The sequence below is a fragment of the Tinamus guttatus genome, unplaced genomic scaffold (genome assembly GCF_059628265.1).
Source record: "Tinamus guttatus ecotype Peru unplaced genomic scaffold, ASM5962826v1 Tinamus_guttatus_pri_ptg000172l, whole genome shotgun sequence".
In the NCBI taxonomy this organism is placed as follows: domain Eukaryota; kingdom Metazoa; phylum Chordata; class Aves; order Tinamiformes; family Tinamidae; genus Tinamus; species Tinamus guttatus.
Window position 1 is genome coordinate 5,743,296 of NW_028288706.1, and position 287,203 is coordinate 6,030,498.

General features: G+C 41.4%; 6 protein-coding genes across 6 annotated transcripts; 3 read left to right on the forward strand and 3 right to left on the reverse strand.

Moving 5' to 3' along the window:
- Positions 1 to 8,960: 8,960 nt before the first annotated feature.
- On the forward strand, positions 8,961 to 15,946 carry NDE1 (nudE neurodevelopment protein 1). Its single transcript, XM_010217662.2, has 8 exons — positions 8,961 to 9,086; positions 9,854 to 10,007; positions 12,474 to 12,622; positions 12,931 to 13,067; positions 13,199 to 13,378; positions 14,434 to 14,525; positions 15,177 to 15,313; positions 15,515 to 15,946. The coding sequence occupies exons 1-8, from the start codon at positions 9,001 to 9,003 to the stop codon at positions 15,606 to 15,608; spliced, it is 1,029 nt and encodes a 342-aa protein (XP_010215964.2). The 5' UTR covers positions 8,961 to 9,000; the 3' UTR covers positions 15,609 to 15,946.
- Positions 15,947 to 19,425: 3,479 nt separating this feature from the next.
- Positions 19,426 to 77,796, reverse strand: MYH11 (myosin heavy chain 11). The gene is given in 47 exon segments (XM_088523185.1): positions 19,426 to 19,721; positions 23,757 to 23,929; positions 24,561 to 24,669; positions 25,187 to 25,395; positions 25,559 to 25,682; positions 25,923 to 26,011; positions 26,561 to 26,689; positions 27,385 to 27,546; positions 27,737 to 27,949; positions 28,662 to 28,874; positions 29,131 to 29,379; positions 29,822 to 29,974; positions 30,070 to 30,174; positions 30,682 to 30,888; positions 30,977 to 31,121; positions 31,657 to 31,869; positions 32,842 to 33,013; positions 33,493 to 33,616; positions 34,311 to 34,448; positions 34,853 to 35,059; positions 35,343 to 35,474; positions 36,272 to 36,380; positions 37,066 to 37,226; positions 37,366 to 37,435; positions 37,592 to 37,713; positions 37,882 to 38,075; positions 38,938 to 38,958; positions 38,961 to 38,996; positions 38,999 to 39,050; positions 39,510 to 39,577; positions 39,580 to 39,682; positions 39,884 to 39,960; positions 39,963 to 40,001; positions 40,004 to 40,055; positions 40,699 to 40,851; positions 41,001 to 41,119; positions 41,549 to 41,644; positions 44,228 to 44,371; positions 45,302 to 45,400; positions 47,481 to 47,544; positions 48,445 to 48,537; positions 50,866 to 50,886; positions 52,729 to 52,831; positions 60,268 to 60,295; positions 67,266 to 67,422; positions 71,806 to 72,164; positions 77,729 to 77,796. Coding segments are annotated over 46 exon segments (5,928 nt in total). The 5' UTR covers positions 72,148 to 72,164; positions 77,729 to 77,796; the 3' UTR covers positions 19,426 to 19,582.
- A 5,700-nt stretch (positions 77,797 to 83,496) lies between these two features.
- CEP20 (centrosomal protein 20) lies at positions 83,497 to 88,212 on the reverse strand. The gene is made up of 5 exons (XM_088522992.1): positions 88,160 to 88,212; positions 87,497 to 87,694; positions 86,349 to 86,433; positions 85,396 to 85,535; positions 83,497 to 83,586 (listed from the first exon to the last, which is right to left on the reverse strand). Exons 1-5 carry the CDS (start codon positions 88,185 to 88,187, stop codon positions 83,510 to 83,512), a joined length of 528 nt encoding a protein of 175 aa, XP_088379118.1. The 5' UTR covers positions 88,188 to 88,212; the 3' UTR covers positions 83,497 to 83,509.
- A 2,246-nt stretch (positions 88,213 to 90,458) lies between these two features.
- Positions 90,459 to 140,262, forward strand: ABCC1 (ATP binding cassette subfamily C member 1 (ABCC1 blood group)). The gene is made up of 31 exons (XM_088523198.1): positions 90,459 to 90,550; positions 103,379 to 103,555; positions 104,202 to 104,327; positions 105,425 to 105,562; positions 106,722 to 106,847; positions 109,820 to 109,881; positions 110,621 to 110,752; positions 112,215 to 112,442; positions 112,626 to 112,803; positions 113,479 to 113,640; positions 114,051 to 114,143; positions 115,163 to 115,366; positions 117,909 to 118,055; positions 118,406 to 118,493; positions 119,909 to 119,978; positions 120,748 to 120,874; positions 121,963 to 122,139; positions 123,702 to 123,869; positions 124,237 to 124,414; positions 129,140 to 129,224; positions 130,189 to 130,327; positions 131,204 to 131,411; positions 132,324 to 132,634; positions 133,165 to 133,364; positions 133,883 to 134,009; positions 134,342 to 134,443; positions 135,729 to 135,875; positions 136,485 to 136,643; positions 137,464 to 137,630; positions 138,353 to 138,547; positions 139,782 to 140,262. Exons 1-31 carry the CDS (start codon positions 90,503 to 90,505, stop codon positions 139,888 to 139,890), a joined length of 4,578 nt encoding a protein of 1,525 aa, XP_088379324.1. The 5' UTR covers positions 90,459 to 90,502; the 3' UTR covers positions 139,891 to 140,262.
- Positions 140,263 to 144,143: 3,881 nt separating this feature from the next.
- Positions 144,144 to 167,103, reverse strand: LOC104574413 (ATP-binding cassette sub-family C member 6). Its single transcript, XM_088523222.1, has 31 exons — positions 166,284 to 167,103; positions 164,921 to 165,129; positions 164,558 to 164,683; positions 163,760 to 163,897; positions 163,141 to 163,266; positions 162,366 to 162,427; positions 161,601 to 161,732; positions 160,868 to 161,080; positions 159,819 to 159,996; positions 159,179 to 159,340; positions 157,476 to 157,568; positions 156,919 to 157,122; positions 156,168 to 156,314; positions 155,661 to 155,748; positions 155,294 to 155,363; positions 154,920 to 155,046; positions 154,229 to 154,405; positions 153,669 to 153,836; positions 153,102 to 153,285; positions 152,549 to 152,612; positions 151,787 to 151,904; positions 150,463 to 150,670; positions 149,675 to 149,985; positions 148,774 to 148,973; positions 148,145 to 148,271; positions 147,396 to 147,497; positions 146,505 to 146,651; positions 145,878 to 146,036; positions 145,474 to 145,640; positions 144,867 to 145,061; positions 144,144 to 144,370 (listed from the first exon to the last, which is right to left on the reverse strand). Exons 1-31 carry the CDS (start codon positions 167,101 to 167,103, stop codon positions 144,262 to 144,264), a joined length of 5,331 nt encoding a protein of 1,776 aa, XP_088379348.1. The 3' UTR covers positions 144,144 to 144,261.
- Positions 167,104 to 167,517: 414 nt separating this feature from the next.
- On the forward strand, positions 167,518 to 190,119 carry LOC104574415 (BOS complex subunit NOMO1). The gene is made up of 31 exons (XM_088523199.1): positions 167,518 to 167,667; positions 167,781 to 167,870; positions 168,596 to 168,641; positions 169,077 to 169,177; positions 169,298 to 169,404; positions 169,608 to 169,680; positions 170,165 to 170,317; positions 170,971 to 171,108; positions 171,696 to 171,785; positions 172,376 to 172,481; positions 172,977 to 173,127; positions 173,804 to 173,975; positions 174,256 to 174,397; positions 174,864 to 174,995; positions 175,816 to 175,952; positions 176,225 to 176,312; positions 176,716 to 176,779; positions 177,839 to 177,934; positions 179,701 to 179,910; positions 180,242 to 180,324; positions 181,301 to 181,460; positions 181,611 to 181,737; positions 182,334 to 182,447; positions 183,132 to 183,259; positions 183,837 to 183,978; positions 184,838 to 184,921; positions 185,646 to 185,756; positions 187,241 to 187,342; positions 187,497 to 187,616; positions 188,575 to 188,667; positions 189,658 to 190,119. The coding sequence occupies exons 1-31, from the start codon at positions 167,533 to 167,535 to the stop codon at positions 189,787 to 189,789; spliced, it is 3,627 nt and encodes a 1,208-aa protein (XP_088379325.1). The 5' UTR covers positions 167,518 to 167,532; the 3' UTR covers positions 189,790 to 190,119.
- The last annotated feature ends 97,084 nt before the right edge of the window (positions 190,120 to 287,203 follow it).

Here is a 287,203-nt window from a genome sequence, read left to right on the forward strand (position 1 = left end):
ATGTTTACTGCAGGAGTTCCAAAGTCCCCGAAACCCATTGCTGACGATGTGACATGATTCACAGCAAGCTTCAGTGCATTTCCCTACAAGGGGGAAGTAGATTTAAGAACAGCTAAAACACTGAATACAGAATAAGAGCAGCTACACTCAGCTGAATCAAAAGCTGCATATTCACTGTTTTGCATCATCTAACATAAAACTACACAGTCACCTCAAATGCACAGCATTTAACACAAAGTTTTAAATAATTATTACTTTAAAATATTCTTATTAATTCTCAGCCTGCCACAAGGCCCACCACACCAATTTAGCTTGGCAAAAACACCAAGAAACAAAACAACTTGTTCAAGGCCAAGCCACAGCAGGAAACGAAACAAAAGCCTTTGATCAATAACTGCCTTCTTGTGCTCCAGCCACACGTGGTACTTGTTAGCTACCCCCCTTCCACTCTTCACACCTACTGCCCAGCACAGAAGCTACTAAATGTATTCTGTAAGTTAAACTTGTCTCTAAACTTATTTATAACGAGTAAAGTAACAGTTTGCTTCTCTCTTTACATTTAAAGATGGTTATTCCAGTGAGGCCTGGAGTGTTTCTGCTTCACACTGCGCAAAACACCTGGTTACCGTTAATGCTTCCACAGCTCCGCACGGCTTTTAAAAACACCCGACACCCCTTCACCCCGTTGCCGGGCTGCGGAACAGAGAGGAAGAGCGACAACGAGCTGCGCGCCCCGCGCGCTACCCGCGGCCGCCTCAGAGCGCCCGGAGGTACCGCAGGCCCAACCCTCCCCTCCGCCGCCGGGCAAACGGCCGCTCCGGCCCGCGAGGGCGCCCGCGCCGCTGGAAACAGGGGCCGTTGGGACCCAGGCCCCGACGCCGCCCTAGCCGGGTCTGCGCCTGCCCCGCGGGCGGAGGCCGCCGCCCCGCGCTCGCCGCCGCTCACCGAGCCGCGGGCGCCGCCGCCGCTCCCCGAGCCGCCGCCGCGGCCCGCACGCCCCTTTGTTTTCCTTCCTCCTCCCTCCGCCCTCTCCGCTCCTTCCGCCGTCAAGCGGCGCCGAACGCCGCGAAGCAGCCCCGCTGTCGCAAAGGCAGCTGTCGTGACGCAGCGCCCGGTTCCCGCCTCCTCCGCGCGCGGCGGCGCCCGCGGCTTTTGAGGCCGCGCCCGCGCGGGGCTCCCGCCGCCCGAGCGGGGGCGCTGCGGGGAGCGCGGGGCGGGAGCGGCGCGGCCCGGCGCGGAGCGGGGCCCCGCAGGTGGCGGCGCTCCCCGCCCTCAGCGTGGCGGCATTTACACTTCCCCCAGTTTGTTTTCTGTTGTTGCTTTTTTTTTTTTTTTTTCCCCCAGAAAAAAATCCCACAGAAATGACACATTCCTCCATGTGGTGCAGAGGACGGACGGTTCTAATCTGTCCTAAGAGCCTCTTTGCTTCAAGACTGCTCATAGGCAGAAGCCCAGGACATGTGGCTGCGTGTCGATGCTGGTTACAAACAGTAACATTTAACAGTAATTTGCTGTCTATGTTCTTTAGAGGAGGCTTCTGGCCATTCCCCTGTGCCCTCCCTGGGTCGCTTCGGGCATCTTTAGCTGTGTAACTAGAAACACTATGAGCAGGAAATGCACTTCATGAAAACCTACAGCGGTTACTTACAGGCTAAGAAAGGGGCTAGAGCATCTCCTGTGAGGAGAGGCTGAGGGCTGGAGGAGCTGGGACTGAGGGGGTCCCATCAGTGCCTATGAGCAGGGAGGGTGAGATGTTGCCCAATGTGTGGGGGGTGAGGCCTGACCCTCCTCAGGGGAGCCCACTGGCAGCACAGGAAGCCATGGGCACAAACACCCACAGCAGGTCCCTCTAAGCATGAGGAAAAACTTGTTCACTGACAGGGTGATGGGGCCTAGAACAGGCTGCCCAGGGAGTCTGTGGAAGCTCCTTCCTTGGAGGTTTTCAAAAGCTGCCTGGATACAATCCTGGGCAATGTGCCCAGGGGGCTGGGCTAGATGATCTCCAGAGGCCCCTTCCAATCACAACCCTGTTGTGATTCTGTGAAAAAATGAGGTTTTAGCAAGTTGGTACAGCAGACATTAGAGTGCTCTTCACCCCCTGATAAGGCGCCCAAGGTCTGCTGGCTGGAGTGGAGTGTTGGCCTCCCGCTACTTCAGCTTTGATAAGTTGTTACCAATTGCTGAATCAGTCCACATGGGTGACACTGACAACCAACTGAACGTAACTTTTTCTTCCAATATTTCAGAACTTTCACCTCAGCAATCCTACCTCTGCCTGCAGTTTCACGGCTCTTTCCTGTCTCCACATGCTGCGCTGCCTCACAGTTGAGAGGCAGCCCGGGCTGTGACAGGACAGCCCTGCTGCGTCGTCCACGTCATCCTCCTCTCTCCATCCAACACCAACGGAGCCCCGCAGGGTGAGGTGGCAGCTACAGAGGTTCCCCTCTGACAGCTCTACATCTTCTGGTTGTAGGTGACATCACCACGCAAGAACTTCCCTTTACCTCCGCCTAATGGGCTGTAGCCGCCAGCAGGTTGAGACATCTTAGTGACCAGCTCCTATCTACATGGAGTCCTGCCCCTGTCACCAGGGCTCCTGCAGGCGGTGAAGCTGCCGTGTCGCAAGCTGCAATGGTTTGGTTGTGCTGTACTTTGGTTTTCAATAAGCACTACACACTTTCATGAAAAGTTGTTAATCTGAGATATCAAAAGTAGTGAGAATGCATTTATAGCTTAAGGATATGCAAATCTGATTTTACATTCACAGTCTGTAAAGAATTATGCAATATTTTTAAATACACAGAAATAGATTTAACTCATGTTAAATACTTACAGTGATAACAATAACAATAGATGCTGTTAAAATTTATTTGCTTATCAGCAATCCATAAAAACAACACTAGCTTGTAATGCCCACTGGTGATCAGTCTGTAAAGCAAGCTGTGCTGTGGTGAGTTATTTAATTCTTGCAGCAAGGCAAATCTTTTCCTCTAACTTGTATCAACAATGTTCAGCTTATAAACTGCTGTTTATCGTGTGGTTAACTGAAGGTGCTATCCTTAAATTTGTGATCTTCTTGTGTTCATTATACATTTGGTAACCATTGAGTTCTTGCTAGCACATGAGCTTTATCATAAATGAGCAAGTGTTTCATCAGCAAGCACGAAAGAACTGCCAAGATCATCATTTTCTTTGGCGCCATCAGTCTTATTCCTGAGAACTGTCAGCATCGTCTTGTCCATGCTTTATCTTTAGTGTTCTCTTTTGTTAGTTGTGGATGTCTTTGCTTTTTTCTTCCTAACTCTAATGAAGATACTGAGTTTAACACTGATCAGTATTTTCACTTAAAACTGTGTGTCATAGGGTTACATTTTGGAAGTATTAAATATGGGGGTTAATTTTTGGTTGCTGGGCTGGAGGGTAAGACAGACAAGCAGGGTATATCTTGAGAATGACCAGACCAATTATTTTTATGTTGTTTTAGCTACCTGAACACAAAGTGATATTGAAAGATCGAAGCCAACAGAAGACAAATACAGAAAGATTTATGCTGTACTGATATTAGTTTACCTAAAAAAAAGTGCATTTTCAAAATAATGCAATATGTCATATCCTGTGACTGCCTTCTCCCAGACAGATCACACCAGCCTCTGTTGAAATTACTAGTTTCCTCATGAGACTTTTGCCAAAAGATTAGATACTGCAACTTTATCAGCACTTACGATTTATGCTGTTTTCCTAACCTTGCATCGAAGTCAGAGTAGTGTTCTCATTAAAATAAGCAGTATATGATCCTTAGCACAGCACAACTGCTGCTTATTAATTATTCATCAGTAAAATAAAAATAAATGCTTTTTAAAACAAAAATTATTTTAAAACAGACCAATGCTCTCATACTTTTTGCAAACAAGGCAATGATAGTAATTATAGTAACCTTTCTATTAATATTTATTGCTTTTGTACAGTAGTGCCTCGGAGCCTCTGTCATTTCTCAAGGTAGTAGTGTACTATTTTGGAATTAGGAGAGAAGCTAAACAACTTCCTCTGACATCTAATAAACTTTACTCTCTAAAAAAATATTTGAAGATGAGGAATATTGCAGGTATTAAAGTTCATACACTAAGCTCCCAAGATTTGAAATTGAAAATTGAAATTGAAATAAAATATTATTAGTATTTCCAAAGCTGCCAACAATATATGAATCTTTGAATTATGGATACCTGCTGTGATAGCACATGCCTTTTTGGGGGGGGGAGTAAATTATCCAGTAAGATAAATATTCTTGCTTAATGGCAAAACTGCAAATTGCTATTGACCCAATTTTTAAAAATACCTTCAATTTCTATTTAGAGATGTATAATAGCTTGTCCCCGTTTACTTTTGCTGAACATCTGACCTCAGAATATAATAATTTTGCTCTTTTTTTCACTAAAAGTTTGCTATAGGTGATGGTTTCTCTTCTGGCAGAATATTCCATTAAGAGAACTGTATCTTTACTGCAGATAAAGTCTTGTTCTACAAAGTCTTTGGGGAAAGGCACATTCCCAATTGAGACAGTCGAGGCTTTCCAGGATTAGACCCCAGACCCTAATTCAGGCTCTGGAGCTGCCTCGCTGCAGTCAATGAAACTGGGATCAGGCCCCGTCTGTGGGTGCCTCCCACCTCACAGCTATAGGAAGGCTGTGGGGTGTGAAAGGATACTTGTTGACACGCAGTTGTTCTTGCGTGGGCTGGAGCATCTCTCGCTGTATGTTGTAATTCCTGTTTTTATTTTGACTCAGGAAACAAATACTGGACCCGCCTAACGATCTGGTTCCTGCGTGCGGCTGTGGCCCTTGAGAAGGCACCAGCGTCTGCATCGCGCCCTCCTGATCCTCGTGTGCGGGGAAGGTTGGTCACATCACGGCATCGATGGGTTGCTCTGAGCTCTACCTTGTCACTTGGTTTGGGGCCGTCCTGTCCCTGCGCCAGGCGCTTGGGGCTTGCCAGCAGGTTTTGCACTGGGGAGGTGTAGCTGCGTGCTGTTTCTAGTGTTTCATGAGAAGCTTTGTGCTTGCAGCAGGGAATTCAGTGACAGCTTCACTAGACACACTGGCTTGGGTGGGTAAAAAAAAGGGGACTCTAAGGTGAAAACGTCGGGTTAGGGTAAATAGTTAATATCGCCTATTTATTGCTCTTTCACAAGAGAATAGCCTTCGGAATGAAACAAAGTTGGAAAGCTTTTCCTCTATTTCAGAGGAAAACGTGTTTCTAGCCTTACGCAAATGTTCACCATCACGCGAGCGTCTCCCCCGGGACGGGGCCGCGCTTGGGCCCCGTGCAGCCCCGGAACCCGTCGCGGGGGCGGAGGGCGCGGGGGGGCGGGAGGAGCGGGGGCTCCGCGGGGCGTCCCGGGCCCCGTTTGAAAGTAGCACAAAAAGTTTCCAAGCGCTCCCGGAGCCGCGTTCTGGGGGGCGCTGATTGGCGGAGCCCCTCAGGGGCACGTGACCGGCAGCCAATGGGGTGGCGGCCGGGCGGGTTGTGATGGTTCGGAGCAGCCGGGGCGCGGCCGGCGGTGGCGTGCGGGGCAGCGCGGCGCGGAGGAGCCTCGGCGCGAGCCGGTGAGCGTGGGGCTGCCGCGGGCCCGCCACCCCTCCCGCGGGGCGGTTCCACGTGGCGGGGCTCGCTGCGGACTCTGGGCGCGCGGAGGGGCGCGAAGCTGCCCACGCGGCCCTCCCCAATGTGTCCTGCGGAGCCCCGAGGAGCTGCCGCCCTTTGACCCCGGGGGTTAGAGCGGGAGGCCTCAAGGTCGGGCGTTGCAGGAGGCGACTCGTGTCGGGGTGGCGAGTGCTTGAAATTCACCTCGGGGTGGGAGCTGTCGCGGCTGCGCTGGTGGCCGGGGGATGAGCGCCGCGCGGGAGCAGGCGGTGGGAGGGAGGAGAGCCCGGCGCGACACCTGCTCCCCCGCGGGCCTTGGCAGTAACCCGGGCACTTGCCAGAACCACTGCCTTCCCCTTCTCCCTCGGGGTGACTCTCTCGTGTATGCGTTAAACAAAAGGAAACGGGCCCTTACGGGACAGGACCACCCTTGCAAGGGAACTGTTTTAAAGAGGTTTAGTTTCTATAATATCGAGAAATTGCTTTTCAGGACATTTGTTTGTTTTATAGTTAGGAAAGCATCTGGTAGGAACCTCATCCTCCGAACCATGACCAAAATGTGTGTTGGTTTTTGCTTGTTCTATGGTGCTGTTTTGTTCTTACAATAATTTTTCTGTTTTCCTTTTTACTATTTTATTAAATTAGAAATTGCTCTGAGACAGACCCTAGTGTAACAGTAGGGTAATGTTATGCACCAAGTGAAAAATATTCCCTTGTAAAGAAGAGGTATTTGACATGGAAGGGTTCCTTTCCTTCCTTTATTCTAGACCTAAAAGAGAATCTGAGTTGGTATCCTTATAATTTTGGTGAACCCTGGGCAGAGTTTAGTTCTGGTTACAGTACTCTTATTCTCAAACTTAAATTCCTTTTATTCCTTGTTATATGTGTTGTTCCCCCTCACCCCCCCCCCCACTCTCCTGCTGTTACTTCTGTGAAACTGTATCTTGAAAGAAACATGCAGAGGGTGTTTTTCTTGTTGCCAAAGTCCATTCCTCACCCACGAACACTTCCACTTCCTGTAAGATGTAGAGATTTTGTAGTGTCTATGACCAGCATTTGTGCTGCTTGCACACAGGAACTTCCTAATTGGTTTTGTTAATTACTTTCCAGTAACTTTGCATGCTAGCTCCAAGCCAGTTAAAGGTCAAGTGGTGAATGCAGTAGGAAATTACAAAGTAAAATCCAGCCCTACGCTTTCTACTGGTGTGTTAGGAAGAAAATACTTGAGACTTTGATTTTGTGTTTGGTCAAAAATTAACTTTAATACTTTGTCCAAAACATAACCTTTTTCTTTTCACTTTTTGTCTTGGTGAGCTGTGGTCACGTATCTTACGTGCCCTCCGCACTGGTGTATTCTTAATGGCCGCTACCCTGAGCAGATCTGTGTAGGTTTCTAAATCAGTGTTTACAAAGTAAAGTAACTTTGCACTGAGTAACAGAAAGGGGCAGCATCTTTACACTTCTCTAAAAGTTAGCAGGATTCTGTTAACTCCATTTCAAATTTATAGCCCGGTTAGCAAATGTATTTTTGGATACGACACTTAAAATCTTAAAAGAAGGCAGATCTATTGGCTCCTTTTAGCTCTAAGTGCAGTGTGAAAGGATAAATGAGACCCAACTATAAGGATATTAAATCCTTGGGGGCCACAGGAGCTGTCCCTCTTAACTGCAGGTCCTTTGATTACAAGAGAAAATTGTCTTCCTCAGAAGCTTTCTGCCTGGATTGATGAATGTGTTCACACTGCCTTAAGTAGGCCTATTAACATCAAAGGCACTTTCAGGTTGCTTAAAAATGACAGAGTAGATGTGTAGTAAATACTCTTGTGTCAGGAATGTTAATTGTGCTTGATCTTGCTTTTTGTATTTAATTGGCAAAGGTACTGTTTGGAAAATCTGTGCTTCTTTTTTGCTGTCCTTTCCCCTTTTTTCTGAAAATACAGACAGCCTTGATACTTCTTGCTGGAAACATGTCAATATGTCAAAAGTGGTGCTCTTATCTGCTACGAGAAAAGAGATGTAGCTTTGTTTAACCAATGATTTGTCTCAAGAAATTGAATTGGATATCTAAAATGCAGTCACTTTTCCTTTACCCTTCCAGCTCCCTATTAAAGGCGAATATAATTTTCATAAGCATGTGCATGATCCTGTGCTTTGAGGGGATTGGGCACAGTCCTATAGATGTTTATTCACAGCCCACTTAGCTGTGACAGCCACTTATGCTTTGCTGGTTTGCATCCTGAAAAGTCACCAAGGCTGTGAAAAGCCACTTGTCTTTGGCAGCACTGCTTGGATCTTTCAAGATTAGACTTTAGATTCCCACGGCTTTTTGAGATACCTTATACTGATGTCCTCACTAGAAGTAAGAATTTTTAAGGCTTGCCTCAGGAGAGTTGCCAGATATAGATGGCTGTTAATCGTCTTTAAACCGGGGAGCTTCCAGAAAAGGAAAGTGTGATCACAGGTTATGAATCACTTTTGTACATTGAGTGTAGTGTGTATGGATGTGCATTTTCTTTAACTATGACCTGTAGCTCAGAAGGTCTACTCCAGTGTTTCCTGAAAATTCAAACAGGAGAAGTAGAAGGCAGGACTGGTATCTAAAGGCTCTCTGAGGTCTTTGGCTGTGTTTTCCCTTTACCCTTTTACCCTATCAGGATCACGTCTGGAGGCTGTTTTCAATTTGTTTTGTTTTTGTAGATCTAGAGCTGGGACTGGGTAGTTGGTTTGTCAGGTTCCTTCAGCCTTTGGAGTCTTGTAATTTAGGCTTCTGACAATTGTCACTCTAATATGGTATTTGACTCCACCTTTATTTACTGTGCTTGATCTATTGAGGTTTCTATTAAATTGATAATGACTGTAGAATCGTTGCCTCACCTAGGGTTGCACAGGAAAGATTATCTAGAGCATTAAGTCTGATACTTCTCCGTTGTCAAGAATTACTCATATAAAATGATATTTGCTGGTGATGTATTCCATTATTAGAGTGCATCAAGTCTAGTCTTCAAGTAGGAGTGACCAACTTAAGGCTCTTGATTTCCATGTGGTTCTCTTGCATGTGTCCTTCCCATCTGGGATTGTGGCTAACGTCTGTATTATGTGCAGCATGCCCAGAAAGTGGGGGAGATTCTGCTAGAAGATACTACTACTTCACTTTTTATGGCATATCTAATAGGGCCTTGCCAAGGCTGGTGTTTAATTTGGTGTCCAGGCATCCAGTGACTTAATTCAAGGAGAAGTGCACCACTGTGCAGGAACAAAAAAAGCCACTGAGGTAGTTTGGTACAGAACCTTAGCTCTTATATTTGATCCTTTAGTTTTCCAGGAGGGAAAATGAAACACTTCTAACTTCAGCTGAGGCTTGCCATGGAAGACTCAGAAGGACATCACTTCAGCTCAGTGGAAGAGGAGTCTAGATACTGGAAGGAACTGGCTATGAAGTATAAGCGGTGGTAAGGCAATTTCATTCTTTTAAGTTGTTCAATATGTATATGCTGAGTGCAAAAACACAGATAGCAGCACACGGGGAGAGAGGTTCAAGATGGATGGGGTATCTTGAGTGGTAGCTGTAGCAGTGTAGTGGAACAGGCTGCACAAACTACATCAGTCAGAGTCCTGTGTACTCATTTGAGCGGTGAAGCTTGCTGCTGCAGCAGTGTTGCTTCTTGATCCCACTCTGGTTTGAGTTGGACTGTGTTTGCCGTCTCTGTGCTTTTGACCACACTCTGCGTGACCTGTGTAAATAGAACACACTGCAGAACCTTGCTGGGATGGACAACCCAGGCCATCACAGAAAGATGCTGCTGTTCATCTTTCACATATCTGTATGGATCAAGGATGGTTTGGCAGTGCTTAGTTGAGTGGAGAGCCCTGGCTTAAGGTGGAACTTGCTTTGCCCTTCTTTTTAGCTCAGTATGTCAGTCAAACACGCTAGAGGGTAAAAAATTCCAAACTTGTCCGATGCTGGCGTTGGTAGATCCTTCTTGGACCAGTGTCCAGACTCTTCAGCACTACTTGTACAGATTACTGTAGTTTTGTTCTTCAGGGGAAGTATTTGCAAACAGTCTTCTTCCTTTTGAATATGTAGGTTGAGAGAGAGGGAGGCAGAGTATCCTTGTGCAGAAGAGCAGTATATACAGGATTTTTTTATTTGTCAAGTATACAGGCAAGGATGGCTTGGTTCATTGTGGTAAGTTCTGTTGCTGAAATTGCTCTTCAGTGCTGAGACTACACAGGAGGAACTGCGTGAGTTCCAGGAAGGGAGTCGAGAGTATGAAGCTGAACTGGAGGCTCAGCTGCAACAAACAGAGTCCAGAAACAGAGACTTGCTGTCAGAAAACAATCGTCTGCGAATGGAGCTGGAATCATTTAAGGTAAGAATGGGAGATCTGTACAGTGCTTGCATCCTGAGCGTTAAGATGGGTGAGGCTGTACTGATCCCACTTCCCTTGTGGGCAGACAGTTTCAAGGAAGTTGAAAAGGAAACTGAGAAGTCATGAAAAATATCCACTGTGAGTGGTAAAGACCTCAGTTAATGTTACTGAATCCATTTCACATATACACATGAAAGCTGCTGCATTTGGGTAAAAGACATAAAAGTTCAACAAAAATAAAATCTGTAGTCCATTTACTTCTGATTTTAGAAAGAGGGTGGGCTGTTTTCTTTCTCAAGAAGAGCTGAAGTGACAGGAGGAGTGGACTGTAAAAGCCATCTTACCACAATGTTTGGGAATGAAATAGGAATCAACATAAAACTTGAAGTGGAGAGGAAACATTTTTAACTTTAATTCTTCTTCACAGTAGATAACCTTATAAAAACATACTCTGCTTAAAGCAACCTCTGTAACAATTGGTTATTCATGTAGGCTGAAACTTCAGTACCAGCCTGCAGTGAAGGGACAGAGACTCCATTGATGGTCAGATCAGCTGACAGTTTATTACAATTGGCTAAAAACAAAGACTCAAACCTTGCAGTTCTGGTCTTTTATCTGAATCAATTCAAGAGCAAAACATTATACTCTTGAAGCTGTTGAGCAGCAACGTTAACTGGGCCCGTCGAGGGCTGGTGTCTACATGTAGGTCAGCACTACTGAAGCTTGCCAGGCCCACACAGCTTGTTGCTTTCAGCTTACCGGCCTGTTGTGTGTGCTTGCTCTGTCAGAAACCACAGAGTTCACAATGCTTAAAACTAAGTGGAAATAATGCTTTGGAGGGTTTGTTTAATGAGTCCTGAAAAGGCAGCTGAAAGTAATACGTCTTTTAGAGCTTAGGGCATTTAAATTTATTGTGCAGTTGTGCTTCAGAAAGGAGGAATTATGGCAATGTGCCACTATCCTGTAATCAAGCAGGAATTTCTTACCTCAGAAGGGGTATCTTTCCCTCCTTGTCTCTGCATTACATGTGGTAAAACAGCTCTCTGTATTAGTCATGCTAGGTTACACACCCTGGTTTTCAAGTTCCTGTGTGGGGATTTGTTTTAAATGACTTAAGTGTATTGTACTCGCAGGCTGGACTGCGAAGCACTTCAGGAATGCTAGTGATACAGCAGTCTGGCACCTTCAAAATAAGTCCCTGGCCTGTTGAAGTGATCTGATATTGAGGTGGTGGGGATAAAGTGCTGTGGTAGATGATGTGCTGTGAGCTGACTGCATTTGGATCTGACAGAAGGAGAGAGGCGGTGTTGAATGGAGAAGCTAAACCTTCTCCCAAATGTACTCTTCTGTATTGTGCCCTAAATGGAGACAGAGGTTGTTTTAAGATAATGTCCTAATCGTGTTACGTAAGTACACTTGAAATGTTTTAGAAGCTAGAGCTCTGAATATACTGTGGACTAATAAAACCACAGAGCAGTGAAGGATTTTGCAGGCTCCAAAGGAGTACGTAACAGGTTATGATGGCATGCATAGATTTTTGTTTTTTTCCTTTCTCTTCTTATTTAGACTCGTAAGTACTACTTGACCTTGTCTTGTAGTTGAAAATAAGTGACTCTGTTCACATACTATTTTGTGCATTGCTAGAGTGCTTGAGGCTCAGAAATTGCACCAGGGTCTTTGTCAGGGATGCACACAGGTTCACTTTGCTCCAGGAGATCGGTGGATGCTGATCATGGAGAGGTGGTGGATTTTCAGACAATCCTGTTCTAGCCAGCTACTTGCCTAATGAGTCCTCTAAATTTTCTGTGCATTTTCTGTGGCAGTGCTGGATGATTTTTTTTTGAAATTGGGATGCTGGTTGTTGGGCCTTGCTATCTGCACTGTACAGCAGTAATGTAGCATTTCTCCATCCAGTTGTCTCCGTTTTTTTCCTTTCCACGCAAATTTTATGCTGATGTGAGAGCTCTAGAGCTCTGTCCCTGTTGCATGCTTGGTCACCTGCTTGTGCTGGGTAGGTTCTGGGCATGCTCTTTTCTTCGTCTTGCCTTTGAGTAAGGAATGTTGTGTGTGAACAAGACAGCTGCAATAGTTTCATCCTTTCCTGTGGAGAAAGGCTCAAAGCTCTCTGTATGCAGATATTTCTTGTACCTTTGCAGGTAGAGGGGAAATGGGGAAGCACAGGGGAGAATTGTCTGGGAGAGAAAGGAACATCCTTGTGCTGTGGAGGCTGGAAATTGCTCCCCAGCACCATCTAATGATAAGGAGTGATAGGAAGAGATCTTACCTACTGGCAGTCCAAAGGTAGGGGAGCAATTGGCCTTAAGAAACATCACCTTATAAATAGTAAAATGTTAAAAATCTTACAGAACCGCCCCCTCTCTTTAGGGGGGCTAAGTCAAAACCAAAGAAAGGAGTGAATGTGCATTGCTGTGTCCCTGATATGCTGTTTGGTTTGCTATTCTTTAGGAAAAGATTGAAATGCAGCATTCAGAAGGGTACAGGCAAATCTCTGCTCTGGAAGAGGACTTGGCACAGACAAAAGCTATTAAAGATCAACTTCAGAAATATATTCGAGAACTTGAACAAGCCAATGATGACTTGGAAAGAGCAAAAAGGTGACTTTGGTTTGTTTTGCTTTTTTCCCCCTCTCCAGCTTTGTCTTGTCTTCTGAGCTGGGTGACCCTGAGTTGTTGGTGGTGCTTATTAGTGCTGCCATTCTAAACTAATCACTCTGTAGTGATTTTAATGGTGACATTTGTGGCACATGAGAAATGTGACACCTCCCTCTTTCCTCCCCAAGCACTTCTTCCCTTTCATATCTTGGAAGCAAAAATACAAAACATCCTGCTTTCTCTTGCAGGACAAGCAGTCCTTGATTGTGTTTAAAAGATATGGTAGTGTCAACTTATACACTCTCTTTCAGAGCCACTATAATGTCTTTGGAGGATTTTGAACAGCGTCTAAACCAGGCTATTGAAAGAAATGCTTTTCTGGAGAGTGAGCTGGATGAGAAGGAGAATCTTCTGGAGTCTGTGCAGCGTTTGAAAGATGAAGCTAGAGGTTGGCTAGGATTGATGTTCTCTCTCACTTTCTCCCAATCTGTAGCTGAAACGAACTGTTTCACTTGCATTTATCATGATGTTTACATATTCCAGAGATTTTTTTTTGTGTGTGTGTTGCTTCTCTCGTAGATCTACGACAAGAGCTTGCTGTGCAGCAGAAACAGGAGAAACCCAAAACACCGATGCGAGCTACTGTGGAAACAGAAAGAACAGACACAGCAGTGCAAGCTTCCTTATCTGTGCCTTCAACCCCTTCGGTACACCGGGCACCCAACATGAACATATCCACTCCTGGGACATTTAGGAGAGGTGACTGACAGGGGACCAACACAAATATTTTATACACTTGTTTTCACCACATTTTTTCTTGCTGCAGGAGGAGTGAGAAAAAAGGCACCGAGATGCATATTTCATTGTGATCTTGGTATTCACAGATGGTATTTTGTGTGTTTATTTGTAGGCTGTTAATTTCCGCTCGTGTCCCTCACGATAATTATTACTAGATAATTCACAAGATAAGCTCTTGATTTTTAGTTATCACTTCATAATTGTCCCAGATATGTTGGGCTAATTTAGGAGAAGATTTTTTTGAAAATTCAGTGTGATCTTGGATGCCACACCTTTGTTATGAATTGGCTTCTCAGTGGTGTAGTAGTCAGACATTTTTTTCTCTCTTTTTTTTTTTCTTTAACTCTGCAATAGCAGAGTAAATCATTTTAGCTGTCTGCTGAATTACTTCATCTTTGCTTTCATGCCAGTAATAACCTGTTTATGAGCATGTATTTATATATTCCAGTGTCCAATACTAGCTCTCCATCTTTTTATCTAAAAAACTAGAAATTTGGCTCAGAAAAGTGATTAACTATCTTCATATGTACAAGGACAGTAAATGTGGAGAGTTTCTTCCACTGTCATACACTGATGTGATATTTTAGCTCTGATTACTAACAAAAGCTGATTGTCGGGTTAGGTACTATCAACCTAAAATTAAGTTTCACTTACTCATGCTTCTATAAAAAACAGGATTCAGAAATTCTAGCAAAATGAGATGAAGATCTTTTCTAAGAACACATCTCCTCTGGTCTCACTGCAGCAACAGAGAAGCAGGGTGGGTGCTAGTAGACATCTCTAGAAACCTAAGCCACAGTATATCTGGAGGCTTTAGCTTACAACAGTGTAATCTGAGCCCTGTCAGTGTGGCAGAGCTTCATATTTTTAATGGATGAGGAATATCTGAAGGTCAGATTGGAAAAGGTGAAATACAGAGTGCAGGAAACATCAGTATCAGGCTCTCTTCTGTCCTCCAGTGTCAAAGCTTTTTTTTTTGCAGGGGGTAATGTTTTATTCTTTAACCTGCCCTGCAGGTTTTGAGGACAGTTACAGTACAACCCCTCTTACACCTGCTGCCAGAATATCTGCACTTAACATCGTGGGAGACTTGCTGCGGAAAGTAGGGGTGAGTGATTGGCTCTTAGCCAGTGTCCTGGGAAAGGCAGAGCTGTCTGAGACAGCAGCCAGAGCTGACCCTCTGCCCTGTTGCTCAGGGGAGAACTGAAAGAGTAGCTCAGCCTCCGTGTTGACCAAACATGTCTTGAAACTTGGCACGGGCTTTTTGTGTTTCTGACCACCTCCAAGTAAATATGGAGGGCAGAGAAAAACTGTTGCCTGCTGCCCAGTGGGGGATGCGATGGGGTCTGCCCAGTAATGTTTTCAGCAGAGTCTAATGCCATGTTAGGCTGTGGCTTGACACTTAAGGCAGTGGTGCTGCTGAGAGTGTTATCCATGTGTTCTTTGTCATCTCCATAACCCCTGTGCTTTTTTTTTTTGGCTCAAGCATTTGTATAACTCTTTGTGCTGAACTGCAGAAGTGATAGAGCTGAAAGATAACCCACAACAAAGCGGGGGTTATCTAAGATGGGAGCATCCAGTGGAGAAGAGGGTATCAGTGGCTCAGTTCCCTCAGACATTACCTAATACTTGTCAGCAAGATTCCTGCACTAGACAGCTTGTCTAACAAAAGACTGTGCCCTGGATGTCATTTTGGTGTCTTGAGAGGCAGATGTGATCACATGCTACCTGATACTTGTATCATCTGTGTTTGCTTTAGGCTTTGGAGTCCAAACTTGCATCTTGCAGGAACTTTGTGTATGACCAGTCCCCAAACAGAACCACGGTGTCCATGTACATGAACAGAGATGTCCTTGAAACGCGCCTGAGTCCTCACCAGCCTCTGTGTGATACAGGGTTAGTGCTGATCTGCTGTTGCTTCTTAGTGAGAACCCTGTGGCTAGTAGGGTTCTGTTTAGTATTAAATCTTCAAAATAGTGTTTTCTTATTTGTTGATTTCTCATCCGTAGTAGATTTCTTTAGAAGTGACCAGTTAATCTGAAAAAGTTGTAAAAACTGAACAGCAAATGCACTAATTGCTCTGTTTTGTATTTGCAGGTTAGTGAAACGCCTGGAGTTTGGAACACGGCCTTCAAATATTTCAGGGTCAATGGGCCATCCCTCACAAGGTGTTGTCAAGATGCTGCTGTGAAAAGACTGGCTTAGGAAAAGAATATATATATGTATTTTAAACTTTAGTTTTAAAGAGAATACTAACAAGCAACCAGGCATCAACTTAAGGGTAGGTGAGAACTGAACAAGAAGCTACAACTGGCACTGGTCTCCTGTGCTCATGGCCAGTGCGGCCTCTCAGCTGAGCTGTGTGCCTAGTGTGATGAAGCAGTGCTGCCTGCCAGCGCAGTACTTGAAATCGCTTCCGATGTCAATTGCTATAAATAGCTCCTTGAAGGTCACTTCTGACACTGTCAAAGCCAGTGCCCCTGCACCTATGGCAGGGGCAGTATTCCCTGTGCAGGTCCTCAGGCTTTTGCTTTTAATACAGCACCATGATGTTCAAGTGTGAATTCTAGTTGTGCTGGCTTTCTAGCTTGGGTGTTGTAGGCCTCAGTCACCCAGATTAGAGGAGATTTGTTATATATAATATAATTTCTATATACCCTGAGAATCCTGAGATTTCTGTAGGGAAGCTGCTCAGCTCTTTGCAGGATGTTTGTTGTCCTGCAGGAATTCCTGTCTCTCTAGGAATAAAGTTTTGTAAGCAATGATTTGCAATTAGGATAGGTCTAATGCTTGGAGTATGTGCGAGATCCCAGGCATACTGTAAAGCAGGAGACTTTGCACTGGCTTGACATAAAGACAACTCATTCTGCAGTGTACAAACCCTGGCTGTTGTAGGACGCAAGAGACTGATCGACTTGCTAGTTCTAACATTTTAATAGATGAGTATATTACTTTCCAAACTTCCTTTTTTTTAATGTGCCTTGGTTGTTTGAGAGGCTTTTTAGTTTTATTTTTGTTTTATTTTTTCTATATGCGTATATATTTTCAGCTGTTACTAATGAATAGAAAGGACTCTCTAACCTGAAAAGTCATTTGTTTACTGAAGGTATCAGAATACTGAATTATTTTAAAATTAGAACTCTTCCCTACCAGAAAGTGCTGCATTTTGTCTTCTTTATCTTTTTTTCTTTAAATGGAATGGGTTCACTCATGGTATTAATATGTGTTGCAGAAGCTGGTACTTAATCATGGCCAAACTTTGTTGTTGTTGTTTTAGTTTGGTTTTGGTGGGGGGGAGCTTACACAACAAAAGAATGCATAAATATTTTTTTAAAAGAAAATGCTGTGAAAACAACCACTGATGCATCTATTTCTCTGGAAGAGTAAATAACCACAAATCATTCCCATTCTTCATACCATCTACAAAGCTGGCTTCCTTGGGAAGTAGAATAAAGCTTATTTTGAATGCTAATTGTTGGTTCATTTTATTCAGTTTTTCATTGTGATTTATGCACAGATGTTTGCTGCCAGTATTTCAGGTGTTTCTCCTCAGTGAAGCCTGAGGAGACCTTGCTTGCTGAGCCAACATGCAAAGATCTTTCTGTATCTTTTTCTTGCTCACCTGGTTTCTGACGTTGAGGATGTACATAATGCTATAGTTAAAGATGCCCCTGGGATTTATACTGCTTGCTATTGACATTGTGCTTTCTTATCTTAGCTCAGTAGTCTGTTTTAATACTGTAATATGTTTTAACATGACTTTTTACTCTCCTGTCACATAGGGAGGAACTGAAGTGCATGGACTGCTCTGTCATTTGTACTTACATGTGGACTCCAACTCAGTGCCCTGTGTAGCCTGGAGGGATGACTCAGGACAAGTGGCATTTTCCATATGATATTGCCAGAATTTGCCTGCTTGGTGTGAAAGGTGGCTTGCAGCAAGGTTGGGAGTCACCACTCAGATAAGGTAGAGAGTTGGGGTCATGCTAGAGCCCCAGCTGTCAATTTAAAGTGACTACTAGAGATATTTGATGTAGATATACTATAGATAAGTTGTTAGTATATTAGAGATTGTGTTAATGTAACTACAGATACAGCCAGACAGACTATTGGCTGATGCGCCATTGAGAAATTTTCAAAACTATTTAGTCCAGAATAGTCACCTCTGTAGCAGGGCTTCTTCTGGGAGAGGACTACTAATAGCTATTTTAGGACTCATAAGATGATTAAGAAACTGAACAACTCTATTAAGCGAAAAGACTGAGAGAGCTGGGGCTCTTCATCTTGGAGAAGGGAAAAGATGATGTCCCAGCCTCAACCCTTCTGTGATTCAGGAACTTTGGCTAGGCCCCTATTGCAAAAAGATGCTTTCTGTGGTGGTTTTATTAAAGAAGTGCTCTGATTCCTGATTCTGTCACAGGCTTCGCAGAACCCCGACTGGAGCCTGCAGGGGTGCTGTTGTAACCAATGAACCAATCTCTACTGCTGCATGTGTGAAAGTGAATTTTTCAAATGTGTTCCCACTAGAAGAGTTCTGTGTTTGTTTGTTGCTTCTGCGTTAAGCATTGCTGTTTAAGACCATGCTCCATGAAGTCTCACTTCATTTTCTTTCCATGCATATAGTGATGTGCTTAACAACCTGCTCTTAAGCATTTCTACAGCACTGGGCTCTGTGGCTGATCAAGCAATGAACTCAGCTACGTGCGCTGTTCTGCTAACTCCTCATATCCCTCCTTGCTAGTTTGTAAACTTAATGACTATAAATGGTTTCTTAGTTAAACTCTTCTCTCTTCTGAGGAGACAAGTCTTCTGCCTCTAGTTCTGCCTAATTGTGCCTAATTTGAAGCTAAGTTCAGTGCTGTTAGGGACAATGTTTAGATTTAACAGATGATCACATTAGCTGTCAAGGTGAATGATTCAGTATGACTTACTCTTCTGATAGTTATACTGCATTCACCTACAGCTGTATGAGTAGTTTTAGAAAGTTAGTCAATTCAGAGTAGCTTCACACGTGCTTTTTCGTGCTTTTTCTATGTCTGGTTCTCTGCTGCCTCTCTCTGCAAAGCCAGCTGTTCTCTGGAAGTACTAGAGCTGCCACAATCTGGATAGTTCTTGATAGGTCCTGGGACTGGGCTGCAGTCTAGTGGATACAGAATAGCTTGGCTTAGATCCTGCATTCAGTGTGGGTTGTTCTTTCTCATCGTTTGCCCCCTGCCTTAGAGGCTTCAGTTGGAACTATCCCTACAGATACGGACTTCAGGGGTTGGGTCAGTGCCTAGACATAGGCTATTATGGCCCTGTCTGCTTTCTAGCTGCAGCACCAGAAGAGTGCAGGTCTCTTGCAGCTCCTGTGTCATGTTCACCAGCCCTTAGATGCGCCCTAGGATATCTTAGAGATCACTGTGTCCCTGAGGTGGGCTCTGGGCCAGGCTGCTTTCCTTCATAATCCTTTGCTTTAAGAAAAATCAATCTTTCATTCCAGTGACTGCAGTTCATCTTTTGGGAAAGGTATCTGAGTTGTAACGAAGCTCTGTTGCATCTCCCAGTATCTTCCAGCGTGCTGCCTTGCACCCCCATGACTCCTGCACAAAAGGAAACTCGAGTGGTTTTTATAGCCTTTTATTGTGTGTAAGCACATCCATGGTGCATATAAAACTGTAACAGTTGACTTAATTTGAACAAATGATATTTTATTTTTCAATAAGTGATTAAAAAGGCACTTCCACCTTGTGAATGGTGCATCAGGGGTGTAGTAACCAGGAAAGAAAACCCATATATTAATCAAATACTCAAGACAAAATGAAAGGTAGACAGATTTAAGAAAAGCTGACGATTGTCTCTCTTTCCTGCAGCAGTCTCACAAATCTGTGTAAACTGCAGTTCACTGGGATTTAAGTTGAGCTACTAGAGTTTGCTTTGTGGAAATTCCTCAAAAGTGAATTCATCTGAATTCAAAAAAAAAAAAAAAAAAAAAAAAACTTTTCAGATACACTTCATGGTAAAGTAAGTTTTGCAGTACTTCAATCTATACACTGGAGAGAAGGCAGCTGTGCTTTTATCATCAGAGGAGTGGGTGTATGTGATCTTGACAGTAAGAGTAGACTTATACAGTGCTAAATACCATCCTCCCTCCCCTTGCTGCAGTGCAATTTTTAAGCGTGTTGTTTATTCACTGGCTTTTGTTCCATTGATATCTCCATCTCGTGCATCGACTTCTTCGGCTCCTTCTGTTGCATTCTCAATTGCTCTTCTGCCTCCAGATCGACGGGGTGGGGGGGCAAAAGATACAGGCTCATTTCCCCTCCTGCATTAAGGAGAAAATCAGGCTTTAGATAATTTGTAGTCTTCATGACTAAGATTTGTGCATGAGTTTTGTAATAGCACCTGGGGGCCTGAGGTTTCCAAATGTAAAACCCTGAGCAGCTTTGGACCTAGCGCACTTCTGCTGTTGATCTGTGGATGGGCTCAGACCCGGAGTTGCTTGGAAGTGTGATGGAGTTGCCTGTTGATGTGCTTGAAGTTCCTTTCTAAGTAGCCTTGTCTGCCTCAGACACCCTGCTCTACCCCTGCTTCGTGTCACTGTGTTTGCCTTTGACAGGGACTGCAAGGGTGGCTCTTTTCCTCCCTGTCTAGGGGGTAGCAGTGTCTGAATAAGCCCAGCAGCTACCGAAGGCCTGTGAGGCTGGGGCTGGAGGGGTGCTGCAGGAATCAGCAGCCTTTTTGAGCCTGCCCTGCTCTACTAAGTCTGTATTGCTCAGAGCAGTGCAGGTGCTGCAGCAGGTATTGCAGCTTATGCTGTGAGTAGAATCATAGAATGCTTAGGGTTGGAAGGGACCTCTAGAGATCATCTAGTCCAACCCCCCTGCACACGCAGGGTCACCTAGAGCACGTGGCACAGGACTGCGTCCAAGCGGGTTTCGAAGATCTCAAAGTGATCAGACTAAATAGCTCCAACCTTTTCTGCAGTGGAGAGAGGAAAACAGCACCATGGTTTGGAACTGTATCATAGCACATGTGCTGATGTTTAACAGCGCAACGTCTTGGAGAGAATGGTTTATTTTCTTCCCTTTTTTTTTTCCCCTCTTGCCCCTTTTTCCTCTCTTTTCCCTCCCCCCTATATTTCATAGCCACTGTCCAAGCCAGGGATACTTTTATACTCAGGTTAATTCTTTTGGGAGATATGAACAAGTGAGATAAATGATTCTTCTATCTCTTCTGGGCCACTGCTACTCGACTACAAAACACTCATGTTCTGTAACTTGGCCTCTCACTTGGCCCTCCTAAGCAAACCTTTGTAAAGGCTTGAACCTACAGACATAAGCAATAAAATAAATTAATGATCACTGAATGTTATGCCAAAATTGCTCATTTGGTGTTAAATACACCCATTTCCACACTTTTGGCTACAGCAATCATGCATAAATATTTAAAGGCTTGTGTTGTCCTTGCAGAAGACTAAGCCTTTGTCATCCTTTCTGAAGCAACTATGCAGTTCCCGAATGCAATCTCCTGTACAAGGCATGTGGGCAAAAGTTGGTTAGACTAGCTTATTTCAGAGGCACAAACAGAGGCACTGTATTGCCAAGGTGGAACTCTTCTGGCTACGCAATCTAATATTTTTCACTATTCTGCCTTTAAACTTTGGTGGAACCAAGCAATTATCTGGGCCATAATACTGAGTCTAGAATGTACTGTTAGCTCTCCTTAATTCTTTTGTCATGGAGGGCACGCAGTGAACACAAGGGCCTGTCATTTCTTCTCTATCATGTCCTTAGTAGAATGAAACCACAGTATCTGCTATTTTATGACAGCAGATACTTGCTACTAGCCAAAATAAGAAAGTTTTGGTTGGATCAGTAAATAAAAGTTCCTGTCAACAATATTCTTGGAGGCCTCATCAGAAGGGGCTCCTTAGGCCTTGCACTGCTGCTGTCTGGACCTGCAAGTCATTTGTCAGATGACTTTTACAGTGCAGTAACTGTACTCACTATGTACTGAAGTACCATATGGGAACAGGGAGCTAGTGGGAAGTACCAGTTCCTGACTGTAGCAGGAAGCATCTAACCAAGCCTTCCAGTACAGTTTTGGCTACAAAGAAGTGAACTTGTTATGACAGACTAAGCTCTTGTTAACATAAACTAGTGCAATCTGTGTAAACTTAAAACTTACTTCAATTGCTGCAGACCTTACAGATAAACACTAGTTTAAATCTGTTCATCTAAAACCATTTTATAGCTTTGATAATATTCATGTAGTCATTTGCATCACTGCCTCTAGATCAATGTGTAAGGTTGAGGCAAGCCCTAATCGTTAATATTTAGCTCAGCATCTTTATTTAATCTAACTTTGAATAGGTGCTGCTGGAACAGTCCTTGAACAACAGTCTGAGTGGAAACACTAAGCTGACTAAAAGGCACGTGCAAGGACAAGACATCCACTTTAAATATTTGTGTATTCATAGCAAAATCCAGCATATATAAAAGAAAAGATATACAAATATTACAAGGCAGTAGCTCTTAACTTCTGTAAAAGCAGATGTTGTTCACATCTCCAGAGAAGTGATTAAGTATAATCAGATGCTGTGCTAAGTTATAGTGCCAATGTTAATTTCTGTGTCTATGCTTTAAATTATAATGACATTAGACAAGCAACATAATGTCTGAAAGTATCTTAAAAAGCCTAAGTAATAGCTATTTGTAAGCAATACAAGCACCAAATGCTGTGTAATGGAAGGTGGTTGGATGGCATGAATGTGTGATAAATCACATGCAGATAAAGTCTTCCACATCATGTGAATTAATAGGCTCTTACCTTAGAATCAGTATTACAATAGGCAAAAGAAATACTGTGAAATTCCAACAACATGCTGTGATGCTTCCATTCATATTCATTAGTGTTTTTAATCAATTTTACTAATCAGTGGTATATTTGGTTTGCAACATTTTCATCTCTGAATGTGACTGTAAAGAAGTGTAAGAAAGTTCCCATGCAGAAAAAAAACAGTAGTTTATTAGGTACTCCATGTTGATAGACCTTATGAGAAGTGACGATGCAACATTGTTAAGTCTGCATCAGTACATAACCTTGTTGTAAGAAAGATGAATCACTGCTGAACAGCTGATTATAGCTAGATTATTGTAATATTTGTCTCTTTTGATTAAACAGATTTATGCCAAGATATCCAAGCCTTCACAGTTTGCAGAAACCTCACATAAATTTTACTTGGGCCAAAGAAAATGGAAGTTTGTACAACACAAGCTAGCTGCAAAGTTGAAGGCATGGTACCTGCTTAGTCATTGCGAAGGTTCCTGTGTCCCTCTGAAACAGAGATAGAGAGTCCTGGGCAGTTATACTAAGCACATGGTCATTATCAGAGGTAGGTAGATTAATTTTAAATAATTAAACAAAGTACATTATAGCCAATTACATTGCATTCAGATCAAACAAAAAGTTTATGCTATACTGCATAAAAAGTGCTGGCTACAGCCATTCCTGTCTAAGGCAACCAGGAGCACATGGCACCCAAGATGGTGCTATGAGAAAGACAGCCAAGTTCCTAGCACTCCGCCTTCAAGTAAATCCACACCTGACATTTCATGGATGTTGTTGGCTAACACACTATTAAGCTGAACAAGAATTGTGTAACTTTCTTTTTAACTAATTTCTTTGACTTGATGTTTTCAAGTCCAGCAAGTACAGGAGCACTCGGGTATGTCACGGGCTGAACACTTTTATCTTTTCCCCAGTCAGCTCTAATAAAAAAAATGCAAAGGAAAGGTTTGTTTTGTTCTTGGTCTGATGGCACTGAATCCCTATGTGGCAAAGCCCAAAGGACTTGGGGGAAGAGTCACATACTGTGCTTCGCCTTTTGCTGCCCGTGATGTTGTGTAAGACTGGTTACAGTCACTGTGTGCGAGTTGGGCATGCGTGAAAGCGTGAAAAGCATGAGCATCCCTACCCACTTCTAGCTGCACAAATGAGTATGTACAACTGTTATTGAGAGGGATATCTTCAAAAACAACCAACCTAGTTGTACTCCTATTTAAGTCAACAGGAGTTTCATTCAGAAACAGCATAAGGCCTTTGCTATATTATCACAGTTGTGCTCCTCATGGCTGAAAGCCTGAGTGTGCTGTAGCCCTTGAAACTCACTTGATCTTCTTAATCTGACCTTTAGATGTATCTGCCAAGCTAATACAGGGAGCCTGTTACTTCCCAGTATCTTCAGAGTGTCTGGTCTTTATTTGAACAGATTTTTTTTTTTCACTTTGGTAGTTTAATACAGAATTTGAAGGCACTCACTGAATAGGAACAGCTATGCCAAACAGGAGCACTCTACCTGAGCTTGCTCTTCAGTGACGCAACCTCCCGGCCCAGGGCTTCATTACTCTCAGTTGCTTCATCCAGCTCTCTCTGTAGCTTCCTGCGGTTAGCGTTGATACGCTGGGACTCTTCCTCAGCCTCCTCCAGTTGCCTTTTCAGTTGCTTGAGTCGTGTGTTGCCCTTCTCGGCCTAAAGGAAAATTGGAGAGAAATACTTTAAGTTGGAAGAGATTTGAAAGCTTTGCTTTCCTTGCTTTTGTATTTCTTTTGAGAGAACTTTATTAAACATGCCTAAATCAAAGGTAGAATCTTAAAATGTAAAAAAATTAAAAATAGTTTTAGCTTGTGGAAGTTTATTTTGCTGTTAGGTGTTGTATTCAGACACTATTTGATTGTTTCTTTCATTGTATTTCTACTTTTCTGCTTTGCAGGTTTGTGTGCATTATGTGCTAAACTTCTTAGTGCTGGACAGAATGTCATCATTTCCATTCAGGTACCAATAGGGATGTAGGCGCAGTCCTGTTTCATCCCTGTGCACAGTCAGACTCCTTCAGATGGCTGATTGACAAAGACTAGAGCTTTGGACTTGCTTCAGGATGGAAGGGGAGTCATACTGTTGAGGCAGAGTTTAGCAGAGGGCTGTAGAGCTTTCCCAGCATGAAAGCCAAGCAGACAGCCTGCTTTCTAGAATGAAGAGCCTCCTTTCTCTCTGACTTTTTGTCATATGTTTCTGTGAGAGAACAGAGAATCTTCCTTTCTTGGGGGTAAAACCCAGAGGTCCCTTTGTCTCAGACTAAAACCCTCATGACACAGCCTGATACCTGTTCTTTGTACTGCTCCGCCTGCTTTCTTTCATCCTCCACCTGCAGCAATGCGTCCTTCAGCTTCTTGTCCTTCTGGCGTAACGTCTTGGCTGCAACCTGCTTGTCCCTGCAAATGACAGTGCGACACTCGGTGAGCTGGAAAGTGTGTGGTCTTTACCTGTCCGGGGTATGTTGCTTGTGAAACTGGCACCAAGGACAAAGATATTAAAGGCATTATTGAAGTTAACAGATGACTTCTGAGCAAAACTTACGTGAAAGATTCTCCTCTCAAATAAAATATGCATTTGTTCTTGCTGGATGCTAGAGGAACTCAAGGTAAGGAGATCTGATCTAAAACAAAGGGTGATTTCCTCACGAAAAAATCCTGCATGGTGGTTAATGGAGATAAACCTGGTGGGGTTACCCTAAATGTATAGGGGAGATGATCTTTTGATGCCTGTAGAACTTTCCACTAATAAACTATCCCTTAGAACCAATTGGCCATGGTTCTAAGAAATATTAAGTGTGAGAAAGACTTTACTAAACACCAGTGGCACTTAAGAGTCTGATGACATAAATCTGTACGCCTTGGTTTACTTGTGTCTTTAAGTAACAGATGTCTGTGCCCTCTGGGAATCCAGTACCTGGCTTCCTGTTCCAATTGTTCTTCAAGAGAAGCAATTTTGGCCTCCAGAGCAGCAATTGTGGCTTTGAATTTGGACTTCACAGCTCCCTCCATCTCCTGCAGTTTGCTCTTCAGCTCTTTGTTCTGCCTCTCCAGTTGCTGCCGAGCACTTTCATTCTTCTGTGCAGTGGCTCGCTCTGTTGCTAGCTCATTGTTCAGCTGCTCAGCCTGCAGGGGTGAGAATGGATACGGTCTGAAGTGCTGCCAGCGTTTGAGGAAGTGACAAGCAATGTTCTTTGTGGCAACCCTGCAAATCTTTGTTCAAAACCACAAATAGCTTTTGCTAGATTACAAACAGAAAGGGACACATGCATGCTGAAAGGAACGCTACCTGCTGTACTGCTTTCCTCATGCGATCGCCCATGGCTTCCATGTTGCCCTGTTCCTCTTCTAGCTCTTCCTCCAGTTGTGCAATTCTTGCCTCCAGGCGCCGTTTCTCATCCTGAAGGCTTGTCCTGTAAGTTTAAATTCGGGAAATGTGTAGTTAGGCCCTGACCAGTTGAATGTGTCTGAAACTTTTAGGACTTAATTCATGAGGAAAACAGAACTAAATATTTCAGTGAAAGAGGTCATACATGTGCCTACTGTTAAGGTTAATGTTAAGGTACATTGCCACAGGATGAACCTTCTCTAGGCAAAACTGCTGGTGAATGCCTCATGATTGTAGCCTTTGAGGTAAGGCAGTCCATTCCTACCTTCCAGAAGAAGCACTTGCAAGTTCCTCTGCCATCTCTTCTTTCTCCAGATCAGCTTGTTTGCGAGCTCTCTCTGCAGCAGCCAGGTCCTAGAGGAAAAGACAGCATAGTAAAGAAACAATCAGAGTTCAGATGAAATTACTCATAGCATGATATGCAAGACTGGGATCTTTCTAAAACCAGTGTAAGCTAGATTGTCTGGTTAACAGAATAATTCTTATTATATTCTAAGTCCTTAGGAAGCACAACAAAACACACAGCTGGTTTCTATTTTATTGTTTTTAGTGACAAATATTTCCACTTAATACACCTAGGAGTCCTATCATTAACAAGGCTTGGGTAATTTGTGGCTATTGAAAACAATTTATATTGGATTACACAGTTAATTTCCTCCTAAATCTGGAGGATTGTGCCTTTCTTTGTGGTATCTTTTTCAATTTAATCTGGAAATGCTCAGATGTGGTTCTCACAACTTCACTGGAAGATACAGAGGACATGGGAAGTAGTTGTTCTGCTTATAATAGCTATTATATTTGTTTCTGTTCTTAAAAATGCAAGTTCTGTTTTGCTGCTGAAGATGATGTGTATTTCACGGTAGATCATGTGCTTCATATTGCTCTAAAAGATTTCCACTTTACCTCTTGAAGCTGAATGAGTTCTGCTTCCAGGTTCTTGGCTTTCTTTTCATTTTCTCTTGCTGTAGCAAATATTTCTTCTCTGGCAGCCCGTGCATCATCCAGCTCCCGTTGGTAATCCTTCATCTGAGCCTAGTTGAAAAGAGTAACAACAATTTATTCTTGCCTGGCTTTGTCACAACTTCAGTAAAATAACTTTTGGCAGATCAGAATACATACCGATTTACACAGTCATAATGCCGGCTTTGAGGATATTTTCTTTAACCATCAGCTATGACATGTTAGAAAGGTCTGAAATGCTATTCTAAAGCGAGAGATGTTTTTACTTGTGTGCTACAGCTTTTGTAATGCCTGTTATCCCTATTTTATTTGATATTTAAATACGCATGGGTTATAAGCATTCAGAATACATCCATTGTCATTGCTTAGCTGTCAACATATCACAAAACAATTGATATGGAGACTTACAGTATAAATAGTTCTATTTCAGAAATAGCAGTTATTTATGAATACTGTTTCCTGCATTTTCATCAGTGTTAGGACCACAACTGAAGCCCCATAGTAAATTTTATCTGATGGTCTTTTCTGTGCATTAGAATCTATCTTTTCCTTTGTGTGGGTAAGTCAGTAGCACATGAGTACTTTTGGAAGTTCACTGCACGGGTGGAGTTTAAGATTAGCATGGTTTGCTAAGTGTTTCACTGACACTCAAATTGGGCATCACAGGTACTTGGTTATGGGAATTTAGTTAAAACTGACCCTTTAATCAAAGTCATCTAACTTTTATATTGTGGCATTATGAAAGAAAGATTTGTGGAATTACATACTTGCAGTTTGCGAAGTTGTTTAATGGCTTCTTCCCGAGCTTTATTAGCAGAATCAGCTTGACCTTCTAGATCTTTAACATCAATCTCCAACTTCTTTTTGGCTGCAGCTGCCAGGGCACGTTGCTTCCTCTCATCTTCCAGTTCTGTTTCATATTCATGGAGCTGATCATTAAACAAGATGACTAAGTTTAGGAAAGTCATTGAGCACATTTAAATGCTTTCTGTATATATCTGGGTACTGTATATACACTGTAAAAATAAAGGACTGCAAAGTGCTTTAGTAACAGCATGAGACTGGGCACTTTCAACTGTTTTCATGAGACATTTACAGAGACAACAACGGGAGTGATACCTGTTTAAGCAGTTGTCGTCTCTTCTCCTCATTCTGTTCATCTCTGGCTTGTAAGTCTCTCTCAAACTGTACTTTCATGGCTTGCATGTTAACCTCCAACCTGAGTTTAGCATCTTCAGTAGCCTGTAGTTCATCTTCCAGCTCTTCTAATTGCGTCTTCATCTCTTCTACTTGCTGTTCAAAGGCACGTTTAGACTTCTCCAATTCGTGGACCTTTCAGGCAATAAGAAATTAATAGAATTGTTATAAAACATTAAAAAAAAATCTACCTAAAACATAGTCTGCAATATTTGAATGTGGACAATGAATGGGTTAATAGGCAGGAGCACCCAAAATGATATGCTAGCATTTTTTGTACACTTATACATCTGTCCTAAGATACAGAATCTCAGGTTGTAAGATCTTTTATGTCACACACTTTTCATTTTTAATCTAATCAAGTAGATGAAAGAATTCAGTTAGTAAGTAATATTATCATGTCACTGTAATAAATAAATAAATAAATAAATGATTGCTGTGGTGGAAATTTCTTGGAGCTATATGAATGATTGGTGCTACATGTAGCCATATGAATGGTTTGTGGGACAGTCAAATATAATTGGCAAAATTAGATCTGCAGAGTTTGCAACTTCAAAGCTGCCTAATAAACTGGCAAATGACTTAGAATCTATTCTGCCTTAGAAATCTGTAAGAATCTTCTTCAAGCTTGAAGTCATGTCAAGAATAAAGATGCTTACAGTTACTTTGCCAGGTCTCTTGAAGGTTTGACACAAGTGGGATAACCTTTGAATTCTGCAGAAAATAACTGATATTGCTGAATGGATTTGTGTGCTACAGAGAACTTTTTGTGCTAAAATCAATGATTTCTTCTTTAAATGTTATTTTAACTTTTTACTGTGGAAATGGTTCTGCACTAGAAACTTACATTCTTGCCAACATCATCTTTGGAGCTAACAAGATCTTCCATTTCAGCTTTCAACATTTTGTTCGTTCTCTCCAGTTCTTCTTTGGCTTCCAAAGCCTCTTCAAGGGCCCGAGCCAATGACAAAGCCTTTGTTTCTTTTTCTCTAGCTTCAGCTTCTGCTCTGTCCCTTTCATCTGCGTATTTGGAAGAAATGTTTTTCTCTTCGGCTAGCATCTGTAAAAAGGTAAATTGATACAGAAAGTCATTAGCAATAAGATTTTCCTGTTGCGACTGTCTTGCCAGTTGTTAATGACAGGAAAAAAGTGTATTTTCATAAATGTATATGAATAGAAAATTATCTGTTTCATGAGTAATTCATTTCTAATTTATTTTCTGATCCTGTTTTATCTTGTACTAAAGCAGTGAGTCTCTGTAACTTCCAAGGAAGTTAAGTGATAAGATAGCAAGGGAATTAACCTTAAGTTCATACCTGATCAAATTTCTTCTGCTTCTTCTCCAGATTAGAGACCAGCTGACGCTGGTTGTCCAAGTCCACCACCAGGTCATCCAGCTCCTGCTGGAGTCTGTTCTTTGTTTTTTCCAGTTTGTCGTAAGAAGCAGCCTTTTCCTCATACTGTTGTGTGAGACCCTCAATTTCCTTCTGGAATTTCTTTTTACCTTCTTCCAATGTTTCTACTGTGATTACAAATTCTTGTAGTTTCTTCTTAGAGTCAGACAGCTGAAATTTGAATTCAGAGAATGAAATGAATCTTACAGCAGAGACAGTAAAGCTTAGCATAGAAGGTGACCCTAAGACATCTATGACCTGAAAATCTTATTTAATTTGATCCACGCGAAGTCAACAGCAGTTACCAATCACCCATCCTTCATAAAATGAGACATACTACAGGACTAATAGGCCCAAACAGGCCTTGCGTGCAAGACCACGTTGGAATATATTTTGCATTTATACCTGTCTTGCATTTGAGTCTATCTTAGAGATCACACTGTAAAGCAGACTGCTGGCTCTTCTGTAGTGCTTCACAGATGCCATCTGGGCTAACAACTAGTTCCCTGAAGGTCCCCCTGCTATGTGAGGATACTTCTACAGATCTGAAACCTCTGGAATTACTGGCAATACCTCAGAGATGCAGCTAGTGATTTAGCTATGGCACTGATACCTGTATTGTCAGTGTTGAAATATGTCTCTCCAGATTTTGTTTTGCTTCTACTTCTTCATCCAACTGCTCCTGCAAGCTGTTCTTCTCATCCTCCAACTGACGAAGCTTGGTAGACACATTTAGCTTCTGCCGTGTTTCTTCCTGAAGCAGCTCCTACAGTCACCATATCAACCGGTCATTAGTTTAGGTCTTTTTGTAGAGCATTTTATATATATTCTACAGGTGAGCTGTACTGGATGCAAGTTTACCTGTGTGTCTTGTAGCTGGGATCCTAAGGTTGCAACATCTTTGGTCAATTTGATTGTCTTGCTTTCTGCTTCGTTGAGCAAACCAGTAACGTTTTCAACCTCAATCTATGAGAGAGGACAGTGAATACATTCATTTTTATTTTTGAATGATTTCAGTACCTTCCTCCAACTTCAGTTAGCTCTAGGCTGAAATCCCAACTTCAGACAGTATCTGAATCTGCTCCTATGCTTCTGGGTTACCTCAAGCAAAAAAAAAAAAAAAAAAAAACCCAAAAAAACAAATCTCTGTAAAATATGCAATACAGTCACTGAACAGACCACCAGACCACAATGATCTGTTCATTGTGGATGTCATTACAGGCCATAGCATATATAAAGGGACTGTGTAGCTTAAAGCTTTTGCTACCATGAGACAGTGTGTGGTTATAATCATTTCATGGTGTGATACAGTAAGAATTCAATGTGGGAACCCTACAGCTGCCAAAAAAGGGAATATTCCATCTGAAGTCAGCAGAGCCAGGGATTTTTTTCCAGATATGTCCTGATAGAATAGAGTTTACCTGGTCTTCTCAAAACCCCAGTGTCAATGTGAAAGGTCACACTCCCTCTTACCTGTAATTTATGAACTTTTTCATTGAGTTCTGTCCGAACACGCTCTCCATCAGTATATTTGGACTGTAATTCTTGCAGCTGTACTTCCAGCTTCTTCTTTTTGTGCTCCACCTCTTGTTTGACCTGACTCAGGCTCCTGATTTCATGAGCCAATTCAGCATTGTCTTTCTCCAATGTCTGTTTGGTCTTATCCAAGTTTGCTTTAGCCTAAAAGCATTAAGTGAAGAAAAGTGATCTATAGAAGGAAGTCATATTATTCAGTGAACAGTTTTCAATCAGGTGGGTTACTATTTACCCGTTTAAATTGTTCCAGCTGCTCTGTTAGCTCTTCTACAGCTTGAGTGTGTTTTTGCCTCATCTCCTGGACCTGGGCTTCATGAGTTCGAGTCTCCTCCTCCAGAGCTCTCTTCAGCACTGTGACCTCCTGTTCACGCTTTGCCCTGGAAGGTAACACATATAAATGGAACAGCAGCAGGTAGGAGTTTTCCAGTCACAAGGAAAATAGCACTACTGCACAGCTGTACAAAGTTACTGCAGCTGCCAAAGTTCCTATTCAGTTTTTATGTTGGATTTTTGGAGATTTTGGAGTTGGAAAGCTACATGCTTCAACACAGCTGAAAGCAATGTGAGTTGGAATGCTAAGTTCTGATCCTAGGAAAAAAAAGATTTAGAACTATTACCTAAATAAGTACAAGACTGAATTACTTATGTGCCTTAGATAGGTAGTGTTATGACTGAAAACACTTGGCTTCAGAAAAATAATCTAGATAACCTAAATGGACTAAGTCCAGACCTAAACGTCTAGATCTTGGAGACCATCGCTGTCAGTGTAGAGAAACAACCTTCCCACCTACCTTGCTTACTTCTCACTTTCAAATGCACAAATATATCTTCTTTGCTCCATATGAATCACTAGACAGTACTGCATAGAGCTCGGTGATGTTTATTTTTGGCCTACATGCTAGGTGTCCATACCTGAGCTCTTGCTGAGTGGCTGTGGTATCCAAAGTATCTTCAAGCTCTGTCTTAAGAGCCTCCAGCTCTTCACCAAGGTCTCTCTTCTGTTTTTCTGCTTTGTTTCTTGCAGCTCTCTCAGACTCCAAGTCTTCCTGGAGATCAGAGATATGAGCTTCCAACTCACGGATCTTCTTGAGGGCGTTGTTTTTATGACTAGTTTCATCTTCAAGCCTGAAAGAAAATTATTTCATTTTATATAGTAAAAAAATCTGAATTGAGAAAATCTTTCAGAAATTGAAGATTTATACCCAAGGTGTAATTTTAATTTTAGCAAAATGGAAGTATATTAGTTTTATGTTATCACTTTGATAAGAAACATGGTTAATCTATCTAATGATGTATCTGCTTGTATTCAAGATGGCTTGTGATGCTGTGTGCTTGAACTATATATATTTAGTGCTTCAGTATTCTAGACTTCTAAGTGGTACTTAATGGTAATTGGTAATTTGTGAGTAGAAAGGTATGTCAGAAAGTTTTGGAAGTCCCGCACTAGATCTGCATGTACCTACCTTAAAAGTGTAGGTTCAGCTCATTGTGCAGATTGTCCTAAACAATGAACAGAAAAACTGAAGTTTTCCTCTCCTATATGTTATATAGTATTAAGAGAATTGTAGGCTACATTAGTTGTTTCATATGTAAGATGCTGGCTCCCAGTGCAAGAAAATGCCAAAGGAGGAGGGGAACAGAGGCAAAAGGGACCTAAGAGCTGGACTTTTATTAGGACACAATAACCGGGGATGGTAAATTGGCTCATACCGCAAAAGCTTTGGATGACCATTTTCCCACTAAGTCTGTACAGAAAAAATTCACAGTGACTGGAGTGGATCAGGGTCGCACTAAGTAATTTCTGTCTCAAAGGCAAAACCTGTCAACTGTGATGTTGCCCTATCTATTCTTTACTTGGCAGCACTGCCAAGGCCATTGAAAACAAAACTTTTCACTGTTATCTGTAGGGCACTTTTGCTATGTCTGTGAGGTAATGTCATTTTTGTTAGCAATGGAGGCTTGGAGGTAGGGGAAGCATGCAGAGAGGATGTAACTGAGAGATGAGATTCAGAGCAGCAGCATCCTTGCACCTGGGAAGGGAGAGGTTCTCCAGCTAGAGAATTTCAGTGTGCCTGCAGATACAGAGTGAACAGCTACCTGGCTAGAGCAGCTTGCAGCTCTTCCTCCTTCTTGGCCAGCTGCATCTTCAGCTCAGCAATCTGCGCCTGGAGGTCTGCGATTTGTTCATGCAGATCACTCGAGTCCCCTTCCAATTTCCTTTTCAATTTCTCCAGTTCTTGTCTGCTCTTCTCTTCTTTCTTTAGTCTCACTGAAAAAAATAAAGATTTTGGTCATGGGAGTGAGATAGCACAAGGAGTCCTTTCTGTAATACTGAATTTAGACACGAGTGCTTTGGTCTGTGGTGAGGCCAGATGTTTCACTACAAATCACTGTTTCTGAAGAAACAAGCAGGACCTTGCTGTCCTCACTTACTTCCAGCCACCCCAGAAAAATTAAATATTTTTCTTTTTTTCAGAAAAAGCACTAACTTTTCCTAACTTTCTCTCCTTTCCTTTTCTATGTGAGAAAAGTAGGTATCTATAGAATATGCATTGTTCTGACTCTACGATTTTGGTAATCTCATTCATGTGTCTTGTTTTCAAATAAAATTGCTTCAACATACGAAATCTGGGAGACCACAAAAAATGGAAAACTTCTCTCCAGATTCTGTTGTTTTTTCTTTTTTTTTTTTTTAAGTAACTGTCAAATAATAACTGATACACACAGTAAAACACTTATTTGTGTTACCTTCCAGTTCTGAAATCATAGATTCATGTTTATTTTTCAGCTTCGTAAGATTTTTGGCTTTTTCTTCTTCTTCTGCAAGATTTGTTGTTAGATCACTTACTCTTTCCTCAAGGAGTTTTCTTTCCTAAAGAAAAACAAAATACTTTTATTATCCAAAGTGTCTCTTGTTGGTGAACATAAAACCAACCGAAATACTGTCTTTTTAATGCTGTATATACTGAAATTTTAGTGACACATTCCAATCTGCCAATATCAGAAGTGATGAAAACTGGTTTCTAGTACTTCCATATTCTCAAATCTGTTGCTGTTAGAATTTGGACTCACTCAACTCTACAATAGCCTGTAATTACAGGACCCAGTTCAGAACATTTCCTTTCAAAAAGTACTCAAATACATGCTTACTTTCAATTTTATACAGGAGGTTTGGTTGACATTAGTGTTTGGCATCTGCCTGAAAGTGTATAGAGAACCCTATGAACAATACAATGTTGGAGGATTACATGAGCCACTCTTACCAGGTAGAAGCCAGTCACTAGCACTTTTTACCTGGCGAAGACATATGGAAATTGTGTCAAGCAGTAGTAGGAGCATTTAAGTGGGAGCCAGAAAATGATAAGTACCTTATCAAAAAAAAGAAAAAAAAAGAAAAAAAAAGAAAAAAAAAAAAAGAAAAACACTTCTATGTACCAAGAGAATGATTCAGTCTTCTAGGGGCCAAAAAGACATGTTCTCCAGTGATTGTGCTTGACTGCCGTGGGGAACTTTTTTGAAGATACTGTCTCCACAACAGATCTCAAAGCTAGACCCACAGCACTCACCTTGGTTAGTTTGTTATTCTGATCTTCCATTATGAGAATATCATCTTCCATTTTCTTTATCTTTCCATCTGCTGTTACTTTTTCAAGTTGCAGTTTTTGCCTTGCAGCTTCTTCTTCTTCCAGCTGTTCTTCAAGGTCCTTTGCAGAAAGAAACAAACACACTGAACATGAATTCTGGAAATAAGACACTACTTGGACTCTAGGAAATGTTAATATGTGTCAGTTCGAGTTGGGTATCTTGCAAGCTCTTTTTTTTTCTTAACCAGTTAATAGATGACCTGTACTAGTCTAGGTGATTTAAAAGGAAAAGTTTGTTAAAATAGTTCTCTAGAGAAAAAAAAAAAGATTTAAATTGAGAGAGAGGAAGAATGTTTATAAATACTAAATAGAGGAAAGAAACTCTATTGATCATTCTTCAGTGGGATTAAGATTCTCTACATTGTTGTACAGCAAGCATTTTCATGGGATTCGAAGTTTGCCAATCTTTGATTTTTTTTTTATCTACTGCTTATTGCCTGTATTCATGGCTTCTGCCTGCTTACCAGCATTTGTTGTTGCATCTTTTTCTTTTCTGCTTGCAGCTGTTGGCTGCGTTCTTCCTCTTCCTCAATTCTGGCTTCCATTTCATGCAGAATCTCTTCCAGCTCTTGTTTCTTAGCAGCTAAACGGACTCTCATCTCTTCAGCTTCAGCATACAGTTCAGTTTCTGCCTGAAGCTGCTCTTGAAGGAGGTTCTTCTCTTCACAAAGCTACACAGATAAAACAGGTAGGAAGTTAAAATTTAGGCTGTATATGGCCCATGGTGTGTTTTCAATAGGTAATTCTAGTGTTCAAGTTGTGGCTGTACAGTGCGTCTTGTGCGTGCAAGTTAGGCCTTCCCTGAAACACCTGGGAATTTACCTACACCAAACTTTCATTTGGGTCCATTGCCATGAATAGAGGTGAGAATTAAAAGAAACACCTTTATTTTAATTCTTCTAAAAAGAAGAAAAACTGATTATCATTTCCTGGAAACCCAGCACTGCACATCACCTGGCTGTGTTTCTGTTCCAGCTCCTTCAATTCACTCTCTGCTTTTTGTTGTCTTTCCTTAGTTCTCTGCAGTTCTTCATCCTTGGCCTGCATTTCTTCTTCTTGGCGAGTGACTTGGAGCAATGGCTTCACCTGGTAGGGGGAAAGGGTTTTTTTTATGAATGTTTCCTTTCAGCATTTATATTACTGAATGCAATAAGTAGAAGTGTCAGGTTAACTGGTACTAATAGCACTGTCTGTTGTTGCTTGAGTAGTGCGCAAGCTTGGTGCATGCATCTTTACATCAACAAGCCTCAGTAATATTGTTCTTAATCACATCTGCATTAATTTTTTAAGCCTTGTCAGCTCCTCTGTTCTCTGTAGCATTACTTTTTTGAGGAAGTCTGACCCTGGTTTCATGTGTTTAAGGAGTATAAAAGCTCTGTCTGCTGCACGGAAAGGCAGTGTACACACTTGGACATTGTCCCTTTCTGCTTGAAGGTGAGGTTGCTGTCTGCAATTAGGAACCATTTCTTATATCCAAAATGAAGGCCATTCTTGAAGAGGCAGGCCTACTTCAATAGAAAGCAGTCTAGGAGGAAAATGTTTAGTGTCCTCATGAGGGAAATCTTGAACTATTGTGTTCCTTGTAGATATGTAACTGTGTATCCACAAAATATAGTTTTACTCTCTCTTCTCATTGCCCATCTATGTGAAGTTGTTCCATTTTGACAGTTAAGTAGAAGTCCCCAAACATGGTAAATATTGTATGAACCTTTGCTTAACTAGCAGAGTTTTCAATCTAAACTAGAACTACCTTTAATGTTAGTACTGTATAAATATATCTAGTGTCTCTCTAATCCAGAGTGTCCCTGACATGACATGACTTGGTATCATATGCATTCCATTTCTTTTGGAAAACTGTGGATTCCCTGATAATAGTCACTCACTTTAGTGAACAGTCTCCACCATTGCCAGTTCCTCAGCTTCAGGTAAGCAGCACAATTTCTCTGGATAACCTTCATTGCAGTTAGCTGTTGCTGTCTCTTGGCAAATGCTCTGTGATTAAAAACACAAAGCAGTTTTGTTCAGTGTGGGAACACACGGTGTCTTAAACATAAACATGTTAAGCAAAGCAACTCTGCATGGGAGTCTGCTGATTCGCTTCATAGTTTGGGAATTCTGGCCAAATTCTCTCATCACTGTGCCAATGTTTTATGTTTTCCAGATTTTGTTTAGTCTTCTACTTTTTTGTCCATTTATGCCATTAGGTGGGTGCAAACCACGCAGTATGGATCTAGTTCTGGGTGTGAGCATCTTTTCAGAGTGCATGGGCATTCAGAACTGGTATTGATGATCATTCTTTAAACTTACTAAATTTAATTTTGATTGCTTGGTAACTTGAAAGCCTTGGTAAAGTGCTGAAAAAGGGCATTACTGATAATAGTTTTGTGATGTAGAATAACTGAGATCATGCTGGATGACTTAGTAGTCTAGTGTCGTGTAATAAATTATCTCATACTTCCAATGGTGCTGCTATCTGTATCATAGTAGTGCTTAAGATTTCAGTCATAGGCAAGGATGCTCCTTGTTCTCCTTGTACAAACACATGTTTAAATAAGGCTATTGCCTCAGAGAACTTGCTTACAGTACAGAGAGTGCAAGCAGTCTTACAATATAGCTGATTCTTTCTAATCAATCCAACTGGACATTGGACACAAGTTGAGTTAGCACATAGTCTTACTTTCTTGCCAGGTAGCCTCGGGACTGAGCCTGGAAAGCAATAATAACATCTGTGATCTTCAGGTCTCTCTCTTCTTCCAGATGAGCTAGAACACCGGTTCTGAAGAAGATTTTACTCTGTCCAATTCTGTACAGGTTGGGATCAAGTTCTAATGCTTTGATCTGGAAGAAAACAGGGACATTTGTTAACATCGGTGCTGGGTTTTAGGGTATTAAAAAATACTTTTCACTTCTGTTGGCTCCCAATAACTCTAAGAGGTATAGATTTGATTATCAACAGAAGCAAAAATGCTGTTCTCACCATCAGTATGCAAGCCTGCTTCCCATCCATGAATCCTTTAGGAATAGCATTTGCAGCAAGAATTTCATATCTGTCAAAAGATTGTGGGAGGGATTTAGATTGGGGATTTAGACTATTTTGCACAGATCATCAATAATCACAATAATCATCAAATTATTTTGCACAAGAAGACATGTATTACAGTACATTAAGCACAGAGAGTTAGGACAAGGTAAGGGATCCCTACCGCTGGCGGAACTCCTGGAAGACAATTCTGTTGGGGAAGCCCTGACGGCAGATCCGAATACCTTCCAGGACACCATTGCAGCGCAACTGCTCCAGTACTAAATGGGCATCAAGCTTTCCAGCCTGGAAAGGGAACATACAGTATTTTTAGGACAGTAAAAATTTGCAGAAATGTTACTGGCTACATATTTATGTCTGAAGATGTTCAGTGCTGCAATGTGCTGGTACAGTGAGCAGCACTCTGCATAAATAATGTGCTAGAATTCTGAAAACTGAGCATTTGAAATTTACCCTTTTTTCATGATTTGGAATGATGCAGCGAACGAAGTTGGGATTGGTGTTCCTTAGGGTGGTCATCAGTTTGGTCAGCTGCTCCTTGTAGAGTTGGCCAACAGTACGGAACATGCCTTTCTTGGTTTTTGAAGCACTGGGAAGTGAACTTTCAGTCATCTTGGCCATCTGGTCCAGCCCAACTATACGGTCCACTAAAATGTAAAAGAGTGCGTGAATTGAACTGCTCAAATGAACTGTCTTTATCTAATATCATATTGTTAAAATGTGACATCAGAAATACTTGTTATACAGATACTTACAAGTATCTGTATAGATACTGTAGTCATAGAAGCATGCTACTAAAAGCACTAGAAGGTATTTTAAAGTAAATAGAAAAACTCCCATCTGCGGATGGTTCTCAAAGTCTAGCTAATAATTCCCCTCAAGTATCTGGTAATTCAGAACCCACCTCCTGGGGCTTCCAAGGAGGCTGGTATTTCTCCTATTTGTTTTTGTGCATGTATTAAATATCTATACATGTTATATGTAAATATGTAATGTAAATATACCTATCCATCTATATTGGGAATCCATATAAATGGGTTCCAGACTTTTTTTTTTTTAAAGAAGTGTTTTGTATGTATGCAGCCATCCTTCTGATAGGTTTTCCCTGAGATTACATGTCACTGGAAAGAACTCTGCAAGATTTCTGGGAGAGGAGCATGTGAGGTAAGGATTGCCCACATTCATGAAAGGCAGTGATAACCTATATTAGATAAACAGTTCAATATCCCATTTTCATCAATATTATAACAATGAATATTTTTATTATGTTGCCGAATACTACAGAATATTTGATATTGATAAAAATATTTGATAGTACTTAGAAACTACTCAACAATGATCATTAAATATGTATTTAAAATGGGCTATTATGCTTTTTAGTTCAATCTCTTCCATGTTTATCATTTTCATACATCTTTCTTGACAGTGAGGGGAGGCTGTCAGAACACTTCTGATAGGAGAATTTTCTTCCTCTAGACCAGTTTACTGATTTAGAATTGTGTTTCCTACCATCTTTCCAAAGGTCTGCACAAATTTGTCTGAAGATTGGTTCAGCAGAGCAGTCACGTGTCATTTAGCGGATCCATGTTCTTTGTTAGCCAGGCTGTTGCGTTGTAGTTCACCTGCAGGAAACAGTGCTAGGTTAAAAATCTGTTGATGCAGATGTCGATGCAGGACTCTGGAGTGGTAAGATCACAGGCACAAATTAACACAAAATAAGGCAAAATAATAATAATGTGAAAAGCTTTCTGTAGATGACAGCTGATGGGTGTTTGAATCTTACAGTACTTAAATCTAAAGTTTTGGGGTTTTTTGGCAAGAAATGATCCAAATTATATGGATTTTCAAAAGCCCTGGTGCTGAATATTTTTTTGTTGTTTATTTTCATGTGCACATAGCACAACCATGGCTGTTTTGTAAATCCTATTCAATGTATTACACAATTAAAGCACGTAATATATATGCATTATATAATTTAAAGCTGTTCATGCTAACTGGAACACTTGAACTGCTGCTTATTCAGCGTTTAGGCAATCAAAGAATAAACATTGATAAGTCAAAATAGCTCAATCTGCCAGTACCTTTCCTGCGTAGTGGATTATAGAGAATTCGGTTTTATCCTTAAGTTGCTTGGTCTTCTGAAATTTGGGTGATTGCCTTGTTCTTGACATAGTTTATCCACGAAAGATGTGTCAGTAGCTTTGGGGAACCAGCACTCTTCATCCAGCAGAGCCAGAACACCAGGGGGGTTCGTCTGCAATTGAGCAATACCAGATCACGATCATCACAGGCAGAGACAAAGAAAATGCACCACCACCTTCTTCCTCCATGAGATTTAAAGCCCCCAGGCAATAGAGGATCCAAAATACCTTAAATGACTCTCTTACTGTACTGTTACATGACAGAACCTGATTAAACCTAGTAGTACTATCCCCCTCTAGAGGTAAAATCTTACCGGTCTTTCAATCAGCTCAATGCAAGGTTGCAGGTCAAAGGCCAAAGTCAATGAAATTCATTCAATGCCCTCACGCTGTATTCCTCTTGCTCCAATATAAACATTGTGTGGTTGAAAGCTGCTGAAGTTTCTCATTAGTGTAATTGATGCACAGCTGCTCAAAGGAATTGATCTGTAGAGAAGAGAGAAGACAGAATTATTGAATTGTTAACATTAAAAACACACCTGCAAGGAGGAACTTAAAGGACAAGGTTAAATTAGATATCTTCTATTTCTTTTCAAAGAGCATAGTAATTCAAATATAAGGATGCAGATTTTCTTATTTCAGGTCTTGGAAGCTTACAGTAAGTTGTTAGCTGTTGAATCTCTGCACTGGAACCTGTTTGATAAGCCATGAAGTTCCTTGCTCTAAGCACTGAACCCCACAGAGGCACCATAGGACACTGCAGACACCCCCCACTCTTCTTGCCAGGGCTGCTTCTCTATGGGAAAAGCAAGCAGACAGATTAACACTCTTGTGAGATGGGCTGCTAGCCAACCTGAAGAGCCAAATTATTTTTGCAGCTCTGAATTTAATTTATTTGTAATATTACATGTATCTCTTCACTAAAAAAAATAATTAAAAAATGGAGTCCACTAAAGGTTTGTGCATCCAAAAGACTGGTTTTCAAACTCGGTGGAACAATGATTTGCAGTGTCCAGATGTAGTGAAGGCATTAAGCGAGCTATGTTCTCCACAGTCTCTACCACAGAGTAAAACAACCCACAGATTGACAAAAAGGAATTTTGGCCAACGTGTGCCTCACAGACCATACCTCGAAAATCTCAAATCCAGCAATATCAAGGATCCCCAAGAAGGAAGCACCTTGTCTTTTTGTTTTATCTAGAGCTTTGTTTACACGAGTCAGAATCCATCGGAACAGACGTTCAAATTTTGCCTTGGCCAAAGCCTCTATGGCAAAGTCAGCCTGCGAAAATAAGAAATTATTGTAAGTTAAGAAGAAACTCAAATATCTGCTAATTTATTTGTAGAAAATGAAGACAGAAACAGAAAACTGACATTTCCCTTTAGACAAGGTGTAAAAAAAGAAAAAAAAATATTTTGAGGATTACATACCTGCTCTTTGGTCTGAGCTTTCTGAACAACATCTCGTCCTACTTTGATCCTTGGGGTTAGAATAGCCCTTGTGAAATCCGTCACGTTTATCCCCATCAGGTGACACACTTTTTGTGCAGCTAAAATAAAACAATGATATTTTATTTCAGGATGAATTTTCTCTTAGTAGATAAGTAAGCATGAATATAAGCAGTTCAACAAGTGTGTGAAATTATTGTATTTTCCTTAAAAGCTCTTTTTTTTATACACACAGGGTGCAATTTGCCACAAAATATTATTCATGCTGCCAGCAACAAATACACTGTTCATCAATTTCATCAATTAATGGATTCAAGAAAAGGTAATGATAATTGTGTTGTTTTTAAGTACAGAATATCTTTTAATGCCATTGAAGTATCTCTATAATGACATGAAATTAAATACACGTAAGGAATATTAAATAAGTGAACATTAAATAAACATGAGGAAAATAAAAATATTGATAAATATTGTTTACTCAGCAGATATTTTCTTAACTTCTTACTGTTAATTTAAGTGACTAATCGTACCAGTATTGTCTGGCATAGAAGCTTGATCAGTGTTTCTCTCCTTCTTGAAGACAATATTACCCAGCTGTAGGACAGATGAAACAACTCTCAATATAGCTGTAAGATAAATAGATAATATAAATGAGGAACAGCATGTGTACACTCTGAAAACTCCATTCTGTGCAATACAGAGGGCTCAATATACTGACTGGGGTCATCTATACCTTTATGGAAAGATCTGGATTTTCTTTAAAAGACTGTAATATAAACTGCAAAAATTGGAGAGCAGAATGAAGAGCAGTTTGGATGATCCGTGTTATGGAGCAAAGAGGTCAGTCTGGGAGCATGTGCGCTGCCACATTAAGCTGTACTTGTACCTTGGCCAGCCCCTCAGATCTCGGGGGACTCTTGATTCATCTCCCATGCACAGTGGCCTGGAGCATTTTACCCACATGGACAGGTCACAGTCTGCAACTCTGTCTTTAAAATCAAATATATCATTGAAATAGCAGCAACTTCAAAAGGGGACACTTCTAAGATTACAGGTAGCAGAGAAATGTGGACATTCAATCATGCCACTAAAATGTGTCCAGGCCTTTACAGGATTAGCGCCAAAAATTTTGTGTAGAAAAGCAATTAATTAATATTTGATTACTAAAACATGTATGAATGTGATGCTACATCAGGTAGTAAAATCTATTGTGTTTCCAATGCGATTGTATTAATGTAGGAATTTAATTCATTTTGCTAATTTAGTAGCTTACACGGGATAAAAGTACTCTCTTACGGGGCTTATATTTTAGAGTGTAAAATGAAAGGGATTCAGACAGTTACACAAAGACTGCTATCGAAGTCAGGGAGAATGGTGTAGTCAATGCCGATACATATGCCAGGGCAGGAGGACAAGCCAGTCTTCCTCCTAATTCCTCCTTCCTTCTTCCTCCTAAAGTCACTTGACTTCACCACGGCTGGGGTTTGCACTGCTGTCTGGCAGGGCGAGACGCTCCTTCTTGGCACCCTTGGTTACTAGTGCAGGGATGGAGGTGATGAAGTTCAGCTCCCTGCTGCCTCCCTTGGTCCAAGGTCCAAGTGAGGGGCTGCTGCTGTTCAGCCACCAGGTGTCACTGGGGACATGGGCACTGCAGCCTCGGGCACTGCGCACTGGTGTCTAAAACCCAGCACGCTCCCAGGACAGCGAGCTGTACATGTTGAAGGCTGTGACAGGCATACATTTTCAAGGCAGTTTGTTTATGCTGCATGTTTTTATTTCTCTTTTCTCTGAATGAGTGAATACAAATATTAACTATTCAGAGCTGACCCATTTCTTTCAAAATTAAATCAGAATATTTTTTTTCATGCTAGTCATTGTTGGAAAGTTCCAAAAAATGGCTTTAAATGGTCATTAGTGTTGTTAGAGCTGGCTCGAATTCAGCAATCTGTTCTGGGTGTGCATGGAGCTCTGTTAGTGAGATGCCTGAAGTCTGTCCTTTTACAGACACAGATTACATTTCAAAACACCACATCTCATAGCACTTCTGCATGCTCACCACTTTACTGTTGGAATGCAGCTTGGTCAAGGGCACGTGTCATGTTCCTTCTACAAGAAGGTCTTCTCAATTTGTAAGATTTATAAGAAGAAAAGTCCATGCAGTTCTTCATCAAAATGGACAGCAAAATATTGCGGCAATTATTTATTTGATCCACAGTTAAATTACTGTGTAGAGCTGCCATGCATTTCACCAGTTGTTCTGTCTCACAGTGATAATAAGTTCTTTCTGATGAAATATATCTTTCTTTTCCAATAAAGACAGTAATTCTGTCTTTCTGAGTTTTTTTTCAGTGTTTTCAGCAAGTGCTGCCAGTTTAAACCTTTGAAGATGTTTTGCAAATAGTCTTTGCTGTTGTTTTCATCTACTCCCAGCAGTACCCACTGCAACAATGGGAAAAGGTAGGCCACACTAGCAATTTTGGAGTAGATCTTTTCTAATAACAGATCTTTTCTAATAACAGTAGATCTTTTCTAGTAACAGACTAAACGCAGTTAGCTCCTAATTAGGTTTCCTTGCAAGGGAGGAACAACAGTGACCTTAAGACTCATAAGAATTCCTGAAGCTGCATGCTGAGGTGTCCAGAGAAGACAGCAAAGTACACCACAAAATTCAGTTGTCCTTTAATGTTGTCCCTTCTCTCTGAGCAATGTCTATTCTGATCATGCAGGAATGTACTCCCTTTTTATTCTTAAGGCAGGCTAGAAACATACCCGTACTTGAGATTTTTTTCACTGAGAGGCCCTCTGCTCTCTTTCCTTGCAATAGCTATTGTTTATTTCATCTAATACCACCTGGGAAGGGGAGAAGAGGGGAATTCTAGGAACTCTAATTCACAAGCTTTTTAGAAACAATAGCTAGGTAACAGTTTTGGCTGGTAATAGAAAAAAAACAGGAAATAAGAAGCAAAAAGGTTATACCACTTAGGTATGTTTAGAGACCTGCACTTTCTGCTTCATGCAAGATCACACTTCTCGAGAGAAACATGGATGTTAAATCTAAATATTAATTCTATTATATGAATGCACTATCTTACTTCATGTGCATATTTTGCAAAGTGACATCCTGGACAGAATTCTCCACTATACATTTATATCCTATCTATTGTTGTTTGCAGAGGTATATACCTCAAATGCAACCTTATAGTTCTTACCTGTTTGTTCCTCATCACTAAAGCCCATAATTCTCATGGCTTCCAAGGTCTCCTGGAACATCTCATCATCTTGTTGAGCAGGGATAGGCACATAGCCATTAGATAGAAAGGTGTAATTGTTGAAATTTTCCAGCAACAGATCATCTAAAAGGCAAAGAAGAAAAGCTTGACTTCGTTAACTTAAACTTAATGTTCTTAATTAATAAATTCACCTAACATAGAAACACAGTAGAAGAGACTGTGTTTTTGCCCAAGGAAGTCTCTCCTTGCATGAAGATCTTAGGATTTTGTGGTGGACAAGTATTTCAGACTCACTCTTCATTTGGCAAGTTTGATTGTGCTGAATTTGCACCTTTCAGTAGTGACTGGGGAGCGTCTTCACCTCTCTGTGGAACCTAGCACCCTAAGAACTCAAATCTGAGCCTTTTTTCTGTAAGTCTTTCATTTAGTTCCATATATAACATAGTCAGAATTCCATATTTCTACTTGGTCTTCTTTACCTAGGGACTCATATCAGATAACAAAAAGCAAATAACAGCCATAATGGATCAGACCAAAAAACTCTTCAGACCCATACGGTGGCCAGCAACAGATTCTTAGGGAAGGAACATTAAATAAAAGAGAAAAACAGGACAAATACAGAGTTATCCATTCCTTTATACATTTTCTATCAACTAGCAATTTAGGGAAACATTGATGTTCTAAAACCCTTTTTGGACCTGATTATACTTTAGACCTTCTCACCATCCTGAAGCAATGGGCTTCACAATATAATTAGGTGCTGTATATTTTAAAACTGCTAGCCAAAAAAATTATTGGGAATGCCAAATTATTTTGTGTAATAAATAATGAATACCTCTTCCCTATTCATTTCCAATATCATTTAAGATAATGTTTGAACGAGTTTACATGCCCTGGAAATTCTTCTACAAAATGTACACCAGGTAGAGCAAACAGATGCACATCAGTTGAGACTTCGACATATATGACATGCAGATGAAGAAATTAAGCCATTCTAAGCAAGCCGTTGCTCATTGGTAAATGAGAGGTAAGAATTGATAGTAAGTCACTTACTTTTCATTTGTTCAGAAGCTCCAGCAATCAAATAGTAAAAGATATGAAACGTTCGCTCATCTTTAGCCTGACGAATAGCACGGGATTTTTCAAGCAAATCTGTTTGTCAAGCATGTTAAAATCAATAACATGTTTCAGTCCTTCTTAATTATACCATCAGCCTCAGAACCATCAGTAGCACTGCTAAAAGCTTGGGTAGCATGAACATGTGTCTAATTCTGCAATCATTTTCTACTACACAAAGTGCTTATTGTTGATGTTGTTTTTGCTCTCTGTGACAGGACTGCTAGTATTGGTTTAATTCTCACTTCAATGAATAGATTAATTTCCTACCACTTACTGTACCACAAATGCTGGTAATCATGGCTGTAAGCACTACAATAGATACAAGTGTTTCCAAAATTATATATATAGAAAAAATGTTCACAATATCATTCCCACCACCTTTTAAGGTGAAATATCAATCTGATCCTTTCAGCATAAGATGGGGCTGCTAGATATAGAGTGTTTTAAGGCCAGAATTACAAGTATAAAAGCAATAAAAGCCAAGTATTTCAGCACTGATTAGTGATTCTCTCTTTAAATGCCAGTGTTTGTCCCCTTGTTAGACCCCCTTGTTAATCCTGTAGTAGAGGCATCAGTAGAAAATATAAAACTTCAGTTAGGAGCAAAAAGAATTAGAAACATTTTTTTCTAAAGATCACTCATTAGAATAAAAACAGAAGGATAAAATGCTTGCTATTGATTCTACACCCAAGAGGGAAATCTTTCCTTGTAGCTGAATCTTTCTTTTTCCTCATTTATTGGAGTTAGCAGTTCCTTCTCTGTGCAAAGATAAGCAGTACAGCAACTGAGGAATCTGGCTACACATTAAAACACACTATTTCATAAACATAACCAAAGAAAGAGTCAGCAATGCTTGGCAAGCAAACTCAGGCTAAGCTGAATTTTTCTGTAATGTTTATACTTTGTTCCTGAAAAAAATGCATGGAGGTTATTGATATACAGCATACTGCTCTGGGTGTCTCATCTAATATAGCAGGACAGTATCTAGTATGTGGAGCGGGCAAACCCTTTGGAATTATCCAGCACTTGGTGCAGACTGGGGCATTAGCACCAGCAAAATATTTGCTCCACTTCAACTGTATAAGCTCTCAGGGCAAGTCATTTCTGGCCATGGTGATTTAATAACATATGCAAAGATCAAGGCAATTTTGGGGAAAATTACAATTCACAGAAAGAGATCAACTGTGAGGACTCTAAGAGAGCTCATCTTTGGCTTTTCCTGTCTCTTTTGTCCTTATTATTATAAAGACTTCATGGGGGTAGAAGTGAAAGTTTGTTACTTCTATTCAGACAGGCCTCCTGCAGACATGAACTAGGTCCTGTCATACTAGATGTCACCTAGACATCTCCCTTGACAGGTGATTCTCAATGCTATCATGGAACCTGTCTCTGGCTGTATGTATGTGACCTCTGCAGGCATATGTGTAATCTAGGAGGCACGCGAGTGCTCAGCCTGAATGGTCCAGGGCCTTGGGGCTTCTTCCCATGCAGAAGCTGGTGTGCACGGGGCTCGGAGTGAGACCTTGCTGCCTACACGGGCCTCTTCCCGACCCACTGGCAGGACCGGAAACTTGAAAAGCACTTCCCAAGTTGCTAAATAAAATATAGTGACAATGCCATGCTTTTTTTTTTTTTTTTTTTTTTTTCCAAACTGTCAATCACAGAACCACTGAGAAGCAGGGAAGTTTCCAACTATTTATATGGTTGGCAAATTAGATCACAGGGAAGTGGAGTGACCCATGCAGGATCACCCTGAGGCAGAGCAAGGGACTGAAGACCATGTGCAATCTTAACCACAAAACAGTCTTTTCACTCCATCATGTTATTGAGACCGTTTTCAAAGTCCCCTTCGTTAGCTTAGGTATGTTGTTGCCATTTCTGAAGTTCTGCATGGGGCATAGCATACTTTCCTATAGCTGAGAAACAGACATGAAAATGTAAACACTAGAGTAAGACAAGCTGAGAAGCTGGTATCAGTGCAAATGGAGCCACTTCCTCCATCTTTGTTTATACCAGTCTTAGCAATATTTGCCTTTCTTAGACATGCAGGGGAGCTTGTTTATGTTACTTCCTTCTGCTCACTCTAGTTAGTGTAGCTCATGGAAAAGGATACAAGTCTCTATGTTCGCTCCGACAATGTAGCCTGTCACATCAAAGTTGATGCGGATGAATTTACCCTGTGAATGAAAAGAAGACCTAGATTGAGCTATTTTTTCACCCTTTTATTCTGGATTTTACAACGTTAGTGTTTAGCCTGTTTAGTGAGACATATAGGTCATCCTTTTAAAATTAACATCCTTGATTCCCTCCCTTTGGGACAAACTCATGGGATGTTTTGTTCAAGCACTTAGAGGTTAAGGCGTCCCTACCACAAGGAGCAGCCTGTGGAAGCTGGGGATATGCCAACATCTTTTTCTATTTTGATTTCCACAAGGTCAGAGAGGGAATAGAATTGGATTTGTGTAACTCCCTCTCCTAAGTTTCCTCTGCATGGATCCCTGAACTCTGTAGGAGAAGAGCAGAGCAGGGGAGCAAGACCTGCATGGGAAAGGAAGCTTCTACCCCTATTCCCAACAAAAAGTGTCATCAAATACTGACAGTCCCTGCTCATATTAATCCAACTTGATTCTTTCTGACTGTTTTCTCATTTTCTCTCATATAGTTAATCATTTCATATATTAATTACTCTCAATAAATAACCATCACACCTTAAGGTAAGATGCATGTTCAACATCTGTGCAAAGAAAAAGAACAGATTTGTTATTTTTGCAAAGAGGTGGATAGGGAGGTGAAAATGTTCTGGAGTAGGAATTAACTCTGGAAGACCACACACGGGCTGCTAATTTGTAAGAGGACAATGGTACTGTCAGATTTGAGCTTTATTTTTAATCTCTTGAACGGCCAATTCTTTTACTTCAGAGAGGGATTCTATACACTATTTTAAAGGGATTAGCTTGAAGAAGCCCTTTAGGGAGCAGCAGGATGGGAGAGCATGGTGATGAGGGCCCCTGCACACTCTGTTTTCAAAGATGCTGTACGTCCCACCACACACACCCGGCCGGTCTTTTCCTACTTACGAATCTGGAGGAGTTGTCATTCTTCACAGTTTTGGCATTTCCAAAAGCTTCAAGAATAGGGTTTGCCTGTAGAAGCTGTTTTTCCAGCTCACCCTAAAATTTATTCAGACTCAGTTATCCATTTACTCCATATTTACTTAATTTAAACCAGCACATGTACATTGGAGGAAAAATAATTTAAGATAATTTAAGCTTCTAAACTTTTTTGCTGAATACTGCACTTCATGTAAATTTGTTTTCACTCTCTGTTAATCTTTGTGTTTATATATTTGTGCAGTTGACTTCTTCCTGTATACATGACCCTTTTCCAGCTCTGTTGCTTGTGACAGATCAAAGTGTATTAATCTTTTTAGCATAATGACTGGCCTTTTAAAATAAAAAGGGTCATTCACTGTCATATATATATTTTTCAGTTTATTATTATTTTTTAAGAAAGGATGTTCTTAAAGGAACTTCTTACTAGTCCTTTTCAAGTTAGTGTACTGAGATCCTTTGCTAGCAAATGATGATGTAATTAGAATAACTTGCCGAGAATCATTTTAATGTAATGCAGCACAAAGCTACAAAGCAGATTTTACCAAGTCTATTAATAATGATCCATGCAAGGCTATTTAGGTTAAATATGGAAATGTATTAATTTATTTCGAACCAAGATAATGAATTCTCATGCAAACACACAAACTTTGTATTATATTGTTAATTGTGATTGGTAATTGCTAATGAAACAAATCATGCAATGAAACGTGCATGCATTTAATACTCCTATTTCTAAATAAACCAATGAAGTTGAAAAAATACTTTATGAAAACAGTTTTTTTTCAACTTCTTATTTAGCTCTGTGCTATGAAGTCACTCAACTTTCACAGCAATGATATGCATCATTTAATACATCATATTATTTCAATGCTTTTGAGGGAATATTTAGGTTGAATCCAGAGGAAAAAATTGAAAAATTAGTTTTTCACTATCATTGTGGAAAACTGGTAATCTTTCTCTATATACAGTTGTGGAATGTTTTGTAACTTGTGTGGCAATGATGAGAACTGCCTCAAAAATATAGTTAAAAGGCAACATATTGTTAATTGATGGCTAAATTTATCAGAATAGTAATGAGAGGAGGAGAGGATTTCCTAGAACATAGATCCATTGGGAGCTAAGGGCTAAAATAAAATTGCACTGAAAAAAAACAAAAACAACAACAAAAAAATCTGCTGAGCTGGAAGAAGAGGGGAGAGAGTTTTCAACAAGCTGGAACAGCCACCCTGCAGGAAGTAATGAGTTCCTGAAGGTTGCTAAAGCTTCTCTGTATTGGGCAAATGTACAGTCAGTAGCTTTAAAACCTGTACTATGAGCATAGGTTGTAGGAAATCAGATGGTGACAGCTGAAGAGCAACCTTGGCCACCAGAGCTGGACAGAAACACATCCACTCCGAGTGAGGACGGGTGCTATAAATGGGGGAGTATAAAACTGTGGCTCCAAATAACAGCATTGTACGTAGCTGCAAGTCCACTGAACTCCACAGGGATGCTTACGCCAGCCATGAAGTTAGTTCTTTACAGAGTAGCAAAATAAATATATATATATATATTTAAAGTTGTCAAATGAACTGAGGGGCAATATAGCAGGTATTACAATTGCTTTGCCTTCTATCATTGCCAAAGGCTGAATGGCAGCAGTCAGAATAGGGAAAAAAAAAAAAGTCCAGTACAAAGAAAAATCCCATTTTCCTGGCATACAAACCAAAAAGAATGTGCCAGTAAAGCTGCCTCCCTTCCCAGCCCCGGGATGCTGGTGGTGTGCACCCCGGTACCGAGGGCCCTCTGAGGCCTATCAGGATCTGCCGTAATGCACTTGCAGACAGGCTGCAGTGGTAATTGCTCTGTTATATATCACAGCAGCAAGCTAGAAGCATGCTACCTTTTGCAGATGTGAACAATTCTCAACAGTTACATGAAAAGGTAAACTTGAAAGCAGTATCAAATGGAGAGCATGCAGGCAACGTAACAGATCGAATGCACACCGTGAGGTTTAGGAATTATTTCACAACAGTCCTAAAAAGTTCAACCTGAAGTACAGAAAGCATTGGAGTATTTTCATTCGGAGAGCACACTGCTTAATTTCAGGCTGATTGGCTCTTTCAGGATCGTGGGAAAGTTCATTCAAACTACGGCCATTTGAATGCACGCATATAGAACAGGGTGATATTGGAAAGATAACCCCTGCCTGTGTCAGACCTCATTCTTTGTCCTGGAGCCTGACACAGTTAGGGTTGATTTGTGAGAGCATTTGGTGCTATTGTTGCTTTTCATATCATACAACATGTTTCAACAAAGTCTCTCTTAAATTTTTGGGGTGCAACAATAGCATGCAGATCTACACTCAGTGCCTTAAACACACACCAAACAGTCTAAGTTACTCACGTAAGCAAAAGATGGACCTTGCTGTATTGAATAATGTGGTATAAAACAAGTGTCAGTATCATTTCCATTACAGAGACATTTTTATTGCTTTTCCTGTATTAAAATAACCAATATACAGTTTCCATGCAAAAAAAAAAAACAGGAATACAAATAAAAACAACACATTTCAGACACACCAAGAGTAAAAACACAGTTAACATACATACAGCATTCTAACTGAAGAAAGAAAAAGCTGAACCAAAAGGATGGGGTTTGGATCTGGTCCCAAGTTAATCTCCCAGGACCAGAGAAGGAGAAATATTTTTAATAGTAAATCCCATATTTATTCTTTATTGCAACTGAATCATCTTGTTATTGTTCACTCTTCTTAATGGCTGTACTTGCAATGCCAGTTGTCCCAGCCACTGAAGTACTATCAGACAGCATGTTACAGAACAATTTAGACTTCCTTTTAGCCCTCATCTGCTGGATATTTGCCTGCAGGTCTGTTTCGGGGCTAGTTTGATCCTGAGTTTCATGAACTTCCCCATGAAAACAGGAATCAGCAGCAATTCCAGTTACTTGTCCGTTAGAAATGGCCCTGAGGCCGTGAGTTCATTCCCCTGTCACTGAGCGGGACTCAGTAGAAAGAATTTTTTTATGCATTAACGTTCAACACGGGAAAATTATACCTTAGTCTTGGTTAGTTTCCATCAAACCTCATCCCAGATTTCTAGAAAGTACTGCCCAAAGGGAGCGGTACTCCCTCCGCTGCCCCACGGGCGAGCCTGCCGGCCCCAGCCCACGGTGACTCCTGCACGGGGCTGCTCTGCACACCCCGTGCTCTGCAGCCCTCCCTCTGCTCAAGTCCAGGAGAGGCAGGGCAGGGAGCTGCAAGATCCAGGGCAGGGCCGGTCATGGCCTGCTTGCCTGCACACAGCTGTTCTAGTATGAATTAGGTAGGCTCAACAGCCATGGTTACAGCTCCTTGTCACCTCGGATCTTTGTCCTTACCTTTGGGTTTTAATTTAAGATGGATTTTAAATGGTGATCCAAAGAAGGAATTACTCACTTTGGACCCAGTCTTGTATTCAGAACACACTGGAATCTCTTCCTAGATTAGGCCTGTCAATTCCTACATCTTTTTACAGAAGATCTTGAGTGAAATTTAAAAGGCTGTAAGACCCTGTAAGACTTAGGAACTGGAGTTGCCTCTTTGAAAAGAAGGACACGTAGAAGCGTCAGCCACATGAGTGGTCTTGGAACTGGGTAGGTATAAGCTCATAATATGGTTCATAACAATATAAGGAACTTCAGTCACTAAAGCAGGATTGATGCAAGTTTTGAGGCAACAAACTATTCGTAAAGAATTCCATCTTTCAAAATTGTTCTCTCTTTGTCAGAGGATTAAAGAGAAACCAAAAAAATGTGAAGGTTTTATGTTGGGACTCTTTGCTATGTAGTAAGAAAATATGCCTGATAATGAAGCTGATCAAAACTTTGGATATTTAAATGTTGGCACACATTTCTGTGATGCAGCTGCACAATGTGCTAGTTAAAGGGTTTCTCAAACTTCTTAGTTGACAGGGGTAAAATAAGGACTCAAACCTTGCAGACCCCAAGGCCTTCATATTAGGCAGTAAATAGATACTGTACATACGGAAAGCTATAAATAATTCTCTTCTAGCAAAATACATTCTGATTTGGTGCCTAAAGGGATGGCAGACATTTTTTTTCCATAAACATAAAGCTGTGACATAATTGTGTACTCTTAATATGTCGACTATTTGGCAAGCCACAAATGTTGACTTGCTGTTAGCACAGTCAGCTCAGTACAGTCCTAACAAGCTTGAAGGAAAACTGAATAGAGAGGAGATCACTTACTGTGATGCTGGTGTCCTTTTTGCCCTTATGTGATGATGCAACGAAAGCCAGATACTGAATGACCTTTTTGGTATTTTCTGTCTTGCCAGCACCAGATTCACCTCTGAGGGAAACGAAAATAACACAAAAGAAGGTACGTAACTAGTGAACTCCTTCCACCATGTGAAGTATATGTAGTACAAAAGCAAGCTTAGAAAGGGCACAGCTCAGTGTCTGCCCCAGAACACCATCTCTTCAATTCCACCTGACTTCAGCATCCAAGGAACGCAGTGTGAGAGCTGTTGCTCTGTCTCATTAGTGTTTTGACTGGACAGTGGTCCATTTAAGGCAATCCTAAAACATGACACATTTTTAAACAGCAGTTCATCTTGCTTTGGCAGCATCTGAATGTTTTTGAGAAGTGGGGCTGGCAGGGAATATGCTTGTATTTTAAGATCAAAAAACATAACTGCCTGAGCAGGTATTGGTACCCACCAGGTCATTTGGGATCTCTCACATGGGCAGATTTCCAACCAGTGAGGCAGCATCCCATCTGGGATGTCTCTGTGCAGTGTGTCTTGAAAAGCAGGAAGGCAGCGTTAACCTTCCACCTCGCAGAAGAAGGGTAAGTTTATTTACAGCTATTAAGTCCTTCCTTAAAGTAAAATTTTCAAAGTACATGTACAAAGGTCAGATTTGTGTGGTTATTTCTCAGAAGTAAAAACATTTCCAGCCCACCTCTGTCCTCCCTAGGTGTCACATTACATTGTTGCACTTCTTTTAAATTCCTTTGGTTCAGATGATTATTTAGGCTAAAATATTTTTATATTGCTCTCACTCAGCAATGAAAAAGGCCATTTAAGTGAGTGTGGATGCAATTTAAACTCAGGCTAATTATTTTGACTCTTACCAAGCTAGTGCTGTAAGGAGGGCAATAGTCTAAATATAAGCTGGACCTCTGTGGTTTTGTATTTAAATTAAAATATATTTAAAAATAAAAAGAACAATACATTCAAAAGTCCCATGTATATTTGACAGCTCTGAAGTTGAAACTATTTAGGTGGACCCATTGCAGTTCTGCTTGTTTTTCCTAATTAGGAAATGCAGGAGTTAATTTTTCCTACCAAGGGACCAGTGATAAATGGGCTTAAAAAACATGAGTAAGTGCTGGGCAGAATTTTTAAGGCAGGATGACATTGATGTAAACCTTAGGAAGCCAGAAATAATTCCTGCCTGAGGTACATGGTGATGAGAAGAGTTTCTTCTGGCTTTTAGAGTTTTTACAAGAAATAATGAGATGAGTATGTTCCTTTTCTAAAGACTGAGGTTAATTTGCACAGTTTAGAGGCTGAATTCATCCATGCCTGGTCTTCAATGCTAAAGCATTTCCATGTTTTATTGATAAAAATTAAGTGTCCTGGGAGCAATTCCAAACCAAGCACACCAGTTTGAAGACGTTTACAGAGTTTTCAAATAAATCTACCTTATAACTTTGCTTCTTTTGCAAAATACAAAAACTTTCTTCAAACAAACCCTAGGCTTTGAACTATTTCATTTTATCAAAGGTTATTTGTAGTTCATCACTACATGAATTGCATTTCCTTTCTCCCAGGGCCACAGTGCCCATCACTTGGCTTTCCCCTGATTCCCTGTAAGTATTACCATATATGGCATCATTTTGCTTGTAATTATCCTACCATACAGTAATGCTTAAGTTACTTAACATTTTGTTCTGTGCTTTCTTTCCTTAACTCTTTGCTCCTGCACACGCTGATAGCTTTCTCTTTTCTGCAGAACCTCTTTGAAGCTCTAACTTCATAATCAGGTGGACAAGAAAAAAAATCTCTTCTTTAACATGAAATGGAAAACTGACAGGATCTTAACAGCTACAGATGGAAAAAGAAGTCTCCAAGGTCATTAAGTAAGGAAAGACACTGTTCTTAGCTAATGGATATGTCTATTTTTTTAAAATATATTAGAGCATTTTAAAAACTCAGTACATTTTAAATACACAGGTCTGATATACAAGTATCCATTAAACAACATAAGCAGCCTCATAATCTGAAAGGTACATCACGGCTGTATGTCAACTACTGGACTTCATCTCAGTCATAAAATATCTGTGACTCCAAGTACTGTAGTTTCTGGGATGACAGAAACAACTTCCCTTGTGGTACAGCTTCTAGGTGGTATCCAGAGAAAAGCACTTCTTTCTCCTGTCCTTAAAATATATATGCTTTTTACACTTAATCTCAGTTTTTGAAATTTTCCAGGTGGATCTTTTTCTTGATAACATCTTTCACTGATTGAGGCTTTCACAAACGGACTCCGCACAGGAGGCATCTGTTCCTCTCTTCTGAGAGCCTTTTTTCCTCAATATGTGTCCCCAAATCACATTCCAAAGTGAGAATTCATCATACTACCTGAGTTACCACTGTCTTGATTAGTCTATTCCTGGAAGATCGTAGTCATTTGGGTAGCTGAAGTATCTCATACTGCCATACATCGAGGCAGCACAATTACTGCCAGTTCAGTTCCTTGGACCTGGCTCAGATGTGCAATACAAACTAAGCAAAGCAAAAGCAGTCCCCGGCTTGCAGTTCTCATGACTGCAGCACCAGTACTTCCCATACACCTCTCCCTAAGAAATGCTCTTGTTTTCCCAAGGAAGTGAAGAGCTTCATGGCATTTAGAGGCTATCCCTGTTAGAAACACTCCTTTCTTCATGAATGGCACAGTTCAAGTACATTCCTCCCCTGCTTCTTGTCAGGCTTAGAAGAAAACTCAATATAGGGTTTAAAGCACATAAGATAACATATATCTGAAAGAGTTTTTTGACATACTAACTACTAAATCCTTCATGACTCCATTGCTTCCACCTTAGCTGAAAAATATCCTGGTTGAAATGGGTTGCCAAACTGGGAGAGAGTGAGTGACAAGTTGGCCCTGCTGGTGTGGGCTAAGCCAGCTGTGCACGTAGACTGCCTGCACTTTTTTCTGGGCAAAAAAAAAGAAAACCAATACGAGTGATTTTATGTTGGAAAGTTGAAAGTTCCTGGATTAAAATTGCAGTATAGAACTTAAGTTGAATACTTGTGATTTTCAACTTAATTCTACTTTTGGAAAAGTCTGAAAAGTAACAGCAACATTTTTCTGCATTAATTTCAGTAAGCAACGAACCACAAAAATTGACCATTCACACATCTCTTAATCTGGCGACACTGGCACTGCGGGAGGCCTCCCTGCACAGAGCAGTCAATGAGGTGCTCTAAATCACATCAGTGCTTTGGCAGCTCCATTCTGCAATATGGGATGTGCAGAGCTAATGAAAATCTTTGCCCCGATTCAGCTGTGCCCCCTGAGAGACGTGGCTCACAACCCGGCCCACTGATCTACTTGTTTACTTAAAGAAAATTCCCCAAAGGGACCAAACTGATTTGGCACCAAGCTCCACCCCAGGGCTAAAGCTCCTTGGGATATCTGTATGGGAGGAGGGCCAGGCGGTGAAGCCTGCCAGCTCCAGCCTTTGAGATTTAGTTGGCTGGGAAAGGAAAGAGTTTTGCTCTCTTGTGAAAGAATCTTTTAACTAATGGGACTTTGCAATTTAGAGGATGTTCTGGATGACTCTGATTCTTGACACATGTCAAGGGATAAAACAGGCTGAGGTTATTGGGCTGTGTGAGGCTCTGGAAAGTATGCCCATTAGCAGAGAGGGGAAGGAAGGAGGAAAGGGCAGGGTGGTTGCTGCCTCACCAGTATTTTGTCTTTTACTGTATCCAATTAAATGGAAATAGCACCCTGCTATCATATGTTTTGATAGAGTATGTTCAAACTAAATGAATCTATAAACTAGCAAAATGTAACAAAAAATAATTTAGAGTACAGATCATATGTTTAATAATCATTTCTTTTTTCAGGCTTTACATTTCCCCGATCATTCTGGTTTCTCATCAGATTTTTTCTTATTCATTGATGGTGACTGCTTAACTGAAGCTAGTGCTCAGTCTTTTTAGCCAAATCAGCTTTCTAGGAAAACAAAACAAAACAAAGCACATATATCCTACCCAGTCTTTTTACTAAGTGATCAAAATATGACAACTGCAAGATCAGACAGGTATAAGGCTAGATTTTAAAGAACTTGTATGCTCACACATGCCATTAGGCCCCACAGGACTTTTAGTAAAAAGGTCTTTAGAAAACTCCCTGAGACATCTACTTGTCTTAATGTAACTTACCTTTGTGGGGTACCTGTGGGGTCAGAAGTCCCTTCTGAGGACTGCTGCCTTTTCTTATCTTAGTTATTATTAGGTAAAGTCACAAGCCTCTTCCCTGGACATCATTTAGTCCACTTCACTCCAAGTTGGGTTGCTGAATTCACCGAGTAACTTGACAGATTCACTGGGATTTTTCCTTCAGCCACTTCTAACGCACTGGTCAACCCAGGCCCTCAGAACATGCTTTTCAAGAGTAAGCACAGGGAGCAGAATATTCCATGGCCAATTCAAACATCAAATATGGGAGACTACAGTGGGGGGCAGGAATTTCAGGGAATCCCAGTAGCTAGGGAGAGGGAGGAGGCTGCATGGGCCTGAAACACAATGGTGAAAACATCTTAATTGCCTAAATTTTTAGATGCATGAAATAGTATTTCATGCTCTCAGATCAGCTGGAATACCCCCCACCTAAATGAGACAGGAAGCAGAGCCAAGGCCTGTCCAAGGCCTGGGCATTCGGGCTGGCTGTTGCCAAGAGAGAGCAGCTGGCAGAGGATGAGCCGAGGCTGCGCCGCGATGCTGCCCATGGCCCAGAACCAGCATGGGAATGAGTGCGTGCATGGGGAAGTAGATCAAAGGCAGCACACATATACTCATTAATATAGAGGAAATAAAGTCTAGCAAACACAGGGAATTTTGTGGGAGCATCAGAACCCATTGAGGCATTAAAGACGGAGCATTTTAAACATACCACAGTTAATCACACAAAGGAGATGGAAAAGAATGACAACAATACTTAGCAACTCGGGAGTGCGTTCAATGCATTGAGGGTGAAATCCAAAGAACAGGGGGTCATTCCCTAGTTCTCAGACCTGGGTGCAACCACATCCCCTGTGCTGCAGCCCAGCCCATGTTAGGTGAGTCTGGGGTGCTTTGCACCCCCGCCAGGCCTTTGGTTTCCAGGGCAGCTGTACTAACAGTGAAATAATTTTGCAGGAGAAATAGTAGAAACTATACTGCGTGCGGTGTTTAAAAATCAGGTACACCATTTCTGCTTGTATTTCTGTACCTATTTTTGGCTATCCTGTTGAATTCCCATAAAGTAAATAAACAAAAGTTATCTGTGGAAGATGTGCTAGCAATAAGTGGAAGAATAAGAGTCTATATTGCAATATCATGAAGTATTAATGAATTCTTGGTATTTACATATGAATACTTATAGCTGCTTTCTTGTTTTACAATTTAGGTACTGCACCTTGGAAAGTTTGCATCTATAGCTATTTTAAGAAAAGATTCCAGATGATCAATGCCATGAACTCTTCAGTTACTGTTATAAATTTTAGACAAATAGATAATTTCTTAGAATTTTTAGCAGTTATATAATAATGCAACATGCTTTTGCTGGAGCGCTGCCTAGCTAAAAGCCAAATGATCATTCTTGTTTCTGTACTGCCAAATAAGGCCAAGGATGATAGGGCAGTGGTGGTTAAAGCTGTGTACATTTATTTTAATTTGCCTAATCTTTCTGACTGAAAAGATTGGTGAGACTCAGTGTAACTATGGGTCATAGCACCCATTCAATACACAACAACTCTTCTGAACGTTTAGATGAATCACAAACTATGACTGTTTTCAAAATGGGAGAGACATTATCTCTGTTTTATGTATTACCGGTCTGTATGAAATGATTTGATTAAGTTTCCCAGTTTAGCTGGCTACATAAGAAAAAAACACTTATTTATTTTCATATTCAACATATATCGTAGCTATTGGAAATGGAATCTTTAAAGGATTTTAATGAAAAAGGGCATAGGTTTGCAAAAGAAATCTCCTTTCCTAAAAAATCTAATATTCCAAAGTTAAAAGAAGATCTGAAGAGTGGGAAAATAAACTGAAGTACAGTAATAGAAGGAGGAAATGCATATCATAAATTAGTCTTCATTATCATGACAAGTTTCATCCTGGGAAGATAGTGATGGTCAATTCTTATTTCATCATTGCATCAATTTTAGACTTGTTTTGGTTTAAATGAATTTTTGGGCAACGTAATGGAATGGGATCTGGTTAGAACAGAGGTCAGAGTTATTCTGGCCCTCATGGGTTTTGGATCCAGTTTAAAAATTTAGTTTTTCTTAGATGATAAATTTGTTCCTGTCAGCAGGGGCATTCTCAAATAGCTATAATGTTGGTGATCAGTGGCATTGTTTTTTAAAACTATGATATAAATATATATTCACTCATTTCATTTTGATGGATGACCTCCCAAAACAGTTCACTTCAGGACTATGTGTATTTATAGTATTTAGCAGACTACAACTTCACTGTATGGAGCTGATACGAATGGTACATGTGCCACCTTCTGTAACAAGGATAACTCGTATTTACACAGAATAAAATCCCACCTTTGATCAGGAAAATTGGAAGACGCAGTGAATACAAAATTAATTCAAAAGCATCCTCAATGGCATTCAAGTAAATAAAACCAACCAAATGGCAAAGTGTGATGAAGGACTGAAGAAATGGTCAAAGAAACATCAAATAGAAGCTGCCTGTGATATTAAAGTAGTATGTTCTGCACAGCAAAGCTCATTGCAGTAAAATCAGGGCCTGATCCAATACAACGGGTGAATCATTCAGTGTGATGTTATCTGAGCACTGTCAGGTCGGTGTTCCAAGAGGAGGCCTTGAGCAAGCCAAGATGCAGGAAAACAGAGCTTTCACCCTGCCCAAATATGTTGTGCCAAGCGTCCAGAGCTGGAGCTGCGGCACTGCCGAGCCCGGCCCGTCAGGGAGCCCTGCACAGATCGGGGAACGGAGCAGCCTGCAGGGCACACGTTCCTGAGCCAAAGGGGCCAGGTAGGCAAGACTAGCACACCACTAGCTATCGTGCATGCAAGCAGCACAACATAACCACACAAACATGAAATGTCTTCTGTAATGACAACTGATTTAGGATGTGATGGTGAGGTACCAACAGCAAAATATGAGAAGTGATTGAAGAAATGTCCAGGATGCTCTGCTTTCCTTAGAGTTTCCTCAGTTTCCACTAGGGAATATTTAAAATCCCTTTTTCCTTCTACACAGAGTTTGACAGTCAGGCTCCCTGAGCATGCCTCATCATTGTAAATACTCTGAATTCAGAAAGTCACTTTAAAGCAAAAGGCTTGTGCACTCCTAAGGGCCTGCTACCACCTTTATATTTGATGATCAGGTGGATCTTCTGGTGGGACTGGAGCTCAAGCTCCATTGAAGGCCAGGGCCATAGACCCAGTTCCATCAGGGTTTGAGCAACTTCAAATAAGGAAAGCATCATTATGTAAAGATATAAATAGCTGATTCTACTTACGTGCACAGAATAGACTGGTCTTCTCGATCTGTGAATACAAGAAAAAAAAATCCATTAATTAGAAAAAATGGGTATGTCCTGACAGAAGCACTTATAAATATAGGGATTTTGATTAAACAAGCTGTCTAGATCTTCCAAAATCTGACAATTTGCAATTAGTCAAAAGTATTGAGTTCACATCTTACTTAATGTGCTCTAGCATTTAAATAGGCATCTCTAGTGGAAATATTTTGTACCAAAATTGAACAAAAGGTTAAGAGTTCAAAATATTTTTTGAGAATTCCTTTACAGATAAACTGTAATGAGAATCATACCCTCTCTAAGAAGATTATAATTGAAAATTTCAAGCTTGAAAATGAAGTTTTTACTGTGTTTACGAAGTATGGCCAAAGCCTATTTAATATGAAGTCTGGATAGTCAAGGTATCAGAAGCTACCTGGTCATGCAGACCTTTAGATTTTCAAAGCAGAGCAGTCCAAATACCTGAAAAATGTACTCTTATTTCTTTTCAGATTTAGAGAGGACTTCTATCAAGAGGATAAATATGTTCTCTTAAGTATCCTCCAAAGGATAAGCCAAAACAAGATACTTCACATGTATTACAAGACATGTTAACAAGTATGTAAGTGTTCTTCATTCTTTTTTTTAACTCTTAGCAGAACCACCAAACACATACTGGATCACAATTTGTAAAAAGGTGAACCAAAATCTTCATTAGACAATATCTATTATGAAAAGGATGTGGGAGGTTTCAGAGCAGCAGAGTTCCAATATGCTGTAATGAGGCAGCAAGGTTCAGGATTGCATCCAAACTCCTTAACCCGTTCTTGCTGTATCTATCCTTTCTTGTGCATTTGAGGTCAGGACCTCTCTCACCTCAGAATACAGGGAACTTTCTACCACAAGGCTGAAACTAAGATCTTCGGGCTGTGGTGCACAATTAGCATGTGCTGAAGTTTCATCATATGCTCAGTAGAATAGGTAATGTTTTTCCAGGAAATGACACTTTCCCAAAGGTCTGTGATAACAGAAGGCTATAAAATTTGACCTCTATATAAATACACCCGACTAGCCTCCTTGCAGTGGTTATCTCTAAACAGAAGAAAGGTTTCACTGTGAGGATGGTCAGGCATAGGAATAGATTGTCCCAAGGAGAGTGTTTTATCCACCTTCGGAGATAATCGGAATAGACTGGACATGATCCTGAGCAAATGGGCCTGCTGTTGGAAGTTTGCCCTTCTTTGAGCTAGGCTGTCAGAAATAGCCTTGCACACATTGCAAACAAGCTGCTTGCTTAGGAAAATAAATCCTAGGCAGGTGAAATATGTTTTTGAAATATGTGCATAATTTACAGATCCTAGACTGTAGCCTGTTAACTAAAGCAGAAACAAAGGGGTTTTTGTATGTTTTCGTATTAGCTATCAGATGCAGAGCTAGTGTTAGAGCTTTTGGGCCCCTGGGCAAAGATAAGGCATCAACTACTTCCTCATTTTGTTCAGTGAGTTGGTGACTTTGCAGAGCTATCCACCTGATTGCCTGCCCCTAAAACTGACCCGATATGTAATAAATATCATATAACTGCCTACAGTAAACAAGCTTTCTGCCTTGTGTAAAGATGATGGAGATAAATTCAACCTATTAAGCTTGCCAGTTTTAATTGCTGTCTGGATCTCAGCCAGTCTAGGAAAAGCAGTAATGGATTCTGCTTTGCCATGGAATTATATTAAACAACTGTGTTTGTGCCCAGTTCCTCAACAGCATTCAAGTAAATCCAATAATTAACTGCTTTATTGAACACTCTCACAGTAAATAGCACCACTTAACTGCTCTAGCTTGTAAATTGGTGCAAAATGAATCATTACTTTTCTATTGGAGATATTTGTCAGCACTAAGCACAGCAGGGTTATCCCACATGCACATTTTGGATGAGAGGAGCTGTGAGCCATGTTTACTTTTCACTGCAGGGTATGGAGATAATCTTTCAAGTTTTTTTTTTTTTTTAAAAGTGAGAACACGGTAGAATTTTTGCTAAAAATACATGTTGTGTAAATAGAAACCATGGGCATATATCAATATTACATCACAAACCCATTAATACCATGAAGAAAATAAAAGCTATTCCTTGATACAGAGTTGCCTGTGGAATTTCTGAGCCCAAGGGACATTAGAAAAAGTAGGTCTCCTCCAAGCCAGCTATTTCTTCAGCACTCTTCCTTCCCCATTGCTGTTCTTTTCCTCCCCAGTATTTTCTCTGCTTAGAATATTCACTAAAGCTTCCTTTCACTGCAGCCTCGCATTCAGCAGTGTCCTTCCCTTGCCATGTGTTGTCCAGACAGTGCTGACTGTCCTGGGACCTTCTCCACTGCCATGGCATCAGTCCCCTGAAATTGCCTGCCTGCTTCCCACCGATGGGAACATCACAAGACAGTCAGCACAAGGGATGTGGGAAGGTTCCTGAAGGTAGATTGGCCTCTGCAGGTGTTTGCATGGGTGCATATAGGTGCTTTTGCTGACTGTGTGAGAGAAGAAGTGCCTTTTGGGAGAAGGAACAAACTGTATAAGCCAAGTCTTATTCTGTTATGCCCCGAACCTACAAATACCTGTCTTTCGTACTTTTCAAGAGCTCTCCACATTGATGGCTCTTAGCTGTGTTCCAAATTATTTTATTCTATTTTTAAGGAATTATGCCCTATTTAAGGAATCTGCAACTTTATGCAAATAGATGAGAAAAGAATGATTGGCACAAATGAAGCTTCTTAAACATAATTCCTATGTTTTACACAGGAACAAAATGTGTCTTCCAAGTCCACAAATGCCTTTAGTTAAAGCCTTTTTCAATTTGATACGACCTAGGAGAACGTCATGTCCATCCCCTATTTTACATGGACCTGTCCACCTGTCTATTTTAAACATTCCAGAAACCTTTGCATTCTCCTTTGATTTTTAGCAGCATACAGCCCTACTTTTACGTTCTGAAAACCACCCACCTACTTAAATGTGCAATTGACTTTTGCCTGGAATCTGTTTAGCTTTTTCCTCAGGACCGAAGCACTGCAAACTTCAGTTTGCTTGTAAGAATCATATGCCCTTCTGTTCCCAATAGACCAGCCAGTTCTGCTTAATCACAAACAAAATCAGATGGTTTATCACAATGAAGCAGCAAGTTGGCAGCTTTACCATAAAAGGAAAAAACAGGCTGAAGCCATGTTCCAACACTCGCTTACTGCTTCTTTACATTTGTTAATAACTACACTGCCAAAAGGGGACATTTCTGTACAGTCCTGCTAAGGACACAGTAAACAGATGGCTTTTTGCAGCAGCGTCTTTTTCTCAGATCTTGGGAACTGTGTTTCCCTCCTATACCTCTCAGTAACTACCAGGTTGTTTGTTTTTCCATCTTCAGCTCAAGCTTGCATATAAAGCACTTGCACAAAGGTATTTTTGGAAAAAAAAAAAACAAGCTCCCTGAATCTGTTGAAAGCTATAATAAATCTTTCCCATGACCATCTTTTGCCAAAGCACTTAAAAAAAAAAGCCTAATCATCCATATGAAAACTTAATTACTACTTCTACATAACCTTAATTTTCATATTTGTATTATTTATCAGTCATTTGCTGTTTGCTGTGAGCAGGAAAGATGTCAGAAGGCAGCAGATTTATTCAGCCTCCCGGTGTCTTCGCCTGATGATGCCTGGAAGCTGGCAGTGCTGCAGCAAGAAGCACCCACGTCCAGCTCCTCTGCCCTGTCCTGCACTGGCCTCTCCTTCCTGCTGCTCCAGGTCTTTCTGCAGCCACATTGCCCACCAATGGGCACCAGGATGGGGAGCTGATCCACTTCACACCAATCCAGGAAAAAGGAAGGGGTGTTTTTACCCTGGATCAGTTTTGCCTCATACCTGCATGAAGCCTGGCTCTGGCAGCACAAGAGTTTGCAGAGAGGGAATAGAGCACATTGTAGGGTGCCTGTGCCACCAGGAAACTTATTTCATCAGTAACAAGGGAATAAGAGGTAGGTAGGGAAGCATAATGTGATTTTTTTATGATTGTGGTCTCTAAGGCAATGATCGTGCCCAGGCCATAGTTAGTTAGATGGGTGACGTGTTAGTCAGAAGACTTAACAAGACATCCAGCAACATGGTTGAGATTTTAAAAAGTGTTTTAAGTGCTCAGAAACACTTGAAATAAGTGGAAATTTTATCTATGCCCAGCAAGTATTTCTGTCTACTTATCGCTCCTGTGAGAATCTAGCTTTTATGCATATTTGGAAGAAAGTCCAAATATCTGATTTCTGTTAACTGTGGTTAAGTGTTATTACCAGAACAAGTTTGGTGGGGCTCTGATGTCATCCCAGCTGATTACATTAACCCAATAAACTTCTAAAGCAAAGGGGGAGCACATGTACACAGCTAGTGGTTTCTGCTTGAATTTTCATGCCAGCAGAGAAGGTGAGAGGGTGGAAGGCCTTGACTCCCAGGTGATGCACCTGCAATGCGACCTCTCTGGAGATTGGGCAGTTGAGGAACATTCAGGCTCGATTCACGTATGTATAGAAGTTTCCTTGGCATAACAACCAGCTGATGGCTCTTAGCCAAGCAGTTCTGGTCCTGCAGTACTCAAATATAATTCTTCAGTCTCATGAACCTAAGATGTGTTTTACTTTGGCAAGCAGAATCTGTGCAGGTTTATCAGATAAGATGGAATACCAAAATTTAAGGAAGAAAATGATCAGTGCCCTGATCCACATTTATGAATATGAATTTCTGTTTTTATTCTGTTGGCAAACATTATTGCAAAAAACTGTGAAGGCCTCTGTGTCCATACATGTTGCCTGCACACACACACATTCATGTTGATGCCTACTTTCACCACTCCTACACAAATACAATTTGGCTGAACATCTAGAGTTATTTTGAGGTTTGGTTTAGTTTTCTGCACAAAACACGAGTACATTTTTACAAACAAAAGCACAGCTTTAAAAGCAGCTGGGGCCCTCTTGAGATGGAGAAGCTCCAGCATGGCATGTGCAAGTCAGTGAGCAAGCAGAGCGTGGGTGTCCCGGGCCCGTGACGCAAGGCCTGTGGGACCGCTCCGCGGTGGCCATGCCAGCTCCGCGTGGTCGGGCTGGGAGGCCATGGAGGAGCAGTTTGTTAAAGGTTCACGTTATGCTCTCTTCCCTCCTCCTGTCTTTTCCTGCCTACTTGCTGCCCCCTCTCCTCTCCACAGTCGGGAAATATTCCTTCCTAAGGGGCTAGGGAATCACGAGGTGTGGAGGTTCCCACTGTGAGTGGGCCAGGAAATTTTGGAGCGCCTGGAGAGCAGGGGGGAAGCACGAGCAGCTCCGCGGCTCCTGGCTGCCTCCAGCTCCCTGTGCCTGGCACGGGGCCTGCAGCCACTGCCTGGCTGAGCTGGGGGCACCTCATGGCACAGCCAGGGAGGGCTGGGAAGGAGAGCAGGGTCAGAGAGGAGTGGAGGGGGCCTGTGCTGCGAGGATCAGGCAGGGAACCGATTCCGATTTTGCGTTTACCTTTCCTGCAGATAGCTTGTGGCCATATCCTGTTTTTTTTTTTTCCCCCATCCTATTTTTAGGGACAAGTAGCAGTATTCAGCTTTACTGAACAAGGAGGTAGCCACTGCTGGCCTCTCACAAGCCATGGAGCTCTCCTGCAAGGCCGACCGCTTACTGAATTTGAGTGGGGAAGGACAACTGCTCTCCATAACCTCAGGGCCCTAGATGCTGCTTTATACAAAATGTGAGAGATGATCCTGAAGACAGATACTTGACTTAGTGGGATCAACTAATGCCAAGTAAATTTCTGCTGTACTCTGTCAAAAGTGAGATTTACTGAATCATGTTATTTTAGAAGCTTTCACCTGCCCACTTAGCTCTAAACATATTCTATATGCCTTAGTTTCTGAGTAGCTGCTGTTACAGAAAGGCCTGTTTTCAATGTGTTCTTTAATGTTGCTGTAACACTGATTCTCCTCTCTATTGCACAGTAATTCTTCCTTCTGGGATCCACTTGGATAAAGAAACTGATATGGCTCCAGACAGAAGAAATGTCACGTAAGGCATAGGATGAGAAAAGATTGATATAGCAGAGCAGATATCTGATTCTCAGGGTTTTACCTTGAATTATATATTTCAAACATTGTAATTATAACGTTTGAGTACTCAGGTCTGGATTCCCTTATTGAGACACAGGCCATAATTTCTGCAGGGTCAGATCCCTGATGGGCACCTTTAAATTTCACCACTAATTTCACCACTAATGCAAAGTGTTCAGCAGCACTCTGGTTTCTGGAGCATCCAAGGCTCATGCTGAGACCTGTGATCTGCAGGTGTGCAGCATCTTCAGTTCAGGGCTAGGGCTGCCCTGGCCGCAGACAAATGCTTTTTCCTTAGAGCAAAAAGCCCTTCATCTGTCAGCGGTCCCTGCATAAGGAGGGGCACACTGATTTTTTATGGTTTCGTTCATATTGTTTTGGACCTGACTGATTTTTCTATCACTATTCATTGCCTTTATTGTTAGAAAATAGAACACATCTCAGTTCAGGGCTCTGAAATACAAGACTACAACCAAAGTAGCCCCAAACTGTGCCTTGCATTCCCTGTGCTGGAGGCAGAAGCAGCGCCGCAGAGCTCAGCAGCATTCGCAGCTAACTTTGGAGCAGTCTCCGCTTGTACAAAGGGAGCATTTTCCATGCCCGTATTTGCCAAAACTATTTGCTTGACTTTGAAACCTTCCCACATGCCTCTACACAGATGGGTAAAAGGATTGTTTTTCCTTTTTGAGTCACAGTGTTTGTGGACTGCCGTTCCTGCCAAAGAATTCCTAGGAAACTTCCCGAAAGCCTGGGTAGCTCTCTGCAAAAGAGCTTTCCTGCCTCTGCTTCTCCTCCTTGCAGGGGCAAGTGTGGAAATGACAAGGTGTTTTCTACTACGTTTCTGTTACTCTTCAGTAATTTCTAAGAACTGGCGTGTTACTAAACTTGCCTACCTTGCAGCATGCTCCTGTAGGCTGTGTCTGCGATGGCGTAGATATGGGGTGGCATCTCGTGCCTCTTCTTGCCTTTGTACATGTCAATAATCTTCTCTGAATAAATGGGCAGCTGTTTGTATGGATTTACCACAACGCAGAAGAGACCTGAATATGTCTGCAAGGAATAAAAAATGGAATTAGTATCACGTGCTGTGTCTAGTCTGGAAACACAGGCATCAGCTGCATTTAACTAACAGGATTTTATCAAGTAACTCTTCTGTATTCTGAAGTAGTGACTGTGAATGCACATGTGTAGGTGAAGTTTCCAAGTGCACAAATAATAATTTCTAATAATTGAACTGCAAGAAAATGTAGATACATCATGCTTTGATCTTGTTGTGCCGGGATCTCTTAACAGCATTTTGACTTCAGTTATTTCCACTACATAAAGTGAATCACCCTTATTTGGGACATAATACCCTCAATACTTTACAGTATTTCTTTGTATATGTATTTTAAGCATACTGGAGTACATCCTCTGCCAAATTTTGTAAGCTGAAAACTTAGGAACAATCTTGGATTGATGTTGCAAGGTCTTATAAAAATAAGACGTGTACCCCACATAATTATAATGCTTCTGTGAGAGAGTCCTTGAAAAAAAACACAATAGTTTCAGGTGGGTGTCTAATCCGAATAGACACTTCTCTACATGACTATTTCTGTTAAAAAAAAAAAAGACGAAAAAATGTCTTTTCTGTTTACATTCTAATGAAGGGTTTTTTTTATTTAGAAATGTACATGTAGGCAAAAAAAAAGAATATCAATTACAAGTTGTTGGTTGCCCATCTGTGTTTTATTTTAATTCTTTATTTTAGAAAACTCCAGCTTTAATAGAAATAATAGCACATGGCAATAGGTGATGAGCCTTGTATCACAGTTACCCAGAGTGAGCAATTTGCAAGAGTTTCCCATAAAAAAAAAAGGAAATAAAAGAAAGTCTCAAAACCAGAAAATCACAATAAATTTTTGAGATTATAATTGCAGGGGTGTTTCAGACAGATTATGGCTGTTGGCTTTAAAACCATGCCAACTTAAGAAAGCTGAAATAATGAGTTTGTTCCTTATGACTTGGCCATACGTCTGGCTGTTCCCCCCATGCTGGAATGAGAGTTCCGTGGTGCGTGGCCGCTCTCCGGGGTGCCCAGCTCTCAGGCCATGGCTGGGGATGGCTCTCGCTGCGTAGCTCCCCTCACGGGGACAGTGACAGGCCATGTGGGAGGCTTGGCTCAGCCAGGGCCTTGGGCACAGGGATTTCCCTTTCCTGACCATATTAGGCAATGGTGCAACGCGGTCCCAGCGCAGCCCGAGCACTTTATATGGTATTCGGCAAACGGGGAGAGAGCATCCGCCAGCTGCCAGTCCCCAGGAGCAGGTTGGATGCTCCACGCCGAGCGGGAGGGCGTCTTGGCTCCTCTTGGTGCTAACAACAGCCTCCTTTACCTTGGCAGGTTGTTACTGCTGCTGTGTGGTCTCAAGTGAGATATCAGAAAAATCAAGTTGAAGATCTTCACCAGTTCTCAGGATCCCTAAGCTAAAAACTTTGATGTGGAAGGTAAATAACTACCAAGCTAGAATTTCACTGACATTATAATTCCGGATGAAACACTGTGTTAATCATGTTGAAATGAACTTCAGTTTTGCAGGGACAATACACCTGAAAAGTGGTGGGACTTTTTATACTGAAATGACCCCCAGGGCTCTTATGGAGAGGAAAGCAGCACATTCTTTTTTTTTTCAGTACAAATAGATTTACTGCATACATTTAGCTAATAATTCCTAAACAAGTAAGAGAATAAATTTCCAGCTCAGGAGATTATATAAGCCTCCCTTCCCTGGGATTTGTAGGTACGTGCCTGACTTTCATCATATAGAGAATCCAGTGGCCTCAGCAAGGCTGTTTCTGTGCTTAGCCATGTGCTATTGTAGCTAAGTGCAAACTTCAGTTATTAAGGAAGGGAAAAACCTTGATCTAATGACATTCGGGAATCCCCAATTCCAACTGGACTGTGACAAGCACCTTAGCTCAGCTCAGGGAAATTAACCAAGGCCTCTCAATTTGGTGGTTTGTAATTCTAGATATCTGCTTTACCAATACTAATTAAAGACTAATTAATATATATAAAACTTTAAAAGACAAGTGAGCCACTTGGCTGAGCGTGAGATTAAAAACTGGGAAGTTGATTTCTCTGTGCTTTCGAATCTTCTCCCTGACGATACAGTTTCTTTAGAGAGCTGGATCCAGTATCTCTCCCTAGAGGATCTGGAGCCTGCTTGCGCAGGCCGGTTCCTTAGCTTGGAACAGTCACTCCTGGTGGGCTTTCAAGAGACACACACATCTGTGCTGTAAATGCCCAAGTTTGTTCAGAGAAATCTGGTCTTTGGTTCCACTATATATTGTAGTTTCTCATATATTAGAAAGCATTTTGCATTGTGGGGCAAGGATTGCATAAATATCACCTGTAAATGAAAGTAAATTGAATCTACCCTCAATTCAGCTGAAGTTATGTTTATATGGTCGTTTTGGGTGTAACTGTTGACCAAGCACATCCTGTGCAATGCAAAATATAAGGTAGTGGCAGGGCAATTTTTGTCCGTCTTTCTTAATTATCTTTAGTGAAGGGAGAGGCCAGGGAGTTCTTCTTCCCACACAGAGTGTACAGTCACTCTGTGACTTTCAATTCACATTCTGCACTGAATGCTTTTTTTTAATAGTATTTGCTTCAAATTCATGGAGCAGATGACTTGTTTTTTTTCGGAAAGGTTGATGTTTTTTTCTGTGGGAGAATTGGCAGTTCCCTGTTGTGATATTCTAGAGGAAAAATATTAAAAATTAAAGGCTACAATTTCTTTGTTTGTGTGGAACTCCAAGGAAGTCTTCCGAGGAAGTTAGTTAATTCAAAGCCAAAAATTCTGTTTAGGTGCCTCCTATTTTTTCTTCAAAAGGTATGACAGTATCTACTAATGTGGCACTGTGTATTGCTGTGCAGTGTTAAGCAGTTTTTAGATGTCTGAAAATAGTAATAGCTCATTGTAATACAAGACAGAATATTGTAATAATAATTACAATAAGACTATCTTAAAATCTAGTCTTCTGAGTAGGAAGGCTGAATTTCAGATTTTCAGATACTCTTGCCTTTTTCTTTCTTTTATTTTTTCTCCTTTTTTTAGCTCTAGGACAAATTCTTTATCTTATAATTGCATTATCTACTTTTAGAAACTAACTTTCTGCAGGAAGAGAAATCAAAGTCCCACAAGAATCCACAGAGTAAACATATGTTGGAAACAAGAATATCTGTTCACTGTGTTGCTGAGAACGAAAAACTTGAAAAATCTATTTTCTTCCAGGAATCTTAATGATGTTAATTTTAATGCATTCCTGGAGGAATGATCCTGAGGTTTAGCTCTTTTAAGTTATGCATAATAACTAAAGGAATACAATATATAACTATGCTATGTTATATATAACATATCTTATTTTCTGCTTCATTTCTAAACTTCCAATTTAGCATTCCTCATACTAATAAAGAGAGCTCAAGTCTGCTTCTAAAAGCATGTTACTTAAGCTCTACACTTTATTTCACTCATTAGTGATCTGTCATGGAAATAAAATTTTGATGGATTGAAATTGTGGATTAGTTCCCTACAGCATAGCATAGGGAATGTATTTGTAAAATCAAAGATAGTAGCTAAGTTCCGTGGTACTTTTCTGGTCTTTCTTACTATTTGATAACTGCTAATGAAGGTAGATTACAGGGCTGCTAATATGAAAATAGGCATGTGTTAATACACTTATGTGAATTGGAAGACAGAAAAATTTTGATCCAAATTCATATGAATATAGAGGAGATTCAAATTTGCCCAGACTTGCCAATGGGTAAATTGTCCAAAAAGGAAAAGCAAACCATGATTTAGTGGGTGCGCGAGTTTGGTCCAGTAACACTCATGAATACTCTCATTTCGATTTCAGTGGGATTATTCATTTATTCAAACATAAGGTTTTACTCAAGCACCTACCAAAACAGAACTGTCAGCTGCCTTTCAGTGGGAGTTTGGCCCGAGAAAAGGCTGCATGATTTGGCTTTTCCATATGTTCTTTTTACAAGTTACACTTGTGGTACATGATCTGAAAAGTTGTTCAAGTTTCCACTGGAAATCACTGGGAAGCCCCTTTTTAAAAAAGCAGCAGGACTGTGCTCTTGGGTAGCTATCAGAGGGAACTTCTAAAGCCAGTAATATTCTTTCATTTTTTTTAAAAGTTTTGGAGAAGTTTAACTTCATTTAATGAAGCGGTTATATAAAAATTCAAAAGAATCTTTGAATTCAAAAGAATTCAAAAGATGAACTAAATTTTTCGGGTCGGGATTCCATTGCTGAGAAATGAGGACTTGCATGGCAATATCAGGACTGTGTTTCTGGCTGTGCCTGGGATGCCTCTCGCTGATAACAGCACATGGTAGCAAGCAGTAGGAAATGCCATGCGAGTGTTAGTTCTACTTACATAAATTAAACCTGAGAAGTATCTCTCCCGCAGATTGTGCAGCACTGAAGCTTCATTGAGACAAGTCAGCTCTGCCATGTCCTCCACTTTAGAGAACTTGGGAGGGTTCATCTTCTGGATGTCATCCTTGCTCAGTGTCACTTTCTTTCCATTTTCTGACAGTTCAACTGTCACCTCATCCCCTTTCTCTTCCTTGATACTTGCAGCTTCAAATCCATGTTTCTCTGATGGAACCCAAACCAGTCTCTTCGCTGACCAGTCAGCCTGAGCAAGTGGGTTGTTAATGAAGTTTTTGTCCACAAAGAGGAATTTCTCATCGTCGCTGAGAGGTTTTTGAGTCATTTTGACTCAGTAGTCACCTGTTGAAGAAGAAAAAATATTCTGGTTTAAAGAGAGGAAAATGTAGAGAAATTCTAGCCAAAACATGTTTGTCAGATCTGCAGTAGTTTCCAAACGTGGCTGTTACTGTTGGGGACGTATAAGGTCAGGGCAGATGCCAGGGCTGCCCTTCTCTGTGCTCAGCTGTAAAGGCAGAGCAAGTCATGTCTCTGGGGCTCTTGAAGACTTCTTACTTAAGGCCAGCTGCAAAATGTGCAGGTGAGAGGTGACAAATAGCCCTGCAGGCAGAGTTTAGCAGTGGAAATGTTTCTCCCATTTCTTTTATACCATTTCTGAAATGACATAAAGCAGAAGCATCATGGCAGTAAAACAAGTGAGAGGTCCTGAGCTTATTACCTATACTTGCTGGTGTTGCACTACATGTCAGGCAGAAGAGTAAGGCACAATTGGTATCAGCGCATCTAGACTGTCAGGACCAAGACTACCAGCCAACCAGCTTCCTGCATCCTCATCTCTTGCTCATCACAGAGTTAACTGGGCTCGTATACACTCACAATTTCCCATCATACAAGTAATTTTCGGTGCAGACAAAAATACCAGCCGAAAAATGAGATATTTAGTAGAAGAGCAGTTCCCAGGCTGTGTTCCGGGAAGGACAGAAACAAACTTTGCTTGTTGAGGACTATTTCTAATTACTCTAATGACATTTCATGGGGAGATCAATAAGATTAAGGAAAGAAAAAAAGACTTGGAAAAAACATTATTATCAGTATGCTGGTAACGGAGAACTAATTTAGTGTTGTCTTCTTTCCATGGTTCAGACTGTGAGTTTATCATCTTTGAAAGGTAAATGTGCACCACATAAGAGAAAGGAAGGATAAATAAAATAAGCCTGGAAATTATGCTAGCTGCTAGATAGTGTGTACAATGATTCCCATGAGATCTGGGAAAGGGCGGTGCTGGTCGAGGAGCACAGGGAAGAGTGCCTGGCTGACAAAAACATCGCCGGGAGACAAAGGCTGTTTCCTTATTGAGAATAGATTTAGTATTTACAGCATTTGAACAAGCATGAATCTTGAGGGAGTTCAGAGAATTGACTGCTAAAGAAGTCAGCAATCAAACCCTGTAAGCAGAATGATACTTACGGAGACTGGGCTGTGTGGGACTTAGCCAAATAGACACCTTGTTTTCTTCCAAAGGTCTTTTTTTTCCCAAAAGTCATCCCACAAACTAATGGTTTTGTTTTGTTGCAAAGCTAATCTATGTGAGGGGTCTGAGAGAGCAGCATGGATCGTATACAGGGTAACAGAAAGCTTAAATAAACAAAACTAGGATTTTAGAGGTGCCTGAGGGCATTAGATGATATCCCGTTGAAATTCAGTGGAAACTAGATGTCCCAGCTCCTTAAACTCCCTTGACAATTTTGTCATCTAAACATCCCCAGCTTTCCTCTAAATGTCTTCGTTCTAGAGCCATCAGGCTTGTCTGGAACGCCCCAGCAGGAGAATTCACCCAGGACATGTGTGTGCACACCGTGTCCGTCGGGCTGTGGGTGACAGGGAGCGAGATGGGCACCGGTGGCTTCTGTGGATTGCTGCTCCCTGCGCTGTGGCCGTGTCCAGCGAGTCTCCGTGAGGGAGCTCTGCTGGATGCGGTCCTTCACTAGCTCCCGGGGGAATCTTGGAAGAGAGCTGCAAGAGGAAACTATTTGACCTCTGTGTGGATTAAGGCAGAAAATGTTCCTGTGTTGCCAAGAGGGCTGGTGGAGCTGCACAGCTCCAATAATGGAGATGGTATTCTCTCCGGCCGTGTTTTCCAGCTAGAGCCCGGGGGGTGAATCCGGCCTGACTCTGTGTGGCCCAGGAGGAGAGGGAAGCACAGGGGGCACTGGGGGCATTTCCCCACTGCCTGTCCTGCCATAGGGAACGCAGAACATGTGGCGAGAGTGACAAAAGGAGCAGGGGAAGCCCTCGATGCTGCTCGACACCTCGTTGCAGAACCACAGCATCGTGGATGCCCTGTGGCCTTCCAGCTTGCGGCCCCTGAGTGGCTCCGCTCACTGGCAGTGGTCCCGGGAGAAGCGGGTGCTGCCCCTCTCCTCCTGCGGCACGGACACTGGACAAGCTGCAGAGCTTGGAGACAGGAGGTTTTTCTGCCCTAGATCTAAGCACTGTGCTTTTGCTGTTGAATGTACCGTATGATCCTGTGAATACTAGTTTAAACACGTTAAGATTGTACCCTAAAGAAGGAGATATGCAATCTGAATTGGCTCAACAAACTCATCTCAAACATAGACAATGAGTGGAAAACCATCATTTGTCTAAAAAGTTTTTTGAATGGTCCTGTGAAATTAGAAGATGAAGTCTGAGTAGCAGCTGTGTAAGACAGTCGTAACAGAAGGAATTCAGGTTGCATCTGGATTATAAAGTCTGGATAAATTAACCTCGTTGCTAGAGGAAATTTTCTAAATGGAAGGCATAGAGGGTGGGCTGCAAGAAGTCAACTAGGCTTGTCCTAGTGACATGCTGTGCAGAACTGTTGTTGAGAACCTTTCTTGAGAAGATATGTGAGCCCTTAGCCATTCCTTGGGTTTATCCAGTGCTGCCTAAGAGAAATGGAGACTAGTATCTATGCAAAGTCATGGTAAGAGGTTTTCATCCATTTGCTTAAGAAGATGATAGAATCATGTAGAAGATTAAATCGCTTTTTACATTCAGATGGAGCTATCCAGGGAGAGGGAGGAGAAGCAGTGATAGTGAAACAACTGACATGAAGTTTCTTGCCTTAGAAACGTGCTGAATTTCACCAAGATCTGCATACCTTGTTTTATTCTCATCTAAACCCTAAATGAGCATGTAGGCATGGGAATATATGGTCCCTGCATTGCCAGGGAGGATTCTTTCTATCACTCTTCTCCTGCCCTGCTGCAGATAAGTCCTGCCGATCTTCACTGTTCTTTCCCATATCATGTCAGTGACAGAAGTTGAATGCTGTCCTTACAATCAGTTTATCCTGAGTATATTATTCCAAGTATACAGTATAAATATCTCCAGGAAGTGCGCTTAATTAAAAGGTTGTTGGCCAAGCAGAATTGCCTCCTGGGTCATAGCTTAAAGGGACTGCTTTTCCCCTAATGGGAAGATAAATGACACTTCTCCCTTCCTCTGCAGGATGTGTGTGTCACTATGAAAGCTTATTGCAGCTGTACAAGGAAGAACTATTAAAACAGAGGGAACACTTCTCCAAGTCTATGAATTATTTCCAGAAATGAAGTCCTGCTCAGGTAAGTGGTTTCTGATGGAAGGATCTAACAGTAACGTGCTATTTGACTTGAACTGCGTTTCTTGGGCTGCATTAATTCTTCACTAAGGTCTTCCCAGGTTGCATATCTGTTACTTTTGCAGTACTTAACTGAATTACCCAACGGACTATTACTTGAAGAAAATAATAATAAAAAAGGATGAATGCTCATACTGTGTCCTTCACTTGGGAACTTGTTCCCTAGCACAGCTGGCTCCATCAGGAGCACTGCTGTTGATCCTTGCTGGCCTTTTACCTCTCCCAGATGGTCCCTGGGATCCCCCTCAAGGCTTGCTCTCATCACAGATGTTTCTATCTAGACCTGAAGGTATCATGAATATTAGTTTATTAAAATTTTTCAACAAAAGAGGGTAAGTCAGTGTTTTAAAAGATAACATTCTTAGTAACTTCACAGAGCTGTCTTTTTGACGAATACTTAATGTATTCAATCGAATTATCTATAAATGTCTTGGCCTTCCTATCAGGTTTTCTAACCTCTGTTAATGCAAGTTATTACATAACTCTGATTAAATACGTGGTAGTTCTTTTAATTCTCCGTAGAAATTGGCCCACGTTATTACCTATGTTATAAATTGTAAGAAAGAAAAGAAGGGGAAAAAAATGGAGTCCATTATCTGGGATAAATTCCCTTTATCTGGGAGATAGCAGATATTTCAAATACTCCAAAATACCATTCTATTAAGTAAAGCAGATACTGTGAGTTCATTAGAATCCATAAATAATCCCTATTTTAACTGGACTGTGCACAAGTTGGAAAGTTGTCTCTTGCTCTTTTTTTTTTCTTCTAAAATTAACATACTTAAAAGCCAACAGATTTGCAACTAATAAGCCTCAGTGAGTTATAAAGAGTCTGGATCCTCTGCATACATCTATGCATGCTACCATATATGGCGATGTTCTTCTCAATACTAGCTGTTCCGCAAAAATGTAATGATAACAAATTCAAAACAAATACCTTTTAGGGACTAGCGTGTCAATTGCAAATGAGATAATAAAAATCATTGTTTACATCTAAGCGAACGCAGCCAGAAAAGAGTATCATGCACCAAGCTCAAGTGACTATTTAATCAAGCGCTTCGCTTTCCAGGGGTTCATCATTTTAGCCTCTGTTAGTGGCTTAAAAGATCTTGGAACTTCCAAGAGTTCAGAAAGTTGGTCCATGCACAGCATCTTTTTGAAAGCTGACCCTTTGGGGGAAATTTTCAGTAAAATAAAAGGTTGGCTTGTTCTTAAGCAAGCATGGTTTAGGAAGATCTAATTGAGAAATACTAATTGAGGTAATACTAATCTCTAATTGAGAGATACTAGGTAATATGTTAATGATGCACTATCTTATGATTTCTGTTATATTTAAAATATCTCATATTGCTTATTCATTATATTCACACACATACACCTCTCACATGCACTCCTGTGTGTGGGTGGATGGGATACTGACCCATACATACGTGCATGTATAGGTATATATGTGTCTCTGCCAAAGAAACCTGTTAACTTCTGGGATAACCCTGAAGCTGCTTTCTCTACTGCCATCTACTGTTTTCTGAATTTAATCACAGTATTTAGAAGTCGTTGCTTGCTTTTATCTTTAAAATTTAAAAGCTTGTCTTTTACTTTTAAATTACTCAAATTAATGCAGTTCAGTGACTTATCTAACTAGTTTTGCCTTAAACCTTATTCCTCACATACTAAAGTATGTATATCTAATAGCAAGCAATTTTTTCTTAATTTTTAAGCATTTTTCCTATGTGACTGACAAGCTAATTATTCGGTTATGTTCCCATTAAACAGCATATGAAGTGTATTACTTCCCCTTATTAGCAGTGAAAATGCAGCAGTATTTGAAGCAGAGGTCCTGCACCCGGGGGTCCCTTGCTGCGGTTCCCTGCCACCCTGCGCAGCGCAGACCTGGGCATGGGACCCACTCCTGCCCTGCAGCCAGGTGTGACACCTGCACCGGCCTCATGCCGGGTCACCTGTACACGCTTAGCAAGGTACAGCATCTCTGATGCATTTAAAACAGAATTCAACTAATGTCATGCAAATCAGGGTAGGTCAGCTGAATGTGTCTGGTAGTTTTGCTGCCACTTCCGAAGTAAATCAATCACTGCTCCTGTTCATTGATAAACTCTTTTTCAGGTAATATACAAAATGTGTTTGCAAAACAGTGTAATATCTAGCTTGCCAAATTATCCCATCCTACAGAGCGCTGGCTCCCAGCCCCTTCCCCAGCAGGGATCTCCTGGGGCCCCGTGGTACTTACGGGCGTCCAATTAGGGAAGCAGAGAGTGAATTGGAGAGTCAGGAACCTGTGCAGCCAAGAGCCGGGACAGTCCAAGTCCTCGCTGCCTTCGCAGCCTCCCTATATAGAGGAGGAGAAGCTTGTCAGTGGGGAGGGGCCCTGGAAACCACATCCTGCTGGAAAATCCTCGCCGTACCTGGCTTAAACAAGATAGACTTAGCCAAGGAGCCCGTGCATAGGAGGGTCTAACTGCTGCCCCCTCTTCCCTAGGCTGCTCCTGAGGGAGCAGGCAGGTGCTTTTTGGACTTTCTTAAATGTTTGTGTGTCACAGGAAGGCAACAAAGAGGTGCCCCTAGCTCACAAGTTGAGAAGTTTTGCTTTTTCCTAGAATGAAATGATTTAGCCAAGGAAGTGGGCCTTTAACCCCTTGCTGCTGTGGCAGCAGCCTCACCCATTATGGCCCCAGGCCAGGAGAAGGACAAAAGCCAGACTATGGTCCTGAGCTGCTTGGGAGGCCCTGCATTTACATGGGCTAAGCTGAGTGCAGGGGCTGTGGAGGAGAGGGGGGTTATTCCTAATGCCGGGATGCAGGGGCGGAGGTTGCGCTGGGCTTCCTTGAGTTTATGCAACACACAGAGCCTGGGGCTGCATGGGCCTTGCTTGCCCCTGGGAATAGAGGGTTGTTTCCCAGCTCCCTTTCAGATTCCCCGAAGTTTCCTTCGTGATGTGGTGCTCAGCTCAGTTCCTGAGAAAGGACTGTAAATAATTTTTCATTTTAAAGAAATACCTCCCTCTGTCCATAAAAGGAAGAGCAGAACTGATAGTTAAAGCGGAGCAGTCCCTGGGATGCCATGGAAAGAGCAGGAGGCAGCACTGTCTGCTGGGAGGGGGGAAAGGAGGACATGGTGCTTGGAGCCAGACCTGGGAGGCTCTGGAGTGATCTGCTCCTCGTCAACCCTCCCTCACACCCCCGAAACCTTCAGGCCCAGCCTCCACTAGTAGCCAACAGCCTTGTGCAGCAAGACCTGTGGATGGAGACATCCCAAAAAGGGAAAGCTAGGATGCTCTAGGAATTCCCATCAACGTGCCAAATACAAAATACCGAAACAACCCCCACTCAGCAACAGGCTAAATATGGTGTATACCCAATGGATCAGAGCACAGTCCTGGGTGGAATAATTTCCCTTGACATCAACAGTCCTGTCCTCTCTGGAAAATAAGCTCTCAGGGTGGTGGGGGGGTTGGGAATCTCATTGGTCTCAACATCCTAAAAAACTACCCCCGAAAGGAGGCTGGGCTGCAAACTTCTGCTGTCACCAGGTTTCAGTGCCAGTGTTTGCAGGTGTGGGGAAGACCCTGGGTCTAGATCTGGCCAGTGCTGCACAAATCTGGGCAAATAGCATGGAGGGGCAGAGAATGGGAATTCCTTCCCTGACACATTCCAACATCAGCTTTTCGATCACATCCAGGCCTTAGCTGGAAAAGACCGGTCCTACCGACACAGCAAGACTTTCCACGGGCTGCACTCGGGAACTTCGGATGCAGGGTCACATCTGCTGCCTTGCAAGTTATCTGGCGGCCGCCTCGCCACGCAGAGCCCTCCGGGACCAGCGGCGATAGCGGATTCTTGCACGTGTGATTGTGCTGGAACAGAGCCAGGGGAAATGATAGCCCAAATGTAAATCCAAGAAGCTGACCTTCTTTAGCAGAAAAGTTCATCACTGAGTACTTCATCTTGCTTTTTTCTGCCTTTTCTCTCTTGCAAGCTTAGCTTTTAAGTAGGAGTATAATGAAATGCAAGGGGATCCTCTGAAAAGAATGATCAGATTAGCAGTCATAAAACTCATCCTAAGAAGTCCCTTGTAAACCCATACAGCTGTTTCACAAAACCAGACACATTTTAATAGTAGCTTAAAAAGGAGTGGAAATTATTCCTGCTGGTTTGCAAACCACTGCATGTGCACACGCAGGCTTGCTGTCTGGGTAGTGTGTTTAACAGAGGCTATGGTAGAGGGTGATATATGATGTGACTTTAAACTGAACTGGAAAGTTTAAAGAATATTACTGCTGGGAATGCAACAGTGGCGCTCCTGAGCTATGTGGAGTGGGAACTGCTAAGTGCGTGGCCTCTAACTTGACTTAAAAGTTAACATAAGAACATACTAATCATATAGCCTGTTCAGAATTTCCTAAATGTTGAGGTGTTTTTTTTTTTTGTACCAAAGCTGCCTCAGAAAGAAGGATAGTGAAATTGGATGATTAAAATTGGGGCCCTGAATCTACCAACAACAAAATAAGCTTAAAAACTTTTATTTTTAAAATATTTTTCTAGAAAAAAATACAGTATTGAGCAGTCTGCACTTAAATATCTCCTTGCTGAAGTCGCACTGAAAATATTGTACTTGAAAAGAGCCTTGAGAAGGAAAGAAAGCAACTTCCAGCTGTCTTACCACTGTTCAACCACAATACAATGGAGGAAAAGAAGAAAAACATATAATGAGTTACGTTATTAAGTAATGTACAGGTAAACAAATTATTTTCAAATTTATTTTAAAGTTTATGCAACAATATTTCTTCTTTAAGCTGACAAATGCAATTGGAAGCTAAGAAATGTAAGAAGTGGTGGGTTATTGGAAACCAACAAATAAACTTGTCAGCTTAACACCTATGTAAAGATGTACACTTGCAACAGGAGGCCTCCAAAACAAAAGAAAATTAAGGATAGAGGAATCTGACAAGGCAAAATAGTCACAAACTTTTTATCTTCTTAATGTTACACCTTGTGCTTAATGCTGGATGCGGGTCAGAATCCTCAACCACCTCAGAACTGAATTTTTATTGACCTGATAAACTCAGACTACATGAAGCATACAGGTCAACTCTAAACCAGCTGGAAACCAACTGCTAATGAAAGAATGTCTTTTAAAGTGTGAACAAATATTTCTGGTTTTCTCTTCCTAAACGTAATCGTAAAGTGGTAATCAGTTGTCCGGAAAAGTGATCAACTGACACCAAGATGCCACTTGATAGAAAGAGTTGTCAGGAAGGAAAGTGTAACCGACTCCCTGGAGCCTGCTGATAAAGCTTAGAAAAATTCTTCTGTGTACATGACAGAAACTAATACCTCTGAAATAACACCGATGCTCTAGATTCTAGAAACATAGTTTCCTCTGATTTTAGAGGAGGGTAAAAATTTCCTTTTTAATACATTTTTTAAACTTGTGTGTTAGGTTCTTCCAATGTGCTTTCCCTATCTGATATCTATGCCAAACTGCACTGCCTCCTTGTCATCTTCATTTGCAATACCACACTTGGACAAAGAACAGCCTCTTTTAAGTTAACTCCTACCCCTAAATACTGAACTAGCTTAGGAAAGAACTTTCAAGGAATATTTGTAAGTGCATCCTTATAGCAGAGGATTTGCACTTCCTCTTCATACTTTAACAAAGAAGGCAAGCTGACACTCAGAGAATTTGCCACATGTCTGAATTAGAAAGATGCGTTCGTGTTTCATTTGCTGTCAGGATAAATGCTGGACTATTAGAATGGGATTACACAAGTATATTTTCATAGATATATTTCAAAGCTTTCTTGTACAAATAAATTTACTGAAAGCATACTGTTTGTTTGTACAATGAATTCTCGTGTTCCAAAAAACAAAATCTTTGCTATGGAAGTATTACAGAATTAGATGAAACTAATGTTGCCCAGAGAGCAAATAGGGCAGCTCCTACCCTCTGTATCAGCAAAGCACATTGCACTGAGAGCTGGCTCTTCCACTGCCCAGGCCGAAGAGAATGGTCCTGAAATTCTCCTCTATCCAAAATGGATTTCTACTCTGATTTCAGATATGCACCTTCACTTAAAAATGTTCTTCTAGCAGCCTTGGCTTTCATGGTTGTGGAGACCATGATCATCCTGAAGGGATGTTCTTGGAAAGGGATGAGGACCAAACTTCCATTCATCTTCTTCCATCAGAACAAAAATATTGCTTCATTTCTGCCACTAAAGATGTATGTATGATGTATGTCCTGGGGGGCTCTGTGACAACTGGCAGTTTCTGTATGACCTGTACTGGGAAGACACAAAGCGGGTGTTTAGTTGGGCTTTAGTTACACTGCAAGATTTGCATAGCACTGAAAGTTACAGCTTCTGCGTTTTCCAGCAAAGGCTTTTTTTTGCCCTTGAAAAGACGATTCAGACGATTCTGAATATACATATTAATTTGACTCACTTGGTTATGGAGAAAGAGGCACCTAGAATTTAACCTCTGAAAATGCAAAATTAAAAATTCAGGGTTTGGTGTGCCCAGAAAAATCACAGATGCATTCCTTAGAAGCTCATTTTTGCAATTTACCATAGAGGCACTTAGAGCTCATTGCAAAATGAAGATTTGTAAGCAATATTTTGAAAGACAAGTTTTCCACTGTATTCTTAGAGAGAGGAATGATGAAGAGAGAGATTGGTGATTATGTGAATGAATATTTCTGTTAACGTGGCAGGCAAGAACCGTAATAAGGAGGCAGAATCCCTGATGATAACTTCAACATAGAGCCTCAGCTAAGTAGTTGGATTTGATCGTCATGTTAACACAGAGCAAACAGCCAGGGTATACACAGGGATTAACTGGCTTACTTAACCCTATAATCAATTACAAAAGTTTTAAAGATGTATTTGAATGAAGTAAATCTGTAAATATATCCCTGCTCCCCACCGCTGTGGGACCAGTCTTGAAAGAATCAGCAAATGTGGAGGGAGCTGGCAGCACGGCCAGGCACAAGGAGGGCTTGAACTCACTGCTCATCCTCGAAGCAGGTAAATGCAGCTTCCCCTTGTATTATACCCATAAACATTCTCTGCAACTTCACCTCACAGCGTGGACTGTTTATTGAAATGAAAAACACCTCTAAGGCTTAAATGGGTCTAATCATGAGTAAGGCAGAGACTGTACAGCACTGGGTGCTCTCACTAAAATTTACAAACTGCATTTTCTCTTCCATTTTTATGAGTGTAGATAACAAATCTGTTGTTTTTGATGTACCCCTACAAGTTCTGCTTTTAAAATAATAAAAGTAAATACTGCAGCTAAAATATAGTTATGGGAATCAGTAATCTATTATCAACTTTATTTTTACTTTCCCCTGACTTTGACCTTCATGTTCTTTGGGAAAAAAGAAAAGCTCCTGCCCCTGCCATATACTTAGCTTTACACCATACAATTTATAGCAACTCCGGATGGAAAAGACTTGCCTTCATTTGTTTGCTAGCATGAAGATAAATATAGTCCTGGTTTCCGGAGAAGTAAAAACAAGTATTTCTTTAAACCATTTAAATTTTATTTTCAAATTTATTTTTCCATACTTATCTGAAAGTAGCAGCAGCTACCTTTTAACAAAAAAAAATTAAAATACTTATTTTGAACCCTTTCAAAACACCACACATAATAAAACATTTTTATTCTAAAATGTAACAAAAAAATACTCCACGACATCATAAGAAAAAGTGCGGGAATTATGTCTTTTCTGATATATTTTTATTTTTATAAAAGAAACCAGGTACTTTTAGGTCCCATTCTAGACAGAGGCTTGACTAATCTGACTTCATATACAGTTTTCCTTCTATCAGCAGTGGAGGAAGATGTCCTTTGCTAACATTTGTTTTATTTTTTATTGGCAATTAATATGATCCTGTCTTCCTGTCTGGTAGCTTTTACAAACTGAAGTGGTCCCACTGGACACGATGGAACAACTAATGCAATGAGTCCCAAAGATCTTTGTATAAGAAATGAACATATCAAAGACATCATCTGTTTATGCTCGGTAAAACAAGGGGTTCCTCGATGACAGTGCCAGCCATCCTTCCTGGTTCTGGAATTCTGTCTGAAAATGAAGCACAGACAAGTGATTCATGAGTATTTTTATGTATCTGCAGATCAAAGGATGTAAACTTTTTTTTTTTAATTCTAATATGGAACCTCGTACAGAAGATTATCATAGGAAACATGGCCAATTTTACAGTTATATTTTGTCTACACAACTATATAGAATAAGAGATTATTGAACACATTATTTAAGATGGATCTAAGACAACTTCAGCTCAGGTATAATGAAGGAATTAACAGAACCACCAGTTTTCACACTTTATATCAGGATTCTCTGTTTTCTTATATTACAGTTTATTGAAACACTCATTCAACAACATAAGATGATTTCTAATATGCAAAATAAGTTATATGTTAAATATAAGACCTGAAAGATGAGTTTATGAATGCACTTCATCAAATTAATATGAAGCGTCATTTAAATAGCTAGGTAATTGGTACTTGAAACCCATTGCCTTTAGGTCTCCACTGACATATTCCTGAAACATATGTAAAAAATAATATCAGACTATAGTTATCTTAAGGTTAAAAGCCTTAGAGCTGAGCTTTATTTTTTTCTTTAGTTCGAAGAGCAACAGATGATAATATCTGATAAGCAAACCTGAGTCCTTTAATTGCCTCTAAGCAATTAAATCTCTATGTGAAATTCTCTTAGGGTCAACAAAGTCAAGTGACCTGCACAAAGTCAATTTCAAAACTGAGATACAAAGTTCTACTTAGAAAAGAACCTTCTATAACACTTAATTTAGTATTTGAAAAATGGAGAAGTTTCTGTCAGAAATAAGAATTTTCTAACAGAGAGACCAGTTAGAGCAGTTTTGCCATTGAAATTTTACTTCTTTGGCACCCTCTTCTGGCAGAAGGGAAAGAACATTGTCTCAATTAATCTAATTGTTAAAAAAGAGTACTTATTCAGTACTTCTCTCACTTTTTAGATTTCTTAAGACTATCTCAATCCTCTGGTTTTTCAAATTTTATGGATTTGAAAAAATTAATAGGACTATTAATAATAATATTTTCTAGTCTTTACCAGTAACTGCAGTAGCAGTTTTTTATTTCTAAAACCCTAGCATAAATGCCATGGCAAATTTACTTCCATCTACTGATTAGAATACTACATCTGTCCAGTTTAAATGTTTTTAGCATTTTACAGTCTTTAGGCTTTAAAAAAATAAAACTAAGCAATTTCTTTTCCCCCAGTCCTTCCTTTTAGTATCTAACAAGTAGTTACAGCTATCTTAGGATGAACAGGAACTGCTTATATAATTTTCAACAGTGCATCTTAATAAATTTGGGTGTTTGTAATTTAAAAAAATGCTTTTTTTCTAAATAAAATACATTCCCACTTCAGAGGAAAATTACTACTACTGACACATGTGATGGCCAGTCAAGTAGTTTTGAGGATGATAGATTTGTACAGCATTTATGCTGTCTCGTTAGCAAAACAGTAGAAAAGAGGAGGCCTCGCAGCTTTTTAGGTGGTCAATTATTTAAACAAACCTAGACAGGTAGTTCCAGAAGTCACAGGTAGGTCTTTCATGAACTGAATACAATAGGACATTTCTTAAATGAATACATGAGCAACAGGCATGTTCAGGTCAAACAGCTTAACTATTTTTGAGGTATAAACAGTGTTGTATTGAGGAATATTTCCTACCAAAAAAAAAAAAAGTGTCAATTCAAAACATTCCTTGCACACAGAAGAAGTAATACTGTGTCCACCTCCATGTTGATGCAGTTATAAGCAAATGTATTATGCAGAAACACTAATCACAAAGAAAACTCCTGCAAAAATGACTACACTCACCTTTTTGATTTCTTTCAGTAGTTGGTTTGCCGAGATTCTGCCTTGGATAGTTCAGCAAAGACACTTTTGGAAGAGTACTTGATGTACTTTCTTCTTTACCACGATGTAAGAAATGAGCTATGATTCCATACAGTAGAGGTCTGCTTAAGAGAGAAAAATGACATAAGCAGTCTATGAAGTCCATGAAATACTAAGCATTATGCTAAAAACAAACAAAAAAAACAAAAAACCAAGTTTTTAGACCTTAATGTTTACTCTTACAACATGTACAAATGTCCTTAGAATAATTAAAATATATTATGCCAGGTGAAATTATATAAGCAACCACAAACCTAAGCTCATCCTGAAGACCAAAGTCATCTCAAAAATCCTGCACCTGGTGACACTTTCAACTCCAGATCCCTTGTAGGCAAGGAACCACAGCCTGCTTGCGTGTGAATACAGACCCACATTTCCACTCATGCAATACAACGTATCAGACTTTGGTACTCTACTTACCACCAGACATCCCAAACTTGATTCTTCCTTACCACAGGATAGATGGTTTGAGCCCAAACTACAGAGGACATTGAGCACTGTCCTCAGAAACCTGTTTCAGTACCTTATCTCATGGACCATGTCGTATCATATTATGAATTTATATCTAATCTCGGAGTGTAATAATTTTTATTGATCTGCAAAAACTGACAGATAGGCAAAGAGCATATTTATTCTCTACCTCTCACTGTAGGGAAGACTCTTAACTGTTAAGAGACTTGTGGTTTTGAATGCAAATAATGGGTCCATTTTTGAGATTTGCTGTTAGACTAGACATGTGCTCTAGTCACACTAACAACAAGGGAGATAACATTTAAATGTGATTTCTAATAATACTAAAGTGAAATGAATGTTACTGACAGTGGAATGTCATGTGCAAAACAGAAAATACTGTGATTTCCCAAAGCACTCCTTACATTGATCTGCTATTTGCGTCTTCAGCAATGTTCAGCTCTTTGACAAGAAACTCTCTGTCCAAAGGCACTTCAGGTTGGCCAGATTCTGAAAAAGAAATTTCCACAGAATTCTTAAGATTGTTATGAAAAATATAATCAGTGTAACTTTTGAAGTCTGAGAATCAGAGTATACACTTTTACACTGAAAATACCCAACTTCATTTTGTAAGGCTTCATATTAAGAATATTTGCCATAGCATATTATGGTGTTTATGTTCACTCTAAAAAAATCTAAGAAAAATATTAAAGTCTTATAGCATTATGATGAATTAATCAGAGAAACTATTTCTTCTCTAGAAAAATACTATTATGAGACAGATTGCACACATTAAGTAAAACAGACTACGCTTCCACTCCCTCTCTCCATTGCAGTGAACACGTCTGTAATTTGAACAGTTAAATATACTAACACATGAAGTTATCACATATCAAGTGTAATTACATGTAGTACTAGATAAATCAGAGCTACCTGTTAGTGGATGTGGTAGTCTAAACAGCTCTCAAATATTGATATTTTAAAATAGCCGATTAAGTAACATTTAACATGTTCCAAAACATTAATGTTCTTCGTGTATTTAAAAAATATATAACTACAACCTAGTTTCTGATAAAATTCATGTGCATGAGTTACCAGGATTGTTATAAGTCAGGCTATCTTTATGTTATTACTTTAGATTATTTCTCAAATAATTTTGTTCCTTCATTTGTAGGGTTTCTATTAACTATTTTACCCAAATGCCATTGAGAAAAAAAATGCATTACATGCTTAAAAAAAATACTGTCAACCATTTTCCAAAACAAAATTGAACATTCCATATTTCCATTTTGCAGGCTGTGGGAAGTCTTCTTGCTTATGCATCAATTTCTCTGTCAAAGCATGTGTCTCAAGGGAAAACAACAAAGAGTAAGTGTTTGGGGAAACTAATGATATGAATTATCTTAATAATGCTAATAAGGCAGTATAAAGAGTCTGTGCCTTATTTACAGCCATTGGAAGATAAGACAGGACAGCTTGGTCACACTTAACTATTGTCGTAAGCCCAGCTGAACAATGATGGTAACAGGTGATGACAATTAAAACAGTAAAAAATGTACATTTGTCCCAATACCTGCAGTTAAAACAGATGCCGCATACTTGTATTTGTTATACTCCAGGTATTCACGGATGAGCTCATTGATTACCAGGTTTTCATGGCACAGCGGTGGCCGTGGTTGGCTTTGGTCATCCAGTGCATTAAAAACTTCAGCTCTGATCCTTGCCTTGATTTGCCCGAGTGCACCTCTTTTTTCCAGAGTGTCCTTTAAAACTATTATTGCAAAAAACAAACCAAAAAGAACTGTTAACATGAAGCCATGCGTGTATTAAGTGACACTAACCACCAACGTTATAAATGTAGTATTTCTTTTTTTTCCAGGGACACTAACACAGACAATCCACCCATTTGTATGCCAGCAGCAACACTGGGCATATTACCAAAAACAAAACAAAACAAAACAAACAAACAAAAAAAAGAAATGAAGATTTAATTTGTGAATAGTAAATAGTGGTTATGGTGATTTCAGGAGCGCGTTTGACAGCGTTAGAGGCTGGAAGATGCTTTCAGAAGCAAAGCCCAGAGCAAGGTGGGGACAGGGCCGAGCGGCGGCGCTTCCCAAGGACCTCCGTGAAGAGCCGCGGGCCTCGCCAGCAGCTTCGAGGCCCAAGGGGCCGCCGGCTGCACGAAGAGGGCCCGGCCGCCCTCCCCCGCGCCGCTCGGAGCGTCCCCCGCCACCTGCTTTGAGCTCCGCCACTGTCGCCATGGCCCAACGGCTCCGCCGAGGCCCGGATGACAACGCGCCCGCGGCGGGCAGCGCGCACGCGCAGCGCGGCGGGCGGGGCGGGGCAGCCTCTAGCGGGGCGGGGCGGGGCGGGGGGCGCGCGGCGCTTGAGCGGGGCGCGGTGGGGGCCGCGGGGCGCGCGCGCTGCCTGACGCGGCGCGGCCGCCTGAGGGGAGCAGCCGGCGGCCGGGGCAGGCGCGGGCACCGGCACCGGCACCGCTCCGCGCGGCCGCCCACGGCGGGTGGCAATGCGGCCAGCCCGCTGCAGCGCAGCCCCTACTGGCGCTTCACCGGCTGTTAAAGCTGCTGCGGTGTCTGCTCGGCGGGTGTGTGCGTGTGTGCATGGGCGGTGTTGGGGTAGGGCCTTGGCGTATGAGGCATTTCCCACAGGGAATGAGGTCCGCGTGGGTGAGCTAACTGGAATTACCATGATCTGCCTGGAGCTTGGGCTGGAAGGAAAGTGTGAGTCGTCTTAAGCAATTAATCACCCATCGCTGTGGGACAATTTTTTTTTTTTTTAACTTTTCCTCTCAAAGCAAATGCATACCGTTGTCAAAGTAAATATCTGGCAAGGAGGGATGAATGAAAAAAATATCCAGTAGTAATGGAGAAATGAGTTGATCTCATCCTTTAATGCAGCAGTAATGAGTGCAGGTGCGTGGCCCAAACACGGGGTTGCCTGTGTGTGTGTGCAGCAAAGCCCCCCAGTCACACACGCCATCCTGGGGCTTCTCCTCCTCTGCTTCCTTCCAAACTTCCCTGTGGTTTGTGGGTGGTTGTTTCCTTATGTGTAATTTCCAGATTATAAACTTTTTGTGCAGAAAATTTCAGAACCCCAAATGATTTTTTTTTTCAGATTACAAGGGAATGCCTTATCGATATGGCCCCAGTTTCTCTTATCTATCAGTCTGTGGTTGGAAAGATGCAGTTATAACAATGGCTTCTGAAATCCATATTCATGACTGTAATCTGAGGTCTTGTCTCTTGGTCTCTGTGCAGGTTTGTATTTTTGGCAGTTACCTTTTTTTATATTTTGCTTCTGAACTCTTTTGCTTCACCTTGCATTTAATTATCTGCCCTGTCTCTTGAGTGCACTTTGGTTATTTTGGTTTTCTTTGTTTGTTTAGCATTTCTGAGAGAAAGAGATGCAGAGGAGCTAACCGGAGGTGCAGAGCCAAAATGGACAGTGAAAACATCGTTATCCTCATGCGTCACCCTTGGTAGAGCGACTGCTTGAGGCTGGAGGAAAGTAATTCTTCAAATACTTGGAAACTTTGAATCATGAAAGTGTAACTCAAATTTTGATAGTCTTTTAACAAAAGACCCAGAGGAAAACATGTCTGCTCACTGTCTTATTTGGAACAACACCCTACTTAAAATGTCTATATCCTAAATCGTTTTCTAATGTATCATTTCAGCTATAACTTTCCTATTGTCATGCTCAGAACATGCATTGAGGTGTTAGCTGTTACAAAAGAGGCTGTTATCTTTTCAGCATTTTTTTCTAGTTTACTGTGCTATTAATAGTGCTATTAAAGAAGAAAAGCTCCTCGAGCTTAAGCTACTGGATAGCTTTATTAAGGTTTACATGCTTTGCAGAACCAGGAGAAAGGAAAATGTGCTCCTAACAGCAGAGAGCAGTAGGATACGTGTACACTGGGGGATATTATATATATTTATTTTTTGAACAGGAGTCATGGTGAGCATGAAAGCATAAAAAAGAACCTGCCAATATATTTAGAAGATGAATGCAGGTCAATGTGATGAATGTTTAAGATGAACATAGTGCACTAAACAGTAGTGAAATATTAATAAAACTAGGTCGAGGATCAGGCTTTTAACATTTAGATGCTTTTTTGCAGTGCTGCAAACTAAAGGCTTGAACACCGCTGTATGAACTGAGGGGAACCTGCCACAAGCTCGCGCTGCCTCTGACACCTGGTTTTAGGTCTCGATCCTTCTGGGATACCTCAGCTCGTGGGGGGCTCGGGGAGCCGGGGCTGCGCGGCCCGGCCCGGTGCCCGCGGCGCGGGACGAGCCTCGCAGCCGTAGGTGAGTGACCCGCGCAGGCAGCGCGCGCTGCCCGCTCCGTAGCGCCGCTGTCCCTCCCCGCAGCCGCCTCGCGCCGGCAGCGCGGCCGGGCGGCAGCCGCGGGGCGGGGCCCGGCGCGGCATCCCCGTGACCGCGGAGCCAATCAGCGCCGCCGCCCCCCCCGCGCAGCCCGCCGCGCCGCCGCCGCCGCCCGGGCCGCCGCGCGCCGGGGCAGCCCCGCAGCGCCGCCGCCGCCGCCGCGCCCCATGGGGGTCGAGAGCCTGTGCAGCGCCGACGCCAGCGAGCCCTTCTGGGTGAGCCGCGGGGATGGCCCGCGGGGCCGGCCGCCCGCTGGCGCGGGGGCCGCCATCCCGCAGCGCCGGGGCCGCGCGGTGCCTTGTCTCCCTGCGCCGGGGGGCGGCTGGAAGGGGGTCCCCGGGGCAGCCTCTGCTGCCGCCTGCGGCGCCCGCCGGCCGCTAACGGCCGCGGCCGGGACGGCGGCGGCTGCGCGAAGGCGGCAGCGCGTGCGGAACCGGCGCGACGGCCCCGGCGCCTGGGGAGTGGCGGCGGCAGCAGCAGCCCCGGCGGGGGGGACCCTTCCCCGGGGAAGCGGTTAAAGCAGGGAGGAAGGGGCTAAACCGGGGGGCCAGGAGGGCCTGGGTGTGAGAGGGGCGCTGGGCCCCCTTGTGATGCGGGGAGGGGAAAGGAAATCGCCCGTGCGTTTTCTCAGCCGCTCCAACAGCTTCTCGGATGTTTATCAGGTATTGGCCAAATAGTGTTGAGCTAATGAGCTAGCCTGGTGGTTCAGAGGAGGGAGGGAAAACCCAGCTGCTGTTGTACTTTCCGTCTCAATATCTGGTGAGATATTGCACAGCAAATATCAGCAAAAAATAAATAGGAACTTAAGATACTTGACTTTTTTTTTTTTTTTTAAATGCCAGTCTAGCACTTCAAAGTTTGTCCTCAATTCATACCATGGTGAAATCTGTGCGTCTTTCCCTGGGCGGGGGGGCAGCAGTGACCTGGCTTCATGTAGGGACCTTGTTCCTGTGTGAGTTATCCTGGGTCTGTAAGTAAACCTTCCTGTTTTGAGCCTGAATCCAGTAGGAACAGATCTGTATGGAGAGTATCTGTTTTATTCTTTCCATCTACTGTTTTTTTTTCCTTGTAATTTAATACATTGTAATTATAAAAAAAAAGAAAACCTATTGTACCCTTCTAATACTGTTATGTGTTCTGTTAAGCCACTTGAACATTGCTCGTGTGCGTATCCATTTCCAGGCGGCTTTATGGACTTTCAAGGTTGGCTAAATCATGATGGATTTCCGCCCCCCCCCCCCTCTGATCCTAGGATGAGTAAGACCTTCCGTTTGTGGAGCTTTTGGCAATACTTTTTTAAGAGCTGTGCTAGTGGAAAGACTTACTTGGGCGAATAATAGTTTTGTGGCAAAAAATGAGCTGCCAGTTTTTGTGGAGTGCTTGTGGAGATGTAACATCAGGTAAAAGCAAAAGCTAGATAGACTTACGGCATTGGAAGCTACTATGCCTGGTATTTCTAGCTAGGTTGGTAGGTTCTTTTATTAAAAAACAAGAAATAACAACAACAAAAACTTAGAATTATTGTATATAATGTAACCATTTCTGATATACACAGGAGTAACCACATATCACAAATATTTTTTCCCCAGCTGCATTGGTTTCCAATATTATAAACAATTTCATGATGTACTGGCCTTCTCCAAACCACATGGACTCTGCCTTTCCTTTCTGCCAGCAGAAGAACCTGTGGGTGGGGTTGTTTGATATCTGGATTCCTCTAGACCTGCAAGAGAACAATTCTGAATACCAGCTGGTGCAAGGAGGGTTTGGAAAAATCCTTCCTTTGCTGAACTCCTTGTTAATGTGTCCTCTTCTTGTGTGACTGCTTCTATTGCACTGTTCCCCGTGGCAGCACGGTCAGCAGTGCTAGATTTGCTGGTCCATATCACCTGTGTGTGGCTGCTTTCCTTCCTGTTTGTGGGCTGCTCACAGCTGCTTTCAGAGCCTGCTGGAGCCGCGGGGCCTGGGGCAATGTGTAAATGCATCCTCATCCTCATGGTGAACTGTAGTCAGGTTTGCTTGGAGTTTGGGCCTTGCTAGGGGAAGAGTGGGGTTTCCTGGCACTAGTAAAACCCAGTTAGCCCATTAGCTTCAAGGGGAGCTTGTTTTCTTCGAGCATGTGCCAGGTATGAGATGACTTGATTTAAAATTTTAGGGAGAAATTCTGCAGGTTGAAAAGACCAAATGAACCCTTAAAACTGTACTCTGATCTTCTTAACCTTTGTTGGCTAGGATTTTTATTCTTTGCACACTGTGGGTATGTTATTGTTGAAAGTTATTGTCTGAGAATTGAAGAGTCTGATTTTATTTAACGCCCTCTCTGAAAGTTCTAACAGCCTAAGCTAATTTGTTATTTTCTTCTTTTGCCCGCCCCTCCCTTCCTCCTCTCCAGTCATTTTTTAATCAGCCTCTTTGCATAACCAGTCTCAGAGTGTGCAGTATTCCCTACATAATACAATTGTGCAGCTATGTAAGATAATGTTGCTGTTAACTAGAGCTTTTAATGATTTTAAAAGCTTTAAAAAGTTAAGTGGGGAACTGGATGCCCTGTTGCACTATTTGCATTTCAATTCAGTGACTTTTAAGAGTTTGCCTGAACTGGAAAACCTGACCTGAAAGTGTGGAGGTAGCTTGCCTAAAGTGTTGCTCGTTTATGCCTGCGGTTAACCTTTCTTCTATACCAATGGAGAAAAAAAAATAGGATAAGAAACTCTTTCATTTTCACATTTCAGAATAATAGTCAAGGCAGATCTAGAGCATGATATGTGCTTTGACTTTTCTGACCTAGCTGTATGAATATATGTACTCTCACATAACCAGTAATCTTAGTGCAGTTAGATGTTGATATACTTAGGCTTTTCTCTCAGGTGAATATAATTTTGGGGTAATCTCAAATTTTCAAAATATGTAAGGTATGGAATATCACATTTAATTAAAATTTTACATCTGAAGTCGCTAAAGGGGAGAGAGTTAAGAATTTTTGTGACACTTAAGAGTTGGCAAGACTAACCCACTGTAGGGCTTTTAGGAAAAATGAGATATGAACATAAATAGCCAAGTCAAACCATATAGTCCCTCACAGCCAAGTGCTCTTTCAGCCTCTAGTTGGAATCTCGGTTATTCGTTAGAAACTGTTTGTACGTAGAATAGAATCTGAAACTGTGAGGCTCTTGTTCATACTTAAGGGAATGTGCAGGAAATAGCTTATGTAAATAAGTTCTTAATATGGTTTTCATAGGCAAAAGCCTTGTGTTCTTTTTAAAAAATTCATTTAGGTAGAAATAGTTTTGATTTACATTGGTAGGTACTTCATGGAAACTTAAAATACTTTTTCACATTTTATGAGTTGGAATTTGAATTGTAACAGGTTGAAAGCAACTGATTTCATCCCATTCTAAGCGAAAAGCATGTTTCATCTTCTGTGTTTTACTTTGAGAGTGAGAGTCCTGAAATCAATCAAGCTGTGTTTGTCAGTGTAAGCCCAGGCTTGTTTCTTTCCTGTTTGTGCAGAAAACTTTGTGGAGCTTATTTGCTGTCAGTAAAGAAAATGAATCCAAAGACAATTTTGGATTTAAAACTTAGCTTCTTCATATGGAATCAAACTTTAGGAGAGAAACTGGAGGAGAAAACATGAGGCAGAGCCTCATAGATAAAATCCTGGGATGAGCTTGGTGTGATTGGACTCTGCTTCCCTTGCTGCTCTATAGATCTGTCTGCGGTTCTCAGATGTGCTTTGTCTGAATTAGTAAATGGATTTTTTTTTAAAGTATTTAACCAAATACATTATGTTAGTACTTGGTTTGGGACTGTTTTAGTGAGGGGAGATGCCCCAGCATCTCTTAGCTGATTGTGTACAGGTTAGTGCCTTTTGAGATTGGAATGTGGCTTGATAGGATTTTATTAAGCAAAGAAATATTTTATGTTCTTTGATTATAATGATAAGCTGACGCTTGCAAAGTGGTCTTGTGTGAGCTATACAGTTGTTATGCTTATGAGGTCATGGTGGGGGAAGGGGCACAGGTATTTTCCTGAAATAGTTCTGAAGGAAAAACAGACCTGTAATGTAAAGAGTAATTTAATGTTGTGGACTGAGCAGCTCATACATTAAGTCAGCAACAAATCCGAACATGTCTTGGAACCCCACAGTTTTTCTGCGTATAGTGCATGTACCTAAGTATAAAATGATTTACTGAACAGGTTATTAGAAATAAGATTATCTGCTTTATCAGATACTACTTTTATACGCAGCAATAGCTCATAGTAATAAGTATAGCAAGAGTATGACACAGGAGGTTATAAATTTTGCATTATCAAATGCAAAATTATTGGGTTTAGAACTGCTGTGTAAATGCCATTGTGGGCAGGGATAGGGGGTTTGATTCAAGTGTGAGCCTGTTATCTAACTGGGTTCATATGTTTTCAGTCTTATGTGTTTATTCCCTCTTTTCAAAGATTTAGAAATCAATGGGAGGTCAGCAGTGTGTCTGCAGCAAACAACACACATTTTCTAGAAGGGCAAAGAAGTTTAAAGCTTCTTAAGAATAACTCTAATAAAGCAGTACAAAAGATGCATTGCACAAATGAGTCCAAACCCTTTCCAGAAGAGAGCAGTATATATTACTTTTTTTAAAATAAATTAAACATGCCAGGAGAGAGATGTTGTCTTAATTTATTGCAAACCGTAAGTCAGAAATGTTGCTTCATTTAACTAGAGGCAGTCAGTTTCTGCCAAATGGTGTTTCAAGATTTTGCTTAATTTAAGTAGTAATGCAGGACTTCTTTTTTTTTATACCAATTGTCATCATTCTCTGCCTATTCTTATGTAGACTTTAAGGAATTATTGTCTAGTTTTCATTGTAGGTTCATTGACTTTTCCAGTGGGATTGTGAGAACTAGGAAGGTAATTTCTGCTGCTGTGATAGTGTTTGGTGCATTATGAGAGCTTTTACTTCCTTTGGTTTTAATGATACTGAGTTTGTGAATGTGTTTGTGACAAGCTGGGAATTAAGAGTTTTAATGAGTATACAGACCCAGACCATAAACTACTTACCTACCTGGGTGGGTCACGTGCAGACAGGATTTGTAAGAGAGGAGCAGAGGGTTAAACTGCAAAACCTTTACACAAGACAGTGCCTTTAACATAATTACAAGTTGATTGCTGCATTCCTATGACTTGGTGGTTGTGATGGGTTTAGTGTGTGTCTGCGCCAGCCAAAGCTGGAGGCTGCAGGATTTGTGTGGGATTGAAGCAGGCTGCTCCTCAGCTTTCTCTGATTTAAACCTGTGTAACAACTTCTTAGTGGTCATCCAAACAAGGCTTTGACTTTGCATAGAAATTAAACCATCTTGTGCCTATTTATTTAGAAGTAGATCAGGTTAGGGAAAGTGTGAGAAAATGAAGTCTCATACTCTTTTGGTGAGAGTTTTCTTAACAGAGGACCTTTAGTTTTAGTGCTATCAGTTCTGTGCAATTTTCAAATATTCACATTGAAAATTAAAACGAACAAATGGAAGAAGAAAAAAAGACAAAAAAAGCGTGAATAACCTGAATAACTTGTATTGTACCGTGTAATTCTGATGCGGTTTACATTGAAACCCTGTGCTATATTCAGACTACGTGAAGGTTAACTTGGGTTGCACTGAAGTCATTCTGGGTCAACGCCCATAAAACGCCTGCTGCAGGATACTGACCTTTTACTTTCTTTTAATAGAGTTAGAATTCCTTGCGCTACTTTTTGTCACTGTTTTTGTTTCTCATAGCTTTGAATACAGATTGCCCATCTGGTTGCCTTTAAACTGTTATGTTAGTGTTTTTCTTTGTCTTTTATGCAGGTATATTCAACCTTGCAACCGTGATTTGAAGCTTGGTATGTTAACTGTTGCATTATTAAGCAAAAATACTATTTTAAGTGGGGAAAAATAAAGAGATTAAAGAAGAGTGTTTTTCCCTTCGTCCCCCCCCCCCCCCCTGCAGTGTGCTTTTAAATAAGTTATTTCAGGTAAAAAATATGGAAGGATAATAGCTCTCCTTTTGATTCTAAAAATATAGGTGTTATATGATACTCTGTCACACAGCCAAATGTTGTCTAATCGTACTTGTAGACATAATCAAAAAAAAAATAATTGCCATAGTTCAGAGACTTTTAGATCAGCTCTTGTAAATTCTGTGAGTGTAGGTGCTCCTTTCTTAGGTAGTTTGTTGGCATCAGCTTCTCCTCTTGGGCTGGACAGAAGCTAAGACGGGGCTTTTTTTCTTGCCATGCCTCAGTTTTGCTCTTTCAGCTGATGCAATGCTCTCTGTAATGGGGGGATAGAGCAATTTTATTTTTCTAATTTTTTTATTAACGTTCAGAAGACTGATGTTTGGGATTTGATGAAGTGCAGACACCTGATTAAAGTTTAGTACTAGGAATTAGAAGGTAGATGCTTTTATTCACTTATTCTGGATGTGTTACCCAACACGATTTTTCTTCATTGATAAGTCATTGCTGTTGAGAACTTTGTCTTGTGAAAATGGCTTTAAATAGAAAACTCCGAGACACAGGTATATAGTCCTGTTGGTTGAAACACTTGTCATTTTTTTTTTCCTCCACTAGATATTATTTATATAAATGATTTAAGATTCTTTAGTATCCCTGTTTATTTTATAATGTGAATTTAAATATTCTTCTCTTTCTGTTGTTAGCTTGTTCTGTGACAACATTGAGAGAATACAAGAATTAAGCATAAGCTTCAGAATTGCTTGGAAATGAAGAAGGAAGGGGAGACTTGCTGTCTTCTTCCAAATGAAGTCAAGATTTGAACATGATTTTTTGGGAGGTTTTCTGTGAGGTTTTTTGAGCTGGGAGGCTTGCCTGTGGAAGATTTAAAGTTGGTGGGTTTTTTTTGTTTTTTGTTTTTTTTTTTTGGATTTAAGACTTCTTACACTGCAATTGCAGTATTATATTTTTCTAGCTTTTACTAAACACTGTTATCTCATCCTTGCTTCCCTGACTGCTGTTTTGTTCCATTTGTGACTTTACAGAGAAAACTATTTTGAGTTCTGACTGTCTGCAAAAACAACAACACACTTACATAAAGGAAAAAATATATAGAGAGAAACAATCAAATGCTAGGCTTAGTTCTCCTCTAGTAGAAAATCACATGTTTTTCCCTGGGTGGAGACATAATCTCTGTGAGAGTCTGAGATCTGAATCTAATGCGTACCTGCCAGTTCTGTAATTAACCTTGATGCTTCTCTTCTGTGGCAGGAGAAGACAAGAACATAACCTAATCAGGCTGTTACAGGCTTGAAGAAATGTCTGAAAACCTCGTGGTTTTTACTCTACATGCTCTCAGATGCAACTGTGTTTGCTCTTGTAATTTAGCCTAAGTAATATGCCCAGCAGGCCAAATGATATGTTGGTACAGATCTGGTATGGTAGTGCTTATTCTAGGCTCTAGTCTAAGTATGCTCTGCTCAGTTCAAAGCCTGAATGATAGAATAAGGATGCTGTGTTTATGGCACTTTGAGAACATTATTTTTTTTTCTTTTAAAACCTTTATTAAACTTTTAAGTTTATTATTTTTTTTTTGGCAATCCAAATAACCTTGAAGGGCTCTTTAAAGTTCATCCCTATTACAGAAACTAAAATTCGGATCACTTAAGTTTGTTTTTTCCCCTAATTTTCAGTGTGGTTAACAGTGTCACCATTTGTAATCTATTTTTACCTTTAGCTTTGCTAGCGAGTGGCTAAGGTGAGGTCTGCAGTTTCTTAAGCTAGCCTAGAAGGGAGTTATTCTTCACCTTCCTGTTGTCCATCAATGCTAATTTTTTTTTTTTTGTCACTGCTGACTTTGCCGGATGAATAAAATCATCTATCTGGGGAAAGGCAGGGAGTCAATCTGCTGTCCCAGATAGCGGACAGCTTAGGGCTGATGCTGCAGTGCCAGGCTCAGGGAGGATGGCCGGGTCAGGGCTGTGTAAGTGCTGCTTGGGAGTCGGCTTAGAATGGTAGTTAGAGCTTCCAGTTGTGAGACTTTATATGTCAGTAAGAAAGTGATGATGCTGCAGTGAAAGTTGTCAGCAAGAATAACAATGCTATTGCTAGAAGTAACTAACTTCTTGTATTGCCTTAAGTGGAAAAAAAAATCCAGTTATTTGGAAGATAAGATTGAGAAATCATATTCTGATACTACAAAAGAGGTGTTCCGCCCCTCCTCCCCCACCCCCAACCCGTGGGAAATAACTATGTCTGTGGCAAGCTCCATTTGCAGGAATATGTGTTAACCTTAATATTAAAATTCCTGAGTGGCTTTATAACTGCAGATGTGTAGTAATGTGCAAGGCATGTGTAAGTCTGAGCTGGTTCACACAGGTGGATTCAGCAGCATAGCTGGCAGCAAGTGTTTCTGCTCATCTACTGCACAGCAGGCGTGAAGCCAGGTGATTTTGATCTCTCCAGTTTTGCTACTGAGAAATTTAAAATGTGACATGGATCAAACAGGATTATTGATAAGAGATCAGGCAGCTGGTGGCTGCTCACTTAGCAGCTGCTCCTGCTTTCTGGGTTGGAGGCTGCCTGGAGCCAAGTTCCACCCAGTATCAAATACTGTTATTCCTGAAATTAGGTAGCTTCAAGGATATAACTTTCTTGTACTCCTCCTTCCCTTCATAGAGAAGGAAGGAGAAGTTTTGTCAGAGTTACTGACAAAGTGTTTTTTTTTTTTTTTTTTTTTTTTTTTTTTATTAACTGTTTTAAGAATGTAATTTGTTCTTTATTTTCCAAGAGTTTCCATGCTATTAAATAAGTGGTTTACCATGTGATTCTGAGAACATCAAGCATTTCTTTTGCTAGTTCTGGAGGCAGAGGATTTTACCTTAAATGGGATAGGAGGCCTTTTTGTGCCATGAGAACAACTGTGCCATTAGGTACAAACCCTTTCACTTATCTGCTTGGGGACTATCCAGCCTTGTTTAAAATCTTGGAGTGGTATGTTTTGCAACTGCGGGGATAGAAATGGAACTGAAAGCTGTCTGAAAAAATAAAAATTGTTCGGAGTTTAAAAATACACATTTGTTGTTCTGGAAAACTTTAAACTTGCCCAGGGATCAAAATGAAAAAAGAAAAAACCCAACAACTACTTAGCATATCAGAAATGGCATTTCTAGACTACAGTATAGGTTTTAGAACAGAGTAAAATGAACCCAGTAGCAGATATCTTCCATTCCTGTGTCTGCTGAAAAGGAACAAGGATGACTCAGTGATTCTGTTCGTGATTTATTCATGTGGGTTCCTGCAGTCATGGTTTAAACTACAGGCCGCCTCCCGAGTATACTGCTTAAATGCCATAGCCCAAACTTCCAAAATTTAGCCCTCCCCTTCCCCTCTAGAAAAATCTTCTTGTGCAGCCGGTGTTCACAGGCAACCAGCGCATCTCCATGCACAATGCAATTTAAGATTCTTCCTACCAAACCTGGGTCCTTGCTGTCCACATCAGAGCAGTCAGCAATATGTTCCTTTTTATGGACTGCTACATGGCGGGAGACTGCTCGTTGGTGTAGGCGTTCAGTGAACATTTGGATCTCTGTCACTTTATGCGCCCTTGAAACATGAAAATGTTGGGTGTTTTCAGTAGAGTGGAAACTTTAGTGTTGCTAAAACTTGAGATGCAAATGTGGGAGGGCTTTTTGTTTTCACAGAATATGCTTAAAATGCTGTTTTGAATACTAGAGTCAGAATAAATAAAACTCACTAATTTTGCTAGTTAATGTCTGTTAATAGCAAAGGGCTGCTTCAGTGACTGTTTCTACATTAGCTTTAAAAAAAAAATTGAATTGTGCTGAAAAAATAAAACTGTCCAAGTTGGATTACATAAAGCAAGGGAGGAGCGTGGTTTACAATGGCAGAACTGGCCTAGACTTGTGCGGCTGAGTCTTGTAATTGGAGTGTGATTCACATCAACTGCTGGTGAGGGTGGTGCGTTGCTGCTGGGACAGAGCCTCACGAAGTGGCCAAGCTTGGGCAAGGCCTTTCCGTGGTGACGGATCCCCAAGTACGACCCTCCTGGGCTCCGTGCGTGGCGAGTGCCGCTGTGTCGGGTGGGATGGGGAGCTGCTCCCGCAGCGGCTCCCCTCGCAGCGCCCCGTCTGTGCGGCCCCGCTGCCGGCAGGGCTGAGCGGGGGGACACGCTCGGCTGCAGTCGAGCCCCCTGAAACGCGCCCAGCGCAGGCACAGGGTCTGCAGGGCTGCTCCAAGGGAGCCAACAGGAAAAACTACCACCCAAGGGTCATGTCTGTCTTTTCATGAGTGCTTTACCCAACTTTTGTCACCTGAAATGAATATGGAAGGAATACCTCAACCCTTTCTGTGTGCAGAGGAGAATACTCTGTTTAAGATGAGCAGAAAACTTCTTTTGATGACAGCAGCCTCAGCATCAAGTTCTGGAAGGGGGCACAAGAAAATAAACAGATTTTGCTACGGCTGCTGAAGTCTAGCAGTTGTCTTACTGCAAACTTGCCCGGTTGTCCTGACTTTTAACTCTGAAATACTTGTGGTAGGGGACAATGCAACAGTTATTTGGCAATATCTTGATGCGAGACAAACGTGTGGGTCAGATGAACTGAAGATAGCACGCAATATTAGCATGTCCTGCTGACACCGTGCACAGCGGTCGTGTGTGCAGCCCTGCTTCCTTTGGGCTGTCACACAGCTGTGACTTCTGCGTTTGTGTCCTTCTCTTTGCCACCAGTCATTTTGTAGCAAGTGTTTAAAAACAACAGTAGAAGCAAGGAGGCAACTTTCTTAAACAGCACAGATATATCCTAAATTGTTATTTATTAAATGATATCAAAGCTCTCCTTTTTATCTTTATTTTTTAAATCTATTTAAACCCTCCCGGTCTGTTTATATATTCATGTTAACTCTCTGAATTGCAAGCTGTTCCGCAGAGTCTGCAAGCTGTTCCGCAGAGTCACGAGACCTTTCCTGCTGGCTGCGCTGCTGCGGAGCAGCTGGGCTCGATAGCCCAAGAGCCGAGTGGCGGCTGAACGTAAGGGTGACTCAGCTGAATATCGTGGCGCACCACGAGCTCGCTGCCTTCCCCTGCAGACCTGACGTGACCCTGGCGTAGATCCTCTCTGCACGTAATCAGGGAGTTTTATGCCTCAGCCGTGTGGGTTTTTTAATTTGCTTCAGCATTTTGTAAATCCCTAGAAAAATCTAGGTTTACTGATTTAATTGAATTGGTTGTATTAAGCTCAGGGAGAGGTCTTTTGACTTTTTTTTTTTTTTTTTAAAGCTAACAAATTAAAAGAATTTTAGAGAACTCTAGAAGAAATATAGTATCTGTGTGCAGTCTGCACATCATCTGTTCACTCTGAGAAAGAAGTCCCAAAGAAGATAAAAATGAGGAGAAATGAGGAAAGGAAAGCATTTTTAAATTTTCAAAAGAATTTTTTTTTGTTTGTTTAAGGTTAGACATGATTACCTTTATTGGAGGAAAAAAAAAAAAAAAAAGGCCAGGTTCAAGGGATCAAACTGATCAATGATAAAATAACGGTTGGTGTTGAGTTTAAATATTTGCAAGGTGTATATGCTGTTTTTTTATTGCACTTTCTTCAAGTACCCGCTCTTTATTATAGTGTTTGAAGCTGTTTAATCAGTAGGAGTGAAGGATGAACAAGGACAGATGCCTGGAAGCCCCAAAAGCAGGGCAGTGCTTTCAGCTCTGTCATCGTGGTCGGCGGAGCAGGTTGGCCTCCTTGTGTCCGGGTGTGAAACGCGGATAATGATGCTTGTTCTTGTGACCAGCTCAGGAGCGTGCGGATGAGCCGATTAGTGGCTGCTGTCATGTTCCAGTAGTGGTACCGGTGCTATGTGCGGCTGTGAGCGGGGTCACCCTGTGAGGCAGGTGTTTTGTAGCTGGAGGTGACGCTGATTGGTGACCTCTCGGGCTTGTGACCTCTCGTCTCGCCTGCATGGCTCTCTGCCCAGGTGCCTGCGAGCTGCGCTGCAGCGGTGGCCGCGCTGCAGCCGCGACTGCCGCAGCCCCTTCGCTGCTGCAGCTTGTGTGTTGCATCAGCCTCCTGGAGAGGCGAAGTCCCTAGCGCTCCAGGGAAACGATCATCTCCCAGCAAAGGCAGTATCTTACTATCACATTATCCAGTCCTTTACAAAGGAAGTTGACAGATGGCTAAAACTTGCTGAATCAATGTTTGTTTTACTAAATAGCCTGTCATAAATAGTCCTTGTACTGCAGTGGCAATGGTGTGATCACATTTTGACTACTGGAAACATCAGTTTTGAACATCAGTTTTGTTTTGGAACGTGTTCTGACTTTTCTTGTTTTCAAGAATCATGTTGAGAGAAATAGGGAAATGGTGATCATTTATAATCAATATATATTGATTATAATCAATATAATTATAATCATATTATATCAACTTAGATCATCTTCCTGTGGAGTAGGAAGCAGGTTGCAAGGATGAGCCTCTTCTGCTCAGCTCTGCCTGCTGTTCCAGGGAGTTTGCAGCAAGGCTCAGCTGGGATTGGTGCAGAAAACTTCAGTGCTCTGAAGCTACTTCACATGTAGTGCAGTAATGTTGTCTCATGCAGTTGGTTTTTACTTCTTGCCAGGTAACTCCCATGCTTTTACTTTGGGAGTGGTGTATATCTGGGCATTCGTTGTCCATACACAGCGGTTTGTAGTAGCAGATAATTAGCATTGTTGCCTTACTTCTTTGCCATCATAATGTGAAAATTCTTGGTTAGTACTGTTGAAGATTCCGGTAGTCTATTTGAGTGAGTTGTCTTTACTGGTAGCTGCTGTATAACCAACTAGTATTTTCCTGTGAAGGTTTAAAACATGAGCTATGCCAAGTGCAATAAAATTATAAACATAATAATGTAGAGCCAGTTTAATGGACATTTAAGTCTATATGCAGTAAGGTTCAGAGCAAGATAGGTAGTGGCTATTTCTTTTTTTAAATACTTAAGTACTTTTCATATATGTATGTGTGGCTTTTTCCTCTCCCTTTAACTCAGCCCATTTTGTCTCCCCAGGACTGGAATCTGACATGGCACACAGAAAATCCAGATTTTACCCCATGCTTTCAGAACACAGTCCTGGTTTGGATTCCTTGCATTTACCTGTGGGTCTGCTTCCCAGTCTACTTCCTATACCTTCGTTATCATGACCGGGGATACATCCAAATGTCACACCTCAACAAAGCCAAAACGGTCTGTATTTTCTTAAAATCATAACCTCTTAAGTGTATTTCTGTTGCCCTTATATGAACAGGCTTTCTGAACTGTACTCAGCGTGTCAGAAAACACACAAATCCTTTGTAGCGCAGTTGGAGAGGACCACTTTGAGTCAGCTAAATCTTGAGGCCTTTGTGTCAGTAACAAAAAGACTTCATTATTCTGTCAACTTCCAACGGACTTTTAGAGCCAGTGCACATGTTCTGTTCCATCTTTTGTGAAATCGGAACTCAATGTGCCCTTGACAGTAGTTTTTCCATAGAATAAATGGAAAGTTTTAAGAAGGAATATGATAGTTAGCTTGGTGCATTGAAGAGTTTGTCTTTTTAATCTTCTGTTCAGGAATGAAATTCAGCAGTTACCTGCTTACTGATATGCCTCTGTAGTAGTAAGAATTAACATGCTTTTGTTTTTCTTCCTCTTTTAGTGGGGATTTACTAGGTAAAATGAAACTACTCTTCTTTCCAAGATGTTATTACTAAATGTGATTGCCCTAAAAAGGTGATCTGATTATGACTTCTCTTACACTAATGCGTTACACTTAGTGTGTGTGTATTATGCTGCTTAATTGGCCTTTTCAGACTGCATGAACTGATGTATAAAATGTACATCTCTATTCCAGGCTTTGGGCTTAATACTGTGGATAGTCTGCTGGGCAGACCTTTTCTACTCTTTCTGGGAAAGAAGTCAAAATATTTTTCGGGCTCCATTTTTTCTCATTAGCCCTACAGTCTTGGGTATAACAATGGTAAGTTTTTATTATAGCTTTTGGCGACACAAGACTTTGAAACAACATATCTCTTATTATTCACAGAGTTTTAATTCTTTAAGCTACAATCTTTATTTACAGACATAATTTGCAGTTGAACTGGGAAATTATTCTTGATGTCTGCTTTTATTTTCATTTTTTAATATATATATAAAAAAACCCAGCTCTGCTCAGTATGTTGCATGTCAGCATGTAAGTAGATGCTAGTTATCTTGCTTTATTTTGGCATTAAGTTCTTTAATTCAAATATTGGGTGGAGGAGTCAAGACAGGGAGGCTGATTAAGGCTAGATATTACAACTCAAACTTGCTGAATTTTTTAACACTGTTGAAGTCTTCTCATGTATTGCATTACAAACTTGTGTTGCGTGTAGCAGATCTGCAGTGCATGTTTTCTTCCAATTTGTTTGATAGTATGAGGGAAAGTTAAATACAGCACAAATCCCCAGCTAACATTTTCTGCTTAAATGTTAGATGTAGTCTGGTTCTACTTCAGTATCACTTCAACCTCCATTGCAAGGAGAAAGACTTGCCGTTCATTCGTTGCTTTAGATTAATTCAGATTTGGAATGCTAGCAGTAAAGAACGATTGAGAGAGAGAGGGAAAAACAAACAAACAAACCCAAAACCATACAGACAGTGCAAGTCCTCTTCATTAATTTGTGATCATTTAATGGTGCAAGCGTGAAGCTTTTATGAGACTGATTAAAAATGTGTGTTGCAGTATCCAAATGAGATTATAAATCGCACCAGTTTCATATATAGCTCTGAAAGTGCTCAAAGTACAGTGTTAGAATAATGGTTGGTCAATATTGGTTGGGGTTGTGTGTTTTAAAAGAAGTAGTCAGGAAGTAGTTAGTACTTGAAGTCCTTTACTGTTTCAGGGATTTCCAGTTTAAACTTCCTTTTGAATTATACTTTAACATGATGAGATACCCTGAAAATATCCCTGTGTTAGAATTCCTGGGAGATATTGGGCCTGGAAAGCTAAATAAATACACTTTAACATAGTACTTTGTATATGTGACTTGTAGAATTGAAACCTTGTGAATATATTTTTATCTTATTTGTCCACAGTTGCTTGCCACGTTTTTAATACAATATGAAAGAATAAAAGGAGTCCAGTCCTCAGGTGTAATGATGATTTTCTGGTTCATCTCATTGTCATGTGCCACAATAATTTTTAGATCGAAAATAATACATGCCTTAACTATGGTAAGTTATTGTTAGCCTCATGCAGTTGGAAATAATCCCAACTACCACAAAACCGAGTAGTTGCTTGCTAATTATGTTAACTGCCAGTGTATAAGATGCTAAGTCAATTAATGATCCATTCAGTGTACTTTCATTTCTATAAAAGCAAAGTGAGCCAAGCTTACTAGCCCCTGTCTTTCAGGTTTTAAAATGCTAATGAAATTCGTAATGATTTTCCTGTAGCAACAGCTGCCAAGAGAAGTTTTGCTAGATATTACAGAAAAGGGATATTTCTGCTTGAACCCAATAAGTTCATAGTGCTTGATATGAAACTGTTCTGGGAGATTATGTCATCTTCCTGTTGATTATACAGTGGATTTCCTGAAACACTGGCTTTGAACGCAATTTGGTCATGCATATCTGCTGAGACAAAATGAAAGTGTGCAAGTAAAATACTTCTTAAGCAGTCAATTTTATAGTAAAATTACCTCAAATGTCAGTTCAGCTGTGGAGCTGCCTGATAATAGCATGTTGCTTTTTTAGAAGTCTTTAGGTCGTGTTATGTATCACTCCCAGTCTGAACAACAAGGGAACGTCTGCAGTTAGAACATAGCAAATTGAAACCGAAATTATGCTCCTTTGAGTCTTATTTTCTGTGCATGTGTTAATTAACTACTTGGCACTGGAAGCTCTTTGATGCCCAATATATAAGTAACTCTCTCTTGTGCCTCTCACCTTGATTTCAAACTGGCGCGTGCGATGTTGGGATGAACTGTATCTTAACCATTTTTACAGGAGAGGGTTATGTGTGTTCATGGAGTGACTGATTAAGAATACAAAGTCAGGAGACTCCATTTGTGGTACCTTTCATCTTCTTTGCCCTCTTTCCTCCCTGCCTTCACAAGAGCAGGCATTGACCTCAGTTTGCCTACTGGTGAGCAGTGTTTAACCAGGGCTGATTACAGGTGCTGTTTGCTGAACAAGTTGGGTGTTTCTGTAAGGGCTGCTTGCTGGTGCATGCTTCAGTCTGAGCAGCAGCTCACAGTCCACCTGCTGCTAGGCTGACTAATATTTATCTAGTGTGTAGAGCTTGAATTAAGGATCCACTTTACACATGTGGTAAGATGTGGTTTCATAAATTCCTTACACCTTCTAACTAGACTCTTGCCTTCCTTTGTAGGACGCCGAAGTGGATGCTTTTCGTTTTGCGACCTTCTGCAGCTACTTTGTTTTGATACTTGTACAGCTCATACTGTGTTGTTTTCCAGAGCAACCACCTTTGTTTTCTGAAACAGTAAATGATCCTGTAAGTGCTCAACCTATACGGAATGTCATGTATCCTACCTGAAGTGTTCTGTATGATAAGATAAAGGGTTGTCTTCTCACAGGTACCAAACAATTCAATCTTACTGACCTAAGTCTCCAGTAAAGTGTTTTTTTTTTTTTTTTTTTTTTTTTTTTGCTCTTTATCTGGTGGAGCAGATGAAGCCTGTAACATGCAAAACTGTGGGCTGTCTTTGAGAGAGGGAAAGTACTTTTTTAGTCATTCTTGAGTAGCATTCCAGGTAATTTCATACATTCATATTCAGTAGCACTTCTACCAATTAGTGGGGAAGACAGATTTGAAACACTGCCTGTTATTCCCCTGCCTTTCACCTGCTACCATGCAGTAGACAGTAAACTCATAATGATGTTTGCTCCTTCTGCGAGTGATGGGGCAGAGTCTGCATCTGGAGAACTTGTTCTGTGTAACTGCATTTGACTTTCCATATATACCTCTTGTGCTAAACAACGATGTGGCTAGTTAAACTGAAAGAGCCCGATCAGCTGCAGAGATAGCAGTTACAGAGTGTTCTGGATATACTAATTCTTTTCCAAATGATGATCATTTTCTATGTGCTCTTAAATATCTGTGCCTGCTATGGAGCCTAGATTTGAAGTCACCCAAGTGGTGCAGGATATTTGTTTTGCTTGCTCACCCATGGTTGTGTCTTCTGAGTGAAAGTGGAATGACTCCCATCACTGCTTGGAGTGTGGTGGATGTGCTGGGTTTTAGAAACTTCAGTTCTCCTGTAAAAGCAGGATCACCCTTTTTTAAAAAACGGTGTTAGCTGACTGATTGATGAAGGAAGTCTGAAGCATGAGAGGGGACGCAGATATCTTTGTGATTGTTGCAAATAGCTGTAATGAGTTATGTTTCCTGACTCCATAGTCCCCTTCCTCTTCACTGCCTGTTGTGCTGGTGATGCTCTGCGTTACCACTGCAGACTGTGTGTGCCTGGAGAGAGAGAAAAGGCTGCTGCTGACTCTAGGGGTTCTTTTCATCTTTGCGTTCTTTTCATCTCATTCGGGGATGAAACGTATTTGAATGGACACTGCGGATTTATGGAAACCTTTTCTGCTTTGATCACAGTTAAAATAATTACAAGATGCTTTGAGCACATGCTGGCTTGTTTTTGTATTCTGTTGCTGTGAAACTGGGCAGAGAGAAATTAAAAGCTATTTTTTGTGGGTGGCATGTTTGTTTAAATGTTTTAATAGAAAATATACACAGCAAATAATTATACTTGTGATAGAAATCTGCCTTACTTCCTTCTGAGAAGCATTTCCAAAACAAAAACTTAAGTTTTAAGTAAGCACACAATATCAATGAAATTACTCAGATGTAGGTAGATGCCATTTATATAAATCACTTAATATATTTTGTTTCTTCTTTATAGCTTGCTTGCGCCATGTTAAGTGCAGATATGTTACAGCTTCAATTCCATAGCTGAACAGTCTTTATCGGGCATGAATTAATAGTTAGGATTAGTAGTTCTTCAATATTTTAAAGCTATTCATGATGAAGTGAAATATGTAGCTGTTGAAAACAATCGATTTCAATCAATTTTACACAGACACCACATATTTTAAAACAAATGAAGTGTAGTTCTTGTTAGTAAGATAACTAGTTGATTGCTTAATCTGGAATTTCCATTTAAAAAAGTAAATAGGAAAGAATGCATTGTTTATTTTTTTTTTTAAAAAAAAAACCTATAAAGTTAAGTATATCCAGAAATTTTCCTAACTAGAAAGTATTTCCTGACCAGAAATTTTTCCAGTAGGAATACTGAAGTGGCTACTAGATAAAAATAATCTTTTTATTTATTTGAAACTTCTTCAAGTTCTTTTAAAAACTTTAAGCCAGAATGTTTCAGTTTCTTGCAACTGTTTTGCTACAAGTGGTTTGGAAATGTTGAGTGTTTAGACGAAAAAAACTCTCATGAATGCTCTCTTCTTGCTCTACAATGTGGGTTTTTCTTTGTTTTTTTTTCTTTTTTTTGATTTTAAAAAAAATAAGTCTGTGCTGAGGAGGCAAAATGCAAAGATCTGTTTTATGTAGCTTAATTCCATCACACTTCAAGATACAGCTTAATGAAAAAGCTATACAAACTAATGAACAAACAGCTAATGAAAAAGTTATACAAACATGCACTGAAAAATGCAAATCTGGAAAAATGAAAAAAAAAAATTGGCCCAGGCCATTTTCTTGCCTTCCGGAATCTAACTATAATCTAACTATGCTTTGTCACTTTTGTAGCTGGAAATACCTGTATTGCTGCTATTATAGTTTGTGATAGTGGCTTGTATGCCAAAGTAGTAGTGTGTTTTTTTGTTTGTTTGTTTGTTTGTTTTTTTTTCCATTCCTTAAATGCTGATCAGAGCAGTGAAAGGAGAGAGAAATCTCTACTGGAATTTTGAAAGTAATTCACATTTAGGCCCTTTGAAATTCTTCCAGTGCTTCTTTCAGTGTTTTAATCCATCCAGGTTACTCTTTGGATTTTTTTTTTTTTTTTTTTTTATGACTTGAATTTTAATGACTTGAAAATAGCATAGAGAAACTATTAGGAAAAAAAACAGCAGTCTTCTTGGGTTTTCATTTGATTGCAGAGTAGATCCAAGCATAAATCCATCTTTAACTCGTGTATGTGTGGTTTTGTTTTTTGTTTTGTTTCTTTTTGTACATACATTACAAAATCTTTAATTTTAATTTTATTTCTTTTGTTCACATCTGCCTGTCCTGGGATAAAGCCAATATTTTGATTTATTTATGGTTCTAAAAAGCTGGTCAGCTTGGGCTAGCCTGCCCTGGAACTGTATTTTCACTGATATTTTTGCCACTAGTTCTCTAGAGCAACAGGGACTAATTGAATAATGTGAAGAAGGGGAAGAAGGAGGGGGGGTGGAAAAAAAAAAAAAAAGGGCGGAATGTCAAAAGCATCTTTTTCTCTTCCTTAGAATCCGTGTCCTGAGTCCAGTGCTTCTTTCCTCTCCAGAATCACGTTCTGGTGGATCACTGGGTAAGAACAAGATGCTGCATAGAGAGACAGTTAAAATCAGATAGCCTTTTAGAATTCCACGTTGTGAGTTAAATTAGCGGTAAACGTAAAAGTCTTTCCAACTTAGAATTTTTCTAAAAATTTATTTAATATGCTTGCTAAAGGGCTGTAATCAAATTATAATTTTGATGGAGAAAATGGAGAAATAGAGAAGGTAGATGTTAAGGAATTTAAAACTGGTAACTCTTCAGTATGCTCTTTTTGTTTCATTAACTTATCCTGCTTTATGCCCTATGACTTGACCAAAGTGCAGGTGTTGTGAGTTAAATATACAAACTTGTAAAATAGTATTAGTCATGCTGTTGCGGTTGGTACTTGGCCAGAGTTCCAATAGAAAGGCAGATGAAAGGAGTTGCTTTGTAAAATTAAAGGTTAATAAAGATTTCTGCAGCTTGGTAAGCATGGGAGCATTAACTGCCTAGCTGACTTTCAAATGTGATCACTTCTTCCTTTCTCATATTCTCACCAAAATTTAAATTCAGTGATTCATAATCCTTGGTGGCTAACTCCCATAGTAAAGGGCAGGAGGATGTGCTTCTCTAAGCTTTTCAAAACCTGTGTTTTGCTCCAGGTATTAGTTCTTGCATGTTTTTTTGCGAAGAGCTGGCTCTGCTCTGGGAGTGGGTGTAAAGCCCACTGTCTTATAGCATGTGAATCTCTGGTTTTCTTAAATATATAGTGCTGATTCTCTTTATTATAGGCTGATGATTCAGGGTTATCGGACACCTTTGGAAGCCAAGAATTTGTGGTCATTAAATAAAGAGGACATGTCTCAGGAGGTAGTGCCCGGTTTGGCTAGGAACTGGGCAAAAGAGTGTGCAAAGACAAAGAGGTAAGTTCAGTTATCTTTTGAATGATCAATTTAAAGTTCTAGTTAACAGAAAGAACTGAAAACTAGGTAAGAGTCGTCTTGTTAAAATATTTGAATGCCATGTGGACACAAAATGATAAGAAAAAGGAAATAGCTGTGACTGTGTGTGCTGTGGAGCACTGGGGGAGGCATCTGTTCCTCCGTGTCCCTCCAGGCTCTGCACGGGATGCTGCCAAAAACTGGCAGCGAAATGTTGTAGAGGGTGTGGGGGCTTCACTTGGCTGGCAGTGCCTCGGGGATGTCTGTTCTAAAGCTGAAAATACCCTCCTTCATTTAGGGATGTCTGTTGTGTTTTCAAGCTCCCTTTTATAGGGGCCATGCAGCGGTTCTGGATTTCTCTAATGCATTGAGAATAGGAACAAGTGGCCTGTGTGTGTTTGTATGGGGGTGTGTGTTTATTTTATTTTATTTTTTTTTTTGTGAAGAGGTGCAACAATTTTCCCTTAACCTTTCATGGTCCAAAGGTGATTATTGTTATTTTTGATGTGTGGCTTGTTAGTCAAGGCTGGGTGGGAGTCTTCACGCATTTGAACTTCAGCCCTGTATTTTGAGAGCTTGGGCTCCCTCTGCTGTAAGTGGGGAGTCCATTAGGACAGTTCAGGGTGTAGAAGTGTGGAGTTTATTTCTTTCCTTCGGTCATATTGGGAGCCTGGACACCCGAGCAACATAACTAAAATTAGGACTGCGTGCCTGCAGTTTCCATCCTGCTTTCATCATCCTTTATTGCAGCAAACAGTAATACCTTTTCATTGATGGAAGAGACTTACTTGCTTACACATGATTTTTTTTTTTTTTTTTCCATGCAACTTGTTCTCAGAAGTTCTAAAGTATTCAGTTTGGCATAAACCAGATCTGTGAAATGGATGTATTCAGCACATTAAGGATAACTTGGCATAAGTCTGACTGGAAACTTTTGAATCCTGTGGTACAGCGAAGCCATGAACTTGATGAAGACTCAGCATCTATGTTAGAATCATAACATCCAAAAACATCACGCAGCTGTGACTTAGCACAAATTGAGGCCCTGTTCCTCATTTCCGTATATAGAACTGTGTTCACAACAGACATTCTCCAGGAATATCACCTACATGTACAAAAATGCCCCATTTTTGAAGGGTCAGTTCTGGTAGCTATGGTTATATGATTAAAAGATGATTGCTGAGGAACAGTAAAATTCCAAGTTAACCCATTGAGAAGAACAGTAGGCTGCCATCCCTGTTGCTAGGACACTGTAGTTACTAAAATGGCAGATGATGTCAGAGATGGAGTTCACTGTGTTGGCAAATATCATAAATTGTTAACTGTTTTGTAGCTAGAGTTGAAGGAAACATCTCATTTGGATATTATGCATTCTTCCAGGTTATTTTCTGCATGCATAAAGGCTATGTTGTATATGTACAATGTATTTTATTTCTTATTTCAGGCGACCGTTAAACATGCTGTACTCACCCAAAAAGCAGCAAAAATCAAATGACTCAAATGATGATATGACAGAAGAGGCTGAAGCTTTAATTATAAAACCAACTCAGAAGAACTCTGAGGCATCTTTATTCAAGGTGTTATATAAAACTTTCGGACCATATTTCATCGTGAGCTTCCTATTTAAAGCTGCACATGATCTCTTGATGTTTGCAGGCCCAGAAATTCTGAAGTAAGAGTTTAAAAAATTATTCAGTTAAAAAGGATCTAGACAGAGTCTTGCATACATTCATATTTCAGTCACCAAGTGCTTGAGTGGTTGCACAAGCACTGCTATGTTTGAAATGAAGTACAGATAGAACCCTGAATAATGTTCCTTCGCATTTATCAAGACACCAAATTCCTCTTTTCACAGATTGCTACTTAAGTTTGTGAATGACAAAGGTGCTCCAAATTGGCAAGGCTACTATTATACAGGGCTCCTGTTTGTTTGTGCCTGTCTTCAGACACTGATTCTGCACCAGTATTTTCATATTTGCTTTGTCACTGGAATGAGGCTTAAAACAGCAATTGTTGGTGTAATCTATCGAAAGGTAGGTGTTTCTTTTAATATATGGTAATATGTCTCTGAGGCTTTGTGATTGTTGTGGTTAAAATTTTATAGTTAAAGCAGTTAGACTCTGCTAGGCTGATTGCTAACTCTTAATAGTTGAAATGGAGTACCTAACTTAAAACTTGAAGGTAAAGCAACTTTCTAATTTACTGCTTGAAGTTCAGGCACCTTTTTCTACCCACCCACAAATAAGAAACCTCTTTTTATTTCAACAAGGAGTGAAGTTGTTTCCGTTTGTGTGAAAGTTAAGATAGTTCTACATCTACAGCTTCATTAGTGACTTAACAGACAGCGCCACTTCGTTCTGTAATAGAGTGGAACATTTTTAGAAAAGTAGGATTGTTCTTCTTACACCATTTAAAAACAAACAAAAAAGGCAAAACAAAACACACCCCAAAACAACAAAAAGCTCAAACAGACTTTCTTGGCATTTTTAGTTCTCTATTAGTTTAACCCCAAACACTTGCTTCAATCTTACACAACTTGTATTTTGTAAAATGTGCAGGGTAACTGGAATTCAATGCATGAAAAGCATTGCTTGTAATTTTAAAGAGGAACCTTTGTAAAGCAATTCCAATTCAGTGGAAAATATACAAACCAGTAAGTGCATGTGTGTGTGTGTTTTTAATGCTGTCTTACTTTTAATCCCCACCAGGCACTAGTTATCACAAATTCTGCCAGAAGGACTTCTACTGTGGGTGAGATTGTGAATCTAATGTCTGTGGATGCTCAGAGATTCATGGACTTGGTTACCTATATAAACATGATTTGGTCTGCACCTCTGCAGGTGATACTGGCGCTGTACTTGCTGTGGCAGGTGAGTATCATGTATGTTGTTTCCTGTTTCGACTCGTGGTTTCCTGAGGTCATAATTTCAGAGAACAGTTGTTTAGCCTGTCAACTGGAGGGTTTACAGCACTCAGCAGTGAATATGGTGTTTGTTCAGAAGCCATTTAGAGCTACTTTTGTCATTGCTCTCCGGAAGGAAGCTAGGAGGCTCTCAGTTTGCAAGTCCAGGCTCTCTATATACCTGCATATGCTGCTTCTGCACAGAAATGAACTTGTATTTTGATATGCCTTTTGTTCTTTCTGCCCTCTCCTAGAGTTAGCTCAGGCAGTTCTTCCTGTTCTATGTCCTTAAACCATTTCTTGATTGTGCTGGTGCAATTCTTTGTGTTTGGGTGTTTATGTGGATGCAGGCTTACAAGCAAGAATTTTTCTCTGCAGAATTTAGGTCCATCTGTGCTGGCAGGTGTGGCTGTCATGGTCCTCCTGGTTCCAGTAAATGCTGTGATGGCAATGAAGACAAAAACCTACCAGGTAAGAAGATATATATTCACAATGCAGGGTTCTTAAGGAAGAAGTTAGAGATGTTACATATGCATATGCAAAATAGCTGGAACTAGCACCCTTTTCAGCAGGTCTATACGTAACAATACCTGAGTTCGGCAGTAGTAACATTAAGGTAGCACTCCAGCCACTTTCATGCAATGCCTGATGATGGAACAGAAATAGTTTAGTATTTAACTTGCTGCTTAAGAACTTGAGTGCAAAACCGGGCCATTGTCTACCTAATGAGCCTTAAAATGAGCAAAGTGTTTACATATCCAGTATGGGGCTTGCAGCGTGGGCGAGTTGTTTTTCGTCTTGGTGGGAGGAAGAAGGAAGGATCCTCAGTCACTGATTTTTTTTTTTTTTTTTTTTGGTCCTGGATGGATTTTAGTTAAGGGGGATTAGTTGGTTGCTGAGGGAGCACATATATAAACCCTGTACCAGGGCAGTCTGTTAGCTTGCTCTGGTGCTGGCTCTGAACATCCTTTCGCCTTTGCACAGCCTGTGTTAAGATACTGTCTTCAAAAGTTCCCTTCCTCATGTTAGACTCTATTCTTTCTGCTGAGTAGAAAGCTTTACCTGAGCTAATAACACAAAGCCACGAGTAGTGCTGAACATTAAAGCAAAAAACAAGTTTGGTCTAGGGTTCTGTATGTTGCAAACTTGATTACAATGGCTGATTTATTCATTTATTTTAACTGTGCCTTGTACCTAAGTGGAGTCTGAGCCCAAGGGCTTTCTGGTGCAGGGACATGAGTCCCACAATTATTTTGACATTGGTTCAAGTTTTAAATTGTACAAAGCATTCTTCTAATTGGCTTAAAACATCTTGTTAATTCTGTGTGTTTGTTTGTTCAGATAGCTTTGTATTTTGCCATAGCAAAATTAAGCTCATTATCCTCAAAAGCTTACTAGCTTCCCAGAGCAGGAAAGCAGAGGGGCTAAGAACTTTGTGGGTTTGCCAAGTGTTGTGGCCTGCTAATTATTTATTGCAATATTTCTTTTAGGTGGCTCAAATGAAGAGCAAAGACAATAGAATTAAGCTGATGAATGAAATTCTCAATGGAATTAAAGTGTTGAAACTTTATGCCTGGGAATTAGCCTTCAGAGAGAAGGTATTAAAGATCAGACAGGAAGAGCTGAAAGTCCTAAAAAAATCTGCTTACCTTGCTGCAATGGCCACCTTTACATGGGTCTGTGCTCCTTTTCTGGTAAGTGAAACAAACTTGGGAGCGCGTCTTCCTGTTTGGAATAATGCTGTCCAAAGCAATGCCTAACAATTCAATTTGCTTTTGTTTTTTAATTAGTGGAAAGGTCTGTCTTCCACAGCAACAGGAAATTGAGCATTTGTTTTGAGCAAATGGCAAAAAAGAAAAAAAAAGTGCTCTTGTAAAAGAGCACTAGAAGAGCTGTTTGCTAGAAGCTAATGACCAAATTAAAGGAAAAAAAAATTCTAAAACCCAGGATTATTTTGCTGCTGTATTTAAGTGTCCTTGGATTAAATGTACTGTGAGAATATTGAAAGTTTACTAATGCATGCTCCACCTGATATCTGTGGCTGATAAAAAGAATAAAACTTGCCTTACTGTATCTGCAACTTTATGAAAGAAACAGGCTCTTAAAAGAGTCTTTGAGCAAATGCAACATTGCACAGCCATCCTTCTTCAGGTCTCTATTTCTTCCTGCATCTATTTATGAACAATATGGAGAGGTAGAGCTGTTGTGTATCCTAGGATTATTTAAAAGTCCTATTTAAAACTAAAATCCTTACTATGTGAAACATCTCTGCTATGTGTGTAGCTAGCTTACATTTAAACCAATAAAAGGGAGAGAGTGGTGAGATCACATTAAAATTGCTTTTGACCCTGTTAGAACAAGGGGCAATTGTTCTTGTCTGCAGATGCAAATAAACCATGACTACATTAGGATAAAATATGTGCTGTTCCAGTTAGAGGTGTTTAAGTGTACTTTCCAGTCTCAGATTCCTTCCTTCCAAATGCTGTTAATGTTTACATTTCATTTCGGGCATGATGAAAGGCAGAAGATCAGTGCCCTGCGTAGGAAACTTCAGCCACATTCTTAAGTGAATGTTTTTCTAAAAGAAGTCTGAGATGATGTTAACATAAATACATTATTAAATGAAGTTTCTAATTAAAACTCTGCCGGTGGACTCCTCAATACTGTTGTGCAGAGACCGAGAAGGCGAATGCTTGTAGTGAGTGGCTCTGTTTCAGCGTGCAGTGGTTCTGCCCCTTGGAGACTTGTTGCTGCAGTAGAACTGGTATAGCCCAAAGGGCATGGCTGTGGTTCAACAGCCTGTTCTCAGAATTTTTTTTTCCCCCACAGATTTTTATTTTTTAGTACATATTCTTCTAAGGTTCTGAATAGAGAATTATTGCAGGTACCTCCCTGAAAGTGTTTGACATGCAAAATTCCTTATTTCCTCTCCTCCTTTTCCTGTTTGTTTCCATGGCCAGGGCTCTTTGAAACGTTGTTTATTAACGGTGTCTGGAAGCTATTAATTGTGCAGCACCTCCCCTACAGCTGTGTGTGCTGATAAGAGTGTTTCCAGCCAATTGCTGGTAACACAAGAGTGCAGGCATGCTGCTTCTAAGGTTATTTTTTGGACTCTTTCTTGTTTTTTGTCTCTGTGGGAGGGCTTTTCTTCCCTAGGATAGAGCTGTCCAAATAAAGGATTGTACAAATAAGCTACTGTACCAAGTCAGCAGCTGTATGAAGAAGAATATATCCCTTCACAGCAGTCAGGGTTTTAAAAGAAATACTGATATTTTTCAATGGATAGTGTGCTTAGGTGAGACTCTACTTTTGCCTTTTGAGCTATTTTTTTTTCCAAGGCTTTGGAAGAGGGGCCCTAGCAATGCTCAGCCCATCTTTTTGTAAGTGGTAGTGACAGAAAGAGTTACTAGATCTTGTGATACGTTAAGATATGAGTGATGTAACCATGGAAGAAAACACTGTGGAGGGAATGGATGTGAAAATGAATGTTTGACATGATTGCAGAGGACTGTACTCTGGTTGGGGGTGGTGGTGAGGGAGACTTGGCTTATTAATCAACAAATTTTGTGTGATTTTTAGGTTGTGGAAAGCTGCTTTTTATTTTTAAACTAAAATATGTTTGAAAGCAACAGTTCAATATTTTTCACCTGTTCAGAAGGTGGCTCTTAAGCTTTTCTCTTGTAAACTGTTTTCTAGGAAGCTAGAAACATCACTGCATTATGAAAATGAACTTTCATGGTGCCTGAAAAATCTGCCCAGGATGAGGGGGTTGTGCCCTGAAACCCAGGATTATGGTGGTCCCTGCAAAATGTAAATGGGCAGTGCTGTAGTGTTCCTAACTCCTCAGTCTGCCTATCTTTGTTACTGATCCAATATCTGGTACAGTGGAGTGACTTGTAACTGAATGAGAGCAGAAAGAAAAGAGCAGTGATGATTCCTCCCCTCCCCTTCAGCAGCGTGTCCGCACATGCCCTGGTACACTTGTGACTTCACTGTTGGCATATGAAGAAAATGAGCACATGACACTTTATCAAAACTTTCCAAGAGGCACCAGCAATTTCTTTTTACAACAATATAGTTTAAATCAAATGTTTGCTTTGCAAGAAGTGTTATCAGAACATTTCTCTTTCCCTAATAGATTTGTAGACCTTTCACTACAGTTCTTGGACTTTATGGCTCTGCCATTCATGGTTGAAAAGGCCGCTCTAACCGTGGGCATTATATTTTGTATTTCAGGTTGCCTTGTCCACGTTTGCTGTGTATGTAATGATAGACAAAAACAACGTCTTGGATGCTCAGAAGGCATTTGTATCGTTAGCATTATTCAACATCCTCAGGTTTCCACTGAACATTCTTCCTATGGTCATCAGCAGCATAGTAGAAGTAAGACTTGTGTCATTAATGGGTTTTTCTGTGCAAAAACTGTGTTCTTGTGCTTAGAGAATGTAAATGGGTCATATTTGGGTACCTCAGAAAAGAAACTTTGCATTTTCTGTGTGTGAAGTGCTGTACAAGCAAAATTATCAGTCTGGTTATGGCGGATGGATGTTCCCAAAAGCAGTTATTTCTTGTTTTGAGAAGTGTGAATTTGGTGACTCTGAAGGAAACTACAAACTGGTTTTAAGGAGGGTTTGGAAGTGCCTAGTAGTATAAGGCATATGTGATATAAAAACAGAAACTCATAAATATAATGAATGAGGTATAAGAAAGGTTTCCATCCTTTTCTCATACAGGCCAGTGTCTCACTGAAGCGCCTCAGGGTGTTCCTGTCTCATGAAGAGTTAGATCCCAGCAGCATAATCAGGGGTCCCATCAAAAATGGTGAGTTTCTTTCTGTGTTGAGAATTAACCATGGTAGGTTTGGTGTGTCTGCAGTGTTTCTTTTGATTTCTCTAAGAAATTATTGTACTTTGTTCATTTAATTGATTCATTTCAGCTAAGCAGCAGAGAAAGGAATTTGTAAAATGAGAACTCTGTATTTCTATCTCCATCTCGGGTGATTAGAATGGTTGCATCCAGATGCAGATTATCACTTTAGAAACAACTTCTTAGACTGTTTTAAGTGCACCCAGGAGATATTTGTAGCAAATTGCATAGATTTCCATGCAGCAGTCGAAGCCAGAGGATAATTAATGACATGCAAAAACCCAGCAGTGGGGAAGAATGATCATGTAACGCTTCGGCACTCCTGAAAGAAAGAGTAAGTCTCGGTACTGGCAAGTGACTCCTCTTTATTTTGTGCAAAGAACTTAATTTCTTGCTGTCCTGAGCGTAACGTTGCCAGTTGCAAATTTTACATTGCATCTGAATGTCATTGGAGTGCAGAATTCACTGAAAAACTACTGCTCTTTTTTGCAGAACAAAAATGGAATTTCTTTTAACTACTTCAGTCACATCTAGACAATTTTTCTTAATTCCTTTTAATAAAGATAGTAAAATCCCCATCCCCTTCTGTCACATGGTTAGCTGAGCTCTGTGACATTTCATTCATTTGGCATCCTGTAGGCAGGTCAACTCTGCTGTCTTTCCTACCCCCTCTTCCTTTTGGGAACATGTTTTTCCCCTTTGTCAGCTGGTAAGTACAAGTAGTTGACTCTCAGATCTTAAATGTGAATTCAAAAATAAATATTGTTCAAAATGGCTAGTTACTTGCATGTTTATGTAAAAATTCACCAAGGCTAAGTATTTATTGCCTACTTGGTTTTATGAGAAGTAGTATGTTTTGAGTTGTCCTTGTAGAACTCTAATTATGCTCTTACTGTGCAACACTTCACTGAACTGCACTTCTAGTTGGAAGTTGTTTTATTTGGTCATTTGAATCTTTTGTCCTGCCACTGCTGTGATAACTCAGCTTTGCACCTGAAAGCAGCAGTTCAGCTGATGCTTTGCTTGAATCACAAGTCAGATTAAGGCTGCTGGCCTCTTGAGCTGGCTTCGCAGTGCTGCAGAGGAATTGCAAGATAAAGAAGGGGGCAACTGAGTAAGTTGGTATCTTTGTGACCTTGGATATTCACCTACCTCCTGGTGGTGTATTTTCATAGGCGTGTTTTCAAAACCTCTGCAATTCTGCTAAGCAGAACACTGACTGCTTGTAAACAGCAGTCTGTTGGAGTTCTGTTTAAAAAATAGCTTTATATGTGTGCCTGAGTGCTTAGACTTTCTTCTGTGGCATAATCTAGAACATCCAGTTTAGCTGCTTAAATTGCATTTGTGTAAATGACTTTTCTCTTCGCCAGTGGAAGGAAGCATTATTGTAAAGAATGCAACGTTCAGCTGGTCCAAAAGTGATCCTCCTTCACTGAACAGGTAAGAAGTGGTACCCTTTGTTCTTGCCTTGTAATATTGCTGCATCATAAATGATTTGTATTTAAATTTTAAAGTATATATGCTGAACAGCTTGTTTCCTTAAAGGAACAGGAAGGCAAATACACTTGTTCTTTTTTTTTTTTTTTTTTTTTTAAGCCGGGGTTTCATGAACTAGAGACCGTTTAGAAAGTACATTACAATCAGAAGGTGAGGGGCTGAGCAGCAAGCGGTGTAGTGGGAGGAAGGAAAGCTTCAGAGAGTTGAAGCTCTTCCTCCAACTGCGGAGGGGATGAGCTCCATCTAGAGGATGGAGCCAGATTGTCCTCTCCCAACTATCCCTAGTCCTTAATGCTTGCAGCATATTCTCACTCTTCCCTTTTAAAATGATATCTTCAGACCTGTAGCCCTCTTCAGTTCCAGCACTGAATAAAAACAATGAAGAACCCTTAAGATTTGCCAATTCACACAGTACTAGGAATAAGGGAACTGGGGCGATGTGGCTAGAAACCATGTCTTCCCTGTGCCTTATCACCTCCCTTGAGTTTGGCTGCTGCTTGCGGACTCTTAAACTGAATAACCTTTAAGACGAGGAGGCTATTTGAAAATCATCCTTACGTGTTTGCATAAGTGCTGTGGAAGCACTGTGCCATGTGTTGTGGATTTTTTGTTTGTTTTTAAGATGCTATTGCCTAAGTAGAAGTGAATGCTTTCTGAACAAGAGATTTGCATTTTCCATGTGTTTAAGAAAATTCTGTACTCCTTATTTCAGCATTAACTTCATGGTTCCAGAGGGCTCGCTGATAGCTGTTGTTGGTCAAGTTGGCTGTGGGAAATCATCGTTGTTGTCTGCGCTGCTGGGGGAGATGGACAAAAAGGAAGGCTGTGTGGTTGTCAAGGTGTGACGTGCCTGGAGGACTGGTTGGCTACTTGCGGGTATTTGGGCGTTTCTGAAGGGATTGTGAACTTGCAGGAGGTGTGCAGAGACAGCCTTTCAGATGAACTCATTTTTAACCTATTTTCATGGTAAACTGTGTTTATGCCTCAATCTGTGCTCTGTGTATTTCTGTCTGTTCAGCTTTGACCCAATCATTTCTAAACCTATTCATTTCAGATTTAGTTAAAGTAGACAGGATGATGGAAATCTCAAAAGCAGGTGTTCTGGTGAATCTTGTAGACAGCTAGCTATGGGGAGAGATACTCTAGCAAGAAGTAGTGCAGTATTAGTTTGTACCTTTTTAGATGCTAGAGAATTGCAAGGAAAGAGGGAACATACAAATGCCCAAGCGAGAAGTTGCTGTTGTAGTTTGTTCTTTCTTGGGTAACAGGCCTGGAAAGAAGAGAAAAAGAAGAAATTGGGGGGGGCGGGGAGGGTGGATTTTGCTGCTGCTTTAATATATGTAAGGAGGCTTGTTTTAACAACAAAATAAATTAACCTATTCAGTAGAGAAAATGCACACTTGATCACCTCTAGAACTTGCTGGAAAAATTAAGCATTAATTATTTGTGCAACAGGCAGAAGCATTCTTTACAGCCAAATACAGGAACCCAATCCCTTCCTTAGAGGGGACTCGGTACATAATAGCTTCCTCTGCTACCTTCTGTAGAAATCTCTTGGCAGGGATGTATGGTTAAACACACTTGCATTCCAGATTAAATTGTTTTATGCAGCACATAATTTATAACTATATGAAAGTGAAAAGCCTTAATGACTTCTGACATTCAGTAATTGTGCAAACGTATTCTCTAAACAAATGTTCCCTCTAAGTTTATGTTAGAGGAATTGTTTGAAGTCTTTTATTTTTCACCAGCCTGCTTTGGACGTTCACTTGTATAAATAGCAGATAGGAGGAGGCAGTTCCTTAGGAGTTTGCTTCCTCTGGTGGCTTGGAAGTGGCCCCAGGCAGTTTGGAAGGTGCTTAGCACTAGCTGCCCTGCGGTGCAGTTAGGCTGAAGTACTGAATGGGTGACTTGTTTTTCCTTACAGGGCTCAGTAGCCTACGTTCCTCAGCAAGCCTGGGTCCAAAATGCGACTCTGGAAGACAACATTATCTTTGGAAGGGAGAAGAACGAGAACCGCTATAAGTGTGTGGTTGAGGCTTGCGCGCTGCTGCCCGATATAGAGCTCCTCCCTTCGGGAGACAGGACGGAAATAGGAGAGAAGGTATTTAAGTACCCACTGAACTGTTACGGTGCTGTGGCCTGTAGTTAAAAGCACACAACTTCTGTTCATGCCCCAGAGAGTGGGAGTGCCCACGTGCTCTCTAGGGTACCCCATAACATCTCTCTCAGGTGCTGAGTATTTTTAAGCTGCAGCTATTGTAGAAGAGACATGGTTCAGCACGTTGAGGTCCAGTCATAGGCAGGTCATATAAAGTTTCCTATGGTTCTTTTTTCAGGAAAGTTGAACAAGTGCTAAACATCAAAGTAGTTTCCATAGCTATCCAGGTTTCTGGCTTTTTGCAGTGTCAGAATTGATAATTCGGATATTATGTCTAATTGATAGTGTTGTAATAAGTGAGTTTCAAACATCTTAGATTGAAAATAACACATTTTTCTTACAACATGAGAAAATCTACTTCCTCTTCTTTGTGTCTGACACAACCTTATGAACATAGGAAGTAACCTACAGACATTATTTAAGATACTCCAATAACACTAACTGAAATGGAAATGCTCATTTTATTTGCAAGACTGCCAGAAATCACAAGATTTTTGAGAACTTCAGAAAATCATTTAGTCACAGAATGTGTGGTACAATGTTTTCTTTAAATACAATGCAGCCTTTGTTCCAGAAATTGTAAACTTTTCAAGCATAAGAGGAGGGTTTCCTGCAAATTTCATATTTTGTCTGCTTTATTGATTTTTAAGGAACAATTCTATTTCTCACTGCTGCTTGTAGAGTAGGAATATTGTGGTATGGTATGAATTACTAATTCATAATGTTTTACGGAGTGTGGGGCTACACTTAGGCTTTCTATTTGTCGAGTTTTTTTCTTCATTGGTTAAGTAATTTAATATTTCTCCTTTGGATTGGCAGAGACCATTAGGGGATGAAGATCTGCAGTGGCTGCCAAGTTGACGGTGGCAATTCTGCTTCTAAGTGGAATTATATAATGCTTTGGAAAGTTTTATATATCTATCTATAACTAGGGAAAACATACAAAAATAGGTGGTTATTTTTTTGATATTTGCTCTGCTAATTGCTAGAATTAAAAAACGTATTAGAACATAAGCACCTGTGTTTTGCCTGCTGACTAGTTAGATGCTCTAGGTGAGGTATAGCTGCAGAGTGACAGCACCAGGTCCAGATTCAGTCAGCAATGCAGCTTTATGTCCCTTATAGGAAACAGGGTAGGAAGCAGGGCAACCGAATGGGAGAGGGGAGTGCAGAGTTTGTTTATTAGGTCAGAGGCAGCACTGCAGAAGTAAATTCTGAATGTATAAAACCTCTTGCCTGAGTTTATTGCCTTACAAGACTAGTAAACTGAATGCATATTTTTTGACTAACCTCTCATTAAAAAGAACTTCGTAAACTTGTTTGCAAGAGAGAATTTTGACCATGATTGCTCATGATATTGTAGTAGTAAAATAATTCCCGGTGAAGATGTATTTCTCACCGTGCTGCAGCTATTCCCTAACTTGTGTTAATCTCTCACTTGTCTTTCACAAATTATTACAATAAACTTTAGCTGTAAATAAAGGATTTTTTTCTTATCTCCTCAGGGTGTGAATTTGTCTGGAGGACAGAAACAGCGAGTTAGTCTGGCTCGGGCGGTCTACTGTAATGCAGATGTCTACCTATTTGATGATCCTTTATCAGCTGTTGATGCCCATGTTGGGAAACACATTTTTGAAAAAGTTATTGGACCAAAAGGGATCCTGAAAAATAAAGTATGTAATAATAAGAGTGCATATATCTGGGGATCAATTTTATTTTATTTTCTGATTTAAAATGAATGCAAGTTTGACAGGTTGCATCTCCAGACTTTCTTCTAAGCATTTGGAAAAAATAGAAGTGATTCTTCTGATATTTTAAGGCGATTTCTATAATACTCTTGAATTTCTGTAGTGAAATATACAGAGTTGTGTAATTCGGAATCCTATGAAGGAAAACTCAAAAGACAAGGACCAACTCTCCCCCACCTTCTTAAAAATGCTGCATGCTTGTCTTTATTACTGTACTATGCACATGATTCAAGACTGCTATTTAGTGTTTTGAGATGCTGGAGTAATTTTTTTTTCCTCTTTTGGTATATAGACACGGGTTTTGGTAACCCATGCAGTCAACTATCTGCCTCAAATGGATACGATTCTGGTGATGACTGATGGAGAAATATCTGAGATGGGATCCTACCAGGAGCTGCTGGAGCAAGATGGGGCTTTTGCGGAGTTTCTTCGTACATATGCTAATGCTGAACAGAATGTGGAGGACAGTGGTAAGCTTGCAAATAAATCTTTTGGGGGTAAGCTGATATATATGGCATGTTAGAGTAGCTGTGTTAAAGCAGAAGCATTAGTAGGGAAAGGAAAGTTAAAGGAAACCAGTGTTTCCTGTGTTAGGTCTGCATGTGAAGAGGTGTTTATTTCTGAGGTGAGGGCACTGAAGGTTGCTATGAGAGGTTAAGCACACTTTTCTTTCCTAAAATTTAGCAGGATCCACAGTGGAAGTCCTCTCACTTAGAGAAAGCTAAGACATCTGTGGGGTCAAATAAAAGAGTCAGCTGGAAGTTGTAGACTGTTCCCTCTGCTTTTTGTGGTGTGGCTCCTTTATGCAGGTAACACAAGGGGCATGGGCCAGGAATAGCAACTCATTTTCCTAGCTGACATTCCTGATTGCTTCTCCTGCTTTTGCAAACAGCTGCAGAGCTGTCCTGAGGCAGGAATATGCTTTAGAGTTTCTCTTTAATTTTTGTTTTTCCTGCAGACAGGTTTGGTATTAGTTCTAAAGAGAGGAATTCGGCCTGTTTTTTGTGGCCTCCTTGTGCTGTTTTCCTGACCTTTCACACGGCTGAACTGAGACTCAAGGTCTGGGTTTCCCTGCTGTGAGCCAGCTCTCCTCTTGGAAAGGTCACTTGATCCATCCACGGTTGGGGATGCTGTGTCATGAGTGCTGTATGAGCGTGTGAGGAACACTGTAGGAAAAAGTTTTATAGAAATAGTATGGCTGTTCTCTGTAGGTACTCCCATAGTTGCTTCTAGCTCGTTGCAAACGTCAGCTTATGAGACTTTTGGAGACAAATGAACTAGCCACCCTGTGCTTCCCCTTGGAGAGTTACTTGGTACAAGGATATGGCTCATTAAATTTCCTCCTTTTTTTAGCTGATGTCCTCTCCTTTGTAAGTATTTGGCAGGTTTTGAAATCCTGTATTTACATGTAAGCAAGTTACTTTCCTGTTGCATTTAAATACTGAATCATATCTTGAAAAGAGTCATGCTTGTCTGTAGCTATCTAATATTAGGTGCTTCTAAGTTCAGGGTAACCCAGGTGGTTCACAGGTTGCTGCTCTGTCACTATGTTGGTGCATTTGTAATAAATTTGTTTTTTTTAGCTTTGGTCAAGTGATCTTCTGCTAAGGGTAAGAAGTGAAAAATACGGTCATAATCTGTCTAGTTCACAAGGGCAATATTAATATTTATTAGATGTGAAAAGATACATAAATATTATTAAAGATTACAAGTTCTTGGATAAATGCAGGGTGATCTGTGAAGGGAGTCAGCAAGCGCTAGCAAGAGCGCTGAAGGCCCCCATAGGTCTGTAGCTATGTACTGGCCAACTGTAAACATTAAGCTGGAGCAAAATGAAAAAAATCATGTTGGTGCTTTCTAGCCAAACGTGTCCCGTTTGTGGAGCGTGGGAGGCCTCCCACTGCCCCCGGCCTCCCGAGGCTGTGGCACGTCGGCTCCCCGGCCTCCCTTGGCCACCCCCGAGGTTGCCACTCTGCACTGGGCTGCTGTTCCTGTCCTGATCTCTGTGGGGAAGGAGGAACCTGCACTCCAGGTCACTCTGACTTCCTTCCTTACTCTCGTTTCACCCTTCTCTCGTACCAACAGATGTAGCAGATGGTCACTTCTGTTTCAGCAATGGGTGTGTGTGAGTTGAGTATTTGTTTCTGGTGTAGGGGTGTGTATGGTTTGTGTGTGTGTGGTGTGTTTTTTTTTTTTTTTTTTTTTTTTTTTCTCTCTCTCTCTTTAGAATGGATTCAGCATCTGCCTGGAGCAATTTTTGCTGTATTTATGGGAAGTAAAAGCATCTAGAACTTACCAGAAGCGCACCATAAGGTCAAAATGTTTTTGCAGTGGAGTGGTTCAACTTTTGCCTTGCCTGCAGTGCCTGGAAGACAGAAGTGTACAGCACAGTTAATATTTGTACATCTGTTACATTATTTGGACTCTCTTAAATTTTATGAACTTAATATATCGCAGGAAACAAAGCAGAAACCTGCTTTCTGGAAAAGAGTTGGTGTTGCTCAAGATTAAGATGCACAAAGCCTGGCTTGGCCTCTGTAGTGGGGAGAAGGGAGAGGGGAGAAAAAGTCAAAAGGCTTTGCTTACTCCTGAAATTAAGAAGCAATTTATAAACTGCTCAAGTTGAAGTTTGAAGATACTTTCCTTGCTCGGTAGCTTACTATTAATGCCAGTGTATATAATAAGTTATATATAAAAATAACTTAAAAATGACCACTATTACAGGCTGGGGTTTCATATCCACTAGGAAACGCCTTGATTGTGTGAGCAGCCCTCACTTGCAGGGATTGGAGCCTGGCAGGAAGGGCTGGCTGTAGTGGTGACATTGCCCATGGGGTAGGACATCCTGCATGGCGCTCGCGGGAGGCTTTGCTGCTTCTCACCCCTTGCAGGGCAAGGGTTAAGTAGTGTGAGATGTGTTGACCCTCCTCCAAATACTGCAGTAGGGTCTGGGCTGGCCTCATAATTCAGGAACCACCTGCCTGGGTCAGGAAATAATCTGACTTCCCCTTAAATTTATTTTGCTTAGCTTGTAGCAAAATTCAAGTTTCCTCTTCTCCTAAAAGAAGAGCTGCTTGCAGCCTCAGCCACAAACAGAAGCAAACACTGGTCTGACACAAGAAGTGCTCTCGGGGTGTGGAGGTGTTGGAAGAGGGAGGAATTTGTCCCTTCAGGCTGGTGCTGGGCACCTGTGGCCAGGAGCCAAGTCAACAAAAGCAGCTGCTCTTAACCTTGCCATGTTGCTAATGGTACCATCAAGGAGACCCTTGAGTTGCCTGAATGAAGTCTGTCTTAGCATGGGGGGAAAATGCATGTGGTAGTTCCCTGTGCGTAAATACTGGTGTTCTGTGTGGTTCAGAGAGAGGTCATCTTTGAGTCGCTTTTTTGATCCTTTCTTTGGTAATGGATATCTTGAAAGAAAGGAGGGTTCTTGACTGGTTACTTGTAGCCATTTGACTTGAATTTTTCTTTTGCCTTTTTTATGATCTTTTTTTTTTTTCTTTTGCCTGGGTGTCGGAAGTAACAAAGGAGAGGCTCATGCAGCAGACTTGCTGCTGCTGTGGGCATTTACATGTTTTTGTGGTTTAGGTTGTGCTACTTGGATGCATTTGTGCTTGTAAAGATTGAGAATGGTTGACTATGCTATAACAGATGTGAAAACATGTTCTGCAATGAAAGTTAATGATATGTGCTTTTAGACTCAGATCCTTCATTAGAAGGAGAAATTCAACTGCTGGAAACAGGTAACTGCTTTTTTTTTTTTTTTTTTTTTTTTTCCATGTGGCTTTGTACTGGTGCTTGTGTGAAGCAATGAGAATAGCTGCATTTCACTTGCAATAGAGGCCGAGTCAATAAAGGAACTGCAGCAGCATGATGCAAGATCCCTGCTTGGTTTGCTGTTGTTTGTTTATGGTACTGGCTGGTGTGTCAGCTGCACTGGTTGGTGTGACGGCCTGTAGATGTGTCACCAGCAGCAATTCTGAGCTCAGGCGCTTTCAAGATTAAACAAAACTTCCCAAAGCTGCAGCTCCCACCTGGGCTCAGGAGAGCAGCGAATGACTCCCAGAGAGGGAGAGTCCTTTTCATTCTTGCGTGTCTGCTGGGCATTTGGTGGCTTTTCCTTTTTTTTTTTTTTTTTTTCCTTCTTCTTTTCATGGAGCACTTCAGCATATGTGCCAGACTGGCTGTGGTAATCCAGAGAACTCTTTATTCTAGTTAATGCAGGAACTCTACAAAGATTTCCTGCATATGCTGCATTAACTAGAAAAAAGATTTCCTGCATGTATTGGCTACAAAAGAAAATCAAATCTGAAGAGCTGTTAACAAGAGGTAATTTATTTTCAGTTTAGTTTTGTCAGTGTGAGCATAGAGCTTCAGTGATATTCTTTCTGAAATGCTGAAAGGTTTTTATTTCAAATTGTGGATAAATAGTTTTCTATTGAAATTATGCTTCTCTTTTTAATGGTAAAGATCATTTCATTTTGCATTCTGAAAATGCTGGCATATGGTAACTGGAGCCTAGAAGGTTTACTGACAGCACTGTATTATACTGAATTAAGTTGCTCAAAGAAAGCTTTCATTTAATACTGTAACAGATTTTGTAAGTTGTTTTAGGCTGTTGTGTTGTGCTGCATTTTGTCAATACGTTATGGGATAACAAAAGTGCTTTTACTGAAGCTGTAGCTTTTGATTGCTTAAGTGAATTCATCTCCTGGTTTTGCCTTGAGCATCAGGATTTTGCATGTTATTTGAGAGTTTTGAAGGAAGGCTTCAAGTCAGTGGCTGTTCTTCTAGCTCCCTGCTATTGCTTACTAGAATGTCTTCCAGTTGGACTCAAAATGATTTGTAGCTAACTTTATAAAAAGATAGTGTGAAGAGTAAAGATGTTTGGAATGTTTCTCTACTGCATGACATGTAGCATGACTTAATATTGTGGACTTCAACATCGAGCGTTTCCTCATAGTTATTTTAGATTCATACTGCTGACATATTTGTTAGTAAAATAGAAAAATGTTCCTTTTCTTGGCAACTCATCCTGTTGGGATAGAACAAAATCGCCCTGTCCATCTGGTCAGTAGTCTGATAGCACTCACCTTCTCCCTCTGGTTTGCCCATCAGGTCTGCAACTGGCATTTGGTTTGAAATTGCTTTTGTATATCTTGGCTACCTTTTTCATGTTTACTTTTTTCTTACAGATGCAAATAGTCTAGTTGGAAAGGAAGGAAAGCCTATAGAAAACGGTGTTCTGGCAAACGAAGCTCCTGGAAAACTGGTGCATAGGTATGTAGTCTCTCTTCCCCTACGCTCCCCTTTTTACTCAGTTGTGAACAGGCAGAGCCTTGTTGTTCATGGTGTTAATTCATTGGGAGGGATATACACCTGCAGTTAATGACAATAACCTCCTGCTCCTTTTTGGCACATCAGAGTTGGTCACTTTTCTGGGTAGTCCCTTTGTATTTTGCACTTACAATTCTTGGCTGACCTTGAAGTTTTCAGTCTCCACGAGTTTACTTGCGGTTTGTATCCTGGCTTGAGCACAAATAGCCTTGAGCACAAATAGCCTTTCAAATAGGCATTCAAATGTGTTTGCTCAGAGCTCAGACAACCAGGTGCTGTGGGTTTGGCTCCTTCAAAAGGAGGAATATTGTATTGGCTGGTCCAGTTCTTGTAGGCTTTTCTAAAGCTTCTTCACTTGACTGTGTCAGAGGGGTGCAGGGCTGGATGGAACTGTAGTCAGAGCTGCGTACAGTTGCTGTTTTGCTTGAGAGAGGCCAAAGGCAGTCATTCTATTGTACCTTCCAAAAACCATCTTAGTCTATGCCTTGTTTTTATGGTGCTCTAGAGGTATGGTGTTTCGGGGAGATAATGATTGCTGGGGGAAAACTTGCCCGTTTTCATGTCAGCGGGGATACCGTATTTGATAGCTGCTCTGTATATAGTGGAAGCATTTGTGAAGGCTGGTATTGATCTTCACCAACCAGTCTCTTTTCCTGGAATCATACTGCTCAAGCCCATGCTGCTTTGGCCGGCTTCACCTGTCAACGAGTGTCTGAAGACACTGCTTGAGCACCCAACCTAATCAAGGGGGATTAGGCATCTAGGCCAGGGCTCATTAGGAGACTGATTCTGACCAGTGGTGTACGTTGGCATCCTGACATGTGGACATGGGCTGTTGAAGTCTGCTTATAGAGTAAGTACTTGGTCCATATTATGCTAAGACTAGAAAATAAATATCTTTAAACAGGCAGCTTAGTAACTCTTCAACGTACAGCGGCGAGACAGGGAAGTCGCAGCACCAGAGCAGCACTGCAGAGCTGCAGAAGCCGATGGCAGAAAAGAATTCCTGGAAGCTGACGGAGGCTGACACGGCCAAGACGGGAAGGGTAAGGCTCCCCTTTCTCCCTCCTGTGCCCACTTTCAGCTTCCAAGAAACCCACAGGGCTGAGAATAACATCACTTTTGAAGACCATGAAACTGCACTGAGGAAGGGCTGAGTGGACTCCTGTGCTCACTGGCTGTTGTGCAGCACCTCATGAAGTGTTGCTGAAGCACCTGCTCCCTGACCTGAGCCCCACATTTGCTTGCAGAAGTGTGCTGGTGTCAGCACTTCTGTTGCAGATTGTGGGCCCAGCCACACTTCAGTGTAACAGAAGACATGAAAGCATTGTGGCTGTTTCTTGGAAAGAGGTTGCCAAGTCATGACTAATTAAGTGACCTAGTGAAATCTGTCCTTTGGTGTAAGGAGCTGAAATTCAATCAGTTGAATTTGAGCCAAGTTTCCACTGCAGATTCAAACATCTAATCTCAAGACGGGCTTTTCCCGAGAAACCTAAAGAGGGAAAAGTCTGGGAAAATGTCAGTTACATCTCCTTGATGTTGCTTGAATACCTTGTTTAAACGTAGATCAGAAAATACAGTAATTTGGAGCAGGACTGCTGCTATAGGCTATATAACCTTGTAAAGGGGAGCACCTAAATGTGGAACCCCTGTTTTTAGGTGTGTTACTTCAGGCAGCCCTCTCCTCTCCCTGCCCTCTGGATGGTGTGTGTGCGCCTGCCCGCAGAGATGCTGCTTCTGGCCCACGTTCGTGCAGCCCTTTGCTATTCACGTTGCCAGGCTTGGCTTTCTTGTGTGCAACTGCTGTGTATTTTTATGACCTGATGGAGGAAATTATGACCGTAAATAGTGGTCAAAGAAAGGGGTGTTGCTGGGTTTGAAGCTTGCTTTGCAATGTCAGTATTTTTCTCTTCTGCCTTCAGGTAAAGGCAACGGTGTATTGGGACTACATGAAAGCTATTGGACTCTTCATCTCTTTTCTGAGCATCTTCCTGTTTATGTGTAACCACGTAGCCTCCCTGGCTTCCAACTACTGGCTAAGTTTGTGGACAGATGACCCTGTTGTCAATGGGACCCAGCAGTACACGAATGTGAGACTGGGAGTGTACGGAGCGTTGGGAATTTCTCAAGGTTTGCTTGGACTTTAGGATTAGCTGGTTCAGATGGTTTTTGATGCTCTATGGTAACCTTGTATCCCTAGAACTACAGCAAAGATTTTCTAAGGAGTATCTGGTGGTGGGAGCATGTTGTTGTTGTTGCTGTTTTAAAACAGGAAAACTAAAACTTTACCAAGTAAACCAACCTGTAAAATTATTCAGTTAGTGAATTTGATTCCCCTTTCCTATGAGGGAGAGAGGGTAAAAAGAATTTTAAAAATGCAGTTACAGAATCTAAGGAGCCATGAGTCCAGGTAACGTAAAGCTAATCCAAGAAACGGCTCTTTAGTCTGTCTCCAAGCCTGAGCTACCCTATCCCAGGGATCAGTCCACAGCAGCATCCCTTGGTGCAGGACCCGTGCTGAGGCCTGCGCAGCTTTTCTGGCTGAGCTGCAGAGGCTCCTGTTGCATTAGGCTATTGAGGGCCTGCCCCAGGCAGCTGCTTCTTGTTACATGTCTTCTTTTTTTTTTTTTTTTTTTTTTTTTTTTTGTGGTCAAAGTTTGTTTGACATAAAAGCTAATAGCCCAAGAATCACACTTCAGAATGGCTGCCATAAATCTTACAGTAAGAAATAAAAAATATCTTCAAATTGAGTGGTGTTTACTTAGTGAGTGTGCTCAGATATTTTATGAAACATCATAATGGAAAACCAAATTCTTGAGAGAAGTGCTGTGTTTTTGCTGAAAAATGTTTTCAATTACTTGAGACGTGGTTCGCTGAGTGTAACTGTCCTTTTCCTAAATTCCTGGGATTATTGTGCTAGAAATACCTGCTAATTCTAAATGATGATAAAATGAAATAAAATTACTTGAGTGAGAGTTGAGATAGAAAACACTTCTTTATCTTTCTTTCTTTTTCTCTCTCCACCCTCCTTCTTCTCTGCAGGTATTGCTGTGTTTGGCTACTCGATGGTTGTGTCAATAGGGGGAATATTTGCTTCACGACACCTGCACCTTAATCTGCTCCACAATGTCCTCAGGTCTCCAATGAGTTTCTTTGAACGTACACCCAGTGGAAATCTGGTGAATCGTTTCTCCAAGGAAATGGATACTATTGACTCCACTATCCCGCCAATCATCAAGATGTTCATGGGGTCAACTTTTAATGTCATTGGGGCTTGTATCATCATTCTGCTGGCCACACCAATAGCTGCTGTCATTATTCCACCCCTGGGACTTGTCTATTTGTTTGTGCAGGTAGGGAGCATTAGGGTCACCTGGGCCAGCACACACTCTCACCCTCTGCTATTTAAGATTGTTCCCTTCTGACTCTGTGGTAGAAGGGATTTTAATACGTTTGACTTGAGAGTCTGCATTTGATTGATGGTGCATGGATAACTTGGTGAATTTTGCAGAGCGTTTCCATGATTGTCAAGTGTAGAAGTCTGATTTCTGTAACCTTTAAAGCTATCTTCCAAACAAGAGAGGCATGTTTGCATGATTGCCAATGCCTGCGTGTGGTCAGAAAAATGTTTACAAAGGAAGAGAAATGATGGCAGCCTTCGACTCCTGTCTTCTGTTGGCAGGGTGCACTTGCTTCACTTGGTTCAGTAAAACTAGGACAAATCTGAGAAAAGAAGCTGATTTCTCGTTTGGGCTCTTGAATTAGAAACTCTATCTGTCACTCTTAGGCTCATGTGACAGGTCTTAGGCTCCTTAGTAGATGTATAGCGAGGCCTTGTCAGGACACCTGAACTTAGCCATCATTCTGGCTCTTTGACCTGCAGAGATTTTACGTGGCCACTTCTCGCCAGCTGAAGCGCCTGGAGTCGGTCAGCCGCTCTCCGGTGTATTCTCACTTCAATGAGACCCTCCTGGGAGTGAGTGTCATTCGAGCCTTTGAGGAGCAGAAGCGTTTCATACAGCAGAATGACATGAAAGTGGATGAAAACCAGAAAGCTTATTATCCAAGCATTGTTGCAAACAGGTAACAGTGGGGAAGAAATTTTGAAGGACATGGTTCTGCTGTGTCCTTGAGTCACAATGAGAAAGCCTGTGGAGCTGTATCTCTTTCACAGAGGCCTTGCTTAAACTTGTATGAAGGAATTTAGATGACTTCCAAATTTCTTTTCTTCCCATGAGTTTCTGCCTTACTTCACAGAAAATGTTTTTTTACGAGTCTTGATTCCTTCATCCCAGTGTAACCACAGCTGCTCTCTGAACTAAAACAAGAATTCATATCCCTGAAAGGCTTATTAATTTTGTACATGTCTAGGTTTTCATGCTGCTAGGACAGAGCCTTAAGTACTTTGCAATTCTTGTGTCACTGGCAGTACTCAGATGCCATGACAAGATTTTAAAATTTTATAAATATATACTGATATTAGAAAATTTTATTACTGATTAATATATTATAAATACATTTTAATATTTTTTAAAAACAGCTGCATGGTAGAACACCAGTCAGCCTCCATCCTGATTCTCTGTGTATTTTTTGTCTTGCAGGTGGCTGGCAATCCGTCTGGAGTGTGTGGGGAACTGCATCGTCCTCTTCGCAGCGCTGTTCGCAGTGATCGCGCGCAACAGGCTCAGTGCAGGGCTGGTTGGCCTCTCGGTGTCCTACTCATTGCAGGTATGAAAAAAATCTGTGTATGTTGAGGCTGCATAGGATGGTCAGAACGTTGCATTGGGGTGGAGGGAAAACTGAAGTAAGGAACATTACATTTTTTTTGTAAAAGTTATTGCAAATAAAATTGGGAGAGATGGTAGTAATTACTTTGTCCTTTCAGTGTGAAGGAATGTGGCTCAGAAGTCTCATCACATGCATGTAAAAGACATCTTTTTTTATCCAGCACTGATGGATAAAGACCATATTCAGTGAATTCTCAATGCTTTGGTGAACAGGGATTATTGCTGGGATTCTGTTACATGTAAAGTACATGTGGGTTTCTGTCTTTCTTGCAGATTACAGCATACTTAAACTGGCTGGTTCGTATGTCATCTGAGTTGGAAACCAACATCGTTGCAGTAGAAAGAGTCAAAGAATATGCTGAAATGGAGAAAGAGGTACAGTGGGGACTATTCTTTACAGCTAGTGCTTGGCAGATTTATCACTGGCCTCACGGTTGCAACATTGTTTGCTGATGGTTGCATATAGCCTCTATGGCTGTAAAAACAGGAACACAAGGGAGCTACAGCTCCCTTAACACTTAGTTCTTTGTCACCTGGAACACCTGCAGCTGCTACTGAAATGCTTTACCCTTATGTTATCTCCTCTCTAGACAAGCAGCATTCCAGATGGGAGATCTTTTCCTCCTTGCCAGATACTCTCTGTCACCCTCTGCAGTGCCTTTGGCTCGGTGCTCTCTGTCTTGTGTAAAAGTCAGAGACCTGTTCTGCAGCCTCTCCCCCACGCCCTGGCTGGCTGCACTGGAAGGTGCAGATGAACAAGTTCTCTGAGCTCTGCAAAAGCAGAAATTTGATAGAGCCGAGTGCTGTGAGTGCTTTCTAGGGACAGACTGTAACAGTGGGTAGTTCCTGGGGGTGCTTTTGAGCTGTCTGCCAATCATTATACATCTTTGTACAAAAAAAAAAAAAAAAAAAGATATCCTGCCCTAGATAGGCAGTGGAACTGTGCAAATACAGATTAGTTTTTTTAAGTGCCTAGATTTTTTTCATGTGTGTATTGTCCTACTCTTGATATGGGGAGAAATGCAATTTACTTTTGTTTCAAATCAGTTAGACTCATTTTACCTGCGGTTGTGCAGGTTGGCTATAGAATAGTTCCCCATGGCTTCCCTCTGCTGTGCCTGTTACTTGAGAACCTGACCAGAATCACTATTTTTGCAACCAAAGCTTATGATGACCCTTTCTAGAAGTCTTTCTCGGATCCTGGTAGCAGACTGCTGTTTGGCACTAGCAGTGTAAACACTGGGGCATGTTCTCCTTTCTCCCACCTCTAAGGGAGACTGAGGCAGCAGCTGTTTGCTGTCACCCTATAGATCCTCCCAGTGCTCACATCTCAGTGGAGCTGCTTTAATTGTATGTCTGGCTTCCCCAATAGCTTCCTCGCTGTGCACCTTTGGGTAGGTGGGCTATCCAAATATGTGGACGCGCTGTGATTCTAAAGGAATATTTGTCCTCCAAGTGGGACTTGCGATAGCAAATTTCCCTACCATTTAATCTGCCTCAGGGTCTCTTTCCCTTTTCCCCATCATGCCAGTTCCTTTTGCAAGTTGCACACTACTTAGGATTTTTCTTAATTGTATTCATAAAGTCCTCTTGCAAAAACTGAACCCATGTCCTGTTGAAGGATAAAATAACCAGATATGTTTGTGTGCGGTTCTTCCAGGCTGAATGGAGCATTGAACAAACTGCCCCAGCGAGCACTTGGCCCCAGGAGGGGAAGATTGAGTTTCGAGGCTATGGTTTACGTTACCGAGAAGACTTGGATTTGGTTCTGAAAAACATCAATGTTACCATAAACGGGGGTGAGAAGGTAATGAGCCTGAGCTTGCACCCGAGGATGGCTGTTTATGACTGTGCAAGTGTTGGCACTGTTCTGTAGCGATACTTGAGTCCTCAGGCGTTAAAAGAGCTTCTACAGAAAGAGAATACGCCTTCTACCTTGATGTACCTTGCTTTGTTTGGACAGAAAATTGGAGTATGCATGAATAAAAAGGTAGAAATTTCCATCTAACACAAAGTGTGTAGTATGGAAGTGAGTGCTTATGTTCTAATTTTATCATAAATTCAAACAGAATCAGAATATCACAAGCATGAACCAAACAAGTGTTAAGGAATTTTTGGACTTTTTTGTGTACCTTTCCAGGAAAATTAAAAACTTGTGAATGGATTGCTGTTTCGATGCTGCCTTTTGTGGTTCTTTTTGTCTTTTTGATTTCCACCTTCCCCCCCCCCCCCCCCCCCCCCCCTTTTTCATACTCTTTTTTTTTTTTTTCCTTGCTGTTCAGTAAGCCTTAGCAGACTATGCTATTTAGGGGTTGGTAGCACAACCAATATAATAACCTTTTGAAATGCATCTATTTCAGGTGGATTTCCGGAAATGCTTTAACTCTTCCTTGTTTCCTGTATGTCTCCCCAACAGATAGGAATAGTTGGAAGAACAGGAGCTGGGAAATCCTCCCTTACTCTGGGTTTGTTTCGGATTAATGAAGCAGCTGAAGGAGAAATTGTTATTGATGGGATTAATATTGCAAAGATCGGACTCCATGACTTGAGGTTCAGAATCACCATCATCCCTCAGGTAGGTGTGAAATACTGCAGTTATCTGAACTTGTTTTGGAACAGTGCTGTTCCTATAATGAACTGGGGAGCATATGTTCCTTTCTTTATCCATAGCTATGAAAAGGAGACATCTAACTATGCTCTTTTGTGAACTTGAAAGCATCCCAGTTTAGTCCAGCCGCTGTGCGTTCAACAGTTTAAAGTATTTGAGAATGTGGCTTTTTAAGTACTGGGCCCACAATCTCTTGCCTTGTCATTCTTATTGTACAGCCTTTAGTGCCTGCCTGCTCTGATTCAAAACAACACCATAAAACATTGTTTATATAAATCATGTTGCAGCATGTAGGCAAAACCGTGCTGCAAGGGGTTTTGTGGTCTGCTTGCCTTTGAAATCAGTGGGGTGACTTTGCTTTCTCCTTTTGATTATTTTGTATTAGTTGACTTTACTATGTCAAAACTATTTCCCAAGCAGTACTTCTTCAAATCCAAGAAGAAAAATAATGCAAATACTGCCTTGGGGAGAGAGCACCTCTTCTTTCGCTCAGTAGCTCAATAAGTAGGAGTGGTTGGTTAGTTCTTCTGAATTAGTGAATTACTGAGTCATGGAGTGCCAGAGTCTTCAGAAGGTAGAGGTTAGGCCCCTAGAGATGTAAGGAATATAGGTGAGGAAAAATAACTTGCTGTTATTGGGGGGAAAAATGATATGTCAATCCTAACTTGAGTAAACTGGCTTGTTTGTAACTGCAGCTGGCCATGTTTTCATTTTATAATCTAGAAAACATTTTTGGAGTGTTTGTCATGTTCTGTGCATCTTGTTGATTATCTTTTTATGGGACTAGGATCCAGTGCTGTTTTCTGGGTCTCTGCGTATGAATCTTGATCCTTTTGAGCAACACTCTGATGAAGACATTTGGAGGTCTTTGGAATTGGCTCACCTGAAAAATTTTGTATCATCTCTTCCTGATAAACTTAATCATGAGTGCGCTGAAGGTGGGGAGAACCTCAGGTGCGTAAATAAAATTTGCTTGTGAAAATTACCTTAAGAACTGAGTAAGAATGGAGACTTGTGTGTGCCTTTCCTGTGCCCCCTGCCATCTGCAGCAATTTCAGACTCCAGTTTAGATTTTCCTGGCAGTTATATGTGCTAGACAATAGCTAGGTTTCCTGCTTCCAGAAGCCTTAGAACCCATTCGGGACAATTTGAACATACTTTGAACTCTGAAGCTAGTGAATTTAAAATAATCGAAGAAATACACAGAGAATGCTGCTTCCCAGCTGAGGGTGTCTTTGAAAGCTTTTAGTAACACAGCCTGCTATTTATAGCAGATGCTTAGAACTTGCTGTGGCTCTTGCCCAACAGAGGCAGTTTTCCTGTGGGAGTTGTTGGCTTGCTTTTTGCACCGTAAGAGGGATATGTGTTCAGCCTGCAAAACCCATTTAAAATCCAGTCCTCGGCCCTGCACTGATTCAGTGCTCCAGCTTGATGCTGTTATGCTGAAAACATTTGTAACATGTTTTCTTCTGTCTTATTGCCTAAGCTTAATTGGGACAGAGGTAAATGCAGTTACAGATGCTGTTGCATACTTTGCAGTGAAATAAGACTGACCTCATCTGTCTTCTTTTTATCAGAGATCTTGCAAGAAGTTGCTAGGCCTTGAAATGAAATACTGCAAATTTGTGATCATTTTTTTTCTTTTTTCTTTTTATCTTTCTGTCCCATGTGCACAGTGTGGGACAGCGCCAGCTCGTGTGCCTGGCTCGGGCTCTGCTCAGAAAGTCAAAAATCTTGGTTCTAGATGAGGCCACAGCTGCTGTTGATCTTGAGACAGATAACCTTATACAGTCAACCATAAAGTCTCAGTTTGAAGAATGTACCGTTCTAACTATAGCCCATCGTCTGAACACAATCATGGACTACACAAGGTAAATACCATTTCTATTTTGTGATCTGGTGTGTGTGGCTTGTTTTGTGCTCTGCTTAAATGAGTGTCCTTGTTAGCCAACTGTAAACCACTACATTTTCCCCCCCACTGTATTTGCTGTGGCTCACGGTGCTTGTGCTTGGCCGCAGGGCCTGCTCCGATCCCTCTGTCGCTGACATGTCGGTGCTACCCAGACAGAGCAGGGAAGGGAGAGATGCCAGGAGGAATCTCTCCCTGGGTCTTACTCTAATACGGGTTTAGACACAGCTGGAAAAGGCAGCAGAGCTTTAGGGAGCACATATCCCAGGCTAGGCAAAGATATAGTGTAAGGAGGCAGGGGCAGGTTCTGCACTTGTCTGAAGTTTATACAACCTCTAATGTTCCCCTCCCTTTTGGGTATAGTTCATATGACCTCATTCATATACATCACCTTACTCAGACTTTTTTTTTTTTTTTCCCTTGGAATTTCAGTCTTGAGCTGTTTTGTCCTTAATATTACAGAGTGGCAAAGAGCAAAGTGCTGAGATAGTGGTAAGATAGTTGTCTGCTTTTGTAGACCTCTGCTCATACTGTCGTTGGGAAAGATGAGAGGAGCATTGCCTGCACGGCACCACAGGAGTCCTTTAATCAGAATAACACCCAGTTAAACCCATCAGTCCAGAGCACTGTGGAGCAGCACCTGCTAAGGAGCTTTGCCAGCATCTCTGCATGGCCTCCTTAGTTGGTGGAGATGGCTGAAGGCAGCATCTTAGCTGTGAACTGACCGTGGTGCCTCGCTTTTCTAACCTTCCTAATTACAGCTGCATGGCTGCCTCTCATAAGCTACATCTGTGTTGTTGTCAGTGGGTGCTTTATAAGAGCAGTTAGTTTAGTGCAAAGTTGAGGGAGCCTTATGCCAGATTTCACAAAGTTGTCGGGACTTCCATCTTGACAGTAAGTGCTGCTCCTTAGTTTCTGGTTGGCACAGAGCACAGTCAGAACTGTCTTATGTGCCTGCAAATAGTAGAGTAAATACATGCTGCTTAAAAAGCAGAGCAGGGAGGGAGACCACCTGCAATGAGATCAGCAAGACAGAGGTGAAACGCTATTCATTCTTGTAGTCTGGGCTATCTTACCTTGCACACAAGGACTGTGCTGCACTCAGTTCCTGTGTCTGCATATAAACCTGTACTCATTGGCATTCTGGATTGATCTTGTTGTGAACTTTTTCTTTTTTCTTTTCCCTTATTTTACAGAGTTTTAGTCCTTGATAGAGGCGAAGTTGTGGAATGCGATAGCCCAGACAACCTACTTCAGAAAAAAGGCATTTTCTATAGCATGGCCAAAGATTCAGGCTTGGTGTAGCATTGGATTTGGTGTGTGAGCGTGGGGAAGAGGAAGGTGACGCATTCGGAGAACTGTAGCTTTGACCGAACTGGTGTGAACCGTGGTGTTCAGTGTTGGACCTCGGGAGGTCAACCAAACCATGAAGATGGAAGTAACATAAAAATGCAATATCTTTTTTTTGTTGTTTGTTTTTTTTCTCCTTAATATTGATTTAGCAAGCCTGCTTTAGGAGAGGCACATATACTGGCCAAAATACTTCAGATACTTACATTAACTTTTCTCTGGAATCTGTCCTGCTATTGCTTAAACGTAATTGGAATGATCTGTCAGAGAAGTTCAGAAAAGCTTTTACCTTTTCATCCGCTCTTATGTTCTGAAGCCCCATTTTTTCTGTTTAAAATATTTTTTAAAGGCTAATTATTTGCTTGTTTGCTGATTCCTCATTTGGTGAGCCATCTACTGTGGGATGCACTTGGAACATTTTGTGGCATATAGTACTATAGCCCAAAGACGTGTTTGTTTTTTTTTTTTTTAATTCCTGTGAAATTATGTGTGTGTGCCAGATTTTCTCATTATGGCATTTACTGTACATGGTTAATGCTTTTATGCATTCTCCTAAAGTTTCATATGTGTTTACAGTACATAGCAGCAAGTTCACTGTAACGTGTCAGTAGTGCAGAGGTAAAAAAACAAAACAAAACAAACAAACAAAAAAAAAAAACCAAAAAAACAGTCAACTTCACAGCAGTATTTAAACACGCCTGCCATGACAGTCACTCCAAGACCAAGTTCTTGCAGCAGCTGACGTAGCGCTGATTTAACACTGATTTAACACCTGGATCACTCAGGAATTAGGACATGGGTGGAGAATCCTGGTCACATCTGTGGGGACTGCGCTTAGAACCGAGGATTTGTCTCAGCAAAGGTTGCAAACCAAGTTACCCTAATATTGATTGTAATAGCCTTGACTCGGCAGTTCTATTCTTTAATTTGCAGCTCTGCCCCATCAAGGACCTTAGCCTTATAACAAAAAAACGTGCCCTTCATGCTGCTGCTGCTGGCTCTTAAATCTTGTGGGGAAAATGTTCTGTTAAGGTTTATAAAGAAAAATTCTTGTTTTACTGTTTTAGAGTTATGTGTGTCAGAGAGGTCCAAGAATTCAATTAACAGTGGAGTCTGGTTTCAAGATAATTTTGTTGAATGTTCACTTTTATTTTGGAAGGAAAAAACAATTGCATTTCTCATGTTCTTAACAGCCCCCCCCCCCCTTTTTTTTTTTTAAAGAAATTGTTGGAAGGCAGTAAGCTATGTTAGATGGATCCAAATACTAAGCACTCTGAGAATGTGGACTTGTATGAATAATGTTGCTGACTATACAATTGTCTCCTCTTTAGAGTAAAGCTATTTATTTTTTTGTAAGTTATGACTCTCTGAAATTGAATAGACTGAAATTTTCTTTGGTATTTTTTGTAATGACTATATTAGAAATACAAATATTTGCAAAGAACTTGCAGTAAAAGAAAAATGGTTTGAATGATAACATGACCTGTCATCTTTTGTTTTATTTGACAAAGTCATAGCTTCTGCAGTTCAGGTTTTTGCCTTGAAAACACAAATTAATGGAGGAGTCGCTTCAGAAGAATTATTGATGCTAGCAGGACTGCCAGGGAGCCAGCAAATACCCGTGTGCTGTGGGAGAGGTTGATGGCATCTCCCGCTTTACCCTGCCATTTGAGTCCCGTAGCTTGCTGAGCAGCAGGCAGTGAGGATGGATCACAGGAGCAGGATGCAGTGGTGCTGTGGAGAGGATCCATTGCCATTCCCATGGTGTCCCGGTCCTGTGTGTCTGCCATGCTTATTGGGTGGCTTGGTGTTAAGTTAGTCAAGGAAAATCAGATGGGAAAGGAGAGTGGTCTGGGAGCTATGGGAGAAATGGTTGGTTTTGTGGATATGGCGGGGGTGCAGGGGGCAGGTTTTTTTGTTTTTGTTTTTTTGTGCTGGGTGGTTTTGTGGGGATGAAATAATGCAGGGCTGAGCAGTCGCTTCAGTCTGCGTGGGCTGTTCCTCGGGGCTGCTTGGTGCCGTTTGCGCTTTCCCGAGTACGAGGGGTGGAGGGGAAGGGTCCAGGGCAGGGCCGGGTGACGCTCCCTGGCCAGGGCTGACCCGTCCGGCAGCCGCTGCCCCCGTCTCCAGGAGGGCTCGGCAGCTCGGAGCTCTAGGTTTCTCTTGCTAGAATCCTTGCCGGAGTTGCCCTGACCTCCAGTGAAACATTTGTTTTGTTCAGAATGCACAAATAGACTAGGAAAGCCACCGAGATGTCAGTAAACTGGGTTTAGATGGAAAGGTGTTATTTGGAATTTGAGCTAGCAGCAAACACTGAACAAACAGAAGCTGCTGTGTGTGTGCTGCACCCTAGGCCTCACAATAACTGATTAAAATATTAATAATATTAATCAAGGGCCTTCTCTTGATCAGTTTTATGCATTCAGATTATTGGAGATATTAAACAGACTTTTAATTCTTAATATTTCTTATTTCTTCAGAGCAATTTGTGAAGCAGGTTGTTAATGTAGAGTTTTGAGCAGACCATATTTATATTCTGTGTCAGAGACTTGAGTTCCTGATTTCACTTACATAATTACTTGGACATGAAGTCAGGGACTGCAGTCCTCCAGCAGAGTTTCTGTGTCAGATGTAACCTTGGAAGTCCCTCTTCTGTTGCCCTTTCAGCACAGCTTGATGCTTGAATGCTCAGGGTATTTTTGCCCACTGTTACGTTGCGCAAACCAGCAGCAGCAGCAGTGTGTCCTTTCAAAGATTACAAGTGGGAAACTACGTGTGTTTTTCTCCTTCTGTTGCCTTCTCTCTTCATTACCAACTTAGGAACAGAAAGTGAGCCTCTAAAAGATGTTTATAGCAGAGATTAGGGTATGCTAGAAGATACGTGTTTCAGAGTTACCCAGCAACACAGGAAGGTCTCTTGGTCTTTACCTTGGTTAAATAATAATAAAATACATCCCCTTATTTATAAACACAGTTTAAAACATCATTTTGAGATTCACTAATAACACTTTATGGTGCTCATATTTAATCTGTTCTTTGATTTTTTTTTTTTCTCTCCTCTTTCCCCCTTGATTAAGCTATTTTGCTTAACCACAAAAAAAGGGTTTTCTCTTTTTCCTACAAACTTTTTCTTAGTGTATTGGTGCAAGCAGACCTTGAAGTAGGTGGATGTGAAGATCTTGGGCATGTTTCCATCAGAAACAGTGAACTGCTCTTAATGTTGGTGAAGAAGCTGCTGAACAGCTGGCAGAGAAGAAGCTGCAGGTTTGGCTGGTCTGGGCTGATGTTGCTGGCTTGAGTTACCAATCTCCTCCACTGTTACTCCTTTTGGTATTATAAGTTTATATTAACTTACAGGAGAGAGCTATTTTAATATTTTATTCTGCTTTATTTCAGCCTCCCAGAAAATTAAGTGCTGTAACAAAAATCACGATGAACGTCCCAGTCTCACAGATGATTTGTTTTTTTCATGTTCTTGTGTCTCCAAGATGGGAGCAGGGCTGACAGCCAATTCCCAGCACCATGCTGAGGTTTTGCTTTCTGGGGCTCCTCTGGTTTGTTACCTGCACCAAGCCAGGGCTCTGCTGTGCCAGGCAAGCAAGGTGAACTCACACTCCCTGCTGCCAAGGAAAAAGCTGGGAGGGAAAGTGAGCGTCATGAGGTCAGAGCTTTGCCTGACAGTACACAGCAGGTCAAGCAGAAGGCTGGGAATGAAGCAGGTGAGTGTCCTCTGCTTCCCCATCTGCTGGACTGTTGTGCTGCAGGCGATATCCCGGATTGCAGGAAGGTGCTTTCCACCAGGCAAACTCCTTGTGACAAAATCCCTTTGGAAATGTCGGGTGACAGAGTTCAGACCAGCTCAGCCGTGACTGTGGCGACTGCCTGGCTTTCACAGCAGCCCTGCTCTGAGGGCAGCAGGGTCCAGCCCAGGTATCCTCTCCTGCACCAGGAAGGCAGTGTGTGCCCTGGCTCTCTTCTTCCCAAGCACTTTATCAGCCATCCAAGCAGCACAGTTTGTACAGGCCCCATCCGAGCTGACTGAAGGAAGAGGGTTCCTGCTATTGTGACAGGCAGCCCACAGGCAACACAGTCCAGATGTGCTCGTGTTTACTGGCTCAAGATAATGAGCATGGAATCCTGAGGTTTCCTAAGGATATCTGGGTATCCCAAGTCATCACTGTGCATCTCCCCAGTGCAGCTATGGCTCAAGCACAATTTGGTTGAGTATTGGGCATTTTAGAATGAAACGAAGGTAACAACTCAATTAAAAGATCAATTATTCCTGGTTAACAGTGGTACTGCATTATGGTAGGCTCCACAGGTGAGTCAGACAAGGCCTGATTCTTCCACCAGTCTGTAGAATGCTCCTTTTTGAGCTATTAATTTTTCTGGAGTATCAAATTCAGCAATACAACCATTTTCCAAGACTAAAATCCTGTGAATGTTAAAATAGAAATGTAAGCCTGGAGATGCACTAACTACTCTAATAAACTTCAAGTTATTTCTACTTATTTTTAAAATAAATCTCAATATTAGCTTATAATTCAAACAAGCTTCCGGGACCTTTTCAGTTGGGAAAAAGCTCTGGGATTGAAATGATGAGTGACTGCTGAAGTACTGAGTCTGCGGGAAGAGAGGCTCTTGGCAACTGTGACTAGAGCAAACTTTGTGAACGTGTTTGGCTTTGTGATTTTAAGATGCAGGGAGGTGTAGCCAGGGTTTAGCTATCAAAAAGGGGAGTGATACTGCATGAAGTGCATCATATTGGCATATATATTTTCTCATTAGCCTCTTGGGGCCTAGGTGCTGTAGGATAGCTCCTAGGACGTAAAGCAAAGCTTTGCAGGTTCAACAAGAAAAGGACAGAAGTGGAATTGCTGTTAGTTTGTCTAGTTCTCTTTCTCCTGGGGAAACTGTATGAAATTGTTTACCTGTCACAGTCCATGATGGTGTTTACACGGTGAGCTATAGTTAACACGGTGCTGTCTTTGAACTGAGTCCTCAGGGTGGACTGAATGTGAAGATCAGTTTCTAGATCTACAGCTGATGTAGCCTCATCTAGAACCAGGATTTTGGCTTTCTGGAGAAGTGCTCGGGCAAGACAAACCAGCTGCTTCTGACCAGTGCTGCAAATGAGAAGGGGGTGATAAATCAAGAGTGACAAATGAACTCATGACTGGTTGGAGAGAAGTATGAAACGGTGTTCTAGTTCTCTTCCTGAAAGAGTGATTGAGACTGGGTGGCCTCAGATAAGCGTGTGAAACAACCAAAGAAAATGAAGGATGAATATTACAGTAGGACAGTGAGCAAATCACTGCACCAACACAAGTTACCACATGATTCAGTCAGAAAGTTTTTTGCAGTCAATGTCTTTTGATGTGTTTTTATGCTGGTAAATAGGACGACCGTGCAGTGACTTGCTGTCTGGGTGCTATTCCTGTGTTTTTGATAAACTAGATTCCTTGTCCTGCTGCTTGCACACCCCCCTAGCCCAGGGGCTGGCACGGCCCTGCCTTTGGCTTTCTGCAAATAAGGTACCTTAGGTTTTCCCCTTGGTCAGTACACTTGTATTCCAGCTGCTCTGGCAAATTTGCAATGAAGTTCTTGAGCTGAGTCAGTTCCAAAGCTGTCCAGATATCTTCATCAGTGTATTGATTTAGAGGGTCAAGGTTTGTTCTTAGAGAGCCAGAAAACAAAACTGGATCCTAAGTACAGAAAGCACAAATAGCTCTTGAAATGAATTGCAGAAACGACCTCTCTGTCTCTTTCTCCTGGGTGTAATTGGTGGCTAGTTTTACAGTGAATGGGATACCAGCTGAGCATAGAAGTTATTTACAGATTTGAAATTTCTCATTTCCTTGATCTCACAATGACTTTCTAATGCTTTCCTGTGTGTTAAGATTTGTAGCACTGCTCAAACATTCTGGAAATTAATTTCATACCTGGGGGATCACAGTTATCTTGGTTCTAAGGTCATGGAGGCCTACTTGAGCAATGTCTACTCCATCAATTAGAATCTCTCCTTCCGCAGCTTCCACTAACCGCAGCAGTCCAACAGCAAGAGTAGATTTCCCAGCTCCTGTTCTCCCAGTTATGCCGATCTGTGAGTGCAATAGGAACTGTTTGTTATTGATGTTGATCCTCTTGCACTGTTGTGCAGACCTGTTAAATAGCTCTTAGTTGATGTATGAACGTTGAAGAGAGCATGACATGGTTCAAATCTTGAAGGCTGTTCAAGACTTATGTTGTCTAGGGATATATTCTTATGGAATCACTTAGTTTGTAATTGTTGCATATGAAGAAGAAATCATGAAAACCTCTGAGAAAACTATCTAAAATAGTTGCCAGTTAGAATGCAGCCTTGGTGTGGCACTCGATTTAAAAAATAAAATGCATGCAGAAAACTTTATCTTGCTCTAGGAGAGGTGTGAAGGGTGGGTGATGAAAAAGGGCTCATACATTTCCATGACCTTGATGCAGATAAACTCTTACCTTGGTGTACGGCAAGGAGAGCCCTTGACCAGATCTGATCACTGCAAAGCACCGTTCCCACTCGTGGCTTTGCTTACCTTCTCCTGCCCGTTGATCGTCAGACTGACGTGCTTCAGTGTCAGCTCCAAATCTGGCCTGTATCTCAAGCTATAGTTTCTGAATTCAATTTTTCCTTCAGTGAGCCAAGCCTGATCTTGAGCTTTGCCATTCAGAGTCCAGGGTGCCTAAATAATGAAAATAGTATATAAATCTGATTTTAAGTTACCAAAACAAGGGGACGAACTGAAATGGGAGACTTGAGAAGATATCTGCAAAATTTCTCCAAATTTCTTTACCGTTTCCAAAATAAGAAAAAGTCTAACTTTCATAATGCAAATTTTGACTTTGTTACTTTGTTTAAAGATTAGATCATCCTAGTTGAAAATGTGGATAAACATTTCTTCATGCGTCCAAGTCCTGACGTTGTAAGAGTTTAAATAAGAAAGATTTATATGTTCCTCCAAACAGTACTGTGAATGCCTCTGTTAGTAGGATTTCAGGTCAGTATATGGAGAAAAAATAATTTTAATGACTACAGAGCATAAAAATGACTGCACTAAAGATTCTTAGTGGCTAAAAGGCTATCTAGCAGCCATCAGTTATCATGGAGTTGTATCTGAACTGGCACAATAAATACATACTCCAAATATGGGTAGAAAACATAGCTCATTCCATGGGTGTTACCAAGTGAAGCTATTTTAATGACAATCTAATTCTTAACTGGCTTAAGTAAATACGATGATCAGAGATTATAAGACAAGCCTAGTTAACTGGATAAAAAACAAATGGTGCAGTTCTTTAAAGGAAGCGAAAGTGGCCTTTCAGAAGGAGAAAAGCTAGGGGAGTTGTCTAGATGGAACAGGCAAGTTACTCATTTGTTTTGTAGAGATGTTCACCTCCCCTGGTAAGACCAATAGCTGGTTAGCTACCTCTTTAGGAGTCCTCAAGTATTCCCTGACTCTCTCCACAGAAACAATGTTGTTTTCTATTTCTGTCCAGGAGCGCACCATCCAGTTCAAAACACCAGTTATCTAGCAGAAGGAAACAGAGACATCAGGAGAGAGACAAGGACTGTTGACTTGTGCTCAAAGGATAGCTGGTACTCTGTCACGCTATTTGTTTATAAACTTCATCAGCTAATTACTTAAGAAAAGGCTAAGAAATAATCACAGGCCCTTGGGGAATTTTCTTAAGCTGTATGGTAAAAAGCCAACTTTTCCTAAGCATGTTTATAGAGAATAAGAAGATACCACCTGACTCAGGCACTGAAAGATACTGTGACTATTTCTTAGATCACTGCAGAGCTGGTCTGTATAAGCCAGACCCTGAGACATGCCTCAGTTGTTCAGAGCTCGCTATATAAACTCCAGTGTAGGTTCTACTGGGTCATATTTGCAGGAGGCTCTGCATTTCAATAACAACAGTAGTTTAGATAAGCAGATTAAGTTTTTTTTTAAACCTGGAAGAGTAGTTATGCTTTATGGCATTGGTCTTTTGCCCCTTTTAATACTATTAAGTGTATTCTATTAAGAATAAAGAAAAGTCCATGCAACCTTAGAAGGTGGTTTCAGACCTGCAAAGAAGACGAAAACCTGCATGTAGTCTATATGGCTACAGCTGTAACTTTACAGTTGCTTTTGACACAAGGCAGCATGGTGTTACTTAAATGTTGAGTTACCTGAAGAGCGTATGAAATGGAAAACCCAGCAGCTCCTGGACTAAGACGTGTTCTGCCAATTGCTGCAAATAGCGCTGCAAACAGCACGATGCCATTGCCTAGAAACTCCAGGTTTGTAGCCAGCCATCTGCAAGAGGAGAACAGTACAGAGCAGTCACTGATGCCCTCTTCTTTCCTCCCCCCAGCATCTGCCTCCTTTGTAAAATACCTGTGGAGCTGCAGGGGTTTAGGGTGCTCAGCAGAGCTGTTGCCAACCCATGGCTGCTTATCCAGCCATTCCGTGTGTCCAGGGGCCTCCATCTGTCCAAACATGCTGACCTCTTGTCCCCATTAGGATTTGGGGGCTGGAGGCTGGGGGTAGCCAGCAAGCTGCGGCTTGGATGAATTGGTCTAACATCTCTTGCTCTTTTGGGTGCACCTTATGTGTTCAGTGACACAGGTGGTTGTGCCCCTGTCTGATGGGTTTGCTGTATGCCTCATGCCTTCTGTCCCACAGTGATGGATGGGCCTCACCAGCCAGGTACCAGATTGGTCCTGTGCCCAAAATGCAGTACACCTCTAGCAGAAACTTTCTACTCATTAGGGCCATGAGATTAAACCATGCTTTACTCTACATTGTTGATTTGTACCTGTCAGCAACTGCTCCAGGGAAACATGCTCTTTGATTCTCATCCACTTGGAAATTGCTTTTTAAAATAAATCTTTCCTGGTGGTTGTAAGCACGTATCACACTGCTCCCTTGAAAGGTTTCTGAAATGTGGGAATAGATGGGTGATCGGCTGGCAGCCTCCAGGCGTCTCAGCTGGCAGGAGGTGACAACATAGAAGTGCTGGTACAAAGGCAGATAAAAGAGGAAGTGAAATTTCAATAGGGATCGACAAGTGCAACACTACCAATTAAACCAATGTTGCAAAGCCTAACTTGTGAGTAGGAAATGCTCTTAAAAGGTGATTGCAGTGTTTCAGCCCAATATGTGCCATGGCTGGTTACCCAGGGAGGCCAGGTTCCTGCAAACTTCAAAGCCTCTGAACTTGCACTTACCCTCTGCTGCATGGGAATGGACAAGTACTTTCACCTTTTATTTGCCCTTTCCTCATATTCAGCCTTACTGGCAAGGTGTGTGGGTTCCAGAGCTCCGTGGGAGAGCTGCTTGCTATGCATGTTTAGTAAAAAGCAGCATAACAATGCTGGGGGAAAGGGAAAAATAAAGCCTTTGGTCTTGACATGATTTTGTTCACATTCATGGGAACAAGAGGCATAGCTCTAGGTGAGATCTGATTTGGACATGAGAAAAACACAAGCCTCTCTGAGGTCCCCGGGATGCTTTGAAGGGTTGCAGTGATGTGGGAGAATCACTAACGATCTTTTCATTCACAAACAGCTCGGTGAACAAAACAGGTGAATTTTATATGAGAGATGGTGAAATTAGTTTTTGTGTGCCTTGGCTCCTAAGAAATGTGAGGAAGTTTCTACATGGACAGGCCTGCTGCTTCAGCCCTCTTCTGTCTGTCTGTTTCTATGAACTCCTACCTGGAATACAGCATACAGCACAGTCAAGGGCACTATGGCCATGGCTGCCATTGGTGTAGCCACTGTAATCACAAGATAGATCTCCAGCAAGTTGAACAAGAATCCGAGCAAGGACTTCAGTTTGTCCGGAATGACGGAATCAATAGCGTCGATTTCTTTGGAGAAGCGGTTCAGCAAGTTCCCAAGGGGAGTCTGCTCAAAGAAGATCATGGGGGATCGAGCGACGCTCCTCAGCAGCTGCAGAAAGAGCTTGTGTGATGCGGCCACACCTCCCACAAGGACGGCTGCAGTGCACATGAACCTGCAGAGGGCTGTGATTTTAAAAATAATTATTAAGGTGTCTGAACAAATTCAACTTGGACATGTTTATATGGGAGGAATGCAATGCGATAAGGGAGAGAGATTAGTGCAAGTGGTGAATACAATGGGGCAGAATGGAAAAACATGGAAGTTGTTCTTCCCGTGGTGGATTTTTCTAGACTTATCAGTCCATATAGTCCAGCAGGCAGAAGACAGCACTCATCCTCATGGTCTACTAAATGCACAGCATAGCATAAAGTGCAGTTTCAGGCAGTAACACTGGAAATATTGTTCAGATCTCTTAGAAGTCCTCTCTGTGCGTCAGAGCCTGTAGTTTTAGGTCCCATGCCAAATCCTTAGGGTCAGTGCCAAGAGACCATGAGGCTAAGAGCCTGTGGGCAAACACTTATTTATATTCTAAAAAAACATCCTGGATATGGGAAAGGAAGATGCAAACGCAGAATAATTAGGTGAGAAGTTCAACAAACCTTGAATTACTCCCAGTGCACCAAAAACTCCAACCCGGAGCTCTGTGTGCTGCTGTGTCCCGTTGTGAGCAGGGTCATCTGTCCACATGCTGAGCCAATACCCACGAGAAAATGACACACTCTGCTGACAGGTGAACAGCAGAATGATGTACAAACACAGCAAGGAGCCCGTCGCCCTCAGGTACGCCACATAATTTGAAATATTAACCTGGAGTGAAACAAATAGGTGAGTAAAAGAGATGAAGAGTGGAAAGGATTAAGCTTTTTGCAAGGAACAGCAGCTTTGAAACAAGGAATGATTTATTATGGCATAGCTATTCTATTGTGGGCCATAGCAACGGTGCTAACTCTTTTCCCATTTTCCTGCTGGGTGAATAATGAAGCTGTATTTAAATAAACCCTTAATGTTAACCAGCGATCATAATTTACAGGTGAATGTTGGATCCATTAGGCTTATGTTACAGCTGGCATGGATGTGAGGCTTTCCTTAAGCTGGACAGCCATTTATATTTGTTGTCGGTGTGAGTGGTAACTTGCAGGTATCCCACTTGACTGCCTTTGTGAGTACCTGCTGCCTGGTAGAAGCAAGAGGATCCAAGTCTGCCAATAGCAGCCTTTCCTAGGGGAAGATTGGCCCCCTTATCTCTCTGGAGTGTCAAACTCTATTCTCATCTCTTTGCTCTTGCAGTGTGTAATCTCAGCTCTACTTGTTCTCCCCCCTATTGTTATCACTGTTATGGTGTGTCCCGTATCCGCAACTCATCCATGTTACTCCTCTTATTTGTAATCCTGCCTATGCTTCTTTGTTTTCTATAGTATAGAACACCTTTTCAGGTGTTCCCCTTGGATGAGACAAGAATATTGATTTGCCTTTTCCCAGCAGGTCAAGGGTTTGGGGATAGAACATAACAAGTCTCTCCCTTCCCAACCTACTATCTATTCTCTACCTATGCTCCTATCTCCTCCTGACCTCAGTGCACCTTCCCTCTTCAGCTCATCTCTTGAATCATTATCTCTCTTCTCAAGTAATCCTATTCTTTCCCCCTGCTTTTTTCCACAATGTGCTCTCAATGATGTGCATGACTTATTCTTGCTCTGTAACTACCATTTAGACTGGGACATGATGGGATGTAACTATTTGCATGATTCATGTTTACTGTATTAAATAATGATGAAATTATTTTGCCTCAGTTATAGGGCAAAGTGACTTCCCTGGAGTTTCACTGGTTTGCATCAGGCAGAGAATTGACCCATGTATAATGAGTGGGTCAGTAAAAAGCCTATGAGACAAGTGCCTGCTGTTACAGGGCAGGGCTGCACTCACCCTGCCACGCGGAGCCTTCTCTCCTTTGGTTAATCTTCCTTTGACAGCTACAGCAGTGGTGCAGTCTTGACTTGAAGGAATAGTCTCTCCTTCCACAGCAGACTTGACTGAACTGTCACTTGTAAAACAAACAAAATTCCTTATAACTTTTAGCCAAGGCGATGAGGATGATAAAGCCTTTTTAAATTGAGGGAATTCCACCACGTGTGTCTTTGAGGATGAAGGGTAAAGCTGAAATGCCTTTTCCTTCATCCTAATGACACTTGAAGGCACTTTTCTTTTTGGTCAGAGCTAAAATGGGTGTGGGGACTGGGGGTGCTGAATAACCTTACACATCCACCTCTACATCCATGTCTGTTTTTAGGACTCTGTTTTCTGATGTCCGACAAAGTGACCCAGAGCATTGTTCAGGTACACTGGGGTCTGTCACGTGTAGCTATTAGGAGATGGGAGATCGAGCTGAGCATTCACAAGCTGTGACTGATGTGAAATGAGTCAGACCTTGCAGCCCCACTGGGAACTAGGCAGCAAACAAATACAGCTCTATGCCTTGTACCTGAGTTCTGGGATGAATTACAGCTCCTTATGAATACACAGAAAATGCAGATTGGCCTCCATAATCAAGAGCAGTTCTCTGTCCAGTCTTGCGTTTTGCTTGTTTTCTCATTTACAGACTGTATCATCTCTTGTAAGAGTTTTCACAGAGTCTTGTACGGGTTTTTGGAGGAAGTCTTTTGGTGCCCGAGACAGCTTCAAGCTTACCTACAGAGCTTCTCCCACGATGGATCGTTCCCAGAGGTGACGATGCCTTTGGTGTCTCCTACAACTGGAAAATAAGTGCACTTTTTCTCTCTAAATGCTTTAAATCGCCATTTTGTCCTGTATAACCATGAGATATTGGTAATATGGAGGAAAGATTCATTGCAAATAAGTGTTTCTGTTGTTTATAAAACTAGAAATAATCTCTGTGGGGCTTTCAAAATGGCACATATAGTAGGTGATTATGTTAATAGCATGATTGTTGTATATTAAGATGGAACGGTTTATGGAAGAACCAGTTTTGGAATAATGAGTCAGCTACTTTGACAGGGATTTTTTTTTCCACACAAAATGCTAGCTTACGGTGATGGAATCTCTGCTTTAAGCGTCCTTAATAGAACAAATTTTAAGACTGGCTTTTCCATTTTTATTTTCTATTTTCCCTCTTCCTAATTCAAGAGCAACAGACCTCCAGTTCTTAATATTAAGTATAACATAAAGAATGAAACAAATGACTGATCAGACTGGAAAAACACTTCGAGTTCATTTGGGTTACCTGGTAAACCAGAATCTGCTTTCTCTTCTGTAGTCAGATGTGAATGAAGAAATTCTGCAAAAGCTCCATTTCTCTGTAAAAGTTCTTGGTAAGAACCAACTTCTGAGATGGATCCATCCACCAGCACAACAATATTGTCCACTTGGGGCAAAACGTTGATTGTGTGAGTCACCAGCACACGGGTCTACTTGAATCAAGAGAGACCAGTTACAATTTCTGTGGCTCTCCACTGCTCCCTTGAGCTGTTGTGGTCAGGCATCTTCTCAAGATATTGCACAACTGGTGTGAGCTAGAATTTCTGGGAGTTGATTCCACCTAGACTGAAACTCTTAACTATAGATTTATGTTAATCACAGATTGTGTCACATTTATTGCCACTGTTGTCAACACTTCAGAGTAAAACCTGTGCTTCAACTTCATCAGTCTGAATGAAGCTACACTAGCAAAAAAAAAAAAAAACGTGGTGCCTTTGATATAATGAGTAACCAAGTCATGAGAGGTAGTTGAGGGAACCTGATGATTAGATAGAGTTTTACTATCTTTTATCATTTAGAATTTATGACATACCTTGTCCTTCAGTAGGCCATTGGGTCCAAGAACATGTTCAAAAATATGCTGTCTAACATGAGCATCAACAGCTGAGAGAGGGTCATCCAGGAGGTAAATGGAAGCCTTCTGGTACACTGCACGAGCAAGGTTCACTCTTTGTTTCTGCCCTCCAGATATATTAATCCCCTGTAAAAAAATACACTGATGCTGTTTATTCCAAGGTTATATAATCCTTGCCCACCTTTTACACTGAGGTTTATGGCTTCCTTATGTTTAAATCATTCAGAATGTCATTCTCTCCAAAGAGACAGTAGCAACTCCCCTTGCAACTCCTCTGACCCACGCAAGACCCAAGAATGATCTGGAAATGCTTATTCGACCTTATCCATCTCTCCTATCTGTGGCTACTTTAAGTGTCAGATGGTGAGCTTCAAACCCTGTTAAATCCGGATTTTTCACAAATTCTTGAGAACCTCCTTCCTACAAATTTAGTTCCTCCACCAGGTGTTTCAAGCAGCGCACCGTAAGTTGTAGCACCTTATGGAAAAGTTGGCCAAAATATAGAACTGGGCCAGCACCTTCTCTCCTATTTCACTCTTCTGCCCTGCAGGGAAGCTTTCCAAATCAGCCTGAAGTGCACAAGCATCAATCACTCTATTGAACCATATTTCATCCATCTCTTTCCCAAAGACAATATTATCTTCCACTGAAGCATTTTGTATCCAGGCTTGCTGAGGGACATAAGCAACTGTGCCCTGTGAAAACAGAAACGGAAGAAAGTTACTAATATCCTTTTCATAAGCTGATGTTGAAGATGGAAGAGTTTTACATACTATGGGAGCGTGTCTATGAAGAAAAGACCTCTCAATTACTTTATAGAAGTTTCGTATCATAACTGAGACTGAGGAACGACTGTCACCGTTGACAGCTCTCAGGGAGCTTTGCAAAGGCACCTCTCACTGCCCTACAGAAGAAGAAATGAGGTACCAGCAAGTGAAGTGCCCTGCCAGGGCACCATTTCGGCTCAGTGTCAGAGTAGGACTGGACTGGACTTCCAAAGTCCTGTTCCAGTCTCATTCCCAAGGACTAGGCTCATCCAAGAGCTCTTAAGCTCTTTCAGGTGAATAAATACAGACTGCTACATCACAGTCCTTGTCAAAGTTCAGCAGTAAACTAAACGGTTTTTTTCAAGGCGCTGGTGCCTTGGGTAATACCTTATTGTTCCTGAAGACGGTCTAATCAAAAGTAAATGCTCAAGGGAAGATTTACCTTAATGGTCACGTAGCCATCTGTATTTTTCATCTCACCAAGTAATGCTGACAGCAAGGATGACTTTCCAGAACCCACCTGGCCAACTACGGCAAGCAAGGAGCCTCGCTGCACAGTTAGATCTATCCTACAAAAAAAAAAAAAAAGAGCCCCCTCTGCCCAGTTAGTCTCTTACCAGCTTTCAGATGTGCTTTCTGAAAAGAAAGCAAAATTGTTGCTATTGTCTTGTTACAACAAAAACATACCAACCAACATCTGGCCTCCCCTCCCTAATTCAATGCAGTTCTATTGAGAAAAGCATGTTTTGATGTAATATATAATATTTGCATCCTACCTGATCTTCAGAAGTGAGATGATTAAGGATAAATCTGTACCTTCTAAGACAAGGAGAAGTTTCCTTGTTCCAGCTGAAAGTCCCATTCCTTATGGTGATGCTTGCCTGCTCTAAAAGATAAGATGAGAAGTAGTAGAATTAATATATTTTCAAAGGCAGATATAGAAATGTCCCTATTTATGTGACTTTACATTTCTATATATACATATAGAAATAAGATGAACCTTACGTCTTAGAAGAGGAGGTTAATTATTAGGGCGTTGAAGGTTAGAAATGAACAGGCCCGAGAGAGAAAATGATGGTTACAGACGTTTTTTGCTCTTGACTATGTAAGCACACTAAGAGTGGAAGCTGAGCAATGAAAACTGCACCCCCTGCAAGGCACTAATGCTAGCACAAAAGCTCACCACAGTCAGAACTGTTCCTGCGTGAGCTCTCAGGATTCAGTTCTTCTAGATTCAGAAAAGCTGCTAAGCGGTTTAAAGATACTTTGGCCTGAAATAAACACAAGAGACGATAGAATTTAGAAAGATTGCTAGAATTCCAAGTAAAGAATTAATTTGAAGACCCGCTTAAACTGTTGACTAGGTGCTGCCTAATGAAAAGACTACTAGCCTCAGCCTCACACCACAGGACAGAAATATGGTTCTAAAAGACTGCAGAGCAGTCCCAGCAGAGCTTCTATTGGTGGCTATTTTATTAATATATGAAATATTTCTGAAAAACAGTACTTTAAAGTACCTTTGCAGCAAAACCTTGCTGAAATCCTTCACTATTTCATGACAACAATTAAATAGCTGGCCTGAGAGTGATATCATAAGAAATACCTACTTTTTACCTTTTAATGATAATAAGTAAAAAGAAGGAAAAAAAAAAACAGTTACAGCGAAAGAAGAGCATAGCCTATAATTAACCTGGACTGCAGCATTTATGGAGAAGGGCAGGAAGGAGTGTGCAGTGTTGAGAATGTTGATTAAGGTTAAAGATACAAAAGCTTTCTGAGCATCCAGGATGTGCGTATTATCCACCAGAGTGTAGACTGCAAACATGACAAATGCAATCTGCAAGAAAGCAAAGAAAAAACAAATCATCAGACAGGCAAGAGAATACTTCAGGGGTGGCAGGCCCTTTTTTAAAGGCTCTGAAACCCCTTTAGTTGAAGCATATATCAGCCATATAAGAGATACCACTGTCCTGCAAATATCAGAGGCAAAGGCCTTCTATGCTGGTGACAAAACTAACAATCCAGACACTTGACCTTTGTTCTTTGCTTTAAGGAGGTTTTGGTGCTGCAGCCACGGCAAGGTCATAGGCACAACTCATTCCCCATTGGGATGCAAGAACAGCAAGTGCAAAAGTGACTGATGCAGATACAGACAGTGCCCTAAACTCGGTGCAGTTGTTGATCTCCAGGTGGTTCAGGCAAAGCAGGGTGAGTCTATCTGAAACGCAGCACCAAACCAGGTGACTGTTCCCTAAACTGTTAGGATAATGTAAATGTCTGTATGGCAGATTCTGCTGGCGCTCAACTCCTGTGAGATCACCAGATCTTCTGGGTAGACATTATCTGTAGTAGTCCAACAGGAAAAACCTGTCTAGACAGAGACACACAAAAAGTAGAAATAAGAGCAGCATGTATTTTAGGTAGGAAGGTGAACCACTCACCAGGAAAGTTGATGAATGAAAGGAAGCTAGAGATGCTGAGAGGAGAATCTGAGAACTTTTCAGGACCTGAAGTTCTTGCTTCCGGATATCAAGCACTTTCTCCATGAATATGTTCTCCCAGCCATACAGTTTGATTACTTTAATGTCACTGAGAATGGCATTGGTGAGTTTGGCCCGCTCATCTTTGTATTTCATCTGGGCTTCCTGTAATAAATGTTTATGAACATAATTTAATAGGGTGAGTGTCCAATTATTCTGAAAAACATTTTAATCTTGCCTAAAAATTCTACACAAATTTCCCTGCAATTGAGCTGTATATACTCTTTAGTTTACAGATTGGTTGGGTTAATAAATATTAAACCATTATGCATTCATGATCCACTTCAGTAAATACTTCTTGTTACAACCTGTCAACTGTAATCACTGGGTTTTGACTTGTTTTGTAGTCTCGGTTTCCACGTGATCGTTTCCTAGGAGAGCACAGCAGCCCTTAGCTTTTGATTCCCAGCATGTTTCACATTAGTAAACATTTTTCATTTTTATGAAACAAAATATACCTGAAATTGACTCCTTTTCTTTGTGATCACAAAATTCAGTGGCAAAAGAAGAAGAAACACAGCAATAGAAGTCAAGGCAGATGGCCCAAGAAGCTGCCAGGAGAGAAAAAGCAAGAACTATTGGTAATTGCTGGAAACAAGAGTCTTGTGCTCTTTCTGGTTCACCTTCCTTCTCATTTCTTGTGCTCTTTCTGGTTCACCTTGCTTCTCATTTGAAGCTTCTGCCTGACGCCCCTCATACCCAAGGCTTTCTGCTGGTCTATGCTTTGCCTTTCTTGGGAGTTGTGCTCCCTGATCACTGGGGATTGCAGACTCTCCAGGCAGAGTAGCTCCTGTCATCAAACTCAGCCAAATTGATTTGCTTCCCTTTTAGGAACAAGATTAGGGCTGAAAGAGATCCAGAAATACTCTCAAAAAGTTGTTTGTTTCTTCCCACCTCTTCTTGGATGCATTGAGGAGGACATCTTGTGGCTGCTGTAAGTAAGTCGCCCAAATCAGTTTTGTTTAAAACAAAAGCAGATGCTCAACAACATATTCTTGCAGCATAAATAGCTTGCTTGAATTTGTATGAGCAAGGGAGCTGAAACGGCAGCATTGTACTGTGCCACATACACCTGGGAGCTCTTGGATACCAGGTTTCACAATGACTGTGGCTGCAGGCCAATTTAAAGAGCTCCTTTTCCCTGGTTTAGTTGCAGCCCTTGGCAGATTGCTTCGGTTTGGTAGAGGTGCGTGCCAGTATGTACTGTGATGAAAACATGTTCACTACTCATAAGGTCTGTAAACACTAGCAAGCAAAGTATTAATTATTCCTAAATAAGGGAGAGGGAGATGCAAAGCAATCTGTATGCTACTACTGAAAAATTTCATGTAACTCTGCTATATGTAACAACATTCTGTTTGTCCCATCAGTAAAAAAGGGGTGATGAACTTTCAGCAGTCTATGCCATGGCTGCCAGTCTGCTTTCCAAGCTTGGAGGATGCTGCCAGGTGGCATGGCTGATGCTAGCTAACAAAGGAAGGTCTCAAAGGCCTCCTGAAAGTGACTGTCTCTGTAGCGCTCATGCTTCCATTTGGGGAGCAACCAGCAAAAACCAGGGACTGGGAAATGGGGTTCTGTCCGGCTGACAAAATGTCAAGAAACTAAGGGGGAAGGGGGAAATTTTTGAACTACCAGCATTTATTCAAATTTAGGATTTGCTCTCTCCTTGCTCAACTCCTCAATACCTGTGAAATTTAATGTTTCCTAAACTCTTTCAATATCATATAACCTTGCTTCAAACTAGTTCATTTATCTTGTTAATCAGACCTTAAGAATGAAGTCCCTCAAGTTGTCATTTCAAACCGTTCTCATTTTATGTTTTGTAGCTATGCTGAGGACCTGAAACTGAACTTGCAGCCTGTAATGGGCCACCCCATTTTGTTCCAACACAGAGCTGACGAAAGGAGGTCTGATGGCAGAAGATGGCGAAGGAGACCAACTGCTGAAAACACAGGTAAAGGGAAGCATCAGAAAAGGATTCTACACTAAAAATATATATCTCCTAATAATACAAGTGAATCCATCATGCTACAGAGCTAGGGAAAATATGACAATTTCTGTTTGTTCAGATCAACAAAGCTCTAAGCAGAATTTGGAAAACTCCTCCATTTCAATGCCAAGAATAGAAAGGGATTTGATAGGTGCTCTTGCCATATTTTACCTGCCACAAGAAGACAAAACAAATGATAATCCGAATAGGAGCAAGCCAGGTCCCATTAAAATAGATAATGAGATCCATTAGCTTTTGGACATCAACAGACACCAGATTAACAATTTCACCCACTGCTGCTGCTTTTCTTGATGCATTTGACATGACTAGAATCTAGACAAAGTGGATAAGAAAGGAAAGACATAGTCAAACAACAACTTTAATCTCAGAATCAAACTACTTCCTTATAAAGAAAAAGATGGAAAAATATCAGACCCTAGGTACTGATAACACAGTAACACACTGCTGGCTGGGATATGTGGCTTCACAGTAGGATGAAGGTTTTATCCTTTCCAACAATGAACAGAAAGCCCCAACCATTATCTACAGCATAAGGAAGCTTAAATTGTTTTTTCCTCCCCTTTTTTTCTTATTTTTATTTTTTTTTCCTTCAGAGGTAAGAGTTGAAAATCAAAGAGTAAAATACTTCCCACATGCTGTTCAGAGATCAGTACAGCACAGAACTGCATGCTAAAAGTAGTTCTCTAATAACATCTTCCCTGATGTTGTTAACAAATGGTGCCACCAATGGCATAATGATTAATGTAGGGCTTAGAAAGAAGCGAAGCTGAAAGGACAGCTGCAGACTCACCTTCCTGTACACGAGCCCTGTCACCGCTGTCTTTAGTCTCAGTCCCAGAACAAGGCACACATACATGTATCTTTGTTCAAACAGAGTCTGGAGACAAGCTGATAGGAACAGAGTGAAGGCATAGAAATAACCATGCCAGTTAGGGGCTTCTTGGTCTTCCATGAACTCCAGGAAAAGGCTGCAAGACAGAAGCACAGTGTCAATGAGCCCATGGAGAACTGATGAAATATCAGACACACAGAAATACAGAAATACCAGGGATTCTTGTGTATTCTCTCTGGCTGAACTTTGTCAGCGAAAGAGCAGAAGAGTCAGACAAACTACTAAATATACTGTGTCTACCACATCCTGATTTTAAACACATACTGACTCTATTCTGGAGCAATCTCAGATCTCTGCATCTTCCTCTCAGGGGTGACCTCATTTTCAGTGTTAAGGATGGCTCTTAATTGCATTAATTTGTCAGAAATATGCAAATTGGGAGCCATAACCTAAAGAAGCCAGGAACATTCCAGAACTTCCCTTAGCCTTTTAGTGAACTAATTTATTCAGGCCTTGAACCTATAGTATGTTGTACCGACACAGTCCACAAAGCAGGAAGATTTCTGAGATATATAGAAAGTACAACTGTGTTTTTTTTTTTTAATTAGTCAGAGCCTCAGAGCCTTAAGCCTGCAGCAAGTGGCTGACAGCCTATGTGATTGTGTGTTATGCAGAACAATCCAAGAGCTGACACTCCTGTTCTAGTCAAGTCTATTCGAGTCAAGTCAAGACTTGGAGCAATTGGTCCTTTCCACTGTCAGAAAAGAGCCATGAGAAAAATATGCACAGCTTTGGCCAGTGATGGCTTTTTGTCATTTAACTGACTGTGGTTTTAGTATGAATGATAATCAAGCTCCTTCCACCAGCATTGCAAAATTTCTAATTTAAGTTTCTGTGCGTCAGTCTCTGTGGGTGCTGTCATGCACATCTCTGTGTGAGTTCACACACACAGCAGTCTTGCAAGTATGGTATTTCCTTTTGGAAATACATTCTAAATTTGCACATACCTCAGTAACTTTGGGATGGAGAACAAGAAGACATCACAGATAACTAAGCTGAGGGTGCCAAGGAGAAAATAGCTTCCAAACATGCTCCACAGTGCTTTCAGTAAGGGCCCACTCTGACTCTGCTCTGACTGCAGTAGGACCTGGGTCTCTTCAGCTTCTGCTAAGCCAGTTTCACTCTTCTGAACCTTTTTAAATGTCATGGACTCCATTTTTCTAAAGAAAAAAACAACAAAGCTAGCTGCAATGGAGAAAGCTTGAGGATCTTGTACTTTCATTGCTAACTATCCCACACAGGGTCTTATGTCCAGTATAAATGCACATGAGAAAATATTCCCTCTCACAAAGAACTTGAAGCTCCAGCTTCCAGGAACTCAAGTAAGTTCTTCAGCAGATATCAATACTTAACATCTACTTCTGTACACGGTAACTCACCAAATACTGACTCACTAAGGAGTAATGATCCCCAAATTTTCATAGCAGAGCATTAGTCACATTTATTTTTCATATATCCTTTTCTTTTCTTTGTTCGATTGACAAATAATTCAGTGGGAATGAATTCAAAACAGGCATTTGTGCTGCAGCGATCTGCATGGCCCTCTGTGGGGATCGGAGGGAACGAAAGCATCTGTTCAGAGGTAGGTGTCAGTACCTGGGCACCTCATTTGTTCTGCAGCATCTAGAAGAGAAACTGCCCACCAGAGTGCATCACATGCCCTCTAGACCAAGTACTTACTGCTTGGTTCTGCTACGATATTTTTTCCATTCTCTTTCAATATGGGCAACGATTTCTTCTGAGGAGTTTTCTTTCCTCACTGACCACAGGTCATCCATGTCCAAGGATTGCCGATAGCCTTTCCTGACAAGCCTGGAGAACACAGAGACTGCTGTAACCTAAGCAGAGAAGGATTTTTTTTTGCATGTAACATATTTGAAACAGATAGTCTTTAAGTTAGTGCTCCATAATAGGTCAAGAGAGTTGCTTACATAAAACTTTATTTAGAAATACGCTTTCCCAGAATAAACATGCATACTGAGGAACAGCAGTTTTTTTCAAACCCCTATGCTACCTTCTGCCAACATAACTGTCCTTTGTAAGTAAGTCCTAATTCTGTTTTAAATTCTACTGAGACTTGGGGCGTGGGTAGTGGGAGACAAAGTGGTGTTTAACTGAGTCTGTCACTTGTGAGACATAGACTTGGCCTCCTCATTGCTGGCAACCAGGCCCCGAGGATGTAATCACTGAATGCAGAGCACCTGAGTGGGTCATGGTCCCTCTGACAGGTCCTCTCTGCCCAGCACTTGTTACAGGAAGGTCTGTCAGGCAGATGGGGCTGTGGGTGGTGTGTAGGGATCATGGTAGGTTACTGAGGTCCCTTTCAGAATTGGGGGGGCTCTGTAGAAGCAGGGATAGAATTATCCAGAATTGCAAAGTCATCTTTTAAATTTGTTGTTTAAACTATTTTTGGGGGAAAAAAAAAAGACTTCTGCGATTTCTTACCCAGAGAACCACCAGTATGTGATTTTGGAAAGAAAAGAGGTGTTGGCTTCTGGACACTGATTCTGATGGGAGCAAAAACATGGAAGATATTTATATGTGCATGTCAGATAAACAGAGTCACCTCCTGTGCTTCCACAGGAGAAGCAGTCAAAAGGGAACACCCCCCATTCATGGTCCCAGACAAGGTGAACGTATTGTGGACAGTCTGTGTGATCAGGAGGTTTTGGTGAATTAGACTTCAAAGGATGCCCAAGATGGAGAAGGAAAGATTCTCACTCTTCACACACAGAGCTCAGCCGTACTCATCCCTCATGCAAGATAACTTGATGCTTTTGTGCTTGCTTGGTGCCCTCCCAACTCAGGAGTGAACCAAAGTGCTTAATTAGCCTTGTTAGCTTTGCTAGGACGGGTAGGAGTGGGAAAATCAGAGAAGCTGGAAAAAGCTCATGAGTAAGTGGCAAACTGGTGGGAAAACTGGGAGGTAAGAAGAGTGAGATGGGGAGTGTTAGATTGAAAAAAAAAAAGGGGGGGGAAACAGACTGGGCTATGGCACTCCCAGGAGGGCAAAGAACCCATCACATTAATGCCAAGTGCAGGTGTTCTGCAAATAAATTGGTTCAATCCAAACCAAGCAGTTAAACTACTTTTACTTTTAAAAAATGACATCCTGATGCTTTTTATGTCTCCCAGATAACCATGTTTCTGCCTATTTGCAGGAATTTAAATTCCTGTTTGGACAATATATCAGTGCATCCTGAGAAGCCACTATACTCACAGGGCTGTTGGCAGCTTTTGAGAAGAAGGGAGGGTGATCGACTAAGCAGAACAGCACAAGTTCTCCCAGCACCAGGCTAACGTACAGGTAGGTTGCAAGGTGGTGGAAAGGGTCTTCCAGGAAGCCCTACGAAACAGAATACTGTTGAGACCGAGGTAAAGAATGTGAAATAGTGGAGAAAGGTGACATCTCATATCCTAAAAGCTATAAACTCATATAAAATATGGGTATGTTTTCTATAGTTACATTTATTTAAACTGTGATTATGTAGAGCTACTTAAATGAAAGATTTAAATGGAAAATTACCCAAATAATACTAAGTAAGTATAATATACCAGGATATTTATGCTGATACAAAATCTAGGATGAGGCCTTTTTTAGTGACAATATTTACATTCATTTTGCTTTTATTCACATAGGAAGTCTGCTGAGCTGTCAGAAACCTATATTGATAGGGATAACATAGATGGAGATGACCAAGAATCAACAATCATTCCTCTCAGCAAGTATTTTAAGAGAGGAATCTAGTTGTCCACTTCATGATCAAAGAGGGGAAAAAGAGCCATATTGTTTCGAGACTTCATAGTCCTGCACGTTAGATAGACATGATTTCACTTACTCTTTCTAGGGCATGTTGGATTTTGGAACTAAGCTTCACAACTGCAGACAGGAATGTGAGCAGCCAGTAAATCAGCAAGATGCCTGAAGACTGAGTGCCCACCATTCTTTCCACCTGGGTGAGGAACACTGCAAGCATCTGAGAAGTGAAAAATATGTCCAAGTAAGTGCTTGGTAAAGCCGAACATCATTATCAAATTCATTGATACATAAAGAAAAAAAATATATTTTTTTTCTGAAACATTTCAAGACACTCAGAGCTGAACTACAGCTGCTAAGAGGCTAACGCTGACGGGCATGTGCAGTTTTGCACTCAGGAATGTGGCTACTGAAAGGGCAAGCAATACAACTACAGGCAGGCCAAGAGGTTGGGAGAATCAGAGCTATAAAGACACAGTGAGAGAAGGGGAGGAGGCACTTAACTCAACAGGAAACCCTTTTTGTTAGGGTACCAGCCACACGGCATCACACACTGTGGATGTGAGAAGCTGGATTTTGTCCTCTTGTTGTGAGATCCCTTCCAGATCACTCCTGCTGCCTCAGTTCCTGCGAGGAACTCTCCCCACAGGCTGTAAATAACCTAGCTGTAGAGCCAGTGGTCCTGCCCCAGCTCCAGCTCGCTGCACTTCAAACAACAGAAACTCATCAAGAGCAGCTCCAGCCTGCAAAGGCTTCACAGCAGCTTCTAGTCCCCAGCAGCTTCTTCAGCTCAAACATACTGAGAAACATAAATACAAGGAATACTGACCCCAGGAGGGCTGAGCTGGGCCACATACAGACAAAACAAAGGCAGAATTACCATCGTAATCCCCAGCACTGCGGGGGTAATGATCATTGCTGGAGCCCAGGGGATTCCTTGGTTTATTTTCCACAGCATGAGGAAGACATTAGAAAAGCACAGTACTACAAGGATGAATCCAAGGACCTGGGGCAGAGACAACAAACACATGTTGGAATGGACTGAAATGGTGATGGGATGATCCTGCAAGCAGCCTGGACTCTAAAAATGGAGAAGTGGAAGGGCTGGTAGGGATAGAGAGTAAATGTTGAAACAAACATGGAAATGAATTGCCAGGAAAGAGGTGATGATTTTTTTTTCTTTAAAAAAACTGTATCAAAGTTGCCATAATGTTAGGATCAAAACAGAGCTTAATACCCTTACCATTTTAGTTTTGAAGATGTGGGACATCCTAATATAGCCTTTGTTTTTGTGTCGAAGATACAAGTAGTAGAATGGAAAACATATCCAAAGATAGGCACAAGGGATCCAAGGAATGACTGTGTTCTCGAAGCACCAGGTAAATCTGGGCATGTTTGTATACCATGTCAGGTTCCAGTCCTGATACAGAAACAAAACAGTAATGGCAAAGACTGCAGAGTTGCAGCAGTTCATATGTGTTGCTAGTGCTACGCTGAGACTTACTAGAATGTTAGAGACATTTTATTTAGGGCTTTAAATATTGAAAAAGAACAACAACAAACAAACAAAAAAGGATTTGGCCATAGAGGAGCTGCTAGAAGAACCGCAAAGTGTTGCAGGTGAGGGAGGGAGGGCTAAGTGGAGGCAGTATTTTGGAGGCAGTAGAAGTGGAGGAAGATAAAGAGGTTAGAAAGCCAAAGGCACTAATGAGAATACGTCATGTGTCAGAAATAGAGGAAAATAAAGATTACATGTAATAAAATTGAATGTGGAATGATATAAAATAATTACAGAATCAGAAAGATAATGGCCAGTTGGGAACAGTCCACAGCGGAGTGGACAGTAAGCATGGAGCTTCCTTAAGAGGAAAGAAGTCTCCTAGTACATAAATTGCATTTCCTCAGCTGTATTTATAGTCCGCTTATTATCTTTTTGACTGATCCTAACAAGTAGTTTAAATGTTACTGCTAACAGCGCAACACCTGATGATGAACAAGCAAAAAAAAAAAAAGACTCAAGGTACATGGGAAAGACTCCATCCTGGCAGATCTAGGGGACTAAATAATCTCCAAGACTGAGGGACCTTTGTGAGAACAAGTAATTTTTTTGGCTACTATGGCTCTGCTTTACTTGCTAACGCTCACAGTTTTTGGTGCATGTGAAACTTCAATGCCCAGAGAAGGAAGAAGTCACAAGGCACATGGCCCAAATATTCAAGATTGTGTTCCCAAAGGAATATTCCTAAATGATCTATTGGCATCCAAGTATCAATGTGTTCATGTGTTTATGGCTCTCCCTGATTCCAAAGCAACTTCACGTATGCTGTGTTGTGGAAAACATGTGCATTTTTCTTAGTAGCTCCAGAAGTAGCCTGATGCCAGTGGATAAGCAGCCAGCTGAGAACATCTTGGCCTACACAGCTCAGTTCTGCCTGGTGAAGAAGAGGAACCGGGCCAGATAAAAATGGTTCAGCAGGGATTTTTTTCTGGGTTACGGCATATAGCAGAAATAGTTACAGCAGACTCCAGGCAAGTACTCAAATGACAGAAGTTATCATTTGCTGCCACACTGAAAGTATAGATCTAGACTTAACTCTGTACTGCACCAGTGTAACACATGTCTGCAGTGCACGGCCAGACTGTTTCCCTGTCTCGATCCTGTGTCTCCACAACCAGAGCTGCCCCTGGCGGGTCCTGGCCGCGGTGCCGGAGGAGCTGCGCGGGCTGGGCCCCAGGCAGCCCCCCGAGCGCCAACGTGGAGCCCGGCGGGGTCCAGCGCCAGGGCCGGGGCGGCAGGGCTGGCCCCGCGGCAGGAGGAGGGTCCCGCCGCTCACTCACCCAGAGCCCCGCGCTGCCGGCGCGGGAACCGCAGAGCCCGCCGCCCGCCGCCATGTCACCCTCGCCCTTCGCCCCCGGCACGGCTGCCCCCGTGGCGGCCGGCTGCGCTCGGCCGGTGCCGGCTGGAGGAGGTCGCTTGGAGGAAGCCGCGTTCCCTCTCAGTGGGAGCCTGCGGGGGAGCCGATGGGCGCAGGCAAGGTGGCTGGCAGGGAAGCAGCGTGGAGGAGCTGCAGGCTGGTGCAGAGGGCGGCAGGATCCCCCTGTTGCAGCCTGCACTCCCACACGCAGCCCTGGTGCATCTGAGAGGCGCCCGGGGAGGCAAAGGGCAGCGGTGCCACGAGGAGGTACGGGGCGGGTAAATGATTGTCCCTGGCCAAGGGCAGGAGTGCAGGGCCCGGCCAGGTTTTTGGCGGGCTGTTTGGCTCTGTTGTGTCCTCCGGGGACATGAGGTCCCTGGCTGTGCTCCCCCTTGCAGAGGGCTGTGCTCAGTGCGTGTCCTGTGACAGAGCCACCCTCCCTGGGCTCCCGAAAAGGGCTCGCTTGCTGTCTGCAGTTCCTGGCACTGCGGTGGTGCCCACTGGGGCACATTGTGCAGCCTGGAAAGCTTTGGGAAGGCTCCCACCTCCCTGCTTGCGCCCTGGCAGCCCTGAAGCCCCCTGGGCACCAACCCACACAGGTGCTGCTCTGGGCAGAGTGATGCCTCTGCATGATCTCCCCATCTCAGCAGCTCGGCCACCCGAGAGGCAAATCCTAGAGACCTGATGCACATCCCAAAGGGAATGCCGAAGGGAAAGAAGGGGCAATTTGGGAGGAAAAACGGGAAGTGGAGAGATAGCAATGCCCCATCCGAACGCCAGGGAGACCAGAGGCCGCGCGGCCCCCGCCCGCTGATAGACCCGAGCCGGACCGCAGCGCCAGCGGCCTCCGCGCCGGCAGGGGGCGGCAGCGGCGCTGCCGGCGCTTCCGGGCGGCGGGCGCTGAGTCAGCGCAGGCGGCGGCGGCGGCGGCGGCGGCGGGATGGGCGTCTGGGCCGCGGCGCTGGTGCTGGCGCTGGGCTGCGCGCTCGGCTGCGCCCGCGCCTCCGAGGACATCGTCGTGGGCTGCGGCGGCTTCGTCAAGTCGGACGTGGAGATCAACTACTCCCTCATCGAGGTGCGCGGCCCGGCCCTGCCCCGCCGCCAGCCCGGCCCGCGGAGCGGCTCCCGCCGCTCTGCCCGCGCCTCCGGGTAACACCGCAGCTTTGCGTCTCTTCTTGCCCCTGGCAGGTCAAGCTGTACACCAAGCACGGCACCCTCAAGTACCAGACCGACTGCGCGCCCAACAACGGCTACTTCATGATCCCGCTGTACGACAAGGTGAGGAGGGGCGGGAGCAGCGTGACGGGCTGCACCCGGGCAGCGCGCGCAGGCCCCGGGCACCGCACAGAAAGCTCCGTTTTCCGACTGTAGAAGTGCGAATAGTTCTGCTGTGTAAGGGTGTGTTTTGATGGGACCGAAATGAAAATAACTGGGCAATGGGCTGCAGCTATTACAACTGCCTCTGAAAATAATGAAAGAGGAGGTTCAGAGTGGCTCAGAGTTTTCACGGGCATTTAATTTGGGAAAAAGAGATAGAAACTGGTCTCAAATGGTGAAAATATTTTGCTCTTGGAAGAACTGGTTCTTTTATGGAAAAGAAGGAAGCCCTTCCTTTCTAAACCTGAGCATGTAAGACTCCTTCTTATGCCAGGGGTTTTGTTCTTTGGGCTTGGAGGAGGTTCGGAAAGTTTGTGGTGCCCCCTGACTTACAGGGGCGCTGTGTGTGCACTGCTGCCCTTTGGGTGCAGAGCTTTCAAAGGAGATAATTTGCTATCTTATGTTTGGCAGAGTGGCTGAGCAGGACTTCCTATGAAAATACTAAAGGCAGGCTTAGAGCATGCCTGTTTGGACAGACATTGCTGCTGCTTTGAATGGAGTAATCCTTGGTAGAAGGAGAGGAAAATGGGACACTTGACTCTTGTGCTTGCATTCTCTGTCTGTTTTGTTTTTTTTTCTCCAATCTTTGAGCTAAATTGAAAAATGGTTATTGTTTTTATTTCTAGGGGGATTTCATTCTCAAGATTGAGCCTCCCCTAGGGTGGAGTTTTGGTAAGTGGCTATATCTTTTCTTGTAATAGGACTGTGAATGTGCAGTGTGGGATTTCAACTATGTCTAGCTTGCAGTTGGCAGATAAAAACAAGTGTTTTTCAAAAGAAATAAGTCCTACTGTCTGATTTTAGTAACTAAAAAGTACTTACTGATTGGGAGGAAAATCAAGCTGCAAAGTAGGCAGTGTGAGAGGTTAATTCCTGAGCTGCTTTAAAGGAATGTGAGATTTTGACAGAGGTTGCTGTAAGTGGGAGGCAGAAAGAGGTTTTCAACATTTGGATGTATGGCAGTAGACTGTAGAGACAAGGCTTCGAAATGATGGCTTGGGTGCTTGGGGTAGTGCATTTCTGTAGAAGTTTTGTGAAGCTGAAGTAGAGCTGTGCTGTGGTGCTGTCACTAACTACCAAGCTGTTTCACTGTTTTTTCACCTCTAGAACCGACCAGTGTAGACATCCACGTGGATGGCATTAACGACATCTGCACAAGGGGAGGCGATATTAACTTTGTGTTTACTGGCTTTTCTGTGAATGGAAAGGTCAGACTCCATTTTTATTTATTCCATCTCATTTTAATTCCGCCTTCATAGAAACACTCATCGTTGATCCTGCGGGCTAATTCAGTTCATTGATTCTGTGGTTTCTCTTTGTTCTGACAGGTTCTCAGTAAAGGCCAGGACTTAGGTCCTGCTGGAGTCCAGGTTGTACTGAGAAATGCTGGCAGTGACCTAAACATACAAGCAACTACCACCCAGCCTGGAGGAAAGTGAGTGTGGGAGTATGTGTGTGTGCACACTCTTTGTCTGCTCACTTACACAATAGTCTTTCAGTTCTGCTGAGGCAGCTGGGATTACAGTAGTATGTTCTGAAATATTTTTTGGAACATGTGCAGACAGTATGAATTGGTTTTATATAAACAAATGTTTATGACTGTTTATTCAGAAACATAACCCTTTTCTTGTCATGCAGGTTTGCATTCTTTAAAGTGCTTCCTGGTGAATATGAAATCTTTGCATCTCATCCCACCTGGACCTTGAAAGAGGTTAGAGCTTATGAGAGTCGTTGCTTGCCTGCTTAGCAAAGAAGTGGCTAGCCCTTGTCTTCACTGCCCCTCACAAGTGAGGGCCTGTGCAAGTGGGCAGGTTCAATGAGGTTTTTCTAAATTTCATTTACAAAGGCAAGAAATGAGGCAGGCCTAGCTTGGAGAGTGCAAAGCCAGCCAGGAAGGCTTGGCTAGTGAGTTCTTGCCTTAGATCTTCTAATTTAGTACATTCTTCAGGTGCTTGCTTGTAGTAGCAGTGCTTTAGTCATTTCCTTATGGACTTCTTGCTTTCTGAGGAGCTCTGGCAATCCTGGCCAATTCCTACAGTAAAAAATACTGTTTTACAGAAACATTTTTGATTTAGTGTCTCTCTTTGAATACTGCTGATCTGACTTGTATTTACATTGAACGTAGTAGTCTATGATTGTTATTCAGGTGCTGCAGACCTTCATTTGATGAAAATGTGTGCATTTCTGTGTTTCAGTCAAATACAGTGGTGCGGGTGACCAGTTCTAATGCTTATGCTGCTAGCCCTCTGATTGTTGCTGGCTACAATGTTTCTGGGTCAGTAAGGAGTGATGGAGAGCCTATGAAAGGAGTCATGTTTCTTCTTTTTTCTTCTTCAGTCACTAAAGAGGTAATGGCATCAGAGCCTTTTCACTAGGTGTATGGACATAAATAAGAAAGAACTAAATAGCTTCTAGATTCACAATACCCTGTATCTTTTCTTTTGCCTTCATTCTGATATAGGTTAAAATACTGATATTGTAAATGAACCCAAATTGGGTGCATGATGAAAAATTTTGCAAGATAATCCCTGAATTTCCTTGTAGATGGATATAATTTGCATTGTGAGCTTTTAATTGCTTTCTGCAAAGCATGTGAAGACAAAATTCTCTAAGTTCAACAGCTGCTATTGCTACCTTAAAAATGTGTTATGAAATGAGTGTGGAGTGTTTGGTCACATGCTGAGAATTGATATGCACAGTAGACCTCTGCTCTGCAATATGAACCCTGTCCTCAGAACCACAGTCAGTTAATATTGCTCTAGGGGGCTGGGAAATGCTGAATTTCCCAGTTTTATGCCCTTGTTACCCTAATGTTGGTTTCCCACCTCTCCTGCTATACTTGCATATGAATGTAAGCTACGTTACCAACCAAAATAATTTGTAGTTCACATCCTTCATTCTCAGGATAATAATTTGAGGACTTTTTTTTTTTTTCAAAATATTTTTTCCTCTATTCTCTCACTGAGGGAGGTGGAAAGTAATAATGCATGTATTTACACAGGATGTCATGGGCTGTAATATTTCCCCAGTGGATGGATTCCAATCAAGAGATGAGTCTTTATCCTATTTGTGCAATGTTGTATCAAAAGAAGATGGATCTTTCACCTTTTTTTCTCTGCCCAGTGGGAAATACACTGTGGTAAGTGGCTAGAAAGTTCATTGCTTGTTTGCTATTGGGTCATTAATTTTTGTTCTCTAAACTGGCTAACATATACTTTTGTAGCTGTTAAAGCAGAAGTAGTTGAAGGACTTTAAAATAAAGCTTAGGTTGCCAGATCTACTTTCTTTGCTGGCATGTGGGAATTCAAAATTCCCTAGCCAAGCCACTTGTTTTCCTGGGGTAACAGAAAATGAAAGGATATAAGCCAATGACTTGAATCCATCTATCTCCATTTTCTTGTGCTTCATCTGTTCTCTGGGAAGATTATGAAAGTGCAAGACTAGACAGAAATTTTTGAATGTTTTCAGGAGAATTATAATTTGGAATTGGGAGACCTGAGTCAGCTGCAGTGGGAGAACTATGGAGGTAAAGAATAGACACTAAGTGCATGTCCACAGGAAGTGCTGTGGAGGATCATGAGCTGCTTAAGAGCTAGAGTTGCATGGATGCTATACTGAAGTAGAGGTGTGGCTTCTGGACCCGTGCCTCAGAGGTGTCTGATGGTGGTAAGAACATGGAGGTAATAGAAAGCATTTCTGACATTAAAACAACATGTCTTCTTTCAGATACCCTTTTACAGGGGGGAGAGAATCACTTTTGATGTTGCACCATCTCGACTAGACTTTTTTGTAGAACATGACAGCTTACAAATTGAGGTAAGGTATTCACAGAAGTCATTTGTGTTACTCTCTCCTTCAAAAGTATATTTTAGTAGAAAACAGCTGTGCAAAAACGTTTTTATAAGAGGTATTGAGGGCATTTGGTACTATATTAACTTGCACAACATGTAGACTATGGTATTGGGCATCGTGCTGTGTTGTTGCACTGTCTACCTATTTACTAGGTAGAAACAGAATAGGGAAGAGCTGTTTACTAAGTTCACTTTTCATATCTTTGTTGCAAGCAGTCAGCGACCTTTCTGGTTGCTTTACTCGGACCATCGGATCTCTGGAGAGGGACCTATAAACTTGTGTGCTTGGCAGAATATGTTGTGTAGTGGTGTTATGTGTGATTTGGGCCTTCCGAACTATCGTGATGCAAATAAATTGCAAATCTGTTCCTGTACTCCTATTAAGACTCCATTCTTGGAGCTTGATCTAGAATTTCAATGTGATTATCTATAGAGATTTTTATTTTTAAAGGAGGAAATAAATTTCCTTTGCGTGAATGGGAAGAAAAAAAATTGCTACAAATGTCCGAATGCTTTTACAGAGTAGAATTAAAGTTAACTTTTTTCACCTTTCAGCCTGTTTTCCATGTGATGGGTTTCTCTGTCACAGGCAGAGTGTTGAATGGTCCTGAAGGAGAAGGAGTTGCAGATGCCACTGTGACTCTAAACAGTCAGATTAAAGGTATGCATTGCTCTTGGTCTTTGTTGCTATAGGGAATTCTTAATTAAGGGAGGTTTTTGATTAATTTCAAGTGCAGGATTTGTCTATGAGTTGGAATTAAACTTGCAGGATAATACACTATTTCTATTGTGATTTGTTTGAAATATTAAAGAGATTTTCATCCAGTTGATTAAGTTTCCATTTTCTGTCTGTAGAAGAGAGCATTACATGTTTCGATTTAGAAAGCTTTGCTCTTGTAACTTTTGCTAAGCCATACAAATGGTATACCAATACAAATGGTATTAGGTAAGTGTACCATATATGTACTGTGTATGCTATAAATGGTTAAATGCAAAAAAAAAAAAAAAAAGTTGATCTAGTAAGCATAATGCTGTTTTGTGTCATGCAATATGAATTAAAACTAGGCTGAAGCCGTGCATGCCCTCAGTGGTTCTGAAAGTCAAGACATGCTTTGCTGTGGTTTCTTCTTTTTAACTCTTCTTCTCTTTGTTACAGTGAAAACAAAAGCTGATGGTTCTTTCCGCCTTGAGAACATAACAACAGGTACATACACAATTCATGCCCGGAAAGAGCACCTCTTCTTTGATGCTATTACGGTGAAAATTGCACCAAATACACCTCAGTTAGCAGACATCATAGCAACAGGGTAAGATTGGTGTCATGATGAAAGGGTAAACTGGTATATGGGAAAAATCTTGGAAATGAGAGGTCCTTCCCTGTGTTTTGTTCAGACAGGGAGGCCTGATGTGAACTAAGCAAAACAAAAGGGGGCCTGGTTCTGTCCCTAGGAGCTCCTCCTTACGAGGAGATAGTGGCAATCTGCAGCAGTAGTTGTGAAGTCACCACAGGAAAACTAGGAAACTATTCGGTGTCAACTAACTCTCATGGACTTTGCTATCTTTTCTTTTAAGTGTGTGCTGTTAAGTGATCAATTACAGTTCATGTTCAGTCGTGAATCTGCTGTAGTGTTGAAAGTGAAAAAGTAAAACTCAAGAGGGAGGGGAGAAAAAGGGAGAAAGCAAATGAGTTAGAAAAAAAGACTTTCTCAAATTAAAGAATGGGGCAGGTTGCCTGCAAAAATACAGGAAAGCTCATAGTGACTCATATTGCTCATATTGTGAATATCCCTTTGGTTGTACAAGAATTTGCATTGTGGTCACTTGTAATATCACTTTGGTATAAACAGTGTTTAAGGGAGAATTCATTCTAATTCATGTCTTAGCTCCTCACACTGAGGTTTGCTTTTGAGGAAGTTTTAAGACTTATTTTTTATGTGTTTGTCAAATTGATACTTATTTTAACAACTGGCATTTATTTTACAGATTCAGTGTGTGCGGCCGCATCTCAGTAACTCGTTTTCCCGACAAACAGATCAATAAGTACAAGGTAACCATGATGCCTCAAGACAAGGAAAAAGCATCGCCGGTTACAACAGAAACTGACCCTCACGGAGCATTCTGTTTTAGGGCAAAATCAGGCACATACAATGTTCAGGTAAGAATGAGCTTCTGTTATCCATTGCAGGATGGTCAAGACCTGTTAGAAGAATTTAAAGAATTCATTTCTAAAGTTTGAGAAGCTGAAAACAGGCTTCTGTGGTCTCTCTCACCTGCTGGAGGCTCTTTAATATCAGCCACAGAATTTTGGAAAGCATATTTCAGAGGCTTACAGTAAATTTCCATTTTTCTTATTTCTATCAAGTTGAACTCCGTATATTGAGTGACTGTGATTGGTATCAACAGCGGGAAATGTGTTGATGTTGTGTGCTCTTTAGGTCATTCTTCCAGAGGCTGAAACCAGAGCGGGATTGGCTTTGAAACCCAAAGTATTCCCTGTTACTGTCCGAGACAGACCAGTAATGGATGTAAGCTTCTCTCAGTTTCTGGCCTCAGTCTCAGGAAAAATCTCTTGTTTAGGTAAGTCAATCTTGAAAGGCAGTGAAAATGGGAGGACTGTAGCACTGCAAGTGTGACCGAGTGTTGTTTGGATCAAGGCAGTTGTGGTTAACCCTATCAGCCAATAAGTAAGTTAACTCCTAGGCTGTTTTCTGTGAGGGTCCGCTAGTTTCAGCAGCAGCAGATGATTCAAGGTCTGTCATTTTTCTCTTTATCTCTTCTCTGAGCCTTCTCTACACTTTGTGTCCTGTCCTGTCTTGTTTGGACCCAGCAGTCTCTGCAGAGAGGTATTAGCCCAGGAATTGAGTGTTTAACTTCTGGCTGTTACTTGCTGTGATATGCAAGAATAGTGTTAACAAGCTTAAAATTACTGAAGAGTGCAGCATAGTGCTGGGGAACATGTGCTTGAGAAGTAAGAGTAAAGGCTTTGCTTGGAAAGGTTTCTACTGCGAACGCAATGTAATTTTCTGCTGTCCTTCCTGCACAGATGCTTGTGGTGACCTGATGGTGACATTACAGTCTGTGAGCCGCCAGGGTGAAAAAAGGAACTTGCAGCTCTCTGGAAGCATGGACTCAGTGGCTTTCACATTTGAAAATGTGCTACCTGGCAAATACAAAAGTAGGATTATGGGGATTTGCTTGAAGCATTAGCTCAGTATCTACGTTTTTAACTTTGCTTATTATGCATGATACTATTTACCCTGTATGTCACATGCCCAACATGTGGACTGGTCCTGAACCTTGAGAGATGCTGGAAAATACTGTACCCCAGTGCATTGTGTTTCTTCGGTCTTGTACATTTACCCCTGTTGTCAGTTAACAGATAACTGCTCCTGTAAGTTTGGGGGACTACATTCTTGTCTCATGGATTGGTCTCATGGTGTAAAGTGAAAAAGCATTATCATGAACTGAATGTCTCAACTGTTAGAGCAGGGGCATATCATAGTAGTTCTACAGTAACTTGTGTCTCCTAAGAACACTTATAGGTGTTCTGGCCAGTCTGGCTTGGTCTACTGAGTTAAAAAAAAAAAAACACTTTAGGGGGTAAGGAGTGGAAGGGGCATATACAAATTGCTGTTTGTGTTACATGAATCAGAACATCATTCCATGCTTGAAATTGGAGCTGGGATCTGAAGTTCTCAGGGCTCCTCTGACTAACACAAGGGCAGTGTGTACTTTGCAGAATTTCCCAGGCTTTATTGTTCTATTTTGTAATAGCTTTTCTATTATAAGATGTGCTGATTTCCTGGTGGTGATGCAGAGCCTTGGGCCAGGTCTCTTGCTAGTGCTGTTTTCTGTGTTGATGCTTATTATGCATCTGAATTGGAAGATTTTTGTTAGGCAACAGTTAGCGTGTTATAACCTTTTTACATGACAGTAACTGCCCTTATTCACAGAACTTTCTATTATTAAAATGCCTTGTGTGGTGTGTATTCTAGTAAGTATTGTACACGAAGACTGGTGCTGGAAGAATAAGTCTTTGGAGCTGGAAGTCATGGAGGAAGATGTTTCAGGAATAGAATTCAGGCAGACTGGATATATGCTGAGGTGTTCTCTTTCCCACGCAATTACACTGGTATGCAGGTGACAAACACTTCTACTTCTTTTTTAATAAACTTTTATAGGTAGGATAGACTGTGCTTTGAATTAAGGTTTTCTCATGTCTCTAGGGAGTTCTAAAACACACTAATGGTTAGAGCGCTTTCAAATTTGTCCCCTGGGACTGGTAAAATGATAATTTATTCTTAGCTGCTAGAAAGGAGAAGCATTAATGTACCTTTAGGCAAGTATTGTTTTCACCTTGTTGTCTGGTATTTGCTAATAGTGAAATGTATTGTGGCTTCACAGGAATTTTATCAGGATGGAAATGGACCAGAGAATGTTGGCATTTATAACCTATCCAAAGGAGTTAATAGATTCTGTCTATCAAAGCCAGGTAACACTTCTAAGATGTTATTGTAAAAAAGAAAAAACAAAAAACAAAAAAACCCCAACCTGTCAACTAATACTGCTAACAATTAAAAAAAAAAGTTGCAGTTTCAGAGATTCTTGAGTGGCATTATTTTACTTTCATCTATATCTAAATGATCTGTTACAATATTTTTATAATGCTGTTGCTATAGTCTTTTAATTAAATATATGTTCAGAATTTTTTGTTGTTGTTGTGGCTAGATGAAGGACCCTGATTTTTGAAGAATGAAGATCGTATTTTAATAACATTTATCTTTTTGGAAATGCGGCTGTATCTCAGGTCTCATGTAGTCTTTAGAATCAGTTGAATAAGCACGCTAAGCTCAAAGCTTTTTTCAGCATATTTTTTTTTGATTTATTGTTTACAGGTGTATATGAAGTGACCCCACGTTCCTGTCACCGGTTTGAACATGAATATTACACTTATGATACGTAAGAATAACATAATATTCTGGTTTTAATCTTTCACCTGTCAGTTTGCTTTCATAAAGCTTCCTTCTGCTGCTTTGTTTCATCATTCAAAATATGTTGCTATGATTGGCTTTAACCAGTAGAGGGAAGCTTTAGCAAGATAGATGTGTCCTCTTGCCCTTTGCAATGCTTAGAAAAGAAAAAATCAATGAATGATAGGCTTTAAAGATGTTTTTGAATGTTTTAAATGGATATTTCTGACTTGTCTTCTGTCTGTGTTTAATGTTTTGCTTTGTAATAAAGCAGAGATATTTCAGTGGAAATTGTTGATCAATTGAGAAGATTGAGATGCAAAAAGTAGGATAGGAAGTTGAGTAGAAGACACACAACACTTGACGTGTATTCCTGGTACGAAGACAATTTGTGGTCACTTGATTCGGCTCACCCCAGTTTTTCAAGATGAATAAATATTGCTGTAATTGTCAATGAGCAGTACTGATCTGCCTGGTCAGCCCTGCTTTACTAGTTATTGCTAGGTTATAGGTTAGCAATGACTCTTGTGTTCAAAAAGAGGGTTTCTGCTGCCGCCGGGGCAGAGGGAAGGCATTAAAAGCTGATTGCTTTCTGCTGTGTTAATTAAAAGTAGTTCAGAGGCCTGCGTGATAAATGTCAGAGTCAGAATATAGCAGGTAAGTGTGCAGAAACCCCATTTTGACAGCAAAGAGCAGTTAGACTTGGAGGGTCTTGAATGAGAACTGGTTGGTATCCTTCTGCTGTGGGTAAAGGAACTGTGCATGTGCAATCAATCAAAGCAACTTTGGCTTGAAAAGAAGCAGGAGGCACAAAACAGGGAAGTAATTTGGCCAATGTCATGCAGTGATTTGGAGCTCGGAGCCGAGTAACACTCCCTTTCCAATAGGCTGTCCCCAACCATACAGCCTTGCCTGTGTCATTTGTATACTGTCTTTGTTAAAGCACATTAGCTTGGGGATGGGAGCACAGACTCAGCTAAATGAGATTTGATTACTTTCTTTAGGAGGAAGACCTTCAGTTCATCTCTTTTATTACTTTGGTTTACAGGTCCTCTCCCAGTATACTGACGCTCACTGCAATTCGACATCATGTCCTTGGCACAATTTCAACAGATAAACTAATGGATGTGACTGTTACCATTAAGTAAGAACAAAGAAATCTTGGGACTATAAAAAGGTTTGAGGAGGGTGTCTTGCTCATAAAGTTTTATTTTGCTTTTAATACCACAGTGGCTGCTTTCTAAGGCAGTGGGATTCCAATCTAAGCTATAAGAGCCTTTGTTGTTTGGTTGGTTTTTTAATGTTAAGCTGTGTTTTGAGTACTCTGTAGATTAGATAAATAATTTCCAGTCATTACTCTCTTCAGTTTGTTATAGCCCACTTCCATTTGTGTGTCATAGTAAAAAGAAATAATTTTTCTGAGTGTTTATACATTTTAAGTGAACTGAAATTTGAGAATTCAGAGGATGTTGTTTTAGTCTTTTCTGCGCTCCTTAGCACTGCAATCTATTTTCTCTTTTTATTACTTGAAAAAGAGAATCTGCTGCTTTAGAGCATTGTTAGTGGTGTGAAGAGGGCTATAAAAGGAGAAGCGTGCAGAGTGATTACACACTAATGCGCCAATTTATGTTTAGCCAAGCACACAGCTCGCTGGGGAACACTGATTTGTGAAGAGCTTTAATTGTACAAGAATCCAGATCTGCCTGGAAGAGGCTGATAATGATGAATGCTTGATTAGTGTTTCGCTGATGTCCCATTGTCCTAGACTAAGGGATTTCAAACTTTTTTGGGGAATGTGGAATTTATCTTAACAGAGAGTGGATTTCCTGCAGTATATTAACTCATCCCGCAGTTTAGTGAAGTTAAAACTGCACCTACTGGGTAACTATGGTAGTTGAGGAAAAAAAAAAAAAAAAAAAAGAATACTGAGGCAGTACAGAGCCCTTAGGATTTTAAGAACAGTTTAGTGAATATCATACCAAACTTGCAGGTTGGTTAAGACTTTTTTTGAGACAATTGACAAGTGGTCTGGAGGCAGCTCAGTTGTCGCAGACTTTCTCTGTTTATGCCTGCCTGAATCTTCTATCAAAAAGGGACAGCTGAATAGTTAAAATACTTAGGGCAGATAGGGCAGAAAATGGAGCTTTCTCTGGAAATTGCCAGCTATTGAAAGTATGTATTAGTGACAAAATTTTCTCCTTGCATACTCTTACAGAGGTATGTTTTTGAGGGAAAGGTGTAATGGGAAACGTGAGGTAGTAGTGTTTTTTTTTTTTCTTCTTTTTTAGCTTGTATAACTCATGTTTTCTGTATTAAACTAGTACTCAATTTTTTAGTTTCAGTCTTTATCTTGTTACAGAATAGGGCTTTGTTAAATGTGCTCTTGAAAACTGAATTGCTTTGGCTTAGGAATTTACCACTCCCACGGGCTCATGGGTGCTTCTGTGGGAGCTTATTGCTCTTCTAGGAGAGCTGGTGTGTGCTATTTTGTGCAAAATCAGGATATTTTTCTCACCAAAAACACAGTTAAGCTAAGATGATGGACTCTAAAAGTGTTTGGTTTTGGTTGGGGGAAGAGGCACCAAGGCTGTGACTTCTTGAATGGCCATAACACAATGGGGCAGAATTTTTGTCTGCAGGTTTTGCAAGTAGGTCATTTTCTGCTGGGGATAAGTTGCAGTAGGATATCTGTAGCCTCTCTGAACAAACCTTCTAGGAGTAATTGGTTCATATGGAGGTTTGAAAGTTTTTTAGCTACACATGGAATAAATAACAGTATTTAAAAGGAATGGCTTTAAAAATTCCTGGGATTTACCCCTAGGGGCATAAAAGGTGTAATTAAAAGATATAACACGCTCTGAACTCTGCGTGCCAGAGGGGTTTATTTTGTTTTCTTCTTCCCATTTTCAGATCATCCATTGACAGTGAACCTGCCTTAGTCTTAGGACCCCTGAAATCTGTACAGGAGTTGCGCAGGGAGCAGCAACTAGCAGAAATTGAGGCCCGCCGACAAGAGAGAGAAAAGAAGGGTCAAGAAGAGGAAGGATCAAAGCCACCAGTGCAAGAAATGGTCGAGGATCTCCAAGGACCGTTCTTATATGAATTTTCCTACTGGGCAAGGTACCTACAGAGCTCCAGGGTACAGAGTGTATCCTTTCTACTACTGTCTGATGCTGCCATGCTGCCACCAAACAGAGCACTGACATACTCCATAACAAACAGAGCTGCAGAGCTGCTTTAGGGAACTGGTGGTTGTTCTTTCTGCCTGCCAGCTAAAGGGAAACTAGTACCAGATAATACAAATCTAGCTCGAGTAATTTTTTTTTTTCTTCCCTTCCACACTCTTGGGTATTTAGTTGGGTACTCTAGTCAGTATGCAGTGCTGTGTATTACAAGAGGTGCTAATTAATTCCATCTTATCTTCTAATTGTATCTTATTTGCATTTTATAGGTCTGGAGAGAAAATTACTGTGACGCCTTCATCAAAAGAACTTCTTTTCTATCCACCTTATGTGGAAACAGTTGTTAGTGGAGGTAAATATAAACAAACTCTTTTAAAATCTGTTTTAAGACAGCCACGTGTCCCTACAGATGAACATATGAATAGCTCTTTGGTAGAATTAGGAGGGTAGGTTCAATTGCAGAAATTTCTTTGAGGACCAGTTTCATTCTGTGGAAGTTGGAAATGCGGCTATTTGGTAGAAGCTGCAAATACTGCTTTTTATCAGCACAATAACCTTGCAAGTGCTGATAGACCAGCTGGCAAAAGAGGAAAGACTAGATTTCCTCTAGTCTAATCTGCTGTAAGTAATATGAGAATCTCAGAATTATCCGTATATATTTGATGTCTAGAAAAATACATGTAAAAAAGCAATATGTCTGTCTTTTAGACTGTTAACAAATTCAAGCTTCTGTCACATTTTCTTTGTAGTAAACTACAATAATAAAAATATTTACAAAATAAGTAAACTTGAAAATTGTCAGGGCCATCAGTGGTCAGTTTATGCTGCCTGTTGAATCAGTATCTATCTATCCCTCAGGTTCATAAATTGAACACCTTTAGCTGTCAGATATTAATAGAAAATATTAGGTGCCTTTCTGCTGTGCACATTCTTAATACGTAGGCTTGTTTATTTTTACATAATCTCTTGAAGCATGGCGTATGCTGATCTTGGCCTGAACTCAACAGGTGTTATCAAAGCTCAGTAGAACAGAGGAGCGTATCATTGGGTTTTTCTCCCTGTGGCTGCAGGCCGTGGAAATTTATGAATCTTCAAAGCACCTAGCAAATTCAAAATGTTTGTTGCAGATGTGCTTATAGCTTTTGAACTCAGTTACTGATGTGGTTAAAGGTCACAGGTTTTAAGGTATATAGTTATGTAGGTTGATCCCTTATTCTAAGTCAGAATATCAGTGGCTAAACTGTTGTTAGACACGATGGTGACTGATTTTTTTTTTTTTCCCCTTTCTCACCTTCTTATTGTCTTAAATCCCTTTTGCAATGACAAAGAGAGCTGTCCTGGAAAGCTGATAGAGATTCATGGAAAAGCAGGCCTATTTCTGGAAGGGCGGATTCATCCCGAGTTGGAGGGTGTGGAGATTGTCATTGGTGAAAAGGGATCAACTGCTCCACTCATCACAGTTTTTACTGATGCCAAAGGTGCTTACAGGTATTTAGCCGATTTCTTGTGCTCTTTTGGGTTTTTTAGTTTTAAGTGCTGTGTGACTTGGCACGATGTGTGTGAGATCCAAAAGTTTCTTTACAGATGCCTTTTTCTTCCCTCCCTTTGAAAATGAGTTGTTCTTTCCTTTATTTAAAGTGTTGGACCACTCCACAGTGACTTGGAATACACTGTTACTGCTCAGAAAGAAGGGTTTGTTTTGACTGCGGTAGAAGGAACCGTTGGAGACTTCAAAGCTTTTGCCCTTGCTGGTGTAACATTTGAGGTAATGTTCTGACAGGTTGGGTGCTGAGTGAATAGTGTGCAGTTTAGACCCCGACAGACAAAGCAGTTAACCTGCTTCTCCCAGCCACCCACAAATGAGCTGGGAAGGTCTGGTAATTTTGTTGTAGGGGAAACAAATCTCAGTGCACGAGTATAGCAGTAGACCATAACTTGCCATAGAGAAGATCTCACATGTTTTACCATGCACATGTGTGAAACTGCAAAAGACTGTCATTTTTTTTTTTTTTTTTGCTTGCAGCAAAGTTGGATCATCTTCCCTCCTTTTTCTCCCCAGAGTGGTTTTCTTCATGTACAGGCTGATCCAAGTGGTATCTGGTTCTAGTCTATGGGATTCTTCATTCTGGCTCCCATTGTTTCCTTTGAGAGCAGGGGATGGCTGCTCTGGGAGCACCTAGCCTGTGCCCATTGCTGCACAGATGGTGGGAGCACAAGCCCTGGACGTGTGACAGGAGGGCATGTGCTGCAGAAGGGGCTAATTTTCTTTTGCTCAGAGCCAGCAATCTATGCAGTCTGCAAGGGGCCACTATATTGAGTCCTTCTTAAAGCAACCATACCTTCTACTTTTATTCAAAATAGATCAAATCTGAGGATGACCAAGCTCTTGCTGGAGTTCTCCTGTCTCTTAGTGGTGGGGTGTTCCGGTCCAACCTCCTCACGCAGGATAATGGCATGCTGACTTTCGCCAATCTGGTAAATCTGTAATTGCTTATTCTGAACTCAGTGTTCTTGTGTTAATTTACCTTCCAAAATGTTATGTTATCAATGCTTCTCTCTTTTTTTTTTTTTTCTCTTTTCTCTCCTCTCTTTCTTCGTATGGGTTTGTAATACAATGAGACCTGCAGCTTCCCTGGCCATGTGGGTGGTGAGGAGGGCACTTATTGGTTTGCCTCACAACACTTAAAAGGAAAGATGTGAAATCTAATGTGGAAAGAGAATTCTCCCCAAAGAAAGCAGATGATGTTGATTTCAATTACTAATATGCAGTCTGCAAACATGAAACAAGCCAAATTTGTTAGTGATCACTTTAGACATTTTAGAAGAAAAAAATCTTTAGGTTATTCATCTGTACATGTGTGTAAACATGTCAGAATTAAGTTTGCATACGTGTACACCTTTCTCTCTTGGTTACTTGCCTGTCCTTGTGCTCTTGTGCCAAAGTATCAGGGCTGTAGTTTCCCTTTTCAGACTTTGTTTCCTGATGGAGCTCTATTGGTTTATCTTCTGGAGTGTTCTCTGTTTTTAAATGTTCATATATTGAGTGATTGGGGAAGAGAAATCCAACTCTTCGAGGAGCTCTTGCACAAACATGGTTGTTCAGAGTTGGTGATCTTTGTTTCACTGTTAGTAAACAAATTGCTCGATACCTCTCTGCAGAGTCCAGGGCAGTATTATTTTAAACCCATGATGAAGGAGTTTCGCTTTGAACCATCATCACAAATGATTGAAGTTCAGGAAGGACAGAATCTAAAAATCCGAATAACTGGTTACAGAACAGCTTACAGGTCAGTAAAGCTGAATTGTTGTGCAAAATGCTAAATACTGTATCTAGGTGCAAACATGCATCGTGCAAAATGTGCGTTTGCATTATACAAACCATGTGTTTTCTCCTGATGGACCTCTATGCTGTAGGTTTGGCCTTTTGTTGCTGTACCTGTGTTATTTTAGCCTATTCCTGTAGTTAAGCTCAGAACATTTGGTTCTGAGCCAAGTCAGTGAAAGGTCCCTGTCAGCAGCACTGGTAGTGGCTTGTGCGGTGTCCGCTGGGAGAGCACAGGTCTGTGTGTGGGCTGGTAGAGGCTTTGGGTATCTGACTTCAAGGTTATCCTTTTCCTTACCCCTCAGAACTGGATGGCCTTGTTCAGCCATGAAGGATACAGAGTTAGATTCCTACAGCTGGGCTTAGAATTGCAGCTAATTTAAATACTTTAAACACCTTTGCATATATATTGTAAATTTCCATCTTCAATGCTATGCTAAATATGCTAATTTCTTATCAGTTATAACAATAAAATATTTTAAAAATACACATTAAAACAGCATCTGCAGATCTGTAGCAATGGATTTTCTTTCTATCTCTAGCTGTTACGGCACAGTTTCCTCTTTAAATGGAGAGCCTGAGCAGGGAGTCTCGGTAGAAGCTGTGGGACAGAAAGAATGTAGCATCTACGGAGAAGATACGATAACTGATGAAGAGGGCAAATTCAGGCTACGTGGCCTTCTGGTAAGGATTACAATAGCCCGTTATTTGCTTTTTTTGTTTAACTAGGTAGCAATAAAATGTGTTTTATTAATTGGCTGGAGATTTCTGTTTTCCCATCATATTTGCAAGCACGTATTCCCTTGAGCCTCTCTGTGGTAGGAAACGTTTTCATGTAGTAATCATTTATTTTAGTAAAAGGGAAAAAATGTGATAGTGCAAGCATGGAACTTTGTGCCAGCATATTCTGGTGGCCTTCAAGCAGACATGAACAGTTCCCATGATGTGATACAAGAGCACCCAGTCGATGCACTGAGCATGTCTAACAGGCAAGTAAAGGCATAGGTGTTTATGACAGGGAGTGCTCTTGAACAAAAGAGTTTGGGGAAGCATTTACTTTCTTCTATGAAAATACTGCTACAGTGTATGCTAGCAGTCACCATTGGGTGTATGGCTGGTTGTAAAACATATCTGATGTAAGCCATACTATGTGAAACACAGAAACTGAATATCAGGGGCTATTATCAGTGAAGTAAGCAGTTATGCTGAAGTAGAAAGGAATGTTTAATTTTTTTTTAATCTCGTTGAATGTGTTTTTTTTTTTTCTCTAATCAAAACATTCCTCAAATGGCTTTTAATACTAGTGTAACAAACTAGTGAAAGTTCTGTGACAACCCTTTTGTATTTGCTGAAAGTCAACACCCTTAATTATTCAGATAAATTTTCTGTACAGGGTAAACTAAACTACTTGGATAAAGTTGCATATATTTGGGTGCTGCAGTTCAGATGAAATACTAGGAAAATGTCTGTCTGTCCTTATTTGTGTAATGATAAAGCATGTATTATTCAGTGATGGGTTTTATCATCTGAATGTTGCTTTTAGCCTGGTTGTGTGTACCATGTCCAACTCAAAGCTGAAGGGAATGATCATATTGAAAGAGCTTTACCACAGCATCGGGCCATTGAGGTAATATATACACACATAAATATATATATATGCGTATATTTTTTTTTTGTCAGATCACTTAGTGTGAATTGTTGTGTTTTGAATCTGCTGAGGCTTTGTGTGGGTTCTGTAGCTGTAAAGTACCTATAGGAAAATTATACAACCCTAGTGGGTGCCAGTATGGTTTTTATAGTTACTGAGTAAGCATCTCCCTTTATCCAAAAAATTCAGGTTTATAAATACAAATCTCTTGTATTTTAAACAATTTTGAAGCATATAAAGTTGTGTATTTTTGCAGTAGTTTATATTGTGATATGAACACATTCCTTGTTAATATTCTCTACAGACCCAGCTCTATATAGCAATGTGCAGCGTTCAGCACAGAAGCAAAACCCTGGGACTGTCTTTTAGGCTTGAGGCAGTTCTATGTGTGTAGCTCAGCTTTTCACTCCCAAAATAATGCATGCTTTTGATACTTCTTCCATTTTTAGTTTAAATAAATCAATGCCATCAGCCTTGTGCTGATAATGCACAAGTATAATTGCAAGCTCTGTGCTCTACTGGAAAAGTAATTGCAATTGGAAAGGCTTCAAGTTTCCATATGTGTGTGTGGTGGGTCTCTCTTTTTTTTTTTTTTTTTTTGAAAGAATGAAACTTACCCTGTTTAAAATTATGAGCAATATTGTGTTCTGTTGACTCTTGCTCTGTCTGGGGGAAAAAAAAAAATGACTGTTGTATGTTGCAGGTTGGGAACAGTGACATTGATGGTGTTAATATTATAGCATTTCGTCAAATTAATCAATTTGATTTAAGTGGAAATGTGATTACATCTTCAGAATATCTCTCCACGTTATGTGTAAGTTGAGCCCTTTGATCTCTGTGATGTATGTTTGCATTCCTACATGAAAGTAAGAGTACATTTGTGTGAGAGGCTATGAAACAAGTAGTGCAACTGAAATTTTCTATATTCTGAAAATTGCACTGTGGTCAAAAGGAAATCGGCAAAGCCCTTGTTATCCTTCCAGCCTAGGATACAAATGCTGAGAGTATCTGTAAGAGGTGTTAGTATGGGAGGAGTTGTAGTATCATTTCTCAAATTGATAAAGATTATTTTTCCTTTGGAGTGTTATGTGCAAATACAGATTCAGTGTCTAGATTTCTTTCTGACTAGTCTGCTGTGTGTTTCACTTGGCAGGATAATGGGCTTTGGAGCAGACATTCAGAGCAGGTGTGAAAATGCACCCCCTCAGTGAAGAGCACCTGAGCACCCACCTTTCTGGGGGAATTCAGACCCTTACAGTTTAGCCTAAGCATATAAGAATTGATATCAAAATGTATGATATGGAAATTATTTAAGTCTATACTTGTTTTGCATTAGACTGGGTCCTGTACTGTGTGAACTGATGATGTGTTGATGTGTGCATGATCGTAGGTGTTATTTTCCGTGCAGACATTTGTGTCCTGAAAAGATGTGCTCAGATTTGATCCAGGGACAAGTTAGGGGCTTGTGTGACCTTAGCCTGGCTGCTTTCGGCTGCACAAACTTGATGAAACGGATGCAAATGCTTTGGTGAGCTGTGGTTGGAGCTGCAGTTGTGGCAGTGCTGGTTAGAACTGATGAGACTTTAACTGGGCACTTTGTAAGGACAACCAACTCTCAGCAAATACCTGATCCAGAGGTTTCCCAACAATGGCATGGATCATAGAAAATGAAGTCAGGTGTTTCAGGGTGGTCCTCAAAATTGGACACTTTGCCCGCTGTGTCTGCCCTGGAGGAGCCATTGTGGCTGAAAGATGCACACAGGCAGCCCGGGGCGGGACAAGCTGCTGGTGCCCCTATTGATCCCAATCTGGCATGATGCTAACCTCTTAACTTAGCTGGTTTCAGAGAAAACTGTATTTAGGATTCCGGCCTAGTCTGTAGCTCAAGTGTCTAGTTTGTTAACTAAGTGCAAAGAAACTGAAATAAAGCAAGATGGACCCATCAGAAAAATGGAAACAGATCTCATCTGCAAACTGATATGAAATTGTTGGGAATATTTAAAAGAATTGATTGGTTGGTGCAAAACACCAACTACTTCTGATATGTTAAGATACAGGAAAATCTTGGACCTTGTTTATCCCTAAATTACCTGAAGTTCTGCTAAAAGCCTGTTTCTCTGATTCTGTATTCAGGTTAGAACAGTTTCAGGTGTTCTTAATCGAGTTAGGCATCTTTCTTTTTATCAGCTGCATAAAGAATTTTGAAGTGCTTTTATCCCTTGAGATATCATGTGTCTAAAATATTTATCCTGTTACAGACACAAATGCCTGGTTTTTGCTTTCTTCTTTCCCTCACAGGTAAAGCTTTACAAAAGTGAAAACCTTGACAACCCAATTCATACAGTCAACTTAGGCCTATCTCTATTCTTCCATTTCCCACCACTGCTCCGGGATGGAGAGGTAAGGATACTGTTGAATGATTAGCTTAGCTTGCTTTACTTTTTATTTTACCCTGAAGACACTGAATTGTTATTTCTGGCCTGCCTGCAGTAATCTAATTTTGTCTCAAAGACTGTTACCGTCACTGTAGACTGAGTTTATTTTTATCCTACAGAATTATGTGGTGCTTCTGGATTCTACATTGTCTAAATCACAGTATGATTACACTCTACCTCAAGTTTCGTTCACTGCCATTGGATACCACAAACACATTACATTGATCTTTAGTCCTTCTGTAAGTACAAAATTTAATATGTAATTCAAGTATTCATATTAAGAACAATGCCTGGATATTGTAGCCTGCATATACTTTGGGCTTTGGCCTTTCTATTTATATAAATAACAAAGAGTTTTATTGGAGGCATTGATGTGATAGTGAGTTTGGTTTTGGCCGTATTTAAGGCTTCAAACACTGATGTAGGAATGTGCTATATTGTGGGAGGTAAGCAGGGATTTAAGGAATCAGTTGTGGTCATTACACTAGTTGAAAGAGGTACTGGTGCCTGGAGGAGAAAGATAGTATTGTTGCAATAGTTCTTTTAAGGACCTTCTCATATAGGAGAGAAGTGTCGCCAGGCCAAGAGTTTTTCCTTATAGGAGGTAAGATAAAGAGTAAAACAGAGAGACTATTGAACTAACATAAGAAGAAAACTTCTCCCTTGAGAGAGGTAACGCCTTTGTGCACTTCCAAGCTGAACAGTGCAATCAGTTTACTCAGGTGTTCATTTTTGTAATACTTAAATGATCTATTTCTTTTCTGCATCACTGCATGTTCAGATGCCAATGAAACATGAAGGAAACATGAAATGGCAGTTACAAATGAAGGATGCAGATATGCCTGAATGATTTTGTGATGCTGTGGTTGCTGTGGCATTGTCACTGACATTAGAGAGATTCTGGCAGCAGCTGACAAGTAAATCAAAGCACACCAGGCTGATAGGAAAGTGGTGACTTTAGCTTTAAAAAACAAAAACAAACAAAAAAACAGGGATAAAGGCAGCAGAGGTAGGAATCTGATCAATGGGACTGCTTTGGAAGTGAAGGTAGCTTATATTTTCAAGGGGTGCTTGGAAGGAAGTTAGAGGGGAAGGGATGAATGTGTCAGAAAAGTTATTGTTGAAGTGGCTTAAAGCTGACAGATTTCATAGTTGAAAAAAGCCATTTAAAGTCCATCATGTTCCCACTGTTTTCAGAGAAAGCTGCCTGAACAAGATATTGCCCAAGGTTCTTACATTGCGCTGCCGCTGACACTCCTCCTGTTGTTGGCTGGCTACAACCACGATAAGGTAGGATTTGTGATGTGCTGACCTTATCCAAGAATTACTGACCTACCCATGAATATATTGTACTGTGTGAAATGAGGGGTTTTTGAGGTATATATCTAAGCAGAAATGCACTCAGCAGTCACATTATATGACACTTCAAACACAATATTAAAATGTAGCCACCTTTCTAGACAATTACCTTCCTTTTAAAAATGCCAGCGTGGAGTTAAGTGCAGTGCTCTTTTTAAATTAATATTATTGCATTTGGCAGCTGTGGAAAAGAGAGTACAGCAGCAGCTTTCAAATTCAGATAACCGTACTCTGATAATATGAACAAAAAAAAATCACTGTCTTCAGGAATGGCAGACAGGAGAAAAAAAATCTATGCAGGTCATCAACCTGGTCTCTTTAGCTTTACACCCTCCTTTGTGTAAAACCCTCAAGTAGTAATAAAATAAAAAAGCAACCAGATTAGACTCTGTGGCTTTGTTAACAAGCCTAACTCTTCTGGCTTCCTCTTATATAGTTGAATTTCAGTTTTGCTGTTAAGAGAAAGTAAATTTGTGCAGTTTGATTTCCTTTCTCAAACACAGGTAGACAGCACAGATCATGGGTTTCTCAGTATTTTCTAGCATGGCATTGACAACTTTCTGCCTCTGAAAGTGGTTGAATGTCTTCAAGTTTCAGTACTCAAATCTTGTTCTTTGGTAGGAAAATGGAACAACTACTTCAATTTTTCATCAGAAATTTCCAGGATGTTGGGGTTTGACTCCCCAAGAAATTGGCTGTTCTTTTCTGACATAGCTGTAGAGGTGATGTTGATGCCATATTATGCAATAGCAACAGAACAGTTGAAATTGGAAGGGACCTCTGTCAGGAGATGATGTGGTCCAAATCTCCTGCTCAAGGAGGGCAATTTGTTTGGAGACATATGAGTCTAAAAATATTAATTCGGATCTTACATGCCCCTGTAATCACTTGCTGCCTCCTCCCTCCCCCTCTTCTGCCCAGCTTATTCCTTTGCTGCTGCAGCTGACAACTCGACTGCAAGGAGTACGTGCCCTCGGGCAAGCAGGTTCTGACTCAGGTGGTCCAGAGGATGTGAAAAGACAAACAAAGAAACAGAAGACGAGGCGGACGTGAGATGGAAGGGATGGCTGCATGAAATGGTGCTCCATTAAACTGGAGCCTGAGGAAGCAAAGCCACTAAAATGAATTTTTGATAAATTTGTGGACTTCACCTTTTCATTGTTGCTACCTGAGCTCCATATGTCACATTATCTCCATTTTGGTTGTAAATTTTCTATGATTTCTACGTATTTCCTTGTTATGAAATGAATGCCTTTGTTGTCACTGTGAATGCATCTCCCATACTTGAAGACAATGGATTTTTTTTTCCTCTTCAGTGGAACGGGTTATGCTGTCTTCATTAAACACTTGTCAAGGCAGTGGTAATAAACCTCCTTATTTAAATCCCAGTCTTTTGGGGGATCATTTTTCCTTACCTTTTGAAATACTCGATTTCAATAAGCAGCGCACGAGGTTCCACTAAAGTTGTGCTTCAAACAGGAAAGTTTGATTGGGACGTGCAGGTCAAGTCAGCTGCTGAATCATGTCTTCGGTGCTTACAGTTTGGCTGCTTGATTGAAGAGTCTTCAACAGAGACCTGCTGCAGACTGTGATACGTAAGTTTCTCACTAGGTATCTTTTGATTGTTGTTTGAAATAGGCAGTTAGACATGCACAGTTTAAATGTTAATGGGGCTTTTTATTGACAAATAGTATAAAGGTTAACAGAGCTTTTAGAAGATGCTCATAAATGCCTATGAATGTTACAAAAATGTTCATACTGCCAGTAAGTGGCAATGTTTCTCTCTTATAGGACTTTATTTAAGTCCCTTTATGCTTAAATATTTAATCTTACACACCTTACTTTCTCAGAAACTTGAATGCTAAAGGTTTTATACTATTTAGCTAGTATTCTTGCATTGATATGAGCCTAAATAATTAGAAGTTATTTTTAGTCAGTGATCATTTTTCTTGAACTTAGGTCATTGAAACAATCTCTTGAGGGGAAATTTTATTGGAAACACAGTAAAGATGAAGAATGTTGGAAAAGCAAGTAAGCAGAGAGTTTTGAGATGAAACTCTAATACTCTATCATGCCTTCCATTTAATGACATTAAATTTTTTATGTTGCTGTAATGAAGTCTAGAAAAATAAGATTTTTTTAGGATTTATAATAAATTCTAAAATGTAATACATCTTTATTTTAGAATGATGCCTATTGAGAGAGGAATAGTTTCTTTGGGAGAATATATGAGGAAAAAAAATCATTTACAGGGAACTTGAGGGACGACCACCTGTGCTGATTTGTGAACTGTTGGACTTGCTGATGATTGATAAACTTTGGAAATACTGTTACGACAGGAGGCTTTAATCCTTGCCATCTCATTCAAGTAATCAAATTAGTTTAAGTAACATCAATTTTCCCTAATGGACTGGATTTTTCAGTATTTCCCAGGAAAATCAACAGTTGCTGCAGCTTTGTTTTTCATTGTTGCATCTTTAATTCATTTAAATTAACACAAAGAATTAAATACAAAATGGGGACATTTATATGTTGACTCTTACTTGAACACTGAAGCTCAGGTGTTTTCATTATTTTTTGCAAACATAACAGTAACAATGTTCCCCTGGTGAGCTAAGTATATTAAATATCTGAATTGTGTTGAAAATGAGTAAGGCCCTCCAGATAGCAAATAGCATTGAATGCTATTTGCTTTTCTTTCAAAAGCAAAAATGAATATTACATATATTTGATCAGCTCATCAGTGATGCACAGAAATCTATTATTTGTGTGAAATAGATTGTTAATACTGAATTTCACAATTTCTTTTATTGAATATGATTCAGCTTAATTTCTAAAGCACCCTCTTTATTAGATGGCTGTCATCGTCAGGTATCAAGATCAAGTATTTCAGCTGCATTAGTGATAATGATGTTAAGTAAAGACGTAGTGCTTAAAAGCAAGGAAACAAACACTTGGAATGGAGAAATAAGCATTCTCAGCAGTGGTGAAGCGCAGGCTTCTTCAGTCATAATTTCAACATTTCTGAGGTGTGCTATTTAACAGGAGATACATAGTTGTCAACACAGGTTCTTGAGACTGTTTATTTGCTTAGTGATTATATTTATTGGGAGAAAATGATAATTTACAGAGAAATTTGGTCTGCAGATCTCTTGGAGGTCAAACAGAGGGTGAAGCGCCTGATGTGGCAGCCAGCTTGGCAAGAGCTGCTGCTGTCCTGCCTGCCTGTCCCAAGATCCAGGTAGGATCCTTGCAAACTTCTCTAACTCGCCAAATACAGACAGACAATAAAAAACAAGTCGAACACTATGGTGTTATCCTTAGATATGTTGATCTTTAGCAACAAGGAAAACAGTGTTGTGGACCCTCAACATCTCTCGCCCTGTCCCTATTATCTGATACTCCAGTTTAATTCCTGTTGCCGTTCTTTTTCCCTGTGTGAATTTTCTTCTTTAGATATTAGAAGTGCAGCTATAGGAACAACTGTCATTTTAAAAAGGAACGAGCACACCATTACACCCAATGCTAGAGAAACATGGACTAAACACTCAGAATTTTGAAGGTAAGAATACTACCAAACACTGAAGTAACTGACTTGTCTGAGAGAACTGAGACTGACTGTAGAATTGAGCTCTGAGATGAATAATGACTAATTTGCTTGCCATTCTGTATTCCCTGGTGTACATTATCTATACTTCTACCTTTTTTTCCCCAATCTGAAAGTAATTTAAGTTGGGCATAACTTAAAGGTAGCATTGCAATAAAAGTAATTTACTTGCAATAAAATCAGCAGTGTGGAGGAAGTCTAAAGGATACCAAATTTCCTGAGTTGTGCATAACAGTGCTAGCCCACATCATGAGAAATGATGCTTTCATGGTAGGTAAGTCATGTTTTCCTTACAGATACGTTAGTGGGTCCAGAAAATCTCTGAAGTCCCCGAAGATCTGTTTCTGGTGTGTTATTGATTGATGCTAGAACTGTGTTTTTTAATTTTAAAAGACACCAATAAGTTTAATCTCTGCCACTCACCCATTTAAACCCAGAACAGGCCCGAATGTTCTTGTTCAAAGGTATTGCAGACCTACAATAATTAGTATTCCCTGAGTCTTCATGGATTATTAGCAAGAGCAACTTTTCCCCTCGAATGTTTTACAAAGCTTTTTGAGCTTTATACATCAGCTAGCTTGTCCTCTCAATTTTCTATTATACCTTTTGTAATTGCTTTCTGTCTATATTTGATATGTTTTTGCCTTACTCCAGTAACTTCCATTATCGCTTATTAAGTGTTTGCTATTACTAGGATCAACATGATTGTGTTGTTTACTATGTTTGCTTTAAATACCACATCTTTTTACCTTGTTCTCTCCTCTTCTCCCTGATCTCCTTCCTGGGAGTATTTAACATCTTGATGTTGTCTCAGATCTTATTTTAAATAGTTGATATGTTGTTACCTTCATAGCCTAAGACCATGATTGCTTTCAGCCCAATGATATATTATCATAAAGCACTAAACAGCCACCAGACTATTACTGAATTTATTATATCTAAAAGCTCAATAAACACTGAAAGATAAATCTGTTTTTACTGACTGCAGAAGGCAGCATGTTGATTCTTTCTCTAATTCTTACTCTCATTGATACCAGAATAATTAAATCTCCATCATGAAGACTCTTGTTTCTTCACAGGTCTCTTATCTTTTATCGCAGTGAGTATAAGTACTTTGGTGGGGTTTTTTTTGTGTGTTATTTTGTGTGTTTTTTTTTTTTGTAATATCTGGGATTTCTGCTAAACCACCAACAAACTGCCACTCCAAGTTTTCCTATTGTCAGCTGGCAAAGAAAATAATAGGTGTTTAAGTAAGACTTATGTAAATGAAGAATTTTGTTCCTATAGTCTCTGTGATTTTTTGCTTTGTTACAGTGCTTTCTACATTACTCGGATTAGAAAGAAAATTTGTATTGTCTAGGCTGTCCTGAAGGGTATCCTCCTTCTGAGAGCAGGTAGGAAGGGATGGGATGCTGCCAGGCATTCCTCTTCCCTTTCCTCAACACACGTGATTGACAGACACGGTTTATTTATTTTATTAGGCAAGATCAAATATTCATCACATGGATGTGTCCAGGCTTGGGACTGGTGGTATTTCCTGCTATGAAGACATGCCTGACAGTTCAAGCAGCACCTGGGATTCCTGGCTTGTCTGATACAGCCTTCTGTGCCACTGGAAGACTGAAGCCCTTTGTGAGCAATTTGGCCCTGCGAGCTCAGAACTACAGTCTCAGCAGTGTCCTTCATACTAACTTCCTACTGCACGTCGTCCTGTTGGGCTGAAATCAGGGAAGTTTTGCCATGTATTACAGTGAGCGAGGTGCCCACACAGCATTTTTGCCTGCTCACAAAACTGAAGTGCCAGTCCCTGCAAAGACCCTTGGAGGGACTGGGGTGTGAGGCAGGAGGTGCTAGCAACACTCAGCGACACTTGAGCAACAAGTCAGTTCTAATCCAGACACTTTAGGGAGGGAGGAGGAGAACTAGGACTTGAAAATCAAGCAATAATAATTACAAATAAAAAGAAAAAACTCTATCTGACAGAAAAAAAATCTGCTCTTGGTCCTTGAAAGATGGTTTTAGCTCTCCCTGCTACATCTTAAACATAAAAAATATGAGATGAGATGATGTTTTCCATAATGCACCAGTGAGTTGCAAACTCCCATTTTCAGGCCACAAGCATCATCTCTCGGAAACATCAAGGCTGTGCCTCAAGAAAATGTTTGTTGCATAGATCCCAATCTAGATATGGACTTGTTTATAAATGAGGACTTTAGTCTTTAGGTTTGCTTATGTAGCACTTGAGCTATGTAGATGGTTCTACAACAACAACAAAAAAGTAAAATAATGTGAAAATTCAGCTTTTCAATAAGCAAAAAATGGCCTCTGCAATTAGCAGGTTTCCTCTTTTTATAGTACTCAGTCTTTCAAGTAGCAGCTGAGTAAATAGAGACAGGAGGTATCAGGGAAGTTAAAAGACAGCGGTCACAAATGTATTTGGCTGTTTAGCTTTTATTCTTCATATTGCTGTGCAATGTTTCTCTTCTCCATTCTCTTACACTAATTACTGAAAAACTCCATCCATAAAGTACTGCCTGGGCTTACTGCTAGGTCAATGCGCCTGTGTTATTTCTGGTAGTGAATGCTGTCTGTGATTAGTGCATTCATTAATTCTTATATAGCTCAAGACAGAGGTATTATTTCCTATAAACACACAGATTTCTGTTCCAAATTAAACTTCCTCCATGTTGTGTGCTGTTGCTAGGAGGGAAGCAGAGAGCTAATACAGTGCCAAACAAAGAATGAAATCTTATAAAAATAATCAATAGTAATTAGTGCTTGTTATATTATGCGGTGGGAGACAAGTTGCAGTGGTTCTGTTTTGGGTGTGATTTGTCACTCTGGAAGCAAAACACTCAGAATGTGCTGACTACAGACAAGGACATGTCCCTAGACAACCACACTCTTTTCCACACGTATGTGGGACAGAAAAATGGCAGCCTTGATCCAAGCAAGAGGCATCTCCCCCTGTCTTAGGGCAAAGGACGTTGACAACTTCCCATGTGCTGATCCTGTGAATGACCAAGTCTTTCAGCCATCAGAGAGATCTGTCATTCAACCATCAGACAGATCTCTGAGCTTTTACCTGTGAACTCGACCCTCCAGCTCTTTTGTGAATTTGTTTACAGTCATGCAGAACCTTTCTGTTTACCCTTGTTTCATGTGCTTTATTTATTACTTTCTTATTTTTAATTGTTTAACCCTCTGTCTCTCACCTACCAAAATTTCTGCTCTAGTTCTAGTGATTATAATCAAGATTTGCATCTGAAATAATTCTTGGCTTAACAAAACTCATTAAATAAATTGTAATTCCTGTATCATATTAGTCTTAATCATTGTAACTTTTTTTAATGATTAGATTAAATGTCAGAGTCTACATGTTAAGTCTACAGCTGTCATCTAGAAAGTGGCTTCACACATTTTTCATGCCCTTAGAATCACTCATATTCACTTGCTCCTTACAGCCTCACAGCTGTAGGTAAGTAACAGTTTCAGCTGCCAACCTTCTTTGGTATCACCACTTTTAAGAAAAAGGACTGCTCAAAAGCAGGGAAAATTTTAATCCGTTTTTCATGTTCATACAGAAACAATAGGAGAAGAGCAACAGATGTGCTTTTCCATTTTCTTCTGGGTCTTGCAACTCTTTTCTAGAGATATTTGTTGATTTCTGGTTTCCTTTAATTTCCTTCTGTTCGAAAGAACAAAGTAAATAGAGACAAGACATCTACATGTTTATGTCTCTCAGATGAGATTTATTTCATTTTCAGGCAGCTTAATGGAATTCTGCAAAGTAAGATTTGTTTATCGTTTTAGGGAATGGTCCGACATTTTTGCTCAAAAAAAAATTGCTAGAAAACACATTTGTGAGGCTTGCCACAGTCAAGAAAAGAAACGCATTCTCATGAGAGCTATTGGTCCCCTTGTCATTTATAAAATCGACTCTAAAATGATGGCTTTAGTGATTAAAGACCAAGAGAGAGGTCTTGGAATTACCAATGTAGTCTCCAGCATATGTTAATGTATTCTGTTTGGAAAGGTTACTTCCATTTATATTCTATATGAAAAACTTACTGAATTTATGGTATTTTTCTGCAGAAGGTAAGCACTCAGATTAACGCTGGAAGTAAGAATCTAAAAAAATGTGATGGATTAAATTAATGAGAAAGTATTGATCTTCAATTAAAAACACAATTCAAAAGATTGGAAAAAAAAGAAGCAAAATGACTGCACCATTTCTATTTTTCCCTAAATAAGCTTCTTAATTTTATTATACTATATAATTTAAAATGGAGCTCATACTATCATGCTAGGCATCAAAATTGGAACAAGACTTTTAACAAAATGTTAATTTATTGAAAACAGCTCTGTCCTGATCCAAAGCAAGGGGGAAGTTTGATTCCAAGTTGGATTTTTATTATTTTTATCTTTTCATTTCATTTTTTAACAAAAAGAAATGTCAAGTGGCCATGTCCTTCTGCGAAGGAAAGCTGAGTCTTCAAATAGCTGTAGTCAGAGCAACCACAATGTTTTGCAGAGAGCCAAACCATTTCTTGGAACATCACCTTTACACAGGACAGCTGTGTCTAATTGGAGAGGTCGGGTAGATATGAGATACACCTGGCACTCTGGCAGGCCCTGGATTCCTTCATCATGTCTTTGCCATTGTCAGAAATAAACTTCTGTATGTGAAGAGGAACAATTTATCCTTTCTGCTTAAAAAAAAAAAGACCTCCCTGATTATTTACAAGTATCTCTGCGAACGAACACCCATCTTTTCCTTACTTGAGCTTTACTGCTTAAGTCTATACCACGCTGTCACCTCGACCGCTGCACTGCTCACTGAATTTGTCAGGCAGCTCCGGTGTGGGCAGGAAGCCGGAGGGAGTCGTGGCGGTTGGTGACTGACACCCAGCTGGGGGCTGTTACCTGAGGCCCAGCCCACGAGCAGGTGGGGCTGCTCATGTCGGGGGCAGTCTGGAGGAAGTTTGCTCCAGAGAAGGCCTGAAGTGAGGTGGGAGCTATGGGGATGGCATGTAGCTGTGTGTGAGACTACAGGAGCAGGGATTTGGCGAAAGCCATTAGTTTTAAAACTCTACTCTTCAAAAATGTGAAAACAGAAGACATAAAACTTGAGAGTTAAGGTTTTCCTAGCTGGTTTTCCTGAAGAAAAGCCAACTTGGAAGACAGAACTGCAGGCTGAATCAGTGGGGGAGTGTGAAGAGGCAAGTCTGCTGCAGAAAAGGTAGGTTCCCCCACTCGTGTGTTCTTGATCCTGGGGCCAGGTAGTGCCATGGTGCTTCTGTGTGTGAGGCAGAGATAGCTCACAACCACGGGCTAGTAATGAAAGTATTGGCTCCTAATTTTCTTCGCAGTTTGCTTCCTATCAAAGAGTAGTGCTCCTACTATACCATACCATCAGTGCTCACTCTTGCTTCGGGGAGAAGCGTTGACTTGACAGGCATGGGAAATCATTGACTCCTTCAATTCATCTGGAGAACTTCTGGAGGAGTTGGATGGCAAGTTTTCACTCATCATCCTTCAAAGGTTCAAACAATGTTCTGAAGACTTGCGTGGTGTGAGTGTGTTTTTTGTTGGTTGTTGTTTTCTTTTATAATTTAAGAAGAATCAAAATTTATCCTACTGATGTACATACAGGTACAGGTCTAGGCAAACAGAATAACCAAAAGTGATGCAGAACCACTTTAATATTTTTTGATGGTATAATCGAACAAGAACAGAGTTCAGAAGTAGAGCCAGGGAGGCTAAAAGGGAATACAGCTATGTCTCCTGGAGATGTGTTTGAACAAGTACTGTATTATAATTTCAGAAATTATTCCATGTGAGGAAGAACTTTGCTGTAAGGGTGACAGAGCCCTGGAACAGGCTGCCCGGAGAGGCTGTGGAGTCTCCTTCTCTGGGATCTTCCGAACCCACTTGGATGCCACCCTGTGCCATGTGCTCTGGCTGTCCCTGCTGGAGCAGGGGAGTTAGACTAGGTGATCTCTAGAGGTCCCTTCTAACCTTAAACATTCTGTGAAATTGGTAAGAATACCATTTTCCTCTAAAAAAAGAAGGAGAGTTCTTTCCGCTTAAAATAGGAGGAGGTAATAGCTTGAAAGAAAGAGGCATTTATATTGATCTTGGAATAGGTCATAGATTTTGAAAGATCTGTCTTGTTAAATATTATTTAAATACTTTTGGTAATCTAAGATACCTGAATGTTTCAGTCAATAAGTACATTCTAAAATTAGCATACACTTATGTAAGAAAGATGCTTCAGTTTAAAAAGAAAAGTTTTTAAAAAAGAAAGAAATATTGTGAAGGAAATTGATGAAAACCTGAAAGTATGCATGTTTTTGTGTTGTTTTTATCTCATATTTGCGATCTTCATGCACCTATGGGAATGCTACATGAGTCATTTGAGCATAGGATGAAAGTTTACCCTGTTTTGTGGTAGTTTACTCTGGATCCATGCATGGGCAGCAGTTCCTTCACATGCCACCAAGTTGCTCTTCTTGGCAATCAGGCAATATTTGTCTTGTAGGAAAGATCTGGAGTTAGTGTGCAAAATTAATGTATTAGGTCACTGATGAATTTGCTTCTGCTAAATTAATAATTGGAAACCTAATACTAAATTTGTTTAATGGCAGTATGGGAAGAAGGTAGATCTTGAGGTTGAATCCTAGTGACTACTGGAGGCTGGAACTAATGATTTAATCTAAGGGAAGCATAAGGTGGCACTGTTCAGAAAAATTCTGCCAGCCTAATTGCTCTGGCTTGAAGGCTGCCTGGTTCCAGAGCTGAGAATTCATTGGATATTGAGGTGAAAAGAGGGCAACAATTGAACACAAACAACTATCCTCCCTGCTCTGTGGTCGCAACTTGCTGTATTTCTGCTGTGGGCGTCAAATTCCCCTGGTGGAGCGATGGGCAGCACCAGCAGGATGGGTTTTGTCACTGAAAGCTTTTTTTCCTTTTTATATTTTTCCCTGCTGTTGCTTGAGGCTTAATAGTTTTCTTCCAGCTACTCCCTCAGCATCCCTGCTGTGGTGTGGGCCAGCTGCAGTGCCCCCGGGGTGGTGGATGCCCAAGAGTGCGTCCAGCCCTGGCAGCTGCCTGTTTCTTATATATATTTGAGATGGGCTGTGGCTGCCTGTTTCTTACGTAGCTTTGAGCTGTCGCACGGGCACTGCTGGGCCGGGATGAGGCTTTTGCCGCGTGAGGCGAAGGCTGCGATGCTCCCTGGGCTCTTGGGCAGGTTGTGGGCCGGCTGGGGCCGGCCGGGGGCAGCTCGGACCCTGCGGCCGGGGTGGCTGCAGCCCCCTGTCGCAGCCGGTGCTCGCTGCGCTGAGGTGTGGGGTGTCTGCGTGCGGGGACTCGCTGCAGGCCCCAGGGACGGCCCGGCCCCGGGCGGCACCACAGCGGCCAGCCCCAGCAGACACGGTGTCGTGTGGCGGCGTGGAGCCCCTCACAGCACCCCGCACAGGTGAGCGATTCCCCTTGCTACAGCGTTGGTTAAAGCGTTCGGTGACCCTGGGAGCTTTGTGCAGAACGCTCTATGAGATGCTTCCTTTGGCTTTTTCCGAGCATGTGCTTTTCAGGTTGCTTTCCTTTCCCCTTGTTGTTTAGCTTGAGGGATGCCTGGAAAGCAGTTCCTCTGCAGGCTGCACTTTGCCTGTGGCAGCTCAAACCTGACAGAATCTGCTTTTGCCAGACATCTGTGGTAACAGGCTTTTTTGGGCTATTACCCCCTTTTTTTTTTTAAAAAAAAAAAAAAAAAGTAAAGGCTTCTCGAATAAGATCACATCTCTTCTCGTCACAGAACAGCTCTGGGAGAAGGAATTCTGCTAAGTCAAAGCACTTTCTGTATGTGGAAGTCTGCTTTACTCTTGTACAATAAAGAAGCAGTTAACCTTAAGCTGTCTATACATTTGAAGTACCACCTCTTTATTAAGCTTTTTACTTGACAGTTCTTAGAAGTTGTAAGTACATATTTAGAAGTTTTGCTCACAAAAGGCATGCAAGCAACCTGCCTACCTGACTGATGGGAAACTGTCACTAAGCGGCACTTTCCCTTTGAGGGAGTAAGGAAATGCATTGCAGACATGTAGCAAAACCCTTATCCTCCTCGAAGCAGTCCCGCCAGTCGGCAGTGAGTGTTCAGGAGTGGCAGACTTGGCAGCGAGCAGGGTGAGCTGTGGTTATTGAAAAATGGGCTGAAGGAGCAGCAGCTGGCAGCTTGAGGAGCTCCCGACAGGGCGATGATAACCTGCCTAGTACTGTCATCCTGCTAGCGTGGTGGGAACAGAAGAATATTGGTGTCCTATGGAGGGTGTGAAAAACTCGCATTATGTTATGGAGAAATTGCTTTCCTTTGTGGTGTGAAGCATTGTTTCAATCTCTACAGAATTGATGCCAGAGCATCTTGACTCTCCTCTAAAGGGTAGCCTGATTTAAGTAGTACAGTACAGTGGAAAGAAAAAAAATAAAAAATAAATAAGCTCGAATACCATGTTTCTTTAAAAAAAAAAAAAAATAGCATTCCTATAGCAAGTACTTGTTCCTGTAAGGAAAGGGAGTTGAAGCTTCCCCCTGGTTTGAGGACAGTTACTTCTCTCTTGGTGAAGCAAGTATATGAAATGCAGCACACCTAGGAAGTGATCAGATGAAATCCTGTCTGGGAGCTGGTTGGTTCCTTCATGCAAAAGCAGGTGATGTTGCCTTACCTGGGGTCATGGCTGGGGTCAACAGTGACAGTTGTTCCTGTCCTGTGACAGGTCAGGACTCCAAAACCACTATAAGCATGTCCCCTGCAGGGTATGTAATCACTGCTTCAATTAATATCTAAACTTCATTGCTTGAAGAAGCCGGTGTCTTAGGCAGAACATGATGCCCTTTAACTTGCTGCTGATAATGTTGCTCTCCAATATGCCAGCCAAACATTATCGATTGTCCAGATAAATTATTCTGTGCAGTCAGATTGAAGTTCAGTAGCTCCCGCTTGTCCCTTATTGGAAGGAGCCTGTGCCAAAACAAGGGCTATGGCAGCAGCCACAGAGGAAGCTGGCAGACCCCCTCACTAAGACACGAGTTTCTGTTTAGGTCTTGGAGAAGAAGGGAATGAGTCTCACCCTTAGCTAATAGGAGTAGGGACACCAAGGAGGTCTGTGTTACACCTAGCATTGAAGTGGCAGAAAATTTATGCACAAAGTACAGAACTTAGAGTTTTCCTAGGATAATCCCAAGCATGGGATATTGCCTTGCCAGTGAGTCTGGATTGAAGTGTGCGGCAAAGCTATATATGGACAAGCTTGCCCATCTGAACTAAATATGGATCTGAATCTTTTTTTTTTTTTTTTTTTTTTGGTGTGTGTGGTGGTGGGATGGTGAGGTCATCCTTTTAGGACCCGGAGGTACTTCTTAAATTAAGACCAACTGTTGTATTAGGTTTAGTTCACTGCTTAGCTCAGACAACCATTCTTAGTCATTAGTAGCTTCCTAAAAAGGCTGTAATAGCTGTTGCATGTGAACATAATAGAGTAAAACACATAGTCTGAGAATTTATACTGCCAAGTGTTAATTAGCATGACAGATACCAGCAACTCTTTGCAGCTAATTTTATTAATAATATGTTTAATCCTTATTAATGATGTATTATAGTTATTTGGTCTTCTCCCCCTAGCACATGAAATGCTTTCAGCTTTATACCTGGCATTTAGCTTCTCTCTGTTGTATTTAAAAAAAAAAAAAAAAAATCACCAGTGGAGGCAGGTTTCTAACTCTAGGTTTCTAGCCTCGAGTTAAACCTCCAAGTATTTCAGTTAGAAGGAGCTACTGCTAAGGAGTGAGAGCATGGAGATGGTCAGCAGCGACCCTTTTGCACACGTAAGCATTCAGAGCTAGGGATGGAGGCTAGAATTTTCCAGGAAAATTGGAATCCCGTTTGAAGATGTGCTTCTGACTCCTTTGAGCCTTTGCAAATCCCAGCTGAAGTCTCTACTTGGAATTGTTTTTAGATAGACTCGGTGTTCCAGTGACATGCTTGATTAAAATTTGCATGATGGAATGAATGAGTTCTTAGCTGCACAATGAAAACAGTGATTACATCTAAGGCTGTGGTTATGGTACGATACACATTTGAGCTACAAGTCTGAGATATTGTGGCATATGAGTCTGTTTGTCATTGAATTATGTTTTCAAATGGCACAGCTCCTTTCCCAGCCTCCCCAGTCTTTAGAAGGATGGATGGAAGGCTTCACTGAGCGCTTTATCTGCCAACTCCCATTTTCTGAATGGTGGCTGATAATAGTGTGATGACCTTGCAGTGATAAAAGAGTTGCAAAGGGGGGGAAAAAAGGCGCAAGGAAGGTAATTTACACTTGCAAGGACAAGGGAAAAATACACAAATCATATTAGAGATAAATCATCAGGCTTATGATGAGTTTGTTGTAGGTGATGTTATTACAAGACACTAGCTACTTTATCTTGCAGTCTAATACACAGCATAGACATGCTGGCTTAATTCTAAATCAAAAGAACTGGGTTGAACTAATTTGGTAATGTATTCAGTTCTTTTCTTGAATTAAGATAGCAATGAGAGTCGAAATACAGACTAGTGAATATGCTGTGTAGTCTGTGGGCAACTGGTGCCTTGTGTGTTTTGCTGTTCTTGTTGATATACAGGCAGGATTTTTTATTTTGTTGATGCACCATGGTTTTTATGCTATCATATACTCTGAGCTCCCCCTGCTACCTGACATAGTTGGCTGTCTGTTAAGTCTTGGTGAAGTATTGGTTTAGGTGCCACGTATGGATGTGAGCAGCACAGGACACGTTCTGTGTGTGCCTCCAACATGGTACCTGCTGGGGGAGATGTCACTGAAGAGTGGAAAATTAATCACCATTAGGGACCAAGAGACAACTAGATTGCAGGGAGCCTCAGACAATGTCATTTCTGGCTGCCCACCAAGCAGACTGTGCAGACTTAAAGCATCGTGACTTAGTTTCTGTTGTCTTATGTTACTGGAAAATTAAGAAAACAAGCAGTAAGATTTCTGTTCTGAATACATTGATCAATCATTTGATCCATGATTTGATCAAAGAGGTAGGATGGACTGCTTTATATCTCTGTAAGTGGTATTATATGCAAGCTGATTATATGTGAGAATTATTAATTGCCACTAACAGGGGTGCTAACGTCTGAGATATGAGAGTTTCTGGAGCGCGTAGGGATGCACGTGCTTCTGGTATTGGCCATCCCAGCTTTGCTGACGCTGCGTGCAGAGGGCTGGCCCAGGCTTCAGCAGGCTGCGTATCCTCCTGCTGTTTTACCTGGGACGGAATAGCTGATAAAAACTGTTTCTGTATTGCTGAGCATTAGTAGGGATGTAGTATACCTGAACAGCTGTGGAGAATTAGAAGAAGAGAGTTATAGGGAAAATGAAAAGGGAATTTAAAGGCTGCTTTGGCAAAGCTGACTTTATGATAAAATAAAACCCTGAAGGCATATCAATAATATATATTAAATGCATCTGGCAGTGGATGATAATTTAAATAAAATTAGCTTAACAATCTAAAATACTTAGAATAATAAACACCTCTCCACAAGAGGCTCACTCTACTTAATTAGAAAAATTAGGCAGTTTGTAAAAATGATACCTGAGCATATGATGAAAAATGCCTATGGAAATGAGAACACTGTATTTGCAAGTCTGCTGAATTGTCCTCTGAGGTCTGATGTGGGGCTCAGAAGTCAATTGGATTCTGGAAATATAGATTAAGGGGTTACCTGACTGCTAGAGAATATGTAAACTTTTGGCTGCACTGAAGTTATTAGCCACATTTTGGTTGGCTGTAGCATGGCCAGGATTTTGCTCACTGCTGATCAGCTGCAATGTGGGATTTGTTGCTGCTTTAGATGTGGTGTCAGATGTGAAACTTAACCTGCTGGGGCAGGGGTGATGCTGTATTTTACTGAGGAATACGAGTCCCAGAATGCCACACAGACATGGACTATTAAGTGGTTTAACCTGAAACATCCCAAATAATTAGATTGCTGCTAGCACTCAGTAAATGGATGCTATTTAGAAAGCCATTTGATTCTTCAGTAAACAATAAACGTAACAATTTGAAATAGTTTTATTGTACTCATCTGTCTTAAACAGGTACAGGTTATCCTAGCAGAAGATAATGCAATGGCTTAATGGGAGCTGTGCAGAAGAGGAGGGCTGTTAAGAAAAGTAATTAACATTGAAAATAGAATTTGTTCCTGCGAAGTAGGCATGCTGATTGAACAAATGAGCTCCACTTGTATTTTGTTGTGCAATGACTTCCTTTTTTTAATAATACCTTAGGCAAATTGTGATAGGAAAAAGTCACTGGAGTAGAGAGGTTTTTGATTTTGTTTTATATATATGTGTGTGTGTGTGTGTGTATATATATATACAATATATAGCAGTTCAAGAAGTGCAGAGCAGTTTCTATATGAAATAATTGTTCTGTGGTACATTTGCAAATTATCAAAGAAAACCTCCAAATTCCCTAAACTCATGTTCAAACTAAATAATGTGTCTACTTGATGTTATTTCAAAAATGTCATACTATAAACTTAGACTAACATCTTAGTTCTGATATGTGAACTTTATTAAATTGGCTTTTTCCATCTGATAAAGGAAAAATTTGCTTTAATTTGTGTCTAAGCTTTATGTACTCTTCAAAGCCCCAGAGAGTGCTGCCACAAACACTCACACTGTGTAATGTAGACTGAAATGCTCATGTTTATACATGGATGGCCACAGCTGTAAATTGTTTACCAGTTTTCTATTGCAATAGGCATAAACTTTGCTTATTTTTACAAGCCTGATATTTTTAAAAGCTTGGAGTGGGAGGTGGGAAGCAGGACAGCTTGTTTCCTAGGGGTTATATGTGTGTACATACACCATCTGCAAGTGTGTAGGCTTGACTTCAGACCTCAGAACCTCTTTGTAACACATATTGTCCACTAATGATCTCTGGTTCATGAGAGCCAAACAAACAAAAACTCCTTTTAATATCTAATTCCATGACTTCATAAAAAATAAAGCATCCTTAAAGAAAACAGATTTTTATTTTGTTCAGGAAAATTAATTAAAACTGTTTATTACTAGGAGCTTTAGCAAGCCTGTTAATCATTGTATATATGTAGGTGTTCTTCCTTCATATCTCAAAATAATTTCCAAGATTTGTACTGCCACAGATGTTGAGCTTTCGCTCTTTAGTTTTCTGGTGTCTTTTGACACTTTTCTAAATAATAGAGGTTTCTACTGTCATCTTGTGCTGTTGATAAAGATGAAAAGGCAAAGCAAAAAACTAACACAGGAAGTTCAACAGCTGTCATAACACTGCAAGGAGATTGTCACCTGTCGCATTCATTTTTTTTTTCTTTTTTTGAAACTGTGTGCGAGTATATTTACATGTAGCTTGTCCCTGAAATTCTTTAGTATTGAAGAAATGACTAAGTTTGATCCCTAGGCACAATCTCACTTTTTTTTTTTTTTTTTTTTTTTTTTTCCAGAAGCTGCTTTGCCATAGCTGTGTTGCCTACCACACATTATTGCCTTTCTTTATAGAGGACATGAGAAAAGCCTTAATGACAGTCATGAGCCATGTTCTTCTAGGGATGGAGATGAGGGAAGAGAGCAGGAGAGATGGGTAGCTATGAGCAAAAAATGGGATGTTGCTTTTAAATTAATAGGTCCTGGCTTGAATCTACAGTGTGCTGTAGTTCAACTGTGGAAATGCTGTGAGTTAAATTGAGCAATTTTATTGCAAACATTAAATAATAAATGGAGCAGTCTGCACGCTTGCAGCCCGTCGTGCTTTGTGTAGCTGGGATCTGGGGCTGCTCGTGGGCCGGCTGTGCAGGTCGCGCTGTTGCCCGGCCCTCCAGAGAGCTCCGGCAACCAGGAGCGCGCGCTGGCTCCTGGCCCTGGGCCACAGCTGCAACACGGAACCCAGGACCGCGTAGTTAAAGAGCTTTTCAGTCCCTGATTCCTGATCTATTGCAGTTTGTCCTTCAAAAATTCACATTTGCTTCTTGAAGTGGTTCATAACTTCGTTTAGTCAAAGGTTTGTTTTCATTTCTTTCTGTTTAAATTTTATTTGCTTTGATTTCCTAAACCATCTTTCCCCTTGTTTCCTTGTTTCTAGCCAGACATGATGCCTTTCTGTCTCCTACAAAGCAGTCTCCTTAATAGGATATTTTAGAAGTGCACACTGTTATTAAATAGCAAGCACTGCAGACACTGTCTGTCTGATGTTGTCTGTTGTTGCCTTTTTTCTTTTTTTTTAGTCTTCCTACTTGTGGGATGGCATCTTTTAGATCGTTAAAGTCAAGTCAAGCTGGCAGAGCAGAATTAACCTGGTGGGCTTTTTGGTACTTTTCTCTGCAAGTGCATGCAGAGGTATGATGAACTAGGGAGAACATGTGTCTTTCTTTTTGCTTCAGTGAAACTCTGTAGGATTTCCCTGTAAATCCAGCAATTTTTGTTTGGTTTGGAGCTGTGCTGAAGTTGCACACTGAGATGAAAGGAATAGTAGGCATTTTTTTTTGGTTAAAACATAGAACTTCTGATAGACGATATTTTTCTTTGTTTCAAAGCTGTGCTTTTGTAACTCTGCTAGTAGCTGGATACTACTGGGGATTAGAGAAATAATGAAAATACCTCAATGGCTTTCAGAGTGTTTAGTTTATTATGGTGCTGTATGAACATTTATGAAAGGAGGTTATTAATAGCACTGAGTTTGGCGAGTGCTTGCCGCGCTGCATACAGATAGGAAGCAGGGCTTTTCGTGTAACTTGAGCCTATTCCTTCCTGATGTGAAGAAGCTCTCTCTTCAAGGTTTAAATTCATCTAAGCAGAGAATATCAAGTGAAAGGGAAATTATAAATCTTGGGCTATAACTTTGAATCTTGAAGAATTTAGCAATTTGGTGAATGTATAGCTTGTCTGGAACTTCTTACAGGACTTAACCCATGGATGTGTTGGATGACAGTAACTGGTGGCTAGCAGTGAATCCTCAGTTGATTGCAAGGGTGGTGCTGACTAGGATGGCTTTGGAATAGTAGAACTTCTGCTCTATGATCTGTATTATCTTGTGCCCCTAGCTCTAGTGAATGTAAGAGGATTGCAACTTTCAGAATAGAAAGTGCTTTTCTGGCAGCAAAAGCTGAATTAATGGAAATAAATTATCTTGATGTTTTGCCAGTATATCTGAAAACCAAGCTTGATGGTTCTGCCTTTTTTATTTATTTTATTTTTATTTTTTATTTTTTTTGTGAAATGTAAAAATAGGAATTCTTTTGATCTAGTCAGAAGAAAGTAGTCAAGTATGGTTAGGAAAAAAAAAAAAAAAAAGGCCAAAATTTGGTTAGGAATTCTGGACTGCTTTGCAAACTGAGAAGAAAACAGACATGGAAATACTTTCAACATTCTTGGAGCATCAATTCACATTACTATTTAATAGTAACTTAGAGTCTACTTACATGATCTAGATATTTAAGACCTGTAACATTGTATACAGTATCTAGAAAGGAGAACATAGCCTGGTAGTATTCATTTAAATTTCTCTCTGTCAAATATGACACAATATTTCACAGAATACATTGTCAGTAATACAATATCAGTCCCTGTACAATGTATATCTATGCTGTGACAAATGGCTGTGAAGAATTTTATAAGGGAGAGCCTGAGAGAATTATTTGACTTTGTCTTTTGAGATAAGGTTTCCTTCATTCTTGCTGTCACTTGAGAAAAGGTAGTGGCACTAGAAGATGAAGTGTCTGGTCTTGAGCAACATGCTAAAGACCTGGCATCTGTAGGGGACATGAAGTTTTAAGCAATTTAATGCTTTCATTTCAGGTTGTAATCAAGCTGTCTGTCTGAGGAAGCAGAGCAGTAACAATTGGCTGTGTTTACTAAAACACCTCATGGGTCTCAGCAGAGATGTGTTTTATGTGAGGCTTGTCAAAGGCTGGGTTGTGTACAGGGGTTTGCAGCCTCTGTGCAGGCCAAGATTAGAGGTTGTGAATCCAGACCGAATGGCTGTGCTGTTTGCCCTGGTACTGTCTTAAGTGAAACCTAGGAGAAATCTGTGCAGAGACATTCAACCTCCCAAACAGCAGTGAGGCTGCTGTGCTTTTGAAGTAACACGCGGTGTCATCGAGGAAACAAGCACACTGAAGAACCCTGTCACTTTGCTCTGAACTTAGTTGAGTTTCCCAGGTTCTTAAAGGAAAGCTTTAACAGCAGCTCTTCAGAAATAACTATTAATGATCTAATGTCCAGATCAGCTAGATGAGGATTGTAAATTATAATGGGGAAGGATGGAGAAAAACTTGCAACTTGTTGATGCTATAAACTTTAAGGGTGCTGAACCCTGAGTTACCAGTACTGGTCTCCATAGGAGCAACCCTCTTGGAGTGCAGTAACTAATCTCGAACTTGTGGTTATGTTCCCGTTGTAAGACATGGGAGATACCTTGTTCAAGAAACCGTCTTGCAGTTAATGTTACAAATAGTTAAAAGATTAATGTACATATTTATCACTTGTATATGCTTGTGCGTATGTGTGCATGTGGGTCTATATAAATATTATAGGTCAGGATATAACTAGCCATAATAAATTGATATTTACTAGCCGCAGAGCCTCCATTCTCTTGTAAATTACCCTGGCACCCCTCCAATGTGGAGATTGGTCTGATGCAAAGGTTGATGAACAGTATAAGTCACTTGCAAGGCTTTTTCAAGGTTTTATGCAAACAGAAATACTGTGCATCTAATTCAGTCAGTGATGCATCCTACACTGTGTCAAAACTTACTGACTGTACATCATTGGATTAATCATTCTCTACAACAAATTCATTAAAATATGTGAAGTCTCTGCATCTATATTGCTGTCACCTCCTGGCTCGGTGAAGGGTGACATGCAAATGTTAATGCCTTGAAGAGATAGAGATTAGAGCAGATTGTCGTAATCTGCAGGGAAAAATCAGTCATGAAAACTTGACTGTTTTATCCAATCTTATCAAAATGCCTCCTAAGGTGAAGTAGGAATATAGAGTTTTTTTGCCATGCCTGTCTCTTCCTGTTTACATTATCCTTGTCTTTTTATATAGCACTTGAGACAACACTTTCCCCATCTGGTAACTGGTTTGGGCTCTGTGATGAGGTATTTACCTTGCCTTCACTGCATATTAGTTTTAATGTCAGATTTTACTGTATGCTTGTGTGTATAAGGCGACTTGTTCAACCAGGTATCAACCAAGTGCTGTCACGATAAACGCATGAGTCTGCAACTAATCTGGCCCCTTTGCTTTTTACTGCCGCCGGAGATCTTGGTAGTGTCTTAAAAAATCGTGTGTGTTTTTGTTTGTTTGTTTGTTTTTTCCTTGCTAAACCTTGAAGGCTGCATGTTTGTCTCCTGTCATGTGAGATTTTAAGAAAGCTCAGCCCTTGTGTTGCCTCATGACACTAGTTGCTGGAGATGAGAAAACCTGACAACTTTGAATACTTTTCTCCCTGAGAGAAAAGTTTTTCTGCTTTTGTTTTTGGGGGTGTCTGAATTCTACTTGTAAGAAACATGGCATGGGAATCCTGAGAAAATCATGTTGGGAAACATTACCTGGTGACCAAGAACACTGTCCAAATAGTTTAGTTTTCAGTCTTGAAGTTACATAATTTGGCCAATTATTGGCTAAAACACAGCCAGTGTTTTAGAAAAAGTGCTGTGAATGGTGTGGCTCAGGTGGGAAAATGGAGTTTCCCTGCAAAAATCAAAACACCTGATGAATGGGGACTGCTCAAAGTCAGCAATCCCAAACTCTTTGTCCACATATAACCTGAAAAATCAACATGCTATGTAATGGCAACGCATCAAAGTTTAGGCATCTAAGCTGTGTTGGAGGGCTAGAGGGAATGGCAGAGATTACTTTCAAAAAACATGTCTGTGGCTCTTTGAAATAGCTGGCCTTTAGCTATTTATTTACCTTGGCATTATTTTTCTTGCCATTTTAAGGGTACAATATTAAATCTTTGATTTACAAAAACATGGTAGCAGATGGTAGCAAATGCTGTTTTAAACTTTTAAGATTGTTTTTGTGTCATACAAGAACTACTCTGTTACTTCAATTTATCCCAATATCATATATATTACAAACTCTAAGCATTACTGCAGGATTCCTTCAGAATTGGTAAACTGCTAAAATAACCTGAAGACTTGTATCTTGTTTCACATCAGGCATAAGGAATAAGAAATTGAATCTCATGCAGCTACAGGTAGAAAATAGCTTTGTAAGTAGAGGGGCATAGCTGGTGCTGTACATCAGAAAATCTGCAGAGTATATTCATGTATCTATCTTGAGGGTTGAGTTTAGAGCAGGAAGACAATGCATTTTAGTAACAACTTCAGGACTGAAGAAAATGGAGAGAAAAAAAAAAAAAAAGCCTTTCAGTTTAGCAGGATAAACTTTTAATAAAAATCAAATCTGTATGTTCCCATCTTTCCTCTCCAGATTATTAGGTGTTCATCCACTTTCTGAAAAAGCCATTTTCCCCTTCATGGTCACACTGGCTTCCTACAAAATTTGTATCTCTGATATATCTCAAGTGATCAAATTCTGAGTAACTTCAGATTTTTGCAGTTCCAACAAAAGGTAAAGCGAGCTGCTTCCCCTGAGATACAGGAAGCAGGAGCGATGGAGCATTTCCCTGGCATGGTGCCTATTGGCATTATCAAGCTGAAAGCAGGATTAAACCATCCGATGTCTAGAGAGGGAGCGATAGGAAGTGGTGGGTGACATCCACCTCCCACTTTGTCTGAGAAATCGGAGAAGAGGTGTCTGTAGCCAGATACGCTGTCTTCAACCGGGAATAGACGAGGGCAAGAATATAAGAAATGAGTCTGGTTCAGAAGTGCCCTTTCCCCTCTTCAGGAGCTGATGGGATAGGGGCTTCCCTGTTTGGCAGCTGCAGCCTCAGGGTTGTGATTCTTAGTATCCCGATGGGCCCTCTGAACTCGTCTCATGTCTTGAACTTGGACCTTTGACCTCCGCACTGGCCAGCGGCACCAGATCCACTGCACGTTGTTTGGCTGGAGAGGGGTGGAAAGGAAAGGAGCGCGATCAGAATTCATAGTTATTCCAAGGCAGTTAAAAGGCAGATCAAAAATAATAGCACACAGAAGTTACTTTTAGGAGAGGACTAGAAAGTATTTGAGGAAATACTAGGCAAATCGTATAGACAATTTTGTCTGAAGCTTAAAAAAGCCCCAAAACTTCTCCTGTTAAGACGGATGCGAACTATGAGTTTTCCACCACCAATTTAAATGGCTCTTTGCTGGCAGATGGAGGATTATTGACTGGTAATGACCAAGAGGGAAGATTTGGTGATATAGACTGGCTTACCCAGAACATAGGCAGAGGTGGCCTATTTGTCAGGACTTGGTGGTGGGGAATCTGCATGAGCAATGTGACTGGCAGATAAACTGTCACTAATGGGGCTCCATGGAGGCTGCCAAAGCAATTTCACTCTGGGATTATGTAAAAAGTGAACAGCAGGAGTCTTTACTCCCAAAAACAGTGGTTAGAGCAAACATTTAGAAACATGAAACAAATTTGGGGCATGAGGACGTATTTTTGTGTGCAAGTTTGAAACTATATAGACTGAAACTATAAAAACAAACAAGCCCAGATTTAATTATGCTCTTGTATAATGACCCAGAGCTCTTCAGCCTTACACTTGTTGTAAGTGTACATCTATTTACAAATAAAACAAATTAAGATCTAAAGAGAGTATCTAGATCTTTTGATAAGTGGTTTAGATGCATTAATACTGAAACTGTAGAGGGAGACAGTTTTATGTCTCATCCTTGAAATACAGCTGGTGATCAGAGGTACTGAATTTGCTTAATTATCCTTCATGTGTCACATTACCCTTCTTCCTGTTGTGATGTTTTTCACCACATGCCTGTGGGTGTCTAATCTTTCATGAACAGGAGACAGACGGTGCATCCCTTTTTGTGCAGGGGAGCGTGTGTTGGAGACTGATTGTTGTCTTAAGCACTTTCTTAATGGTGGCTGTAGAAAAAGCACATTCCTAAACTAAAATTGCATAGTTTGAAGTTGGGTACTAGTAAACACTGCAGCTAACCAGTTGCACAGAGTCAAATGAGAATTTGAAAGTAACCAAGAGCCTTGCTTTGGGGGCGTACAGAAATGGTTTTTGTTTCCAAGTGACTTGAAATGGGTTATTTAAACTGCATTAGAGGCTTGTGCAAATGGTCTAATCTAGTATTCATTGAGTTTTGCCTTAATTCATGGAAATTCCTGGAGACAAAACCTCTGAAGACCTGTTTGCAGCATTGCAGGACTTTCTGGGCAGATGGGAAGGAAGGTGTAATTGCTTCTCCCTGCATGTCCTGGGTCAGGGCACGTACTTGGGGTCGCAAGTCTGGTGTGAGGCTTGTGTCTTTTTGTGTGATGACTAACCATCTAAGCACTGCATTTGTCTTCACACTGGAGCCTAATTGAGGGTTCAGTAAAATGAGCTATTTCATGCCTGTATTAAGCTGATTAGGCTTAATAGAGACGGGCGTGTCTGTACTCACATGTCTATTAGGCATGACAAAGAAATGACAAAATAACAGTGAACAAAACTTAATCATAGCTGATAGGTAAGTCACTTCTGCAAAACCACCATTGCTTATGAAAATGTTTGGATTGAAAACTTCTGTTCTATGACTATCTGGAGCATGCTGTTAGCTTTGAAAGGAGCACACTGTTAGCTTAAAAATGCACCTTGGACTGTGGACATAAATAATGGATGTTTATCCTTGTTTCAGATTTGTTTTTGTCATGAGTGCTTATATTCCTATAAATCAGAGCTAACCTATGTTCATGATGCTCTTGGCCTATTGCAAATTTAGCATCACCTTGTTGCTCAGTGGTCTGCAGCAGGGTCCTGGTCTGGTTTGCGTCTGTGTTTGGTGACACTGGTAAATGCAGCTGTCTTTGAAGGCCCCTGTGTTGTGTCTCTTGCTGAATTTCAGCCTTCACTTGCTGGCTCTGTGGAGTGTGGGCAGTTCGTTGTTCCACAAATTAGCGGGTGTGTTTTATATGCAGAAGAGAGAAGCTGTAGGTGTTGGTGCTGTTTCTGTCCTGCCGTTCCACCAGTGTGTGTCCTTCTCATCCAGAACATTGCTCTGGCTTTGAGGGGTAAAGGAGCAGGGAGCAAGACCTGTCCAGATGTCCGTGTTTATGGAGTCTGGCTTGTTTGGCAAAAATACCAGCCAAAGGAATTTGGAATAAAAATAGTTAATTTTGGTTTTGCACCTGTAAGATTAATTTTGAAAATCATCACTTGTGTCCTATAATTTTAGCATGCACAATGCGATATGTTCTGTTTCAAGGTCCAAGACTAGTGATTTAAAAGCATAAATCATTCCCAAGCTGAGGAAAAAAATAGAAGCAAAATTGATTAGAAAATTTTATAATGGAGAGTTACCAAAGAAGAGTTTATTGTATAAGCAAAACATGATTCCTTAGTCAGGATAAATGATGACACTGCTTAGAAGACCTTTCGTATTCAGTGTTGAAGTGAACCTAGCTATAGCAGGCAGAAAAGCAGGCTAACAAGGGAAATAATAAGTAGATGAGCAAAATAAATGGAAGGCAGAAAATTAGAGATATAAAAACTGTTTAAAAAGAAAAAAAAAAATGGAGTGCTGAAGTCACTGAAGGGCAGTGGAAGCAGTGTGTACACTGGGCCTTACTTGGACATGAGCTCTGCCTAGGCTAATGTAAACGGCTGCCTTGATGAAAGGGGTGGGAGCCAGGATGTGCCTACGCACGTGGCTGCTTTCTGCTCTGCAAGTCGGCAGTGGTGGTTGAATCCATATTGAATCCATAAACCCAGTCTTTACTATTCTCTTCATAATTTCTGCCTTCATCTGAGGTAGCAAATAGCTGTCAACTGTTGGTCTAATCAGATGTGTCTAGTTAGGGTTAGGTGCCTTAGTGGTACAGTGTGTCCCCTAAAAGTGCTGAAGTACCTTCTAGGCTGCTGCTGTGTGTGTTCTAGCCCTCAGGTTTAATTCTTGAGGGGAATCTCTTCCACTGTTGCTTTCTATGTGCTCATGATGTGCTTCCAGAAGTGATGGGAGTTCGTTTTCCAGTATTAGTTTGTGTTTTGTTTCCTTTCACTAAGATCAACTCTGTGCTTTGAGGACACGTGGAGGACTTGTCCTTCACAATGCCCCAGCTTGCCCTGCTGAGCTGCAGGACATTCCCACTGCAGAACAAGGAACTTAGTGCCTCTGGCTCTGCCATCACTGCCAGACTGACCCTTCCAAGGAAAAGGGGGTGCCTTTTAGGTACCTCCTCCAAGGATTTACTCCATATAATGCCTTTCATAAAATTGCCTTTCATGTATTAGAGAAATGTGTGAGCCAGATTAATTAAACCTCTACAAGTTTCTCCCAATTTTCCTAAATAAATATTGCCTCCTTTTTCCATAACAGTGTAATATCTCACTGGCTTTAAAAATGTGTTGATAGATAATTTGTGGCACTTGTCCCAGCTCTAGGCTATCCAGTATCAGTTTTATTTGGATATTGCTGTTTAAAATGCTCAGGCTTTCTTCTCTTTCAACAGTTCATCTGCAGCATTCAGAGATTAGTTTCCACGCTTGCTCTCCCTGGTTGCCCAGGTTGATGCTAAGGCCTCTTCCCCTCTCTGAGGATGTACCTGTTGTCTTGCCTTTTCAAGCTGTGTAACTTTCCTGGTCAATATTTCCAGCGCTGCCTGCAGACTTTTAATTGCCTTGTTGATCCCTTAGCCGTCCCTGCCGGGCCCCGTGTGTTCTCGGGCCCTTGTGCACTTGCAGCTCATCAATTGCTCCTGTTTGCTGACCTTGGTATATGGCTTCATCGAGCATCTGCAATGGTATCCAGACCTTCTCTTGCATTTGCAATGAAGTCTTTGGGCTGAATGATGTTTTATAACTTCGATTTACAGCTTCCATGCACAACTTCGTGTTTTTGTGTGTTCGTTCCCTCCTCCCTCCACCTGCCAAGTTTTCATTTTAGTGGACGGAGACCTTTAGTCTTCTTGCAATCTGAACTCCCATACCTAAGAATAGGTCTGTGTCTTTACAGGTTTAGTCAGTACTGTAGGTATTGAAATTAAGGTGTTAAATAAAACAAAAATAACACCTATAATAAGCCTGTACTTGTCATTAACTTAGTGCAGTGATATCTTGCTTACTAATTTACAGTGCTTTTGCAAAGTGGTATTTGGGATATGTATTTCTCTCCAATTAGGAAATAGAATGTGCTCAGGAACACATCTGCTGAAATGCTGTAGTGACAGCAAGATCTCAGCTTTTCTAGGGCTTGGAAAGGCATTTAGATCCTAGCTAGTAGGATGGTACCCACCTAATGCACCCGGGTAACACCCTGGCTGCCTTGGGGCCACCCTTCCTCTAGGGAAGGGGCCTAGGACAGCAGTGCAGACCGTGCTGGGAACGGGACAGGGGAGGGAGCAGCATCTGCTGGGGACACCGTGGAGGAGAAAGGAGGCGGCCTCAGCTGCTGCTGGGGTTTTCATTTAATGCTGCTTCTGTCTTATTCTGATATTGCATCAGATACAGGACTGCAAAGTCTCATGCTCCCATAAGTCTCTGGTTTTCTGCAGAGCTTGATGTGAGCCAATTTACAGTATTTAAAGAAAATAGGGAATTTCAGCACTACATCTGCATGAAAAGTTCCCCTGAGAAAGGGCATCATCTTATTTTTCTCTTGTATCCATATTTAGAAAAAAATAAGAAACTTGATGATGTTTGTTCATCTTAAAATATTGTTGATATGCAGAATGACACACGTGGACTGTATTTGATTTGCAAACCGCATCTTGGAAATGGATGATCTTGAATATTAATGAAGCAGACTTCCGAACAAATTGCAGCTTTCTGTCCTCCCTCCTCTCCCCTTTTCTTGATGCGCGGTGCAAAGGGTTTGACAGGATGGAAATTATGAAAATAAGTGAATTCATTTTATCAAGGGCATCATTAATTATTCAATGGTTGTTTCAAAGGCAGCATCTCAGTTCTTCATATATGTATAAAATGTCTTTCACAATATGTAGCGATTAGCTTGTGTCCTCTGCGTTGAGGATGTATACTATGTGTATACGTTTTTGGTCATAACTTCTACAAAAGACAAGTTCTGTTAATGAGACCTTTTTAACTAATAGGGCTATAGTCATTCCTGTTGTATGGCTGTTCTGAGTAACATACTATGCATGTATGTTTTTATCAAAGCATCATAAAACATAGCTATATAGCTAAAATGAAGCTTTCTTAACCCATAGTGGAATATTTAACTTGTGCAGCCTGTTCTATAGAACAGATACTGTGCACTGTTCTTTCTTCCTCTTTGAAAGTCTGTTTTCCAAGTTATGATGAAATGATTAGAAATTATGTTTCAATTAATTTTATGGGAGAATTTGGCCTTGTTTATGAAGTGAAGTAAAAAATACGAACTAGATCTGATTTCAAAGCAAGCTGTAAAGTATTCCTGAAGGTTACTGTGTCATAGTGACAGAAAGGAGTAAAGATGAAAAGAGTGAGCACAGTAAAAATCTTGGGCAAATTGTGCTTTCAAATCCCAGGTGGGTTTCAGATCACTCTTTCTAGGCAGAGCCCACGTTGCTTTGACTACAAACCAAGGTCCGATACCTGTTGCTGTGGGTGTCGTTCAGTGCAGCTTCGTCAGCTGCTGGTATTTATTCGGGAAACTAAGTCTTGTGGACTTATAAGTTCATGCAAGACCTATAGAGGTGTTTTCTGTGATTGCCACAGTACCGAGTAAATGATGTTGAATTATGAGCAAGCAACTGTCTAATCAGCTGCACGTGGAGATGGGATATGCGGTACAAACCCGATGGAGGGAGGCTCTGTTGGCAGAGATCACATAACTTCAAACAGCAGCACAAGCCCAAAGAGAAGACTGGTAATAAAATCAGAAGCACTCAGCCTACATAATGCTATGCTCCTTCTCAATTTGCCGTATGCTGTGGGGTATAAATTTTGTGTATGTGCTTTCTGTGTATTCAAGTTGAACAGGAGATCGCTAAGGATGTGCTGAGAGCAAAGGCCTTTCCGAGGTTCCCGCTTTGATTATGATGTGCTTCGCTGGACTTGGGCTTGACAATTTATGGTGTAGTAAATTGTGAGGAATTTGCCAATAAACTGCACCAGCTAGGCCTGATAGCAACCAAGGAAAGAGGTGGCTGGGATCTAAAACTGCCTTTGTTCTGGTGAAAGCTCTAGAGGGGGTAGAGGGGATGAGCTGCCGACTTGGTCGGTCCCAAATGAAGCCAGTCAGCTTGTAGGCCTTGCCCGTTCGAAGGTTTGAGCTGGTCCGGTAGAGCCCTAGAGCTGCAGGCTGCTGTAGGGAGGAGGGAGCAGCTGTGAGGCACCCCCTGCCTCTGGTCACATTTATGACCATTTGTGCCATTGTGCCATTATGACCATATGTACCATTCTTTGTAGGAATGAACCTGCAATCATTTAAGAAGCAGAAGCTTTTTACAGTGTCCCATCTGCTAGCCCTGTTAGCCACTCACTGGGCTACTGCTGGTCTGTGCTGCAATCCAGGCGCTATGTGGCTGCCTTCAGCACCAGGGAAGCTTCTACCTGAGCTCTACACTGCAAATAAATGCAAGATTTTTAGATTCTGCAATTCCCAACACTTAAGTTGCTGAAGACAGCAGAGTCAGTTTGCTTTTTATTTCCTGCAGAGGAACCTGCTTGTGTGGGGGTGTGTTTGTGGGTTTTGTTGTGGGGGGTGTGTGTGGTGTGGTGAGTGGTGTTTTTTTTTTTTTTTTTTTTTTTTTTTTTAAATCTCCCTTCTTTTCCCCTCTGAATATGAGCTATGTCAGAAATGGCAGGGAGACAGAATAATGAAACATGTTTATTTTCAAGGAACAGCAGAACACTCAAAGGCAGACAATCTGAGGACATGTTCAGAATGTATAATTTAGTAGACATTAAGGAATAAAGCTTGAAATATGAAGGAACAAAGGCTGCAGTTAAATTAAATATCCAATTAAGCTATCTTCTTGGCTGCAAAATATCTTCCTGACAGACGATTAGTTCTGGGCAAGTCAAACATTTCTGCTATGAATTCATACAGGGCAATTAAAGAAACTAATCTATATTTGATGTGAGGAAGTAGTAAATTGGAGAGTGTCAGAATGATATACTCGGTTTGCCTGGGTGGACTTCCTTGCCAGGGTGGTGGCAGGACTGCAGGGAAATGGTGGTTTCCAGATGACCCTTTTTTTTCCTTAGAACAACTCCGCTGAGATAACATTATTGATTTCTGGTTAATACTGAGGCTACTAACTGCCAATTAAATGTTAATAGCCAGGTATAAAAGCAGAATGCACAAAACTAAAGATAATATGCAAAAAAACTTTGAGCTGTCTGGATGAAACTGAGTCTTCTCTGGAGGCAAAGTTTTGCTTTGCTGCTGGAGCCCGAGAAACTGGTTCCGTCCTGGACCCCAGGGTCTCTTCTCAGATGCACAGGCTGGGTCACAACTGCTCATTTGCAGTGTCAGATGTGGAACTGCTGAAATTCCCAGCACCCTCCCCTGCCTGCACACTGAGCCAGTCTGGGGCTTTTCAGCGGTTTGGGCAACTTCGGTTCTGCTGCCCAGAGGTTGAGCAGCTGGGGCTGGTCCAGGACGGGGCTGCTACAGCCCACGCAATGACAGAAGGGTAGGATGGTTTTTGTCTCTTTTTTGTAAGACTTACCTCATCCCCAAAATCTGGACCATACCAAACCATACCAGAATGATCATGTTGAATGCCACCAGGGTTACAAAATGGACTTCCTGGTTTCTGCTTGGAAAAACCTTGGTGACTCTTAATTTATGTGAAGTAAAATTGCCTGGGTTACTGTTGGTGATGCAGAGCTGACATTCTGACAGTGCTTTACTTCATTCTTTTCACTTTCATCTGTTGCTATCTTCATTTAAAGAACTCCACTTGTTTGTCTTTTCCTCATCCCCTAAAGCTCTAGTGAATGAGAGCTTTGAATAGATGCAGAATTTGAGGGATGAACTCCTCGTGTATGCTGTGAAATACAGGGCTGTCTTCCTAGTGCAGAATTAACAAGGCTTTTCATCCAACCTCTGGCTGCATTTTTAACCTGTCTAAGGATCTAATCTGTCCTTTATCACTGCAATGCTAGTCAGAATGAGAAAAATCTGGGAAAGCTTTAAAAAAAAAAACAACAAAACAAAAAACCCACTTTTTGTAGCTGAAGAGTCCAATTGTCTAATCATTTGTCTGTGTTTTTTGGAAAGCAAAACACCCTTTACCCAAAGAGTATTGAATTATTTCTTTATCTTACAACGGGACTTAAGCTATTTTAGTTTGGGAAAACTACATCAGTGCTGGTAACTTGCTGTTGTTGTGTCAAGTTCTAATTTAATGCAGACTAGAATGGCTGTGTTGCATGAAGCCCTTGGGAAGCACAAGAGAAGCACAAGTTCACGAGGCAAGTGACAACTGACTGTTAACTAGAGATGTGTATTGAAGCACCACTGTAACAAATGGTTTTGACTTTATTAAATGTCTACATAAAGACAGCACATTTGGTTTTAGAGCATAAGCCCATTATTCTGCTTTCTGAATCTTGTTTTATTACACTTTCTCCTAAAACAAGTTTTAATACAGCCATGGACACATTAAGCTGTAATGAAGTCTGTCCTGTGAGTGAACATTTGCAGTTTTAATGTATTCTTTGTATGTGTAAGACAAGCTATATATTATATGACATGTGCAAGGACCATAAACTCCACTGGCAATTGAAAACACTAATGTATCACTGTAATCATAGTTCAGAAGTTTGGACAGGTTTCCACATTAAATCATTGAGCAAGCATATTGCTAGATACATGAAGCACAACTGGAAGCCTTAATTTGTAAAGAAATTATTAAAAATGGAACAGATAGCTGCTATTATTATTAACTTAGCAAATTCCTGTTGATTGTGTGGAGTTCCACATGCTGTTCTATGTCAAGCAGCCTAATTGATGCTTCATTTTGGGAAGAGGCTAAACAGGATCTGAACTTCTTTGCAAGTGCTCTTGTAAATGAAGGATGGTGGCAGTTTTCCTTCTCTTCTGTGTTCAGCTGGAGCTGGGTGACTGCCCTGGCAGGGACTCAATGTGGAAATGCAAGTAGATACACGGTCAGTGGATAAAGCCCGGTGATGTTGAGATACGTGTCTATATTCTGTTTTGCTGCATCTTCAAAAAAGCAGATTAGTTGAGGAAATCCTTTCTGTTCCTAAGTACCTCATAGCAGAAAATTGCCCTTTTTGAGAAAACTTAAGGACATTGTCACCTAGTTACCATGAATCTTCATTTGGTTCCCCCATTAATTTGTGTTTTCCCCCTAATTCTTCACTAGATATAACTTAGCACCAGAGTGTCCCAATAAGGATTGGGCCCTCACAGTGCTTGGGCATGTGCCGTACAGAAGAGAGTGCTTTAGAGTTTGTCACTTGTTTTATTTATTCATTTCTGATGAGTTCTTCAGCGAGCTACTGCCCACGTCCCACCCTTGACAACCTCTCTCTGAGAAGGAGTGTACCTGGCATTAGACTGACTGCTGGACCTGAGCGGGGCACTTTGCTTGCTCTTGGTCACAGAGGGGCACTAGGTGACCCTCTACCCACCCTAGGGGCATTAGAGCTTCTCCTCAAAGCTCTGCCTAGGGGAAGAATTGGCATTAGGTGCCTTTTTGCAGAAGGCAGCACAAAGTTTCCCAGCACGGGCGTAGAACAGCTTGAACTTTACATGGACTGAGACATTGAAAGCAGTGCAGGTTATACTGGAGAATTGAATGCCTGAAGTGAAAAGCTGGACTTATAACTCAATTTTTTTATAAAAAGCATTACTGAAAAAATGACGGGGAAACAATATTCCTGACAGATTTATAGAAGAATACAGATTTTTTTTTTGCAAAAGAATATGCCAACATATTGGCATGAGGATAGGGAGTTTCAGCAAGCAGAGTTTAAGACTACAGGAGATGACCTGTTTTGGCCTTCAACATGACATGAGCTGTACAGCTTCCTTGAATGAAGTCTCACACCTTGTTGGCTCTTTGGCTCATTCTCCAAACTCTTACCTGCAGAACTGCTACTGGAAATGACTGACATTGGAGTGTCCTTTGGCTGAGTGCTTGTGGTCGCCCAAACTACTGTTAAATTAGATACCCCATTTACTGCCTGCTTACAGATTTGGAACAAAGTCTAGCTGGAGCAGTAGTAGGTTATGTTTTACTCTCTTTGGTGAATGGCTCTGTAATTGCAGCAAGTCTTGATTCGTGAGGGTTCTGTTGGAGAAGTGCTCCTGAGGAGCAGTCTTCTCATTACCAAACCATGGACTTTCCTTTATGAAGGAGTACCATAAACATCTGTGGCTCATCCAGGACTTGGACTCGTCAAATACTTCTCCATTAGAACTTTTCTGTGTTTTTTTGGCTGCATGAATAAATGTGGATGCTCTTTCCTCGTAAACACCACTCCCACGTGCTGGACGTCTTCAGTTGTGGCTGTGGACTGAAGAAAGACTTTCCTGTATCCCACTGTGTGAAAAAGTGCAGAGCAGGTATCTAGTGTCTCTAACGTTACTGCTCCGCATGCATCCGTATTTATTAGACAAAACAGTGAAGCAGGTAGGAGGAAGCAAAGAAGCATCAGTGATGCTGGCAGTCTCCTGGGTGTGAAGGAACGTGCTTCACACCGGCACGTTCATCTCTCCCCGATCTCCAAAATGATCAATTAAGAGACAGTCCATAGACAGCTTCTGTACAGCACCATCTACAAAAAATAACATATGCACATGAAAAATGTGTTCAGTCTTGTAGCGATTACAGATTCATGGTGTGATTAATTCTGTGCTTCTGAAAAAGAAGTGTGTGCTGTATATTTAATGCTGTTCTTAATAAGATGCAGTGAAATCTTTTTGTAACCTGCAGAAAAATAATTAAAGGAGAATACTGAGATGCTGTGGAACATATATCACCTATGGAAGAAAAAAGATTTCTTCCATGTTCTTTATAAGTAGATACTGCTTAAAGCTGATTTGCTTAACTTATTTTTTTTAACACTGTAGGGGACTACCAGGTCAGTATGTGGACCACTTTATAAGAAAAATACATTATTCATAGCGAAATACTGACTTGTGTACTACACTTAATGTATTATGCCTCAAATTTGGAAAGCCATAATTTATCTTCATAGTTTGACACTTTCTGGATCTTGCTGAGCGCTGTACTTGCTATTTACCTGTTTTGAATGGGCTTTTGCTGGGTATTTCACCTGGCGAGCATTCCTGCCTGTGTTTATCAGGCAAACTGTGTTTGAAAGGGGCAATCTGTAAGAGACATCCTCTAATGATTAGTATAAAGGAAAAAATAACGGAAGCGTCTGGGGAATATGTTCAGCATTTTTCAATTAGAAAACTGCTTGCATTTTAATTATCAGAAAGTCAATTAGGTATTATTATCCTTTTTAAAGATGTTAGGTTTCTTCCCCCTGCTCCCTGCTTTCAGAGAATGTTAATTTGAGGGATGTGTTTTTTCCTGGGAATTAATTAAAATATAAAAACCAAATGCACCACTGACACCGCTCTCACTTCACACATTTGGTGAGGTGAGACCAGTCAGTCCTCGGCGTGGGGCTGCTTTGCACCGTGCACACGGGCGGCACAATCTGCTCGTGAAGCAGGCAGCGCGTCGCGGAGAGGGCCCGGCGGGGAAAGCCCTTTCCCTCTGCCCCAAACCAGCGGGAAGTTGCTTCCTCCTGGTTCTGCGCTAATCCAGGATACCCTGCATGAGTGGGAGCTGGGACGTGCTTAGGAGATGTTCCTCACAGTCCATAATGCTCCTTGCCTGGAAAAACAGGTCTTTAGTTTAGAAACCTTGAAGTTTCTTTTGGATCTAGCAGGAGCTTCACTATGTCCAAGCGCCCGGGCAGAATCAGCTGGCTGGTCCTAGGGAGCAAGGAGAGGGGCAGAGGCAGTGCTGGGTCGCTGTCATCCACGTCATTCTGCTGTAACTCTCTTCTGAGCAGTGTGTTTCTGTGCCTGTGTAAAAGAACGAAGCCCCCCAGCAGGAGTGATAAAGGACTTGCTGTCCCTTCAGGACAAAGGCAAAGCCACAGTGTCTTTGCTTCAGTGATTAGGAGCTTCCGCCATGGAATCAGGCTCTTCCCCATCAGTCATGGTGGGAAAACAGAGAAAAGCATGTTGAGGAGATGAAAATCTGGATGTAGGGAAAAATGAAAAGAAAGATCTGTTCAGTTTCTTTCAGCTTTCATAAAGAGCTGTTGTCCCTTCCTGCCACTTGAAATATTAATGCGGAAAATGAAATGACTTAAGATGATCCCTAGTTGCATTTGCACCCATGAAAAAGACTTTGAATTAGATTCCTCTGTTTTCTTTCTTGAGTTCTATATTTAAGCTTGGAATAGAAACCTATGTACTTGGAAACAAAATAGCACCTGCTTTTTTACCCATGTTGTTTTTTAAGGGGAGAAATATGTCAGGATGATCTATTGTGGGCAGGTAAGTACATCCAGCTCCAGTTTGTATTCTGTGCTCTTACTGGTAGAACATTTCCCATGATCTTATCAAGGTAACTTAAAAATCTGCAAAGAAAAGAACATAAGATTATGGAGTATTTCTCATTGAAGGTGTACCAGGGACTGTCCAGCTGCCTTCTAGCCACGTTTTAGATGTTGCTCTTCCTGTAACAACAAAGATTTTTCTTACTTGTTTGATAGTAACCATTTTGATGTGATCACTTCCATGCCATGCAATATCAGTGCAGTGACAATAAATAATAAATGCTTCCCAGGGCAGCCTGCTTGTTTAAGTTAGATCGTTGGGTTCCCAGGAGTGGCTGCTGTATTCTTCGTGCGGGATGAAGATGCTCCTGCTGGCAGGTGTGACCCAATGCTTTAAGAAAAGGGAATTGCCTTTGCTTGGATGACTGTGAACACAGGATATTGTCTGGAAAATAACAAAGGTTTCAAAATTTCAAGATCTTATTGCAAATATACATATGTATGGGGATATATGTTGCCACAGAGTAGAGCTTTTAGCGGACCAAAGATATGTAGACACTAGATCAACATATTAGCATTTGTGCAAGGGTAGTTTGAACCTAAACTTCTAGAACATGAAGAAATGAATAAACATATTGCTCTAGTGACATCTTAGCACTGTTGAGTGGTCATACAGCTCATATGCAGTTTTAAGTGATCAGGAACCGACAGCATCCGTAAAGTTTCTCTGGTTGTATAATGGGGCTTTAAAAAAAGACTTTAGCAAAGGGATATAAAATGAAAAATGCTTCCACTTGTAGATATTTTTGGGGAAGAGAGAAAAGAGAAACATTTTTTTTCAATGGTCAGAGATATCTCCAAGTTAGATTTAAAATCAAAGCAGTGTGTAAATTATGAGTTCTACAGAGAATTCAATGCCTATGAATGCAAGTTTTCTACTCCAGATCCAGCCGCTGGGCTGCATCAAACACCATCCAGCAGTTTGCACTGCTGGCAAAATACACGGCTCTGCTCCCAAGTCGTGTCTGGAAGTGTGTGTTTGTTTTTTCTTTTCCTTTTTTTTTTTTTTTTTTTTTTCCCCAGGACAGAAGACAAGTGAAAACCTGAGTATCCATGTTACATATAGATCTCGTGTTTCTGTAATACTTTTTATTTTTCTTTCTATGCTTTCCCATGTTATTGTGCTTTATTTTTTTTTCCTTCTTGCTATGTCTCATTGCGGTGAGGGGGGAAAAAATCCCGCTAGTTTCAGAAGTTGAGTCTATGGCCATTTGCAACTGCTTTAGCAGGTTATAAAATGTGTCAAAGGGTATTAGATGTAGCCTTTAACATGAAGCTCCTCTGTCCGTGGCTGAGGGCTAAAGGTGTGCATCATTGATGGTATCTGCTGCAGGCTCCCTGGAGCTTTTCCCTGGGGCTGTAAGCCCTGCTGTTCCTCCTCTGCCCATGCAGCAGGACAAAAGCCTGGTTTCTACAGCTTCGTGCAGAGTTTTAGGCTTGGCAATAACCTGAATTTGTTTCTGCAGGGGAACTAGGTTTGAAAAACGTTACATTCTCCAGTGTATCTTGCCTAAATGTGTCGGCTTGCTGCCTCCCCTGCAGGCTGCCCTGTGAGGGGAGAGAGTCCGTTTGCTGATACGTTAATCACAATATTTTAGTGATCGGAAAAAGAATCGCCCAAAGTGTTTTTGCAAAGTCACTGCTTGTTTCTTGTGCCTTAGAAGGACCTAACTAGCTTTATTTTTTCCAGACTAGGATGCACTGCTGCGGGTACTGAGGCAAGGGGGGTTCTACGTGGCTGGGGAATCTCTGCTCTGGGAATTGTAGTTCTGGGCCTTTGACCCATCCCTGGCCAGGGGGGAGCTGTTTCCACAGGCTGACGTGAGGGCAAGTTATAGACTCACCCAACATCGCATGGTTGCAGCAGGTAGCAGGTGCTGACGGTGCGGGGACTTTCAAGGCAGCCTTGCAGCATGGGGTGGAGGTGACTAACTGCAGGGCTGCTCTGCGCGCTCCCTCCCTCGAGGCCTTGGGCCCCACGTTCTGGAACGCTGGCATCCCCAGGGACACCTCCAGAGCCTCCTAGGAGGAGTGGAAAGGGTGATGGACATAGCGGAGCGGGTTGGCACTGCAGGAGAGCACCATGCCCAAGGGAGAGCCCCTGCCCTGCTGCCTCCCAACTCCCTGTGCTGCATCTGCTCAACTTCCCGGGTGAGGAAGGGTGAGACTGGCTCCGGGATCTTGTGCCTTTGCTTCCCGCAAGGCCGGCAGCTAGGCCGTGTTTGGGGAATGCACATCACACTCCCTGAGTTTTTGTGAGCCTTGAACATGTGAGTGCACTGCAATGTTTTGCACTTTACAGCATCTGTCTTCCATTCCATTATGTCCTGAATGCTGTTTCTGCATGATAGCTTAATTGCTTAATGTCATCTTCAGCGTTCGCTCTTGAGCTTGAAAACCTGAACAAGTGTTTTAACTGTGAATAGCAGTGTAGATGGTTTGTGAATGCATGAGTATTTCTGTGCAGCAGGGCTACCAGATCCTGTTTCCTTAGCTGTTGACTGTACTGGTGTTTGCTGGTGTAAGATATATTAGTATGAATGGTAGAACAGGATCAGGATATCACGTATTATCATATCTTTGATAATACTGGGTTGTCATCATATTAACGTAGCTGTAATATATGCGATATATGTTATCATATCATCGCAGATATGATTCTGGCAGCCACCAAGTGAAAGCAAAGCAAAGAGCTTTGGAAAGATCCCGAGAGCAATGAGGACCTGTAGACACCTCATGTGGCCAAGGGATCTGCTTTTATTGAAGGACAAAACATAGGTGACTCCATTCGTCCTTAATGTATGTGACCTGTGTATGCTTTTATGGGATGGCTCTAGGTTGGGCAATGAAGCAATCCCAAAGGACCCAAGGATCTCCAGGTATAATAGAGGACTGGGTTTCACATGTGACATCAGAACTGAAGTTGTTGGCATAACAACTATTTCTCTCCAGAATAGTGTCTCTAGTAAATTTACAGTTAGTGTTTAGAAATAAATTTAGAACTTAAAGAATGCAAATTTTGCCTTACCTTTGTCCTTCTTCTTTCCTCCTCTGCTCGCACGTACTTCCCTGTGACCTGTTTTGCTTTTTCTTTGCAGATCTTTCCTGAATTCACTTGAGTTAACATTAACAAACTTAATTAAGCTAAAAGTGATGATGCAGCTTCTCAGAAAGAAAAGAGGGAATGGCAAGGCCATATGTAAGACTGGTTTGAACCAACCCGTGGTTGGTTTAATGAAAAAAGTTAAGTGGATTTGATTGCATTGCATATAGTAATTTGGCAATAAAAGGATTTTGAAGAAAAAATCTACTCCTAAAATTCCAAAACCAGGTAATGAAAAGATTAAAAATGATTGCTGTTGAAAATATTTTCAGTTGGTGCATTAATAAAACGAAGTTATGAAATACAGATATACAAGCAGGTGAAGTCATTTCATAGCATCTTTAGGTATACATCAAGCAGTCTTTCTATCATAAATTTTACAGCACCTTTTGGCACTCTAAGTATTTAACTTGCAGATGAATTACTTCTCGCTTGCATCAAATGCATCATTTGTGGATATCTTTATGCAAATCACAAGCTTTTCTCCATGAGTTTATTTTATGGCTAGATATTTGAAATGATGTCTCTGTACTGGTGTGATTTTCTACCTTTGATTTGACACTGTCTTCTAGAGGGACAGGATATTGGATGCATTTTGATAAACAGTGCTGAAATGACAGATTTAAGCTTTAAATGACATTGTATTCCATAAACTGTGAAACAAAGAGTCATAACTTACCCCTAGCTACATAATTTTCCCCAAAATGTATCTCCCTTGCTTTGATCTACACTGTGGCATTTTACTGAGTGGCCTCGTGTGCAGTATCAATCAAATTCACTGAAGATGTGAGGAAATCTCATTTGAAATCAGAGAATACCAATCATAGATTCATCTGTCTAGTGGGAAGGAAAATGTTCTGTAAGTCCCGGTTTCTCTGATTACAGTTGAATTATTATTATTGTTTTTTGTAAAACTCCAGAGAAGAAACTTCTGAAGTTGCGGTTCTCATCAGTTTGTTTATTTGAATTGACTGAATGTTAGGGATTTGGTCCAAGACTGCTTACAAGCCCCAAGGATCTCTTCCAAAATTCCTCACGCCCACCAAAATTTGTGCTTTTCAGAAACATGAAAATCTGGAAAAACCAGAACAAGGACGTTCCATCTTCCTTTAACGTAGGTATTTTGAAAGCCCTTTTCCAAAGGGTGGTCGTCATGCAGGATACCTGCACTAGCTCACGCTAGTCCTTAAATTTTGCATTAGTGCCTGAGGATGTCCCAGGGGGTTTGTAGCCAGGAACCTACCTGACAGATCCATTTACTTACTCTTACCCTGGTCAAGGGCTGGATCCAGTGGAAGTCTGGAAGACTCCCTTCCACTGTGCTAGCCATGTCAATGAAAAGAAATAAAAAATGTTTGTATTTTCTATTCATCTGTGCACAACTTTTCCAGTCTGGTTTCCAGCAGGGCTCCAGAATACAGGGCTAAAACACTTGCCTTCAGACACATCCAGCAGACACTGAGCACTTATGTGCCATTGCAAACAGATGATGATTAAAAAACATAACGTGATATTTTTAAATAAATAAATAAACCTCTCTCATTCAGAGTTTAGCAGTCCCTGCCCTTGCACCCACTTTTGACTGGAATGGGAATTGCTAAGGAAAGGTTTTGCTTATTAAGCCCCTGTGTACAGCTTCTTTGCTTATCACTTGCTGAGAGGGCTTGCTAGAGCTACGGGCTTGTAGCTCTAGCAGCTAAAACATTGAATCCAGGTCCCTTTGAGGCTCTTCCAGCACTCTTTACCCCTCTCTGGCTTTTTCTGCAATGTTCTGGCTATTCTTGACCTTGCTAGAAGAAAGGGTTATGAAAAGATGTTGAGGTTTATGTAAAGTCGCCTGGACTTTCTGCCTGAGTGTGTCAGGAGTTTTATATTTTCAACAAATTGAGTGCGGTTCGGCATAGAACATATGTTGTGTAACCATAAATCACTGAGCTGGTCACAGGGCACTAGTGTCCAGGATTCTGTAGGCATGAGCTGTACCAGTCTTTCTGGGGGATATAGAAAGGGGGGGGATGTAGAAAAAGGTGCCGTATTTTGTCTTTTCCCTTTGATCCTTTGCTTGCAGTTTGTCAGACTCAGCCCCCTTCTCTTTGGGCTAATCTTTCCCCAGCCCTTTAAATCCTGTCTCCTTTGCCTTCCTCCTCTTACCCCAATTTTCTACAATACTTGCAGTAACACAGAGTCAAGCATGAGTGGAAGTGGGGTTGTTCCTGGCCGTTGCACTGGTGGTTGTAACAGAAAATTTAAAACTTATCTAATTAAGACTGTAAGGAAAGATCACATCTTTTTCCTCTGTTCTTGTCTCTCCTGAAGTGGAAGCTGTCTCTTTACCCAGGTAAGAGACTTTGTGTTTGGTTCATAATCAACTCTGCTATGTAATTAGGGCCTGTGGCTGGCAAAGCAATATGGATAATGACAGTTTTAGAAGGATTAAGCAGACAAAAGCCTGCAGGAAGCAGGTCTGCAACCAGCCCTCACTCCAACACAACAGACAAACTGTGTTTTGTAAATGATGCCTTAGCTCATATTGTAGCTTCTTTCTCTTCTTCCTGTAGTCAGTAGGCAGGCAGTGGTAGTCCTGTCCTATACAAACATCTGCAACTAAGCTCTGAGAAGCTGTCAGGGAAGGGAAAACAGCCTCTGGAAAAGGAGCGGTGCTGCAAGTGAGTCAACTTCCCGATCTGAAGCAGTCTGTAAGTTACTCTGAAATATTGAATTATCTGGCTTGAGTACTACCTAATACTCTTTCTGATTATGGAATAGTCATTTGTGCAGATGAATTTAAGATTGCTGAAAGTATTAAAGATGGTTACTACAGTAGGTTACAGCTCCCTATTTTGCTAGCTGGTTTATTTAAAAAAAAAAATAGAAACAGAAAAATCTTCCTAAACCTCATAAGTTGTGGCAGTTTTTCTTAATTTCAGCCTAAGAGGCCTAAAAATGACCATGAACAGCATGTTTCACTGAAAATTGAGGTGTATGTTGTAACGATGTTGTAACATCATAACTATCTTGAGATGATGAGATAAAGTAAACAGCTGTTTATACTGATAGTGTAGATTTTAGCAGCACTTAGCAGTAGAATACAGCAAGTCCAGAAACGAGAGTTGGCAGCTGCACATAATGATTAAAGGCGAGAGGGGCTCTGCTCGAGCAGACGCGCTGGAGCTGCAGGGGGGCCTGCCCGAGGTGCACCGCTCACCCGGCCTCGGGCAGGGCAGGCGAGGGGCTGCCCAGAACGCGCGCTCGGGATCTCCTCTCCATCAGACAGTTCAGTCTCTTCTGTGTTTCTTGTGCTTCTAAAGTCCCTCTGGGATTTTTGCCATAGAGTCTGAGAAAACTTTAAAATCTCCATACAGGAAGATAAACAGAGGAGACAGAACAGCAGTCCTGTGTGAAAACAACCTTTGATAGGCTTTGCTTCTAATTTTAGGCCCTTGGAGGACAGTAATTGCCACAGTGATTGTGTATTAATGCGTAGAGAAACACGCTCTCCTGGTGCCAATTTAAAGCTAAAATGTATCTGAGGATTAAACTTGTATGTGTCTTGCTGGCACTTTATTTTTGCCAGCAGTAGCTTGCTGTGCTGCATTGTGACATAGTGTATCATTACAGGAGGATCTGACAGTCAAGTGCAGGCAACAGAGTTCTCGCACAAAAAGAAAGATGCAAATTAAATGATGTACTTGGTGGAAGGATGCTAGGTGAGTGCTGAAGGATTGTGCATCTGCTCCTTCCAGTGTTCCTTGAGGAATCCTGTCCTGCTCTTGCATCCTTCTGCATCATATGTATGTGGATGAAGGGCATCTATTTTTCATCTCATCAGTGATTGCAGATGAGTTCCTCAGATGTTTGTTCAATATCCAGGACTGGGGAGCTATGTATTTTTAAATTAAAAAGTAGAACAAGTGTTTGTTATTTCACACTGTTTGAGAAAGCTCATCTTTCCTTTCATGCTCTCTTCTTTCCTCTTTTCCCACATTGAACTGAATTGTCCTCCCTGCTTTTTTCTTCTCCTATCACAGCCGATCATGGAGCTACAAAATTTACCCCTCTCCAAATTCACAAACTGCTCCAGGCCAGCTGCTTATCTCTTGCTCTTTGCATCTGTTGTACTGTTCATCAATGTTTTAAGATGAGCAGAGAAAAAACAGAAATGTTTCCATATTTTTGTAGTGTGCAGTTGTTTCTTTTCTAAAATATTTATGCTTTGAAAGAGAAATGAGGAAAAGGTGATTGAACAGAAGGAAGGTTGTGTTGCCCATGTTAATGGTGTGCTGTTTTCACAGTATGAAGAGACCGTTAACATCTTTTTAGTCTGACACAAGTCTGAACTCTCAGCCTGTGGTGGCAGTTGCTAACTGTGGCTGAACTGGTGCAATGTTGCAGGGGCTGCTCTGTCCTCTTTCACCTGCGCTTGCTCATGACTTTATTCCAACGTGCTTTAAAGTAAAGCTACAGAGAGGCTAAGTACCAAATTGGTTGGCAGGGAATGCCAACCTCTTTTCTCTTGCTCTTTTGTATGAAATCTCATCTGAGCATCAGTCTGTACTCCAGAGGAAATGTTTGTTGGCAGGAACTAATGCAATTATTAGAACTATCTAATTATCTTCTGATTTACATCTGGGAAAATGGGTGGTGGCAAGGGCAGCAGTGACAAATGTTGGCTGCCTTATTAGCTCTCAAAAGATGAAGAATCACTTATTCTAAATGCTTTTTATTACAAAGCAATAACTTCATCAATATTTCTATTCCAAATTTTAATTCTGACATTTCAGACAGAGTGATGTACCCGGTAAGCTAGCTGAAATCCCCAGAACCACTGTTTTTTTTCTGCTGTTGTTACAGAGGCTAAAATCTACTGCATGTTGCATGCACATAGGTATAAAATTACTTGTGGTAGGAAAAAAGACATTTGTTCATTATGAGTGTTTCACATCTCTCAGTTTAGAAATGTGTGACTGGGCTTTTTGAATTCCTTGCTTTGGTCCTTTGCTTGCTACAGGAGATGAAAGCTATATGGGTAAGAAAGTTTAAGAAAGTGTGGAGTTGAGTTTATTATTTAATCTACTGCATGGGAAACTGAATGGGGAACTCCCATAGTTCATTATTATTTTTAGTATTACAACCATATTCCATTTTTTTCAGGTATTTTATATCCCTTGCTTTTAGCTGTTAATCTAATTTAGCTCTACTCATTTTCATTAGAGGGCGCTTAGGGCTGCATTTCTAAGGGAGCTTTGGAAATGTGAATGAATGATTCCTTCATCTGAAGGATGTCACCAAGCACCTTAGAGCCTATCTCTGTTAACAGCTTTGAAAGACACATGCACTTTCTGTGTCCTTCTTCTGCTTAATGCTAAAGATTTTGGAACAACCAAACCACCCAAGTTATAGAGGTGGTTATTCCCTCCCACGTCTGTGACAGGGTAAGCTGGTGGCTGAAGCAGACCGTGCTGCGGCAGAACTGCATCGTTCTGCTAAGGTGACTCAAAGCTCTCGTGCCTGTTTGCTTCCTCTCCTGCACAGAAGAGCTCTTCCTGTGCGGGAACCTTTTTCTTTACCTCTTCTGTGCCAAGTGTTCTGAACTTTGCATGTCATCAGCCATAAAGGTATTCAGCACTGAAACCTAGAGCGGGCTCAGTCTACTAATAAAAGTTTTTGGTTTGGGTGGAAATTTTAAACCAAAAAAAATGAGATTGGGTTTTTAAGGCATGGGCATGGTCCCTGAGCAAAAAGGAAGCCTGTGAAGAGGATGCCAGTAAAGCCCAACCCTGCTTAGAAGCAGCTTCATGGCCCTGACTGGTGAATACAGCCTCTGCGTCTGCTTTACCTGTGGTGTAGCAGTTAACTCCGATGACTTCTTTACATTAACAAAAAGCGAACTCCAGTTTATAGCAGAAAATGCAGCCAGACTGTATAATGTCACACGGCAATGAAACTCGCATGGTTTTGCTTGTTCCTCCTTTGGTGAAACAAACCCCTCCGTCCTTAGCGGAGCTGTTGGGCTTTATGCAGTTGTAGAACTGGAGCACTGCATTTTTCGGTTATCAAAAGCTTTGCTCCATTTGCTGTTTTCCTTTCTAAAATCACCAGTGCTTTAAGAAACGACCTCTGAGGGTTCTTTTCACAAAGCTCATCTAATATATATTTGATATGGATTTCTTTGGTTCTGGTTCATTAAGAAAACTTTTAATGGGAATGGGACATTCCCCCGTGCCTGCCCTGTAGATGTTTTTGAATGACTTCGAATTTTCTTGTTGTTTTGCTACAAGGAGAGAGAGAGAAACAAAAAAAACCAAAACAAACAAACAAACAAAACCCCACAATACTAGCTAATTTCTGAGCAAATGAAAACTGCTAAACTGCTCAGGCTATGATGCAGAGGTGGTCTAGTTCTGTTTGATGCAGCGTGCCATAGCAGGCTGTCATCAATCACACTGCATGGCTCTGGTCAGGGTGATTTTGTACCTGCCACCTGCTTTATGTATAAGATAATGCCAAGAAAAAAATGAATACTTAGAGATCTGGATGGTGTAATTTGGGAAAGAATTTGTCCACCATTTCTAATAGAGGTTCACAGAGTTTAGTACCTTCCTTTTTTTTCTTGAATTATTTTTTTCTTGAAATATTTTCTTGAATATAGCTTCTAGTATATTGAAGGTAGAATCTTCTTGTATACTAGAAGATGCCTTTTAGCCATGCAGGTATCTGAAGAAACTTTCTAGCCCAGCATTGACTAGGTATATAATAGCATAATAATTCTGCAAGCTCTTGTAAGACATTATCCTTAAATTGTAAGGGGAAGCGGCACTAACACCATGATAATACTAGAATAATGTTAAACCGTTTTCATTATTTTCAAATGAGCCTTTAACTGATGCTCGTAAATTTTGCATGTTTGTGTCCTTTCAGCTGGATAATGACTGTTTTGCACAAACACAAATAGGGCTGGGTATTCCATCATATAGGTGGTGATTTCAGGGCTCATTTCTGAAAATCAGGCCCTCAGGAAGGCTACAGCTGCTTTTTCTTCCAGCTTACCTACTCTGTATCTTCATCTCTTCACTCATCTTTGCATTTTAGGTGCTTCTTTTAAAAGGAAGCTTCTTTTGAAAGTTTGTTTTGCAAAATACATATTTTTTTGGTAATCTCTAAATCATTTGGCATGTTTCTATTCTATCGTAAAGGCCCTCAAAGGCTTTATGTGTATATTGTTCTTACCTGTGTACGGTTGTGAGTGTAGCCGACTCATTTACTCCAGTGTAACTTTGATCTTGAAAAAAAAAATCCGTATTTTTCCATCTACTTAGGAACTTCAGTTGGAAATGGGGCAGCTACTTTAGCCCTCTGACTATGGCTAAAATAGCAGTTAATACATGCGAGCATAAGGTGTCTGCTTTAGAAATATGAAATGAACCTGGGTACATAAAAAAAAAAAATACTTCCATTGCTATCAGTGTCTCTGTGTCTGGCCTCCTGGATGTTCTCCTGTCAAGTTCAGCTTCTTCAATATCCTGCTCCTCCTTTATGCTGTTCCTCCTTTTTAGAGAAAAAAGTAAAACCTAGTTTTCTTTTATAAGACATTGTAAATTAACTGCCTTTTTTTTTTTTTTTTTTTTTTTTTTCCCTTTCCTTGAAGAGGGCTGTGACAGGTCTGGAGGCACTTCTGCTTTACATCCTGGATGCATAAGGTCTAAGTTCCTGTAGACCTTCTTCAGGAGATGCTCCTTTTGCTCGATGTAGGATTATCTTCATTACCATGTCTGTGCGTTTTCAGGCTTCAGGCAGGAGACTGAGAAAAGAAAAGAAAGTTCTGAGCTGCTCGGAGCACTGAGCTTGGTTTGAGTTGTAGGGCAGAGTGACGGGCTTGCTTTAAATATTGAACAGGATCTCCTTTCTCTGCAACTTGTGGCAGCTCTCTCATGTTCTTCTTTCATGGTTTGTATATATCCTTTCCAAATCTTGACTTTATCATGCATATATATTCCTTCCCCTTTGTTTCTATCCCTTTGGAGCTCATTTTGGAGACCTACTTCTAAGATGCACTATATTAAAGTCTTCCCTGGTAGCGGGAAGATATTTTGCCCCTTCCATGGAGTTCCCCCATTGGGAGCTGCCGTGGGTTCGGTGAGTTCTGCGCTGCTCTCTGCTCCCACCTCCCTCGGAGCTGCTCCCCTTGATCCTCTCCAGCGGGGCCGCGGCGAGACGGGTGCCCCGAGGTGCTGCTCCCGGGCACGCAGAGCAGAGCAGGCTGCTGCCGCCTCAGGGAACCCCGCGTGGCCTCGACTGCTCCTGCACGGAGAACGCAGTTCATTCGGACCCGCTCTGTAACGTTTTCTCTTGAGCACAGCGCTGATACTGTCTGGCAAGTTGCTGTTCTACACACCAGTGTGTAAGTTGACAAGTCATTTCTAATGAATCCTTCATGATGCAGATGGCTGGGAACATGTATGGCAATTGTACCAATTCCTGAAGACTGATGGGTGATTTTTGTAATCTTATAATTTACACTTGTGTGGTAATTGGATTTTTCTTAATTAAGGAAAGAGGGTGGGCAGTTTTGTCACTTAGCAAAGTCCTTACCAATTAAAAGGATCAATAACTTTCTTCACAGGCCCTGGAGGTATAAAATACTCGGAAGAGCAGGATGCAATAACCTTGATTCCTGCTCAGGTCCTTAGCATCTGCAGCTGTTTCAAGGACAGGTTTTGGGCTAGATCAAACCATCAAATTCTCTACAAGTCACCCAGTGGCCGAAACCAGACTATGAGCTACAGGGTTGCCTTGCTTGCTGCCCTATGACACTTTAAAAACTTCTAGTGCATTCAGAGTGGGAATCTAAATGACTTTTCCTCAATAACACAAAAACCTTTCTAGTCTGTGACCTTGTTTCAAGGTTGGTAGAGATTAAATCCTATGCAAACTGGGATTTTGAAACTGTTTTAGAAAAACTATTAAATTAGTGATTTGCTGCAGAATTTCGCAGCTAGAGCTTAGTATGGTTGAGGAGCAGTCCAAATGATGAAACCATGAAGGGACTGTAGGATGCTTGGGCTGAGTAGGTTAAGAAAATACTTCAAGATGCTGGGGTTAAAGTACAGCCTGGAAATGGTTAAGGGCAGGATCATAAGCATGTTATTCATGAGGGTGAGGGGGAAAATCAAGAATTTTTTATGCACTTGTGGAGACTCATTATAAGCATGGAGCACTGATCACAGAGGATTTCAATTATCTTGAGTTTGACTGGAATAAGAATTGTTTAATGCCTGAGGAAAGATACATGTGGTAGTGCAAGATTGTTTTCTCTTGTAATTTATATAGGCAAGTGGGAAAAAAAAATCTCTGAGGATACTTTGGACGTAGTCCCAGGAAATGGAGCAAGACCTGTATGATAAATAAGATAGAAGCGGGTGAGCTTATAAGGTTGAGTGATCATAATGCTATTGGATTTGAAATATTCATGAGGCTACAATATGTACAAAGAGTAGTGACACAAAAATATTAAACTTTGAAAAGTCAGTACTCGAAGAAGTGTGTAATGAATTGAAGAAAATTGATGAGGATGCAGCTATTGTCCCCAAAAATGTGTTGTGGGAGAATGAAGGAAATGTTTTAGGAGCAGATAAGAAAGATACAATCTACATTCTTTCCAATGAAATGTACATGTCAAACATGTCATCAATCATCTGAAAGCAACATTCCTGCACTGAAACAGGAGACTGCAAGAAGGATTAAAAAGAACCACCATCCTTGGTAAATTATATAGAAAAGAAAATAGCATAGGAACAGAAATAATACATGGAGGAAACAAAGTGAAACTTGCAGTACCATAGAAAATAGCATGCAATTATGCACTGAAAATGAAACTTTCTCTCACCTGAAGGTAATAATGGGAATTAGACAGATTAGAACTGAGAGAAGGTCAGTTCAAATTAAAGCCCATCTGTGCCTGCCACTGTATGGTTTTCCTAAACCTTTATTTCATTTTACTACTTACCTCAGTTTTTGCTCTCCAGAATGATAGTTTGTATGTTTTTGCTCACTGACATTTCTAACTATGGTGATCTCTAATGATGATCCTGTTTGGCTTTTGTATTTATTATTCCCATGCAAGTTCACAGTTAATTCCTAATCTTCCCCACCCTCCTTTTTTAGGAGTGTGTTACCTATCTTTACATTTGATTGGTATCACTCAGGCTTTGTCATTATTTTAAGGGCAGGCCGTGGTTGTGATCAGCTCCCTGTGTTTGAGCAAGGGCCAAGTGGAAGCAGGAATCTCTGCTCGCCTGGCTGGTGGGGCCTTGCTGGGGGTGAAGGCATTGACTTGCCCAGGGAGACTTGCCTGCTTATTAACAAGCCTGGACTCTTAGGCCACTACTCCTAAGACTAAGAAGTGTCTATGGGGTCAGGTTAGTGGTTCCTCCAACCCGGTGCCCTTGCTTTGATAATAACCTGCAGGTCATATTTTGATAGCGATAACTCAGGGCAAAAAGCAATTTCTGCAGGCTTCTACCACCACCTACATTACTGCAGCACACAAAAATCTGAATACCCCATTATATTGATTATTGTATTAAAGGTTTTATATAACAGATGAAAAAGTGACCGAACGCATGCCATTATTATTAGAGACCAAGCTTAAATAAGTTAATAAACTGGGAGAAGGATATCCATGGTTGAGGATAAGCCATGTTTTAAGAAGTATCCTTAAAGTAAATAAATTAATACTAAACCTAATTTTATGCAGAAACCTGAAGGGTTGGTTCTTGTGTCTGAATGAGAGTAAAACTGAAGTGACTTCATTGTTACCAGTTGCTTTCAATTTACTTTCATGTAAAAACAGAGGTTGGAATTTGCTCTTAGGTCTGAATCTGCAGGTATTAAATCTGTGCTTTCAGCTCTCAATTAAAAACAAAAGGCAATTCCCTCCTCTCTGGTCTTCACTGTGGAGCTCTATTGCTTATCCTGCACTTACTTTGCAGACTATGGCTGTGGACAATTGCAGAAGACCTTTATTTATGCATCTGTTCATTTTCCCAAGCTTGTAACTGTGATTGCACCACCAGAAGAGAAGTGGCAAGGTGGCTGGGTCCAGACACGATGCCCTTGCTTTGCTGACAGAGCTGGCACACCGTGGTGTGCGATCCGTCAGCTCACAATGATCCAGCGGTGCGCTGTTCTGTGGGTTTAGAGAGATGGCGTCTGGGGAAGGGACTTTTGCTGTACAGCATACTGTTATAGATATTAAGTTATTTTTATTACTAGACAGCTGTGATATTTTCTGTAAACTGGCCATTCTAATTAACCAGAGTCTGCTCTGCTTCATATATGTTCTGATCAAAAACTCAACATTTGACACATGACTTATTCAGATTTTGTGTTTCAGTCTCATGTCTGAAATACTCATGTTTCAGGAAGCCCGATCTACCGCGCTGAAAAAGAGAACCAGAATCTGAGGTTGTTTACAGAGAGCCTGGCCGTGGCGCTCATGCTCTGGGGGTTTATTGTGCTTGAGGAGCATCCATCTGTAAAACCTGCTTTGGAAAGAGATAGGTTGCAAGTTCAAGTCTCCAAATCTGTCCTCACTTTCATTTTCCTTCCATTCTCAGCAACACCTCTGCAAGGTAGGAGGCTTTTCTCAGGTAGAACTTAATCCACAAAATTGGAGAGAAATAGGTCCAAAACAGTTGCTTGTCTGTTGTTCATTTGTTTAACTTAATTCCAAACTTACACCTATGGAGTGTTGTTGGGGGAAAGGCTGTGTTTATTCCTTCCTTCTTTAAGTATTACACTGGAGCTGGTTCACCAAGTGTTTCACTCTGCTGGTATCAGTCCTGAAGGCAGGATTTTTGGTGGAGTCTCAGATGTCGCTCGTGTTTGGGATTAGCCCCAAACTATGGGGCACTCATATAACCTTTCATTACAGGTTCCTGCTTCCCAACGCAGCCTGGCAAGAACTTTCTTGTGGCTGTAGATGTGTGTCACATAGAACAGTAATTGCAAACACTACACATGCCAGGACACCTCTTCCTATGTGACCTTTCCTGGATGTTGGTATTTTGTCTAGGCTTTGCTCAACAGATGCTTTTTTCTTTCCTTTCTCCTCTCCTTCCTTCTCTTAACACTGAAGAAAAATCATCGTCTCCCTACTGTTGACAAAACTGAATTCTCCTGCTCAGCTGACCTTAGAGCATCCATTGCCCAGCGACTGATTTAGTGCGTTCGCTACATCCTGGATAACAGCGTAAATGATATCCCCTGACCCATCTATCTTCAGTTGCTGAAGGGAATCCAGAATGTATCAGAACTGGCAGCTGCTTCTCATGAGTCAACTCTACGGTAGTCATAGTTATAAAAATGTTCTGTTTTTTTCTTATCTGTTAATCTAGATTTTCAGCTGGCATCATAAGCCCTCCAGTGAAGCTAGCAGACTTGCACCAGTTGATGCCCTGTGGTGAGATGTGTCTCATCACATCACTTGTTTCAAGGTAAAACTGTCCCAGTTATGCTGTGATGCGAAATTGCTGTTGTTTGGTAGATTCGTGGAATCCTCTTCGTGCTTTAAGAGCAACAAAGATGCAGGGAGCTGATTCTTTCTGTAATCCAGGAGCCAAGGCTGGGCAGAGAATGCTCTTCTGTTTTCTTTGAGGTAATAAGTGGTTTTCTATGCATCAAATAGCATCTCTTAGCTATTTAAATGGGAACTCAGCAACACAAAGCAAGGGTATGCCTAGGAAGTGCCTACTTTTAAATTCTTCCACATGTTCATGTGAAATATTCTTTTCCCAATGAAGAAACTTGTAGTCCTGTTTAATTCAAGGCCTTGCAAAATCTCCGCCTTCTTTGATGAGGAACTTGTGATTCAGATTCCGTTTTCAGAGGAGAAGAGTTTCACTGCTGTTTCAATGGCAATGATTCCTTTAGCCTTGTCCTATTCTCTCCCAATGCACCCGCCCTTTGGAGCATAGACTACAATTTTAGTTCAATTAATTTAGGAGGTGAATCAATAATTTTCATAGGCTAACAGTTCCTTCCTCTTTCTTTCAAATGTCTGTATTATTTAGATTCTGATCTTTGCAGTCAGAGGAAAACTTTGTAGCATTGAAAATATTTTGGGTATGTTGCCAATAAATAATAGCTGAAATTATATATTGTGAAGAATAGTGACCATAATTGGTGGATAAACATCTCAAAGCTGCTTTCAAAAGACTAAAATTGAAAGATATGCAATTATAAGCTAGGCTTTGCTTTTCTGTCAGTGTGTACAGAAACATGGACATCAAAAGAATCATCTTTAATTGAAGTTGTTCTGAAATTAAATCTCCCCAGTGTTAATATTTGTTGGAATGAAGATTGCATTTCAGCCCATTTATACCTCTGCTAATGAAATCTAAGACTTTGGTGCCTGTAGGAGTGTTGGGAGGATAGGAAGATTTGATTGTCTTTGGTGAGACCGTATTATGTTAATTTTTCTGCCTAGACTATGGAAGCACACAAAGCAATAACTCATTTATATGAGGACAGAATTCTTTGGGTGGTTGTCATGGGAACGAAGTGGCAGCAGCTCCTTTTGCTTGAATAAATTGTATAACCAGGCTAACGAAGACTGAACACAACTTGCACACGCTCTCACTCACGGGGCCTCATAAAAGCAAAGATTTTGTCTGTCCTCCAACTTGCAAACCTTTGCCCCAGGGTATGAAGTTGTGCCCATGAGGGGTATGAGGCCCAGCCTTTCCCTCCAGAAATGGCCATGGGCTGAGGTAGTGGGTGCTGGGGCATTGGGCCGGGCTGGGTGTTGCGTGTTGGCACGTGTGTGCAGGTCCATGGCAAGATGGATCTCCTCACAGCTGTATTTTATGTGGGCTTGGTTCAAAGTTTGTTTCTTAACCTGGGTAGACTTTGGCTCCTGCTCTGAATCAGAGAGACTTCAAGAGCTTGTGTGATACTGGTACAAACCATAGTTGCACTAGCAAAGCTGGCTGGTTATGCTTGAGAAGTTGGTGAGAAGCAAACCTAGGAGCTGCACGGTGTTTTCTGTGCCCTAGAAGGTGCCTCAGGGAACAATGGACTTCTTCGTAAGAAAGAAAAACAGCCAAGCAAACAGTAGTTTTCCATCCTTTGGGCTCCTGGAAAATGGCACCTCATTCTATTTTTTTTAATTAAAATTCATATTCGTTTAAATACTTGCTGCTTGGGTTTAGCCCTGTTGCAGGGGAGGAGAGGTTTGCTGAAGTGTTTCAGGCTTGACAGCTACCCTATAGCAGGAAGGAGAAAGAACCTGGAGGACATTGTGTGATGAGCATAATTTTTCTTATTTTAGAGAGTTCTTGGTAATTTGGTACTATTAATTTTTTGGGACTGAGCCAAAGTGCATTTGAAGTTAGTGGATGGAAAGGCTCCTGCTTAAGTTTTAATGGATTTTTTTGGACCATTCTATTATAACAAAGCAGTACAGTTCTTCATGAATGCAGAGTTAGCTGTGTTTCCTGCCCCAAACTACTAATGTAGCAACTACTGTAATGAAATATAAAGTGAATGTCATTATCTTCACATAAACTGTGGAACTGATCCTCATCTAATCGAGCACATGTGAGAAGCTGTCCAGCTGAGAGGCTTTGATGTGCGGCCACCAAAAGAGTTGGAGGAGGACTGAGGTGGTTAAACTGAAAGTGTTAACGTGGAATTGCGACACCTGAAAGCCCATCCTGTCCGTCCTTCCAAAGACATTGTATGTGACCTGGATGTTCAGCTGGTCTCACCTTGCCTTAATGCTACTCTTTCCCATATTACTAAATGTAAGAAGGGCAAAAATTATTCTTGTAAACTCTCATGAAGATTGATTTTTAGCTTGTACAGGAGTTTCACATTAAAGCGGCTTGACAGCAAGTACATTTTGTGAGCAGTGCAACATGTAGTCAGTGTTTGTAAATCCTGTGGAATAGCAGGCAGTATTATCAATGTTCATTATCAGAGCAGCTGCAGGAGACTATTTTATTTTGTTAATCTCACTCATGAGACGCATGTAATCAGGGAGCCCCATTTTGTGTTGGCTGGAGTGAGAAGCCTGGGAAGTGGTACATGATCCAAAATTCTCCATGTTGCTGTCTGTGTCTCCTCTGATATTTATTGCATTATATTATATCACGGGGCACACCAGAACAAACCAGTACAGCTGGAAAACTAGCGTTGCATTTCCTAGGAAGAGTTTATATAAATTTAGAGAAAGCTACAAGACGAAATCCCTAATTCAACAAGAAAAATCACAGAAATTTTCTATTGCTTAAAATTGTGTTGAAATATTTTTGATGGCTAAATTGTAGTGGGAGTAGTCTAGTAAGCTATGCCTGTTAGGTCTGAAAGTTACAATCAGTAACGCTGAAGCTTGAAAATGTATCAATCTCTGTTCTTGCCAACACTTAAGCATGTAAATGATTTGACTCACATGCAGAATCCACATTGACTTCAGTTCGTTCAGACACAGGTGGGTAAATGTGTGAAGAATCCAACTTTTCCATGTACTTGGTGGGTGCTGCTTGCTGGCTGTGTGGCAGATGTTCTGCTTATATTGGCCAGTTTTGTTAATTAAAAAAAAAAAAAAAAAAAGGCAGCTAGGTAATGTTTATGATGTAACGTTTGTGTTTCTTGCTCTGCTTCTCTACATTAATTTTGTGATTATTGATCTGATCTTATTTGGAATTACTGGAAAAGTGTGTGTGTGGTGGTGTGTGTGTTTTTTTTTTTTTTTTTTTTTTTTTTTTTTTTTTCCTCTCTCTCTCTCTCCTGTTGGTTTTTCTCCATTGGCCTGTCGAGGCAGAGGGCTGCGCTGCAGGCATCTTGCCTTATGACTCACTGAAAGAAAACTGACCCTGTTCGCTAGGTAAAACTGCGTTCTTGATCTGTTCATGCCTGGTGTATTTCTGGATTGCAAAGGTAAATCAAATATTAGCAGAATGAAATAATCTCCTTTGCTACAGCAATGTGAACAGCTGCAACACGAAAGAATAGGAATGTTTTGCCAAGTTAATCTCATATGATTTACTGCCTACGCCTAATCTGCTTGGAAGCAGCTATGAATATTCTAATACCTTTTGGAAACGACTGCCTGGGAGGGCAGCAGCTGAGGGAAGCCGTGGAGCACACACCTGCCCGCAGCAGCTGCACGCAGCCTCCTGGAACCGTGAAAATTCACTGCTGTTTGTTGCAGCAGTAAAAATAACGGTGTCTGCCTGCCCAGGAACTCCTGGATCAGTCAGCAAGTACATAGATGACATCTGCAACCTGTTAAGCAAATTTAGAGGTTGCTTCTGGGGAGTCAGTGCCATCAAGAAAGGTGGGGCAGCAGTTCCCTAGGGAAGCCTGCGCAGCCCTGCAACCTGCGGCCTTGTCCTATATAGTGGAGACATGAGTAAACATACTATTTTTTTTTTTTTTTAATAGAAACAACACTTTTGGAAGAGGATAATTTTCTTCCTAAAGACTTATTGAGCTGATTTCCAGTGAAATCTGTCTTGCAACTTCTGAATTTTGAAGGCTGTTCTGGTGGTATTTGTGTAAGGCCACTTAATTTCTTTAAAGTACTATCGATTATACTGTGGGAGACCATTCTGGATTTTTTTTCCTCCCTCTTTGAAGGAATAGCAGAACAAAGTCCTGCAGGAACAAGCTAAGTGTGAGTAGCCACAAGGAGGAAGTGCATGAAATCAGAAGACATAGATGTTGAGCCAGGTTTGCAGTTAGTTTGGTCTTGCATCACTGTTATAAAAGGAAAAAGGGGGAAACATCTGTGCAACAGCGAGGGGAAAGTTAACTATGTTCAAATGTGCTCATGAGCTTCTGTGCTGGGCGCTGGGGCGTGTGTGAGGCCTGAGGTGGGAACGTGGCGACGGCAGCCGCCCTGCGCTGCGCTAGGCCCTGCCGCGCTGCTCCGGCCTCGCTTCCAGGATTCCCGGAGGAATCCTGAATCCTTCCTGTGAAATCCCATTAAATGACTGGCTCTATCCTGGCTTGCATTTGCTCCAGAGATATCTGTTTACAGAGCGGCGGAATGTGTCTGAGGGGGAAATAAGTTAATTTCAGGGATTTGTATCAGGGCTATGAAAACACTGTTTGATTTAAATCTAGAAACTCCATTCAGAAAGTGGGAGTGGGGTTTTTCCTAGTTGTGCCCCTGGCTGGAGGTGCCACTGCTCAGAAATCAGGCCTGGAGATGTGCTGATGTCCCTGCGGGCTGTGCATTTGTCCTGTATTTCTCTGTTTCTTTTCACAATGTTTTCATTCTTGCATGTCCCATGTGTGTTTTATTGCTATTTTAGCACTTTGCATGACCTGCATGTATTTCTCTCTTAATAAGACAGTGCTGCTAGGCTTATAAAAAGCAGCTGACATTAGCTAAACTGGGATGTTCTGACTAAAGACCTTAAGTAAATAAACAGACTTTAATATGGGCAAGTAGTGCTCATGGTAATTACCTGGGGCTGTGTGCCATGGAAGTGGAGCAGAATTCCCCTGCAGCTGATTGCATTATTTTGGTGGCAGCCTCAATGCCATCCATTAGACTGACATAGGACTGGCCATTAGTAACAGTTCGTTTCAAATGTGATGGTGGGTAAAGGTTGATTAAAAATTAATGAGGCCCAGCCCTGCTGCATTGCCACAGTGTCAGGCTGGAGCTCGGTGGTGTTGAAGTCTGTGGAGCTAAAAGAACAAGCTTTAAATACTCCCTGGAGTTTTTCTATTTTATATGATTTATATATTTTTTGCTCTGTGCTATGGAGGAACAAGAACTTGCAAATTTCTTGTGTTGCTGAATATATCAGCAACAAGTCATATGGTTAAACAACTTATTGACAAAACAGATTGCAGATGTTTGTGACATGCATCCTTAGCAAAAATATTTGCTGATATTCCTGTAAGTATGGGACTTGATTAACTGAAGCTCTCATTGCCCTTGATGCCCTGGGAATTTGGTGGCACTAGGTTGGCACCAACTGGGTCAATTGGTCCTGCCTCAAACTGACTGCTTAGATTTGGTTTTGGGAGCCTTGGCTCCACTCGTAAAGGAACAAAATGCTTAAGATGAGTGTGCAGGTGACATCATGGGAAGTGGTGATTGGAATAGTGAATGTAAATGCTGTCAGTTGAGGTCAGACTGATTTCTAACAGTGTGTGGTTGAGTCCATTTATTGAAGCTGGAAGCCAAGTTCTGAATACCTTGGATATTTGTTTAAACTCTTGTTCAGATGCACTGTGATTAATTCTAAACTGCTAGTTTTCCTTGGTGTAGAGAGATGTGTGTTTGCAAGGGGAGAGGCAAGATTAGATGGAAAAGTAGAAAAACAAAAAAAACCAACAACAACAAAAAAAAGGGCGGGGGGGGGGGGTGGGACAAAAGTCCATGAAATTAGAATAGAAATCTGTAAAAAGAGGTTGATACAAGCTCCTCGATAATAGCCAAAACTCAGAATTAGTTTCTAGTTACAAAGATCTTGGGGCAACAGCCTGTCTGCAAAACTGCACATGTTCCTTGTCATCTAGGAGTCTATAACAGCAGTCAAGGAAGATTGCAAGACCCAGGCAAGTTTGGGAAGTTTTGATATATTTTTAGGACATACATCAGCTGAACTTAAGCATTTCTAACTTATTCTTTTTCTAGGAACTGCGCTCCACGTGGGGAAGCGAGATCACTGTAGCGGCTGCTTCTGGTGTGAACTACAGGAACTCGAAAGTGATTTAGGAGCAGCACTGAGGAGCTTTGTGCCAGCTGCAGCCCGTCCTGCTGCAGGTGGGTGGCTGCTGCCCTTCTCACAGTTGTTCTTTGCTACCTGAATGGCTTGGCTGTTGAGCAGGCTGTGCAGTGAGCAATGTCCTCTCATACATGATGACCCTGATCCCAGAATATTTCCAGAATATAGATGTATATAAAATATATATAACTGTATGTATAAGATCATGATATCACCACATCATTTCCCATCATTACAAGTTTTAACAAAATGCAGTGGCTTCCCCTGAGCAAGTGATACGGGGCACAATGAATGTTAGTCTGACATAGACTTGTGAAGGCAGCACAGGATGCTTTAAGGTCTGTCAGGTTTAAATACTGTCCTACCTGCATGCTGCTGCTTCTGTGCTGTCGGCAGCCATGGTGGGTCACTATTTTATTAACAAATATCAACTCAAATAGCAGTTTTCACTTCTCTTGTGATTTTACAGCCCCCACTAATGTATCTCTGCTGATTATCATTATATCTTCAATATGTTTAAATTCATTTAAATGTTCTGTGAAACATTTGAACTTAAACTGAAAGATAGTCAGAGAAATCTGTAGTGACCATATGGTGTTATAAAATTACAGAGATGTGAGAGAGGTTGAGCCAATTTCAATTGCCAAACTTGCCTCTAATAAACACTGAGCTATCTGGCATCTGCTCTCCCTCAGGTAACACCATGAGGAGTGGAAGTAAATGTTTGCTTTTAATTGCATTGTTTATTTCTCGGAGGGTCCAGCCAGACCATGCGATGTTTATCTAGATTTTCCATGAATACTAAATCAGCCATTTCAGGGAAATCTCTCATTTTTACTTTTTTTAGAGTGAAGTTACACTTTTAATCTTTCAGAGTCACGTTCTCTACCTCTTCACATCTAAAGGTCCCAACAGTAATTTTTAGGATCCTTTTTGATGGGAGTTTTTTCTACTCTTTTCCCTGCTGGTCACTGGGGAGGAAATCCTGGATCAGTGCTTACAAGACACACATCAGATGAAAGTGGAGAATGCAGCAGATCCAGGGCTCCTTGGATAGGTGAAGGGCTTGGGAATCACATTTTATTGTTTGGACTAAGAGGGGGGAGGGTTTTAGTAGAGAAATGGATAAAGGGCATTTCTATGGAAAAGTCCCATTGAATGTAATTGTTCAACAAAATTCATAGGATTTCATGCAGTTATTATACAAAATATCCCATACAATCAGGAAATGATACCTTTTTACTACTGGTTATGCTTTTGTGCAAATTTTAACTGTAGGGATAGAAGAGACTTATATATGAGTAACTTCTGTAGGGATTTATTAAAGGAAATTTGGCCCACTAGAACAGCTCTATGTTATTACAGATGCATTATTTCTATATCATGTTGACAAGTTAATGGCTGCTTGGACTTGCTCTTTTCCACTAGCGGTTCCAAGCCCCTCAACAGACCTGACTGGATTTGTACCTAAACAGCCTCAGCAGAGAGGTTGAGAAATTGATGTAACCTTTGAGCAAGAGTGAATAAATATCTACCCAGGCCAGGTGTGATACTATATGTCATATTGCTCTGAGCTTATAGCACAGGCTGTATTACGTAGTTGTTTGCTACCTGTGCAGCAGTTAACCACTGCTGGGTGGTTGTGGTGTTAGGCTGTAGCCACAAAGTGCCAACAGGCACTGGCTTCTGGCAGAAAAAGCACCTTGCTGCTCTACTGGTTAAGAAAAAAAAAAAAGTGGTAATTAGATGTATTCTGCTGACATTGAAGCTGTTTTTACTATAACCTCTCCTTTTCAGTTCTCACCTTGGCTGTAACCCCAGGTTTAGGAGCTCCTGGCTTTGAAGTAGATAAGCTGAAGTGTCAGACTGGAAGGGAAGTTTGTATCCTTGGGCCTGCCCCCAGCTCTCCTGCTTTGGTAGGGAGTAATTAGGATCAGTTATGCTTCCCTTTCTGTCGGTGATTAAAGGATAATCTTGTGAACAGGACCTTTCCCAGCAGTGATTTGGAGCAGATGTGAACTGCTGCCTTGAACGGCATTAGGAGACATCTGGGATGTGCTCCCAATCACACTGGGAAGTGACCGAGGAGCGCGTGGAATTACGGAGCAGAGGAGAGGCTTTGCTCCTGTGCAGAGCCTGGGATTCAGGAAGTGCTGGCGGGAGCTCGTGCTGGAGCATGCTCTGGAGAAGGGGAAGCCTGTCCGTTTGACAGATACGGCTGTACGGGTCGTGTGACCCCGAAGCAGCAATTCCCAGTGGGAATGCGTGCCCAATTGGCAGGGCCTAGAGATCAGCTCCCGCCGGGGCTGAGGCCCTGTCCAGGTGCCGGGGTGAGCTGTCACCCCCCTCTGCTGGGGCGGGGTGCTCCTCAGCACCTGCCTGGGTGAGCAAAGTGTCAAAAATCCATTAAAATTCTCTTAAGGATTTGAAATTTCCTGCTCACCTGCAGTGTGTGAGAAGCTGTTAAGGCACACGAGTGCTGTGGGATGTCATGTCTGAGGAGCTTTTAGCTCAAGAGAAAGGAATGTGTGGCGTTGGAAATACTAAGAGTGAGTCACTGAAGAGCAGAGGGATGCTTGAAGGGGAGGACTGCCAAGCTGTGAGGTACCTGCACACACGGCCCTGTGACCAGGACCTCAGGGTCTGTCCCTGGAAGCAGGTACCCAAACTGAGGGAACTTTTCTGAAATGCCCTTAAAACAAGAGCCAAACAGGGCTGTGCATCAGGGAGCTGATAAACTTGGGTTACATGGGAATTGTTAATTTTAAGGGGCATCTTCTGGGCCGTTTGTGAATGACAGTTGTTACCATCCACAGCACCGAATCTGGGGAGGAAAGATCTGCAGGGTAGCAGTCGTTTTAAAAAATACATCTTTAAAAATATGTATTTTAAAAGCAGTAATGTTAACATTGAATAGCAACACTATTTTCATAAGTGCAATGATATTGTTTCTCTTGACTTAGTATAAGACTAGTCACTTGCATAGACTGTATGACTGGCGGCTATCACTTCCGTGGTGGGAATTACGTAAATACAGGTGTCCTCGTTAAGGGAGGGATGAGGCCGGTTCTTGAAGAGGGAAGAGCAGCCTTGCTGTGGTGTGACCTGGGCACTGGGGCAGTTAGAGCTGCTAAAAAGCAAAACTAAGAGCTGAAGATCCCTATGCTATGAAGTTCTTAGTATTTTATAGAATTAGAATCAACAAGGAATTTTTATATTTTTCCACATAGGTGGTTTATATTGCTTCTCTTTGTCTTTTATTGCGACTGAATGCAATAAAAATGAACACCATTTCCACTTTTGCTCTCAATTAGATCCTTTTTCTGTCCATTTTCTCCTTTTATGGGCACTGTAGCTTTTCTGTGGTTCAGAACAGAGGCAGGAGTGGCAAATGGGAAAATGTAACCCTGCTTTTGGTGTTTCGTCCCTTTGATTTTGACAGTTAAACTTGGAAAGGAAAGAGCGTTGAGGGAGGGCATGTGTTAAACTACAAAACTTTGCTTTAATGTTTAGAAATGAGATGGGTTAAAGTGTAGCAAAAGGGTTTGGGAAGATGAAATAAAATGAACTTTTTTTTTTTTTTTTTTTTTTGTTTGATTTGATTAAAAAAAAAAAAAAAAGTAAAAAAGGAAACTTGTGGCTTTAGTGGTGAATTCCTTAGGCCTGGATCTCATGCAGTTCTCCTGCTGAGCTGCAGGTGCCGGGCGCCGGTGCAGCCTCGTTGGGCTGCAGAGCCAGGGGCGTTTGCTGGCAGTGCCCTCGTTGAGGGGAAGGGGCTCGGACGCCGCTCGCCCTGCGGCTGCGCGGGGCGATAGCGCCCGGACCAAGCGCTGCCTCCACCCTGACGTGGGCCCGGGGAACAGTTTGTTCTAGCAGCGCCCCTGCGCCCTCCTGTCCCTGTCTCCAGAAGGAGCTTTGGGTCCCCGAGCAGCCACGGATTTTTTTTTAAACCCCTCTCCCGGGTCAGAGAGGCAGCAGCGAGGCCCGGTCGTGTGCTGGAGCTGCCGTGTTTGTTTGTGCAATTAGGGAGCTGAGCCGAATCTGGTGGCAGATGTTGCCACGTGTAATATAATAAATAAAAGTCTTTATGGGACCCAGCAGGAGGCAGAGCTTTCAGTTAGCAGATGGCAAAATATTAAACTGGCAGTGCAATAATTTAGCTGCCTGAGTCAGCTGGACCGTGCCCAGGTTGAGCACAAACATGAATCAGCGTCGCATAGAAGGGGACTGCCAGCCACGTGTTTCTGCAATGGCTGCCAGTGCTGTTTTTAACAAGGCATTTCATAAAGAAAGCTTCTTATCCAGTAGGGTGCTCTTGCCATATAGTCAGTCCAGGCTGAACGTGAATTTAATACAGCTTTGTGAAAGGAGTGAGGGCTTGCAGCAATCACCTGTTTCCTTTAGTTCTAGAGAGGGTTGTAAAGGGGGTGACAGTGGAGATGGGGGTGGATTCCCCTGTCCTGTGTCACTCTTTAGCCTCTTTGTGTTACTAAGGCTGCCCTAAGCTGTGCCAGGATTAGTATGAAGTTATGCTCACAGCCTGGGATTGGTACTGTTCTTTCCTGTGTCCTGGAAGCTTAAGGTTTAAAATCAGGCAGTGCTGAATTGCTTTATATGCTGTCTTTTCCTGACACCAGTCTGGAAGCAGCTGTCACGGCTTTGGTGTTCCCGGCTGCTGGCATAAGCCGGCCCCTGCTCCGCGGCAGAAGCGCTCGGTGTCCGGAGAAACCCTCAGGGCAACAAGTGAGGCTTGGAAAGTCTTCCCCCCAGATTCGGCTGCTGAGGGCTGACTCTTCCAAACCTCTTATGTTAGCATGAAATTCAGTTAACATTAGTCTTAGTCTGAATATTTTCACAGGAAATCCTTCAAACTAAAAGTTTTAGGTCTGTTTTGGTTCATGCAGCATATGATAACTCAGGCTGGTGCTTGGTGCAGTGGCCTCCATGACACTTGATGCTGATCGGTTGACTCCTACAGGACTGTGGCCATCGTGTTCTTTGCAAGAACTCGCAAAACAACAGATGTGTTTAAGACAGTAATTTAAACCTTGATTCTGCACTTGCTTAGAGATGAACCTTTTGGAGTGCAATGAATAACATTGTAGTGACAGATCCCCTGGATAAGTGCATTAGTCTTTGTTGCTGGCAGATCTTGTGCTTTTAATAAAACTGAAGTGCTGAGGTCAGCGTGGGAGTGAAACCCCACTTATTTTCACAAACACACTTATGTGCCAGTAATAATACCTATTAACAGGGCTGACAAAGCCATCTGCCAAACAGAAAAATGAGTTCTGCATCACAAGCTCAGCAAAGTGGGGGGGGGGGCAATAAATCATAAAATTGGTTAAGACATCATTTATCTTTTGTGACTTTCCTTCATTGCAACTTAGAGCACTTCAGGACTTAAATTCACATATTGCTTTTTATTGTTATGAAAACCTATCAATAAAGGCAAAAGGTTGTGGCAAGTTAGGTGAGCAGAGGCACCTGCATGTGCTGCTGATTGAACAGAGGTTCCACCTCAGAGTCCTTTAAGATGCATGCCAAGATTCTGAAACAAATAACTTTTATTGCAAATTTGGTTAACATTGGTGCTAGTGAATGGATGACAGCCCTCAGCCTAATCAGTATGGGATTAATTTTCAGAAACTATCTTGGTTGTACCTGGCGGGACTGAGAGGGAACAGCACTGGTGCCTAAAGTGTGGGGGTGGAAACAAAAAACAAACAAAAAAAACCAACCGTTGACTGTATGTTCCTTTCCTTAAAAAGGTGAGTAAATAAGTACTTAAATGGCTTTGGTGCAAAGGATAAGCTAGGGATTTTGGAGTAAACCTCCCTGTCCCTCATTTACTCCACCTTCCCTAGCCCCTGTCTCTCCCCATCCCAAGTCAAACACCTTTCAGCGCTGGCTCAATGGGCTGCATCCCGGTGGCCCTGGAGAAGCTGCGTCCCCAGGGAAGCGCCCTCGGTGTCACGGGAGGGCCGAGCTCTGAGCTGGAGCTGTGCGGTGCCATTGCCAGCCACTTTGGAAGGCATGGGATCCTTTTTCCCTGACATGACTTTTAATTGCCTAATCCCAGAGAAAATGTGATGATCCAAACTCTCCCTATATGCTGACCTTTAAGGCATGAACAAATAATGATTCAAAAAGACATTTGTTAGGAAATACTAGATGAGCAGTTTGCTAATCCCAGGAGGGAATAAAAAGCATAGCAGGTAGGACAAAGCACTCTTGTTCCTGGTGTGTCACTGCAGAGCTGTTGTTAGGAGGAAAAGATGTCCTTTCCCATTCATTTCTCCCCTCTTTCCATTCTCTCATTTTTATTTCCCTTCTTTTGGGTTGTTAAAGGAAAAGTCGCTACTTCTTTTCTCCTGATAGGAACAATGACAGTCTAATTTAGGATGTTACTTAAATTTATCCTAAATCTGTTGTTATTTCACAGTGGTTAAAACATATGCTTCCCTGCTTTCCAGCTCAATTGCCTGAGCTCAAAGTCTACAAAGAAATGCAGTTGTCACTGCTGAATTACTCCTAAAACTTTGAAGAATGGCAACATATTCACTGCTTTGGTGTTCAGCTCCGGAGGCTCCGCGTGGCTCGTGTGCGCTGGGGATGTTAATGCACCTGCTCCCCCCGAGGACACGACTCCTGCAGTGCTTTGTGGTACATGGGCATATAGGTCGTGTGTAAGAGCTGGCTCCTTTAGCATTCGTTCCTGTAAGCTGGCAGTGTCTGTAGTCCTGCTTTCAAGTTGTCGCACCCACAGGGGAATGTTTGAACAGGTGAACTTCTTATATATAAAAGTTTAGTAGAAGCAGAGCATGTGGAAATCATTTTAAGTGCCTGCCTGGGTCCTCACTTTGACCTTGGAGACAGCAGAGGAGTATTCTTGGCATCCTGAATATTTTTCAGAAGTGTTAAGCAGTCACTTGCCATCTGAAGTCCCCAGGGAGAGGCTGGGCAGGAGGTGGAGGGTTTCTGCACTGAAGGTTTTTGGCTGTGCCAGGAATTCAGAGCACTCTGCCAATGGGCACAGGGCTATTCTGCCAATGTGGATGGGTTGGGAGGGAGAGCTGCAGGAAATTACTGAAATGGTCCATATTCCACTTCGATACGTCTTTAAAGGTCTTGCTTGGCTTTTATGAGAAATGTTGGAGGTCTGGTAGACCTTGCTGGGGGATGACAGGTGAAAGAGGTGGTTTTCTGCAGGGAGGATTCGAAGTGCAGGTTGGAGAGCTTGGAGGGCTCTTGGAGAGCTGAGGAAAAGCAGCAGAGTCAAGGGAGGTGAAACCGGGGCAGCTCTTTCACACTTGAGAAGGGGTAACACCTTCTTTGAGCTCTTCTGGAGACACCTTAAAAATCCCAGTGCAGTCAGAGATTACACCCTCTCCCCAGTAGACATGCACGTTTTGCAAGAGACTGAATAACTCTTGAAGAAAGAGATGTAGGTCAGGTGTAGGAACCGGCTACTGCATCCCTGGAAAGCAGGGCCGGGAAAAGGAGCCTTGCGGGAGCCGTTGCGACCTCCGCTGCGCATTTCCCAGGAGCTCTTACAGCAGAAAAAGACAAGTGTGAAGAGCAGTAGAAGAGGCTCTTTGCAGTAGTGCTTGTTTGGAAGAGGCACCCTCCAGGTTCCTGTGTAGTTAGGAGGTGGTGCCTAAGGTCCCCACAAATTCCTTAGAAGTGCTTGCGTTTCCCCAGTATTTGAGGCTAAGCTCTGTGTTTGCACGCTTCTTGTTGTAATTAAGTACCTTTGTTTCCTTAAAAAAGATGCAAGTCAGTCATGTCTCCTGGGGTTGGGACTTCAGAGGGATTTCCAGGCTTTGGAGAAGCTGGGGTAGCTCTGCAGGAGCTGGCAGTGCTGCCTGTTGCCTTCTCCTTAGCACATAGATATTTATTAAATAATAGTGATTTTCTGTCCCGCTGCGCATGGTCAGTGCTGCATGGATTAAAGGGAGAAGCAAGCGGCAAAGCCAAGCAGGGCCCGTGCCCCTGCAGTGCCTGGAGAGAGGCCTTCCCAAAGGGAGAGCAGCAGCATTCCTGGTGCAGCCCTGGAATTAGTGCATTCCTGGTGCAGTCCTGGAGCTGGCGGAGCCGCTGCCACCGCAGCGGGGGAAACGCTGCTGGCAGCGCTTGCTCCTCGGTAAACAACCTAATCTTCCATCAAATAATTTATTTTATGTAAAGGAAGGATTTTGGCTTGCAGAGCTAATCTGCCATGTCTAAACTCTCATTTTTATCTTTGAAGCCTAAGTAAGTGTCCAATTTATAGTATTTAGTAGATAGGATTTGGGTTTCTTATCGACCTGGCAATCTTGGTCTTGGGCTTTCTGGTCACGTTTTTATGAACCAAGAACCTGACATTTTGACAGTGAATTTTCCTTTTTTTTTTTTTTTTTTTCCCCTGTATGATTAAAACATTTCTGCTGGGGAATGCAGGTATTACGATCATCAGAAGGTTATAACATTATTCTAAGATTTTTATCAGAGTAAATGACTACAAAAGCCCCAAGTGAAGTTTCTTATTTTGCTGACTTCAATATTGATAGTTAAAGCTCTTCCCAAGAGCCAGGAGATGGCATCTTAATCGGGGTAAAAATCAATGGCAAAGGAGGAAGGAGTGTACCTGGAGCAGGCAGCTGTGATGGGAGATGAGCCAACAAGTTTGTACTTATGATCATTCCTGGGATTTGTGTCTTGGGATTCTGGAGCTGATGAGCAAGACGTCCCCCCTTTCCAAGGTGCTCAGCACTTGCTTCTGTCGATCCCCCTCGAGCTTGGCCTGCAGCTGCATTAGAAGTGGCCACACTCTGGCTTGTGGCTGGGGAGGAAAAAAGGTCAATGATTCATCTTAAAAATTGGTTGCATTGGTGACTTTTTTGCTTCCTCCCTCATTACCCCTCCCAGTAGTGCTTAGTGTGACATCCAACACCCATCCTTATGGCACGTCCCCATTGGCCTTAAATCTTTTTGCCCTCAGTGGCTCAGGCAGGGATTGGCAAAGGTCCAGGTCTTGATTCCTTCTCCCTTTTCCAGGGGGAGGTTGGCAGCATGGAGGAAATGCAGAAACTGCCCCTGTGCAGCTGTGCCAGTGATTTGCAGGGGATGTAAAACTCTCCATAGAGCAAAAGTCTGGAGAGAAAAATGGGGTCTGGTATGAGTGATATTCAGAAAGCAGCTTGTAGGGTTGCTCTGAATGCAAAAATTCACTGCCATACAGAGCCCCCCAAGTGACCTTCTACTAGAAGGGGAATTGGCAGCAGTGTGTGGTCTTAAGAGTGTTTTGCCCTGAGGATAATACTGTCTATTACTGTGAATACATAAATTACCCTTGGATGCTGTAAAAGCGATGTCGTGTGCAGGTTTCTGGTATCGGAGCTGGTGGCTCCGAGCTCTCTGTGTGTCTGCGTGGTGCGACAGGGCGGCATCGTCCTACCCGCCACGACTGCTCATGTACAAAACATGAGTTACGGTGTACGAGCGTGGTGTCCATCGCTAACGCGGGCTATGCAGAGCACTGACACCTGTGTCCTGATGAGCAGTGTCACGTCAGCACGAGCAGCAAATCCCAGGAAGCAGGTTACTGGGGACAAGCCCAGCAATGACAGCGTGGGACTGTCACCATCTTCAGCATGACTGGATTCTCGGCTGTGAAAAGCAACAGGAACAGCTGTGACAGAGCTGGTTAATGAGCAAGCAGGACAGACTGTAGTGACTGTCCCAGGCATGAATTAAATAATGCTCTGGCCAGACTGAAACCCTGGGTCTGAACTTTTCTCCCTTTCTTTTCCCCTCTAAAACAAAGGAGAAGCTGAAAATCCGAGCTCCAGTCTAGCCTGATATTTTGCAGATTCTGTACGTCTTCATACCTTTCGGGCTGGCTTGTTATAATCGCCTCTGCCTTGTAGAACGCAGGGCAGTTGATTTCCATCTGGGTTTGTGTGGCTTGTCTTTTCCCCATGACTTTACCTCCTGCATAACTAAGGATGCTTTTTATAGTGCAGGTGCACACACAGGTGTGCAGCACTAGCTCACACTGATGTTGTTTGCATGGTAATGAAGGTGCTTTCTGAGATATTAGTATTACAGCACTGAGGCTCACGGACATGGATGCAATCCTTGGGGGAAAGGAGTATTTCCAGACAATAAAATCTGAAATGGTCAAATATGGTTATAATAAATAGAGCATTTATTTACAGTAGAAAGTGAATATATCAAATCTGTCTGGTTTACTGCAGAAAAGATGTCACCACCAAAGACATCTGCCCCTGATGAGAGAGAAGTTCATTATTTTGGAAGACTGGGGTTGTGCACGCAGACAAATTCCCCAGAAGGTTCCTGCAGATTCTGCAGCAGATGGCAGGTGTAGGTGAGATAACATTTTGTGTCTTGGAGCTGGTTTTACTTGCAAAGGCTGAGCAGAGTGCTCTGGTTGCGCTGCTTTCTGTGGGAAGGGGATTTGCTTCTCTGATTTCGAATGTTAAGAGATGCCGAGGGGAGAGGGAGCCGCAGTGGCTGCTGAGCCCTTCTCTAGGAAGGGCCAGTGCGGAGTCGAGGGCAGAGCAATGGGAAAGGCACTCGGGAGGGGTGGGTGACTCTGAAGCCTGGAAACGTGTGTTTTGCTGGGTAGAAGCAAGACAAGCTGCTAATGGTGCGGGGGGGTTGTCAAAGGCAGGAGACACCTTTAGCAGCAAATAGAAATGGTGTGAGGAGATGAACGTAACAGGTGATAGAGAAGGAACAGATGGAGGAGGAGGAACCAAAGGGAGGAATTGCAAGGTGGTTGCTCCATTATCAGTCTGGTCTCAACTGATCTCATGCTGCTTAGCAAAGACTATGTCAAAAAACAAATTTCCCACTGGTCAATGGAGGTGAAAAGGCCATACAAGAGGCTGGCAAAGAAATACCTGAGCCTTTCTAAGTGCTTTGAGACTTCTTCCTTTCCTGTATAGGGAGAGTGTCCTATGTTGAGGTACCTGCTGACTAATATGCTTACCCTCAATCATATTTATCTTCTTACATAAGGACTTACCTAGCTGTTAAAATCAGTAGTATATTAGCCAGCTGAGTCACACCGTGGTGTATGAGCTTACCTTGTGATGTCTTCTTTTGAGCATCGTGTTCAAATGCTGCATCTGATGATGAACCAAGCACATTAAAACAGTAACTGTGAAAAAATGACCAGATTTTTAGGTTGCTTAAAAATATAACTCTGCAGATGAAAAATTGTGGCATCTAATTCAGCCATATTCACATAGTCTATTTGTTTTATGTGATCTTACCTGTTTAAAGTTAGTCTTAACAAGCTGTAAAAAAGTTGGGCACAGTGGCAACCGGTGCAAACAGGTCAGATGAAGGAAACTGTGGGTTGAGGATCTGATGTGTATGAAGTGTTGAGGATGCCTCTTCTCATCAGGTTTTGCTTTTTATATGAGCAAGCCCAACACCCGGCCATGCAGGTAATCAGCCCTTTGTGCTTCTGAATGTGTGGGTTTGGCTGATGATCTGGCTGGTTTTGGACAGGGGTATTGTAGGAAGCAGGTGGGGTGAAGTCCACAGCACGAGGTGTTTATTCGATGAGGCGGTGGTGCTGGTGCGCTGTCACATACACAAGTGCACGTGGGTTTGTACATTATTAACACAAACTCATGAGTTGCTGCCTGGTACCCTGAATATAGAAAACTGATCAGTGTTACAGTGTATTTTGTTAAAGCCAGAAACAGGGCACAGAGATCTTATTCTTTGATAAGCAGTTAGTGATCCGCTACCTAGTGCTGCCAAGCTGCCTCAGTTCAGAGGCGCTTCCTCGCACGCTGCCCTGCTCTTGCCAGGCTCTTGGCATAACTGTGTTTTTCATTTTCCATCACAACATGGATATTGTGTTCTAATGAGCTGGTCCTTAATCCTGTCACAGATGGCCTTTCTGGTTCTCCTATCTGGGTACTTATTTTTTTTCCTTTTATTTTTATTAAATTTGATGCTCACCTGCACTACCTTGATGGTTCGACCAGAGTTTACATTCCGGTCAGGACATTGTTTTCCAGGCAGGACACCAAGGAAGCTGTTTGATAGTCAAATTATCTTTGTGCTTGGCTCTCTTTGTCTTGAAGAGCAAAGTGGCGGGACGGTGGGTCCAGCACTGCTTGTTCATGAGGGCTGGTAATTGCATGTTTGGAAGAGTCTTTCCCTTGAAGAAACAGCCATTACTTGAGGGAGGTTTCACAGGTACTTGGGTGAATAGCAAGCAAAATAAAATGCATGTCCTGAGAACAGGTTAAAAATGAGAGTTAGCAGGAAGATTTCTAAAGCTGTTCCTGATGTGTCTGCAACAAGACCTAGAGGACCTCATCGTCCTGTGTTTGAGGAGAGATCTCACTAGCTGTTGCAGAGGAAATACAGGATACAAAGTGAAGTCAGGAAATGGAGGTTTTAAAAATACTGCTTTCTCCTATCAATGCATTTGCAGTTTTTGTATCTTCATGCTGTTGTTTGGGATCCTTATTTACTGACTCTGGAGAACAGTATTTTCTACCGTGGGCCACAACCAAACTGTAGGCCTATTTGCTGGTAGGGACAGTGGTACCAATCTGTAGGTGAATTCCAGAGTTCAGTTCCCATCCCCTGGAGCTTTAAAAACACCAAAAAACATAATACCAGTTCATGTGCTGTGTCAGGGCTCACATGGGAGTAAATAGTGGCTAGAGTTGGTTTCAGCCTCTTCCCCAGAGGAAGTTCACCCCTGCTTGAATGGCTTTGGTGTGTGGAAGGTTCAGAAGCTCCAATGAAAGTAGGCTGAAAGCAGAGCGATAGGTGAGTGGAGTGGGACGTGGAGGGAGAGCACAGCCTTGGTGGGGCTGTGTTGAGCCTGAGGGTGCTGAATGCTCGGACAGTTACGAGGGTTCCTATTTGGACAACATTAACAACTTTTGCCATTCTTCAGTGGCACCTTGGAAGCAGTTGCAGTAATTTACCAGCAAACTTGGTATAATTAGTAGTTAATAGCTAAAGCCTGTGCTCCTAAAGTGTAAATTGTTTTTGTATTGATCTTAGCCTGCACTGTCAGCATTCTGTAGAGGTTGAGCTTTAAGTGCTTAATTCAGCTGTATTCAACCAATGGTTTTGTTTTTTGTTCCCTAAATATTAGCACTCTTGTTTATTCTATTTTTATGTAAGTAATAAAATCAGTTAAGCTGTTTTCCCCAGATATAGCTGACCTTTGTAATCACATACTTGAAATATAAACATGTGGAAAGGCAATAGCTTTAATTTATGACAGGATCATATGCTTGTTAAGAGAAATGGAAGACTAAGATAGCAGATTAACATTAACACTGTGGATACAACCCGACATGTCGTACGCTAATTTTCAGGGGTGGAAATTCTTTAGGTACCACCAGTCTTCCTGCTGTAAGTTTACCATTTTGGTTCTAAACTCAGTACACTTCAGTCTAATATTTAGTGCCTAGGATGTTACCTCTTGGAGGGCTTCAGGCAAAGCTCAGAGATCTGGTATTACCATCAGCACAGAGGAGTGACCACAGTGAAAAACACACGATTAGTTGGAGACTTCTCCTTGTAGGATCCTGCACGGACCAAGGAGACAATTAGCGACTGTCTGCCGAAGTTCGTATGAACAATGAGACTAAAAATGGGGGGTGACATGGCGATAGGAGAAACTGCTTCCCCCAAATCCTCCCTGTGTTCCTCGTGTGTGGGCAGAGTATCCCCGTTCTGGTCACAGGGAGCAGTGCTGGGTGATTATCACTGTTACAGACTTTACAAATAGCGATGATCAGCTAGGTGGGTTTCCTGCAAGAATTTTGTCCTTGGAAAAAAAAGATACTGTCCTTGATATCTTTGAAGGCAGATTTGAAAAACAGAGAAAATACACTGGTAAACAACATGGGTATTAGGAATAGGTTGTTCCCGGTCACTGTGCAGCCCACAGAAATCCCTGTTGAAGAGGATCAGAAAGCTGACAATTCTTATGGATGGTTTAATCTTTGCCAGTTACTAGATTTGGTGTCTAACCCAGGAGATGGAAAGTTCAAACCTAAATAAGATTTAAATGGGACTCCAGCAGGGCAAGATTTGAGGCTGGTCAGTGCTCTGAAAGAGGAAGGTAACATACTGCTTGCTCAGTCAGGAGGGATTGGAGAGCTGCTAAAACTACAATTAAAAATCATGTTTTTTCTCCTCCTCTAATGAATCTAATTTTACTTTACTTTTTCTCAGCTGGCTCCAAGACTCTAATGAAGGTCTCTCCATGACCTTCTGGATTTTCCCTGTCTCCCAGGCAAAGATTTTTGTGATCTAGTTTTCTTTCTTCCTCATTTATTTAAGTTTCATAGCACTGCCTGAGGACCTTGTCCATCTCTAACCTACTACTTGGTTGCTCCTATGAATGTGTGTTACACATTCTTACAACTCCTGACCTCTTCCTTGGACAGTCCATTTGAATGTCTGAAGAGAACATTTGAAAGAAAATTTCCCTTTGTCTGGATCAAATGCCTTTCAGGGCCTATGGCTTCAGTTCTCTTAATATCTGCCTGGAGGAAGGGAAAAGATTAAAAGTATTTGATATGAGGTGCTCCTGAATGGTGCATCTGAGGGTGTCTGAAATGCAGAGACCTTGTCCTGCTTCCAGGTGTGACAAGGTGATAGGTACTTACGGGCATGCAGGGAGGTTTTTGCATTCTGGGCTCCCCTGGAGTGAAATGCAGCACATCTTTAGCTGCTCTCCTCAGCCTTGTGCAGCTGGTTGCAATAGAGCTCCTCTGTTTAACACCAAGGGGACGATTCACAGGGCCAGGGTCATTTGTGGAGCTGCCCAGGGGCGAGAGCACCCCAAGCCTTGCGAAAGGTGCCCAGGGGACACCAGTGACCTAATCAAGCAGCATCATTTAGATGCACAGATAATCAGCCACATTTTTCAGCCCAGCCTGTATCAAGAACAGCCATGCACTGCAATCCTAGTGCACCCATCAATAATTTAAAGGAACAACAGACCTTCAGACCTCGGAAAAATCAATTAAACTTCACAAGCAATCACAGTTTGCCACCAGCAGAGCTGCTGGCTTGAGAATTAAAGGCGTTGCTGAACCTGCTGTTCACTTCTGCTCTTAAGGGGGGCATCACTGGCCCAGGTAAGCATTCCACCTTTCTTTTTTTCTTTTCTCTCTTTTTTTTTTTTTTTTTTTTTGTCAATAATGATATAGTTATGTTTACTTTGTTTGCTACTGAAAAGATGTAAAATGAAATCTTTGTGTCAAACTGCGCTTTCATTATTTTGCTCTTCTCTCTGCTTCCTGCTATAAATCAACAGTTTCTTGCTTTTGAAAAAACATAGTAGAGCATATATTTTTGCTTCTTTTTCATCTATTCTCAAAGTAAAAAGAAAAAGAGAAAAAAAGAAAAAAAAATTTTCTGAGGTGGCAAATTTTTAGGCTTGCATCTTCTTTTGAAGGTGTTGTTTACTTCAGATGCTAAATAAACTTAAATACAACGTGTAAGGAGGAGCACTAAAGCTTGGTCTGCTCTTGGAGCAGATGATGACTAGACATGATTTTGGCTAGAAGGCAAGAAAGGAAAAACATCAGCAGATCCTAAAATAAAAATAGCATCTGCAGAGTGACTTTTTCACCTGGCCCCTGGTGTGTAGGCCCTGCCCTGAGCTGCTGCTTGTCAGCTAAGAAAGTTCTTAGTTCTCATCCTCTTAGAGCTCTAACAAGCAATAAAAGAGAAGGTTGTGGGTCACTTATCCCTAGAAGCCTGTGGAGGTGATGTGGACCTAGCAGAGTGTTAGGAGAAGCTTTTGTAAGGTTTTGGAGAGGGAGAAGTAAAAAGCCCTGCTGGTGCAACTGTTAATTCCTTGCTGCATTGCAGACGCTTGGAGGCGCCTCGCAGAGGTGCGGTGCATGTCCCGTGTGCCCTGTTTAGAGTGACGTATCCTCAAAAGGTGGATGAAAGGAATTTGGGAAACATAATGCGATTTCTGCATTCCTGCAATTCATGGTCTGGTTTGTTGCTCATAGGAGCTTTTCGCAATCTAGTCCTGTTTCCTAGGATTTCCAGATGAAGTATATGCAGTGTTTGATCTTGCAAGACATATTTCATTCACAGACAAATTTTAAAAAACATTCCCTATTATTTCTGGGGTTGATATTTTGCAAAATCTACTTGTTTGCTGCTTTCTTTCCTCCCACCCTATGGAGTTTCTAACAACCTAGAATTAAGGTGGGAGAGATGAGCAACACAGGACTGAAAATATCATCATGGCTTTTGCATATGCAAAATCAGGTTTGAAAATGCTGGCTGATAAGCTTTTTCTGTATTTGCATGCAAAAGGACTCAATTTTGTCTTCCCACTTTTTAATATTATTAAATATATTTCTGTCCATGAAAATCTTATTTTACCTGTGCAAAAGTGATAAGAGCAGCTCTGTTGTTGCATGTTATATGACCATTTAAACAGCTCTTATTCTTTCACAGGTTCATTTATCTCTGTAATTCGGTGATGATGATAATAGCATTTGCTGCAGTAATCCCATGTTAACGGGAGGTGGAGCTCAGCCTGGCAGCCGCGCGGGGCCCTCGGTACGTTACTGACTTTGTGTGACCTTCAGCCAGTTCGTGGCCTTTTCTGTGGCTGTCAGTCACCTCCCCAGTGCTGAAGCAAGATCCCGAAATAACTTTGCAATATAATACTTGGGTGTAATATACTTACTGTACGTGCATTGCCGTGTTAGATAAATTCTCATCCGCTCTCAGGACAATGTGCCTCCCAAGAAAATAATAGTGGTCAGGGTGACATTTCCTATAACCCTGAGCTCTAGCCTAATTCCCTTCTTGTAAAAGTTTATGGACACTTTTGCTTTACTGTCCTGTAGTGTTAATCTGCAGGTAAGAGCTGTTCCAGCAGATGGTAGAGCACTCGTATGAGCAAAGACAATTTCAGGACCGATTGCATAATAAATGCTTTTTAATAATCTTAGGGATTATTAAAGGAAATGATTGAGATTTTCCAGTCATACACAATATAGTTGCTGATTGCAAGAAAAACTTTTTTTTCTTTTGCGTTTTTGTTCTGCTTTAAATATTGCCACAATGTTTGCCTCCTCAAGATGGTCTCAGCTATAGCACGCTTGGCTTGAAAGAAATGAAGCTGGTGACAAGACCTTGTTTAAAATGATACTGTCAAGGTAAAACCGCTTCCAAAATCCAATTGTTCAAACTAGAGCCAATTTTTTAACCATAAAAATAGACTGAAGCAGGAATTGTCACTTCCTGGGTGTTTACACGGCACCATTCGCAGTGAGATCCAGCCAGTGCTGGACTCTGTGTTATCACCTGCACATGAACGTGCCCCTGTTGGCAGTGTTTTAAATCAGGAGCGATGGGGTTGCAGTTGCAGTGCTCTAAGCAGGGAAAAGTAGTGATGTTTGCAAGATTTGCCTGACCAAAACAACCAGATAAAGCAGGTAAACTTTCGGGCAGCAGCAGTAGTAATAGTAAAAAATATAATGTTTGTAGTAAATGTTAATGCTAGTAATAAAAATAATACATGTTTCTTACCAATGTAGAGAACAACAAAGCTTATACAGTAAGTATAAAATATTTGCTAAAATCAAATTTGTACAGTGTTTGAATCACTGCAAGGGGCCCAAGCATTAGTAATATAACTGTTACAGATTGTCAGGAAATGCAATTATTATTAAAAAAATATTATAAAAACAACTGTGTGACAGGCTTGGTTAGGATCATTGACATAAGGGCTTCAATCACGTTTATGTCAGTATCTCATGCCAATAAATTAAGCTATTGCTTATCAGGAAAGTCTTATCAGGAAAAGCATAACATTTTATGTAGAATAAATAAGAACAGAGTCAAACTACAGAACACCAATATGGAAGAGGAAAAAATGATGCCTCTTAGTTACTGAACTGGAATATCGCACATCTGTTATGGCCCCCCTGTTGATACATGTGTGTTGATGAAACTCAGATCATCCTCCTCTTGTTTTGGCAGAGGTGAACAGAGGGCAGGAGGAGAGCAAGCCTCTTCTGCAGCATTGTTCAGGGGTGAATAATGTGGTAATTCCGGAGATGTTTGAGAGAGAGATAGAGACTTGAGATTTTCTGCAACAGCCTGCCACAACTTTGTTAGGCTTAGTGGGACAAAGTGATGCTGTGGTGAAATATCAAAGTATCTGCAGTTACTAGTTGTCACTGCAGCAATTCAGGGGGAACTGGCTCCAGTTCCAGGAGTATAGTGTGGGTTTAAGAGCAAATGAGCCATTCCTCTTGGTGCAGGGGACTGGTCTCACTGCTTCTCTCACCCTCTTCCTATTTGACATCCTCAGGCTGCAGGGAGAGGGCCTGGGTGCTGGAGGCCACAACTGCTTTCACTTGTGTGCAAACATGCGAGTAGAGAGATACCTGACACTTTACTCCTGGCCTTACTTTTGGTTATTCTCCCAAAAATACCAAGAAAATTGTGTTTTGGGATTTATTATTTTGGTTACCAATCTGTAGCCAGTAACAGTCACCTTACAAAAAACCAAGATGCGTCTTCCCCCTCTGTAAGCAGCAGTTGGGAGCTGCAGCTGCTCGGCTCATCCTTGGGGTAATGAGGTAGCTCACACTGGTGCTGTGTCCTAACTGAGCCAGCTTCTTCAGGTGAGATTAATCTTATGATAATTAGTATATTTTACTGATAATGAAGAGCTGCATACAGTAATTCCAGATGTGCTCAGTGTTAAAAATAATGTTCTCTGCAAATGGAGTTAACATTGACAAGGCAATTCCCCAGAACTGGATGGCAGCATTAGGAACACCACAAGGAATTTCCATTTGTTTTCTCTTGGCTTTTGCTTTGCAATCGATATCAATGAGTGAGAAATATGTCACATTTGCCTTTCTTGGAATGTAAAAAGGCAAAAGTATAATTTCTTATTGATTGGTCTAACATAGCACACAAGAGCCAGACACTCAAAAAAAAGCAGTGCTTCAAATGCTGAAACAGGGAGAGAAGAAAAAATGAGCTTAGTTAAAAGAGCATGATCAATTTATTGAATTTCCAAAAGTGTTTGTGGTCTGTTCCGCAAGAAATGTGCCAAAAGTTTCTACTGATTTGATTGACTAAACTTTTCCTTGACGATTGTAGAACAGTGTTACAGACAGAATTTAGAGGAAACGATACCTGCAAAAGCTCTGAAGGTGAGAGGCCGCAGTCGGTTAGGCTGCTTCACTACCCCTTCAGGTCAGCTTCGTCTTCTGAGATCCGAGTTAAAGATGCAGAATGTGCCAGCTTCATCAAGTCGTCCTATTAGACTCTCAGGTATCAGCTCCCTTTTGTGGCAGCTGGCTAGAATGGACGTAGAACCTCTCTTCTATCTAAAAATAGTATCAGCTGATCTTCTGAATATAAGAAGATATTTTTCTGATGAAAATTGGAAAGTTGATGTGATGATCAGAATTGGTGTTTCACTTCTTACTTAGTTATATTCCCCTTAATTATATTATGTTGGAGCCAGGCAGATTTAGTTGAAGTACTTTTGCTATCCATTGCTTTTGAAGAAATATGGCAGAGCAATGTTGTATCAGTCAATCCTATCAAGCTTCTGTAACCCTCATAAATCCAAGTCAAGTACTCTCTCTCTTTTCAACTATTTGAAGCAGTGGAGTCCTAGAAGCCTCCTGAATACGAGCAATAGGGATGTGACTTGCTTTGTAATACTTTGTTCCTATATCTGTATTATACTGGGAATTAAATTCTCTTTTGGGGATGGTCAGAGCTGGCAGGAATGTCGCATCTTGGCTCCCAACAACTCCTTAGTGATGAAAGACCATCAGTTTTCACTCCGAGTCAAGATGAAGTAATGTAGACAAGCCTCAAGATCATTGTGCCTTTCATCTCAGATGCTCGGCATCTACTGGCAAGTTTTTTACTCAGTATTTGCATACCTTTTCACCATACAACTAGTAGACTTAAGTTGCATGAGCAAGATTTGCATTTGCCTGCTTATGTTTGAGACCGGGGTCTTCGCTTACCTGGGGAGCAAAATGTGAGGAGAGCCTGAATTTGTCTCGAGTAGATCTGAAAGTCAGTCTTGGCCCAGATTTATGAGAATTACTAAGGGTTCTTCAAGGCAGCCTGGGATTGCTCACACTGTTGTCACTCTGGTTTTGAGACATCAGAGCAGGTTCTAATCTCAAATTCCCTTTTAAAAACACACTTTTTGTGGCAGCAAAAGGCTTTGATAAGATAACACAGATAATACTGTCAACACATTCAGATAGTGCAACTCTGCAGCTTAAGTTTCATAATGAAGAGAACCTATCCAACAAGTCCCTTCTGCTGTATCTAGCATTAATATAAATAGCATGGTATTAGTTATAGCTTGGAAGCCTGTTGAAAATCATAAGGATGTTTATGCACAGAGGTGCCCCATTTCAGGATATGCTCCTGCAAACAGTTGGGAATCAGACATAAAACTCCATTCTCTCCTCTTATGAAATAATCTACTAAATTCATCTATTCCTCCTTCAGCCTGTCCCTGCTCAGCTGTGACTGGGGGAAGTGGCTTTTAGGCAGGAGTCTTGTCAATAATCAAAGAGCTCCTGTGTTTTGACTTTCAAAGCCTCTAATAATTGAAGTTTATCTATAATAGTAAATGACACTGAAAACACCAGCGCTTGTATAAGAAATGCCTTTTTGGAATATTATTATCAGCTCCTTCTTGGAATATCAGCCTTAATTCATCAAATGGCTTTATTAGTCCAACAGATTCATTCAGGAGGACATTGGATCACGTGTTGAGTGATAATGGCATCCTACCTACTTCTGAAATCATCTGAAAATCTATTCCTGCCACAGAAGCACTAACAGGATTGTAAATTTGAAATGAAATAGAAAAGCAGATAATTGGATCGATGGTTTGCTAATGATGATATCGAGCAGCCCCTTCATTCCTGCTCCGTGATGAAATATGAAACGGCTGCAGGTGGCACAGCCGCCACGGCAGAGCTTGTGCACGGGGCGACGCCGCGTGTGGGACTTGTCTCAGCCGGGCCCGGGAGCGGAGCTTGTGGGGGAAAACAACGGCGTTTCTCCCTGCCCAGCATTCCCTTTCACTGGATGAGAGGGATTAATTTGGGCCCAGTTGCTGCTTTTCCATGTACTTTGCACGATTTGGGAGCCTGTAGAGTTTTGCTCACATTTCTCAAACATCATGAGCTGCTTCTAGTAAATTACATAAATCTGTGGATTCATTGCTTTGGCTCAGAAAAGAGATGGTGTCAGTAAGGAAAATGACAATCACCTATTACACGGGATCGCTTGCTATTTCGGATGGCCTCAAACTCCTCATGCCCCTGGGCACATGCTGATGAAGCGAGTCGGTAATACAGTCCTAGACTTCACTTTCAGCAACCAGTTGTCTGATCAAGACATAGGGCTCATAAATATTTGCTAAAAGCAAACAGCTGGGATAAAATTCTGTTTTGAAATGGCTTTGACTATATTTATTATCTGCTCGTTTTGGTTATGTACTAGTTTTTACTGGAAAAAAGGACAACAGTTTTCATCCTGAAATTACATGCAATGCTAATTAAGGAGAAAAAAAAAAAAAGAAAAAGCTTTTTTAGTGAAATGGAACACTTGCACCATCTTTAGGCTTGACCTTTTTTTATTGTTCTTTCTTATTTATTTAGTTGAAAATTTGACTTCTGAAAATATACCTTGCTTTGCTTGTGTGCGAGGCTGTTGCTTTTTCTGGCGTTGCTATTGTAATGAATTTCTGATGGGATAATATTAGATAACATCTGAGTTCTGATCTTGATTTTCACATGGCATGCCAGGTATTTAATGTATATTTGTATTCTTCAGAAAACTCAAATTTTAGTTTGCTATAGATTGTCACCCTGGCAATACGTCTGTCTTCCAGGGCACTTACTCAGGATTTTAGGTGTCTTTGGTCACATCTGCCCTTTCTACCATCAGTGTAGCTCAGCACACACTGTTTGGAGAATCTCAGTGCGACGTGGGCAAACATGCTCTCAAGGCAAGATGCGCTTTCAAGGCAGAGGACCACGCAGAGCAGTATCACACGTGTCGCCATGATCACAGCTCAAGGGCACCTCTTCTGTTGCACCTCCCGATTTCTTTTTAAAACATTGTCTGATTTCTAGAAGAGATTAGAATATCAACAAAAACCCTATTTACTGAAGTTTACAGCCAAGCCTCCTGTTGCTCTTAGCAATACCATTGCATACGTAGGTTTTTGGAGCCAGCTCGCTGGGGTGAGTCCTGCTTTTGCTGGGGAGAGGCTGCCACATGGAATGGGGTCAGCACAGCCCTGTCAGGAACTCTGCTCCTGGCATGGTTGTGTCCCTGGAAAGCTGCCCCAGGTGGGATGCGGCGTGTGCTTCCTGCTCCTGCCAGGAGCCTGGTTTAGGCGTAATAGTTGGAGACTGCAGGATTCTTCTACACATCTGCATTTGAGATGGTTTCCTCACCACTTTGCAGGGCACTGGTGATTCCTTTTCTCAGGTGATTGAATACAATTTTCATCCTTCTTCTCTGCAAAGTTGTTCACTTTTCAAGCATGAAGCCTGAGCAAACCCCTGGGAGGTGCTTGCAGGAAATGACTGACTCATGTGGAGCATCAGTCACTTTTATGTCTAAGTTTTGCCATGTAATTGTACTTAAATCCTATTTTATTGCAGATTCATAGATTGAAACCATCTTAAACATGATTTACGTGGGAAGCAGGTGAGGGAAGTAGCTGGTCTTCAGCTTTCCTCACCAGTTTCATATGTCTGATTTGTCTGTGATTCTTTTTTTCCTGTTCACTCATCTGTCTTAATTGCTACATTAAGAAGTATTCAGAATATTTTGGATCCCACTTGTTGCCCACTTACTGAATGGGATATTAGTTCTTTTTGCCAGTAATCACATCTGGTATGGAAATATGGACAGATTGATTAAAAGAAAGGCAGCAATCTCAGTCAATGGTTGTGATGCTTCTGCAGCAAACTGTGATTTTATAGAAGGGAAATATCCGAAATTCTGGGAGAGACTTTATGGATGGTGGGCAGGCCTGTGACACAGCAGCCAAAGGAGCTTTAGCTGTGCAGCGTTAGTTACAAATGTCAGGCAGAAGCTGCACGGTGAGGATGAAATTAAGTCTTTCATTTAGCAAGCTGCTTTTATTCCCTATATGCCAAAGGGAGGGAAAAAAAAAAAAAAACCCTTTAACTCATGATTTTATAAATCAGTCTACCAATTTCTTCTTCAAACATTGTCTGATTTCTAGAAGAAAATAGAATATTAACAAGGAAAAATTACTATGCCATGAGCCATTTAGAGTTTCATCAGGAACTCTCGTGAAAGCAATTAGCTGATGATAAAGTTTAGACACTAAATTTAAAAGGGTGTGATTGAGAAAAGTAGTTATATTAATGTTGAGAAATTGCCTAAATACCAAATTTTTTAATGTGTAATTGCCACATGTATGAACCTGCACTAACGAGTTTCCTGCTGTGCTGGTAAAGGCGGAAGTTGGAATCACCTGCGATTTGTATCTCAAAGGCCAGAACTACCTACTCAGGGACCTCCTGTTGTCCTTGTGTCGCCAGGAGAGCAGTTAATATGAACAGGGTGCCTAATGGCCAGTGCATCATGCACCTCATGGGTTGCGTTTCCTTGTGCTGTTAGCAATTAAAGCTGTCTGTTTAGAGATGAATTCCTTTGGGCCCGAAGGAAGGGGAATTTCATAAAATATTTTTTATGACCAACTTCATTATGAAAAAGAGCACAATTATTGAAAGATTTAAACATACTTTCCCCACTATTTCACCAAAGGAACTGTTTAATTCAGAGGATGATAGAATTTGACCCAGAAGTCTTGTGGGATGCATCTCATGGAGCACAAAGGCTGCATCGTGCTGGGATCTTTTCAAATGCAGGATTTCTGCATTGTGGATATGAGTCTTGTGAATCTCTCTTTGATGAGCAGCATTTAGAGACCTGAAACTGGGATGTTTTCTTGGCAGGGAGAATTTTGAGAACAGTGAAGTGGGACCTTTGTGCTAGAACAACAGGGGCCTGACAGGAAGATAAACTCCAGAGGGGGAGCTGTGCATCAGCCACTGTGTTTGGACATGGGAATGACGGAATCATCAAGAGAGTTCAAAAACATGTCCCCAGGTATAAGAGATGGACAGAGTTTTGGAAAGGTTGGTGCTTGTGAGCACAGGATGATGAGCTGGACCCAAGACAACAGGGATCTTGACAGCTGACTGCATGAATAAAAGGCAGAGAGAGAACAGTCGGGGTCTTCACAGCATGTGGGAATCATTGATGTAATTCCCAGCATGGGGCATAAGAAGATAAAAGTATTTCCCGTTGTCTTGGTAGTGCACTTCTTGTGTGGGGCTAGCATAACATTTGTCAAGTGCTTTCAGCATGAAGAACACTAAATTAGCTCCTAGTATTAATAACAAGCTGCATTGATCACTAGGATAAAAATAGCAGTCATTAAGTGCTAATAAATTAATAAATAACGATAGCAGTGGTGGTAGCTCCCAGGACAGCGTATGTGGCGGAGCGGCCTGTTGTCCTCCTCCATGAGGCGCAGGGACTCGCCTCAGCGACACGCTGTTCATGCGCATTCGAGCTGCGCCGGCATCAGACTGGGCCTGCCGGAGGAACCCGCCGGCCTCTCTGTCACTGGGGAAGGAGCTGCTGTCGCACTCCCCTGCTGTGTAGTGTCACTGGTGGGGAGGGAGGAGTGTGGATTTATGCCTGGTGCCACCTCAGGTGCTCGGCCTGCTGCCGAGCGCACGTGCGCTGGTGCTCGTGGGCTTCCTCATCTGCCCTGCCCAAATCGGAGTCAGAGCCGTAGAGCAGCTGTTTAAAAAAATGCCATTTTTCTTGAGCATCGCAGGATTTCAACCTTCATCTAGGGAAGCATAAAGCATTCATTTAAATTTAACATGTATTAAATGGCTTTCTGGATCAAAGGCTTTAAGCAGGGTCTGCGGCTTCTATAGTTCCTTTTTGAAGTAGGGGAGGAGATTGTGTAGAAAATGATTGATAAATAGGTGGAACTGCTGGAAATGGAGCTTGGAATTCAACAAACATTGTTAGTGGATTTTATACTAAACATACCGTCCAGGCATCTAACAAGGTTATATACCAATATTAACTATTGATCTGCGAGCGATGTGAGCCTGTCCATGAAACAGAGGAGTTTGCTGTAGAAGGGGAAGTAATATTTTGAAGTCGTCAGCTAGAAAATACTGAAGAAACCCCCAAAATGCCTTAAAAGAATTGATTTGTGAAGCCCTATATTACTTATAGGGGAACGCTGATCAGGACTTTGAGAAACAGTTACAGTAACTGTTAATGCTCAAGGTTCTGAGAGAACCAGAGGCAGCATATTTACCCTGCCACAGCCCTTTCTATACACCATTACATACTTAATAAAGAAGTGGAACTTAATTCAAAAGCCAACACTTTGACTACGTGTGTATAAGGAGAGAAGAGTGTAAGGACCATATAACTAAGTTAAGTTTAGGAGAACTAAAAAAGTAATAACGCAACAACCAAAATATTGCTTCTTTTATCAACACTAAGCCCAGGTTCTATTTAATTTTCCACAGAGTCCTGACCTCTTATGGTACAGCCAGACCTGTCTTCGCAAATAATGTGAATGGAAACTTTGCTGAGCTGATACAACCAACAACCCACTTGGGGAATTCAAAGGATATAACCATTTTTGCCAATTCTTGTTCATTTTTCATTTCTTTCTTAGCAGGCCCTGGTGTTTATGCGTATGGGAGGATAGCAGAGAGGAAAATGATGGGAGAGGAAGATATGGAGGAAATTTTGAGGCTCCCTGGAGACTTCGTGGGAGCAGCAGAATGGCAGGGGTGTCTGGGTGCCAGGTGGGTGGCTCTCTGTGACCAGGACGAAGGCAGTTAATCCTTAGCCAAACCAGAGGCTTTTTGCTCTGGTGCTGGCCCTATTATTAGCCCTCCATCGGTGCCAGCTGCTGTCCCTTCCTCAGGAGCCCTGCGCAGACACTAATACTTCATACAGTAACTGCCTTTGCTTGAAATCTGTCTGCCCAAGTCTGGGTCCGTCACTCGAGTGCTGCAGGAGTGGAGCCCACCCGACTGGGCTGAGTCAACTGCAACTCTCTCGTTCAGTTGGCAGAAATATTAAGTTATATTTCTTTGCTCTTTTGAAATTAAATTGAGGTCCTTGTGCAGGTTAAATGTGTTAGCGACTCAGGGTAAATTTGACTCGGCAGTCACTGGAAGTATTGGCATGACCAAGAGCTGATGTGGCAAAGAGATTGGCAAAAAGGGATGATGTGCAGAAAGGGAACAGGAGAATAATCATTTTTGCCTTGTATTAGTTTGAGTCTTAAAAATATCTTTTCTGTTGCTATAATGTATTTTGAATTAAGGCTTTCTTTAGACCTCCCTGATTTCTGTAAATGAGGAAAGATTTATTGGTGCAGTTGAAAAATTATTGCCATGTACAGCTGGGCTTGGAGCAGAAACATCTGCTGCTGTTTTTGGCTTTTTTTTTATTAGTTGGAGGCTTCTATTTTTAAAGTCAGTGCATTCTCAGGCTTACTCTGCTTGTCACTAACCACCAATGGTAAAAATGGCAGTGAAAGTTCCTAAAGGAAAAGAAATCTAGCCCATTTATAATATATATGTTGAAAGATTTTTGGCTATTTTGCTGCACCAAGGAACGGTCCTGTTCTGTGGTTGCAGACAGTCTCTTTCTTCAGCCCGCTCTTCTCTTGCTGCTGGACCAACTAAGATGATTGTGGGTCCTATCACTGTGGGTTATTACTGACTGTAAGTCAGTAAGTGGCACCGTTGTATGGTACTGCATTAGAAAAGTGAATGACAAGTCCACTGTAACCTTTTTCACAAGCCAAGAGCTAATAAGCTCCCTTCAGCTCTTACCTTCAGCTTTCCTTTCAGCTCCTTCTCCTCTGGTGGAACCACCGATTGGGTTCTGTGTTAGTGCTGAGACTAGTTTTTGTTCCAGCAGAAGAAAATATGTCTAAGCTCAAAAAAGAAATATAAAGAAGAGCCAGCACGAGTTACAAAGGCAGATCTTTCCTTCGTGCTTTCCTCCAAGAATGAATGATCTGAACGCAACCCTTTTCTCATCTGTTCCAACATTATGAACCCAAGTCTTACTCTAATCTATACAGACTGTTTCTTTAGATAGACAGAACTAACTCTGGTATTTAAACTGCTCATCACACTTCCACAAGGAGGACTGTGAGTTTCTTAAGAAAAAAAAAAATCAATGCTTACACGCTTTATAGTCCTCTGCAAGTGAAACTCGATCATTTGGCTCACCTGAGACGTTCCTTTGTGCTGTGCTTGTACCTTAGGTCGTTGAAGTCTGGGCATGGCTCTGTGCTATAGTTTACTCTGTTGAAGCTGAAACACAATTTCTTCTGAAAACAAAAGATCAGAGTGAGATTTCAAGGCTGACTTTTCACTAGTAAAAATGTGTGTTAATTTTCTGCCTGTAATGTATGTGCTAACATCCTAATAGAGCTCAAGGATATGTGATCTAGCATGCGTAAGGTGGTTTAGCATGTTAAACATATAACTGTCCTGGTTTTAGAGGAGTCTTTAGATTAAAACATTCTTTCTGACTTCAGTTAATTTTGGTAGATCCTTTGACTGTAAATAATTATTTTAATTCCATCCACAGGAATTATTTAATATTAAATATTAAGTGAAATTTTTATTTTTCAGATGGTAGCTGTCTGTAGTTGTTTACCATAATGACTTTTTTCATAACTTTTTGAAATCTATAAGAATTTTAAAATCTTTAAGCATCCTAACAGCATGACTGATGTTGTACCAAAGTCAGGTTTAGGATGCATTTGTACCAACAGCTAATTCCTCAGATGCTCTAACTAGTTAAGGTACAACCAAAGGGCCTGCAGTTAAGTTCAATAGTCATTTTTGTTTCTTACTGATTCGCTTGGCTTAATTCTCCGTTCTAATTTTGTTAGCACCTGTGCATATTTTCTGGTTTCAAGTCCTTAATCTAGTTGCTGTGTCCTTGGAAATGTTCTTTCATGTAGGCGCTGTGCACGGGTGGTTAAGTATATAGAGATGTCATCGCTGCTGTCCTCTCTAGGTGCTGGCTCTTAACGTACCATCCCTGCTCTACGTGCAGCCTGCCTGTGCCAAATGGAGCAACCTGCAGAGCTCCCCTCTTGAAGGATCAATGCGCTCGGGCAGGTACCACAGGAGAGGAAGGAGTGGGGCAAGCGCAGGGCGCGCTGCCCGCTGGGCTCCCTGGCGCCGCGGTGCCCTCGGTGATGCAGGGGACACGTCTGTGCTCCCCTCCTCGCTGCCAGCGCACCTGCAGTCACCATGTCGTGTGGCAACAAACAGTTCTGGGAAGAATGTTACCTGGTTTTGAGTTTTTAAGAGGAACCTTGGCAGCAGTAGCAAAGTAATCTTAAATGCGAATTGTAATGCAAATTACATTCCTATGGAGTCTGTCCTGAGACTGACGAAGAAAATTAAGTCCAGATCCTGCAGGATCTCCAAAATGGAATTTGCCAGGCTGTCCATGATAACTAACGAATATCTTCTGCAGGATGTTCTGGTCAGGTACATTGTTCCATCTAACCCATTCAGAAATACAGTTAGTATTCTTCCAGTGGATGAAAAACTGTCAGCCTTTATCTTGCATTCATCCTGAACTGTGGAAATACATTTGCAGAGGGCTTCACCAGACGTTTTAAGTCCATGCTGCTTTTTCCCAGATGGACAAAGTTAATGTCAGGATTGCTGAACACGTATTCACAACATTGATGAAGTAGTCGCTATAAATCAGTTCTCACATCCTTTATTCTCTTTATATGTATTTTCTTTAAATGAAAGTGTTACAGTTTAGGATCTCTAATTATTTAATGTGTGTCATTGAAAGAAATTATTGTAGAAAGAAACTGCAATTTTTCTTCTAAGAAAATTCTGCTAGTCCCAACAGACCTGAAAATAAACTCTCTTTAGTCATGCTGATTGCATTTCAGTCTTGACTGCCTGGAATAAGCCTATGCAATCATAAATACTGTATGCTATAGCAAATGCTATGAGAAGTTTTGGAGTATTTGTTCAACATATTTCTATTAAGACATATTTTATTGTCATTGTGTGATATACCCATGAAATGAAAAAATGGTTAAAATATAATTTTTGTTTCCAAAAGGAAAAGAACTTTGAGAAAATTGGCCTTGTGAGGTTAGGTAATATGTCCTAGTTATAGAATCTGAGTCCAATGGACTGAACTACGATATAGTAAGTGATGAAGAAGAAACTAAAAGAAAACAATTTTGTTTGAGTGATTTGAGCTTATATAAGAAAAGAAAGCAGGAAAGATTAGTTTCATAGAGTTGGATGAAGCAGCATAAAGCGAGTTAGAATTTCTAGGTTATAGGGACATGGGCAGATTTAGGCATCCTGAAAGCCTGAAGATGCAGCCTGCATTTGTAGTGCTCTGTTTATAATTAATGTGAAGATGGTTATCATCCCCTTCACCTGCCCTCATGGCAGGAGGAAGATAAAAATAAATTGTGCATTGCTTTAACTCTTCATTAAACAGCTTCAAGAAATGTTTATCCTGTCAAAGCTCCAATCTAAAAATGTATCATCATGGGACGTGAACATCAATTGGCAAAACTGTTCATATGATTAAATTATAAGTCTAAAAATCTCTTATGACTAGAAAGCCTTGTGGAGGAAGTCAGTAAGAATGAAAATAATATATATTCAGTATTAAAGGTAATGTATGAGAGGCCGTGGATCTCTCTGGTTAGTTGAGCACGGAAGCTAAATCACTGCTGATTGTTACTGTATTGAATATGAGCAGCACCTGAGAGGCCTCTCCTTGACAGCAAGCTCATTGCTTTCAGTGCTCCAGTAAATCATAGCAGAAAGCTGTTCCTGCTACTTGGAGTAATTTCCAAATACTTTGTTATCTAAATATAAAAGCTGTAGTGCTCACCCATGCTCCCTGTACTCTCAGTTACCAGGGAGAGAAGGCAGGACACCAAGTTCGAGGCCAGCTCAAGATCATGTGTGAAATCTGGGATCTGGATCTTCCTTTCTTCTAAGTCCAACTGGTGCTTCAGCAGCAAGACTGTCCTTCCGCTCCTCTTCTGTGAGTATTTCTCCACTGTGCTCTAGATCAGAATCTGGTTATATGCAGATTAGGCATCTTAACGGGCACCATGTGGTATTATGTGAAGTCCTTGTTTCAGAGCACCATCCTTCTTTTGAAAAGATGAGAAATTTTCTAGAATTGCACTTTATCAGTGCTGGCAGTATGCGTTAGTATGCAATTATATCTGCATTAAATAGTGCAAGTGTTAGCCCTGCATATCTACAATACCTGAATTACCCTTTCAGCTGTTCCTTAATCAGTTCAGAAATTGAAGGTCTCTGAGAAGTCAAGATTTCTTCTCTGAACAGTGTCTTGCTGGAGATGTATTATTTCAGAGCTTTGAGATCTGCTTTTTCAGTCCACTGCTTTCAAGGTGATGTCAGTTTAGACCAGTATATATTAAGATGCTACCAACATCTAGAGTCTTTCCTCTGACCTTAGGCATCTTGAAAGATGTCTGCTTGTGCATGCCCAAGTCAGCAAAGCAAGCAATTCCCTGCAGTTCCTTTCCTCAGTAATAAATTCAGAAAAGTACAAGTTTGGGGCTTGTTTTCTCTTGTAAGTTGTGATTCTGCTGGGTGTGTTCCCTCCTCGCCTCTGTAAAGGATGTAGAGGAAACTGTTCTGCGCAAAGAGAGCATTGCAGCCCTCCTGCCTGGGCAGCACCTCCTTCTCTGCACTTCTGGGGATCAGCTAGGAAGACCTGGGGAGTTTGAAATCCCTTGTCCATGTTGACAGTTCTTTCCTGTGCTCAGGTCAAGAAATAATAGAGATTCTCTGTCAAAACAGCTCCTTTTTTGCTGTCCAGTCTGTTTGCTAATTATCTGGTAGGCACTTGGATGCTGGTTTGTGTGTTTGTTTTCCTTTTCTCCGAAACCTCTTCCCCTCCTAGTCCACTTTAATTGCAAGTTTAGATGAACATACAGGGAGATGTTGTTGGTAGGTTGCTTTGGAGTCAGCTGCTGTCAGAGTAGAATGAAGGACGTAACCACAGACCCATCTCACTGAGTGAAACAATAGTTCTAATAATTATTTGCAACAGTCCTGTCTCCACAGGAAGAGATTATATCTCATTTTTGCAGTTAAGACATAAACAACTCTTATGTTTACAGATGTAATGATTATTCAGACTTCCCAAAGGGCAAAGTATATATGTGATCTTCCCAATGCTAACTCTACATAGTCAATGATTCCTCGAGTTAAAGTTATTGTAATTAATAAGGAAAATATCTAGTCTATTTTTACTGTAATACTTTTGTTTTGCATATGCATTTCTGATAGTCTGCAAGCCAGCTTGTATCTGCGCCCCAATCCCTGCACTAGCTGAATCATTAGATAGCTGGAGCTGTTCACAGAACAGTTTTCCGGGAGATGAAGCACAGCGTTAGTTCGGCAGCAGAGCCTGGCGGTGCCCGAATGCAGAGTGGGAGGGAGCGCGGGGCCGAGCTGCGCGGTGCCGAGCAGGGCACGGCCCAGGGCAGGGGCTCCTGCCGCATCCGTGCTGGCCCTCGCTCCGCCGTGTGGGGAAGCAAACGGAGGGGGCAAGTCATGATCTGCTGCTCTGACCCAAGCTAGAGCAGCGGCAGCGCAAGAGCTTTTGATCCTACCCTTAGAGGATTTCCTTAGCTAGTGTGGGCTGTGCACAGCAGTCAGGATTTGGGAAGGAAAAAAAAAAAGAGAAAAGCAGAGAAAAGCAACACATGCCGTGCCGGGTTACTCTTGGCTTGCCAGCTTTGCTGTCAAACCTCGCAGGAGGTTGTGTCCGGACTGCGAGAATTGAGGGTTTGATTTCGTATCCTGCTTTTAGACAAAATAAAAGGGGTGAAAAAGCTCCAGCAAGATAACAGCAATATCTGCTGCCTTCAGGTTCTTGTACTATCACAGACCTCTGGGCTTTCTGGTAGAGAAATGGCCCTCAATGCAATTAAATAAGATGCCGTTGGGACCTGGCCATCTGGCAAAGTTCAGCAGTTCCAGAGCACTGGGGAGGTCGCACTTCCTCGAGCGTTTCCCAAATACGGAGCAGCACTCAGGGCGTGCAGCAGCTCCCGGAAGGTCCGTGTGCCGGCCTGGGCAGCTCTGCTCAGCAGCAGAGGGGCTTCCAACCCGTAGGAAGCTCAGCCCGTGCTTTGGGCGTGTTGTGCAGTGCGAGTCTACGGATGTGCTGGTGATTACTGGCCAACGAGCGCACCTGGGACGGCGTTTCCATTACAAGGGCCGCTAGGCTGAGGGGTGGATTGCAAATAGGTGTTTTCTTTTCAGGGAAATTTAAGATGCTCTTCCTGTCCTCTTTGAAGGCCTGTGGAAGCTTTCTCTATTCATATAAATGTCTATTTTTTTTTCAACTCGTGTGGATTTTTAGAACTAAATTGTGTTGAGTGGCAGTAAATTTCAAATGTAGTAACCTTTCTATTTCAAGTTTTAAATCTGTTTAAATGTAAGCCAGTTCACTGGATGTTTTTTATTTTCTATGGACAGTGATAAGGAATAGTAACTGTTTGGACAGCGTCAATCTTCTCTGTCATTCTTTCTTCTGTGTGCTTTTATCAGATTTGCTTTTTACTAACATTTTCTTAGGGAAAATATGGTTTCAGTTCTCCATTTCTTTGACAAACTCTGACTCTTTTGTCCATCTCTGTTCTTGGCTGTCAGGAGTTCCAGGCTGAGCAGTGTTTCAGGAGCAGCTGTTACACTAGTTTGTGCAATGTTACAGGATTTTGGCATTCTTCTAGTTAGTGAACTTTAATTTTCCTTTAAAAAAGGCTCTGTTACCATATTGTATCCATCTAGTGGTTTTATCTGCCTGTCTTTTATTGCCTCCTCAACATTGTGCCACGTAATAACAAAGTGTGGCTTTTTGTGGTTCCCAACATCATCTGGTGTGATCTGAAAATACAGCTAAGAATATTGTCTCAGGGGACATGGTGGTTGTCTTAAGGATGAACTACAGTATGTGGGCATTTTTAAGCTGAAATTAACTGTAAAGTGATATCTCCAGCTGAGGGGTGCCTAGGATTGTATTAGGAAATCTAAAATGTGGTGAAAAGAAAGAAAACTTCTGAAAGCTTCTGGGATTTCTTTGCCAGAAAGTTTCACTCCAAGAACAGGGAATGTTGATCTTTTGTCACAGGTAAGTTGACTTACATAAGAAATTAACTTTAGCAAAGTGAGTTCAGAGTGAAAATGCAGCCTGATATTTGAAAAGGCTCCGTCCTTTGGGGCACCCGGAGGAGCTGTTCTAGCCACACGCACACAGCTCTAGCAGACTGAAAAATCGGGCTGGGAGCAAAAAGAAGTCTGTAAGGCAAAGAAGAGCGAGTACAAATGGCAAGGGAGCAAAGAGTCAGAACATACGAAAGTCAGGGAACGAGGCCATCGCTTGGGATGGAGAAACCCCGGCAAACATCTTGGAGGCAGTGGCGGTAAAAGCAGTTGCAACCAGCTCTTAACAGCACCATAGCAATTGTTCAGACAGCTTCAGCAGAGCAGGTAATTTCATGAGATCAAGACATCAAAAAAAGCTGTGAGTTACTTTAAAGCCCTCCCCCCCTCCCCCCCCCCCCCCAAAAAAAAAAAAAAAGGAAGGAAGAGCCGAGTCTTCAGCTCAGGAAACTCCAAAACTCATTTGCCATTTGCTTAAAAAGATTTTTGCACATCTCATCCTCTCTCACGTTCTGGAACCTCCCTTTTCAGAATCTCTGCTAGGGTGCAAAGTTAAGATTTCGAAAGTAACAGAAGTCTGTGATTTTGGGCCATTACAGGCGTGATTCATGCTTGTTTTATCATGATGAGCTTTCTGCTTTTGAACTTTCAGTTTGCATGTGAGTCATATTTGCAACCTTTTCTCAGCATCCTTGAGGGCTAAAAACTGGGAACTTCTCAAGTAATTACATCAGCCTGGGTACCAGAGCTTTAGCAACCACCCCAAAGACTGCCGAACTTCTGATAATACTTACAGATCTGGGGTGATGTGGATGCCATCCCACCATAAAAACTCACCGTCAAAATACAATCATGTAGTTCTTGTGGAAAGCAAGCTGTACAGACAGCAATAAATTATATGATAAAGCTGTTCTTGTATTTAAAGCCTAATGCTTTTATGATGTGAAATTGGAGAACAGATTTCAAAACTCTGCTCCTAAATTTTAAACATTTTGCAGGCAGCAATCTTAGAAGAGAATTGCTTATAAGAGGAGGATAAGCCTGGGAACTCCTGATTTCTTGGTGGCAGAAGTTGACTAAGTGTGCTCTGCTGGCCTGTGTGCAGAAATATAGTGTGTGGTTTCACTCCTCTTAATGCTTTTTGCCTTGTTTTATTAAACCAGCAAGTGGAAAGGGAGCTTTTCTAACAAAAGAGAAAAACATTTTAACATTGGAGAATATATTCAATACATTGCCCTTTGGCCAAGCACAAAAGCCCAGAATTCACTGTGTTTTATTGATGTGAAGGGCCATGCTTTCATTAAAAGAAGGAGTCATTATATGCACGAGAAGCAGTTTGTGTTCAGGAAGTTTTGCTTTTATGAAACTTTAATTGCTTTTTGAACAAAAAACCTTATTCAGGAAACAGAACTAATGAGACGCACAGGCCTGCGCAAGCGGGAGATGTTTGTTTCTATGTTTGTGGCCAAGCTGGTGAAGCCAGGCTGAGGTTTGGGGTCAGCTATGTGGGCGCCCAAGAGGGCCGTGAAATGGAGTTGAGCTGGGTGTGAAGGGTTGGCCTATGCCTCTCCTGGGACCAGGGATCTTCGGGCACAAAGACGGTGGCAGTTGATGAAAACCACCAAGTAGCTCTCATGCTCTGTTCATGCGTCTTGGCAGCAGTTGGGATTCACACTGTGTTGCAAGATTTGTAGGATTCTCCTGACACTGTCCTGATTTTGGGAGATGAGGCCTCCAGGGCCTGCTTGGGTGCAGCAAATCCCAGCAGGCATTGGACTTGCTCATCTAATGGATCTGGGGGAGTTGCAACTCTTTCTTTCTAGGGGTTAAAATAACCCCCCTAGGAGTTTTTTTTTTTTTTTTTTTAAATAAAATTGTACGGACGTGCCACATGGATCTTCCAGGTGGCAAGGAGCAGCACCGGCCGTAGAGGGGCTGTTCCGTTACCACGCTGCCGGGGGGGAGCCATCCCGAGCTCCTGACGCAGCAGCGGAGGGAGAACAGGAGGGTCTCCCCTTGGCTGCGCCTCAGCGGCCGCCCTGGGCACGCGGCGTCGGGCCGGCCTGGGCTCTGCTGCTCCCTGTGTGCGTGGGCCCGGGGATGGCAAAAGTAAATTGCCTGGGGGCCTTGGCTATGGGCAAGCAGTCTGGCTGCTGCCTTAAAGATGAATTTCTTTGCTGTCAAATCTATCAGCAAAACATTCCACTGACCAGACTGTTTTTCACTGCCTGTGGTTTCTATAGAGATGCTGCCTGTAGCAACATTAATGACAGAAACCTGCTAAGGAGTTAATGCTTGTACCTACTGCAAATATTCAAGGGCTTCAGCAAAAGGTTAGATATTTAACCAGGAGGGAAAAGCTGTGTGCAAGGTTTAAATTCTCCAGAAATCCCTGTTTACTATTTTCCACCAGTTCTCAGTGGGAATTGGAGGTTTTGTATCTGACCTGTGTGTGGGCACAGCAGGACTTGGCATTAGAGCTGATGCCTTCAATCAGCTAAACCGGTGCTGTTCGCACCATAACTATTATTTCAGCATTCTTTACTTACACTTCTCTGGTGGCTTCAGTAGCAAGGATCATCTTCTTTTTCCTTCTATCTTTTTACTCTTTTTGTTTCTTTGTGGGGGCTCCTCTCTAGAACTGTCCATTCAATGTCCCCAGCAATCTGAAAAGCTGAATGTGCTTATTGAGATGATGATGGTGATGACTAAATGAAAACATTCATCTTAAATATAAGAAAATGAGTGTTTATCTCAAGTCTTCTCCACTTTGCAACCAGATATTTGGTGCTTGTTACCTGGAAATAATTATCATATTAGGTCCTGGGAATGACTGCCAGTCCTTTCCTGGAGTGTGACACAAAATGTGAGAAAGATTTCAAATCAAAAGATGGAAATCAGGTGCCACTGACATGTGACAGAAGATAAGTGGAGTGGCTGTGAAAAAAACACACTCTCTACATTGCCTGGATGCATGAGCTTGGAATAAAATCACTGCAGAGCTTTTACATGGATTGATGTAGCCATTTGCTGTAATTTCTAGCACCTCTTTCATCAAATTAATAGCTGGAGCTTTTCCTAACATTCTCCTTCAGGAAAAAAAAACACCCTTATCTTAATGCATGAAGCTCCTTGGGCAAAAAGAATGCCTTCTATTTTTTTTTTTTTTTTTTAAAGGAAGGTGACTAGTTGGATGAGAAGCAGTAGGTAAATGTTATAGGCTCAATTAGCACACAAGTGACACAAATTTGGTAGTCGAATTCACCACTGATTATAAGTACCTAAGGCCACCCAGTAGCTCTCTGTAATTGTCAGGTGGTTCTCTGCAATTTAGGTCTAGTGAGGACTAATGTGAGATAGGAGGCAGGTGGACAGACGGTTTTATATGTGGGTGGGCTGCACGGAGCACTTGCTCTGTGCGCTGTGGTGCCTAGTGGAGACAGATTGCAGAGGGGAAGGTCAAATTCTGGGTGATGCTTAAATCACTGTTTATAAATAGCAGAGTTCAAAGGCTGCAGTTCTGCAGGCATGAAGAATGTGTTACAGTAACCCAGATGTGATTATATGAAAAGACAGGTAGTGGATTGCTGCTGAGGCTGGGACCTTCCTTCCTTGAGAACATCTCCTGCTGTGCTGGATTTTGTGAAAACAACACTTGGGGGAGATTTGACACAAGAGAATGTGTCGCGTGAGCACTGAACGAGTCAGGGTCAAGAGTAAAATTTATCAGTGTGTAGAAACAGCACAAGAAGATATAGGATAAAACAGCTGGTTGCCATTATAAATGAGACTTCATAAAAAGCTATAAAATCAATTACCCATTCCCCAAACACAGAGCACAAGCATAGGATCAACTATTTCCCTGGATTGTGCTCTTGCTACAGCACCATAAAAGTGACTAACAACCTGGAGAGTCAGAGTGCCATTAACATATAGGCTGCAAGTCCACCAACGACAGTGATTTGTACTGCGTTTACGGCAGCGTTGGCAAAAGGGAATGCTCAGCCCAGTGGGATAGTGCTGGTATTCTCAAGTGCTAGGATAGGGACTGGTTCTGCTCAGTTTTCTTAGGAAAGGCAGCTTAAATCTTGCTGGCTACCTTTTCTCCCTGTTATAGGGGTGCTGCAAGTCTTTCCTTAAGGCAAATCATGTCTGTGGTGAGTTAGAGGTACATCAGGCATTGCTAGGGCTGCCGGCAAATATGCTGTAGCTCAAAACTGTTCAGAATAGCTGGAGAATAATGTATTCCAACCAAGGTTGCTCCATCTGTTTTCTAATTCCTCCTTCTCCCTGATTCCTTGTCCTCCCCTCTGCCAGGCACCCACAGTCACCCCCTTGGCTGAGAGCTGCAGAGGGAAGAGGGAGCCGGAGCGTTACGGAGTCCAGGACCCTTCTGGCGCAGCTGCGGCGGGAGCGGCACCAGAGCCTTTCCTGCAGATTGCCCTCTCCATATTTCTTATTTATGGAAGAGCTCAGCCTCTAACGAGCAGCCCCTGCTACTAATTATGACACCTGTCATGTGTATGCTTGAAAAATTGCATGTGGCATTGGTTTTAATATTAAACCTTCCTTCTTTAAGTTATGAGAGGATAGTTTTGATTAATATTTGGAGCACTTGTGCATACAAACAGCCACGAGACAGCAGCACCCAGTTTGGAGGAACTGGTGAAGGCAGCGACCAGGTGTTCCAGCTTCCTTTCCTGAAGGGAGGAAAAAGCCCTGCTTGGCTTGGAGCTGATCACACTTTTGGAGGTTGTTATTCATCTTGGCATCACAGTGCAGGATTTCTTGCAGAAATGACTTTCTGGGAGGCTTTTTTAAGCCTTGCAAAACAATACTATGTGATGACTTTTGCTGTGCACTTGCTTTCAGCTGTGCATCTTAGCTGGTTTGGATTCATTTTTCTGAACATACACAAGCCTAAAGAGGTCATTTCATATAGCATTTATTTCCTTTCTGAGTGGGGATTATTCTCAATGAGTATATTTTGCAGAAGTGAATTTATGCTTTGCTTCCTCCAGAAGGAGTCCATTTTGTGAACAAATTTTCTCCATATAATTTTTATGGAGAAGTTCCAACTCTCTTTTTGACCATCAGACTGAGAGAAACCATATTGCTCTAGTGTTTAGCATTATTTTTAGTCTTTAACTTTTATTTTTATTTCCATAGCTACTCAGATTTACATTAGCTGACCATGTGGCCTCTAATAAATTTCAGTTTTAATTCTGATGGAGGACACTATAATATCTATAAAGAATTGCATCTAAATAGCATTATGTAGAAAAGCTATGAATAATAGAAAAGGGCAACTAAAAAGAAATCTGACTCTTTCCTCTTAAATTTGTCTCTTGAATTCATTTGCAGAATATGAATGACAGTTGGAAGGGGGTAATTTGGCATCCGCAAGGTTGCTGTTCAGAGTTTCAAGGATGCACCTTTGTGTACAGACAACATTATTAGTACTTTAGCCCTTGTTTCTCAGCTGTTGTAGAAGTTTTTATATGGGCAAAAGGAGCAAAGGTATCTACAGAACATTTACCTGAAAAAAGAAGTATTTTTAATTTCTCCATTGCGTATCTTTTAAAATATATTTAATACTATGCCATATTTTTTATATTACATTAAAGTGTCATTTATTGGAGATCCACCTCATAGGTATTATGAGAGTGTGAGTGGAGACGCAGAGGAACAGGAGGACGGAAGGTTTTCCAGTCACTCACCCCAGGGACCTTTTTTTTTTTTTTTTTTTTTTTTCTTTTTTTCTTTTTTTCTGACCCTGTGAAAATGGTTGACACTTACTGCATTGAAAGCTTTCCATTCTCCGTATTCTAGGTTTGTTCTTTAGAATTACCAAACTGATATAACAGATATCACTTAGCAAGAGTAAAAATGGGAGGATTTCTTTGCCTACCTGCTAGGTAACTAAGCTCAGTTTGCCCTTACTGAAGAGGTTTCCCTGGATACTTCTGTTTTCCTCCTTTGCAAAGGGACCACGTTTGAGGAAAGGCTGCTCCAACGAATGCAAGTGCAGGTGTTGCAGAGTTCAGGGAGTGTTTCTCAGTGTTTGTTTATTGCATCTGATCTTTAGTATTATTTTTTGTTCTTTCTGCTTTTCCATGATACTTGCCTGAAAATGCTAGTTTCAGTAACATAAAAAAATTAATAATGTGTTTGCTTGGGTTTTCATCTGGGATCTGATTATAAAAGCTTTTTTCACATGAGCCGGGCTTGTTTCTGTATATTTTGAGTAGACCTGTCATCAGGAAGTGTGTATGTTTTAGGTATTAGAAAGGAGAGGACCTGCAGTTATGGTTTTTTGGGTCTGTGATGTTTTGCTATTTACCAGAATCAGTATACCTGTATATGTGAGTTATAGTGTTGTCTCGCTTTTTATTCCCCATCACGAACTCGTCCTTCCCCTTCTTAGGTCTTTCATGCTTCAGTGAAACCATGTAAAAAAGAAATAGCCGGTTTGTGGTTACTCTGATTTTTTTTTCTTTTTTTTTCTTTTCTTTATTTTTTTAATTTTTTTAATTTTTTTTTACTAGTGTGAAGAGGGAGCCCATGAGTATTTCCTAACTGGCTTCATAAATATCTCTGGTGTACTACAGAGCCTGCATTGGTATGGATGCTTATGAGAAGATGATGATGCTTCATCAGTGTCATTCAGATTATGCACTGGAGACGTGATCGTGCAAAGCCCCCAGCTGGTTGATTAGCCCAGTTTCCATAAGTTCTACCATAATCTGCTTTCTAAACCAAGGAGACCTAGGCTGGGCTCCCTCCTGTTCACGAGATACACTGTGCGCCCTTGAGTGAGAGGTGAGCCATGTCCTTTTCCAAAGCAATCACTTATTTTTGCATGTCTAAATTATCACAATAAATTCATTTTATTCTCTTTAATTAGATTTTAGGAAATGCTGATAACCTCTGGCTCCTAGTATTTCAACTTGAGCTGTACTTAATCGGTGTTTCTGTAAGATGAAGTCTCCAGCTGGACTCTCTCACACAGGCGCACTACAAAAATCAGTAGTCAGGTTGGAAACGTTGTCTCTAATACTCTGTTCTTTGCTTCCCAAAAAGAGTGGTATTTCCTCCAAAAGTGCCCTCAGACCCACAAGAGACACGTTCTGTTGTAAGTGCCTGCTGTATATTGTGACTGAGATTTAGTTTTGAAATTCCTGTCCTTGTCCGTAGTTTCTTTGGGATCAGACCTTACTGGATTGAAATGTCTAACGATGAACTACTTCAGTTCGTTAGAAACAAGGGAAACTTCACTGGTGCTGTAGAACTTCTTGGGTATCAGTGAGAGGAAAATTGTTTCCAAACACAGAACCTTGGTGTGGTCCCTCCAGCATCCAGTGCTGTAGAAGGCAGAGTAGCCTTCTAGTAGATCCTGTGTAGCATCTGGTTTGTGGAAAGGAGTGAATCCTGCTGCAATTAAGGTCTGCAGGTCCAGGTCTGCACAAGTCTAAGCAGAGCTGCCTTATCTATGTCCATAACTGGGTTCACAAAATGCAGAACTGCTTTTCTTCTGGCATCACGAAACTGCTAAATGGGCCTTGTTGCTAGTTATCACATTTTAGAAATTCAGGAGTAGATTTGCAAAAGCACAGGGAGAAGTTAGGTTATCCACTCTTACTATAACGTGTCAAGAATTCACTTTTAATTCCCATCTGTCTCTATAAATCGTGAAGGCAGGATTCCCTCGTCAATGTCAGCTGGTTCTCAGCTTTCCTTAAGGAAAATGGAGTTTTCCTGTAGTTCAGTGTTATGGCTTGTACTTGTAGCTTTTTATATGAAATATTCATTGCCTTTTGATAAAGACTTCTACAATATCGACAGAAGTTCTTATTCTGGAGTGTC

Coding starts and splice junctions, on each gene's coding strand:
- LOC104574415 (XM_088523199.1), top strand. CDS start 167,533: ATGGGCGTCTGGGCCGCGGCGCTGGTGCTGGCGCTGGGCTGCGCGCTC. Junction 173,128..173,803: donor GCAGACATCATAGCAACAGG/GTAAGATTGGTG, acceptor TTTATTTTACAG/ATTCAGTGTGTGCGGCCGCA. Junction 176,313..176,715: donor ATTCTGTCTATCAAAGCCAG/GTAACACTTCTA, acceptor TATTGTTTACAG/GTGTATATGAAGTGACCCCA.
- CEP20 (XM_088522992.1), bottom strand. CDS start 88,187: ATGGCGACAGTGGCGGAGCTCAAAGCAG. Junction 87,695..88,159: donor AGTGGCGGAGCTCAAAGCAG/GTGGCGGGGGAC, acceptor TTGCAATAATAG/TTTTAAAGGACACTCTGGAA. Junction 85,536..86,348: donor GACGCAAATAGCAGATCAAT/GTAAGGAGTGCT, acceptor TCTCTTAAGCAG/ACCTCTACTGTATGGAATCA.
- LOC104574413 (XM_088523222.1), bottom strand. CDS start 167,103: ATGTGCCCCAGTGGGCACCACCGCAGTGCCAGGAACTGCAGACAGCAA. Junction 159,341..159,818: donor CAGGGCTCGTGTACAGGAAG/GTGAGTCTGCAG, acceptor CACTTTGTCTAG/ATTCTAGTCATGTCAAATGC. Junction 148,974..149,674: donor TGCTGTATGCTGTATTCCAG/GTAGGAGTTCAT, acceptor CCTTTGTACCAG/CACTTCTATGTTGTCACCTC.
- ABCC1 (XM_088523198.1), top strand. CDS start 90,503: ATGGGGGTCGAGAGCCTGTGCAGCGCCGACGCCAGCGAGCCCTTCTGG. Junction 124,415..129,139: donor ACAGAATGTGGAGGACAGTG/GTAAGCTTGCAA, acceptor TTTTTCTTACAG/ATGCAAATAGTCTAGTTGGA. Junction 130,328..131,203: donor ACACGGCCAAGACGGGAAGG/GTAAGGCTCCCC, acceptor TTCTGCCTTCAG/GTAAAGGCAACGGTGTATTG.
- NDE1 (XM_010217662.2), top strand. CDS start 9,001: ATGGAAGACTCAGAAGGACATCACTTCAGCTCAGTGGAAGAGGAGTCT. Junction 9,087..9,853: donor GCTATGAAGTATAAGCGGTG/GTAAGGCAATTT, acceptor ATTGCTCTTCAG/TGCTGAGACTACACAGGAGG. Junction 13,068..13,198: donor TTTGAAAGATGAAGCTAGAG/GTTGGCTAGGAT, acceptor CTTCTCTCGTAG/ATCTACGACAAGAGCTTGCT.